At 39.5% G+C, this 288,358-nt stretch overlaps 14 protein-coding genes and 1 long non-coding RNA gene across 34 annotated transcripts; 7 read left to right on the top strand and 8 right to left on the bottom strand.

The window, feature by feature from the left end:
- Positions 1 to 12,033: 12,033 nt before the first annotated feature.
- On the bottom strand, positions 12,034 to 15,530 carry LOC136776656 (zinc finger protein Noc-like). Its single transcript, XM_066732360.1, has 2 exons — positions 15,045 to 15,530; positions 12,034 to 14,713 (listed from the first exon to the last, which is right to left on the bottom strand). Exons 1-2 carry the CDS (start codon positions 15,129 to 15,131, stop codon positions 13,208 to 13,210), a joined length of 1,593 nt encoding a protein of 530 aa, XP_066588457.1. The 5' UTR covers positions 15,132 to 15,530; the 3' UTR covers positions 12,034 to 13,207.
- An 11,341-nt stretch (positions 15,531 to 26,871) lies between these two features.
- Positions 26,872 to 31,276, bottom strand: LOC136776880 (uncharacterized). Its single transcript, XM_066732784.1, has 2 exons — positions 31,158 to 31,276; positions 26,872 to 28,175 (listed from the first exon to the last, which is right to left on the bottom strand). Exon 2 carries the CDS (start codon positions 28,017 to 28,019, stop codon positions 26,985 to 26,987), a length of 1,035 nt encoding a protein of 344 aa, XP_066588881.1. The 5' UTR covers positions 28,020 to 28,175; positions 31,158 to 31,276; the 3' UTR covers positions 26,872 to 26,984.
- A 35,222-nt stretch (positions 31,277 to 66,498) lies between these two features.
- LOC136776709 (zinc finger protein Elbow-like) lies at positions 66,499 to 69,369 on the top strand. Its single transcript, XM_066732465.1, has 2 exons — positions 66,499 to 66,925; positions 67,413 to 69,369. The coding sequence occupies exons 1-2, from the start codon at positions 66,827 to 66,829 to the stop codon at positions 68,721 to 68,723; spliced, it is 1,410 nt and encodes a 469-aa protein (XP_066588562.1). The 5' UTR covers positions 66,499 to 66,826; the 3' UTR covers positions 68,724 to 69,369.
- Positions 69,370 to 73,010: 3,641 nt separating this feature from the next.
- On the bottom strand, positions 73,011 to 103,787 carry Tomosyn (syntaxin-binding protein tomosyn). Of its 7 annotated transcripts, none has more exons than XM_066732904.1 (23): positions 103,642 to 103,787; positions 100,596 to 100,693; positions 99,553 to 99,735; positions 99,319 to 99,453; positions 97,906 to 97,969; positions 96,674 to 96,878; positions 96,530 to 96,605; positions 96,242 to 96,396; positions 93,203 to 93,494; positions 92,874 to 93,117; positions 92,556 to 92,800; positions 92,278 to 92,467; positions 88,810 to 89,097; positions 87,669 to 88,242; positions 79,590 to 79,715; positions 79,366 to 79,485; positions 79,155 to 79,277; positions 78,807 to 79,013; positions 78,592 to 78,700; positions 77,064 to 77,147; positions 76,402 to 76,497; positions 76,183 to 76,307; positions 73,011 to 76,098 (listed from the first exon to the last, which is right to left on the bottom strand). In XM_066732904.1, the coding sequence occupies exons 1-23, from the start codon at positions 103,759 to 103,761 to the stop codon at positions 75,836 to 75,838; spliced, it is 4,122 nt and encodes a 1,373-aa protein (XP_066589001.1). In that variant the 5' UTR covers positions 103,762 to 103,787; the 3' UTR covers positions 73,011 to 75,835. The 7 variants fall into 7 exon arrangements, with proteins under 7 accessions (XP_066589001.1, XP_066589002.1, XP_066589005.1 ...); XM_066732905.1 differs by having other exon boundaries at positions 87,669 to 88,239; XM_066732908.1 differs by lacking the exon at positions 87,669 to 88,242 and adding an exon at positions 83,678 to 83,723 and having other exon boundaries at positions 79,590 to 79,706.
- Positions 103,788 to 104,311: 524 nt separating this feature from the next.
- Dhx15 (DEAH-box helicase 15) lies at positions 104,312 to 111,671 on the top strand. The gene is made up of 10 exons (XM_066732915.1): positions 104,312 to 104,439; positions 104,830 to 104,994; positions 105,404 to 105,753; positions 105,852 to 106,546; positions 106,641 to 106,871; positions 107,026 to 107,245; positions 108,055 to 108,177; positions 108,266 to 108,456; positions 108,531 to 108,693; positions 111,112 to 111,671. The coding sequence occupies exons 2-10, from the start codon at positions 104,945 to 104,947 to the stop codon at positions 111,237 to 111,239; spliced, it is 2,151 nt and encodes a 716-aa protein (XP_066589012.1). The 5' UTR covers positions 104,312 to 104,439; positions 104,830 to 104,944; the 3' UTR covers positions 111,240 to 111,671.
- Positions 111,672 to 112,316: 645 nt separating this feature from the next.
- On the bottom strand, positions 112,317 to 112,953 carry LOC136776960 (uncharacterized). Its single transcript, XR_010823196.1, has 3 exons — positions 112,829 to 112,953; positions 112,524 to 112,717; positions 112,317 to 112,442 (listed from the first exon to the last, which is right to left on the bottom strand). It is a non-coding gene; the product is annotated as an uncharacterized lncRNA (long non-coding RNA).
- Positions 112,365 to 116,352, top strand: Mlh1 (DNA mismatch repair ATPase Mlh1). Of its 3 annotated transcripts, none has more exons than XM_066732911.1 (9): positions 112,365 to 112,626; positions 112,704 to 112,767; positions 112,834 to 113,033; positions 113,113 to 113,341; positions 113,420 to 113,621; positions 113,687 to 114,731; positions 114,806 to 114,869; positions 115,570 to 115,768; positions 115,852 to 116,352. In XM_066732911.1, exons 1-9 carry the CDS (start codon positions 112,514 to 112,516, stop codon positions 116,142 to 116,144), a joined length of 2,409 nt encoding a protein of 802 aa, XP_066589008.1. In that variant the 5' UTR covers positions 112,365 to 112,513; the 3' UTR covers positions 116,145 to 116,352. The 3 variants fall into 3 exon arrangements, with proteins under 3 accessions (XP_066589008.1, XP_066589010.1, XP_066589009.1); XM_066732912.1 differs by having other exon boundaries at positions 112,610 to 112,626; positions 112,853 to 113,033; XM_066732913.1 differs by lacking the exon at positions 115,852 to 116,352 and having other exon boundaries at positions 112,436 to 112,626; positions 115,189 to 115,581.
- Positions 116,353 to 116,488: 136 nt separating this feature from the next.
- On the bottom strand, positions 116,489 to 118,051 carry Roe1 (grpE protein homolog, mitochondrial Roe1). 2 transcript variants are annotated; one of them, XM_066732916.1, is made up of 4 exons: positions 117,850 to 118,051; positions 117,050 to 117,476; positions 116,891 to 116,974; positions 116,489 to 116,786 (listed from the first exon to the last, which is right to left on the bottom strand). In XM_066732916.1, exons 1-4 carry the CDS (start codon positions 117,939 to 117,941, stop codon positions 116,679 to 116,681), a joined length of 711 nt encoding a protein of 236 aa, XP_066589013.1. In that variant the 5' UTR covers positions 117,942 to 118,051; the 3' UTR covers positions 116,489 to 116,678. The 2 variants fall into 2 exon arrangements, with proteins under 2 accessions (XP_066589013.1, XP_066589014.1); XM_066732917.1 differs by having other exon boundaries at positions 116,708 to 116,826.
- A 31,812-nt stretch (positions 118,052 to 149,863) lies between these two features.
- Mcm7 (minichromosome maintenance 7) lies at positions 149,864 to 153,002 on the top strand. Its single transcript, XM_066732460.1, has 9 exons — positions 149,864 to 150,136; positions 150,214 to 150,422; positions 150,507 to 150,670; positions 150,739 to 151,057; positions 151,122 to 151,307; positions 151,395 to 151,608; positions 151,692 to 152,169; positions 152,238 to 152,389; positions 152,468 to 153,002. The coding sequence occupies exons 1-9, from the start codon at positions 150,097 to 150,099 to the stop codon at positions 152,881 to 152,883; spliced, it is 2,178 nt and encodes a 725-aa protein (XP_066588557.1). The 5' UTR covers positions 149,864 to 150,096; the 3' UTR covers positions 152,884 to 153,002.
- Positions 153,003 to 153,459: 457 nt separating this feature from the next.
- On the top strand, positions 153,460 to 222,891 carry dally (division abnormally delayed protein). The gene is made up of 8 exons (XM_066733393.1): positions 153,460 to 154,248; positions 157,037 to 157,177; positions 172,671 to 173,235; positions 173,338 to 173,539; positions 199,482 to 199,756; positions 213,727 to 213,874; positions 215,090 to 215,294; positions 215,400 to 222,891. Exons 1-8 carry the CDS (start codon positions 154,014 to 154,016, stop codon positions 215,510 to 215,512), a joined length of 1,884 nt encoding a protein of 627 aa, XP_066589490.1. The 5' UTR covers positions 153,460 to 154,013; the 3' UTR covers positions 215,513 to 222,891.
- Positions 222,890 to 225,367, bottom strand: Ipk2 (Inositol phosphate kinase 2). Of its 2 annotated transcripts, XM_066733395.1 has the most exons (5): positions 225,230 to 225,367; positions 225,012 to 225,157; positions 224,721 to 224,897; positions 224,105 to 224,365; positions 222,890 to 223,863 (listed from the first exon to the last, which is right to left on the bottom strand). In XM_066733395.1, the coding sequence occupies exons 2-5, from the start codon at positions 225,109 to 225,111 to the stop codon at positions 223,259 to 223,261; spliced, it is 1,143 nt and encodes a 380-aa protein (XP_066589492.1). In that variant the 5' UTR covers positions 225,112 to 225,157; positions 225,230 to 225,367; the 3' UTR covers positions 222,890 to 223,258. The 2 variants fall into 2 exon arrangements, with proteins under 2 accessions (XP_066589492.1, XP_066589493.1); XM_066733396.1 differs by lacking the exon at positions 225,230 to 225,367 and having other exon boundaries at positions 224,721 to 224,920; positions 225,012 to 225,152.
- Positions 225,368 to 227,032: 1,665 nt separating this feature from the next.
- LOC136777228 (tRNA:m(4)X modification enzyme TRM13 homolog) lies at positions 227,033 to 228,894 on the bottom strand. The gene is made up of 6 exons (XM_066733394.1): positions 228,580 to 228,894; positions 228,314 to 228,510; positions 228,022 to 228,207; positions 227,705 to 227,944; positions 227,379 to 227,634; positions 227,033 to 227,295 (listed from the first exon to the last, which is right to left on the bottom strand). Exons 1-6 carry the CDS (start codon positions 228,756 to 228,758, stop codon positions 227,112 to 227,114), a joined length of 1,242 nt encoding a protein of 413 aa, XP_066589491.1. The 5' UTR covers positions 228,759 to 228,894; the 3' UTR covers positions 227,033 to 227,111.
- A 1,619-nt stretch (positions 228,895 to 230,513) lies between these two features.
- Positions 230,514 to 233,327, top strand: eIF2D (eukaryotic translation initiation factor 2D). Of its 5 annotated transcripts, none has more exons than XM_066732540.1 (8): positions 230,514 to 231,023; positions 231,219 to 231,273; positions 231,481 to 231,606; positions 231,674 to 232,300; positions 232,377 to 232,525; positions 232,580 to 232,660; positions 232,725 to 232,929; positions 232,997 to 233,327. In XM_066732540.1, the coding sequence occupies exons 1-8, from the start codon at positions 230,968 to 230,970 to the stop codon at positions 233,234 to 233,236; spliced, it is 1,539 nt and encodes a 512-aa protein (XP_066588637.1). In that variant the 5' UTR covers positions 230,514 to 230,967; the 3' UTR covers positions 233,237 to 233,327. The 5 variants fall into 5 exon arrangements, with proteins under 5 accessions (XP_066588637.1, XP_066588633.1, XP_066588634.1 ...); XM_066732537.1 differs by having other exon boundaries at positions 230,516 to 230,919; positions 230,980 to 231,023; positions 231,219 to 231,606; XM_066732539.1 differs by having other exon boundaries at positions 230,516 to 230,919; positions 230,980 to 231,080; positions 231,219 to 231,606.
- Positions 233,328 to 233,443: 116 nt separating this feature from the next.
- Positions 233,444 to 265,986, bottom strand: fne (found in neurons). Of its 6 annotated transcripts, none has more exons than XM_066732892.1 (8): positions 265,338 to 265,986; positions 262,197 to 262,437; positions 260,806 to 260,909; positions 260,282 to 260,435; positions 258,234 to 258,272; positions 256,713 to 256,971; positions 255,222 to 255,263; positions 233,444 to 249,537 (listed from the first exon to the last, which is right to left on the bottom strand). In XM_066732892.1, the coding sequence occupies exons 2-8, from the start codon at positions 262,390 to 262,392 to the stop codon at positions 249,207 to 249,209; spliced, it is 1,125 nt and encodes a 374-aa protein (XP_066588989.1). In that variant the 5' UTR covers positions 262,393 to 262,437; positions 265,338 to 265,986; the 3' UTR covers positions 233,444 to 249,206. The 6 variants fall into 6 exon arrangements, with proteins under 6 accessions (XP_066588989.1, XP_066588988.1, XP_066588993.1 ...); XM_066732891.1 differs by having other exon boundaries at positions 260,806 to 260,914; positions 262,199 to 262,437; XM_066732896.1 differs by having other exon boundaries at positions 256,740 to 256,971; positions 265,338 to 265,985.
- Positions 265,987 to 273,520: 7,534 nt separating this feature from the next.
- Positions 273,521 to 284,349, top strand: LOC136776947 (cytosolic carboxypeptidase 6). The gene is made up of 7 exons (XM_066732890.1): positions 273,521 to 276,310; positions 279,030 to 279,394; positions 279,530 to 279,969; positions 280,484 to 280,687; positions 281,348 to 281,571; positions 282,726 to 282,921; positions 283,285 to 284,349. The coding sequence occupies exons 1-7, from the start codon at positions 276,289 to 276,291 to the stop codon at positions 283,586 to 283,588; spliced, it is 1,755 nt and encodes a 584-aa protein (XP_066588987.1). The 5' UTR covers positions 273,521 to 276,288; the 3' UTR covers positions 283,589 to 284,349.
- The last annotated feature ends 4,009 nt before the right edge of the window (positions 284,350 to 288,358 follow it).

The following is a 288,358-nucleotide window of genomic DNA, read 5'->3' as shown; positions in this document are numbered from 1 at the left end:
ACGGTGAAAATGCGTTATAGTTTATATACATTATTACCAAAGCAGCTTATCAGTAATTTTCTCAACTTTTGATGGAAGTATTTCGTATACGTATACAGTTGATACATATGTTAATGGAAACAGTCATTCTGAGCTCATAAACAGGAAGGAAACAAAAATACGTATACAGTTACATATTCTCCCTCCAATATCAATATATAGGTACGCACGCGGAGCGAATTTGCTCTGTACATTTGAACACAAATATAATCAAGTAAGAATGTGTAACTGTATACGTATAAGAAAAATATTTGAACAAAAATGACATAAGATGATTACATATAGCAGTGACAGTATGCATCGACACTACTATAAATTCTCACTATATTATGTTGGTATTCAAACGCATGGACAGAATATCATTATAGTTCACTTAGAGTTTCATCATTCTACCGCTAGATGGCTAAGGCGTATTTGATGTTTCTCGCTAGTACTTTTTACATCTCTTTTATATATATAGAGAGAAGTTTGACTTTATACAGCCTTTATAATACAGGGTGTCCCACGAATTATGGACATGCCAATACCATCGGATAGGGGACAAAAATCTAGGTAAAAAAGTTGTAAAGACATTTTTTCTAGCACCCTTGGTTAAGAAGTTATTTGCAATTAAAGATAATCGATTACAGTAGGCCTTCTTTAAGAGGAAGATTGTTTTGGTCGCGTTAAAAGGCAAAAAATGCTAAGATTCTGTGAATTAGAATACTAAGAAAAACACAAAGCCGAACATCCACTTGAGACTATTGTAGTGATTGAAGGCCGATCGGCAGTTTCGAGTGCGAGTGCCATAAAAACAATCAAAACATAAACACAACGCTACAATAGTCTCAAGTGGATGTTTGGCTTTGTATTTTTCTTAGTATTCTAATTCACAGAATCTTTCTGACCAAAAATAATACGCGACCAAAACAATCTTCCTCTTTAAGAAAGGCTACTTTAATCGATAATCTTTAATTGCAAATAACTTTTTAACCAATAGTGCTACCAAAAAAGTTTTCGGAGCTTTTTTACTTAGATTTTGATCCCCTATCCGATGGTATTGGCATGGCCATCGTTGTTCGTGGGACACTCTCTATACAATCTTAGCTGTACAGCTTGCTAATATTTTATTCGCGATAGAATTACAAGTTTTTACAAAATTGCAAATCTATATTTACATTAATTTAAACAGCTTGTTGTGATACGTGTTCATAATTAAAACTGTATAATTAATTACATTATTTCAAACACAATAATTACATTTCAGCCAATTATGGAAATTTTTACTAGATATGACTTTTATTCAGAATTATACTTCCCACCTTGTTTTTATGTATTTATCCATAAATTGATATTCTTTTAAAGGTCAGTATTTTTCATGCTATCCTTCTGCTTCCCATATAATCCATTCTTTGCACACTACATCCACTGATTTGCAAACATTTCCCATTTTCCATTTATCTAGTGAGGATTTCATTATACCCAAACATAGCGGGTGCATGTACTTAAAAGCAACATTGTGCACTAAATCTAGTCCTGGATTTCTCTTAATGAACTTGTTATTCCTTCTTGACGGTGCTGAATTTAACTTTCGAATCAAAAGATTACTTAATTCGAATAGGACGGTTTTTATCAGACTACCTTCTTTTCTTTATCGATGCGTACACCTTTTGTAATACATCCTTCATAGGTAGAGAAACCTACCGTATCCTATTGCGCACTTTATAAATGATCTAGTAGCTGAGTATCGCATATGATAGCTTTGATTTTAAATTCATATTTCTTTCTCTAATAACCTAGTCAGTTTTCGATGTTTTGACCATAGGATAAGCATCTGAAACTTCCCATTGATAGATAACTCATATTAAACATATTTCAATACCATGCACGCATTAATATTTACAAAATTGATAAAATTTGTCGTCGATACTGTAAAGTTGAGTAAAAACTTGTACATTTTTAAAAAAATTTAACCATGATACTCTCTTTGTGCAAGGTGTACAATCCACTCGATTTTTCCATAGAGAAATGATTTGCCTCGGTCAGCATTTTCCCTCGACATTTCATATCACCAACTTGGAGACTTTGGCCCCTGTCCGCATCTCTATTTTCCTCCAATGTCTCTTGGGTTCGATCTGATTCCAGGAACTACCGAATCGCCTTAAATATACGATCTATACGGTTAATATAATATATATAGTTAAACCAAATCATCGGTTGATCTCTGAAGAGCACAGAGGGTAGGTATACTCTTCAACGGATTTTCATCGTTTCCCGTATAGATCCATGATGGGCTTCGGAAAATGATTAACGTTGATCGACAGTAAGCTGGAATTATCGGCAGGTTAATCTGGGTCGTGTAGCATAAGTTTAACACAATGGGGAAAATAGCAACAAGAGCAGACGCACACAGCTTTGTTGGAACGATATTTCTAGCACGGATACGCTACTCTAATCTCTTTAAATCTTAATAATTACCTACAAATCATGTTCAGAGACAATTTCGTGAAAATTACGGAATAACTCGAGTCTCGGGGTATTATCGTGGCTGGGAAATCCTTCTGCGAGACTATTGTACTCTACTTAAGCCGTGCTGCTTTCATATGCGCCGCGCAGCACACTGTTTCCTACAAGCTCCATCTACGTAATCAGAAAATTAATTTTAATAGACTACGTGCTATATTTAAACGATATATATATATATATATATATTCATCTATAGATATGCAACGCGTCTTATCAATTATGCGCAAACGGTTCCACGCGCTAAAGATTCCAGTAGGTCTCCTCGAAAGCTACATTCGACAAGATTACCAGCTAATTGAACGTTACTCCAGCTTTTCCCTAGGGACTGCGGTAAAATTTCGTATAAATTGTGCTATAAAACCACTGTTACATATAATAAATATACTGGGACCTTTAAAAATCTTACAACGTGTACGTTAAAATTTATTAAAACCAAGAGGTGTGTTTATATAAGATTGACTGGATGACAAAGTAGTTCGAAGAAGAAGACGAAGAGTCTCGAAAGACGTAAGTCATTCGTACAGCGAATGATAAGAGAGGTGTGGGAGCTCGCAGAGAGGCGACGATAGCCAATCGGACGTGACTCGCGGAAGATGTACACTATATGTATAGGACGCTCTTGTTGCTCGCGGACAAATCGCTCGAGTAATCGCATTTCAATGCTCTCTCTCTCTCTCTCTCTCTCTCTCTCTCGCGCGCGCGCTGTGTATAATCTGGTAGATGGAGAAACAAGTGGATATTTCACGGCCACTTAGGATCAGTTTGGAAAGTAAATAATTCGAAAAGTTTGGTCGAGGGGGGGAGGATAAATGTATATAATTCGCGGGTTATGCGAAAAGAGACGGATGAGAGGAGGGGGGGGGGGGGAAGGAGGAGGTTCGGTGTGGGCGAGGGCCGATCGGTCGTATTTCGCGATAAAGAGCGAAGGAGCCGTGGGTTGGCCCCGGGGATTTTACGGCGCAATAGCCACTAGAACCCCGTAGGATGTGTAATTCGAGATATAATATCGCGGAGTGTTTAGCTCGCTCGGCTGTCCGTGGAGAAAAGGCGCGCGCCAATTCATTGTAATTTAATAGCTATGGCTCCGGGCCGGCCTCAAATCAAACCCGAGAAAATATGATAATTGGCTTTTAAGATAGCGTCCCTCTCGTCGACTGTTTCGCAGACTTTTTCCCGCTCCAGCTGACAAATCGGCGCGGCTGCACCGTATTTCGCTCCGCGAAGAATTAATGTTACGCTAGGTTTACACTTGAAATGCCGGGACGTTCTCGCGAGCACACGCCACTCTCGCTCGATTTATCTTCCAAGCAATTTAGCCTGGATCCTCTCGAACCTATTTCCTATTTCCGGCGCTTGCAACACCATCAGTGCCAATAATACAGGGAAAAATATCGCCTCTCCTAAGTAATCGCTGAAAGAATTCCACTCTATAGCACCGCCCGTCACCGCTTTCATTATTTATAGTAGTGGAGCACACACACACACACACACACCATACCCACTATTTTCGCGTCCTTCTCGGAAAATCAGCAGCGCGATGAGCCACTCCGAAGCTCGATCTCTCCCATAATTCTGTATCTACCTACCGCTGGCTAAGTCGCTCCGCTGTATTTCATATCGGATTTCGCAGCCTCTCCAACAGAGTCTTCTTTCATCAAAAGTATCTCGTACAATAAGGTGCACGGGGTCAGTCGGATGAATCATTGTTCGAGGGCTTTGCATCTCTAAGGGATCCAAGCCTGCGTTTGCGTGTATATATATATATATATAGGGAGAGGGTTCTTGTCGCACACAGTTTGGCAGTATTAAGTACATATATATATATATAGGGTGGTGGAAAAGGTCCGTAGTATAGGTCACCGCAGTAGCTATAGTGGTAGCACACGTGGGAGAGAGAGAGACTGGTGGACGTAGTCGATGGAAGTGCGCGGCCCAGTGGACTCGGATTTATGAGACCGTCATATTTCGCAAGTTGCGCGAGCCGGTAATTCCTGGCCGTGAGCGGGGATTTATGGTCGCGGTGTGTCCCGGCTGTGCCATTAATCCTTCCCTTTCGCCCCGAATCGAACTCGCTTCCACATATCCTATATCCTGCATCCTATATCGCGCGCGCACTGCTTTCCAACGTGCGTCGTATGTACCACCTACACGCCCTGTGCTCCGCGTCCTGTCGTTCCTCGCTAGCTAACCCCCCACCCTATAACCCACCACACTTTATAACACCACTTGGAGAGATAACTTTCAGCTTGGATTCCTCGCGACTATCCGCGAACCCTCGACACACTCGAAAAACTTGAAAATTCTCATTCCTCCCTCTGTATATATACATATATATATATATATATATATTACCGGAACGCGGCACGGAGAGTCCGGCGCAGCTATACTCGCGCGTTAATCAACGCGTGTCCCGCGGCAAATTATCAAAGCGCTCGTTATCGCTAGGAAGCCACGACGACGTGTCTCCCTTGGAGCGATCCACCGAGTGGACGATAGCGTCAAAGAGCCCCTCCTCGATCCTATGCCAGACGAGTTAATTAGGGATCGTAGCGCGAGCACTTAATAACCACTGGAATGCGGTCGTCCAACGTCAGTCTCTTAGCTCTGAGGCTTCTCCTCCTCCTCCTCCTCCTCCTCCTCCTTCGTCACAACGAACGCTCGAGCCTCTTTCATCCAATTTCAATCACATCCCACGAAATTCAACAGCGTTTACACGTTGATTTATATGTATATATGTACGCAGGGTGTCTCGGAATTTATGGTCAAACTGCATATCCTGGACAGAATTCTTATAAATAATTTAATACCGCCCGAGCTACGTCACGATATATCTTTGGACCACGAAAATGTTTATGCAACTTTTGGTAAATATCAATAGCGCTGTAAGATTTTTTTTATAGATTTGATAGTATCGATAAAACGACTTTAACAACTTGTTTTCGTATTGCCTATATTTTTAAGGTTACGTTGAAATCTGTCTTGGCGTCGTTTTGTTAGGTCGTAACCTATGCGGAAGATATTATTCCACTCGTTAAACGTGAACGATATCAAAGGTAGCGTAGAATGATTTTTTATGGACATGATAATTAGGCAATAAAACACTATGTGTAATGAATTTTCTCTCGTGTTATTGATATTTATCGTACAGCGGAGCAATTTATGTAGACTCTTGGCCCAAACCTATCGTTGCGTAACTCTGAAAGTATCAACAATATTGAAAAATTGTATTTCAAGAATCGAACCTTCCATCCGGAGTATACTGCTTGTGTGGCCATTAATTCTGGAACACCCTGTATACGAGTTTTCCTGTACCTCTACATAAGGAAACACTTTGTTATTGCATGTTCGATAGATTAATAGAGCGATGCAGCAAGAAACAAATGAAAATTGCCTTTTATTCCATGGCAATCATATTGTCAATAATTTATAATTTACTTGGCAAAAAGTGGAATAACGTTTATATCATTGGATCGAGAGAGAAGCCCTGGAACGCACGGTAGTGTTATAATGAATCCTCTCGACAGTGTGAAATTGCTGAAAATAAAATATACATACCGTAACTGTCGATATCCTAATGTATACCTCTCCGCCGTTAATAGACGACGTCGTCATCATCGTCACCGTCGTAAATCGGGAAAGCGTGCATTCTATTTCCAACGGCTTCTAAATCAGCTCGGTAAAATTTAGCGGGAAAAAATTGGCAAAGACACGTGTTGTTGACATCTCACGGATATCAGTGGTTTGACGTGGGAATAATTGCGACTGATTTCCATCTTTTTAGCGACGTGTCTGATGGATATAGAAGAGCGCCACTTGTGCACTACCTACATATATGTGTGTGAAAGGAAAAATAACGTGCAAATTTGTAGATTTAATTGGCGATTGAAATTTCAACAAGAGTGAGAGAGAGAGAGAGAGAAAGAGAGAGCGTTGGAAATGATGGGGCTTGTCCGATGTGTTGGATGGAACGAAATAATTAATCCGAGGCGAGTAGAGATCGGTGGTTTCTGGAAGGAGCGAAGAAGGTAAGAGGAGGAGGAGAAGGAGGAAGAGATTGAGTCAAACGATCGCGCGAGAGCGCGCGCGTCAAGTATGCACGGAATGAAAACTGTCAGCAAGACTGACGCGCCGGTTGGTTGGGGGCGACAGCGCGCTAAATGCACAACCAACCAGCCATGAGCCTTCCTGCCTGCCTGCCTGCCTGCCTGCCTGCCCGTGCTTCTCGGTGCTGCTGCACTCTCTCTCTCTCTCTCTCTCTCTCTCTCTCTCTCTCTACCACCATCGGAGAGAGGACCTCTATATTCCACCGTGTGCGTGCTGTTGCATACCTCGGAATTCCCCAATGCCACCCGAAAACCGCACCGAGCGCCAAATTTTTTCTCCCGCCTGCCACTGACGTTTCGCCACCAGCCATGTAACGCATCCCCCCTCCCTTGTAAACCATCCGAACCACACGAACGGTTTTTACGAATCTGGCAATAATCTATATCTCTATGCATATATATATATATATATATATATATATATATACGCATCAGACAATTTTCAAACTGTGAAAATTCCAGTGGAATAAAGATAGCAGGGGATTCAAAGCTTTCCGACAATCTTTCGCGGTAGCTTGATTGACTGATAGACGGCTGGGTCAGACTTATATAATCGATACTGCGAGCGGATCGATATTTTAATTTATCCAAGGGGAACGCCTCGCTGATGCTGTCAGCAGATTTAACGAGCAAGGACAGCTCTCGTGGATAGTTGCGGGGGAGGGGGTAGAAAATTGAAAACGTGACGTAAACTATTCGAATGTCGTGTATATATACATATATATATATATACGAGGGGGGAGTTGTAAATAAAACTTGCTTCTTCTCCGATTTCGGAAGAAACTCTGCGGATGCTCTTAGGATTCTGATGAAATGATAAATGGACGAGCGATCGGTGTGGGAGAGTCGTATATATAGGCACACGCGTCAGTCGTCCTGCCAATTACAACGAAGACGGAGCGTTTCGACGTGGCGTGACGTGGCGTGGCGTGGCGTGGCGTCCAACGTTCGGATCAACACCACACGTCGGACTCGATCGGTCCGAGTCTCGTTAAACAACTCGGTTGACAATTATTTGGCCGACCAGCCAAGTAGCAGCCTCCTCGGTGCACGCGTACGGGTAACGAGTCGTTTAATTATCGGTCCATGATAATCGCGATTGTCCGACGCGGTGAAATCTTCGGATGGTGTACGCGCAATGCGATTGGACGAGGAGGGAGCACAGCTAATAAGGTTGCGCGCGACGCGAGAACGCGCGGAGCAAAGTAACAAACGAGGGATTTGTGGCAATGTGTAGGAGGGTGAAGGAGGAGGGGTGGGGGGGGGGGAGGAGGAGGTAGAAAAGGGTGGCAAGCTGACGTTACTCCGGCAGGACAGTTCCTGTCAAGCTACATGGAGACAAACGAGCGACCGGCAATCAACCGCTGTTAGCCCGTCCGACCTTTCGCAACCGCATCTGACCGTTCCTTTTTGCCCAGCGCTTCATCATAATTTATTGTCATACTGTCACGTTAATAACTCAATTTATTTCACTGGAGACCCTATTATTTTTATGCTTATAGCGAGCTGTCGTCGGATCGGCTGCGTTTCATCCGGTCACCCACCCCCCCCCCTCCCCCTTACCGTTGCATTTGCCTCAACTGGCTCTGATCGATGACCCGAATACCGTTTGGTTCGATGACCTTGTCGTTAATTAATTAGCGACTCTCGTACGTTTAAGAAAATTCGAATAACTTTGCTTCGAGAAGGTTGAGGAGGAGGAGGAGGAAGAAGAAGAAGAAGAAGAAGAAGAAGGAAGGAGAGTTGTTAGGGGGACTGTATCGACCCGTGCTGATTCGGCACGGCGCGTTTGGATCGTAAAACGAGGAGATAAGGAGCCGCGCGGCAGGTATATCTGGCCCTATTATACCGGATATACGGGGGTCGCACGGCTCCAAGATAGCACACGGGCTAACCCCCCCCCCCCCCGTCTCGGGGACGCCACGGCGAGGCGCGTCGTTCCGCCCGCTCTGCAAGGCCAACTCCTTGCGAGTCCTTATCTAGCGAGTTGGCCAAGTTTCCTCATCAATGTCCCATCCCAAAGGCGTTTGCGACTTCCTCCCCACCCCACCTCGCATTAACATTATAACGCGCTAACGTCGCTCGTACCTCTCTCGTCAGCTATATACATATATACAGCTCTCTGCAACGATATCGAGGCCTCGAAGAGATTACTGTATACCAATCGAACATCTCGGTTTTGATTCGTATACTTGCAGGATATCTCGCAATTGCACGAGGCACACGAAAGGTCGTGGATGGGTCATCTCGCGAATGGTCGAACCGATGCGATGGTGCATAGTGGCTGTGCAGAGGCTGCAGAGTGTGTAGCAAGAAAGAGCCGGGGCGAAGCGCGCACACGGTTGGAGCGTTGGTACACGCTCTCGACGCGCCATTAATCAAGTCGACTGACAAGCGGCTTCACCGTAAACTCAACTTCCCCGAGACTTTTCGTTCTCGTCGATTAATCGCCTAAAATCATTAATTGTCATTAACGGACGGCTCCTGTCTGGGATATTGCCAGCGCGAAGCAGCTTCGGGAGACAGAGATACATTGCCCCGTGTGTTAATGCGTCAGTCTATATATGGTACCGGTTACACCGATCACAATTACTCTTTCCATTATGCTCGCGACTCGATTGAGAGATGAATATGCGCGGCGGGCCTCTTGTGCAGGGAGAGAGAGAGAGAGAGAGAGAGAGAAAGAGGCCGGATGTTCGAGATGGCATATCTATATATATATATATATTGTATAGGCGCATGTAGCTATAATGTAGAGAACGATTATGGGACATCGTTATTGGAGGAGGAATCCAAATGCGTGCGGCGAGTGAAAAATAAGTGAACGTCGCGCGGCGTCGAAGCTGAAGAGTGGCAACTGACTGGCGAGGCAAGCCGTGTGGATCCTAGGTGAGCTCGAATAACAGGGTGCGCTCCGATCAACATTAATCACTATCCGAAGCGAGTAGATAGCCGTCGAATGCTCGCTTTCTAAAGCAAGGTGAAGGGGGTGTCTGATAGATGGAGGTGATGAATGGCTCCGTGACGCGGAGCGATCCATCATCTCGGCCGACATCACGGGAGCTGCCTACCGCGAGAGCTAGCAGGAGAGATTTCGCGCGAGAGGTCACCTCGGCTAATTCATCATCCGGCCTCTCCCCCTCCCCCCTCCCCCACACTCCTTCTCCACCCTAACCGTTTACGTCACGAAAGTCGCATATATAGTTATACGTACAACTCTCTTCTCTCGAGACTCGTCTCATCGTATCCTATATGTATAATACAAACTCACGACTATATATATATATATATAGTATCGATGCACTATATATATAGAGACGCGTAATAATTGTTATATAAAAGAGGAGAGGATATTGAAATAATGGCGAAAGGAAAGTCCAAGCAAGGCACGACCTATCGATTTCGCTGCTAGAGTTTCCGACGGGTGGCGGCAGCGGAGGCGGCGGAGGCAGCGGCGGAGGCGGAGGCGGCAGGGGGCTCGCCTGTAGCTTATACATGAATTATAGCTGCTCTTTGCTGTCGCGCATTCAGCGGTGATGTATGACTCGCGGCGCAGGAGAGATGGTAGGTAGAAAACATGGACGATGTACGGCCTGTTAATAACGGCAAGAATGAACGAGCGGCAAGCGCGCAGATGCCGCTGGCGGCTAGAGAGACCCCCTTTGTGTTTTATTACAAACGATACGTCAAGCACGATCTATGGCCCGCTTTTATTCCAGCCCTGTTATCGATGCGCGCTAAATTGTCCGTCCGCGTCTGCTATGGATATATATATATATAGATATATAGAGCCGAGGTACACTCGCAAGACAGAAATCCAGAGACACGTACGTCGCAACTAAAACCTTCGATTCGAATGAACTTTGGCGAGTAACGAATTCCAATGGACTGATCGATATTGAAGAAAAATTAGAGACCGTCCAAATACTAGAGAGAGAGAGAGAGAGAGGAGATTGGGCAGGGATTGACTGACAAAGAGATCCACTTGGCAGCCGTCGACGACGAAACGTACGAGCGAGCGACAGCAGCTTTTCGGAAAATATCCGAAAGTAGATTTACGCGGTCGAGGCTGCCTTTTGGCATTAACGCCCGGGGCGGTACTTTACCGGAGCGTTAAAGTCGGCGTGATAAATTGTGCGCTAAATAAGATAAGACGAAGATCCGTGCAATCCTGGTTGCTCGAAGTAGACACCCGATCGACCGGCTCTCCCTCTTCCCCCCCCCCCCCCCCACCCCACCACTCCCCTCGGGCGAGAAGCGAAGAAACGACGGAAGGCTAAAGATACTACGCGTTGTTTGCCTGTGTGCGAGCGCGCTTCGCTCACTCTCTCTCTCTCTCTCGCACTGAAGCATACACATGTCGAGACGAGCATATTTACCGACGACTCAAATTCTTTTATAGGTGCCCGCGGAGATGAGATAAAAGTGCTGTCTCCCCACACGGAGAGCGGACGAGCAAGAGCGAGATGGAAAACTTATCTTTATAGCGCCCCGGGATGTACGCCGAGTGGCTTCGAACAGTCTCTGCTAGTAGTCGATCCTTGATCTTCGACAAACGACCCTTCTTCTTTACCCCCGCGCGCGCGACTTATCGAATTCTATTTCCAAAGTAGCGCTAGGATTTTCCTATCGCCGTAATACACCTACGATATAAATATGGATCGTCTGGAAAGCATCGACCATCGATCCCTGCATCTCCAACTGTGAAACTGAAAATTTGGCAAAATTCTCGTTTGAGAAATGGAATTTTCTTCGTGCAGACTATAGTCATCCTTCTCGCGAAGAGACGCGACAGTAGCGCCGCAATGGAACAGCTGCGCGAGCACGAGCTTCCGAGGAAACTCTACTACCCTAATCATCTCTCTCTCTCTGGCCTGGTCCTATACCTTATTCCTTCCTTTATACTGTGTAGCTGCCCCCGCACAGTCCGCAGATTTATGCGCCCCGCCTTGCAGCGCTGATATCCGAGAACTCACGACTCGCTCCGTTCGTAATGAAAGAAATAAATTTACTCTCCCCGAGCACCCCGAGGGAACGTGAAAACGAGTGAGCTCACGCATCGCACACCACCGAAGCAAACCTGGCATAAACGCAGAAGCCACCGTTCTCTCTCTCTCTCTCTCTCTCTCTCTCTCTCTCTCTCTCTCTCTCTCTCTCTCTCTCTCTCTCTCTCTCTCTCTCTCTCGATCCACGAGCATTCCATTACGCGCGAATATCCGCGTTAACCTTTACAACGTAGCCCAAACGATATAAAAGAGTTATAAAAGTTGCGCGGACGAAGAGCTTAAGTTTAAGAGCGGTGCAGCCCTTGGGCTTCTTCGCAAGGAGAGAGATGGGATCTTCTGGTGAAATTGTGCGTAATCAAGAAACAAGAAGAGTATTTGTGATTCTACAAACATGTTTTTATTAAAGCGGTATGGAAACTCAACGATATTTACAACAAGTATTTACAAGTGCAATTAATGTATATATATATATGTATATATATATATGTAATATGGTACACTATATTTTGCGGCTCCTCCAGAGCGAGGGAGCTCTCGATCTCGAGACAGTTGATAGATGAGAAGGCTGTGTGCGACGGGCGTCGCGTCGCGTCGCGTCGCAGCACCTCCAGCGTGTCTTAAGACTATCCTGGACACGCGACGTAATGAATTTGACAGTGAGAGGTCGTTGGAAACTTCCAAGAATACATTAGCGCATCGCTGATAAAGAGAGCATTCCTTCTCTTTCTCTTTCTCTCTTCTCTCTCGCTTTCACTCGCACCTCGCAGAGGCAGCACTCCCGGCCGGAATTCACGCAGATTGGAATCCGTCGGAAGTTCTGCCGCTCGCGGAGCACGGTCTATTAATACTAGCGTAATATCACAGTTATATCGTGGACACAGAGAACACGCATGCACGTATCGCCTCTTTCGTGTGGCATCGGCCTCTTTCCAAGAGCTCGCTTTTTGGTGGAGAACGGAAAAACCTTGTCCGATTGAAACTCGATCGGTTTGCTACCGTCCGGTTTCTCGTTTATTTCTTTTTTTTTTTTTTTTTTTGGTTCTATTTTCTTTTTACGCCGGGCGTTGAAAAACGCATCACTTGCGAGAGAATCGTACGGCGACTGGCATGGTGCATATGCTCTGAAAACGCAATACGAGCCTTTTTTTCACGCTAGGAAAACGCACAATCCTCTTCCTTCCATCCCGATGCTTGGTACTCCCCTCTGAAAACGATCCAGATTTCTTCCATGTAGTAGAATAGACGATAGTCCCACGATGCAACGTTAATTTGTCGAATAATTTCATAAACTTTAATTTACACATTTATATATTTATATATATATATATATATATATATATATATATAGAGATTTTTCTTTATTCATAAATCATTTTTAAATAGATCTGCTATTTACACAGTAACGATTCTCGTGACTCTGAAGGAAAGCACACCGAAGAGGAGCGGTAGTAGCAGCGTTCTCATCACACACGCGCGCACTCGGAAATTGAAGGAGGTTCGGGGAGAGGAGGGGGGGGGGGGATTTAGGGGGAATTAATGGTCGTCGCGAATGACTTAGGGGTGAACCGCGGCACCGATCCTCTGGCCGTAGATGGCGTACGGCGAGTAGTAAGGGCCGAGGGTGTTGAAGGCGCTGTAGGGCGACGCTGCGAGGGAGGCCGGCAGCGGTCCCGTCGGTGGTTTTCCATAGGGATGATATCTAGCGCTGAGCGGACTCAAGGATGGCGCCGGGTAGGAGGCTCCACTGGCGCGGTGCAGCGCGGCCGACGGCGAGAGAAGAGGATGCGGGTGCGGATTGGCCAGGAGCGCGGCGGACGCGTGATCGCCGCTGGTCAGACTCGTGTGACTTCGCAGGTGTTGCAGGAGCTCCTCGGAGGTGGTGAACCGTTTGCCGCAGTAGGACTCGCCGGCGATCCAGTTGCAGACGTAGGGCCGACCACCCGCGGCCGCCGCGCCAGCGGCGGCGGCCGCCAAGGACGACTGGTAGGAGGAGAGAGAGGGCGGAGGCATCGGTCCCAGGGACGAGAGGGCCATGGCCAATCCGTATTTTTGGTGATCGCACTGGGTACATCCGCTGGGGCAGCTGGCGTTGGCGCCCATCATCATCTGAGCGCTGTGCATGCTGTACTGGCAACCGGTGCAGTAGGGATCCTTGCAGACTGGCACCAGCGCCTCGCCGCCAGCGGGAGTCTTGACGCGGGCGTAGCTCAGGTACGGATTGCCGGCGGCGGCGGCCGTCGGTGCACCCGAAGGATAACCGAGGAGGGCGGCCGCGGCGGCCGCGTGATGGTGCGAGAACGGCGAGGCCCCGGCGAACGGTGGCCTGAACGCAGGATTCTCGGCCAGACCCGGTGGACAGCAGAGGGGGTTGCTCGCGAAGCTCGAGAGCCCCGGCTTGTAACCTCCCAGATCCTTGTGGCTGGAGCCACCCGAGAGAATCTCCATCCCGGATCTGATGATCGGACTTGTACCGCTGCTCCCGTTTCGCGGAGAACCGTCCAGCTTCTCCCGTTCGGCCGGTGTCCTCCTCTCGTGGGAGGAAGACGTCGAGCTGCTGCCGCTACCACCACCACCACCACCACCACCACCACCAACACCACCACTAGTAACCGTCGCTTGCTGACTCGACGGAGACGCCGACTTGCGGCTCAGAGGAGTGCGCGATCCGCTCGGCGACTTTTTTTCCATCTGAATGCTACTTTCACAAGCACCGATAACACTATCCTGTCCACTGGCACTGTGCACACTGCTCGCTTTCGAAGCGGGTCTACCGTCCTCGGAGGAGCTCTTCTTGCTCACGACGTTGGTCTCGTAAGGCTTGAACGCCAGCGATTTCCCGTCGGACGGGCTGCCGCGGGTACCGTTATCCTGATGTTGCTGTTGCTGCATTTGTTGCTGCTGTTGCTTCCTCGAAGCTGGTGGCGATTTCGCATTGGAACCGACGTTCCCGTTCTTCCCCGATTTGTCCATCGGAGAGATCAGAGGCTTCGTCGGGGAATCCGCTCCTATCTGACTGCATGTTTGAGCCAACAAAGCCAATGGACTCTTCTTCGCGTCCAACTGTAAAGAAAAGAACCACCAAATTCTCAATTGCGCACCAATCGAGTCAATGTAACTGCCGGATGGACTCGGATGGAACCGGAAGGGTGAAGGAAAATTTCTACCGTGGCGCTACCAGCCGACCGTTTGCCGTCGGTAACTGCAAAAGACTCTACCAATGCTCGAATAACGAATCTTTTCCTCGCCATTCTACGAGTTTCTCATGCGACTCGACCCAAAACGTCGAGTTTTACTGGAAATTACGGGAATCGAGAGGAAATCTGGGGTACGAAGAACGGAAAAAATGGAAAGCCTCTACAGGAATAGGTACTCTTCAAGTATATATACTAACCGTGGTTGGAAGCGGAGAAAGATAATCCGGCTGCAAATACTGATTGTGTCCAGTGGTCAACATACCGCCTTCTTCTAACACAACCATTTGGTTTAATACTTGATGATATCCAGTGCACTTTGAAAAGGGCGTCGGTTTCTTCACAATAATATATATATATATATATACTATGTATATCCCAAAGGAGGAAAAGAACAACTGGTTGGTTTGCTCTCTTAAAGTTTTGTATATCCCGAACTGCGCGTGGAGGGTCCTGAAAGGATGGTCGCACTTTGCAAGAACGGCGAGCCGTTGATGTTGGGTAAAGGAGCGAATCGATATCAGGGCGTTAACGGAGCGACGCGTTTCACGAGAGATCCAGGACAACAATGATGACCGCCAGGCAGAGTTGGTCGGCGAGAGGTTTGGGTGCGCGAGGCAGAATGCGGACGGAGCGCCTCCTATCGGTTTACTTTCACCCCACTCGGGAGCGATATAACCTGTCTCGGTCCTTTCCTCTCTTCGTCGCTCTCTTCGGCCCCACCGCCGCGCCCGGTACTCTCTCTCTCTCTCTCTCACTCTATCCCTCTCTCTCGCTCTCTCTTCCTTCCTCCTCTTCTCTCAACCGCCGCACCGCGTCGTACAAATCCTTTTGGTAGTAGGGATATTGCGGTGGGGTTTGCTCCTCTCTCTCTCTCTCTCTCTCTCTCTCTCTCTCTCCGGCTAGGTCCGCGTTCCCCTCTCTATATACCTGCTACCATACGAGAGTGTATTGGTGCATGTGCGAGTGGAAGCTCGCGCGTGGTGTGGGAAGGCATTCTAATTCAACACGCCACCCATGATGTTGGCCCGACGATGACAGCTCCCATCCCGGCTTTGATATTTCACCGCTTTTACAGTCGCTCTCCCTCCACGCCAACACGGCAACCCGATATTTTATACCGTGAAACCTGTCTGTCTCTCCAGCCGGCCCCGCTTAATAAGCAGCTTTCAAAATAGAAATGTAATGGCCCGGCGGAAGGGATGTCGGGTGATTGATTGCTCGCTCAGCGACTTACCGACTGCCACGGGTAACGAATGACAGCCACTTAAGCGCTGTTTGCCTACAGTTTTGTAAAAGCGTTTTAATTATCGCCGAGCGTTGCCCGTACTCCTCCCCCCCCCCCCCCCCCTCCTCCTTCTGCTCTTCGGTGGTACTCCCCTTTCTCGCTCTCACGAACCGCGTCCTAGCTACCAAGCACCTCTCCGGCCAAGTGGCACCATCGCGACTCGAGCTCCTCGTTGCACCAGCCTCCTCTCTTTGCTACTTAACGCCGGGCTACTAATCTCTCTCGCCACCTATATGCCCCCCCCCCCCTCCTTGCACGAATACACACACACACACACAAGGGTGCAACATACCTCAAGCAGTCGCGTATAGCCCTGCTCCGTCACAAGCGGGAATGCGAGGAACAAACGAAAGAAACCACGCGCGAGCGCGAACGCAAGAGAAAGAAAAGAAACTATAGACGTCGTTTAAAAATCTATAATCGAGAGATAAGCCGTGCTGGTAACGAGTCGTTTCTCGGAACTCGAAACGACGTTAATTGCGGATTTCCTCCATGAGCGCGCCAGCTCGTTTGTCATGATTTTGCTGCTACGAGGGGATTTCTAAAATATCGACCGCTCGGAGATCTTAATGAGCCTAATTGATAAACTTTACATTGCCTTGGGAAAAGTACGAGCGGCGGCGGGGACCTTATAATTACTTATGGCCATACCGCGGAGCGTTAAAACCTTACGGCTCCTCTCCTACGTGTATGTGTGCGTGCTCTCTCGCGTTAATCTACCTATGGATTACCTCACGCTTATTTTTCCTCACGGTCCTCCCTCTTTCTTTCGCACCTACGTTTTATTCCCTGTCACCGCTAATGGTATCAAATTTTTTAGCCGAATAAACGCGAGCGCGCGAACGAGCTTTTCCAAAGTATATTCCTGTCGTTGGCTGTTTCTCCGGAGATATTTTAGCGTCGTCGTCGGGGCATGGCAGTTTTATCTGAACAAAATATCAGAGGCCTGCGTGACGCTTGCCAGCAGCGCGCGCGGCAGCTTCTCGCTGTATCGTTGTAAATGTCAAACTTATTTATATGAAATCCGCCGAGCTATCCACGCGTATAGAACGAGAGAGAGAGAGAGAGAGAGAGAGAGAGAGAGAGAGAAGGTTGGAATAAAAAATAAGGAAATAAAGGGGGGGGGGGGGGAAGTGTGAAACCGCGCGGGAGGCACGCACCGGTCGAACCACCCCTCGATAATACGAATATATTCAGCAAAGAGCGCAGAGATAAAGCGATCGATGAAGTAAGGATGTTACAAGGTAATTAGAAGGAATTACGACGATATCCGATCGGTCCGGCGTATAGAGCTCCGCCCGTACTCGCGGTAAACAATAATTAGGAGCGGAACGCTCGCAGAGGAATGCAACTGCGAGCACGCAACGTATCTGAGAAATGTGCAGGCACGCCAGTATAATTTACGCTGAAATTCATTAACGTTCCCGGCGTCATTAGCCGTTATGACGTGCGCCAGAGAGGAGTGGATATCCTCCTCCTCCTCTCGCGAGGCGAACACTTTTAATTAATTAATCATTATTACCAAGCTCGATCTTCGTCGAGCAGAAATCCCTCCCTTCTTCGTCCTCTTCTTCATCATCTTCTTCTCGGTCCTCCTCTTCGAGTTCTTGCGATATATTTCTGTGCCCGCGCGCGAGAGAGCAGCTCGAATTCCACGCGTTTCCGCGAGAGATCCCTTTGCGTGGCGCCACTGACGTCGCGACGGCGAGTCTTTGACGTTTTGACGCTGACGGATGAGTTTACGGCTAATATACTTCTCTCTTTCATCTTCGCCGCGCGCGACTCGAGCGGCCGAAGCAGCGTCGTCTTGTGTTCACCGACAAAGCCGCTTAATTCCTCTCACCCATCCTACTATATCGTACGTCCTCCCCCCCTCCCCCCTCTTCTTCACCGCAAGCTCCAACGGAGATTCAACGATTCGCGCAGTTGCAAGCGTTTTTACCGCTTTCACCCTGCCAATCAATTTTTAATCTCTCCTCTATATACCATTGGTCCCACTCTTATTCTTTTGTATATAGCTAAACTCGAGGATTTTTTTTCTTCAACCGCTTATCCCGCTTTCGATGGATATAGTCCTTTGGAGAGTAATTCGGACTTGGCTCGCTCACGGACTACTTTATCCGTTAGGTTTCGATGGGTGTAGCAATAAACAGGCTTTTCGACTCGCTCTCTCTCTCTCTCTCTCTCTCTCTCTCTTTTTCTCTTTCCCCCTGTAAACACGCGGTAAAGCAACACGTTCCGCACAATTTGTTGTGACAAGGTAATAATGTTGCGAGCCATTGTCAGCCCGGGATTAGGACACGGAGGCCCTGTACTATACACGTACCCTCGGAAGATCGACCCGCCTCTCAGACCTGCCGCTGATGCCTCGGAGATTCGCTCGATTTTTAGTGCACGCTGCAGTATCTTCTGTTGGTGTAGTCTCTACTTTTATTTTGTGTAAACACCAAGGGTTCGAAAACTTTGCTAACAACTGTATGTATATACATATATATATATATCGAAAACCAAGTGTTTTGGACTGAAATATCAATAGGATTCTTAAAATGTGCATCCAAAGATCCATTGAGTAGCCGTGTGTTGGGGTTTGACATTGGGAGGAGTGCTCAAGGACATGCAAAGGTCATCTTTGACTTTTTAAATAGAAAACTCTGCTCTCTTCATATCGTATTTTTTTTAGTTTAATCTCAGAAGCTCCCCAAGCGACTATTTACACATTTTTGCTTCATCCAATCATTCCCGGGATAATTTGATTTTAAACAACGTTTAATTCTGGGTTTGCTCGGAGCAGTGTTTCGCGACCACTATACGCGTACGCACACGTATATAAAGCAGCTCAGCTACCAATACTTTCAAATCTGAATATCTCGCAAACATCCGGACGAAACGAGGAACAAAGAAGGGTTTCGGAAAGCTCTCGAGACAAACTATACGAGAACTTTCGACGAAAAGTAGGGGGACCCGTTTAAAAAACTCAAGATAACCTTGTCGTGACCTTGAAAACTTGAGCCAAGTGCAAACCACGCTCAGCACATTCTTTTACCCTGAAGAGGCTTAAACTTCTTAATATTTAAGGTATTTTCCCACCTCATTGTTGCACGTTCCGCGCGCATTTAGGCGTACGTGCGTTCATAGGCAGTCACGTATACATATGCAGAGAGTGATGTAGAGATTGGCGCGAGGACAATTGCGGCCGATGTGATCCGATCGGATTGGAGCGTATCCGTCGGTCGGGGTCGTCCTCGAGACTCGGTGAAAACGCGCTTTGTGAGCGCACCGCACGAATTCGGTCGCGGGACAATAGATACTAGAGCGCAGGATAAAAGTGTAAAATGCTGACAAGCGGATAATAAAGGAGGCAGTCAGTCACTTTGAGAGATGACTCGGAACAAAGGGGGTGAGGGGATTGCTCGCTGAGCCGTGAAAGGGAAAAAGATGGATGAACGCAAACGCAGTTGGCGTGTATGGAGGAGAAACAGAATTTGCGGCTAGCAATAAATCATAGCTCACTCTTCTTTTGCCTTATTTCGTACCGAGCTCGACAAACTTGGCCGGGAGGGGGGATCGTGCATGCGTGTTCCCGCGGCTATACAGAATAATCTCCTCCGGCTCTCTAATTTCATCATCGATCGTCGCTACCGGATCGATCCGGAAGGAAAAGATGGAAAATGCGAGGAAGAAAAAAGGATCGAGCTATAGGGGTTGCCGAGAATTTCGAGGTTTGCTTTTTCAGAATTCTAAACGTCTTCGAGTGAGATCCGCTGCTTGGTCGCTCTTGTATTCGTCGAATACGGAGAGTCACGTAGCGAATATATTATCGGTAGGAGTATACGGTTTGTGCATGCGAAGCTTGAAAAGCTGGCTAGCTGCCTCTCTCTCTCTCTCTCTCTCTCTCTCTCTCTCTCTCTCTCTCTCTCTCTTCTCTCTCTCTCTCTCTCTCTCTCTCTCTGCGCTACGAGGGCTGTGAAGGCTGGCGGGGGAGGGAGGAGGGGTGGCGGACGGATGGACAAACGGGCGGACGGGCGGACGGGTGACTATATTGATTGTGTAGCCGGCTGACAGCGACAGTGACATATGTCACCGAGGCTTCTCGTTATCGCTGATTTAAACATGAGCCAACGAGACCCTTGCCGAGTTGTCTCTGCTGCACCACCACCACCACCACCACCTCCACCACCACCATCACCATCACCAACCACTACCACACCAACGTACATACCCATAGCAAAGTCCTTCCATCGTATTTCTGCCAACGTCTCCATCCCCCGTTCTTATTATCATTGGCCCACAAAACTTTTTTACCCAACCTCTTTTGCCACCCTTCCCCTCTCCCCCACACACATTCTCTGATCTATGAAGTCGATTCTCCTTCAAGTTTCCCTTCTATCCGCGTCAAGATGCTGAAATAACAAATAGCTCCATTCAGCGGCATGCTATATAGGTTCAACAAGAAGCTCGAATCAAGCTCCCCTTTCTTCTTCTTCTTCTTCTTCCTCCATTCTGTACCCTTTTTCCCATAGACGTACGTGTGTTCTCCGTGCAGCTCGATACAGTCTATATACGTGTATATATTGTACAAAGATCTCAATGAAGCCACTTGTTAGAGGACGCAAGGATAGACCCGTTCATCACGCAATCCCTCGTCAGTTTCCTCCACTCGCCTATGTTTACAGAATTTTCGGTATTTCTTCGGGTTTTCAGGTTGAAAGGACGTATTTAGCATAGGCGCCCCCCCCCCCCCCCATTGCACTTGTATATACCAGGAGGATCATATTTTTACGTTTTAATCTCTCCATTGTTCCAGGTATAACGGAGTTTAGAAGGAAAAATAATGCCTACTGCGGAACACACAATGCTGTTGGCCATAAAACACCGGTGTCTGGGGCCAAGCGAGCAGCGCCTGCGCGCACGACCTGCATTTTTATGTCCGCGCCAGATTCGTGTAGAGATTTTCTCAAAAATCACGGAGAGGAGAGAGGAACAAAAAAATGGTGAAGGAGAAGGGGAGGGGGGGGGGGGAGTTAAAGTTGCAAGCTCCGCTGCTGACTTAGGGGGCACGCTCCATTGGAATCGTGCCGTGCGCCTCTGTACACCCGCGCGCCGCGGCCGAATCTTGATTTATACCCGACCTCCGTGCAAGTGTACCTCCCTGCTCAACGTCCGTACTTTTTCGCTCTTCGCGAATAAGAGAGTCGCGATGTACGGGCCCGGCACCGCATGCACCACCGCAGGCTCCGCGTGTACATTATCGGATCTCGCGCATACCGTGAATCTTTGTACAAATTGACTATATATATATATATCGCTGTAACCCCTTTACTAGAGAGAGAGAGAGAGAGAGAGAGAGAGAGAGAAGAGGAGGATTTGATTTGGAAGGATGAGAAAGCCCGGAGCGTCTAGTTATCTGGCGCCCAGACTCGTTACCGAAGCGTTTCTTGTCGGGGACGACGATTGCAGGGAGTATATACGTATAACCTGGCATTACCGTTAGAGACCGGACGAGAGCGAGCGGCCGGGACAATTCCGGGACCGCTAATTATTTCGGCCGAAATAAGGAATAATGACAATGCCGAGTCAGCGTCGACCTCTGGGCGTCGTGTTATTAAAATGGGGCCTTGATGATAGGCTGCTTTGTCTCGGCTCCCTCTCGTTCTCGCTCTCCGCACCTTCGGACCCTCGACATCTCGCTTTCTCTTCATCCTCCTCCCAAAGACTACGCCATCTTTTTTTCCAGCCTCGTCTCATCGCCGTCGCGCGGAAGAATATCGATCCTTCCCGCAATCTTCGTAAAAACTCCGTGCCGTCGCCGGGCGCCGCATCCCGGCCGCTAGCTGCCAACTCCCTCTTCCACGAATCACAACCTCCTCGCGCGTTCATCAATTAACCGAATAGTTAAATCTCTTATAGAAATTGCCGAGGACTCCTCCTCTTCGTGGAACGACTCCTCGCTCATCCCTCGGGATCCCTATAATCCCACGCGGCGCAAGTATTATATTTTTATGCTCAACCTGCGAAAAATGGCACGCTCGTTAAACAGCTTCCGGTGCATCGACGCATATATAAGCTCGCTTAAATTATATAGAGAGAGGAGCGTTTATGTACGTGGCCGAAGCACACAGTGGAAACTCGTATAATATCGGGCTATTAGCGCTCATTCGAGTTATGCGCATATTTATTGAGCATTAAGGTGAATTACGATGAGGAACGATTGCGAGGCAATTGTCGATGCTTCCTGCAGATTCTACCTTCTCCACCGACCGAGAGGTCCGCTCCAAGACGCGTTAATGTCCGATGCACGGATGGATCTCTTCCATAACTCGGACATTTCCTTGCTCTCTCTCTCTCTCTCTCTCTCTCTACACGTGTGTACAGGCTCCGCCAGATGAAACCACTCGTATATATACCATCAACATTTTCCGCAACTAAAAAGGATAACCATTTTTCCGGCTGGACATTGGAACGAGCTTCTTCGAGGTATTGTACATGAAAATTATTATCTCTGTTGTATAATTAAAGACATACGCGTCTTATTCCAACTACGCTTTGGGACACGTTTCAACCGATGGACCCTCTACGTGCATAAATATACAGGGTGTGCCGCTAGAAATAACTACGAACATCGCGAGTAGTACATGAAATTCTCTTCATCTTTGTACTGTACAAAAGTTTTGGAAGCATTCTTCGATTTGCACTGGGAAAAAATTTCTTTACCATAAATTGTCGTCTTTTATTTTACATACTTGTGAAGTGGAGGATTTTAGGTGGCACGTCACCCCGTACACAGGTATTATAGATGAGGGAAGAAGAAGAAGGGGATAGTGGAGGAGGGGGGGGGGGGGGGGGGGGGGAGCAGTAAAGTAATCGGAGAAGACGGCTCGCGCTCGCAAAAGTCGTCCCGGCATCTCGTCACTCGACCGTCTGCTGCTTTCAACTCACGGCGGCCGTCTCTCATACTCGCGTCTCGCATACTCTGATCCGACGCGACGTTAGCCAACCTGGGCGACGTTGGCCAATATGTCGCTTCGCAGCTCCACCGAATCCGCAGGAATACCAGAAAGCGATTCTGACAAATTGCAGAGGCAACCCCAGAGGCCATTCCACACCACTTCCCTTCATCCATCTCCTCCGATAAGACAATCAAACCTCCGACTCTCTCTCTCTCTCTCTTACTCCAACAATTTTATTCATCCAATTTATATAATTATATTTGCAAACTCTATGCAGTATATTTTTGCAAGTACTGTACCAGTTACTGTATATCGCTGAAGGTATAATGCTGGCGTAGACACTTTCCATTTTTAATTGTTTATTAATAATATGTGCGTGTGTGTGTATGTGTGTGTGTGTTGGCGAGGAATTAGTTTATAAAGTTGGAAAGAGAAAAGACTGGATTCTTGTTGCATACTTTCTATACTTATTTTCAAAGCGATTCAGCGATCTCAACTGGTTTTATTTTTAAATGGAACAATTATGCCCGAGTCCCGTCATCGATTAAACCTGAATCACACGATCGGTGTATTTTTAACGTTTGTCCACGTCAAAAAGATTAGCCATTCAACGACTGACACGGCTAATTGTATATGGTAATTTATTTGATTCAAGATTTCTCAATTTCAAGCTTGATTAGCACTTGACGGTATAATGATATTTTAATAGATACCGAATAAATTTAGATAAAGATCTAGCGCGTCCTGTCTCTGCCTATAATTAACACAATCTTCTAAAAACACTTTTCCATTTTGGTCGAAAGACATGAATACTAGAGAGAGAGAGAGAGAGAGAGAGCGCGAGCTCTGTGCTCCAACAAGAATATAATTCTTTCTCCAACAAATATGACAAACATCAATTTTAATGTCGTACAAGGATTTATGTCTCGATAAAAACAGATAACAGCTATGTAGCTGTACATTTACGCGTGTCCGTATTTGGGAAATGGTCGTTGTTCGACTACATTATACGCACATTTGAAAGTTTCTCAATGGCAGCACTACACACACACACAGACACACACACATTTCTCTCTTTCCCTATTATATCGCGTGTCGAGCAAGCCTCTTTTCTCAATTGTCTTACGACAAAACTGCAGCTCCAAGTTTTCTATAAGGATCCCAACAAAGCTGCGAGAGACTCGGTCATATACGAGTTAATGAAATATGACATAGACACGTGTGTTGTTTAAAGGCGTCAATTGGCTTGTACGTAACCACTTTGAGATTTCGTTTTGCTTCGTGGAAAGAGAGAAACACGCACACACACGTACATTCGTGCATTCGCAGCTGCTGTACGAACCATTGCGAAAGCCCAGTGCGGAAAATTACCTTGAAAATTGTTGTCGAAAACAAATTAAAAAAAAAAAAAAACAGTAAACAATCATTAGAATAATTAGTCCATATAAGTACAAAATAGGGTAGTTTGACAATCGCGACCATTTTAGCCTCATTTGTGCAGACTATCCAGCATATATATATATATATATATATATATATATATATATATACACACACAATTAAAATAAACATCATGGCCGCGGTTCCGTAATTTGCCATTTTTTGCCAATGCTGTTTTTCTTGCTGTTATTGTTGGTGGTGATGGCTCGCCCGGGCGCGATACGTATTGGAGCAGCCGTGACAAACGGCATTTCCAGCATAAATAAAGCTGTCAGCCGGTAGAATTACGACTGCACCCGTCAATGCGATAACGAGTTAATTGCTACTTGAGCGCATTTTTCTTGGTCCGCGCGAGTATGCATCCCGATAGCCGTGATAAACGCAGGAAGTTTGAGCATTTAACCAATGGCTCGGCTCAAGTGTCGATAATTCATAATATTATAGTTTTACGCTTTGCTGCTTCGCATAAATCACTCTTAATCGTTTGCGAAAGAGATACGCGTATCTCGCTAGTCGTTTCATTCGCGAGAATATCAATTAATTCGGCCGACTTGCCATTATTCGCCGTTCCATATCGATTTATTTTACTCAAATGGATAAGTCGAAAGGTCAAATTTAATAGCGCGCTTTCGTGCCTCTGCCTCGCGCTTCGAAAGAAAACCGTTCAACCTGTAATTAGATCATCGACCAAATTACCTTACGTATATATCTTTCATCATGTGTGTGTGTGTGGCGAGAAATCTTTTCAGTGTCACTCGTCAGAATTTTTACACACTCGCACACTTTTCCATACTTATTAACTATATATATAGTATATGTATTTCAAAGCAACATTGAATTCGAGTTTTTGCCGCAAAACCAGCGATAAATTACCCGAGATATTCTCAAGGAGGGGGTAATAAATAATAAATAACTTTGCAGAGAACCGCGCGCACTTGGCACGTGTTTACCATACGAAAATTACGTAGAATCTATCAATCCGACTATATAGTCTTTGGGAACGAGTGATCGGCGTACGGCAGCGCGCGGTATTATAATGGACCGAGGGAGCGATTTAGAAATATCTTGCTCGAAAGGCAGCATAGCGTGCCTAATAGCGCGCCGTCTGCTATTGAGATGTTTAATTAACTCCATTGTGAGTCGGAATCCTCTTTCCGCTTTTCGGTGGCGACTGATCGTTATCCGCGTGATCGGCCAAGCCGCCAGCACTCGATTCCTCCTAACACGACAAAAGCTAGCGGATATGCCGCCGGCTACCGTCAACCTCATGGAAATAACGCTTAAAAGCAGCGCGCGTATCGTGCACCTATACCTTTCCGGTTAAACGACGCTTCCGGCGAGCAAAGGGTTTGCCGTTCCGAGAACAAAACCGAACCTCGTTTATGCATTATTCATTCTTTTTCAACGCGTTTGACGAAATAACGGGACAAGCGCCGACACGAAATATCGTTTTACCTCACAATCCCCCCTCCTCTCTAATTTACCAATTCAGCTAACGCGCGCACGTCGACCAATCTCTATTTATTTTTTTTTTGTTCCTCTTTACGATCGCACACTGCCCCGTCTAGCGCACAGGGACACTCGTGCTCTACACTATCGCGCGCCTTCTCTTCCACACAATCTATATTATACATGCATATAACAGCGGTGCAATAATTTTCTTGGCTGCTCTCTCAGCGCTCGGAGACTATATACACCACGTTGTGAGAAAATTGGTATTATTGAACAGCTGGAGACAATCGGGCGAGAGAGAGAGAGAGAGAGAGAGAGAGAGAGAGTGTGCACAGTCGAGTGGTTTGAAAAATTCCCATAATAAAACGATAAATCTAATTATATAATTGTGCCCTGATCGAAGAGTATTATGGTCGCAATGTTGTTTAGCCGCGTCATAAACACGGCGTAAACACAGCGCGGACACACCAACGGTGAATGGAGAAGCCGAGGTGGCCGCAATAAAGTATTCACTGCTTTTCCTTTTGCACCGAGAACGAGTGGTAATGGGACCTTTAGGAATTCCCATTCGGCTATAGTAAGAGCGGCGGCAACCGATCCTACCCCGTAATTTTCTCGACCATCGGCTTGGACCATTACCCCGGACCCGTATATATCTGTATATATATATATATATATATATATATATATATATATACGAGTCAATAAACATGCGTTCCCAATGATCCCTAAGATCCTGAGGAAAAACTGATGGTTGCACGCCTTCCACTTGATCATCATGGAAATCAACTGTGCAATGGTATATAGTTGGAGCATGGTAAATATATATACGGGTATATGATATGACCGATTAAGGAAATTTATTTCTTCTTTGACGGTTTTATTTTCATCAAGCACTCGCAGTAATTTTGTACAGCTTCGTGTTAATTAAAGGATCGAGAAGAGAGCCGAGGACAATCTCTTCTTAGTCTCACGAGGAGCAAAGTACTTGCTGCGTTCTCCACGTGTACTCGTTAGTGCGTCACGGAGGTGTGATGGTGCTGGCTTGGAAATTGGTAGTGGGGAACAGTGTTTACCTGGGGTACAACCTGATGATGATGCATTTGCTGATGCAAACCATAGTGCCGCGGTGTAACGTAGTCATTCTGGTAGAAGGTTACCATTTTCCCGGTAGCCCCAACGGTACCAAATTGACCACTGGGAACGTGTCCTCCTTGTCTTCCAACGACGTAGCTGGGCTGACCCACTTGTCCCGGTGGATAATATCCTACCTGACCTTGTCCAACTTGTCCATGAACGCCTTGTCCGTTGACACCTTGGCCAATGGGAACCTGAGGACCGACCTGACCGTTTTGTCCAACCTGGTTCCACGGACCTTGTTGCTGACCAGTACCGACCACGTTACTTCCAGATCCCTGCTGACCAACTGGAACCTGTACTCCGCTGCTTCCGACTTGTCCAAACTGATGATGTTGCTGAGTGCCCGGAACCTGAACCGTTGGTACTTGTCCCACTTGACCATGAGGAACGTGAACACCGCTACCGTGTTGAACGTGTCCAGTTTGTCCAACTTGGCCCACCTGACCTACGACGTTTCCTCCTTGTTCGGTACCGACGTAGGTGGTGGTGTGATGTGTCGGATATTCGGATGAGCCAACCTGATTTCCCACTCCGATACCGACACCAGGATGCACGGTAGTGTCAACGTGATGATTGACGAAACCTTCTTGACCCGGCTGATGAACTTGCACGGATGGAACGTGTCCAACCTGGCCAACAACGCCATGATGTTGTTGTTGCTGCTGCTGCTGCTGATGATGCTGATGTTGAACCTGATGCTGATGTCCGTGCTCGACATCAGCAATGTTGCTGCGTCCAAAGACTCCAACGGTGCCCAAACCGAACTGGTAAGGATGAGTCATGACATCCTGATGTACACCAATTTGCCACTTGACACCGTCCCTGTAGGCCGAGGGCAGCCTCAGGATGTCCTGCGCCGATGAAATGGTCAGCAGAGCCGCCGTTAACGTTAAAGCGAGAAACTTCATGGTGCCTCTTGACGCCGTTCCTGAAGAGATTGGGAGCCGAGGAAACTACCTAGGACACTGGACTGGATATGCCAAATTTTCGGATCCGACGAGCTTAAATAGCGATCTGGCAGGAGGCAGAAGAACCGGCTGCTGCTAGACCCTTGTCTCCGTCGCCTAAGAAAAGAAACAAGACGAGAGGCGAAATAGAGCTGGTTCGCTTTTTGCCACTTTTTATTCAAAATACTCGCATGGTCGGGAACAATACCGAGACACGGCGAAATTTTCTCAACGACTCTAAATTATACAAGGGATTCGAGGACGAAAACAAACCTAACCGGGGCATAAATTAGTCGACTGTGCATCGTCTCTCAACGGCCTAGGCCAAGACGAGGATGAGTAGGTCAGGTTGTATACGGTTAACGGGCTGCGAGAAGCGAAGATGATCAAAGTGCATTGGCACGAGGGAATCTCGTTGCGCATACGATGGAAAAATCAGCCAGATGAAATATCCGTAAGGCGTACGCGTTCCTTTCCCATGCAGCCATGCAATATCGCAGCTAGCTCGTTGCAGGTTGAAAATATTTTTGATTTATTCGAGCGACGCTCGGCCAGATTGTCCCTCTCTCGATCCACTCTCGATACGCGCCAGATATTATCGGTTTAAATATTGCAGTAGAAAAATGCATCCGCAGCAGCAGGTTACTCGCACTTTGAATATTTCAGTCCAACTGATAAAGCCAATATGAATCGATCAAAACGAAGCATGCTTCCATCTTTTTCAAGAGAAGGTGATTAATGCTTCGGATCTATCCGAATAAATTAAAAAACCTCTTACCGCTCCAATGATTATGCGGCTTTCGATCTTGGACCAGTCCCCGATCATAAATTCTCATCGAGACGTTTTAATTGGTACGAGTTTCTTTTTGGATACAACTCGAACGCGCGCGTATATGCTCTCTCCGATAGGTCGGATTATTTTGGCCTAGCAACATTGTGCGCGGCCAGATGCAGATTTTTCTATATACGAACAACGGAATACTGGTTCTGCAAGCTTGGCCCGGCTGCGATGCAATTTTTTCTTCTCCAACGGAAATTCATTCCTCTCTATATACGTTCACGTTTATTTTGGCATCGCGATCCTATCTTTGCCGGAATTTTTCAACTTTATTGCTTTAATCTTTTTTGCTTTTGTTCCTCCCTCGGCCTATGCATATTTGATTGCTCGAGAGGAGGAAGGACAAGAGTCCGATATTGAAATTCTATCGCTATAATAAAACGGTGCTCCTCTTCGTCTTCTCTCTCTCTCTCTCTCTCTCTCTTGTGTTTTGGCAAAACTGCGAGAGAATTAAATTTGAAGAGAGAAACAGTCGTGCAAGTTGGTTGGCAGGTTAGCTGCGAGCCGTTTGCCTTGATTCCATGAAAATTTTCGTCCGGACAAAGTCGAACCTATTATATATATACTATATATATATATATATATACATACACCTTGTGTGTTTACGTGTGTGTGCGTGGTATAGAAACTCTGGTGCCTTTCGCTAATTTGGACTAAGCTATAAATAAAAAGCGTGATTTACGGGATGATTGATCGATCGCGCACACCGGGAGTCGTGAAATTTGATTGAGTGCTGGTGAAACGAAAAGAAACATGTTGGACGTTTGAAAGACTGTCGAAGCGAGTTGCTGCACGTCCAGCTAGTAGATTATATATTGCAGAGACGCGCCAACGCATGTTCACCAAGCGTAGCAAACTTTATAAGCATTCGCATGATTTACACTGGTATCTATTAGCGTTTGAATTTTGTCGTTTCTTCTCCCTCTCTCTCTCTCTCTCTCTCTCTATATATATATATATATATATATAAGTCGGATTGAAGCAAAGCTGTTGGGTGAACAGGTACAAGAAAAGTCGAATGGAGCGAGGTGGGTATATATATATATAGATATACACACATATACATGTATAGAGCGGAGAAGGAGCAGAGCTGTTATTAGTCACTCGCTTCTCTATCCGATTAATAACGCTGTCAGAGCGTAATTACGTATTCAGACACATGACGGTGTTTAAGTCAAAGGTTTTCCAACTCGATCGGTCGCGTATAAATTATAAATAAAGGCCGCCCATTGACTTTGCTCTCGCGGAACGATCAATCTTTTTCTCGTATCGTGATAAGCCCACGACCGCGTGTAAATATAGCTATTTTTTTTCTTGTACCTTTATTAGCTTTGTCAATCATTGTGACGCACACGTGGCAGATAAACGTGCGTGCGCGAGAAGCGTATATATATATATATATATATATATAGTCAAGTTTTTCCACGATGATCGAGAAGCGTGAAGTTAATCGGGCAGCTGTCCGTGCCAATCGTCAAGGTAGAAGAAGCGCTTCTATACATATATATAGTAGTAGTAGGAGGTTGAGGCCAATGCAATATCTATATACACGTACACGTGTGTGCGTGTAGAGAGGCGTGTATGGATGTGCTATATATATACACACACAAAAGAGGTGAGTCGAGGGGAGGGGTGTAATAGAGGAGAAGGCAAATAATATTGTCGACGGTAATGTTGGCGCGCATTGCGATACGCAGCGAGCGTAACCGTGGGTATTTTGCGATCGTTAAGTCGGTAATGTATACGTTATGTATGGCCCCTATTCGAGGCATCGAGCTGTCTCGTAAAAACTCTAACGTATTGCGCGTCCGAGCCGCTTCGACCACGTTGACATTTTGCGTATAAGCACGCAATATAATTAGCGCTCATAACCGTAAATAAGATAATTTGCATCTATTTTGTATAATAAAGCTATTCCACGCTGGAGCACGAATCTTATGCTTTACGACCGGACGAGCTAGGTGAAAAACTTGCGCTCTCTGTCTATATCAACGGTAGTCACGTGCATGCCAAACCACTAGCTCGATTTCTTGATTTCGATTATATCCCCCCCTCCCCCCCTATTTTATATCGTCAACTATATATACTCTCTTCCATTATTTTCATTCCTTCCCCATACAACCTGCTGCTAATACTCCTGTTGCTCTTGCCACCAGGACGAAGCAGTTTGTGTTTATTCTTTTGCTCTTTTCTCCTTTATATATATATATATATATATAGATAGGCGCTCGAATATAATCCCTGACAGCTTAGGCACCTACCTCAGTCGAGGACACGGTCCACGTTCGACCGCATCGCGAGAGAGTCTCCTGCTCTCGCACTTTCACTCTGAAAGAAGGAAAATCTTGGCAAAAACTGTAGAGTCCACGCAGTGTCTTTCTCGTTCGTGCGCAAACGCGTTAATAAGGAAATGGAAGAGTCTCGTTAACCGACATTTAATTTGTTCCCTTCCCAAACGATGCCGTTTGGTTAATCGTAAAAATCAGTCTGTTTAAGCGCGCACAGGCAGCGGTTATATCATATATATAGACATATCGCTATCGCGTAAACTTGCGTTTACCCGCATATTCGAACGGTACGTACCACGCGCGCGGTAACATAATGTAACTAAAAGTATCTTGGAAAAATTTATGTGCCCGTATAATCTGCTCCTATTCGCGCAGCATTTATCGAGATTTGGCTGTATATGTATATGTATGTGTTTACGCGGCGGCTGTCCAATAACGATTGGTTACTTTGAAAAACTTGCTTTTATGCGTCATTTTCATTATATCGATATAACGAGAAAAATATCATTGCAGCAGAGCGAGGAGAGCTTTATTCGTTATTCAAATATCATATATATATATATATATAGTATACATTTTGTTTTACGTCTCGAATAAATCCAATTATCCCGATGCCGCTGTACGCATACATGAATTTTTCCTTTGATGTAGCGTTCGTTAATCTAATCAAACGCGATATTTCGATGGATGGATGGATCCATTTAACCTGTTCCCCTCATAAACGCGCACCGTCCATTAGCACGCAAATTAAATCTAATCAATTTTGCCGGACTGCGTTGGAGCGAAAATATTACAGAGCGAGAGTGGACGCAGCTCTCGCTAAAAACTTATCATTCTTTTCAAAGTGAGAATTTTATCAAATATTCCATATGATAGATCTCTGTTGCTGAAATGGTGCTGGACGTAACGAAATGGTAGACTGTGCGAGCAGCTAAATAGTCTTCCGAGTGGATTCTCGCCTGAGATTCTTTCTATATATATATATAGAGAGAGAGAGAAAGAATGTTGCTACGCCACTGGCGAATAAGGTACGACGAGTGGTCAGGGGGAAGCTTGCTCGTACGTTCGTAGCAGCTACGAATACGAACAGTTCTTCCTCGCCTAGCATACAAATGAAGAGTATAAACATGTCGTCATTATCTGTCGGATTTATAACATGGATATATCCAGTGGAACTATGTGGGGGGGGGGGGGGGGTCGAGAGGAGAGCGTACGTTTGACGCACAGGTGGCTCGCCAGTGGTTCCCAACCTGCCAGTTTCCCTCGTTCCATACAGCGTCCCGTAAAACCAACAGGTTTGACCATTCCCGGCTCTCCGCGTTATCAAATCCACGCTCCTTCAATTACTGCAGTCACTGAAACTGCCTGGGTATAATATAGCGTAAAGCTTGGAATTTTATTACCACTCCTCTCCCCCCCCCCCCCCCCCCCCCCCCCCCCCCCCCCCCCCCCCCCCCCCCCCCCCCCCCCCCCCCCCCCCCCCCCCCCCCCCCCCGCCCCCCCCCCCCCCCTCTTTATGCTTTGTACACAGGTGTCAATTACGCTTCGAGAGATTCCCTATATCGTTTACGGCTGTCAGCTATGAAGATGCGAGCGAGTTTCAGCGATGCCACTCGTTGGAGCTGTTTTTTCTCTCGCGCAACGGCCGATGTATAATTTCAGTAATTTCTCGCTGTATCGTCCGACGCGTAACGAACTTTCCCGCCACAATGCAACGTTCGGACGAGAGATAAACGATCGCTGCGATATTCGTGCGATTCGGTTGCGTATATACGCTCTGCATGGTGAGAGGAAGATTCTACACACCGGTGCAGTGTACATGCGCGTATATATGTATAAGTGTATCTGGATTGATAGCGGATCTTCGTGGTCTTCTTCCGAGTGGGCGAGTATAAACGCTCGAAGAGATAATCTTATCAGAGAGCGCTATAATAGACACTTAGACGGTAATTTACTGCCTGCCATATTCTATATACGCAGATCGTTATATTATCGTCTAGCTGTATTTTACCACTGACAAATAATATTGTATATAATCCAAGGCGAGAGAAGAGAACTCGACTAATCGACCGTCTACGATTCTTCAGGTAAATGGGTCTGTAGAGAGGAGCTTGTGGTGGGGGGGATCAGTTATTATGAGAAAGTAAATGTACAAGGAGCTGTAAAGAGGGCGATAGCGAGTGGAGGAAAACTTTTACAACGTCCGACACAAAACGCTATCTTATTTTAGGGCAGGAAATGAAGTTTGCTGCTTTTATACGATGTGCATATAAACATTCAGAAGGGATGAAGGTTTACGGCCAGTCGGTATTACAATAGCTTCCTAATGAAATGTTTCAACGTTGCTATATATATTAACAACGCGTTATAGATGTGCAAAGTACAGTGCGGTAGAGCATTTGTCGGGGTTTCGTTAGAATTTCGGATGTTCGTGTGGAATGGATGTGGTGGTAATGATGTGGGGGAGAGGGGGAGGAGGGGGGGGGGAGAGACTCCCGTAGGTGTTGCCGTGGAACAATGGCGGCGAGTGAAAAATGCTGCAATGTTTTTGCGGCACGGGCAAGCTGAACGTAAGTACGGAGGTTGGTAAAGCGGCAATTAGTAGGGGCGACGTCTCCATCGTTGGCCCGCTCGATATACGCGGTTGCTTCATTAGGGGATAATGAAGCGTTCGAGTTAATAATTTCCTGTAAAGATCCACAATTACCTGGCGGCGCAGCGGCTAATAACGATCCGAATGTTAATTGAGATTGCGATAAATAAACGAGAGTTGCACAAACACGAATACTAACGTAGAGAGAGAGAGAGAGAGAGAGGACGATGATGCATGGTCCCTTTCGATCGGTGCAGCCAAGCCGGGACCAATCGAGTCCGAGAATCGAAAAACTTGCGTGAGGAGTTACGCAAACACCTTGAAAACGAGAAACTCGATTGCCGTCGGTGAAAATTTACCATTGCCTCGATAATCATGCAGGTTGATCATAAATTTCAGTGGAACGTTGATAATGGCATTAAGATAATCACGCCGAGAGATACCGCTAATTTGTCCAAGTTGTTAGGAGAAGATGAAGATTTCGGGCCCGGAGGAAGATTAAAACCGCGCTGGAATCGCGCTGCGCCTTCGTTTAATCCTCCTTGCAGGGTATACATATATATATATACATTATTGAAGGCATTATCGGCCGATAAAAGGTCTTTTTAATAACGCCAACGTCTTTGATAAAGTTAATGAAATTTCGGCCAATCTTTCGCCAAAGGGGAGAATTATCAGGGATACGTGTGTGTTTAGCATGGAGATGACGCGGGAGGGCTGGAAAAAAACTCGCTACGCTCTCTCGAGCTCCCTTGCCTGCAGATTTTTCGTGACAAGATAAGCCACGTCCTGTTTGCTCTCGACTGGTTTGCGCTGCTATACGAAAGATGCTCGTTAAGCCTTTTAGCGCGCGGGCCAAACTGGCGAGCAAAGAGAGTTCGTATAATATATACCTAACGTGCACGTGTATATAGTTCTGAAAAATCTGCCGTTGTATCGAGGAGGAGAAGGATGTTGGAGGGGGTAGCTAATTACTCGTTTGGAAATAATGGGCAATAATCGTTGTGCGAGGTGAGTGTTTGGCCCGAGGCTCGCGAACACACACATACACACTCGAGGCAAGGATGCTCTCTCCCCATGTGTGTACGAGGGATAAATATGCATGACGCGCCGAAAGTGGTCAGCGGAGTATAGCCATTACGCCGCAGAGATTTGGCGGATGGTGCTTTTATTGGCGAGGCGTTATTAACGGGCGGATAAAGAGAGAGAGAGAGAGAGAGAGAGAAAGAAAGGCTAAAACGGAAATAGAAAGGTGCAGGTTGCACGGTTGCGTTGCGAAGGGACAGAAAAGATTGACCGAGCGATATCTCGCGAGGTGAGGTAGGTACGAAGAAGAAGAAGAAGAAGCAATAACTGGTCTTGTCGGCCAGTAATTCAGTAGCCAATTAGTTGCTCGCTTGTGTTGGTGTTGGTAGCACCGCTGCCTCCCCCTCCTCCTCTCTCAAAGATGGTGGCGACGGCCGAGCGAGTTGCCCGAGAGTTGGCCAAGATGTCTATCGCCCGTACCATGCACCACCACCACCTCGATCCTTATTCCGTTCCAGTGCTGGTGTACCTTACATACACCAGTGTGGATCGAGTCGAATCGCAGCAGCTTCCTCGGGCGAGAAACCTGCGGGGACCGGACGAGAGCAGAGGAAGCGAACCGTTAGAAAGCCGATCGTATCCGAGGCGATCCGAGCATTCTCGCAAACGCTTCGAGGTGGCCTTCCGAGAAATTTCGATTAAAATCAGGCAAAACTCGCTTCTCGTCAAGCTCCAACGATCGATCCTCGCGATTCTCGCGCGATAATTGTGTACGAGCAACGTATATATACGCCTTGGATGACCATAACTCTCCGCGCTCTTTACATATATACAGAGTATAATTTGAGAAGCAGTGCTCCCACACGTGCAACTACCGCATAACAGGAGGAAGAAGAGAGATTTTAATGGAAATAGGTATCGGCGATAAGTCGTGTCGGTTTGCTCGACGAATTTCAGAACGCGGATTTCAATTAGTCGGTGGACGGGTAGTCGGGCTTAGCCGCGCGCGGCATCGGATAAAATAACGAGGAGCCAAGCCCTCGCACGAACACGCTCCCGAGCCAAAGCCACACTTTCTCGTTCGGTGAGTTATGCTCTCCCTGGACCATAACTTACTCACACCGAGTTAATGCGCGCTTGTGCAATCCCCGTGCTTCTCAACGCTCCGGCCTACCTGGCTAATGAGTAGGTGTTTCTTGGACATTCTGACACGTTTTACGACTCACCAGATTACTTCTCTCTCCAACGATAGCCGCCGCCACCAACAAACAACGCTGCCACCCTACACTATATATATATATATATATATATACAAGCTCTATCTTAGCCTCGATCGAACGATGTATAACCCACCGTTTCGTTCGAACTCGTTTCGACTCAAACTGGGCCATTTTCGTGCAACGTCATAACTATATATATATATAAGGGAGTTCAAATGTATGGCGGGATTAAAAATCACGATCGATACACCGATCGCCTATATGCATATGGAGAAAAGAGAGGATTCCTCGTAAATATCCGTAGGTCGCATTGATCTTCCTTTATGCGCCTATCTCTCTCCGATCGACAGTTTCACCTCACACAGCGATGCATCTTATTTATTCGTCACGCGTTCCATTCAAATCGAACTGTCACCGCGTGCAAAAATGGACAGCATCAGTTCGCTTTGCTTCTCGTTCTTCCTCTGCTCTTCTCTCCGCTCGCTTCGTTAAGGATATATAGGCATATCTGATTTTGGGCGTTCTCCTCCTTCTACCGCGTTGCTTATCGCGATTGGCACGACATTGCCGGATGGAAAAGAACAGACTGTATATATATATATATGTATGTATACTGCAGACACACACACACACGTGCTATTTCGGTTCGCGGCGCATCCGCTCGTAAAAGTCAGCCAAGGCGTGGGCATCCATCCTAATTAAGAATCGTGGTAGCAGGTATATGTGTATATATATAGGGGGTTGCGAGGGGGAGGGAGCATCCGATAGTCCAGTCGGATAGTATAATCCCCTCGTTACCACGGATCGGTATTCGCTCTGGAGGAACAGGCTTCGACTCTCTCTCTCTCTCCCTCTAATATCGTCCTGTTACAATCCTGGCGCCCCCCCCCCCTCCCAAACACCAAAAACCACAAAGAGATTTACAAATCAGACGCGATATTTATGAGCCGTCGAACATGATTCCCAATGATTCTCCCTTGTCTCTCTGTTCTCGATGCGTCGAGTCCGCGGACCAGTTCCGCTTTATGATCCCATAAATATCTCAATAGACGATCTTAAATTACCTGTGAGCCATCTCCGGAGTACGGGACTTGCCCGTTCAATGTTGCCGCGCGTGGGTATACATTTACCCGGCCGAGTTTTCGGTGGAGACGTTACCGTTATTTATGAGCTCGTTTATCAAGCTGGCACCCCTTTCCCCTATCGTTTCCGCGATGCAGACTATCCCCGCCGTACCGTGCGCTCCGAGGCCAATCCGGAGATATATCGCTTCGAGCAGTCCGATACGAATCCAGCCTGGGTCGAGCCGAACCACGTATGTACGTTATTATACCTAGTACCTACCTATACCAACCCCCACACTTTCATTCTACTTCCTTCCTTCCTTCCTTCCTTCCTTCCGAGTTCCGAGTTTAAGCAAATCTTCGCCCATTACTCAAGTAGGACGTTAATATCAATTTATCTATATATACATCTGCGATTAATTGTTTCGTCAGGATGCTCCTCTCTCTCTCTCTCTCTCTCTCTCTCTCTCTCTCTCTCTCTCTCTCTGGTTGATTATCTATGGAAAATAGTTTGGGGATCGATATAGGGGGCGTTTGCTCCCTCGAAGAGGATCGTGGGAGGAGCAGGGAGAGAGACGTATCTGCATTAACCTTTCATAGGCTTGACGTAGCACTGGAAAGGATCGTAGTTTTAGGTTTCCTGGTCGGAAGACAAATGGCGCGTCGTCGACGGAGCGCGCAGGCCACTTTGTCCCTATAGCAGCATGGCGAATAAACGCCCGATCGCTTTACGAGCCAGAGGGATCCAGCGCCACAGCTACCCAGCCCGTTCTCCATTCGTACTTATATCCACCTAGACCCCCGGGGCCAACGATCCATTTTAACCCGCCGACACTGTTCAACCCCTCGATTCCATTGGATTCGCCTCTTCTATATACAGCCTCTAACAGTCGTTGTGTGCTACAATTTTCAACCTCCGTGCGCGCAACATCACTATAAACATTTTTTATTAATAAATCTGTCCTCGATGCTGGCTTAATTCTCAAAGTCAATTTTGCATGGCTTTAATTTGCAACGCGTTAACCTCTTCGAGCACCGAAACCGAGTTTCTTTGCGTTTTTATTAAATGAAACATGCGCTTTGATTTTTTTTGTTTAATTTTATAAACTGCATAGGATTTTTACGAGCCAAAGTATATTTGGATTCATTTTGTAAGGAGAGTTTGTATAATTTCTGGGGAAATAATTAAAATATTTCTACTTGTTAAATATTACGAGCCTCTTATATATGCGAAGAAAGCGGAACCAAACTCTTATTTTCTCTACTTATTTAAAATATAAACAATTTTTGCCACAATTGCTTTAGTCGGAGCACAGTGATGTTGCGCATGCACCTTTAAATCTTTGTCGCACAACTCACTGTCACACCCTATACAGCGTATGTTATATATATACCTAAGTATACAGGGTGTTCGCAAATCGATGGTCAAAATTTTAACTATAACTCCATTGAATAATATTAAATAAAAATATCTAATGACATTTTCTTCATCATCCTTTGTTTTCCAAAAATATACCACTTTCTGTGGAACCAATCAGGCGATGAAATAAACGCGAAGTGAGCAAAGACAAAGTTCAGAGGTTAAGGCTACTGCCTGCCTCTTCAAACTCTGTTCCCCGCTTCTCTCGTCGTCCATAAGAATAGTTCACCACAAGAAACAATATATTATTTCTGAAAAACAAAGGAAGGCGCTTAAAAAAAAAAATATTATTAAATAAATTTATAGTGAAACTATTGAGACTATCCGAAGGCGAATATCGTGTACAAATCGCACCAGCAGAGCGGTCGAAACACTGGGAAAAGTAGAGAGATTAAAGGAAAAAGTTGTGTTATTTAAGAACGAAGGGGAGGGAGTCTAATTGGACGATTAGAAGTAAAAGTGTGGAGGTGACATTGGCGTCTCGGAACCACGAAAGCTCGCTTCTTCAAAGAGTTGCGCGTTCGGGCGAACGTAAACTGGCTGCGTTGAAGGAAGGGGAGGGGGAGGGGGAGGAGGGAAGGAGGAAAGAAAAGGCCGAGTCGTCAGCGCTCAGTGACGGGGCTGCTAGCGCTGTCACCGCGAACAAAGATAAATAAATGAAGGAAACGGCGTTTCTCGCACAAAGGGAAGCAATATCCCTGTCTTTAGCCTCGCGCTCCCGAGTCCCGAGGGCTGGACGTCCGGCTAATAACAGCTGTGCTAAACACAAGTCGCCTCCGCTCCCCCCCCCCCCCCCCCCCTCCACGCTCTTTTCTTCTCGCCTCGATCCTCCGCACAGCGATTTTCTCTCCTCTATATATCTAAAAACAAAGACGCCTGCCAAAGAAAAACGCCATCATTTCCGCTTGGTTCCCTTTTGAATCCTCGAGACCCTCCCCCCCCCCCCCTCCCCATCGCTAAACTCGTTTTAGCCCCGCTATATAGCTAGGTCAGCTCTCAGCATGCAACGTAATGGAGCGTCGCGGTTAATTGATGTCAAAGTAAAATCCAGTGGTGCGCACTGAGAAAGATCGCGCAGAGTGCGCGACGTATACACAGAGAGGCCCTGCACAAACTGTATATAAAACATAATCCGTCTTTGTAAGATTAAACGAGCGAGTATTTCCTGGCACGCGCCACTCGGCTAATTGCGATTTTACTCCGTGCTAATTATCAGACGTAATTATGCACTATAATTGCACCGGATGACGTTTACTCTAGACGACATGTGTATTTGTAACTTTAATTGCGACTCATCCGCCTCGAGACTCAAACTTGTATCTAATGCTTCCATCTGCCGTTTAGCTCCCATGACGTATGTACGTATAATGCGTTGGTTGGATATTTTGCTTCCTTAAACGCGACACGTATATCGGAGTCTCAGAGCCCGAACGCTCTCGGGACTCTTCAGCTTCGAGTGCGACGAACGAGAGGAAAAGTGTTGCGCTGCGCTGCGTCGAGAGAATATAGTCGAGTTGCGTTATCGCGATCGAGGGTTGCGCGCCAGTTCGGCTCGAGAAGCTCGAATCTCTCTCTCTCTCTCTCTCTCTCTCTCTCTCCCTCTCTCTCTTGGCACGAGGGCGAAAACCGAGTGATTTAGTGGGGTGGCTACTCGACGACTGACCGAGATAACCTGCCTGTCCACGGAACAACCCCATTTGTCCAATGTTTTCCGCTACAAAACTGCTCGATGCCCTCCGGCTTCGCGTCCTTTTGAATAATGATCTCGCTTTGTCAGCTAACGGTCCGCTGATAATGCCGGATATGCTTTACACGCGTAAGAACAAATTCTTTTATGCTGTGTGTGTACATCTACTCCTATTTATACAGTGTGTCTTTTGCACTGCTAGGAATCTCCAGTTTCCTTCAAGTGTGGGAAAACTCGTACACAGGGAGAATCAAATTTTTTCTTGGAGTCAAAGTTACCCATGCAACTTGAAAATACGACGTTTCGGTATTTTTTCTAAAGTTGAACGTAACCAGAGATGTATTTTGGGTGCGAGTTTCAGCTGGGACACTCTGTATATGTTCCAGTTAAACGTAGTGGAATGGGAAAACTCGTGCACAGGGAGAATCAAATTTTTTCTTGGAGTCAAAGTTATCCATGCAACTTGAAAATACGACGTTTCGGTATTTTTTCTAAAGTTGAACGTAACCAGAGATGTATTTGGGGTGCGAGTTTCATCTGGGACACTCTGTATATTCTAGTTAAACGTGGATCAGTTTTTCCATACTCCTTTACCAGAAGAGAGAGAGAGAGAGAGGGAGAGCATCTTGATTTTAATGACAGGGTGAAATGATCCTCTGGTTTGCGAGTGCTCGTGTTTTTCTTGGTAAAACGTCATGACGGTAATGTATGCGGCATGTTTGAGTGAATTCTTGAAAAGGCTCGAGAGATCGAGACTGTAGGCCGACGACTGCTTCCATTTACTCGATCCTCCTTAAATTTCCATTGGCCTTCCATGGTATCGATGACAGGCTCTCGAATAAAACTTTGGTTACACAGCGGCGCAGCCAGTGAAGGATCCTTTTACGCTCTTGGAAACAAAAGTCCCAAGCCAACCCCCTGACCTCTTTCTTCTTCTTCGCTTGCCCTTTTTTTCTCTCTCCTCTCCCTATATATATATATATATTTATATATATATACATGTACATAAGCTCAACGATTTTCCTTTGAAAATTCTCTCAACGAGCCTCTTGTGTTATTCTTTACCTGACACTCTGACCTTTGTAAAAACATCTCTATATACAAATGAGGCCATCAGCGAGATTCTAGTAAATCGAAATGGTAGATTTCGCGTTGCTTCGGAAGAAGGTACGTGCGTAGGTATATATATATATATATATATATATATATATACGTGACGTTAAACGGGAAGAAGAGGAAGAAGAGGAGGCTGGCTGCGGGCGCTCCGCAAAGGGGATCCGGGGATGCAGGGTAGGATTCTCGAGAGCGGAGTCGAGCCGAGTCGAGCGAGGTGGGCCGTGGATTTATATCCCGGCCAGCCACTTTGAGCCATCAGCGGCTCGTTTGAAGTGCGCCGCGACCGGGCCAGACGTTATAAAGACAAACTATGCCTCGGGCAGCGTCATGCCCCACCACTTTATACCATAATTCTTCGGCGATCCCCGAAATGGCCGTACTCGAGTCGAGTCGAGTCGAGCGAAGAAAAACCACTCGAGAATCTGGTAGCTGTTCGACTTGGTCCCTGTGCTTGTGTAGTGGAGGGAACAACGTGGAGCACGCGCGTGTGTGTGTGTGTGTGTGCGAAAGAGAGAGAAGAACACTCGCTTCCTTTACGGTTAGTACCCGCGGGTAATAAAGATGGTTCTGCTTATGTAGCTACAACGGCAACCGGAGGCGGAGTCAGGCTGCCCTCCGTGGGCAGGACTAACGCAAATGACTGTTCCATGCAAGATGGCGCGGCGAACGGTGCCCGCGAGCCGCTTTTATATTTAGCATGCGATGCAGTCGAGCTCGAGTCGACGCCACACAGAGAAAGAGAGAGAGAGAGAGAGAGAGAGAGGAGCGAAGTTGGTCGAAGTCTACCGAAACAAACCGATCTTCTCCCTTCTTCTTATCCTTCGCGCTCTTCCCACACTTCCTTTCAAGCACTCTTCAACTCCTCTTCTCAAATTTCACATGGCTCCTTGCTGAAGATGCTGGCTAGAACATAATATCAACGCATTTTATTACATGGATCCTGCATAGCCTAGTCTGCACGGTAGCACACGCTATTCTTCCAGCTTTCCCCCCGTGCTGGTATACATATACGTATATGTATGTATATGTATAGCAGCTAGTACGGAACCCATTGTACATCGCACGGGAGTAAAACGGGAGTGAAACACAGGGAGGTGGTGAGGGTGGGGGAGGTAGGAAGCAGATCGGACAGTTTTATAGAGACGAATTCCCGTCGTAAAGACGTCGTCTTTTCGCCGCAGAGTCTTATAGGAGAAGCAACGGGGAGGATTCACGAGAGTCCTTGCAGCATTTCCAGCTCGATCCTTGCTCGCAAGTTCCTTCGTAATTTTGGCTTCGATAAATCTACGTGCCAGCCGTGATTCTCCAGTGGCTTAAGACGGTAAGTAGTCGGACAGCTGTGCGGGGGCAGGAATGGCCAACGGAAGCCTAGGAGTTATCGTCGTAAATAACCGACAGCCGTAACGAAAACTCGTAATAAATTTGCCTGGCGGACGCGCGCAACGTGTTGCGCGCGGTAGGCGTTACGTTTATGAGAATATCTCGGCATTGGGAAACGATCGCTCGTAAAATCCCGCCAAGTCGGATCTTCCTGCGGAATGGAATGTCTCTAGGCCTGCCTGCCTGTCCGTCCGTCCGTCCGTCTCTCGGATTTTTAGTGGAATGCGGATAAAGAAGCGGAGGAAGCCGCTTGGCGAGATCTCTCCGCGCGGTACCACTATATGCTCTGTATACATGTATATATAGATATACGTATCGAGAGAGGAAGAGCGAAAGAAATGGTCCGATGAAAAGTAGATCGACGTCGATCCCGTCGATTGCAGTCTGTCCGCGCGCGAGCGAGTGAAGCAGCGCCGGAGCGAAACGGAGATTCCAAGATATTCCATAAATGTAAGACTGAGCGAGTGGGTTCGAGATGGAGGAGAGGGAAGGACCATCAATCCTCTCGGGACATAGACGAACGGGCTTGGCTCACGGCAAAGCAGCCGACACATCCCTCCCCCCTCCCGTCTCTCCCTTACCTTTTACCTTCCTTCGTATTCGCATTCGTCGTCGTCATCGACGAACCGTATCAAAGGGCCCGCTGGAATTCTCCACTTGTTAACATTTAACAATCATTTCTCCCTGCCTTTTTATCCCTGCCCTATATATATATATATATATATAGTATACACGTATAATACACTAGGTGCAGGATTCTATCCGGTGAAGTTTGTCGAAAGTTGAGAGGCCTCTGCCTCTACATAGCGAGGCATACGCGTCGAGTTCCCGAATCATCCTGGCGAACCTCCGGTCTTTCGTCGAGCGCTATATAACGGTGCGGTGCGGCGCCTCTAATAAGCTTTCGGTCCTTTAATATCGTCGTTGCTTCGCACGGTTTTACTCCCCCCTTTCCCCTCCCTTTGCCCGACCCTACCCCCTACCCCTTTCACTGTCCCTTTCGAGTCAGCCGACAGCAATCTATTAGCTCGAGAGCCGAGTCGTCGGCATCTTTTGATCCAGTCCACCTCCCTGTCGACTACTGGAATTTTCTATTTACTATATTTAAGGACGCTATAGTTATTGCCCGTCGCTTCGTCATTCGTATATATGTTTATATGCAACGGGTGGCCCGCTCTAACTATATTATCAAATGTAAAAGGTATGATTGTACGAAGAGTTTTAAGAGAAACACTATGCCTGTATCACTTATAAATCTAGCTTTTATAGTAGAAGTAATTCACCGTCTAAAATTATACTTTATTCGGGATTTCCTGTATAGATCCGTGGAAGATTTTTGCTGAAATTGATCATTTGACGTAGATCGATAGATTGATTTGCCAATTAAAAGTGTGGAATTAAACAATCTCTATTCCTAAATAATTTATTCGTTGAGCGGTAAAATTTAATATTATCCAAAGAAATTTTGTTCTTTTAATTATTTGTACACAGAGAAAAATTGTACAAGTCTTATTTTAGTGTACAGCAATGTATTCACGAAACTATACAGTCTAAACTATTTAATAATAGAGTATTTATAACATTTCTAGGCATACAAATGTAAAGGATAAAGAATTTATTTGTTCCTTCCTGTCTAGAGAGAGAGAGAGAGAGAGAGCTCAGTCTCTTCCCCTAGTGTCGATTTCGTCGGCTGATTAGTTAAAGTGTAAACAGCATTCATGTGTCACTGATAAAAATTGTAAGAGATCCTATTTGACTGATACAATTAACAGAGTCAACTAAAGAGTAATTGTGTTTTTATAAAGTGATAGGCATATCTTTAAAAACTATTGGAAGGTTTAATAACATCAGTATCATCATTAACTTTATTGTATATCTTTACTACATTATACATCTGATAGGTGTAAATACTCATTATTTTCTAAAGTTTAATTGATAATAAAAAAAAAGGTCGACTTGTGCCACTTGCGAGATTCAATCGTCAAAACGCCATCTAGGTGCATGGGCTCGAAGCATCATAAATGCAGCAACGCGCATGCGTATCGCCCAAATGACAAGCGTCTATAGATTTATGAAGAAAGCAGTAAATTTTTCATTAATAAAATTACAGTACTATCGAGTAAACATTTTTCAATTGCCAGATGACGATTAATACCACATCAGTTTAAAGACAATTTATAAAAAATTCTTAAATTTAATAATTTCACAAAGCAAGATTTACAATTTCATTGATATTATAAGTATTACAATATAAAATTAATAAATCCAATCAATCTCTTTTATAATTGCTAAAAAATTGTCTTTAAATCTAATATCGTATCAAGTACCATCTCTTGATTGAGAGGAATTAGCGCGTATCGCTATTAACGCAATCTTTACTGTTTAATTTTTTCCGTCTACACAAAATTTCCCCATAAATTATAAAAAAAAAAAATGATCGTATGTAGAGAAAACTAGCTAGTTTTTGCATTTCGTGAAAGCATTGCTGTACTTTTTCCTGTAATATTCTCTAGATTCGTGGTAATATTTATTGCGCCATTTCTCTCCGTGTACTATCCATAAATTTGGAAGGTTGTCCAGAGTTAACGGAGCACCCGGTATAGAATAAGCGAGCGGACAAAGTGCGTAAATACGCGACGGCTTTTGTTGCACTGTACGCGGCCGGAGTGTTCGCTGTAGGCTACGTGACGCCCCTGCTTAATGCTTTCATTATACCGTGTCTCTTCTGGACAAACACACGAGAGGCGATAGTATATATAGTCATTTCCCTGGAAAAACTTGAAGAAAATTGTCATTACTCTTTATACATAGATGCGAGGTTTGGTCTCGCTCGCAAATCTCGCACTGATTGGTCGGTCAGTGTCTTATAATTCAGTGCTTTTACTCCCTCCATGTCCTTAAGACTCTTCTTATTCTTAAAGGATTCGAGAGAGAGTCGAGTTGAGGAGAATGAGCCGGCCGTAGATCTCGCGGCGCCGTTCATGTGACACGCTTCCCGTCTGTCACGAGCCGTCATTAAGCCTCGGCCAGATTCCTATCTCAACGAAACGGACAGCTGAGTCTGATCCTCGCGACGGCATTAAAGCAGCCGACCAGACTGAGACCAGGGTCAAGGTCCGTCTTCGCTCAGCTACTTCTTCTTCTTCTTCTTCTTCATGTTCCTCTTCTTCTCCTCCGTTCACTCGCACAATGCCAACGAATCACAAAAACGCAAAACTCTTCTCTCGATAAATCGCAAAACCGCGATTATTTCGCTACATTTCCATTCCCGTAAAAACTTTATTTTCATTTAAACTACCAGAAGATGGAGCATTGAATATTAATCGTTAAGCTGCCATAAAATATCATTTTCGAAACTTTCCATTTCCAGCCAATGCTCGCAATCTTAATTATGTTTATGTAGAATTAATTTTAACGCGGATTTTACGACACGTCTCTCTTATTCGGCCATTTCACTCGGAAATCTATTAATCGCTGAATAATATTATATACTTGCACGTGTGACAAATGTGGCTTTCAGTTGTAAAAAGGATCGATATACGGTTAATACCGTGGGAGTTTATAGGGTGGAAGTTTTATTTAGTGGTGCAGCGAGACGCTGGCAGAAACGTTGTTAAGGTGAATCGACGCATTCGCGATAGAGCAGTTATATCCGCGGATGAAAGTGTAGCTAATTCGTGTATGATAGGCGTAAGTGTATAAGAAGGTCAGAGCGAGCATCGGGGTGGTTTTGTTGCACGTATAAATAAAGATAGTTAATATATATATATATATATATATATATATAGTATATCTCACGTCTCCATTGGTCCGGTTTCCTTGGACTCTCTCTCTCTCTCGCGAGATGGGTTAACTCGAGTTGTGCTCGGGCTCTCATTCGCCATCGCGCGCGCGCGCAGTCTTAATTGAATTTATGTAGCATTTATTTTATGTCTGAGATTTTCGTAGCAATCCCCGATAAATCTGTCGGCATTAATAATCATAAGTGTAAGTTACGAGCGGACCAATGGACCAATAAAAGCTTCGGAGAAGTTAATGCCATAGGGATTAATGCTATTCAAGAATAAATTATAATCGTACTAGCCCCGGCTGCTGGCTTTAGGTCGTCCGGACTTTAATTTATTGGACGGCCGAAAAGACATTGCGCGTAAGCGCATAACTCGTGTTTATCAGGATCCAGTCGTTTACTCGTGAAACATATTACCGGTTTATCTGTGACCGGTGCTATTTTATTTTAGGGACGTTTATCGCGCAAAACGCTGGTGCGTCCGCCGACGCGACCTATTCGATATTTACGCGCTGCGCACGCCTCTGGAACCTTCGAAATATCACAAGGAGGAAGAGTAGCTGAAAAAATCCACTGGAAGCAGCAGAAGAGGAGCAATTTTCCTCATGGTCCTTGGTACCCGAAGAGGCGCAGTAGCCGAGAATGTCGGCTTCCACCTGTGTGTGCGTGATTTGGTCCGTTCTCGGATCTCGCTCTCTGACAGCGGATGGTCGATCCGTATATACACGTTGGAAGAGGTGGGGGGGGGGGGGGGGGGGGGAGGGGGGAGCTGCGAGGAGATACCGCTTATTTACTGAAGCCGCGAGGTGATGTACGGCTAGCTGCTGGACGCCCTGTCGGTGCCTTTCATTCGTCGGGAGGGCCGCGCCTTCCAGCGAGAACGCCGGACAACGGATAACTTGGCGTCTGATGAACGGGCCCCTCCGCGAGCGATCCGAGCAACGAGAAATAAACCTCCAAACCTATATATATATATATATATGTATGTGTATACGTATATCGTACACACACACGCACGGAGAGAGGACTACGAACACGAGCCGAAAGGGACACCGCCGACGCAATCGCGCTCGATTCCCTCCATCTTTGTTGTTTTGCGACGTCGCGCCGCGCCGCGAAATTCCCACCCGGTGGCCCTGCATTTTTTCGGCCATCCTACTTCGCATGCTAATTGAAACGTTCCTCGATCCTAAATCAGAGACTCGTTCGTATTTCTCGATCGTTAATGCCGCAATTTTCCAGTGTACGAATGCGCGTTGTTTGTGAATAACTCGGTGGTAGCGGGGGGGGGGGGGGGGGGGGGAGGTATGCGAGTGGACGTTGGGTCGCGGTTTCGCACCTACCCCCCCCCCCCCCCCTCTTTCCACCCACGCATTTCTCCGTTTCCCAAACAGAACCGTCCGATTCTCGTCATTTCCCGTTGCGTCGAATACTCGTCGAGCCTTCTTCTTGCACATATATATACCTATATATATATACATGTGTAGAGATGGGAGATTGACCAACGATAATCCAGCGGTCGCTCATCGCTACGCGTGTCTTTCGCCGTTTTAGCATATAGGGGGATGGGCCTCCGTCGATGGAATTTCGGCGTGGACGCATTGTTCGTCGCGATGACGGACATTTGGAGGGTTTGGACGGTCGCTAGGAATCGCTAATGCGTCGCTTCGAGGAATTGCCAATTGATATCGACAAAAAGCCTGGCGTAGCTTGTTACGCGGCATTAAGGGATCGCTCGAGTTTCGTCGGATTCCTCGTTAGCGATCACCCTCTCTCGCACACACATGCGCGTGTATGAGCTCCCTGTACCACACACACGGCTCGCATATCGAAACATCCTCGTCAAAAGACCAGCGATAAATCAGTTATCGCGACTATAGCAACAACAGCTGCGTTCACCGCTTCCAAAATTAGAAGGCTAATTGGTGTGCGTGCCGCTGCATGGTAGCCGCGTTCGTTTCGTCTCTCTCTCTCTCTCTCTCTCTCTCTCTCTCTCTCAAAGACTCGCTGCGGCTTCAATGAGCGAGAACATTAGCATGTCGATTGGCAAAAAATTATCTCTTAATGCATGGATTATGCAGCGAGTGACCGGCTTGATGGAACGAGAATTCTCTGCTACAATAATTAATGAAGGGAAAAGCGAGAGAGGTATATAGAGACTGCAAGAAACGTGATCGTAAATGCCTCTCGTAGCGAAGGAAGATTAATCGTTAGCAGGTGTACAGAATTAACTCTTAAAACGAGTCGATTATCGAAAATCTTGACAGACGGTCAATAAAAAGCTGGGAATTTATTCTTTTTCGCTTTTTATTACAATAAGCTTTCTCGGATAATAAATTACTACGAATGGATTAACGTCTCGTAGATCCCCCCCCCCCCCCTCCCACTGTTATTTTCATCATCATCTTTCACGAGGAAAAAGCCTAATATTCGTCGTACGTATATGATTTAGGCCCCGAGCGTGCGTGCGCCGCCCCTGTCCGTTCGCTCTCCTCCGCAACTGGATATTATATTCCGAAGATTTTCACACGTCCGCAGAAAAAGAATCGATATTCTTCGTAAGAGCTTTACGAGTTCGGAGAAACTGCCGGGGTATGCGAGAGGGGGAGAGCAGAAATTGCGCAAGGATTCTTGCGCGGGGCTTTCGAGATTGAAATGAGGGAATAAGTGCAGGTGAGGTGTGCAACGAGGAGTAGTGCACACATCGGTACCCAGTGTGTAATTTGAGGGTAATTCCGCGAGTCGTATAATCCGCGAGTAATGCCAGCAGGCAGCCAGGGAGTGCATCAGTGCGCTGCTCGTTTCGTTTAATTGGTCGTTTCAAAGTTTACGAGGTTTCAACCGAGCCGAGGCGCTGGCCATCGCGTAAAAGAGACCCTCCCCCCCCCCCCCCTCCTTCTTCCTTTAACCACTATACACTATATATAATATATCTATATAGCTCCGTGTAATATAAAGTGTGTCCCAACTACAATTCGCACCTCCGAAAATCTCCACTTTCGATCCGAGTTTGATGAAATGGCTGAGAAACGAGGTGGTTCCGACTGAAAGGTGCGCGCAGCTACCCCAATAACTCTCTCTCTCTCTCTATATATATATATATAGCGATAAAACTTAAAATTGTCCTCCGTCGATCAGCGTTATACTCGTGCACGGAGACAGTTGGTCGAGGGCGAAGATTTCAGGGTGTTGGCGAGTTTTCCTCCAGACACATCCTGTATATATATATATAAACACATTTTGGAGCGATCGATATTTTTCTCCTCTTTGGCATATTTACATGAATTATCCAAGGTATATATAGAGCGGGTTATCGCGATAAGGGACAGGAGGACAGTGAGAGTCTCCAGGCCCGCGAGCGAGCGAGCGAGCGAGCGCTCCTCCAAAGTTTTATTTGCGGCGGGGATAAATAAAAATTTACGAGCAATTTACGGAGGGTCCGCCGCCAGGTCAGGGGATCCATCAATTTACTCCGAAGTGCTCGTTTGGCGCGCGGCTACAAAATCGTCGACCAACTTCTCTTTATGAAGCTAGAATAGATTAATGCTCTCGTTTGTTCGGTAATGGCCTCGATAAATTATCTTAATAGCTCGAGGCAGCTATAAATATATTCCTCGGTCCTGCGCTCTTACGCTTGTTTTGCCGCTATCGCGAAAGAAGCGCGAACCGTCGCGTCTCGTCGCTCGCTTTTTCTCCGTTCGATTGGATTTTCGGCCTCTTCCCGAGTGCGTCTGTATATGTATAGCGGCAGTGGGAAGGGAGGGGGGAGATGCAGTACACAGAGAGAGAAGGAGGGGAAGAAATTAGCTCGGCGATGCGTCAGCAAGCCACTTAACGCCGTAAAGTTGTTTCATGGCAGCGCTATCATCCCCCTAACAGTTATTCCTAACAGGAACTCGCCTGGTTCGCTCCCCCCCCCCCCTCTCCCCTTGTGACGTTGCGGCCATGAGTTATATACTTAATGCGGCCATTACGCGTTCCTCGATGCGACACCGCGTTGCTTGCTCGCGCGCGCGCGCGCGCTCGCCTCGCCTCATCCTGATTTACTCGACGAGCATTTATCGCCTCTATCTCTATCTCGGCCCTCAGACCTCCCGTTAAAGAGGGCGCGCGTATTCCGAAAAGCGAGTGAAAATTTTCTCTCGACCCCGCGACGCAATCGCTCCTTCCCAGGCCTTATTTGCTCAGGTCAATTCCATATATATATATATACCTATGTATGCATGTGTGCAGGTATTACACACGTGGGATAAATTGGGGAGTGGATCGATGAGACGGGATCAGGCCGATGAGCGCTGTGCACGCGAACGAGCCTCGTGAATCCCGGCGAGTCCCAGTGTGGCTTGGCCCTGCCTACTCGTGGTCGAGTTCGCATTGATCAAAGCGGCAATTACTGTCATCGTAATATTACTCGGGACGTTACTCACACGAACCGAAGCTGCTGTGTGACAAGGGGCTTCTGCCGAGCTACGAGGGTATTCCCGAACGAGAGAGCGGGATACCAAACTCTCTCTCTCTCTCTCTCTCCCTCTCTCCTCCCCATAACCGCACTTTCGAGCGTTTAAACCTTACGAGTCGACCGACTAATGATTTCCCAGAATCGCGTTTCATGCCGCGAGCATTATTACTTTTCTATGGAAGCTACACTTATTGCTAGCAATTTTTCACCTCTCTTGTGTTATATATATATATATATATAAAATGATTTGTCGGTTGACCAGACTCGCGCGCGAGAGCTTCGCAATTTGCGCCGTCTCTGCGTCCCGTTCGTGATTTATCTCTTTGTTATGCATATGTATAGGTGTGTATACGTGCTGTGTGTGTGCGAGGATCACGCGTACGCTTATCGAGGCAATTTTGCGGAAGCTTACGACGGGCAGAAGGACGACGAGTTTGGAATGTTGACGCGCGATAAATTTGACGCAAGTCGGAAAAGGGACGATAAACGTCGAAGGAGCAGCTCGGTCACGGTGCGGTTTCGTGAAATTCTTCACGGGATATGCTCGAGCGGCGCGTCTAATAATGGCATGGCCATCCGGGGCGAAACACGTAAAAACAGCCGGAAGATTTATGGCGCAGCACGCTTCTCCCAGCATGACGTAGGACGGAAAGCTTAGGGGGTCGGGGGCTCTCGCTCGAGTCTGCGCGCCTTATTGCGAAGCAGTTCGCGCTAGCTAGCCTGCAACTCGACTCGACTACACTCTGAGTTCTGCCTAGTCCAATCGACTTCGACAGTCCACCGAGATTCTCACGTCCGCAGCTTTAGTCGTGTGTACTTGGCACCAAGGACGAGCAGATGGCAGCCTTTCTTCGAGGGAACAACGACGAACCCTCCCCCCACTCTGGAAAGCTGCTTTCGGCAAATATTCAGATTTCTATCAGTCCACTTTGGGACGTGAAAAAAAAATAAATAAAGAAGGAACGAGCTCGGTACAAAGATCAGTCATTACCGATAAGAACACGAGTCTCTTTATTGAAAATTCTTTTTACAACGATTCGAGTCTGGCCGACTGATTTCTCACGACGAGCCCGAGTCATCGAGCATTTTAATGGGCTGATTTTCGGGGAGGAAGAAAAACGAGGTGATTTCTATTAGTGGCGGAAGAATGGGGAAAGGTCGCTCATTGTCCATAGTTCCGGGCTTCGGGGTGCCTCGTACACGCGAAGAAGAAGAAGATGAAGAAGCAAAAAAGATCTTTGGACGTGGCCCGGGCCAGGGAGTCCCGGGAAGTCAGGTCAGGGGGATCGCGTGGGAGGTCTCGACGCGCGTCGATTCTTCATTCGGTTGATTCGTTCCTCGGAGCGAGTCGCTGCGCTTCGGGAAGACTCGGGGACCATAAAGCGCGCAGCTCCATCTATTTTCGCCTGCCGTCGCCGTTGCTGCTGCTGGATGCTTCGAGCAGAAGCCGCGATGATTTATGTCGTGCAAGTGGCGCGGCGGGAGAATTCTCGCTTTCAGCCATCCACTCGGTACATACGTCCTACATACGTACGCGATGCTTCAGCCTGGTCAGGGTGGCTGCCTCGAGTCTCTTCCTCGGTCCTCGTATACTATACCGCACGGTGTACCTTTATATATACTAGCTCCGCACACACGTATATATGGACCATCCTCGACGCGGCTAATGATAGAACGTTAAAGAGTTTCCGCTGCCTCCTTCCCCTCCCCCCCCCCCCCCTCAACACGCCCGTACCTCTTTCGCCAAGATTTTATCTCCCTCGACAAGCCCATAATAATAATACGACGTAGTCGCTGCTCGAACGTTTCAACGCTACCGTTTTTAGCATTATAAATACGTAAACGCGTCTCTTCTGGCCGCGCGTAACGCGAGCGCGCACAAAGGAGAGGAGAAAGGTCTGTTGGTATTTCACACTGGTTTTTTTTCCTCTCCCGAGAGAGATGGCCGCGAGAGCCATAAGCCGTACGGGCGATTTAACGCGTAATGGATCGATCGTTACCGGTAGACGAAACGCATCGAATTAAGGTGAAACGAAAGCGTCGCTCGCGCGCGCATCCTGGTGCACGGATATTATTCTAGAGAGAGGGGGGAGGGGTGGGGGGGGGGAGGAGGCACTCTAAATTACCTTCGATGAGTAGACCGACAACAAAGCCACGTGGTGTTTTGCTTCTTCACTCTGGCTTCATTTATCTCCACGGGCACAATGCGGCCCGGATTTGACACATCTATCAGCGCACAATGCGAAAGGCCCTGCCTGGCCGCCCCATTCTTCAGGACTTGCCCTTCCTCCCCCCTCCCTAGTCTAACGCGAGTCACCGTCCCGAACAACCTTCCACGCCAAGTTTCGCATACTCACCAACCATATATATATATATATATATATTGTTCAAATATATATAGGCAACTCTGCAACAAGGCAGCAGAACCCTCTCCTATTTATTTAACCTGCACCGTTAATACTCGTTCTCCCGAGCGAGCGCGAGCAATTAGTCTTTTTTCTCCTGCCGCGATCAGTCAGCGTTGAAACTATTAGCAAGGTCGCTCGGTTATTTCCGTGATTGCGGCCAGCGGGATGGCCGCAAATGGCATCCGAGCGAAGGTCATATCTTTGTACGGAGGATGCCTCGAGAGGGGAGCGAAGGGTCGTAAATTAGGGATCGCGCGCGCGCAGGCGCCCTTGTCAGGGGCTTCGGGGGGGTCGAACCACCCGCGCCCCTTCGATCGCGTCATTATCGCTGCGACGAGCGAGCGGCGAATGTGGCCACGCTGACAGATGCTGACTCGCTCTCCAAATCGTGATTGATACCTCCTATAACTGTCGCCATATATATACGCGCGGACCTTCCCCCGATAAGCTTCCCATGATTTAGCAGCGTTTCCTTTTTTTTGCCGCTGCGCTGCGCGTGCTTTCGCGATTGCACGATGCGCAGCGCAGGTCGCGCCAATTTCTATCGCTCTTTTCTCCGGGTTGTCACTCGTACGTGTGTGTGTTGAACGTTGCTTGGTTTCGATGCGGGCGATGGGATAATAAACGAGAGCTTTTTGGTCGAACGCGGCGTTGAAGGATCGAGCTGATCCTTGTATCGCGTGCAGATGGCCCTTCCTTCTTCGTTTCTGCGCTCTCAGCTCAGCCAGCCGCGGGACATCGTTCATCATTCTGATGCATGGGCTTCCATGAGACTCGACGTGGCGTGGCGTGGCGTGGCGTGGCGTGGCGTGGCGTGGCGTGGCGTGGCATGGCGTGGCATGGCGTGGCCTGGCATGACGCGAAACGAGCCAAGGCCCCGCACCCATTTCCTTAGCTAGTAAATTAACGCGCCTCGTCATTAGCAGGCTAACAACTTTAATCCAGACAAGAAACTTGTGGGTAAACTTTAGCAGTTGGCCCAGTCCAGTGCGTATATATATATATATATGTTTAAGGGGAAACCCGTTCAATGAGCCTCGATTTTTGTATACGATCAAAGAGAAATAGTTGCTGATGCAGAGCAAAGAAAGAATCCAATATTCGTTATTCTCCTACAACTGTTCTTCAATTAATTTCCATTAAACTTGATATTCCACTTTTTTTTTGCAAGACTTTTGCCGATTCCGTCTCGTTTCGAGCGGTTTCTACTTTTACCCACCAGGGAGCGCTGGCAGGAAACGCGCGAATAAATAAGTACACTTTTCTTACGTGAATTATAACATTGTGCGTATACACACACACACACACACACACATGTATATATATTACATGGATGCACGCATATAATATCTGGCGTCAGCATTATTTCCATTGACGATCCAACGCGACCAGCCAGCTGTGCACTATGCTCTACGTGTACCGTGCTCTACTATACTGTAAACATAAACATAAATGTCCGCCGAGAGGGAAATTTACGACTCCGTGGGAGTCGAGTTTATTCCCTCTGGCGAAAGATGCATTCGATCGGGCACACTCGTAACCCACCGCGCCACCGCGGAATTAACGCTTCAATGGCCGAGCTTTTACGAGAATACCCGCTCAAATTGGCAATCGTCGACTTGAAATTGGCCCGTAACTGTCGCGTTATCCACTGATTTACACCTCGCACTCTTCCGAAATTCGAGCAAGAGCGAGCTTTCCTCGCGGTGATTCGTTCCATGGCAATTCGTCAAAAGCAACAGATTTTTACGACCCCCCCTCCCCCCCCCCCCTCTCCTCCCTACGTTTATCACGTTTATTTCCAAAAATCCTCTACCCAATATATTCCAACGAAATAAGCTTTTAACTTATCGGACTTTAACAATTTTCTTCCATTTCATAATCTCTCTATGCTTTACACCGTGTTAAAGACACGTGTGCTTTACGCTCCTCCATGTGTGTGTGTGTGTGTGTGTGTGTGTGCAGGAAACTGATGGCTCCTTTTCGTTAGGCGTAATCTTTATTACGATCTAGGAACGTATAGCGTCGTCGGGGAGCGTGTAAATACGAGACGAATGTGATAGGTCGAATCTCTCAGCAAGCGGTAGTGCTCTTTACCGATTTATCGACTGTAATAAGTTATCTCGATGCTATATACGATGCGTAATGGGCCACGATCGATCTGCCCGTATAACGATATACCACATATACATATAGACAGTGTCGCGTCTCGTCCCACCTCTCGAATTAACCGGGAGCGAAGCCTCGACGACCAAACGGACTGGTCCGCGTGTGCTTTTATCTAACCTTATATTCTCAGTCTCTCAGCCACTCCGGCGCTATAGCTTATCTCGAAGCGGAGCGTGCGAGCGCTGAAACGGCAGGAGAGAGAACATTAAAATTCCAGCAACTAGAATAGAATCGAATGTTGAATATATCGTCTATATATATATATATATATATATATATATAACCTATCGATTGGTCCCAGGCTTTCGGTGGAGAGGAAAGAAAATGTCAAAGTGCCGGCTGATAATAATACACGAGAGATAAATCAAGCATGCTGAAAAGATGACGGTGATAAATGTAAACACACGGGCGACCACGGAGATAGTTACCGAGATACACGACGGCTCGTGACTGATGGCGATGTCGCGAGATCTCCTATCATAATAATTCATAAAGGCCGAGGCCGGGGCCTTAATCGCTGATTAATCAAAGAAAGAGAGAGAGAAACTTCTTCCTACTCTCTCTCTCTCTCTCTCTCTCTCTCTCTCTCTCGCTTCTATATAATCCGACATGTGTTCGTTCGACCGATAGACCCAATTAATGTTGCGCCAGCCACCTTCTGCGTCCAGTCCATAATTCAACGAGCGGGAAACAGCTCCTTTCATCCTTACCACACCCCGACCGACCGACCGACCTATCACTTTCAATCAAATCTTTCACCATTTCCATTTCTCTATTTTTCTTTTTCTATTAATTTTATCATCGTCGTTATTACCGGAGCTTCGCTCGAATCAACCTCTTCAATTTTCCACTATTTATATATATGTATATATATATATATATATATATATAGTACGCTATAGAGCATCACGCGCGCGGCACAGCGTGTTCAACGAAAGAACCATATAGGAAAGGCAGAGAAACGCAAAGCAGCAGGCTTTCGTGCCTGCCGGTAATCACGCGCCGGAATAAAGTTATTCCGAGGCATAAATAACCGACATGTCTGGAATAAGGCATTAATTTATGTTATTTATCGACCATTACGCAGCAAAGAAACATTGGCATGGGAAATAATGTAGGATTCCGCACACGCGTCCCTAGCGAAATCAAGAATCACCAATGATTCGGAATACCATCGCGCTCGCATCCTACGGCGACGCGCCATGCACGGAATCCATGCGCAACGGGTACATCCTCGACCCCTTCGCGCTTTTCCTCTAATTGCTAAACTCTTTCGTTGTAGTTTGACCGTGTGACCCGGTGCTCCTATATATGTATATACAGATTCTACGAGGTTGCTTGGATAAATCGATAAAAGTGTCGAGCAGAGTGGCGTGTACGTACATTACACAAAATTGTTGCAAAAGAGGTGGTTTTTAAGGACGAGTTAGGTTTGGTGTTTCCTTGGGGAATACAAGCGCAATGTCCGTTGGCGCTAATTGCAGCTCGCTTTACGTCTGGTCGAGTCGAGGAAACAATCGAGAGGCGTGAACCGTAACCGACTGGAGAAAGTATCACGTGTGGTGGTGGTGGAGAGTACTACATTGACGCACACACACACACATAAATATAAGAATGGGAAAGAAAGGAAAAGAGAGCGTGGTGAAGTTTTGCCGGACGTTCCTAAGGGACCGCGCGTCCCTCTTTTTCCAGGCATACACGGATTCGTTTGTCAAGTAAGTTTCGAGTCCGGGGGTAAGCCAATATTTCAGGAGAAGCTGACCACAGGGAAGATAAATTTGTTCCGCAATTGAGACGGGCGTGCCGCAGTAAATCTTGTCTATTAGGTATCTCTTCTTCTGCTCGCCACAGGTATAAAACTATAAATCGCCGAGAGAAGGAAGACATTGCGTCGTAGAAAAGTTTTCCACGGAAAGATTGCAGCTGCCTCTCGCTCTCGCTGCGTAAAAACATGAAATTTTCTTGCAATTTCAATCGTTTCCCTCTTCTCTCCGTCTTTCGAAATTATTACTCGGATAACGATCTGGCCTCTATATATACATATATATATATATAAAGAAAACAAGATGGGGAAGGAAGGTAGTATACGGTTTACAGGCAGAGTAAGAGAGAGAGAGAGAGAGAAAAGTACTTTCGACTTTACGATGGCAAAAGGCTGAAAGTGGTGGATAGCTAGAGTTTATAAGGTGGTTTCCCGTCCCATTGTGCGTAAAACCGAAAGAGAAGGCCGGTGCTTGGACAAAGCGACCCCGTGCACCGTCGCAACCGGAATACTTAGAGTGTTTGGACAGCCTGTCACCAACTGACAATGGAAGAGCGTCAGGGTTTATGTCGCCAATAAATTTCATCGGTTCCATATACTTTCCCTAGCAGTCCTACTGCTCCTACTGCTATATATATATAATAATATACCTACTTCTCTAACGCTCGCAATCGAAAATCATCCTCTGCCTTGTCAACAAACCTCTCTCTGTACCATGTATGCTATGACTATATATATATATATATATAATTGTTGGTTTTAATTAAGCGATCGTTTTTCGAGCCACGCACACACACACACACACACACAGGCGGGCGCATCATGGCGTGTACGTTAAGAGGGAAAAAAGAGTGAAAATGGAGAGGTAATTAGCAGGAACGGAGGTAAAGCGTCCGTCCGATATAGGAACAATGGAACATCGACGATGCAACGGGAATAGGAAGAGGGCTGATGGCCATGATGGCTGAGCGAGTATGATAAATGAACGGCGCCTGACAAGCGGCCATCGTTGAGCTCGATGATGGATGACCGACACGGTGCTCCGCTATATACTATATAGCTATGAGGAGCGCGCGCGCGCGCGCTCTCGCGCACTTCTCTCCCTAATTATTTCATACTTTGCAATCAGAATGATAATCCATCCACGCGGTCCCTCAAACCTGTCACGGATAAATCATCGATTATCATTTCCGAGTCCAACACGTGTGCCCCCGCCTTCGAAACCGTCTTTCTCCACTCTCCCTCGATTATCTATACCTTCCAAATGACTGTATACAGTGTGTCCAAATTCAAACGGAACACTTTCTAGTTGCGAGTGTGTTTAAACTTTTGTGAATTAAAATAAAATTTAGCCTCTGCTCCTCGAGTTGAAAAATTTATTCGTTTGGAGATTTTCCGCAATTTATTGCGAGGGAAAGCGAAGGTTTCGCGAGGTGAGAGAGTCTTATTCCTGACACACTCGATATATTATTTGACGAAAGAGAGGCTTCTCGGAGAGAAATTTTCAATTTGTCTCGATGCTTCGATAGGTAAACATAAATCGAGGTGACTTTATACCAGTGTCGTGGCATCAGCCATCGTGCGTTTGTGTGTGTGCGCGCGCGCGCGCACACAAATATAGGAAAATGCGTTATCAGTTTTATTGCTAGAACGTTTATAACGAGGCAGGATTGCTCGGTGGTCTGAAAGGGGTATTCCAAGGGACAAGGGGTGAAGGTAATTTACGACCCTGTCACTTTACGAGTCTTAGCCGGCTATGATTTCTATTTGCATTCGTCGCTGACAAGTTACACGGAGAGCTTTATGGTTCCTTCCACTTCCACTCTCTCGCCGCCGCGCCGCGCCGTTCCACTATATATATATATATATATATAAGTAGAGTCGGTGTGCTCGCATTACGGTCATCACACGACGCACCACGTATACAACCATTTTACGATCTGTCGTTCGTTCCAATATATTCCTGTACGCTTCGTTTTACGCAAGCCACGTAGGTGTGCCTATAAAACGCTAAATTTTCAATTTATCCTGCGCCGTATACCGCTAATTTATCGTAAAATCCCATTTAAGACTTTCCTCTCCCTGTGCGTGTGCGTGTGCATGAGTTTTTTTTCCAAAGTCGCTTTATCGCCTTATAAACTTTAACGCTTCCCCTTTAAATTCGTCCCAACTACCTATTACTCGCGATTTTCAAACAATACCATAGAATATTTCCACTCTCTTCCGTTTCACTCCTCTATATATATAGTATATAATTAGCCAGTCCCACGCCCCTGAAATAAACATAAATATCACTCGAATTATCCCGACTAATCACGTGCTTTATTGCAAATAAATCCATCAAATCCGAGGGCGAAGAATCGATTTTATTGACGTCGATGAAACGTACCGAAAGCACACAAAGCAGCAGGTCTTATCGCTTTTCAAATCTATTCGGGGAGCGGGGTAAACGACTTATTGTTCCTGCGCCGGATAGTATACACGCCCCTAATCAGGATTTCGACAGGCTCTCCGAGCAATAATCCGACAATCCTGCTGCCATGATAAATCCTCCGCACTTTTTCTTTAAATAACATTGCGCTTTTAGGATAATACACAAGTTGCCGATTCGAGTGATTAACGATAGGTTTACTGGGCGTATCCGGACTAGCGGGCCCCTTTCCCACTCGCTGCAGCTCCTCTCTTTCGGGATACGCGTATACAAGAATGACGGACAGGTCGGTAATTTCGGGAGAACGATCAAAGGGGCCCGCCGAACAAACAATCGGGCCCACCGTGTCTAATTGCCGCGGATGATTCTCAAAAAGTGCGTCGTCATGCTGCGCGATGAACTTTATAATAAATACAGGAGGGGGGGGGGGGGGCTTTTCTGTGCTTTTCGACCGACGCCTTATCCACACACATACACATATATTCATTCACGCATATCGCACATAGATGGATCTCTCCAGACCAGCGCGACGCCATCGCGCGAACAAAGAATATCGAGGGACGTTTGATTCGTCGGAAAAAGTTGCGAGAGTCTCGCGAGGGGAATTAGAGAGAGAGAGAGAGAGAGAGAGAGAGACGGAAGTATAAAATATATATGCGCGTATAATCAGGCGCGGATCTCTCACTCTTAAATTCGCGTGGAATGTGCAAATGCACTTTATAACCTGTGTGATTGTGGCGGAGAGTATATATATGGAAAGTACGCGCGCGCGTTTATATGACGTCATAAAGTGAGGATAAAGAGGGCAGCACGAGCAGGGCGGAATAGGGCCAAAGGGCGAATAGGGCCCGAACTTTACGAGACGGAGCCTTCCGCAGGGCATAGCTTTACGTCGTCGTGTGTCACGCATCGTTACTGCCGCAACGCCCCGTTATGAGACGTTTACGATAAGATACGTTGCACCTTTCACCCCCCCCCCCCCCCCCCACCTCTTCCTCCTCCTACTCCTCCCAGTACCATCCGGCAGTTCACAGATTTACCGTCGACGCCACAAGAGCGAGCGAAGAACACCAAAATTCCATCCTTCGCCTCGACGGAAAAATTTCACACCTTTTTTCGCGACCATTTGATAAATCGAATATCTACATTTTTCCAAACACGACTATATACTCCGAAACCACCGATATTTTCTCGCTAGGTCCATCGGCAGGTAGGATCCAGAGATTCTTCCTGCTGGATACTCGCCAACTTAACGAATTTTCATTCTTTCCATTCTTATAATTATAGTCATCGTCTCTCCGTTGCATTGCAGGTTTACGATGTTTCCTCAATATGCCTATATAGAGACTCGTCTCTCCCTGCTATAACTTACTTACCTGAATTATACGGTACGTATACCAATATTGATAATGTTGCCAAGTCTCTCTCTCTCTCTCTCTCTCTCTCTCTATCTCTATCTCTATCTCTTGCTGCAAGAAGCAATACATTTATGACTGGTTTTATTGGGCATATTTATTAGCGTCAATTTACTATCCCAACAGCTGAAAAATAATATATATATATAACGGAGAGGAATTTGAAGAGGAAGCTGAGTTGGCCAATTGATTATAGCATCAGTTATATCGCAGCGTTGCCTCGGTGATATTTAAAAAATCACGTAGGAAGGATTACTCTGTCCGAATAAATGCGTTGAAAAAAGAACGAGCGACAGCTGGTTATTAGAGGCGTGCTACGTATAATTTGTTTGATCGATCGTAGAATTTAGGCGGATTCGTCGTGAGTCGGGAGAGTCGACGTACGCGCGTACCAGTGTGAGTACAAGCGTGGAGACGCTCAAAGTGATATTTCGGTGGGTTTGAGAGAAGAGCGGGAGGGAGGGGGGGGGGGGTCTCGTAGCGAGGGAGCAAGTGCTAATGGGTGGTGTAGGCAGAAACCGCACGGCGCGGTTACTCAAGCTATTTACGCGATTCAGAAGCGAGGTTCTGGACAGTAGCTAGCTAAAAGGTTGTGCAAACACGCGGCAACGTCGCTCGCACTACTCGTCTTCAAAAGCTATCCAAGCGCGCTCCTATAACTCTTGCTTCCGGTAAAATCGTAAAATCGTGAAATCGTAAAATCTTATGCTTTACCGACACGAGAGTCTCGTATTACCGACGACCCTCTCTCTCTCTCTCTCTCTCGTCTACCCTTACGAACCATACAGTCGGTGCACTTGACAAGGATCAAGCGAAAAGCATCGGGCCAATTTTCCAAGCTGGAATCTCGTTGGCTCGCGCATCAGACTTTTTGAGATATATCGCGACGTCACCGCAATAAATTCCGTAGACGCCGCATAAAAGGACCTTTATGTATTTATATCCTATACACACATATATAGGTAGATGTAGAGTAAAAGGCACAGTGGCGCACGCGAGACCCTCCTTTGGTGGCTTCCTGCTGCAGTCACGCCCATAGTGCACATTCGACACTCGAATATTTCATTTTGACACTTTCGGACATTAACTGGATGCGCCGTCGTAGAGTCGCTCATGCGACTCTCGTCTCTCTTAGAGAGAGGAGAAGCACCGAACGAGCGCAGGGACCAGCTGCTCTCACGCGCGCACCAGTCATTATGTACCGATTGTCACGCTCCGTCTATCCTGCGGGTCCGTCAGTCGCCCAGAGTGCCGTCCGGGCCACGCTCTGCCTCTGCGTTCCTATTCTGGTGTGTGTGTGTGTGTGTGTGTGTGTGTGTGTGCATGCCTTTTGTCACCAGAAAACGACAAGTTCTGTTTGGACAGCTTTCGTTTCCGGTCCTTCTCGACCAATCCCCCCTCCCCCCCCTACCACCACTCTGGTACACCATTGCCAAGTCAGCCCCTGTCAATTCTTTATTGTCCTGGAATCAATCCGTAACACCCTGTAGCTCTACCCTCTCTCTCTCTCTCTCTCTATAGTCTAATCATTCGCCTTCGACACGCTTCAATCGCTTTACCACGTTCCTCTCTCCGACAATTTCAAGGCCATTCGCCACCTCGAAGAACCACGCGCAACAGTCTTTTATAATCTTGGCTGACAGATAATGTGTATATATATATAGACGTTCGATAAAAATCTTTTCTTTTCATCGGGCTTCCGGTATAAGCTTATATACATGCGCGTGTTGGAGTGCGCTATATCGCTGGGAGGATTCAACGTCCCTGTCCTGACAAACGGAACGACGACGTAGCGTCCCACGGAGATATCCCCGAAGAGACGCTCCACGGCGAATTACTCGCGTCTGCGAAAGCAGCTAACAGTTTTCTAAAAAGCTTCGGCGCTCGTAAGTTTTGCTTTGGAAAAGTGTGCGAAGGGCGTAACCGAGAGTGCGTAAAAAAAATGGACGGGGACCGAGTGAAATTACAGCCTCGTAACTCCTGGTAAAGGGGAAAGAGCGTATGTGACAGCGGGCGGACAGGCGGATGGCTGCGTGGTTTCCGCAGGTTTTATAGCCATCGGGGGGGTATTTCGGCCTGTTTCACCCGTTTCAGGCGTTTCAGCCAGAGGCCCCGCGCTACCTTACGGCTCGCCGTTACACGGTTCCCGCATTCTCATAAACAAGCCCTCTCGCTTATCGGCCATTACCACTTCTACCATTCAACCGACCCCCGCACACACGCACGCACACTCATCCACGCAGCTCCACTTCTCAAATTCATCCAACGCTAATTCCACAGCCTACACACGGGATTCCCTGATCGCGCGAGTTTTCCAAGGTCCGATCGATCGATCGCTCTCTCCGATCAAATTACTTTCTAATCGCGGAACCATCCGCGAAGAATGATCGAATTTCCAGCGGAACAGTCGAGCCACCGATCCTCCCCGTACGATCGTTCGTCTCTCGAGCTCCGAGTGGTAAATCTGCCTGAGTCATTCGTTCCAATCGGAACATGGTTATATGTATATAGCTATGGTATACAGTGATGGTTAACCCCTTCGATGTGTAACCGGACTCTCCACTCGTTCCTACATGTATATATATATACGTATATATAGCAAAAACGGCTCTATCGGATCATCGGTCCGTGGATATAATTGCTTCTGCTCGATATATATATAGAGGGTTCGTATAATTTTCTTCTCTCCCTCCAAGTGTACCAACCCCCCCCCCCCTATCCTCTCCTCCCAGGTGTCAATCGTACCGCACTCGGTGGTGCGCTCGAGGCTCGCGAGTTACGATCCTTCGGGGAAAATTTCGGTACACGTTCTTGGCGGGGCCATCCGTGGCTGCGTACGACTGCGTAGGGCTGCGTGGCTCGCGAGTACCGGGACGATAAATCAAGTCGGGCGCAACTCTCGGTGCGGTGGCAAACAATGCGCGCCGTGACGAAGGCATTGTCGAGTTTACGCCCCACCGACCGCCCGACTCTGCCTAACATTCGGAGAGTTCACTCGGCATTATACTGGGAAGGGGCGAAAGGGGGGAGGGGGCGCCCTCCGCCATCAATTACATGGGAAATTGCGCTCGCATTATTTATGTGCCTCTCCGCGAAACACGAGAGGGGGAGGGGGGGGGGGGGAGCGCGAGAGAGCAATACGCGTTTTACCACGCCATGCAACGCCATGCAACGCCGTGAAACGCCACGCAAGCCTTTCTAGAAGCTCGCTTTATCGATGGCCCGACAAAGAGGACGTAAATAACGACTCGGCGGTGTGTATATACCTATATATACACGTGTGGCACACGTGTTCGCTAGCCGTCCAACTCGCGCGCGAGTTTCGCCGTTGGATAAGCAAGCAAGCAGGCAAAGCGCGTGCATACGACACACCTAAGTGGCCGGGTAAGTGCGCGACGACAAACTTAACTGTTAAGCGCCGCGCTATACTGGCTGGGAGGAAGAGGGGGGGGGGGGGGGGGTAAGGAGACGCAGAGAGCACTATACCCCCGTCTCGATGCGAAGGTGGGGGCAAAGATGGATATACGGAGCTGCCGAACGAGGCGACAGCTGTCGATTTCGTGCAGCCCTTGTACAGAATACGCCAGCCGAGTAGCAAACCGACTACCCATAAATAACGTTCTCGTTTCTGGGACGCCTGCCGAGTTAAGGGAGAGAGAGAGAGAGAGAGAGAGAGAGACACGTACACGTAGCGAGGAAGAGACACCTCGGAGCGAGGGAATGCGTCGAAAGAATCGGCAGAGTAGAAAGGGGAGCAGGGGGGTGCGAGACCAAGAGCAAGATTGACGAGAACCGGCCGTCATGGCGGAAGGAGAAAAAAACCACAGTCCAGCAGGCTTACGTCACGTAAAAGAAATTACGTGCCGAGCCATATGCTCCTCGTGCTTCTACGAAACTCCGATGGATTAGTCGTAATCGCGCTGTGCCGTTTCATCCTCCAATCTCTCTATTTTCTATATATATATATATATATTATTTCAGTGTAGATCCAGAGTTTCCTCTCTCTCTCTCTCTCTCTCTCTCCCAAATTTTCCAATTCCACGCGACGACGCAGTTTTCGAGTCTGAAGGAAAGAGAGAGAGAGCGTAACTGCGTGAGAAAGACCTATAAATCCTTTGGTTCTAACGCGTTATAGCCCAGCAGCCATTATTACCGATAACTGATAACGACGTAACGTTCTCTCACGAACCCTGCGCCAGCGATATACCAGAATCGTTCCACGTTTTAAACGTAATATTTGTCGCTCCGCCATTCCTATGGCGCCACGCAACGCTGTAATAAGGGAAAGGGCACATGTATAAGGGGAGAAGACACACCGATAATTATACAGCGCTCTCGTCTCTCGTCAAAGCGTATCCTCTAACTAGCGCTAATAACGCCGCTAATGCGCTTCCGAGGAAACTCTTCGTATATACTGCTTTATTATAGCAATAGCGGCCGCGCCATTGGCCGGATAAACGGACGGGGCGCGCACAGAAACATTAAGATCCGCTCGTTCCAAAACTAAATACAACTCTCCCTCTTCTACCCACCTCCCCCCCCCCCCCTCCCCACCATCCTAACGCTAATAATTAGCACTTGCCATCAAATCGTCTCGCCCCGTGCGCAACCTTCCTCGCTCCTTCGTTGAATCACCCAGTGACACGATCTACGTTCACGACGATGAAGAGAGTGCGTTATCCACCGAGTCGCTGAAATTCACGAAGAATTTCGTAAAACTCCGCTCCTCAGGTAGTCCCTGGGTCTAGGTGCTGGTCTACGAGACGAACCCAATGCGATTGTTTGTTTTCTCAGAGCCGCGCGCGGCAAGATCAAAGCGACCGTGTCAGGAATGAGGCTGTAAAGCGTCATTATTTTTTGTAGTCGCCATAAAGCTGTAAACACGGCATTCTCTGGCCCGAGAGACGGTCGAGTTGAGTTACAGCGAGCTTATAACTTATATACTACTTAATTAGCAGTGTTTGCGATTCGCAGTCGATTTAACGATCGGTAGCGGAGAGTTGCTGTTTCTCGATGGGAATCCAGTGTGTGTGTGTGCATAGGAATGGGTTGGTATATAAGTGGGCGAGCGTCGTTAGCGTCACTCTCGTCAATCCGTCATCGGCTAGGAAATGGAACGAGGTGCTGGTGCTGCTGCTGGAATACGCGGGGTTATCGGAGGGGTTTGCGCGCATCATTCCCGTATATCCGTGTCCGTCGTGTGACGCACACACACACACTAGCATGTATACACAGGGTGGTGTGGTTCGATGCTGACCTGGGGGGGGGGGGGGGGGATGCTTCCCGGGCTTCGAAGGTTCCCTCGTCGCTTCAGGAACGGGGAGTGGGGGAAGAGAGCCGAGTCGAGCCGAGAGCGAGAAGGGGAAATCTCGGAGAAGCACGAAAGCGCGATTCAGTTTCAGAATTCAGTCGTGACTCGAGCTTTGTCACGTGCGCGTGTGAATTTACCCGATATATACGTCCTTCCTACCGAGAGCCGTGCACACGCTTCCGGTTGGACGTTCCGAACACACCGAGACTCGCGAGCGAGCCTCCCCGTGACATGAGGATTTTACGCGCGTGCATCTCCGTGGATGTCGAGGCTCGTCGTCCAAGTGCAGAGCAACTCCTGGATTTCGCTCGGGTGATTCCGGACAACTCGAGCTAATCGAGATTCGCGAGGATGATCCTTCGATCGCTGTGCTGATACGCGCGGTGATAAACACATGACAAACAGCTTCTGGAGGATCAACGACTTCAAGATGCTAACGTCCAGTGCTAATCAGTACCTCCGTCCGGAATATCTCACGCCTTTGCCAACGACGGTAAGTCCAGAGAAATTCCTCGCTCTCTCGCGCATCTTTATTAATAGTGTATATATAGAGCCGCGGTAATGGAGAACCGACGTTGGACCGCGGCGTATAGACGCCATTCGCTCTCTCGCACTTTGACTCCCGTTAATCTATTTTCAAAACAGCAACGGAAAGTGCTGGCAGGCAAACTCTCCGCGTCTGCGGGCTCTGATTTATGTCCGGCATAAATCATACACACAATTCCGTAATACAAGACTGATATCTGTACGCACCTTGTACGTAGCGCTCGCAGGCCCGTGTTTACATCCTTGAGAATGCACGTCGAGCGAAACTTTGACTTTCTCCGTCGTATTTACGGTGGAGGCACGTAACTGCCATGCGTGCCTGTGCGTAGAGTCTTCCGAACAATTTCGCCAATGTTCGAAGCAACAAGTATAATTTACTATATATATATGTCTATATACGTGGCATAGCTTGATCCTTGGGATTTGATTTTCAGTTGGACGCGAAGAAGAGCCCACTGGCACTGCTGGCTCAAACCTGCAGTCAGATAGGAGCGGATCCTCCGTCGAGCAAGAGTTCCTCGCTCTTGTCGGGCGAGAAGAGCTCCAAGTCCTCGAAAGCCTCGTCGGTGGATCATCCCCGGGAGAAGTCGTCCCCGAGCGGATCAAGTACATCGACGTCGGTGGAGTCTGGCAAGAGCAGCAGCAGCTTCAAGCCCTACGAGTCGTGTTTATCGAGCGCCAGCGGAGAGAAGTCTACCAATGCCGAGGACGAGCGATCCACGCCGAAGACAGCCTCGACTTCCGGTAAACGCTCCTCCAGCTGGAGAACATCCGGTTCGCTCGCCGCGGCAAGGACGAGTCCCTCCTCCTCCTTGATGGAGAACGACCTGGAGGTGGACGGAAGTCCAAGGACGTCACCGGTGAACGGCAACGTCTACATGCCTTATGCCCATCAAATGGGAGGGGACGCGACGTTGAGTGTGACGTCAGCCAGTGTCGCGGCGGGCACGACGACCGAGTCCCTCCTGCATCAGGCCGATCACTCGAAGAGCGGGAGTCTGGCCTATCTGGGCTACGGTGTGGGAGGACGGCTGAAAGGAGCCGGCGCGGCCATGACGGATTGCAGGGAGCCTTATTGCACCAGTTGCCCGATGAACGCAACGAGCCACGCATTGAGCTGTCCCGCCGGTTGTCTTCACTGCGAGCAGAAGCCCGTTACGACGGGTGCGACGGCGGTCAGCAGCACCGGATACGCGGCAGCCGCCGCTTACGCCCAAGCCCACGCGCAATTGGCCGCACTCGCTGCAGCCTCGCAATTGCCTTACGTTTGCAACTGGATCGCCGCGGACACGGCTTATTGCGGCAAGAGATTCGCCAGTTCGGAGGAGCTGCTGCAGCACCTCAGGAGCCACGCCAGTGGATCCGGTGGGACCACGGGCCCGGTGGGGGTGGGAGCCAGCGGCAGCACGGGGGCCGCAGCCGCGGCCGCTGCGGCCGCGGCGCTCTCGCTGTCGCTCCTCTCGGCCGCCCCACTTCCGCTACCACCGAGTCATCCCCTCTTCCCCAGGAGTTACCTGACGCCGCCGCTCAGTCCTCTGCCGACCGCTCGCTACCATCCCTACGGAAAGGGACTGACTCCCCCCCTCTTGCAGCCGGCCCCGTCGCCCAACGTCTCCCTCGGCTCCACTCTGGGCCTGCCCCTCCCCCCTCCTCCACCCCACCCCCATCCTCATCCTCATTACTACTCGCAATATCCCTTTTACGGAGGACCGCGCCTCGGTGCCACTTCCGGTATGCATCCGTAAACTCCGCTCGACAATGACGAGTGAGAGAGAGAGAGAGAGAGAGAGAGAGAGAGAGAGAGAGGCAGATCGTTGATGATTGACTGTGATTCTCATATTATACGAGGCAGTGTAATTCTACTGGTGTATACTATTTATTCTAAGATACAGTGTGTGCTAACTCCTCGTCCGTCTACTTCTCTCCTAAACTACCGTACTGTCCTCTTAACAGTAATTTCCTTTTCAACCAAAGTGTGTTTTTGCGACCGTTCCAGTCGCGCACAGTACAAAGAATTTGCGTCTGCGCATTATTACCGAACAGCACGGGTATATTATCGTCGTTTTAACACTTTACCGATCTTCCTGCGCTATTATTATTATAATTATTCTATAGTTAATAGTCATGACGACGATATTTTATTGTATCGATAGACGGACGTTCGGTAGAGCGTTAAAATATTCTCTGTACATATATTTTTATCACTATCTCCGATTTCATCGATCGACTCTTTTATTCTGTAAAAGAAAAGAGAAAGCATCAAGCGTAAAAGGTATACATTATTCGAACATTTGTTTTCTCATTGATAGTTTGATTGTTTATCGTTGTTATGATAGAGACGACTCTGCGTCGTTGCTTAAAAATTCGATTGAAATACAAGATTTTTCTTACTATGAATATATTGCGTCATATACCATATTTCCCCCTCCCCCTTGCGAATATCCCCCGTGTTACTTTTTCCAATTTCGCACGGTGTATCGCGAACAAGCGTAAATTATCCTCTCGCGTGTACGAAGCTTGTGGAAACTTTAATTCGTCCCAAAGTGTGATCTCGGTAACGATATAAAGCATATCAATTTTTCACCCAACAACATCGAGGATCCGCAAATGGTGAGAATTTTGCGAAATAGGTCGCGAGCAAGAAATTCCAATCTCCCTTCGCGATTAACGAAGATGAGTGAATTTTAGTGTCGACACCGCACTCTTGGGTGAATTATATCCAGTATAAATAGTCGATTATTCGAGCGTGTCACACACCGGTTTAAATGCAGGAGAGGCATCGATAATGAGCGAACGTGGTAACGAAGGGTCACCAGCGGCTAATCAGCATAATACCGAGGGATAATTCGACACGGCCATCATTTTGCACGGGACTGAAACGTTCGGTGCGATGAATAAAGCAATAACGTTTTCGAGGTCGAAGGCGGGGTGAGATTGCGATTGCGGTTTTGCGGTATGCGTGCAACGCCGCTGTCGCTGCAAGAAAAAGCGGAAGCAGATGCTTGAGAAGCTGAAAAGCATCAGCGGCCACGTCGTCAACGTCACCGATGCCGTTGATCTCCCGCTTGCCCTTTCACTGATTTATAACCAAACGACGCGTCGTCGTTTTCATCCACTTGACCTATTCGCCTCGTTAGACAGGATAATGCATACATGACTCTCCAACGTCACTCCCCCCTCCCTTTACCCGGTCTCCATCCCCCTCACGTATCTCATGCCGAATTACTTATTCGTAACGAGTCGTCGGGCTGAAAAAGTATAGCTGAGAGACCAACGGCAAATTAAAATATTCCTTATTGATGGGTCGCTCCGGTACGGGAGACACTGAAAACTGGCGTAAAGTACGCTCGGTTGACACGTTTATTAATCTTATTCTCAACGGGGGGAGAGAAGAGACCCTCTTGTACAGTGCTTGGAGCGACATCTGTTTTCAGTGTAGGTAATTACGGGACCCGAGCATCCACGTCGTCCGGGTTATCGATCCTCGATACGGAGGAGTGGCGAACCTTTTTTCTTCTTCCCTCCCAACGTTACGATTTTACGTAACGGAGATCGAGTATCGTTTTAGAAAACTCTGTAAATTATCGTCGTAGAAATAGTCTTCGATCCGAGCGAATCTCTCCGTTCGGGACGAAAAAATGTTTGGGAAGAGCGTGGAGTTTGCAGATTGCGAGGAGGATGAGGGGGGGGGGGGGTCGGAGTGAGAGATGGAAGGAAGGATCGAGGAAAAAGAAGGTGGTAAGGGGTCATCGTTAAACTCCATCGGTGAGATTGCAAGGCAGCAGCACAGACATTGAAAAGCTGGTGCCTGGTGGCGGAGCGCGGACCGCGGAGAAGACAAACGATGCGTCAGCGGACTCCAAGTAGAAGAGATTAGTCTCGGAATGATGAACGGCCGACGAAAAAGCACGCGGGAGGGAGATGCTCGGGATGCTCTCAAAGTGTACATTAGGAAATGGGCCAGTGCGGCAGCAGCCGCCGAGTCCCCCCTCCCATCTATACATATATATATATATATATACACCGCGCTCAGAGCAACCTAACCGGCAGCTTTCTCGCAATTAGTCAAAAGTTCTTCTCCAGCGCCCACGGCTTTTCCACCTTATTTACGGAATCCCAGCGATTCGTAATTTAAGAAAGAAAGAGATTAAGCGCCGAAGGGACAGTCGGACGGACGGACGCGCGCGCCGAACACAGTCCTCGGGGAAAATTGCTTCGGCGAGAATTATCGGCCATAAATTACTCTTATCGAGCAGTCAATAACCTCGACGCAGCACCGGCCTTATATTCCTGAGAATGCGATCGTGGAGCCGAGGTGATCCTGCAACAAGCATAAAACTTAGGCTTCGATATTGGGCCAAGCGAATAGCCGCTCTTAAATTTACATTTTATTGCACGAGCCAAGATAGATTGCCACGGCAACGCCAGCATCACCGGATATCCTCCGCCTAATCGGATACACGTTGCTTTAACGCCTCTCGAGTAGTCTCTCGCGAATTTAAAGCAGCGAAGAACCACTTTACTTCCAATCAGCAGTTACCAGTGTCGATCTACGTATATACAGGGTACATTATTGATGAAGAGGCATTGCGAGAAGGTCGCGTGGTCGTGCAACGGAGGAAAATTGCACCGAGACGGGTGAGAAACGAGCCGTGGAAAATGTTGAAGGGCCTCTGCATGGTTCGGAGGAAGCGGTAGTCGTGGCCTCCACGAGACAGTACCCCCCGTCCGGAAGGGTCCGTTGTCAGTTTGATCAGCGTCTTTGATAGCTGCCTGGAACTAACCGTTAATGTCTTCCTGTAAATTGATTTTTTCCCCCTTTCTATTCCTTCCACTCGTAGGCGAGCCGCGAGTATCTGTACCCGACGGCAATGTCTGCTCTACCGGCAAATTCTCATTATTTTTCAATTCAGAATGAAAAGTGCTCATCCCTCCCAAAGGTATGAAAGCGAAGGAGCGTGGTGCGATGTATAGTGCCCCCTTCCACACACACACACACACTACTTGCTCCATTTGAAAATTAATTTTAATTAAATACGTCGAGCACGTCAATAGCACTGATAGCACTCTTCGTGCGATACCAATCTGGTGATCGTACGCTCTATATAGAGGTATATATATATAAATACGTTTCGTGTGTCATGGAGAAAAGAATATAACAACTGTTTTTTTTTTTTTTTTTTTTTTTTTTTTTTTTCATTCGGTTCAAACTCATTTATTAATTGAAGCCAAGATACAGCCTGCGTCGTCCGAGAGACACTTTGACAATATTGGCTATTATCTAGACTTTGCGATTCGGAAATGAACAATCAATGCCAGATCTTTACATTTACGTAGTTTTACTTAAAGACAGTAGAAAGAAAATTAAACCATAAATTGACTCGTTGCACCTACAAATGCGCATACAAATGTGTATACATATTTATATACATATATACGTATACATATATATCATATAAAATATGTACATCACCTGCATACAGGGTGTTCCAAGGCGACACCGATAATTTGAAAATAGCTACAGCATGGAGCACGAGGAAACACAATTCAATGGGAATTCCCCATCCAACTACGCTTCTCGGTTGGATCATTTCTATCCGCGCTACGTAATTATTCTCTCGAATTGATGCGCTTTTCTCGAGAATATCCTGCATTTGCATGTATGATATATATCTAGGATCTTTGATTTTAACAAGTGCTTGTATGCCTATGCGTATAAGGAAAAGAAACTGAGCGTAATGTTTGTCAAACGCAAAGAATTTCGTTGACAAAATTGCGAGAAAAAAGTGAGCTTAGAAACAGTAATGAATTTTCCTTTAACGGGAATGTCTTCATTGAGAGCTTGTCTTATACAAGTTATTACGTAGAAACTATAGTATAGCGATAACAATAAAGTATATTACAGGATAGTAGAAAATTATGATATTCATGTAAATTAAAACGCCACTTTTTTTGTAATTCAAATAGGTAGCGAGCAATGACAAGCGTTTTCACATTAGTAAAGAAAATATGTGGTTCTTCTATTTAGTGAGTTTTCCCTTTTTTTTTTTTATATATATTCAACAGTCTAAGTCTGCAGATATTTGGGTGACCAAAGTTCTGTACTTATTTCGTTATTTATCTTTTTTTTTTATTTGTTTGTTAAAATTCATCAGAACAATAGTTCAGTTGCGTATGGTGCGACAATGCCATCCAACTACCAGTATAAACTATAACGGTTATTAGAAGAAGGATCGTTGCTAACTACTATAGTATAGTTGAAAAACTAAGCTTCCGATTGGAGCTCGTAAAACCTGTTACGTCGTACAAGTATCGGATGACATTATTAAGTACTCGAATCCTTTAAAAAGTACATCGTTTCCATTCGCCCTTTTCTTCCTTTTATTATTATTACAGCGAGATATTATAATAAGAATCTTTATTTCACCATCCACACCCTCGCCTGGTTAAAACGTCCGTAGACGCAAGCTACTTCCATCGTTTAAAATGTGCATTTCTGATATATAATTATATATATGTATATACATATATAATGTTATATCCATTTAAATTTCTAATCACCTCCATTTAATCATTTATATATTAAATTTTCATATTTATATCACACTTTAAACAATCTATTTGTTAAAACAATTTAGTAAAGATGTAAGTAACTCTCCATTTCGCATTAGTATAAAATATTGTGAAATATCTCCCTGTATGATAATCATCGCCGCTATTACACGCAAGTATATCAGAGACAATGCTGTTTACTGGAAACGTAATCGACGTGAAAATTAGTGAAAACTCATCGTTTGACTTTAGACAACTCTTTAATAATATTTCTCTCTCCTTCGAAGCAAGAGAGCTTCGTACGGTGACAATTAAAGTTCTCTGCAAGCTGTTGTAACGATAAAATAATATTTCAATGCACGCGCGCGTAACATAATTATATTTATAGTTGAACGATACAAGTTGTAGGTACAGCTTTCAAGAATCGAGAGGCGTAACTGTCCGTGTGTACTTGGAAAAAAGACTTGCATTATTTCTTTCCTCCTAAAACTCTTAATTATTTATCACCATCAGCCGCTCTGACTAATACGAAGTCCTTTGGTAGCTGCATCAGCATCTTCATTCTCACTTAAGATCTATCAGAAGACTAATCTTATGCATAATGTATTGAAGGATTCGATAGTGAAAAGTATTTAACCTATTATAAATAAAACGTTACTCACTAACTAAATAGTACTAAATTCTTGCATATTAACTGTAACCTTTTTTTTTTTTGTTAACATATTAAAATCTCAGTGTCATATGCTTTCTCATAGTCTACAAGTCTCGAACGGAGAAACGAGCTTGCAAGATTTGTACTAATAATTGATAGTGAAAACATCCCGTGGTAGAAGTATTCGCGGGACAAGTTCCATTATTTTTCATTTGCTTATAATAGTATATTCATATGTATATAATATAGGTGTATGTATGGTTTTTGTATATATGTATGCATGTACGCACGTATTGTCAAAGAAAGAGAAAAAAATTATACCACACAAAGTCGAACCTCTACGCGAAGAATGTATACTTTATGTAACTTTCTGCAGGACGCATCATAATATAATCATACGAGTGATTAGTACCATTAACATCGACTATACAGTTATTGCTATGGAAGCTTTACGACAAATCAGAGCTACGACAAATTCAATTAAACTTTCGTTATTGATGCAGCACGCCTGCCCCATAATTCATGCATTTGTGCGAGTAGATGTAGATCGACTGCGTACTTATGGCTCATATTGTCTTTAATAAGGTTAAAACTATAGTGGTTTATTGCACGTCAAAAACTCGCATGCATAAAAGATTCATTCAATTGAATCCATCGTTACCGCTGATACAACGTAACTTACAACATATTATTATTTTTATTATTATATAAACAATTTTTAGAACGCATAATTATTCCTACTGTATATGTGTATATATGTATGTGTATATGTCTATCATTTTTATATATACATAGCTCTCGTCTAGCGGTAATTACAATTTTAACAACTAGACACCCCTGTCCCTATCTTCCTCTCTCCTTCCTCTCCCTCTCTCTCTCTCTCTCCCCGCTCTGCCTCCCCACCAAGACAAATTTTATCTAGCGTGAATAAAATATATATTTCACAGCATTCAATCCCTGTCTCAAATATGCATTTCTTTCAATTGATTACTACATTTATTGTCAATGCATTCGGAATAATATCTCTGCGTAGTTTTATCATTTTCTTCCCCACATTAACATTTGCTTCGAAAGCAATCAACTTAACGAGAACGCAAAGGGACTGACCCAGGTGGATGTTGGAAATGCGAGAAATCATACTTCGCAGGACGTCCGAATGAATCAACGAGTGCCATCGATAAAAATGAGATTATATATAGTATAATTGCACGTATTGACTCGCATATATATCATTTAACTTAAATGTAGTATGTATAGTAATGTGCATTAACTGTTTCTCCATCGTAACCGCTTTATCGATTCCATCTTAAATATATTATTCTTATCGTATATTAGAGATTATAGGTACATATTTGAGAGGTCACGCTTATTAATTTTCAAATATATTATTTTCATTTTTTTTTCTTTTGTTAATCCTAATCGAAAAAATGTGCGCATCGTGAAGATATCATCCTTTCGCAAAGGTCAGATTTTTGCTCGTATGTTTCTAGAAGATTCTCAAATATATTTCCATCCTTGCCGAAGAGATAGACAGTGTTCTTACGTAGGATTTACATATCGCGACAAGATCCTGGCTGATTATTGCACGACTCTTGCTAAATGGTGACACGTATAGCCAGCATAGCATCTCAAAAAGTATGGCGATTAACGTTCTCACAGCTGGTACCATTTTTTGTCCTTGTACTTGAGCATCAAGCCATGTGCAGACGTAGAGAAGTTTTCAGCTTCCGACATCATGCGGCCCGTTCGCTCCTCCAATTGGGATAATTTATCACCACGCTCCATTACCATCTGATGTGCTACAGCCACGTCGCCTGTGGCTGTACTAACGCGTTCACGCAGACTCTCGGTCGCTGCGTTTGGTCCTGGTATATGTTTGGCTATGGTCCTCGAAGCTCTACCACTCGACTCTCCGACTGAAACACAATATATTTCCCCTTTAATCCTTTCTTTCTCTTCAAACCCAACACAGCGACAACATCCTCTCCATTCATACTCACATAATTCCTCCCTATCCAAACTTCTGGATCCACCTCCAAACAAACCCTTGAAAAAGCTCTCTTTGGGAGGCTCCGGCATGTCGTGACCAATGAACAAATCCCCCATCATCTCGGTTAATTCGGCACTGAAAAACAAATTCCGAACAATGAAATTTAACGACTCTCCACTATCCAAACTATCGATTGGTCAAGCGAGTAACGGGAGGAGATGAATCTTACCAAAATTCAGTAGACACGGAGAACTTTTGGATTTCCGTTGGCGAAGAGAGATACAAGCCGTGGCCTCTGTTACTAAAGCAAAGAGTTTTCGCGATTCTGAAAGCAAGTTGGAAGACGTCAGACTAATCGTAAGGTCGATCGATATTTGCCGGGAACTGTCGGAGCGATTAATGAGGATAAGTTACACGGTTTGGGTATTTTGCGTTTAGCGCGCATCAGAGCACGAAGCTTGCTTAAGTTTACATTTGGACAAAAAAAAAAAAAAACTAGAGAAAATCAATGCAAGTTTTATAAGCAAGTCAGATAGAGTCTAGTTTAAAGAAAGGCGAGAAAGATACAGTAAAATGGATGGTAATATATCGACACGAAAAATGCATTTTGTATACTGTTATAGGTATAATGGTAGGTAGTATTTTGTCAGGATATAGAGTGACCAGAGTAATATATATATATGTATGTATATATATATATATATCAATGTACAGATAGAGTTATCAATATATAATATAAGAATGAAGTGAGGAGTAAAATGTGCATTTACAGCAATCAATGAGGCAGAACAATGAATTTTAGTCAATGATCGGAAAGAAAGAATATAGCACATATCTCGTGAGATACTTGGTCACCCTAAATGTGAAAATCTTATTCCATAAATGACTTACTGATCGGTATCGCCATTTACAAAGAGTTGATGACCCCATATGGACAACATGGGATCTACAATGCCATGTTTTGTAGTCTGAAAACTGTTAGAGATTACAGTGACAGGAGAAAAGAAGTTCTTTGCCGAAACATAATAGAGGTAAGATTATATAGGATTAGCTCTTTGGTTTTTTATTCAATTTTTGCCCCTTCGAGACAAAAGCTCGTTGACGTTAACCCCTCGCAATAGCTATCCCCACGCGATCTCGGACAGAAAAATTTCTTCCTTCTGACGATAAAAGAAGTAGGCAGCATGTAATACACGTAAACAGTAGGCGTGGAGGACAAGCGGTCGAAATGATTGTATCGTAATTATAATGATTTAGCGTGACATTGCTCTTGAAATAAACGACACCTTTGTAAAAGAAAAATGGCAGAGATGACTGAACAACTATTCTTCTTCTTAATTGTGCAAGAGTTATGCATTGGTATAGAGCACAACACGGAAACATAATAGTCCGAGTAGATTTTGATGCAAACCGGAAGATTTGAAAATAGTGCAATATATCGGTGCTTTAAAAATTCTACATGAAACATGCCCTATTCGTGTTGAGGGTTAACGCGTGCATATAAGATTTTATTGAAAAAGAGCATGCTGAAAACTGATTGTGTCAGATTAGTAGTACGTTTTAAGATTTCATTAGTTAATGTCTGATTGAATGAGTGTGCATCGGTACGCATCTGGTATATAGCTGAATGGAGGAACCGAAAGATTTTAATCGCTCTTTCGAGGGTAGGCTCGGAAATGCCAGCCGGGTGCACTCTCGGAAGACCTCGCTCCGACTCGCACAGGCATATGCACATATATATACCTAATACAGCACCGAGTCACATAGCTGAGGTCCCTCGAGCGCATCCGGCTGGTGTTTTCGAACGCAAACCAAACGAGACAATAATGCGACTCTCGGCAAGGGATCAAAGGGCTGCTCCGTTAATTTCGCAAAATAAAAGTGACGTTTCGTTTGAGAGTCTATAGCGTGTGTCGTGTTGAAAAAACTTGATCGGAATAATGGTAAGAATGTGTGTAAGGGGAGCAAGTATATAGTATTTCGAAAAGACTAAATGGAAATCTCTTACATTGTGCCGTTTACTGTTCTACGTTGCACGTGTGCGCTTCTCAACGCAATAGAAAAGAGTAACTAGTAAATTAATCAAATATTAATAATTTATCATAATTCGTGTTAATCCTGAGATCTTGCTGTGTGACGTATCGCTAACCGCATTCCAATTGCAATTGCTAAGAATTTGGTCAATTTGGTGCATCGATCCTCAGGATGAAACGAAAGAAAGGACCACATCCGCAAATTTGTCTTGCGTAATCATTTCACAAATCTAATTGTTATTTATAGCATTCTGTTAAGTAGTCAGTGTACAATGTTTACAGTCGAGTTGTATAACATTGTCCTCTCTTCTAAACGAGGATTATTTCGTGCCACGTTATACGCGCAGATGTAGCATATTTTCAAGGTCAATCGATCGTTGTCTTACCTCAAATCTGTAAGAGGTAGAAAGTCGACGTCGATAAGTGGCCTCAGACTAGGCAGACTATAAATCGTTATATGGCCATTCGATACATAGCAGACCAAGCAAACATTATCTGGAAATAGGAGAGCATCGTCATCACTATTATTATTATTACGAAAGCGGAAGGAAATATTCAAAGCGTTCGCCATGTATATGCTGCAACCACGAGAATGATGTACCTTTGAGCGATGTAATTTCTGCTTTAATAACAATGTGAGTGTCGGCCAGCTGTTGCCTGTAGACACAGTTCTGAGAAGGCAGGGCCACGACCCTTGCTTGCTTCTCGGATGTCAGCACTACAAATTGTCGATCCTCAAAGCCATCTCCGCTTGTCGCTTGCGTGTTTAACGACGGTGACATCCGACTGCTCGTGCTCTTTTGAGACTCTGCAGACAAACGATCGAGTTTACCAATGGCGCAAAGCGTCCTCTCTCTCTCTCTCTCTCTCTCTCTCTCTCTCTCTACAACCTCTATATATATATATATATATATATATATATAACACACTATCACAACATTCCACTCACTTCGATCCTTTCCATCGTTGTTCTCATCCTTCCACGGTTCGTAGGAGTATGGAATGAGAGCACCGTTGCAATCCAAGAAAGACATCGATAGAATGCAACCCTTCAATTTGAACGTTGATCCGTCTGCAAAATTTATAAAGATTTGTAGCAGTTGCGACAATGTTGAGGAATTTTGTGGATCATCGTAGTTTTTGTAGATTTATATACTCACTACAAGTAGCAACGACCAGAGGATTAGTTTGCCTGTCTCCTTGAGCAGGTGCGTTGAACACCACGGTTTGTACGGACCCAAGCGAGGTTCCAATCCATAAAGTTGGTAAAGCTGTGGCTTCTGAAAAACCCAATCATTGCATCGATGTTGTTAATAAAGGGAGAAGAATTGGGGGGGGGGGGGGTGATATTTAAAAGAATTTTAAGGAGAAACGATAACTTTACCACTCTTTTTCGTGTAGGAATCGGCAAATGTAAGGCAGCTGATGGTTTCGGTGGTGATGTTCTCCAGAGAAGACATGCTTGAGCTCCGGGACCGTTGGAACGAACCCTCGAATTTATCTACCCGGCCAGCGTTCCCAAAAAAATCCAACGATTACACACAGGAGAAAGGGTCGGGCTTTCATCTTACCAACTACCGTACGTTATGTAATGATAGACATATATACAATGCGAAGCATGCTTGACTCGATGATAACTTTCGGATGTGTATCTCTTCAGGTTTAACGTCTACTTGCATCGTGTAAAGACCATGTATCATGAATAATAATCATTTGTAGCACACACACATACACATCAAAGTGGACATTTAATTAATATAAGGTTGAGTGGGTAGTAATGGCAGCGGTGATGTAGTAATAGCAATAGTAGTAATTAGTAGTAGTATACTAGTAGTAATATTGACAATAACGATAATACAGCGACAAGAACAATAACGATACAACGACAACAATGAAGACATCTATGTTGTGTTTCAATTGTATGCACACAGACTTTAATAAAAATTGCATTCAATCCTGTCGAAGGATCGTTCTTCAACGATTCGTCCCATCGAACGTCTCTTTGGTCCTGAGTCGTGGAGGAGAATGGTCTCCAAAATATAGCTATACGTATGAACCAGAGTGTTTCGCTCTGGTACATATGGTAGTATGCTCCTGTTTTTTCTTTTTTTTTTTTACGTTTTTTTAATTATTCGATAATTAATCATGCATGTGTTTTGGTTTTTTCTCTTTTTTTTTCTTGAGCGACTGTCAACAACACGACAGAGTCACCTGTGGTGCAGGTTATCTTATATTGAGAAATACGTGTGAAAGAAAGGAATAACAATATATATATATGGAAGAAAATAAAATGACAGTTCTGAATAGAGCGATACGTAAAATTTGTGTGCCATTGAAGAGACGAGTGTCGCTGATTACGCTCGTTTGATAAGCGGAAGTGCTGTATCTATCGGACAATCCATGCACCTACGAGTGGAGTACGCAAATAGCATCTGCAAGTTTCAATCACGTTCATCCCCTGCAGTTATTCCCGGATATCCGAAGCAATTTCCAGCTAATTTTCAAAGCCGTTGGAACGATGTAATATGCGCGTCGCTGAGTGTCTCTGGTATCGCTGGTATATACCCGGGTGCAAGTCGAATTCACATCAACATATAGGAAGCAAAACGAAAGAAATATTTGCCGTTCAAAAATAAGAAGAAGGTGATTTCGATAGTTCGATTCCTATTTATAAATAGGGTGCAGTGCGATATAACTATATGAGTAAACCGCAGCAAGTTCGAGAAAGAGAAATACAGTGTATGTCTGTGAATTTGCGTGAGTTCGCCCGTGTGTGTGTGTGTGTGTGTATGACAGAAAGAAAGATAGAGATGGAAAATAAAGGGAGAGAGAGAAGAATAGATAAATAGAAAGAGAGCAATACAGATGGACACATAGATAGAGCTGTGCTATTGTGTGTCGAGATGAAATATCACGATAATAGCGACAAGCGGCAAGTAATTTTTTTCGAGAAAAGCACAAATAATGCATACAGCTGTTCATTGATATTTGCCATTATGCATGAAGAGAGTGAGGGGAGATAGAGAGAAAGTGAAGAATCCTCGCTTTTTGCCGGGAGAATCAAAGAACGAAGAGAGAAACGTTCTCGTTTTGACTTGGGAAAATCTGAAAAGATCCACGAGGGAAGAAGAAAGGTTTATCGCACAGGGGATGAGGAGGAATTGAGAAGAATTGGACAAGAGACAATGGAGTATAAAAAAAAGCACGTGTACACTTTGTGAGAAAGGAGAAGTAGAAGTAGAAGAAGAAGAAGAAGAAGAAAAAGAAGAGGAGACGCTGATGCAGATATTGGATGACGAGAGACACGAGAGAAGCGATGTGTATAATATTGTATATGCAGTCTTGATAGTAGAAGATGAGAGAAGAGCTTGAAGAGAGACGTAGTAGAAGATGAAGAATTATATAGAAGTAGAGAAGAGATGCGGTGCTGCGATGCATTTTATGCGAGATGCAATGCTACTATTATTATTGCATTATCACATTATTATAATATATTATATAGGTTTAAGTAAGAGTAGTATAATAAAAGAAGTATAGAGAAAAGTCTGGTAAGGGGGAATACTACCGAAGCTGCTATATTGTCTGGTGTTGGTGAGGACATTCTGAGAAGTCAGGGATGGCTGAGCGGCAAACTGGGCCTGGTAATTACGCATCTCTGTGCTGCGCTGCGCGTAGAAGAGCGAGCTAGCCGATAGAGCACCGGATGTGGCGGTGTCGGGGTCGAAATGGCTGGTGGTCGTGCTCAGGCATTTCTGCAACTTTCTTATTCCCTGGACCCGCGGAGCGCGCACCTCCAACGATCCGGCGATGCTCAAACGACCACCACCGTTGTTACCACCGCTGCTACTATTGTTATTATCGTTACCAAACTCCCCTCCCCCCCGATCACCATCACCGACCATTGCACCACCACCGCCACCGCCACTTCCGCCACCAACTCCTCCACCACCACCAACGACCCCTCCACCACTGATCCCACCTCTTCCGGTATTTCCTGACACGCACATCCCGTTCATCTACAAATCATCAATCGTAAAGATCAGACATTTTCGAAAAACTCCTGCACGAAGCACCATATTGCATCTCTCTTTTACACAAAGGGCTATACTTTCTGCTCCTCCTCCTCCTCCTCCTCCACCACCATACTCCAACCAACCCTCTTACCAAAATTCAAATGACAAACCACACTCGAGTACGTCATCGTGTTTCGTCCAATGCTGTTAACGACGTGTGTGTAAGATCCTCTCGACGCGCCAACATTCTTATAAACGTTGTGCTCGAATCAACTTGGAATTTTCCTACGACAATGTCATACAATTCTTGCGCTTAAATCGTTTCTCATAACTTGCAGTAAAGTTCTCGGAAGCGACGTCTTCATCGATACGGCGAATCCTACTACTATACTACTGCTAGTACTGAACTCTCGTATAACATATTATATCGTAGAGTGCATGAAACGCCTGATAGGCCAACAATCAAACACAGTCTCCTATAATTTCCTACCTACGAGAATTATCGTCTATATGTACTCTAATAAAATGCAGACTTCTTTCTTTCTGTTCTTTCTCTTATATATATATAATCTCTTTTGTTCAAGCGAGTATAGGTGCAAGCAAGCAAGCAAGGTCGATCTTGCTCGGTGTATAAATCGAGGTGATTCGCTGTGTTTACAAATTCGTCTAACTAAATACATACACGTGGAAAATATTATATATATATATATATATATATATATAGGTTATTATATATGCAGAGTCCTTTATAGCAGTCAGTCAAAATCTCAGAGGTATCATATGAGCGAAAGGGATTTTCGAAGCGATGCGATGGTCCAAAGTCCAAAGCACGAAAAAGGCAAAAATAGTAGTATATTTATAAAAAATGTATAATAATAATAATGGCAATATACACAAATATATATTCTCTTGTCATTGTTGATGATGCCGCGCCAATTTACACTATATAATATGCATAAAAATTTCTTAGTATATCACTATTGCTATAGCGTGCAAACCATCTAAATAAAAATCTTGAGAAGCCTTGAAAAAGCGATGCTTTACCGAGAGAAAGGCGTTTATCGTAGAGTCGCAGAGATGTGCAAATGAAAATGGGGCCAAAAATCAGAGAGAATGGTATTTAGGTTCTTTTAACACGACGACGACACAATCTTCATCTATGTACAATTGAGGCTTATACATATATATATATATATATATATATATATATATATATATAGGAAATATATACGAGAGAGTGTCATACCCTTTCAAAGCATTCAAAAACTTTTACTCGTGTTCGCGCGTGAGAGATTCCTCGCGAGAACAATATTATTTTGGTCCAATTATTATTAAATCGATATCTTGACCGTTCCGAAAGCTTTCGCGCACGAAAAAATCATACAGAGGAACACTCGTAACTTTTCTCTCGGTGGTAAACAATGTCGAACAATACGAGTATGATAAACCTTAATTTTACCTGAATCAACCTTGCTGTCGGGGAAGACCGCGAAACTGATTTGAACCTGAAAAATTGTTAAAGTAGAGTCTCATCAGGAGGAGAGCTTGTATATCGAGGACGGCGAATGGCTACGTTTTTCACCAAGGTCTTATACGTGAAAATCTCATCAATTATTACAATGGTATATTATACAGTTTAAACAAAAATGGTCGTTTGTGCTAAATCAAGGAGGCTCAACGAAAAACTACGCATTGTCGGAACGCTATTTTTGCGGAGAAAGTATATATAAATATATAACATGGTATCATATATATATAGCGATGCACAATTTGAGGATCTGGACTTGGAACGAAATCAAGAGAAACAACGAGCACCAAAAAGGGGGGGGGGGGGTGGCAGTGAAGCATTTCCTTACATTACTCAGTCACTATAAGCATTCCATTTGCAAGTGTGTGTCATTTGGCAGTGTGTGTAAGGGGAGTATACGACTGTGACACAGTCTGCGTGCCGAGCCGCGTATACATTCATCAGAAATCAAAGGGGATTCGCTATACAAGCTACCACTAAAGAGGTTTTCATCAACTCAACGAAAAGACGTATTTTAAACGTTTTTTTTTTTCATAGGCTAGGTATATCTCTGCTGGCACACTGCTCTGCCTATCGATTCATCTATCGCAACAGAATACGATTCGTTTGCTCATTATGCAGCTTAAACTCCTAATACAGTATATCATAGCATATCAGACGCTCGTCGACTGTCCTAATCGCGAAATTCAATTTTCAATTATTAAGCTAATTGACTGACCATTATATCAGACTCTACATTTGCACTTAATCCAAGCAGAACACGTTATGCTAGACTAACGATTCCCTCCAAATTTTCTCCAATCGTTCGATCCTCTCCCTTTATATGTACTCGTACAACTCAATGGTACAACATATATAGTATCTTTGAAAAAATTACAATGACATCGAGATAAGTGATCGGTAACTTGGAACAGCTGCAAAATGTTCCATGACTACATGTCTCCTCTCTTTTTGCAATAAAGATTGAGGCGTCTGAACGTTATAAAATGAATTATTGTTTCGTAAATATGTCAAATAGCTTGAGTTGAAAAACAAACATGGCCATGAAAGTGGTATTTATATTATAGCGTATAAACGAAAGGTTGTATATTATCAATTATATTTACACATGCGATGGGACATGGAACATAACGGGCGGAGTAAATAAAGATAAGAGGAGATGATGTGATATATAGCCAACAATAGGAGCCTATACCAACTAAAATCGACAGGTTCTCGAAGAAGAACAAATGGCTTTCTGGAAACATAGCACCAATAGTAAAATTCTAATTTACCGTCTCTTATACGTTATTAGAGATTTCAGCTATCTGGGGAGGGGGGAAAAGCACAAAGCAGGGATGTACTTAATCTTATCTATAGTCTCGCGGATCGCGCTGTTCATGCTAAAACACAACTGTCTTGGCAAATATTTCACTCCTTGAGGAGAGTTGTTGTGGATATACTATAAGCACACATATCCGGTAATAAACTTACGCATAAGATTTTCAGACAGGTTTTTCAAGCACTCTTGTACTTGTTTCCACACGGCTGTAAACCTAAACGGAGCGTATATACAAAAACGGAATATATGCGACTCGCATATATAGCCATTCTTTTATCCACTATTAGAAATAGATATTTTTCCATAATATATATATATGTTCTTTTCTTTGGACTTTTGTCCTGTCAAATAGACATCTTTTCAATAGATCCTCCATGTTTCTTTGCCTAAAATATGCGATCGCTATAAATTATCTCATTAGCACTATGAGCCAAATTAAATACAAACAATGAAATATACCAATGTGTATATATGGTATATACACATGTATACTGTGTGTAATCAAATTTCACGCGTACCAACGTTAACAAAATTTGACGAAATATTCATGATACTGGCTTTATACCAAGAAAGCGAATTTGTTAAGCTTGTTGCGCTTCGTACAATCCGTCGTTTTTTCTCAACACCATGAAATTCTCATGTACGAGAGCACTCTAAGGCTTTTGTCGTTAACAATCGCCCAACCAATAAGGTAAATGGCCCAATTACTGCGTAGCAATACATATAAGTGTAGAAATGAATTAATTTCAAGCGAGTGTTTGTGCCTTATTTTATGGAATTATTTTGCTATACGAAAATCAATCGCTACGTAAGGTTGGTTTAGTTCTCTTTCGGTGTCAACGCGTCGTATATTAGAGTTAGAGGTAAGACCTCGAGATAAAGACTGGATCGGAGAAAAAAATTATTGCCAAGTGCTACCAATATAAGCTTTCTTCATTCTTCGCTGCTAACAGAGCCTTAGCACGATTCGCAATATGCTAAAATTTATTTATAATAATCTCTTGAAACACAGGCATAACTTCAATTAACTAGATAGATTTTAATTACGGGCCATTTACCTTAAGTTTTAAATTAAATTTTCAGCTAAATTATTGTTATCACAGCCTGCTTTACAGCCTCTATAAAGTATTTGCGCAGAGCTCGTCCATTATTTTTCCATGAAATTTTACGAATGCTTACAAATAAAAATCTGCGTTCAGCTCTAGTTAGTATTTAAGCCTAATATAACAGTGTAATAATTCCCCGAGTAACATCTACTCTACTACAAGTAGCAGTCTATGCATAATACGTACAATGCAACGTCGTGTTCCATTCAAGTGAAAATAGTAGGCTATTTTTTAAGGGACTGTACTATAGACTTTTGTAGAAAGAGAACAATGTTTTCACAAGAGTGCGACTTTCTCATCAGCTTGAATCTCTTAAATAGACACGTTATATGTATACACGCGAGGGCAATATATATCTCTCTCAGTTTATCTCACGAACTTTTAAAGAAACTCTATTGATCTACCATTTAACAAGAGTAAGTAAGCAGATATAAAAATGTAAAATGAAGATTACGTGCAAATTTGAAAAAGTTGTTGGAACAAGTTTAAAGATACAAGCAAAAATATGCAACATGTTGCATATATAGAAAAAGTTTCTTTTCTGCACGTCACTCGAACGGAACACCCGGTTTATACATATCTCTCGAGAAAAAGAATCCATGCACTTGTTACAGTAAAAATCTATGTATTATTCAATAAGCTGTTAGAAATTACACAGTGATTAATAAAAGCTGAAAAAAGTGGGAATCGTTGTTAGTCTGGGTTAGCCCGAGGCAGATTATCGAGCTTCTACAGCAGAAATGCAGCAGCATATTTCTAATAATTTGCCAATCCTGTAGAAGTAAGGATTTTCTATGTAATACGTATATATATATATATGATCGCTAATATCGTTATCACTGGTCAATGAGAGACTCGGCATGCAGAAAGGAGCTAAAATTGCGGGTGAACAATCGGTAATATTTTCTCGATGCTAAAAAATGTGCCCGCGTACTTCGGTATATCTATATATAATAGTATTGATCATGGCTGGGCGAAAGCTATATAGTATATCGAAAGAACAAGCAAAATCGAGTTGCGTCTATTTTTGGCGAGAGCGTTGGATCATCGTCCCAATCGCTCGTTCGGAAGGAACGATCGATCGGACCGTGACTCGCAGATGTATATATGTACGCGTGTAAAAAGGGCTCGAAAGCGAGATTGGCCTGCTAAAAGAGAACCGCCGCTACGATGCCAAAATCAAGCGTGAGATACAATAATAAGAAAATCAATATCGCTGCTCATTGCCGCGGTTCGTCAAATTTCTTCTCGTTTCACCGCCTCTTCTTCTCAATTCTTTCAACGTCAGCACGCTGGCTCAACGAGCACACACGCACTCACCCACCCACTCGCACAAGCATACACGCGCACACGCTCACAATGAAAAATGCAAGATCTAAGATCATCACACGTGTATATGTATATATTATACATATACATATGTATGTATATAGCTAATTTGAAGGGCACAGAAACGACACAGAACTCTCGTCTACTGTTAGTCTTAAACACTTACTGAATCGTCTTATCAGATTGCCGGTGAAGGAGGTTTCGGAAGTTGCGGCCGTGTCTTGACACCTGAGGTCGCAAAAGTTGGCGTCGTTTTTCGGATATTTCAAGTTGGGCACGGAGAGCAAGCGTCCCTCCCTCTTGCCCTGCTTCACTTTTACGATTCGCCTGAACATGGCCGGTTTGAATTCATTTTCCAGGGAGAGATTGCCCGGCCTGACGACGACCTCCGATCTTCCGGTTGCTGTTGCTGCTGCCTCACCGGATGGATTGACTCTTTCAAGGCCACCACCACCACCACCACCACCACCACCACCACTACTACTACCACCGGGGCCCTTGACGCTCTCTCGCTTTTGCGCGTGTTTCTCGTCCCCGAAGGAAGAGGGACTCTCGCCACGCGCGGGCGACTGGGACTCGGGCGGTGAGGTCGGCGACGGAGGCGGCGAGGACGGCGACGAAGACGACGTAGACTCCGTCTCGACGCTCTCTACCGGTGACAGAGAACTCGAATTCTCACTGGTGGCATTGCAGTAAAAGACGGAGGAACTTTTCTGACCGCTACTCTCACCGGTCACCTGCTGGCAATGGGGCACTTGCATGATTCCTTTTCTTTCTTTCATCTTTTATTCTCTCTCTTTCTTTCCTTCTTTCTTTCTTTCTCCTCCCTTGCTTTCTTCCAGTCTCATCGCTCTTTTTTTTTCCCCCTCGCCTCACTCTCTAATCATCGTCAGTCAGCCTTTTCATATACGAAAAACAAGCACAGAAGGGAACTAAACTGAAGCAACAATGAGAAATCTATAATTCTGTAGGGATAAATCAAGATAGAGGAGGGGACGTACGTGAGATATAATGATTTTGGTATATATAGTATACTCTATGATGTGGCTACGCCTCTACCAAAGGATAACAGCCAGGAGCTCTCGCGTACGGGTTAATGTCTATAGTATATAATACGTAAGAGTGATGAGAGTAATAAAGCGTGTCGAGCGCGATAAACTGAAAGAAGATAAAAAATAAGAGGGAAGGGGTTGGGGTTATACGGGGGGAGGCGTAAAGTTGTCGTGTCGTGTGAACGAGTCATCTGACAGAGTAGCCTTGGTGTACGTGAGAGGTTAGTAGAGAAATGAATAAAATAATACAAGTACCCCATTTTGGGAAGACATTGAAGACGGTGTGAAAGTACTTTTAATCTTCAGGTCAACCTTGCTCAGCTGTCTCTTTAGGCTGAAGCCCTTTTTCCAGCTCTGACTCTTCTGAGACTCATCGCCATTGCTGGGACAGGCCGCCGCACTCGATTTAGCCGAGTCTATCGTCGCGCTTCTCGACGATTCATCGTGACTTCTTTTCTCCTCGGTGCTGCCACTCTGAGAATTATTGGCAGGATCGACTGGCGCTCCTGCGGCCTCTGACTCCAACGTTGCTTCTCGCTGACTCTGATGAATTCAACATGTTGGACTTTGCACAAAATCAATCAATTCTTATCTAAGCAATAAAACATTTATGATAGAGGGAACATTTTTTTTTTATACTACTACCAATCGACTCCTTTCGCCTCTCTCGTGGCTGACATTTTTCCAGCCCCCCACTGGACACCGACCACTATTTTCTTTTTTCTTGCCTTCTAATAATGCCTCTCCGAGAAGCTCATTCCAACCGGAGAAAACTTGTAACGTCTCTGACCCCCCCCCCCCCCCCCCCCCCAATTGTTTCACTCGAAGCAGTGCAAATCATATTTAATCACAAATATACCTACAAGTTTGCTCCTTAGAACCACCTTCTCTATGGATACTACATCCACCCTCCGTAGATCCGCTCCTTTCTTTGGTACAACTTGTAATATTTACCACCTCCCTCGATTATATCCTGTCGCGTCGTTAACAACAAATATCGCAAGCACGTGGTCACTTGTCACTTCCCAGTTTCAATTCCTTCTAATTTTATCTAAGTTTCTTCTCACTCGCCCTCTCTCTCTCTCTCTCCCTCTCCCTCTCTCTCTCTCTCTCTCTCTCTCTCTCTCTTGATAAATCGTGGCATGGGATTCAGTGCCTATAAGATGCTCATAGTATCACCTATATAGATTACAACGAGTTGTAATTCATCTATTTCTCACCTCCAGCTGACGAAGAAAACTTACAATTCTAATTATACGTAATTATATCATAAGGTAGAGCTTGCACAATGAGCAATCAATCGTACACCAGACAAGTGTTGTATATTATAATTAAAGTTGCTTTCTAGAAACTATAAAATTCATTTGGATTCTTCCTGCGTCTTGATTGATAAGAATTTGCAAAGGATCTCTTTATATAGACAGCTTAAACAATGGGACTTTTGGATATACAAAAGTGTATACTGTATATAGACATGCAAAACTCTGTGTCAATATTGAATATTTATAGCGGTAACTAGCTATTGACCCAGTAGAAAAATAATACTGTTATAATTCTAAAGTGGCATGCGTATTTATATTATTGAAATATATCTGTGTTTGCATAGTAAAAGTTTCCAAGCTTTTCAATTGCTGACAAAAAAACTAAAAGTTGAAATAAAAGTTACATTTTTGCGGCTTCTCAAAAGCTTAACTCTCTTCAAAATATCAAATAGGGAGTCGTATGAAATTTAATGCACCATCGTAGTTGAAAGTTACAAACCTGATTGTGTGTGCTCTTATGATATATCGTGTAATAGGTAATAGTCGTTCATATTAACGATTAATATTGATTTTTGTTGGATTAAAAATATTCAGAGATTATTCGTAAAAACATGCAAAAGTTTTGTCAAGAGTTCATGTAAACACTATTGCAGAGAGAACATTTTCTTTTCACGTACAGGTCATTTGTACTTGGCATACGCATTGCTACGTGGCAATGCAATTTTCTAATAAACTACTCGCTTCATACGTCTATTACTCGCGTATGTATGTACATAGTGGCATTTCGCGTGCTAAGCTCCGAGCTACGTTATGTTTCTTGAAGAATCGAAGCGCTTTAAACGCTCCTATGTACATGCGTAGCTCGGAATTAACCCTGAAACACCAGATTATCCACATACGCACACGTGTCTCAATGTCTACGCGTGAACTTTTGAGCAGACCGATTAGGACAGACTGTTAAAACCACTCTGCTGGTCACTCGAAATTAGTTCTTATCCACCGACGAGCTTACAGTATCTTGAAGCTTTTTACGATTTAACAAACGCCAATAAACAAGGATAGAAAGACCATACAAATCTCAAACTACTACAAACTCCAATATAACAACAAATCCTCTTATGGAAAATTGCATATTATGGTAATGACTATATTGTAATATCACTTAAAGTTTCTTGACAAAAAAGTTAATGGCCTTACTTGTTTCAATGAAGGTAGACACATAGAAGTTAGCTAAACATTAAACGTATTATATATTATAGTATATATGCATATTGTTTTTTGTTATAATAAACAACATTATATTACACATTACTTGACGTGATTTAAACCAGATTTCTACTACTTCTTTAACGGCATAATGCTGCAACTTGTAGCATACACGTCAGTGTGTAGCCAAAAATATGCGATAAATTGTATGGATTAAATAATAGACTGGTAGAGTACACTCGGTTATGAATAAATCTCGGCTCGTGGAAAATGACAAGTTTGACCAGTAGTTTGCCAATGGATCGTACAACTTAAATCCCAGTGTTTTGTGATCATTAAAACGTGAAATGAAATAATTAATTATTTTTTATACACGATACAGCTTCTGTACAAATTCTGAAGCACGAGTTCGTAGCTGTGTAAAAATCAACTGTTTCTTATACATAGCATATTGCACACATATGCAGGACCAATTAGAAAAATACTTTTGTATCACTTACTAATGGAACGTATTTACAAGATATTTACAAGAGTAGTTTGTTCATCCTATGCGATGACTTTTGCTTTTCGTGCGTTTCCTCGCTCAACTATTCCTTTACAAATAAATCTTCTCCTTTGGATATTAAATCAAAGAGACCTAATATAATCATACACCTGATAAATGAAAATCAGTAGCTATAATATTATTTTAAAGCGTTAAAGTATACTACAGTAAATATACATATATGTGTATACAATAAGGTTGTCAACTTCACTGCTTCACTGCAAGTACAGAACGTTACATCGTAACATCGCGATCGTACAGAAAATATCGTGAAAGATTATGTATCAAGATTGGCGCAACGGAAGCATAATTGTTTAATCAACGCATCGAATGCCGTGTTGATTGGACTACCTCCTCACCCTCTAGCCTACGTTAGAATAAAATGTTACCAAAAAAATCAATCAACTGCAACCAACACGACATTCCGCGCGTTAGATCTTCAGTTTCGCGTATATAAATTGTAGTATTTATATGTAACATCTGTACAATCATGCAACGATAGATAATTTCCAGCAGTATCTCTGAAGAAAGCGGAACGTGGAACGCTTAATAAAATGTAGAACTTTGAAGGTTCTCGTGAAACAAGTAAAGGGCATAGGAAGCAAAAGAAAAGTCGTAAAACGCGTTGAAGAAGAGGTTTATAAGAGAGAGAGAGAGAGAGAGAGCGAGAAATAGATAAATAGATAGAAAGAGAAGAGAGATAAATTTTACCTGATCTGTGCTCGGACTGCGTGCTTTATCTTCACTCTCCTTTTTCAGTTCATCCTGTCTCTTGGGGCTACGTAACACCCGTTGATACGGATCAGTGTTGCCTCCGAGGTCCGCGGTATGCAACACTAGCAGAGTAGCTTTTCGTACGATATCCACTATCGCTAGTCCCGATTCATTCCCATACGCTAATCTGTAATTAATTTTATGTAGCGGAAAACCTTTGGATTTTTTTATAATTTTCTATGCGAAGAGCCGCGTTACGTATGATTGCTACTGACAGTCCGTAGGAAGAGTTCAAACTGAGGGCCGTTATATTCTCAGGTTGTTCCCCGTTGTTCGCTACGGTCAGGCAGATTAACGCTGCTTGAAAACCAGCGGCTCTCTTCTGTGCACCAGTTTTAACCTTCAAACAATGACTCGTATCCGTCGTGCTCTTCTCCACTCCAGGTATCAGCGACGCGTCGTGGTCCGGCGAGGTCTCCGAATCCTTCACTGGATCCGGTGCCAATGATATCTCCAGGGTCTGAGATAACAGATTGTCATTTTACACATATTTTCCCAATATCCGTTAATCGACTCAACACCTATACACTTACCACAACCTCGGACATACTCTCGACTTTCTTGAATTTAAAGAGTACAACGTGTCTTCCCGAACCAGCTATTGCCAGCTTTCGACTCTCGGGGCACAGAAAAATGAATTGTATCGCAAGTGGGTCCTCGTCCGAGTCTATACTGCGCGCTTTGTTCTTTTCAAAAAGTTTTGCCGTCTTAAGCTTGTAGAGTACTTGCAAGGTACCAGCGGAGGCGTCCCAAAACTTGATGCTCCCGTCCGCATGGCTAAGTTCAGAGAAACAATGGAAATGTTCATCTTGTGTTTCGCTTGGCGAACTTTGGTGGTGAGAAACCACCTGACCAGTCTTACCCAGTGAGAATAATTTCGTTATAGCTACTCGAGCTGGAACTCCATTCACCACCGGCAATTGGCCAGTCCTTCTCGCTGAATCCGGTCTTCTTTTGCGACTTCGAGCCGACCGAGTAAAACGCGGGAACCAAGTCCGATGGACAGTCGGCGAAATATGCGCAGCATGTAACAGCTGACTCGTGAATGTCCATGGGATAAGGGTTCTCGAAACAGGGGAATCCTGGCGTTAACAGGTCGATGACTACGAGATCGTTTTGCAGCAGCACCAGAACGCCATAGGGATCTTGAATATCTGGAGAACGAAAGAGGAGCATCGTCATTCGAGCAAGAAATAAAGCTACCCGATAGATATATATAGTCAGGGTGTATCAGCAATGAGGCTTTTAATTTTAACCACATGTACTTGAGAATAAACTAATTGGAAAAGACCTATACTATAACATCTGTAAAAGCATCATTGCTGAGATAAATTAATTTGAAAGCGATAAATCAGGGCTTTGATTCAATGGAAAAATTACTTTACTGTCACTTTCGTTGACAGTTCTCTTTCGGAAAATAACAAAAGTTCGTTCTTCCCCACCGTTCCATATTGCCTTATACGCACACACAGCGCACAACTACCCCTATTATTAATATTACTTCCTAATGTCTTAAATTCTTGATCCTAGTGCTGTATGAAATTTATTTTCTGTTTATTTTTAAGGGAATTTTCAAAAGCACCTATTAAGTTGAAAATTCTGGGCAATGATACGGCGTTAATTGTGGATTAATTTTCAAGTCGTTTCATCTTTTCGGTGATGTGCCTTATGAACAGTTCTATTTAATAAGGAGTAAAAAAAATTAATCAGCAATCGCCATTTTAAATAAAAAATGATTCCAGTCTTAAAATATTCCAAACGAGAAGTGTGCATTACGCAGCTCGCTCAGCAATCGCACCTGATTAGCGTAGTCCAAAGATCCAACCAATCAGATTCGATTACGTCACATTTGGATGAGCACGTTGCATTATCAAAATTGACAGTTCAGTTTTCGGATCTGCACGTGGTGGTTGTCGGTGAATCGCGCGCGCCGGGGTTTTTTTTTTTCGTCGTTATCGCCGACAACCCATTAATTAATCGCGATTAAAAATAGTTAAATACTTTATTTTAATCAACCAAGTGCAGTTTTATTATTGTGACTTTTTAATTTTACCCCAGAGAGAAAATACTGCAATAATTGAACAAGTTTTTGTTAGAACAATGAACAAGTAAGTTAATATAATAAATACATTGATTCATTTAACGAATAGTTTAGTACGTAATGATCTATTCGTTATTATATCGATGAATTTATTTGTTATATTAACGAAATTTAATCGTTGTTATAATGAAAAATGATTCATTAATTGAGGATATGTTTCTCAATGCGGGTTTAATTAAATTGTTATAACATTGAAATGCAAAGTGTGATTAAAATAAAAGTACGCACGCAGAAATTCGCCTAATTCGAAAAAGAGAAAGACAGTACGCGGCGCGAGTGTTGTGATAGTGCATTGTTTTGGTGGTTGCAGCGGCCAAGGGCAACGGCCTCAAGGACTCTCATAGCCTGTAAGTATTATTGTTTACATTTCATACCTAAGATAAACGGAAGCATTACTTGAATACAGTCAAATTCAATAATGTTTATTTTTTCTTTTTGTTACAGTGGGCGATCTCACTTAAGAGATGTAAGTGCGCGTCGCGAAATAAAATTGATTGAAAATATCCGAGTCGCGTATGTAGTTTCGTTTTAAAAAATCCGCGTCGCGTCGTAATAATTTAAAATTTAACTATCGCGAGTGCCATCGCCTTCGTCGTCATCGTCATCGTTATCATCTGCAGGCTGCTGAGCAAATGGATCATCGTTGGATTTTCGCCGAATGAGTGAGTCCCACGGATAAAACTGTGGATTTTTTTTATTTAACCTAAGAATGACCGAGAGAAGCTACCGGTAGATTCCAATCGGTCCTTCTTCGGTTAAAACCATTTATTTATTTTTTTTGTGTTTTCAGGTTTAGATTTCCGATATAGGTAGGCCCCCTAGCTTTGCGTTTTAGGTAGGCATTATAGCTTTCGGTGTTAGGCAGGCTTTCTTTTCAGGTTCTTCATTGCGTTATATTATATTTTGCGTGCGTGTGTTTTTTTCTTTCAGGTTCTTCATTTGCGTTATTATATTTTGCGTGCGTGTTTTTTTTTCAGGTTCTTCAATGCGTTATCATATTTTGCGTGCGTGTGTATTTTTTTCAGGTTTAGCTTTTCGATTTAGGTAGGCTTTTTAGCTTTGCGTACTAGGTAGGCTTTATAGCTTTCGGTGATAGGTAGGCTTTCTTTTTCAGGTTCCTTTTTTCCAAATTTTCTTACCCTTCCCATTCCTTCCCGGGGGTAAGAGCAAACATATGCTCAGGGACGGAGTCACGCGCAATGAGTTTTGTTCCTTTTTGGCTTTTTCTTTTCAAATATACTAATTATTTGTATATTTAAAAATAAAAAATCAAAATCGAAGAAACATAGCCTCTGCTCCGTTCAAGACCATTGCAGTACCCTTCACGAGGTGCCCCTGATTTCGCAAAAAGCAATGGATCTAGAGGAAAGAAGGTACCTCGAAAAATTTACCTTCCTAGAAAAATAATATCTTTGTCACTTTTTCATAGGAATTTTCAATTTAAGAATAGTTTCATGCTAAAGAACTTTATATGTTAATAATTAAAAATCGACGTAGTTGCTTGTATGTGTGTGTGTGAGTGTGTGTGTGCGTGTAAAGCAATACGGAACAGTGGAGAAGTACGAGCTTCTTTTGTTTTTCGAAAGGGAACTGTCAACGAAAGTGACAATATAGTAATTTTTCCATTGAATTAAAGCCCTGATTTATCGGTTTCAAATTGATTTATCTCAGCAATGATGCTTTTACTGATGTTATAGTATAGGACTTTTCGACTTAGTTTATCCTCAAGAATATGTGGTTAAAATTAAAAACATCGTTGCTGATACACCCCCTGTATATATAGGACTCTGATATATTTACCACTGGTCCAAGGACTTTCACAGAGCGTTATAAAATCTATAACATTGTGCTCCATTTCCAATACTGTTGTAGTTTTTCCATGTATGACCGTAATACTTGGCGTTCTTCCAGTTGTTTCGTACGCCAAGCCCCCGGAGAATATCACATAAGCTTCCCTGCATCAAACGAAAGTACGACAAATGCATTCCAAGGACCACTGCGCCTCTTTTTCTCCTCCCCTCTCTCTCTCTCTCAGTTGGCACATTTAATGTTTTATACCATCTATATATATATATATGCGACTCTTACCCTGATCTTGAAACTTTCCATTCTACTTTCTGGATTGATTTGCAAGGCTCTATCTCACCCTCCTTCACCGATTTCGCTGAAAACAGAAACATTCGGTTCAAACATTATCGTATCGCGCAAGTTTTCGAGTGGCAGGTGTCTCACCGTGTGGAAAGGTTAAATTCGTATATTTTGCTTGGCGCAAAGTCCAAGTTGAAAGGGAACCATCGCTGTGGCTGCACATGAACTGTTTTCCTTCGTGGTGCCATGATATGGATTTCAGTGCCTCGTCAGTCTGACATCTCCAATCAGCGGCCTTTGTTTTTAAATCCCACAGTACTATTTGACCAGTTTCGTATCCTATCAGCATCTGTAATCATAATTAGTGACTCTCTTTATGAAAATCTTCTATAATATGATGCATCACCGTACGATAAACATTATAAAATAGCACAAAATATATTATATATTATATTTGTGTAAAAGATAAAAAGAAAATAGAGTAAAACAGAGGGAGAGGAGTAGAGGGTAAAGGAGACAAACATCGTGACGTAGACTATCGATTAATAACGTTATTTCTGTTTTCTTTAATCTATCTGTGTAAAAATCGCATTCGCATACAGACAATTTCGACAAGAAGGTGGTGCTAAAACTGTGATAAGATTCACGTGCAGAAAAATTACTCTCCAACTCTAATGTAATAATAAATCACACACCGAATCTCTATCGTAATATAGTAAATGATGATCGATTAGCTGCAAATAATCTTTGAAATGCGTGTACTTTGAATAAAATAACTAAGGACATTGGAGGATCCTGATGATGACTCGATTAATCGATAGGTTGAATAACGTACGAAAGCTGTAGGATAAATGATAGTTAATTGGAGATTTTTTTAGTGATATTTATCAATCAAGAAATGAACTATATAGTATCTTGTGAATGAAAATGTACTCTGTCGACAGATTTTCAACTATTTTCATAGTCGGAAACAGACATTTACCACGGATAATATGAAATGCACGCATGCATGCAAAAGGAAATGTAAGGAGATTGCAGACAAAGAATACAGAAAGGATAGAGGGGATAGTTTTTTGTGTATGTGTATGTGTGTGTGTGTGTGTGTGTGAGAGAGAGCGAGGGTGAGTGAGTGAATGAGAAAGAGGCAGATAAAATAATGAAAGAAACACACGAGTGGCTCCTTTATTTTATTTCTGAATCTAAACACAAAAGATAAGAAACTATATGAAAACATAAATAGCACTGTTTTCAAAAACACTGCCACTTGATGCTATAATGCAGTAGCCTCACAATGGTAAACGTTGGACAATATTAGACGTAATATTAAATGGCAAGGATGGAAAATGACGAAGAAACATACTCAAAAACACCCGTACCTTGCTCAAATCTAAAGGATTATCACTCAAGTGTACTACTGCACCAGGATGGGTCTTTCTAGATCTGAAAAATATATATATACATTTGTGTATATATACACGTTTAACAAATTAATCATTACCTAGTTCTGGAAATATCACGAGAACATTTTTAATTAAGCTTCGTATGGCTAATATTTCATTATCGATTTGGCATATATACGTATACTATATACACAATACATTATTTAGTCTGCATCTCGCCAGAACCAAGTCTTAAATATCCGTACGTGAAATTTTCCAATTTTAATTCAATAATACAGAGTGATATCAGTGACTCGGCTCTGGAAAGGCTATAAAAGTAATAGACCGACAAATCAAAATAATTAGGCAACTAATGGCTCTCGTCTAGTTAAAAACAACACATCTAATCCTGGAAATCTCTAATAAGTCCAAAACCAGTTTAACTCAATTATTCTAAGCCATGATGATTTACGCTACAGACTCTTCCATAGGTTTTCCGCTACAAATCATAGCAATATAAACTGCAATCACAACTTCCTCGTAGTATCGTACATTTAATGAAGAGATAAGCTGACGGTAACGAATCCACGATTATTACTTGGTTAACATAACCAGTAAAAGGAGAAACACTGATTGCTAGCTGTTTTTTTTTTTATGAGTAATCACCGCGCGTATATGCTTTTCAAAGATAATTTCTCTCTTATAACAATTATGTACAACACAATCTATTTCATTCTAGCGCATTACGGTAGTTTTACGTAAGTACCTTGGAATGTGGGTAATTATCACAAAAGAAAAAAAAAAGAAAACAAATTAGCTTGGAAAGTTGAGTATCAGCAAACACTTTATATAGCAATATAAGACAGGGCTACACTTTTTTTCTTGCCAAAAATATGCTGCAAAGAAATTCATTAAAATTCTTTACAAAGCAATACTAGTCATTCGTTCCTCCACGCAAACTATTATGCTGAAAAAAACTGGGATATGAGAGTAGTCTATCGTTATACGATGCAATCAGTGGTTTTGAGCGAATAAAAAAAAGAAGAATTAAACACCGGACATCGTTGAAAGCTTAAACCCTTTCCGCTTTTCCGACTGCAAAATATGCCTTTGCTTATGGAAGTGGAGCAATGCGGGGGTGTGCGCCCGGCGGATGAAACTAAAACGGCTTTAAAGTAGAGGATTACCCTTGAAATGCTTTTCTCTCCTTTTTTTTTTTTAATTTTTCACTCCACTATAATTCATCTCAAAGCCATGGCGGTTTAAACTTAAACTTGGCTATCTCTCAACCACGTACAAAAAAGATATCACGCTCTAAGCTTTAACGATTATTGTCTTGCTATTTCGCGACTTCGATAAAAGATTCATGAAATCGAGTCAAAGTAATGAATTGGTTCCTGCGATACTTACACTTCAATGGTCTTGTTCCAGTTTATTACATATCCTGATAAGACAAAAGTCTCGATGTGCAACACATGAATATTTCCACGCTCCGTGCCGACGTACAGCCATTTACTTTGCAGCGGTAAATGAATGCACGTGATCCTGCAAGAAGAATTTGCAAATATTAGACGAGTAATATTCATGCGAGTCAAAGTGTGGCTGTTGATATATCGAATAAAAAGTAAAGAGGAAAAAACTGACCTTTCCCTTTGAAACTTGAGGCTCTGCACCACTTGGGGTACTTTTTGCCGAAAGTTCCATAAATGGAGAGTATCGTCCGCCGTAGCGGAAACCAGTGCACCCTCATTGATTAAGAACTGCAGCTGCAATACAGCAGCGCAGCTTTCATGTTTCACGTGTGCATCTACCCCCGGTCTGCCTAGACTGTTTTTCCATTAAATTTGCTTAAGGAAAATGAAAGATCGATTGAAAATAATAACAACGATGGAGAATAGTGCAGGAAGACTCGGTATATATCTACGGTTGGTTCTGCATTCTGTCGTTTGATCTGTTTATCCAAGTGCGCAAGAAGCAGCCACTACACACGACGGGTCAATGGAAGCGTCCACGCGAGAAAACACATCCGACTGACATGCATCGAAAGTACATTGCTGTATACCAACTCCATATAGAGTGTTTACTTGGATCGACCCCAGAGTTTGGCCATAAAAATTCATTTATCTCCCCGGCTATAAGGGATTTCCACTTTTCCCCCTTATATCATTTTCCATCTAAATGAAAGAGACTTTTAGAAAGATGCTTTGCAAAAAATTGCTATCTCTATCTCTTATAATTACGGAGATAAAACTGAAGCTTTCCGTCTACTCTCTTGGCCGAAATAAACACCCTTTACGGTATAGTTTATATAGACTGTTCATCCAATGGCTCCTCTATATGTAAATAGGAACAAAAAGTATTAAAACATCAAGGGACTCGAATGAATTAACTCGAGCCTAATTTGAAACGACAGAGTTGCTTCCCGTTTGTTGCAATAAAAGCGAAAAAGAGAGAAAGAGAGAGAAAAGTAGTGAAAAGTAGTGAAAAAAGGCAGTCCCGGTGATAAGAGAGCGTCATTGTTAAAAGGGAAATTAAACTCGCGTCGGTTCAGCAATAGCAATTGTTAAAGCGATGGCTAAATGGAAGAGAGGTAGGAGGGAGAGGGTAAAAGAGGAAGCAGCAATATATACATATACGTATATATATATATATATATATATATATATATATATAATATCGAAGGATACATCCTGAGCGATCCTGACTTGGTGCCAATGGCGAGGAGCCTTTGAACTGGGTCGAACGCTAAGGCAGTTGGCTGATGTGGAAAGCCGTGTCTGAAAGTCTGCAACAAAAAACCTGTTTGTTTCACACCAATATCGTCAACGTAAATATAGACTCTGCCAACTTTAACATAAACCCATTACTTTCATTGTTCGCCGTGTAACCTTTGTTTGTGTATACATATGCAACTAGTCGTTACCCATCAATAATTCTATGAGCCTATTTGTTTCTTTCTTCCCTATAGCGTATTATATACGTATGCAATTGTTGATAGGTGAGAGGGGGGGGGGGGTAAATCAGTCATATTTAATTTATTTTTATTCCAATAAGAGTCGGTCCCCAGGAATAATATATTATTTCTTACTCTTTCGTTCCTCTCTGATTGAGAGAAAAAAAAATAACAATATCAGCTCTGAACCAAATATATCTGCTAATTATAAACCATCGAAGCTTATCGAAGCTATGCTTCGATTAAATGCATTGTGTCATCGTGTTAAAATTAGGTCTCGTGCACCAGACGATAAATAAGTACTCTACCTATAAATTATAATAGAGCCACACAAGCCATTGTTCAAATATAATTCATACTGGGTATTTTTCAGTTTTGTTTTCAGTGTACATCTGTCACCATCTATATGTATGCAATCTTTCAAGCAGAAATGATCGTATAATTATTACCGGCTGCCCCGCCACTCCTCTATAATGTCCCAGCTTTTCTTAGAAAGCTCCTTTTGTTTTAAATATGCGGGCTAGCTTTATATTCATATATTTTCATCCTTTGTTCCTCAGTTTCAATTAATAATGTATAAATATTTTAAGCAATTAGTTTCGAAAGAATCAGCTAGCTCTGGGAGACATTAGAAAAATGATCACACGGAAAATCTCTGCTATGCAGTTGCTTCATTGAATTTAATTTTACGAAGAAGCACGTGTGTGTAAACTAGATATATATATATATATATATGACGTTGGCTTTTACTATTCGACACTACTGGATGATATGCGGCAATTGTTTAAGAATGTTTAGTCTCAATGGCAAATGTTGAATGTCGTGAATTTCGCGCAAATAGCAATTACAGTATTCTCGATACAATTAACAGGTTTATATATATATATATATATCTCTCCGAACTCGATACGTATTAAGGCAGAGTCGATCGAGAGGCGCTCACAAGAGTCTATCGGGACAATGGGAGAAATTCGACTGCAAGAGCAGGCTTTAAACTTCATTCGGTGTTTCGACAGATACGTCACAATCGATTTTGGTGCAGCACTCCTTGGTCATGAAAACTGCCCTCGTTCCATTTGAGCCGTTTGAGAAGTAGGTTAAAATACGACACACGATACCAAAGTTACAAGCGTATCCTATCTTGCCGTTCTATGACCACTACTGGATTATAAGAAATTTCGGCACACTTCAATCAAAGCCAAACCATGTTTTAAGCATGGTGCAAATCGTATCGTCGAGTCTATGAAATCTGTACGTAGGAAAACAAATGTTTTACATTAGCCGGTTGTACATCGATACATAATGTATAATAGCTTGTAATATTTATCATTTCCTGTCACTCAAAGTAAAATACTTATATACGAAGTTCGAAAAATATGTGCTTCAAGTATGCATTACCGAAGATGCCACTCAATTCGAAAAATGTGAAGCTTAAATATTATGAAAATAGTATACTTCGATGTGTTTTTGTAATTACTTTGTTAATCATATGTATAATTGTAGTATAGTAGATAAAGAAAATATTAATTATCCGCGTATTTATTCATAGAAGCAGGCGTTTATAAAAATGGATAATACTAATTTTTCATCTATATATTAATCAACATCTAATACTTTTCTTAGTATTTTAAAAGGATAATAAAATTATAAAAGATCACATACAAAATATTCTTGATTATATTGGATGTAATTCATTCTAGGATGTATATGCACGTATATCCTACGTTACACTGGCCAGTTGTTGTTTAATTCCAAACTTTAATCAAAAGCTTTTTACGACTCAAATTTATAACAAGACTCAAAACATTTTATAACAGTAGATTAATAAGATATTGAATTTTTTATTAGTAGTAAGTCTATTGGTGTCCATTGCAATGATGTCCGAACTGTGATACTTTTGCAGTCAAGAAATTTAATAAGAGGGGGAGGGGCTATATATTCCCCTACACATACACGAATCACAAACGCGTATTTAAATGGTACGTGAATGTGTTTTACACTGCATATAGGTCGATTTTGGGAGCACCGATCCGATGCAATAGTTTATTATTTGCCTATATACTTTTCATTGATTCAGTGAATAAAATGATAACTCGTAATTTAAATTGAAAAATAATTTGAATTTTTACAAATATAAATAACAAGGTCTCAAAAATATTGATAATAAAATTGAATTAAATGTCAATGGTAATAGTGAAAGAACATTTATTATATTATAGTACAGCTCGTTTAGAAAATTTCGTAATTAATAATTCAAATATATAACAAAAATTGTTTTTCTTTTTTTCAAATTTAAAACATATCTCACTGCTACTACATTATGTATACCAAGAAATTAAGAATTTTAACGTGATACGAGGATTCGTTTCACAGCTTGAAAATAGCAGTGATCAATTATGACAGTACCATTTTTTTCTCTCGCATAACCAACATTATAATATTAAATAGGTTGTTAATAGTTTTTTTTTTTATTGAAATGCAGAAAGATTGTACAACTTGATATAATCAAACGTTACAGCTTATCCGTTTTCGCAACAACAGACAGCACGTAAAATATTGATACCACAGGATTAAAAAACCAATGAAATATATTTTTTTGAAGATGTTACCATATGTACGAGGAAACGTGTGATCGAATTATAGAAGAAAATGTAAAGGCTTCGTGTATAAATGGGATAAATCATTTTTACGATAAAACTAACTTATTCCAGAGTATCCTGATTGTTCCGATCATGACAAATTTTAATAAGTAAAAAAAGTAATAGTATAGACGCGCTTACCTTTTTCACTTGAAAGTGTTCTGGTCTTAAATTTTCGATAATTTCTTGGTCAGGCTTAACTGGTTGAGTGACCGACGAACGAAATCCGTCAAGTACACCCTTAAACGTGAACTTCTTCATAGTGGTATCGGAGAAATATACACGAATGATCTCATGTGATGTTGTAGTACGAGACGAACGTACGACTTTCTATCTGTCTCCCCCCCCCCCCCTCTCTCTCTCTCACACTTTCTTTCTCTCTCTCCCTCTTTCTCTTTCTCTCTTCCCCTCTGTCTCCTCCCGATAAAATCGACAAAACCCAACAGAATCCCTCTTCTTTTCACTTTCATTCATGAATAACTGTAGATGACATTCTGGCAAATAAACGGCCAAGTGTCACCCAACTATAATAACATGATAACGAGGAACACTACATTTTGACAGAATATTGATGACGTCAACCTAAAACACTCCAAATGTTAATAGAGCAAGCGCAGTTTTATCCGAAACTGTCTATAAAACACTTAACAATTGTTTCTCCAATGCTGCGCTGTGAAAATTGTTTTCGTAGGTGACAGCAATGCAGTGTTGTTTAATCGTGCCAGATCAATAACTGGCAACAGGCTCATGTGGACTTTCGCACGACCGTGAACATGCTCTGTAGCCTCTGTAGTACGCGCAATCGCCAAAAATCTTCCTCAACAACTCAACCCAACGACGGCACATAATAAGTTTGTTCGGATTAGATGTATATGCATACTTTCTGCACTTTTTTTACAGTGTGGACCTATATGGAAAATGAAAAGCAATATACCAAAAGTAGGTCGAGTGACAAGTGTTCTAAATGTATTTAATAAAACAACTAAATCTTTAATATTACTGGGAAACCACATATAATAGTGGAATCCCACGAACTCAGCAAAGAAGAAGAAGAGTAACTCTGTCAACTTTTTGCGTATGGTTGAAATGACGTTAAATTTCTGGAGTTTCACAGTTTCACTGCTCTTTCAATGGTTGGCAATAGTGATTGAGTGAGAGGTCTTTAAGGAAAGTAACTAGTCCAAGGCAGTAGCGCAGCAGCACCATCTTGCGACACTTATGATGATTCAAACCACACACGTTCACCACCATAAAAAATTATATTACACTTTTTTGTGTTTTGCTTACCAGCACTTACTAGTTAAGGTTTACCAATTTGCCTGTCTATAGATTTTGCCGCCGTCATTTGTGACGATTTGTGACGCCTCTCTCTCTCTCGCGCGATTCGGTAGATAAATTTTAGTTTTACCTGCGGACTATTCCGGAGGGAGAAGCAAAAGACAAAATGTCGAAGCGTAGGATTGAAGTGGCTGATCCGTACGTCAAACGAAAAGCGTAAGCGAATCTTTCAAATAATTGGATTTTTAACAGAAAGCTAAGATATCAATTGCTTATATACATACTGCCATGTGCACTCTAACGATATTTTCTGTCTATTACCTCGTGATGATGCACGATGAGAATTATGTTTCTAAAGTAACTGAATTTAAGGGAATTGTAGTCATCAAAACAGACTATTTTAGATTACTTTATTTCTATAGAATGTCAAAAATCGGCTTATGCCAACGAGTATTTTCAATTATTAATACTTTAGTACCACAAAGTGGTTTTAGATCGATTTGTGTTGAAGCAAATCTGGTTATTGTTATATTTGTCACTACAGTGTTTTAACATGCGGATAGAAGAAAAATTATTGTATGATATTTTAAACAATAATAATACCTTTTTTTTTATTTTATTCCAGGGATGGTTCGGCAGCAAGCAATGCCCCAGTAACTGTTGCTGCTCCTACAAAGTCACAAGTAAATCCATATACTGGATTTCCTTATACACCTAGATATCATGAATTCTACAAAAAGAGAATAACACTGCCAGTTTTTGAATATCGTACTGACTTTATGAGATTATTGGCTGAGCATCAATGTATAGTACTTGTGGGAGAAACTGGTTCTGGTAAAACAACACAAATTCCACAATGGTGTGTCGAGTATTCTAGAAGTATGGGAGAAAAAGCTGTAGCATGCACCCAACCTAGAAGAGTAGCAGCTATGTCTGTAGCACAAAGAGTGTCTGAAGAGATGGATGTCCAATTAGGTAAGTTAAGTTGATTTTATTATGTTTAAACTAATTTATTTTTAATGTTGCTGTAGAGATACAATTTCACTGATTATTTGTTTTATTATTCTTAACAGGTCAGGAAGTAGGATATAGCATTCGTTTTGAAGACTGTAGTTCACCAAAAACATTGTTAAAATATATGACGGATGGTATGTTACTTCGGGAAGGTATGTCAGACCCAATGCTTGAAGCATACCAAGTTATATTACTGGATGAAGCTCACGAAAGGACATTGGCTACTGATCTTCTTATGGGTGTTTTGAAAGAAGTGATCAAGCAAAGGCAAGATTTAAAACTTGTGATCATGAGTGCTACGTTAGATGCAGGAAAGTTTCAACAATATTTCGACAATGCCCCCCTTATGAATGTACCTGGCAGAACTCATCCTGTTGAAATTTTTTATACGCAAGAACCAGAGAGGGATTATTTAGAAGCTGCTATTAGAACAGTGATTCAGATACATATGTGCGAAGAAGTGCCGGGGGATTTATTGCTTTTCCTGACTGGTCAAGAGGAAATTGAAGAGGCATGTAAGAGGATTAAGAGAGAAATGGATAACTTAGGACCAGAAGTAGGAGAACTTAAATGCATCCCTTTATATTCTACACTGCCCCCAAATCTTCAACAAAGAATTTTTGATCCTGCACCGCCAACTAAAGCAACTGGAGCAATAGGAAGAAAGGTTGTAGTTTCTACAAACATTGCAGAAACATCTTTGACTATAGATGGAGTAGTATTTGTAATTGACCCTGGTTTCGCTAAACAGAAGGTGAGGCTAAGCCACAAAACTTGTCTATAGAAATGCTTCAATAAAAATTTGTTTATTTTAATGATATATTTTTTTCTCTTTCTATGTTCTGTAGGTCTATAATCCACGTATAAGAGTAGAATCACTTCTTGTGTCTCCAATTAGTAAAGCATCTGCACAACAACGTGCAGGGAGAGCTGGTCGCACACGTCCTGGTAAATGCTTTAGGCTCTACACAGAAAAAGCATATAAAAATGAAATGCAAGAAAATACGTATCCAGAGATTTTACGCTCTAATCTTGGTAGCGTAGTACTTCAACTAAAAAAACTCGGAATCGATGATTTGGTATGAAACATTGTACTTAAAAGTATAGGGTGTGAAAGAATATCACTTTTTTGCTGTTTACAGTACACATTATGTCCTTTGCTTAAAACGTAAATAATATTTTTGGTCAGAGCTTAATTTAAGATTAAATATTTGTGTGTGTCTTCCTTCATAGGTTCATTTCGATTTTATGGATCCTCCTGCACCAGAAACTCTCATGAGAGCTCTTGAGCTTTTAAATTATTTAGCTGCACTCGATGATGATGGAAATTTAACAGATCTTGGAGCTGTGATGGCAGAATTTCCATTGGATCCTCAGTTGGCCAAAATGCTTATTGCATCCTGTAATCATAATTGCAGTAATGAAATTTTGAGCATAACTGCAATGCTTTCAGGTAAAATTTTTACACAAGAATGTCCAATTTAATAAGGTTAATTCTCTAATACAAAGTAAAAAGCACTTATAAATTGAAAACATGGTTTTTAGAAAAATTATACATTATTCCATAACGAATTATTTAACTTTCTTCTTGGGTATATCTTTTATCATTATAGATTTTAAGAGTAGTTCACTAAATTTTTTGCGTGACAAAACTAGATTTTAATGTTAACTACTATATGTATTATAACATCTTTCTAATAATATCTACATCTATACATCTCAAGAATCTTAAAGATTCGGGTATCGTCTTCTCAGCCTACTTTTGTTTCTCGTTTAGTGTTTATGAAATATATGTATAGATGTCATTAGTAATAGTGCAGCCTATATTCTTTCTTTAATGATATTGTATGGGCTAGTAAACACAAGGCCTGAAGCTCTTAAATGCTCATTATAATATAGTTGGTAGAAAATATACTAATATATTTAATATTATATTCAAACAAATTACACGCAAATATTTTTAAATTATTAAACTTTGCTGTTTGTTACTATGTAGCACGTGTTACTGAAAACTGATATCAGTACATCACCACTATGTAAAATTATCTAATATCTGTCTCAAGTCTATATTAAGTTGATATCAGAGAGCTGTGTTTACTTGTGTATTCTTAAATGATTCAAACCTAATACCAATTTTATAATTAATTAGCAATATTTGAACAGAAGAAAATTTGTACATTTTTGCCTTTTAAATTTATCATGATAGCTTCCTCATTCTTATAAGATAATTTGGTTTAATATTGATGATTGATGTTGTATTAGTCCCACAGTGTTTTGTGAGACCCAATGAATCAAAAAAAGCTGCTGATGATGCCAAAATGAGATTCGCACACGTCGATGGTGACCATTTAACTTTGTTAAATGTTTATCACGCTTTTAAACAAAGTATGTATAATATCACTGAATACTATATTGTTAGTAATTATTAATATTTTGCATTATTATAATTACATATAAATATATTCTTTGACAGGCTCGGAGGATCCTCAATGGTGTTACGATAATTACGTTAATTACCGTTCTTTGAAAAGCGGAGACAATGTTAGGCAACAATTAAGTAGGATAATGGAAAGGTTCAAGTTAAGACGTACATCTACAGATTTTACTTCAAAGGATTATTACATTAATATAAGAAAAGCTCTTGTAAATGGTTTCTTCATGCAGGTAAATAAAAGTGGGATAATTTTAAAACAAGCGTCATCTTATGTAACTCTAATTGGAATTATTTTTTGTTAAAGGTAGCACATTTGGAAAGAACTGGTCAGTATTTGACAATTAAGGATAATCAAATTGTCCAATTACATCCCAGTAGCTGCTTAGATCACAAGCCTGAGTGGGTAATTTACAATGAATTTGTGCTGACCACCAAGAATTATATCAGAACAGTAACGGATATAAAACGTAAGTTTCTCTTTTGATTTTATTGTCTCGTTTCAAATCAAAAGTGAGGTACTTAATCTTTTCACAATTAAAATACACACAAATAGCAGTTGAAATTATACTATATTCTATTATCGCAAAAGGGTTAAAATACTTCAGAATTGTAAATATATGTTGGAAAGGCCTGTGGGTGGGATCTAGGTCGGGATTGACACTCGAAATTTAAGCTAACCCTTACTTGATAAACTTCTGCAAAATGACGTATTTGAAACATTGGGGGGTGCTGGGGATCCCACTGAATTTTAAACGGCTGTCACAGAAACACGAATGGCTCTGGCTGGATGGTACCCGTTTTAGGTGTCTGCGGTATAGAGTCGAACCACTAGCAAATGGCACCACAGACCCGCTTTTTTTAGATTTAGATATTTAAAATTAAGGAAAGTTGGCTTGGGGTGCTTTGCACCCCAGTGTACCAAACAAGAGTTACAGTTCGCATTGAAGTCTGTAAAATATGTTGCATATATTATAGATTTTACTAGTCTTATGCTTTAACTGAAACTTGAGTTTCGACTATGGATCCCGGCCCTGAATCATACACAGCGAGGAGATGATTCATTGACTTTTCTATTATAATGTAGGCCTAAATCTCTAACAAAATTTAAACTTACCACGGTTTAAGATCAACTATCTCACTTTAACTTTTGATATAAGCTTAGCTCAATTTTCATCTTGAGTAATTGCTAAGCTGAAGTACGAGTTTAGTTCCGTTTATGGATTCGAGCCATGGTAAATTTACGAAGGATAACGAATGAAGTTAATTAAAAAATCGATGAATTCAAGAGTTTTCAGCTGATGCAGCCAGCACTCAGTAGTCTCAACCGCTAAGTAAAATACGCTTATAATTGTTCAATTTCAACTGATCAACTAATTATACCCATATATTACCTACCAGCTGAAGCCACTCAGTGTCGGCTGGATACACTCAATTCCTGACAGTGTATATTGTGAGAAATCGAATCATTATCTTTATGCTACAATATAGTGTATCGATTTTGCCTAGAAGGTACAGAGTGTGAATTTAGTTGAAATATTAACGAATCAATATCCCGAAGTGAACGATTAAGGACGCGTTTCACTAAGGGTCGTTATAACGAGTAAAGCTGACAAGCCTCATGTACAACTTAATAATTAATAATCTAGAAGCGCAAATTTCGATTGATAGTTTTTCAGATTTTTGTCCATTATTATAATTCATATAAGGCTCATTTGCTTTACAATTACAGCGCCTCTAAAGGCCTATAACGCTCAAAATATGTTATACACGTCACATAAACTGCTGTATTATGAGTCTTTTGGGTCTTAAATGGAACGCGCCCTAAGATAAGGCGTTTTTCACCCTATGACTATGTAGGGTGTTCCATTTGGAACTGAACAGTGCAATAATGATTAATAAAAAGATTTTTACACAATTTGTATATTTTCACTTAAAAAAAATTTAAGGGTTGGGGCGGCTAAACTTGCTGAATGAGAGAAAAAGAGAAGGCAGTGACTCAACGGTATATGTATATGCATTTGCCGTGGAGACACTACAGTGTCCTCTTGATAATATCCGTATGTAAACAGGTGCACAACCTAAACCCAAAATTGGGGAAGGAATAAGAAAGTGTATGTTTTGCATTTTATTGTAGATCATCCCGAGAGCTTAGGAAAATACTGTATAAATATATTATTTATTTAATTTTAGCACTTACGAGTTATATGATTTATTTAAAATTGTATAAAACCGTATTGTATTGATAAACTTTTATACGCGATAGTTATTCATACACGTACTTATTCATTTAGAAGTCTCGTATTTTTAATTGAAGTATTGTATAACTGCTTCGGTTGAATAATATATTTATACTGAGTTTTATACAACTCTTGAAATGCACTAAAATAATATTCCAAAATTTATTAAAAATTTTATTCAATAAAAATTAAAAGGCCACTTGTGTAATCCTTGAATTATATTTTTTAAGGTCAAATTAGTAGCATCCTGCGATGACCCTTTTGAGTATTACATTTTTAATTCATATGAAACTTTTGAAAGAGAGCATGGCTTAGAAGATATGACTGTTCACATTTAAATGGGATACCCTCTATATTCTATATACTTGATACAAATATAACTTTGACTTAACGGGGAGACATATAACGACATTACAGAGTGATTTCACTTGATGTCTTCGTTTTCATAGATAACGTTGTTTGAATATTTTGTACTTTTATACAGACGATATTTTTCTAAGGATTCGAAAGTCGTTGCCTAAAGTAAAATCGGTCTTCAAATAATATTGTTTTTTTTTTTTATAACTAAATTTTCCGGTGAGCCACTCTATGATGTCGGTATACGCTTTCCTATTAAATAACTTAACTAACATGAGTTTTAATTTTTAGCTGACTGGTTATTAAAGATTGCGCCACAATATTACGATCTACAGAACTTTCCACAGTGTGAGGCTAAGAGACAATTAGAAATTATACAAGCAAACTTGGATTCTAAAAAATATCAGGAAGGATTTTAAAATTTTAGAAGGATAAATCCAATATTTCTAGAAATTCTTGAGACGATTAAGGTGCTCGAAAAAGTTGCTTTTGTTATAAAAAGTGGAAGATAATGCTTTTTAATATTGAATCACGATAATCGCATATTTCATCAACATTGTAAATTAATTGAATCTATATAGTCATGACTTTAAGAAAAAACAACCATTTTCTTCAAGGTTTCCCTCTAACAGTAGGGAAAGACAAATTGAAAATATTGTTTATATGATAGCTTTGACAAAAATAGATTTAAATAATATTGAATTCAAAAAGCTGTGGAAATATTCATATAATAATAACCCATTTCTTTAAATTGTACAAGAATAATCAATTAAGAAACAACTGATGGATTAGCAATTGATTAATAAATGAATTATTTATGTAAAGTTAAATAAATTTAGAATCTAAGTAATTTTACCAGTAGAATTTGTTGCAGTATATGTTTACACACACACACACCTGAAATATAATATTAAATATTATGACTTAATGATTGAGTGGATATAGCAAAAAAAGATACAGCAATAAGTCAGCTGCATAATAGGAGAAATATTTTCACAAACATGCCCATCTCATACTAATGTAATCACAATTTATATTGTACTTTGGTTAAGAAAAGTTTTCGTATAATAGTAACTTTAAATGTTTTTTTTTTTCAGCTAATTGATCAGTCAGTATCTATAATGAGTAGTAGGAAAATTTCAAAAATAGTTTAATTTCCGTGAAATCCCGTATTGATATTACCATAGAAAAATTAATATTATAAAAAATATTATATTTCATTCTCTTTTAATAAAGCTGATAATTTTAACTTAAGGTATAAGGTTTTGATACTTATAACTGCTATTATGTTACAAAATTTTTAATCATAAGAAGGCAATAGCATATTTGTCACAAAACGCCTATTACTATACCTATCATAAATGGTATTAGAGATTATATTGTATTACTTCATTCCAATAAAATGCTGAAAATTTTTTAGTTTCAATTTTATTGTCGTATGAAATTGAACATTCCGAATAATACTCGATATAGTTGAATTGGAAAAGCATTGATTATTTAAAGCCAGTAAAGTATGTATCACCATCCTCATTTCTTCATTCAGTTTTGTTTCGACACTGAACGCACAAAGTCACAAACGCACTCAATACTACCTTATACTTCATGGACATGATGTTCCTCTCCTGAGAAAATAAACATTCCAAATTTTTAACAAAAGTTTTGTAGAACTCTTGAATGAGCAACGTTAATTAACATGAACGTACCTCCAAAAATAAAAAAATTAGATGAAGTAGTGGTGAATAGGATAGCGGCTGGCGAAGTGATTCAAAGACCAGCAAATGCATTAAAAGAGCTAATTGAAAATAGGTTAGATTAACTGGTTTATTCCATTTAAATATAATCCGTTTACCTCCTGTTTGACTTTTTATCAATTTAATTTTTAGTCTTGACGCCAAATCTACAAATATACAAATTACTATTCAAGATGGTGGGCTTAAATTATTACAGGTTAGTGTTGGTTAAATAATTTTATTAAATTTTCATCTTTAAGCATGATTTGTGCACAAACCTCAGATTCAAGATAATGGTACAGGCATACGAAAAGAAGACATGGAAATTGTTTGTGAAAGATTTACAACAAGTAAATTACAAAACTTTGAGGATCTAAAGTCAATTAATACATTTGGATTCCGTGGAGAAGCTCTTGCTAGTATAAGTCATGTTGCCCTTTTAACTATTACAACTAAAACTGCTGATGAAAAATGTGCTTATAAGTAAGTTCAAAATTTTCAATTGAGTCTCTCTTTTAAGTCCTAGGTTTAATCTGAAATAATCACTATTTTTATCTAATAGAGCAGCCTATATTGATAGTAAATTAAAGTCTTTACCCAAGCCTTGTGCTGGAAATCAAGGTACTACCATAACAATAGAAAATTTATTTTATAATGTAGCAACACGAAGAAAAGCATTATCAAGTTTCACAGAGGAATTCTCAAAGATAATGGAAGTAGTAACTAGATATGCAGTACATTACCCAGCAGTTGGTTTCACATTAAAAAAACATGGTGTAACAGCACCACAGGTAAGAAGTAATTTTTATTGATCTAGTCTTTAGATATTATAATAAAATACAAAAATAAAATATTCATTTCAAAAATAGGTCAGAACATTACATAATTCAACTAAATTAAATAATATAAGAATAATTTATGGTAATCCCATTGCTAGGGAGCTATTGGAAGTTGAGCTGGAAGATAAAAATTATAAATTTAAAATGCATGCACTGATTACAAATGCTAATTATACTGCCAAAAGAATGGTCTCAGTTTTATTCATTAATAATCGCTTGGTTGAATCTAATGGTAAGTTCAGTAATTTTTTTTTAATCCGATTTAAGAGTATTGTTTATGAAATTAAATTCTTTTAGCCATTAAAAAAATGTTGGAGGAATTGTATTCAATATATTTACCTAAAAGAATGTATCCTTGGTGCTATTTATCTCTTGATATTGACCCAGGCAATATTGATGTTAATGTCCATCCCACAAAACATGAGGTGAGATTTTTACATGAAGATTCTATCATTGAAAGAATCAAATATGCCTTGGATGAAAAGCTGTCAGGAAATAGTGCATCAAAGACATTTTACTTGCAAGCAAGACTTCCTAAAGTTGACATTACTAAAGACATTTTAAAAGAAGTTTTACCTGAATATGATAGGAAAAGTGTAGATAAAACTAAGAAAATTTATCAGACTGAAATTGTTAGAGCAAATTCATCCGACCAAAAGCTTGATAAATTTAATTTTACTGTCAGTAATACTTCTAAACAGAATGAGGAAGACAATGATTCTAATTGTATCAGTAAAGATATGTTTAATTCTACTCTTCACAATAAAATAGAAAACAAGGATGAATCTGAGATAGAAAAGTTGATAAACATAAATGTCATGCAAGTAGCCACTCCTGAAAAATCTAAAAATGTAGATGAACCATATGAAACCAGCTGCAGTAATCGTTGTGACAAAACTTCATCATCATCCATTATTTTAAATCCTAATTGTTCAGGTATAGAGAAAAATACAATGGATAATGACACTGCTTATACAAAAGACGACAGAATGGACAAAATATTTTATGCTAAAAATAATAGTGATATTGAATTGGAAGAAAATAATTGTAGTTTTAAAACTGATGGGTCACAGGTATCACCAACTAAAACAATTGATGTAGATCCTAACAAAATCAATGAAGATAAAATCACCACAGAATTCAAGTCATATTCAATAAATAATTTTAGAAGAGAGATAAAATTAACAAGTGTCTTAAAATTGCGTAAAGAAATAGAGGATAGTTATCATGAAGGCGTAAAAGAAATTTTATCAAATTTAATATTTATTGGATGCATTGATAAACGATCTGCATTAATCCAGAGTGGAGTTAATTTATATATTTGTAATACACAAACTCTAGCGTAAGATTCTTCTGAATATTTTTTGTATGTAAAGATTAACTTTCACATAGAAATATATATCTGATTCTTTACAGAGAGGAGCTTTTCTATGAAATCATGTTATATGATTTTGCAAATTTTGGTGTTATAAAATTTTCGGTAACTTAAACACTAAGTTTTAATATAAAATTATACAGTATTTCAGGTCGCCCGAATTAGTCAAATATCTCGAAAAATAAGGATTTTAAAAAAGAATTCATTATGAACGACTTTATAAAATTTTTAAGCGCCTACCTTGACTTATGATCGAATGATGTATTAAAGAGCATATAAAGGCGTCCTTGAGCTTTTTAAATGGAATAACATTTATTTTAATAAAAATTTTTATAATAGATTCTAAGGGCTTTTTAAAATATTGTATGAATTTTTCACTAAATCCAAGCATTAATAAGATGTACATTATTAAATGTGTCTATAGGTGTCTGCTTCCTGGAGTAATATGCGCGACTTCCCTCACAACAAAGTTTTCAAATTCAAGATCTCGAATAACGTTTGGGCTAAATGAAAACACATTCATACAGTGTTTTGAAGACTTCTTGAAATCAACTATTAAAATATGCAATGAAAATCATAGCGCGTTTAATTTAAAATATTCAAAATAACGTTAATTACCCATTAACACCCCATTAATGATTTATCAAAAATACCATTTGGTAAATAATTAAAAGTATTATATATATTTTCATATGATTCTTTCTTTTTTTTTTCAAAATACTTAATGTTTGAGATATTTGACATCATAGTTCATGGGCAATCTGAAACGTTATACTTTGTGAAAAGTCAAATGTTCTTTGTATAGGAGTCACTGCCTTTGTACGATATGGCTATGCTAGCATTGAATACTGAAGAAGCAGGTTGGACACCAGATGATGGAGACAAGAGTGATTTAGCCACAAGAGCAAAGGAATTACTTCTTGAGAAAGCTGATATGATGAAGGAATACTTTGCTATTGTTTTAGATAAGAGAGGAAATTTAAAATCTCTACCAATGTTGTTAGGTATATGAAAATCTGTGACTAAATTTTATCAATGTATCTTAAAATTGTTATCATAAATAACATAATCATTTTATTAATTTTAGATCAATACTTTCCTTATGAAGGTGGATTACCATTGTACTTGTTACGATTAGCCACTGAAGTTGATTGGACAACCGAACAACTATGTTTTCAAAATATTTGCCGAGAAACTGCTAAATATTACAGTGAAATGAATTTAATTCATAACAATCGCGACTGGAAATACGTAACAGAATATGTGTTGTACCCTGCAATTAAAGAAAGTCTTTTGCCACCAAGTCATTTTGCTCAAGATTCAACAGTATTACAAATAGCTAGCTTACCAGACCTCTATAAAGTATTTGAGCGCTGTTAGGGAAATTGATTTTAAATTATCTTTATCAACCTTTTCTAGTTTTGTATAATTTTTTATAATATATTAACAATAATAACATTAAAATATTGATCATTTGAAATTTAAAAAGTTTTCACTACAATCAATGACAAACCAATATGTTCAAAGACAAAATAAGCGCTTAAAACATTCTCACGTTAAAGAGAATTTATTTTGAATTTATCAAAACTCTAGCATTTATTTTTAAAGAACATAATTATTATAAAATAGCTTTGGTTAACAGATTAACCATGCCATGCTAACTCACTGGTTGGGAAATATCATTTCATTGAATTAGTTATAAATTTGTACAACACAATAACACATTTTACTGAAAATATACTTGAAATGTATCCTTTATTAAAAGCAGGATGTTCATGTATAGGTTTTAGAAATTCCTTTTGATAAGCAGTAAGTTGTGAATATTACGTCTTGTGATGAATAGTTGCTATCTCATTTAAATAAATTATGCAGGAATATGCATACATACAAGTATTGATTAGAAATTTTTTTAAATCAACCTTTAGCTACACCAACTAAGGCTGGCCTGACTATTCTTTCATGAAGTTTGTATCCAACTTTTGAAACAACAACTACTGTCCCTGGTTTTTTACCTTCAACCTCCTATAAATGTAAACAAAATTTGTACTAGAATTTTTTATACCTGCAGGAAATGGCCTTTTATTTTAAAATTTTAAAACAAAATTATGTGAAAAAGGGCTTTTTACCTGTTGAAATAGAGCTTCATGTTGATTTGGATCAAATTTCTCATCTAATGGGTTCAAAGAAATTAAGCCATGTTTTGTAAATACCTATTAAAAGATTAGTTTTTAATCTGATTAATATGTAGTTGAATAGATGTTAGAAAATATTTTTTTATTTGTCACCTTATGTAATTGAGCTTCTGTCATTATTAATCCTTCATAGAGGCTCTTTAAATGAGGATTTTTTTCTGTTATTTCATCTTTTGGCACACTTTCTGTTGCCTTCCCCAAAATATCTGCTACATCCAACAAATCTTTACAAAAAGATTGTATACCAAAAATCTTTGCATCTTCAATTTGTTTCATTAGTCTAACTCTAAGGTTCTCTCCATCTGCCAGTGCTCTCTTATATTTATTTTCTAGCTCATTATTATATTCTCTTAATTCTATTATATCTTTATTAAGGAGCTCTATTTCTGCTTTTAGTTTTGTTTCATTTGCTGTTTCTTTGCTTTTGGTACTTGACTCTCCTTGTGTCTTTTCTTCCTCTGAAGTAGCTGTACTATATTCGTTTATACATCTTGATAAAGGATAAGATAAAAGAGATGGCCTATAACATATTAAACAAAAAGAAATATGTTGGAGTACATTAAAATTTTATGCACTGTGAAGATCAATGATTGTTGTTCAGCTGTAACAATTAGTGAATTGCTAAAAAAAATTTATTAAAAAGAATAATGACAGAAATTTAAACCTTCATCTTTATCAGAATCAAATTTAAATGGTATATATATGCTACTATTATTAATAATATATAATCTTAGGTGTGACAGATTGAATAAATGTTAATATTTTATTGTATCAATAAATTCATTTATGCAGCATTAACTAAGAACTAACCTACATTAAGTAAGAAAACGTGTCTCTTACGAAAATGATGGATAATTATTTTCATTGTAAATAAAACATTTAAAACTATTTACCTATAAACCGTATTCTTGGTTAAATGATATATTAGATTATCCGTCGAAATACGCCTGAACCTTAGTAAACCTGGTATTGCTCGCGATGCCATATTTTCGAAATTATATATTTAAGAAAATTGAAGAAAAGTGAATGATGAAATCAAACCAATGTGCATAATTAATATATCAACCAATGAGATAATCATTTAAGTACGTTGCGTTCCGTTAAGGCTGTCATGCATTCTAAAAAGCGTTGCCAACTCTGCTATTTTAGGCTGCGTTCGTTTATGTACTGCCAGTACTGAAAACCTATATTTTACGTGACATACATTGTAGAATTTTAGTACTCGCAGTTAATAAACGAACGCAGCCTTAGTTACCTACACTGTCCTACATACAACTACGGTGTATACTGTGTAATGTGTATAGTAAGTGACTATGGGTTTAAATTAATTATGCTATAGTGCATGTGACATAAAATATATCATTCATAATCTTTTACATACATTTTACGTCACATATAATATAGCATAATTAACATAATCCGACAGGAAATTTTGGCCACTAAAGGGGTGGTTGTTCCGGTTCCAGCTATTGGCAAATGTCTGGATAAATTTATCCGTTTGGTAAAGCTTGAAATTGAATAGAATTTACTACAGTTTGTAAATTATAACAAGCAAATAAATTTTACCAATAGGTGGAAAAACCGGCCCTAAGGGCTATGGCACACAAAAAAACTTAAGCAAGACTTAACGGGATCCCTCACATGTACTTTACCGACAGTAAAAGTCAATAAACAATTAGTTTAATAAAATTCAAATGCGAAACAAATTGAACAATCGAGCGTTTGTTGGACAATGTGCCAGTCCTAACGAGTCAAACGAACTTAAAAACACTCAAATTAGTTGAAAAATAACGCTGTACCATTGTGCCGCGTTCTTGAAGAGAGGTTACTTTTGGTTATTTTCACTTCAAGAACGCAGGACAGTGGTAGTACAGCGTTATTCTTCATTCGATTTGAGTTTTTTTAAGCTCGATTGACTCGTTAGAATTGGCACCTTGTCATAAAGAAGCCCGTTTTTGCAATTTGCTTCGCATTTGACTTTTATTAAACGAATTGTTTATTGACTTGTACTGTCGGTAAATCACGCGTGAGGGATCCCGTTAACGGGATCCCTCAAGCCCTCTGTAGCCAACATTACGGAACGAAAAACCAGGGAGAATTGTCCAGCGTTATTTTTCGACCGATTTTAATGATTTTGGGCTTGTTGGAATCGTTAGGTCTGGCACCTCGTCATAAAGAAGCCCGATTTTTCGATTTGTTTTGCGATTAAATATTATTAATGTAAATTTTTAAACAATTTGATTTTTTTTCATTTTTTGGAAAATAAGGCTCTTTTATGACAAGGTGCGAATCCTAATGGTTCCAACAAGCCCAAAATCATTAAAATCGGTCGAAAAATAATGCTGGACAATTCTCCCTCGTTTTTCGTTCCGTAATGTTGGCTACAGAGGGCTTGAGGTATCCCGTTAACGGGATCCCTCACGCGTGCTTTACCGACAGTACAAGTCAATAAGCAATTCGTTTAATAAAAGTCAAAAGCGAAGCAAATTGCAAAAACGGGTTTCTTTATGACAAGGTGCCAATTCTAACGAGTCAATCGAGCTTAAAAAAAATCAAATCGGATGAAGAATAACGCTGTACCACGGTCCCGCGTTCTTGAAGTGGAAATAACCAAAAGTTACCTCTCTTCAAGAACGCGGCACAATGGTACAGCGTTATTTTTCAACTAATTTGAGTGATTTTAAGTTCGTTTGACTCGTTAGAACTGGCACATTGTCCTACAAAGGCACGATTGTTCAATTTGCTTCGCATTTGAATTTTATTAAACTAATTATTTATTGACTTGTACTGTTGGTAAAGCACGAGTGAGGGATCCCGTTAAGTTGCGTTTATAAATTCAGGCCAAAGTTTCTTTCTGTTTTATCGCCATATAGAGAATTTGGCTTCAATCTTGTCGGTTTGAATCTTCTTTTCTAAATAGCAAATTACGCTAAAAATATCAATTATTTCGCTTCTAGTGTATAAGAACGTTTTATATTTATTTTTCCAATCTACTTGTATGTGACTCTTTGTTTTATTAAATTGAGGTTTCATTTATTTTTTACTATTAATTAAAAGTACATATTTTCCGATTTTGGTTTTTATTCTTAGAAAGAAAGAGTGGTAAATAGGCAGGTTTATGCTATCAATCTACCGTTAAATTTTTTTTTGGATTAAATTATTATTAAAAGGTGTAATTTGCTTTTTCCAACAGTGTCGATAATTGACTTCCGATTATGCCTCGGTTTAAACCTTACGAGTCGTTTTATATTACTTAAACATACGATTTTTTTATTCGAAAACTCTTATCCTCTTTTCAATTTTAAAATTTTTGATTTATGGACGTTAAAACTTGTATCCAGGGTTTTCTGTTGCTAACTATATGCTTTTATCATTTACATTATTAAATTCCAATCGTATACCCAATAAATTGCTCTATATTCTAGTTCATCAAGAAACGCTCTTAGCGATATATCAATTATACGAAAGTACAAAAAATATATTACTGCTGTAAGAGTAAGGAAATTTGAAAAATAAGCTAACGTATTAATGTATGACTGCGCAATAGGATTATAGTGCGGTAATATAAGAGTCAGTCGTAACTATAATCTGGAAGAGAGTGGACCTGCTAGCTCCAATAAAGTTAATGTAAAAGTACGGAGTCGTTCTCATTCGATACACTCATTTCTTTGAGAGCATTTCAAAGAAATTTGGATTATACTGCGGCCACGGATTGAAATTCATTGGTGGTGCAAACGTTGATGGTGCAGACGTTGATGGTGCAGACGTTGATGGTGCAGACGTTGATGGTGCAGACGTTGATGGTGCAGACGTTGATGGTTCTATTTTCTGTACATCGTTGTGTGTGTCGTGTATGCTACATTTCTGCTCCTGCAATACAAACAAACAAAAATAAATATATAAGCGCCTCATGTTACCAAGGAAAGAATTTAATTATATCATTTGTTCCCATTTGATTAAATATTGCAAAAATGGTGATATTTACTACTTATGCCTAGAATGCAAATATATATTGAATGAAGTGATTTTTAACTAATTTATACGCAAACAATTAATATAGTACCACATGCAATTTGTTACGTTATTCGACACCACATAGGTGTCAATGGCAATACACCGATTTGCAATTGTAACACCCGTAAATTCTATAGCGCATGGATATAATCGTAGTTAAAGATAATTCGGTAAACAGAGAATGTTGTATAAAGGTTAACATACAAGGAAAAATGTAATTTCCTTGATGGCACTAAACTGTTACAGTTACACCGTCTTGTAATATTCAAGAAAGGTACTAAACCATTTTAAATTTCATTAACCGACGGAGCCACACATTTGAATGTTACAATTGAGACATGTTACAATTGACCCTATCTCCCTTATCATAAGATTAAGAAAAATATAATTTACCTGAGGACACTCGCGTGGTAGATGAAAATTGTTTGACCTGAAAAATAAATTTCATATTAGTATTATTGTATTATATTGTGACAGACTAATGTAATTTTAATAATTTTTTTTTGTATACAAATACTTCAATTTGCTCTAAGCTTTTGACTATGTAACTATGGACATGGACTGCTAGTTCCCTATATCTGAAGTTGGATTCTGTAACTTTTAACGTAATCCCTCAAGCTCTCTTTAGCCAACATTACGGAACGAAAAACGAGGGAGAATTTTCCAACGTTATTTTTCAGCCGATTTCAATGTTTTTGGGGTTGTTGGAATCTTTAAGACTCGCATCTTGTTTTAAAAAAGCCGTATTTTCCAAAAAACGAAAAAAAAATTAAAATTGTTTAATAATTCGCATTAATAATATTTAAACGCAAAACAAATCGAAAAATCGGGCATCTTTATGACAAGGTTCCAGACCTAACGATTTCAACAAGCCCAAAAACATTTAAACCAGTTGAGAAATAGAGTCGTAGCATTGTCCCGCGTTTTTGAGGTGGCCGAAAACCAAAACTTTCAAGTACCACAGGCTCTTAGTCTGGAGAATGATAAGTCACCAAAACTGTTGAAAATGGAGATGGTACAAGGTCAAATGCAGGTAAGCAAATGAGATGCTTCATGTACCTACAAATATTTTTTTTCTTTAAAGAATTGAGATTGTTAAATGATAAATTTGCTTTCAGGCTTACACATATAGTGTCATCATTTAGTATTTTACAATCACTGTGCAAATCTATTACCTAGCAAACAGTAATACGTATTTGTCCTTTGATTTAAATACTTTTAATACAGTTGAATTAAAGTGGTATTCTAGTTGTTTGGGACGAAATTTTTTTTTTCATATTTCGACAGTATACCAACATGAGAATATGGTGTATAAATTTTAAACCGGTATTCAAAATATTAACAAAGATATAACATATATTCGAGAGCGCCGCATAATTGAACGCATTAAGTTGCGCGAAAATTGCTAACGGTTATTCCTCACTATTATGACTCATTACCTATATATTTCCTTAAAGTGGCTTATACCATTTGATATATACGAAAGAATATAACCAGATATACCCGTGTTTGACACGTATGAAGAGACCAAAGTCTTGTTGTACACCCCGCGGATGGGCGATTAATGTGAGGATGAAAGTTCTGTTAGCCAAACTTTAAACGCGTTTTTCTCGAAACCACGTTTTCTCGGTCGGCCCGAGGCATAACAGTTTTTCTATTGAACCGATCGGGCTAAAAATTTTACAGGTTGTTCTACACATCTGTAATTCTGGCCAGAAGTAGAATCATTTCTTTTCATCCATTATTTTTCAAGTTACAGCTCAATTTACACTCAAATAAATATAGCTTTCTTTCGAGGTCCACCATTTTGTTATTTTTCAACCAAATTAATTTTTTCTAATTCCGGCTAGAATGACAATCCTGCTGAACCAAAATCCGTTGCATTTTTTTGTTTCCGATTACCCAAACAGGAGACACCTCACGGACCAGCAGCACATATTTGTTTTTTTTCACCTACTTTGAACCCATTTAATTTAAATAAAATATCATAAGAATTAAAGAAAATATATTTTTGTATAATTCAATATAGTATTAATAACATAAAATTTTCAGATTTTTTTGCATTTCATTTAAGTAGTCAAAAAAAATTCCGAAACATATCCTGCAAAACCGGTCGATTTACTAGACTACTACCTTAAAAATCCAATCAGGATCGTTCGCACAGATACTGACTGTTGGAGTTGGATCAAAGATTATGCTTTTCACTCCTGCATTTTGAGACTTGGAACATGCAAATGTGAAAGCATTGAATGATTGGCCAAGTATCAATATGCCAATTTTCAGAAAATCGCCGTCCTTTGCTCAGCCATAATTTAAGGATGAGATTCATTCGATAAAATGATGTAAAATTGAGTTAATAACTGCTGATTGTTTTCCTCTGTTAACCATGCAAGTATTCTAGGCCAGAGACAGTATACTGGTTACTGTTATAGATGAAAAAATGCACGTTTACTCTCAATGGAAAAAAACTCAGTTTAAAAAATAATTGTTTGAACTCCATTTTGCAGCACTAGAAATCCGACGAGTTCCAAACATGTAGAAATTTACTAGACGAGGATCTAAGGGCTCTGGCACAGGAAATGTTATAAGGACGACTCATCGCCAATGTATCTTCCATGCCACCCTTGTCAAGGGTTAGCAGCATATATGTCAAGAGCAAAAATTAAATGCTTTGTAACAGTTAATTAGATTGAATAAAAATATTACTTCATTTGAACAATCTTAAGATATGTAAAATCAAGCCTTAGAATCTCTTTCATCACTTCCCAAAATGATAAATTTGTCATGTAGGATTGTCACTTTTTAAATTATAGGCATACGGTGGATGAAAATAAAATATTTACAGCAGAATATCTAAAAAGCAGAGGCTTCAATGATATTCTCTGCAGTATTTCCTAATACAGAATTTCCAGAGGAAGATAAAAATGACTTTGGTTTGGCACAAGATATGCCAGAACCCAATAGTTATTTTGGGACCTGCTATTCATAGAAATATCAAAAAAGTTGTAAGTTTAAAGTCAAATTCTCAAAAATGTAAGGACTGCTAGTGAGTTTGGGTTGAAATTGATTGAATTATAAGGCTAATAATTAATAAAAATTATGATAAAAGTCTATAGGAGGATATAATCATCAAAAGACCATTTATTTAATATTTCGTATGTTACAGGCATACGTTGAATAAATTTTGGAAACCGAAAGCAGTATATTTAAGAAACAGAGGCATTGGTTATATCAATGTAAAAATTGAAAGAATAATTCTATTTTTTAACTAATATACTTTCAAAACGTTATGAAATCTCACAAAAAATAGACTTCGTCTGTAAAAAAAAGACGGAAAGTACATAAATCGTACAGCGTAAATAATATAGTGAAATAATATTTACAATTAAAAAACTCAATGAAATGCAAATGCTAGGCACGTATATATTTTTATCGTGGCCAAAGTTCCAATTTTGAAGAAAATAGGAACACAAAATAGTTACTTGCAGGGCCCGTTGTATGCAATGGCATAAAATAGCCACATATTGAAATTATGAGAAGCGACGCTTGTACTGTAAGATAGCGACTTATGTATGAACATTACGGGCTCGGGAAGTAACTATTTGCGTTACTATTTTTTTCAAAATTTCAACTATTGCCACGATAAAAATATATACTTACCTAGCATTTGGATTTCACTAATTTTTTTAATTGTAAATTTTATTTCACTATATTATTTATGCTGGATGATTCACGTACTTAAGGTCTTATTTTTACAGGCGAAGTCTGTTTTTTGTGGGATATGACATTTCACCTTTATTATAATTTCTAAATAATTGCACAGAAATAAAATCACTTGGCCTTTTTTACGTTTTTACAGTTATAAAAATTTGTTATGCCATAAAAATTATTGTACCATTATTTGTAATAGAGAGCCTTAGAGATTCATGGTATAGCCTTTACTTTATGAAAATAGCTTTGTACATTATAATACATTTGAATATTTCGATTATATTTAAAATACCATTATAAACTAGTAATTATATATAGTCCCACAAAAGAAACTTGTCTTGCAAAAAAAGGACAGCAAGTACATCAATCGTCTCTAGCATGACTAATACAGTAAACTAACATTTTTAATTATAAAAAATAGTGAAATCCAAATATGAGATGCAAATGAGCCGGCATGTGTTTCTATTCTAGTGTTCTAGATGACATATTTTGCACATTTATGATTACGTATTGAGCTCAATATACAATCATAAATGTGCAAAATACGTCATATAGAATGGACACACATGCCGGTTCATATGCATCTCATATTTGGATTTCACTGTTTTTTATAACAAAAAATTTTAGTTAACTACATTTGTCATGCTAGAGACGATTTATGTACTTGCTGTCCTTTTTTTGCAAGACAAGTTTCTTTTGTGGGACTATATATAATTACTAGTTAATAATGGTTTTTTAAATATAATCGAAATATTCAAATGTATTATAATGTACAAAACTATTTTCATAAAGTAAAGGCTATACCATGAATCTCTAAGGCTCTCTATTACAAATAATGGTACAATAATTTTTATGGCATAACAAATTTTTACAACTGTAAAAATGTAAAAAAGGCCAAGTGATTTTATTTCTGTGCAATTATTTAGAAATTATAATAAAGGTGAAATGTCATATATTTCTTATCTTTAAATTTATTTATTTAGCATAAAAATATAATATCATTAAATCTGATAAGCCTGCACTATTTTTCTGTTGACTTTCCGTCCATGCTTTTGCAATTGTTTTTCTAATCTCATTGTCTCCATCCTGATGCATCTTTTTCATTAAATTCATGGAAGTAAAAATATTTTTTGTCTTACCTTCGCAACTCTCGAATGTTGTCATCTTGTAAAATTCGTTTCTCCACAGATTCCATGTCAATCGAAGGTACATGTACCTCTTTTAAAATTCTATTATAATCGGATCTCAGCAGTGATAAAAATGTTTTTTGAATTCTTATTTCCTCTGCCAATTTTATTTTTTCTTTGGGTATCTGGTCTAAGAAATGATTTTGTAGTTGTTTCAGTTTTTCTAATCTTGTGTTCATGAGCTTATTCGTTGCATCTTTTCGTCCACATTCAGTTACAGGATTCATTTTAGCTAAAAAAAATATTATATTACTTATTGTGAAATAGGGCTAAACCGTCCGGAGTACAACAATCTTTAATTTTTTAAAATAGTATAATTTAACAAACAGTAATAAAACATACCAGTTTTACGATTTTTTGTTGATGATTCGGTTGGAAGGTACAACGTAATAGTGATGGCGATATTTTCCAAAGGTATCAATATTTCGTATCGATACGTATCAAAAATAGAAGTATCGATAGATGTGAAATATGGAAATGCTGTATCACTGAAGTATCACCTACACCCAATAAATTTAATCAAGAGAAATAAAAGAAACCCGCTAGAAAATTCGAATGTGTTAGGATTCGCACGCTGCTACACTGTCGTACTGACTGAAGCGTCTACAGTCTGAGCCACGAATGGATAAACCATTACCTAGAGATGGTAACTCGAGGGGAAATCCCTAACCCCCCACCATGCCTATCAGACTCTCAATACACAGGGTAGACATGGTGGGGGGTTAGGGATTTCCCTCGAGCCAGTAGTACCCACCAATACCTACCAAAGATTCGGGAACAACAGCGCTTACTGAAATGGACCAATTATATCAATTCATTGTGTGGTGGGGACGTTGGGGACCTTCCCACTACTTCCCAGCAAAGATAGTCCAATAGGGAGTAGAAAATATTCCCGCCAAAGCACAATTCATGTGTACGTACGCTGCGGGAAATTTACTCCAATAGAGAATGGGAAATATTCCCGCTAAAATACAATTCGAGTCTACGTACGCTGCGGGAAATGCGAGAAATTGATTCGTTTACTTTTTGGCTAAACACTCTGTAAATTCCATGCTAAACTTCTATACCACACTATAGCACGAAGACGACGATTCAATTTCCTACCGTTCATTTTCATGTTAATGTATTGATAGTTAATATAAATAAAAATTAGGACGGTCAAACTTGCTGTATAAGTTACACGGTAATGAACGACGTTATATATATACTTGCCTTTGATACACAACTGTGTTTATTGATTAAGCTTGAATAAATTAAGTGTGCTATAATGTTCCTTTTCTCATATGCATCAGAAAATATATCTTTATTATATTCATCCATATTGTCAGTAGGCTCAATATCCATATCGTTCTTATTTTTAAGACAAATATTGTATATGAAGCAGCAGGTTATTATAACTTGTGTGATACCATATCTGTATTAAACATGTGTAGATATTATAATATCCTGAATTATCCTTTCAGCATCCCAAACGCTCATTCAATACACATACGTACTTTAGATATATAGTTTAGTATTAAAGTATCTTTGTACATTATTTAAACGCCCGTTATCTCGATATGGTACTAATAAATATTGTAACATCGGATAAATCAAATCACGAACTAAAAGCACATTTTCGGTAAAATATCTGCTAATGCTATTATCATGCAGTAAGACTTTTAAGGTCACTTAAATATCTAACTCTGGCATCATGCATACTTCTACAATAATCAATAAAATCAGAGGAATTTCAAGTTATAATCACAAATGCCTTGTAATATTATGGAATGATAAACCTTTTTATTAATATAACTTTATGGATACTCATTGGGACTACTAGTTTAAATGTGACGTCCGTCAATAGCTCCCACAACTCCAAGCAAACTACTTTGGGCTAAAGATTCTTGCTATATATACATAATTTTATTATAATCTAGCCACTTATATAAAATAATCATTAACATGACCTATTAAAGCATAAGCGAAATGTTAAATGTACATTTTTAAATGATTTGTTTGCAAAGACTAAATATATTAGCCACAGATCTGAAATATAAGTTGATTACTTATTACAGTCTGTTAAATAATTATGTTAGAAATTTATGGAATATCCTTTTTTTTTTTGCAAAACATAATTTGCCATATTGTATAAATTATGCATTACAGATGTAGCTACGCAAATTTTTATCTACTAAGGCAAGCTACGTCCTTTGCTTTCAGCCAGCTTGGGAAGCCTGGATTTTTACTCTCCCCTCTTCACGCTTGCTCCTCTCGATCCAAACGCGCACTCTACCACCCGCAGGAATTCTTCGACCTTCATGCAGCTGGGAGCGTAGTGCAGCGAAAGTAATATTGTTTCCCTCTCGCCAAACTCTCCTCTTATAGGGCTCTATCCAGGAACACTCTTATTTTTTATGTTACATTGTTTGGTTCACGTGTACATACTATACATTCCTATAGGAACGTAATTACATTTTCGATCACGATCGTAAGGGTGAGGTTCATCAAGTCCGGCTTGAGGGCTAGCCGGGCTAATATGGTATACTTTCGGGCTAAAGTAGTATAGTTTCCGTTACATGAGCTGTATGAGTTTAGCCCGTCTAGCCCCAAGCCGGGCTTGGTGAACCTCACTCTAAGGGCTGAAATTTCTCCTATCGACACATAACAAATCGATTATCACTCGTTTACCTATTACAACTGGCTTTTTACTTTCAGAAAACCATTCTTGCGAGGAGGACTTTGCATTTTGTTCGATTGAACAAAAATAAGAAATATTTTTATTTACCCTTCGCAAGCACCAAACGATTGAGCTTATCGTTATTTTACACTATATTGTGGAACGAAAGAATTAAACCTGATTGCTACGCTAACAGTTGATAAAGCTTGTAAGAGGTAGAAAAATACTTCTTGGATCGATTATATACAATGAATTGATGTTAAAAAATATTATTGGAATTTTGTATCAATCAAGAATGCGGGCAATAATTTTATTGTTTAGGAAAGAACAGTTAAGTAACGGTGAACTGCGCATAGTCTGCTTGTAATTTATGCTACCTGATTGCTGTAAACGGATGGACAATACAAAGTACAGGGGGTAAGATAGGCAGGATGAGTTTGGTTATTAAGGGACCGTAATAGTAAAGGTCTGTTGGCTGGCTGGTATTAACCAGGAAGGACAATAGTCATCACGTTACCGCCGCCTGCTCCGCTAGAACATGACCGATTTCCAACTTAATAGGCTTGATATTTTCGGTAAAGTTAGTATAGCCCTAGCGTTTTTCTTGGAAGGCAAATTCTCTTTACCACCGCCTTCCCTGTCAGCAACCGTGAAGCTCGCACCTCCACCTCGGCCTGTAAACTATGTACCTTGTGGAAAGCGCTTGGTCAATATATAGTTACCGGTGCTTGTCCCTCCGCCTGCCTACAAAATTCCCATCAAAAATGCTTACATGTGAGAAAAAGGCGGCAAGTAATTGAAATAATCGTTAACAACAAAAAGGATTGAAATGGAAACAGAAAAATGTTGGCACATAATTGACTTGATCAGTATATCTATTACTTAAAAAATAGAAAAATAAATAGAGTGCAATTACATTTTCGTCAATATAGGTATATTTCAAATTTCATTTAAAAGAAAAAGAGATCAGTGCGAAAATAGCTAATTGCCCGGAGTTTGACTTACTTATAGTTTATGTTCTGTGACGGTTTGGCCCCATTTCACAATAATTAAGTAATATAATATTTTTTTTAGCTAAAATGAATCCTGTAATTGAATGTGGACCAGAATATACAACGAATTTTGCCATGAACACAAGATTAAAATATTTAAAAGAAACACATAATCATTTTTTAGACGAGATACACAAACAAAAAATACAATTGGCAGTGGACATACGACTTTATAAAGAATCTGGATTGCTGCGGGAAACCGATTATAATAGAATTTTTAAAGAGATTCAATTAACTTCGATTGATATGCAGTTGGTGGAAATACGAATATTACAAGATGACAACATTAGAGAGTTGCGAAGGTAAGACAAAAAATATTCTTACTTCCATGAATTTAATGAAAAAGATGCATCAGGATGGAGACAATGAGATTAAAAAAACAATTGCAAAAGCATGGACAGAAAGTCAACAGAAAAATAGTGCTGGCTTATCAGATTTAATGATATTATTTTTACGCTAAATAAATAAATTTAAAGATAAGAAATATATGAAATTTCACCTTTATTATAATTTCTAAATAATTGCACAGAAATAAAATCACTTGGCCTATTTTACGTTTTTACAATTATAAAAATTTGTTATGCCATAAAAATTATTGTACCATTATTTGTAATAGAGAGCCTTAGAGATTCATGGTATAGCCTTACTTTATAAGAATAGTTTTGTATATTAATGGAACGCAATGAACAGCAAAGAACAAAATATGAAAGCAAGAAAAAAGAATACTTAACATTTGATCAGAAACTGACAATAATAGAATTAATAAACGAATTTTCAGCGGTTATAGAAAACAAGAAAACAGATGCTGTAAGCACATCTATGAAAATTAAATCGTGGGATGAAATCAGTACCAAATTTTATAGAATGCATGGACAACACATAAACAGTGAGTCATTGAGAGCTTTTTGGGTAAATACTAAAACGAATACCAGAAAACATTATGCGAAACTGAAGCAAGAGTTATATAAAACAGGTAATTAAAACGTTTAAACAATTATAACATTTTTTTTAGTTTCTTTATAGCAATTCTTTCAGGTGGTGGTAGAAATCAAGTGAAGTCAAACATACTATATGAGAAAGCATATGAAATAATAAAAAAATCAGTAGATGGTTTATATAACCCATTTGACTCGGATACTAGTTTTTCTTCTTCATTTAATACTCCGGATGAAAATTATTTTGAAGAAGAGGCTGATGATCTAGATGATGCGGATAATGCAGTTTTTCAAGTAAGATAAAACTTATTATTTCATAGTATAAATTAGTACAATGTAAGTTTAAAGAGGAGAGTTTGGCGAGAGGGAAACAATATTACTTTCGCTGCACTACGCTCCCAGCTGCATGAAGGTCGAAGAATTCCTGCGGGTGGTAGAGTGCGCGTTGGGATTGAGAGGAGCAAGCGTGAAGAGTGGAGAGTATAAATCCAGGCTTCCCAAGCTGGCTGAGAGCAAAGGGCGTAGCTTGCCTTAGTAGATAAAAATTTGCGTAGCTACATCTGTAATGCATAATTTATATAATATGGCAAATTATGTTTTGCAACAAAAAAAAAGGATATTCCATAAATTTCTAACATAATTATTTAACAGACTGTAATAAGTAATCAACTTATATTTCAGATCTGTGGCTAATATATTTAGTCTTTGCAAACAAATCATTTAGAAATCTACATTTAATATTTCGCTTATGCTTTAATAGGTCATGTTAATGATTATTTTATATAAATGGCTAGATTATAATAAAATTATGTATATATAGCAAGAATCTTTAGCCCAAAGTAGTTTGCTTGGAGTTGTGGGAGCTATTGACGGACGTCACATTTAAACTAGTAGTCCCAATAAGTATCCATAAAGTTATATTAATAAAAAGGTTTATCATTCCATAATATTACAAGGCTTTTGTGATTATAACTTGAAATTCCTCTGATTTTATTGATTATTGTAGAAGTATGCATGATGCCAGAGTTAGATATTTAAGTGACCTTAAAGGTCTTACTGCATGATAATAGCATTGGCAAATATTTTACCGAAAATGTGTATTTAGTTCGTGATTTGATTTATCCGATGTTACAATATTTATTAGTACCATATCGAGATAACGGGCGTTTAAATAATGTACAAAGACACTTTAATACTAAACTATATATCTAAAGTACGTATGTGTATTGAATGGGCGTTTGAGATGCTGAAAGGATAATTCAGGATATTATAATATCTACACATGTTTAATACAGATATGGTATCACACAAGTTATAATAACCTGCTGCTTCATATACAATATTTGTCTTAAAAATAAGAACGATATGGATATTGAGCCTACTGACAATATGGATGAATATAATAAAGATATATTTTCTGATGCATATGAGAAAAGGAACATTATAGAACACTTAATTTATTCAAGCTTAATCAATAAACACAGTTGTGTATCAAAGGCAAGTATATATATAACGTCGTGCATTACCGTGTAACTTATACAGCAAGTTTGACCGTCCTAATTTTTATTTATATTAACTATCAATACATTAACATGAAAATGAACGGTAGGAAATTGAATCGTCGTCTTCGTGCTATAGTGTGGTATAGAAGTTTAGCATGGAATTTACAGAGTGTTTAGCCAAAAAGTAAACGAATCAATTTCTCGCATTTCCCGCAGCGTACGTAGACTCGAATTGTATTTTAGCGGGAATATTTCCCATTCTCTATTGGAGTAAATTTCCCGCAGCGTACGTACACATGAATTGTGCTTTGGCGGGAATATTTTCTACTCCCTATTGGACTATCTTTGCTGGGAAGTAGTGGGAAGGCCCCCAACGTCCCCACCACACAATGAATTGATATAATTGGTCCATTTCAGTAAGCGCTGTTGTTCCCGAATCTTTGGTAGGTACTGGTGGGTACTACTGGTTCGAGGGAAATCCCTAACCCCCCACCATGTCTACCCTGGGTATTGAGAATCTGATAGGCATGGTGGGGGGTTAGGGATTTCCCCTCGAGTTTCCATCTCTGGGTAATGGTTTATCCATTCGTGGCTCAGACTGCAGACGCTTCAGTCAGTACGACAGTGTAGCAGCGTGCGAATCCTAACACATTCGAATTTTCTAGCAGGTTTCTTTTATTTCTCTTGATTAAATTTATTGGGTGTAGGTGATACTTCAGTCATACAGCATTTCGATATTTCACATCTATCGATACTTCTATTTTTGATACGTATCGATACGAAATATTGATACCTTTGGAAAATATCGCCATCACTATTACGTTGTACCTTCCAACCGAATCATCAACAAAAAATCGTAAAACTGGTATGTTTTATTACTGTTTGTTAAATTATACTATTTTAAAAAATTAAAGATTGTTGTACTCCGTGACGGTTTGGCCCTATTTCACAATAAGTAATATAATATTTTTTTTAGCTAAAATGAATCCTGTAACTGAAACTGGACGAAAAGATGCAACAAATAAGCTCATGAACACAAGATTAGAAAAACTAAAACAACGACAAAATCTTTTCTTAGACGAGATACACAAAGATAAAATAAAATTTGCAGTGGATATAAGACTTTATAAAGAATCTGGAGCACTGCGGGAATCCGATTACAATAGAATTTTAAAACAGATACAATTAACTTCGATTGACATGGAATATGTGGAGAAACGAATTTTTCAAGATGACAACATTAGAGAGTTGCAAAGGAGGTAAGACAAAAAATATTTTTACTTCCATGAATTTAATGCAAAAGATGCATCAGGATGGAGACAATGAGATTAGCGAAAAACAATTGCAAAAGCATGGACGGAAAGTCAACAGAAAAATAGTGCAGGCTTATCAGATTTAATGATATTATATTTTTATGCTAAATAAATAAATTTAAAGATAAGAAATATATGACATTTCACCTTTATTATAATTTCTAAATAATTGCACAGAAATAAAATCACTTGGCCTTTTTTACGTTTTTACAGTTATAAAAATTTGTTATGCCATAAAAATTATTGTAACATTATTTGTAATAGAGAGCCTTAGAGATTCATGGTATAGCCTTTACTTTATGAAAATAGTTTTGTACATTATAATACATTTGAATATTTCGATTATATTTAAAATACCATTATTAACTAGTAATTATATATAGTCCCACAAAAGAAACTTGTCTTGCAAAAAAAGGACAGCAAGTAAATAAATCGTCACTAGCATGACAAATGTAGTAAACTAAAATTTTTTAATATAAAAAACAGTGAAATCCAAATATGAGATGCATATGAGACGGCATGTGTGTCTATTCTATATGGCGTATTTTGCACATCTATGATTGTATATTGAGCTCAATACGTAATCATAAATGTGCAAAATATGTCATCTAGAACACTAGAATAGAGACACATGCCGGCTCATATGCATCTCATATTTGGATTTCACTGTTTTTTATAATTAAAAATGTAAGTTTACTGTATTAGTCATGCTAGAGACGATTGATGTACTTGCCGTCCTTTATTAAAAGAAAAGCTTCTTTTTGTGGGACTATATATAATTACTATAGTTAATAATGGTATTTTAAATATAACCGACAGATTTAAATATATTATAGTAGGAAAACTGTTTTAATAAAGTAAAGACTATACCATGAATCTCTAAGGCTCTCTATTACTAATAATGATACAATAATTTTTATGGCATGATAAATTTATAAAACTGCAAAAACGTGATAAAGACCAAATGATTTTATTTCTGTGCGATTATTTAGAAATTATAATAAAGGTGGAATGTCATATCCCATAAAAAACAGACTTCGCCTGTAAAAATAAGACCTTAAGTACATGAATCATCCAGCGTAAATAATATAGTGAAATAAAATTTACAATTAAAGAAATTAGTGAAATCCAAATGCTAAGTGAGTATATATTTTTATAGTGGCAAAAGTTGAAATTTTGAAAAAGATAGTAACACAAATAGTTACTTCCCGAGCCCGTAATGTTCATACATAAGTCGCTATCTTACAGTACAAGCGTTGCTTCTCATAATTTCAAAATGTGGCTATTTTATGCCATTGCATGCAACGGGCCCTGCAAGTAACTATTTTGTGTTCCTATTTTGTTCAATATTGGAACTTTGGCCACGATAAAAATATATACGTGCCTAGCATTTGCATTTCATTGATTTTTTTAATTGTAAATATTTTTCACTATATTATTTACGCTGTACAATTTATGTACTTTTCGTCTTTTCTTTTACAGACGCAGTCTATTATTTTTGAGATTTCATAACGTTTTGAAAGTATATTAGTTAAAAAATAGAATTATTCTTTCAATTTTTACATTGATATAACCAGTGCCTCTGTTTCTTAAATATACTGCTTTCGATTTCCAAAATTTATTCAACGTATGCCTGTAACATACGAAATATTAAATAAATGGTCTTTTGATGATTATATCCTCCTATAGACTTTTATCATAATATTTATTAATTATTAGCCTTATAATTCAATCAATTTCAACCCAAACTCACTAGCAGTCCTTATATTTTTGAGAATTTGACTTTAAACTTACAACTTTTTTGATATTTCTATGAATAGCAGGTCCCAAAATAACTATTGTGTTCTGTGATATCTTGTGCCAAACCAAAGTCATTTTTATCTTCCTCTGGCAATTCTGTATTAGGAAATACTACAGAGAATATCATTGAAGCCTCTGTTTTTTAGATATTCTGCTGTCAATTTTTTATTTTAATCCACTGTATGCCTATAATTTAAAAATTGACAATCCTACATGACAAATTCATCATTTTGGGAAGTGATGAAAGAGACTCAAAGGCTTGATTTTACATATCTTAAGATTGTTCAAATGAAGTAATATTTTTATTCAATCTAATTAACTGTTACAAAGCATTTAATTTTTGCTCTTGACATATATGCTGCTAACCCATGACAAGGGTGGCATGGAAGATACATTGGCGATGAGTCGTCCTTATAACATTTCCTGTGCCAGAGCCCTTAGATCCTCGTCTAGTAAATTTCTACATATTTGGAACTCGTCGGATTTCTAGTGCTGCAAAATGGAGTCCAAACAATTAATTTTTGAACTGAGTTTCTTTCCATTGAGAATAAACGTGCATTTTTTCATCTATAACAGTAACTAGTATACTGTCTCTGGCCTAGAATACTTGCATGGTTAACAGAGGAAAACAATCAGCAGTTATTAACTCAATTTTACATAATTTCATCGAATGAATCTCATCCTTAAATTATGGTTGAGCAAAGGACGACGATTTACTGAAAATTGGCATATTGTTACTTTGCCAATCATTCAATGCTTTCATATTTGCCTGCTCCAAGTCTCAAAATGCAGGAGTGAAAAGCATAATCTTTGATCCAACTCCAACAGTCAGTATGTGTGCGAACCATCCTGATTGGATTTTTAAGGTAGTAGTCTAGTAAATCGACCGGTTTTGCAGGATATTTTTCGGAATTTTTTTTTACTTCCTGAATGAAATGCAAAAAAATCTGAAAATTTTATATATTATTAATACTATATTGAAATATACAAAAATATATTTTTTTTAATTCTTATGATATTTTATTTAAATTATATGGGTTCAAAGTAGGTGAAAAAAAACAAATATGTACTGCTGGCCCGTGAGGTGTCTCCAGTTTGGGTAATCGGAAACAAAAAAATGCAACGGATTATGGTTCAGCAGGATTGTCATTCTGGCTGGAATTAGAAAAAATTAATTTGGTTGAAAAATAACAAAATGGTGGACTTCGAGAGAAAGGTATATTTATTTGAGTGTAAATTGAGCTGTAACTTGAAAAATAATGGATGAAAAAAAATGATTCTACTTCTGGCCAGAATTACAGATGTGTATAACAAACTGTAAAAATTTTAGCCCGATCGGTTCAATAGAAAAACTGTTATGCCTCGGGCCGACCGAGAAAACGTGGTTTCGAGAAAAATGTGTTTAAAGTTTGGCTAACAGAACTTTCATCCTCACATTAATCGTCCATCCGCGGTGTGTACAACAAGACTTTGGTCTCTTCATACGTGTCAAACACGGGTATATCTGGTTATATTCTTTCGTATATATCAAATGGTATAAGACACTCCAAGGAAATATAAAGGTAATGAGTCATAATAGTGAGGAATAACCGTTAGCAATAACCGTTAGCAATGTTCGCGCAACTTAATGCGTTCAATTATGTGGCGCTCTCGAATATATGTTATATCTTTGTTAATATTTTGAATATCGGTTTAAAATTTATACACCATATTCTCATGTTGGTATACTATCGAAATATGAAAAAAAAATTTTCGACCCAAACAACTAGAATACCACTTTAATTCAACTGTATTAAAAGTATTTAAATCAAAGGACAAGTACGTATTACTGTTTGCTATATAATAGACTTGCACAGTGACTGTAAAATACTAAATGATGACACTATATGTGTAAGCCTGAAAGCAAATTTATCATTTAACAATCTCAATTCTTTAAAGAAAAAAAATATTTGTAGGTACATGAATCATCTCATTTGCTTACCTGCATTTGACCTTGTACCATCTCCATTTTCAACAGTTTTGGTGACTTATCATTCTCCAGACTAAGAGCCTGTGGTACTTGAAAGTTTTGGTTTTCGGCCACCTCAAAAACGCGGGACAATGCTACGACTCTATTTCTCAACTGGTTTAAATGTTTTTGGGCTTGTTGAAATCGTTAGGTCTGGAACCTTGTCATAAAGATGCCCGATTTTTCGATTTGTTTTGCGTTTAAATATTATTAATGCGAATTATTAAACAATTTTAATTTTTTTTTCGTTTTTTGGAAAATACGGCTTTTTTAAAACAAGATGCGAGTCCTAAAGATTCCAACAACCCCAAAAACATTGAAATCGGCTGAAAAATAACGCTGGAAAATTCTCCCTCGTTTTTCGTTCCGTAATGTTGGCTAAAGAGAACTTGAGGGATCCCGTTAAAAATTACAGAATCCCACTACAGATATAGGGAACGAGCAGTCCATGTCCATAGTTACATAGTCAAAAGCTTAGAGCAAATTGAAGTATTTGTATACAAAAAAAAAATTATTAAAATTACATTAGTCTGTCACAATATAATACAATAATACTAATATGAAATTTATTTTTCAGGTTAAACAATTTTCATCTACCACGCGAGTGTCCTCAGGTAAATTATATTTTTCTTAATCTTATGATAAGGGAGATAGGGTCAATTGTAACATGTCTCAATTGTAACATTCAAATGTGTGGCTCCGTCGGTTAATGAAATTTAAAATGGTTTAGTACCTTTCTTGAATATTACAAGACGGTGTAATTGTAACAGTTTAGTGCCATCAAGGAAATTACATTTTTCCTTGTATGTTAACCTTTGTACAACATTCTCTGTTTACCGAATTATCTTTAACTACGATTATATCCATGCGCTATGGGATTTACGGGTGTTACAATTGCAAATCGCTGTATTGCCATTGACACCTATGTGGTGTCGAATAACGTAACAAATTGCATGTGGTACTATATTAATTGTTTGCGTATAAATTAGTTAAAAATCACTTCATTCAAAATATATTTGCATTCTAGGCATAAGTAGTAAATATCACCATTTTTGCAATATTTAATCAAATGGGAACAAATGATATAATTAAATTCTTTCCTTGGTAACATGAGGCGCTTATATATTTATTTTTGTTTGTTTGTATTGCAGGAGCAGAAATGTAGCACACACGACACACACAACGATGTACAGAAAATAGAACCATCAACGTCTGCACCATCAACGTCTGCACCATCAACGTTTGCACCATCAACGTTTGCACCATCAACGTTTGCACCACCAATGAATTTCAATCCGTGGCCGCAGTATAATCCAAATTTCTTTGAAATGCTCTCAAAGAAATGAGTGTATCGAATGAGAACGACTCCGTACTTTTACATTAACTTTATTGGAGCTAGCAGGTCCACTCTCTTCCAGGTTATAGTTACGACTGACTCTTATATTATCGCACTATAATCCTATTGCGCAGTCATACATTAATACGTTAGCTTATTTTTCAAATTTCCTTACTCTTACAGCAGTAATATATTTTTTGTACTTTCGTATAATTGATATATCGCTAAGAGCGTTTCTTGATGAACTAGAATATAGAGCAATTTATTGGGTATACGATTGGAATTTAATAATGTAAATGATAAAAGCATATAGTTAGCAACAGAAAACCCTGGATACAAGTTTTAACGTCCATAAATCAAAAATTTTAAAATTGAAAAGAGGATAAGAGTTTTCGAATAAAAAAATCGTATGTTTAAGTAATATAAAACGACTCGTAAGGTTTAAACCGAGGCATAATCGGAAGTCAATTATCGACACTGTTGGAAAAAGCAAATTACACCTTTTAATAATAATTTAATCCAAAAAAAAATTTAACGGTAGATTGATAGCATAAACCTGCCTATTTACCACTCTTTCTTTCTAAGAATAAAAACCAAAATCGGAAAATATGTACTTTTAATTAATAGTAAAAAATAAATGAAACCTCAATTTAATAAAACAAAGAGTCACATACAAGTAGATTGGAAAAATAAATATAAAACGTTCTTATACACTAGAAGCGAAATAATTGATATTTTTAGCGTAATTTGCTATTTAGAAAAGAAGATTCAAACCGACAAGATTGAAGCCAAATTCTCTATATGGCGATAAAACAGAAAGAAACTTTGGCCTGAATTTATAAACGCAACTTAACGGGATCCCTCACGCGTGCTTTACCGACAGTACAAGTCAAAATACATTTCGTTTAATAAAAGTTAAATGCGAAGCAAATTGCAAAAACGGGCTTCTTTATGACAAGGTGCCAATTCTAACGAGTCAATCGAGCTTAAAAGAACTCAAACCGGATGAAGAATAACGCTGTACCATTGTCCCGCGTTCTTGAAGTGGAAATAACCAAAAGTAACCTCTCTTCAAGAACGCGGCACAATGGTACAGCGTTATTTTTCAACTAATTTGAGTATTTTTAAGTTCGTTTGACTCGATAGGACTGGCACACTCTCTTACAAACGCCCGATTGTTCAATTCAATCCGCATTTGAATTTTATTAAACTAATTGTTTATTGACTTGTACTGTCGGTAAAGCACGCGTGAGGGATCCCGTTAAAGGGCGCACATACACCGCGTAACAAATACTGCTTTGTTTTTGTTTTGAATCTGCTGTCAGAGCCTGTACTGCAGACCCTGTCGCAAATCTGTTATAAATCTGCGCCTAGGTTATGTTTACAGATTCCGTTTTGTTTTTGGCGCCATTCTGCTAGAAAGCTAGTATGTGCCGGTTCTGACGGCAAATACCAAGTCAAATGTTTCTATATGGTACGGCTCTATTTCTCAACCGATTTCAATGTTTTTGGGCTTGTTGGAATCGTTTGATCTAGCACCTCGTCATTAAGAAGCCCAATTTTTCTATTTGTTTTGCGTTTAAATATTATTAATGCGAATTTTTAAACAATTTTATTTTTTTTACGTATTTTGGAAAATACGGCTTTATTTATGATAAAGGGCGAGTCCTAACGATTCCAACAAGCCGAAAAACATTGAAATCGGTTGAAAAATAGCGCTGGACAATTCTCCCTCGTTTTTCGTTCCGTAATGTTGGCTACAGAAGGCTTGAGGGCAGCGTTGCCAAGTGTAGTATAATTATACTACCGTAGTATAATTTTCCTATAGCGTAGTATATTTCGTGTTGGCGACTTCCCGAACACGAAATTCTTCCATTATTTATTTTGCATGCAGCATCGTCATTTCTTGACAGATTTGCATTTTTGTGGACTTTTTGGAAACGTATGAACATTATCTAGTAAAGTACGTTGGGGGATTTTGCGATTTAAATGTTGTTTCTCAATAATGTTAATATATTTATTTAAACAAAAAATTTTTTTCATTTTTTTTTAATTTTCCTAACGTAACTTAGTAGATAAGCTTCTGGCATTTCCAAAAACCTGTAATAACTTTACAATCCGTCAACAAATGACGACGCTGCATGCGAAATAGTTTTCGCCCTGTAATGTTGGTATATGGATTCCCGTTAAGGTGTGGTGTGCTCTTGGCACTTCTACAAGATTCCCAAAGATCAGAAAATTAATTCGAATCATTTACTAATCGGAAGGGATCTTGTAGAAGTGAGCCCCCCCACCACGACAAGGTGGCACACCGTCGGGGAGGGAGGCGGCGCCGCCTCACCTGAAACAAAAAGAAAACAAAAATATACTTGAAAAAACGAGTATTTAACCCGAAATGTGGAAGGATTTTCAAAGAAAATATTTCCACATTTCAGATTCTAATTAGGAATTTCAAAGACAGACAAAGATATAAATTAATAAAGCATGCTAAAAAAAGTGAATGAATAGAGAAACTAACTAAATTGTTACTTCTTTCCAGCGGTTAGTTGAGAAGCTTCCTCCTCTCGAGCGTGAATGTTAATTCACACAAAGGTCAACCAGATCTTGACTGATACTCTCCTCAGTGACTAATTACCCTTACATTCTTTGTCCCTTGGTGTGGATCCGAGTTGTCACACGAAGAACTACTACGTCGAGGAAACGATTTACACATCAATAAAGATGGACCCCTATTAGGTGAACTTAATGAGCCAACGTCGAGAGTCCACAAGGACAAAGTAAGTAAGGGTTGATAGTCGCTGAAGGAGGATCAGCCCGAGCCAGTTGACACTCGAGAGTCCACTTCTCAATAAACACCTGTACTTGAATTAACAATGAATGAAAATAATAAGATTAAATTTATCTATCCTTGAAATTATTTAAATAAATGTGGACTTAAGTAAACGGACTGGTAATTAAGCCCTACTCGTTGACAGCCTTGTCCTACAAGAGTCCTTCCTAAAACATAAAATAAATTAAACAAGTATGAGAAATAAAAAAATAAATTATTTGCCAGTACGTCCTCTCCCGATGATGTCCCGATTCCAAGTGAGGGTTAGACTTGGTCCAACCCAGGATGGCAATGGCGCATGATTAGTGTTGGATTTATGTCGATATTGGGAAAATGCGGTCACTATCCATGGCTCTCTCCCGCTCCAACTGAAACAGAAAGAAAACAAAAATAAAATTGAAAAAACGAGTATTCAACCCGAAATGTGGAAGGATTTTCAAGGAAAATATTTCCACATTTCAGATTCTAATTGGGAATTTCAAGGACAGACAAAGATATAAATTAATGAAGCATGCTACAAAAAGTGAATGAACAGAGAAGCTAACGAAATTGTTACATCTTTCCAGCGGTTAGTTGAGAAGCTTCCTCCTCTCGAGCGTGAATGTTAATTCACACAAAGGTCGACCAGATCACGGCTGATACTCTCCTCAGTGACTAATAACCCTTACTTTCTTTGTCCCTTGGTGTGGATCCGAGTTGTCACACGAAGAACTACTACGTCGAGGAAACGATTTACACATCAATAAAGATGGACCCCTATTAGGTGAACTTAATGAGCCAACATCGAGAGTCCACAAGGACAAAGTAAGTAAGAGTTGATAGTCACTGAAGGAGGATCAGCCCGAGCCAGTTGACACTCGAGAGTCCACTTCTCAATAAACACCTGTACTTGAATTAACAATGAATGAAAGTAATAAAAGTAAATTTGCCTATCCTTGAAATTATATAAATAAATGTGGACTTAAGTAAACGGAGAGTGTTTACTTCCTACTCCTTGGTAGCCTTGTCCTATAAGCGTCCTTCCTAAAACATAAAATAAATTAAACAAGTATGAGAAATAAGAAAAGAATGTATTTGCCTGTACGTCTTCCTCCAACGACGGCTCGATTCCGAATGATGGTTTGACTCACTCCAACCCAGGATGGCAATGGCGCATGATTGGTGTCGATTCGTTATAGGGTTTATATCGTTATTGGATACGGGGTCACTATCCATGGTCCTCTAGCGCTCGACCTGAAACAAACAAAAAAATTAGAATAAATTTGGAAAAAAACGAGAATTCAACCCGAAATGTGGAAGTATTTTCAAGGAAAATATTCCCACATTTCAGATTCTAATTAGGAATTTCAAAGACAGACAAAGATATAAATTAATAAAGCATGCTACAAAAAGTGAATGAAAACAGAAGCTAACGAAATTGTTACTTCTTTCCAGCGGTTAATTGAAAAGCTTCCTCCTCTCGAGCGTGAATGTTAATTCACACAAAGGTCAACCAGATCATGACTGATACTCTCCTCAGTGACTAATTACCCTTACTTTCTTTGTCCCTTGGTGTGGATCCGAGTTGTCACACGAAGAACTACTACGTCGAGGAAACGATTTACACATCAATAAAGATGGACCCCTATTAGGTGAACTTAATGAGCCAACGTCGAGAGTCCACAAGGACAAAGTAAGTAAGGGTTGATAGTCGCTGAAGGAGGATCAGCCCGAGCCAGTTGACACTCGAGAGTCCACTTCTCAATAAACACCTGTACTTGAATTAACAATGAATGAAAATAATACGATTAAATTTATCTATCCTTGAAATTATTTAAATAAATGTGGACTTAAGTAAACGGACTGGTAATTAAGCCCTACTCGTTGACAGCCTTGTCCTACAAGAGTCCTTCCTAAAACATAAAATAAATTAAACAAGTATGAGAAATAAAAAAATAAATTATTTGCCAGTACGTCCTCTCCCGATGATGTCCCGATTCCAAGTGAGGGTTTGACTTGGTCCAACCCAGGATGGCAATGGCGCATGATTAGTGTTGGATTTATGTCGATATTGGGAAAATGCGGTCACTATCCATGGCTCTCTCCCGCTCCAACTGAAACAGAAAGAAAACAAAAATAAAATTGAAAAAACGAGTATTCAACCCGAAATGTGGAAGGATTTTCAAGGAAAATATTTCCACATTTCAGATTCTAATTGGGAATTTCAAGGACAGACAAAGATATAAATTAATGAAGCATGCTACAAAAAGTGAATGAACAGAGAAGCTAACGAAATTGTTACATCTTTCCAGCGGTTAGTTGAGAAGCTTCCTCCTCTCGAGCGTGAATGTTAATTCACACAAAGGTCGACCAGATCACGGCTGATACTCTCCTCAGTGACTAATAACCCTTACTTTCTTTGTCCCTTGGTGTGGATCCGAGTTGTCACACGAAGAACTACTACGTCGAGGAAACGATTTACACATCAATAAAGATGGACCCCTATTAGGTGAACTTAATGAGCCAACATCGAGAGTCCACAAGGACAAAGTAAGTAAGAGTTGATAGTCACTGAAGGAGGATCAGCCCGAGCCAGTTGACACTCGAGAGTCCACTTCTCAATAAACACCTGTACTTGAATTAACAATGAATGAAAATAATAAGATTAAATTTATCTATCCTTGAAATTATTTAAATAAATGTGGACTTAAGTAAACGGAGAGTGTTTACTTCCTACTCCTTGGTAGCCTTGTCCTATAAGCGTCCTTCCTAAAACATAAAATAAATTAAACAAGTATGAGAAATAAGAAAAGAATGTATTTGCCTGTACGTCTTCCTCCAACGACGGCTCGATTCCGAATGATGGTTTGACTCACTCCAACCCAGGATGGTAATGGCGCATGATTGGTGTCGATTCGTTATAGGGTTTATGTCGTTATTGGATACGGGGTCACTATCCATGGTCCTCTAGCGCTCGACCTGAAACAAACAAAAAAATTAGAATAAATTTGGAAATAAACGAGAATTCAACCCGAAATGTGGAAGGATTTTCAAGGAAAATATTCCCACATTTCAGATTCTAATTAGGAATTTCAAAGACAGACAAAGATATAAATTAATAAAGCATGCTACAAAAAGTGAATGAAAACAGAAGCTAACGAAATTGTTACTTCTTTCCAGCGGTTAATTGAAAAGCTTCCTCCTCTCGAGCGTGAATGTTAATTCACACAAAGGTCAACCAGATCATGACTGATACTCTCCTCAGTGACTAATTACCCTTACTTTCTTTGTCCCTTGGTGTGGATCCGAGTTGTCACACGAAGAACTACTACGTCGAGGAAACGATTTACACATCAATAAAGATGGACCCCTATTAGGTGAACTTATTGAGCCAACGTCGAGAGTCCACAAGGACAAAGTAAGTAAGGGTTGATAGTCGCTGAAGGAGGATCAGCCCGAGCCAGTTGACACTCGAGAGTCTACTTCTCAATAAACACCTGTACTTGAATTAACAATGAATGAAAATAATAAGATTAAATTTATCTATCCTTGAAATTATTTGAATAAATGTGGACTTAAGTAAACGGACAGGTAATTAAGCCTTACTCGTTGACAGCCTTGCCCTATACTTGTCCCTCTTAAAACTTAAAAAAATTAAGCAAGTATGAAAAGTAGAAAAATAATTAGGATATTTGTCAGTACGTCCTCCTCTGATGACGGTTTGACTCCAAATAATGGTTTGTCTTTCTCCAACTGATGGAGAAAAGGGTACAGGGTTGGTATGAATTCCATATCGAATATATATCGATACTGGACTGTTTTGCCACTAGGAATAGTCCGCTTCCACTCCACCTGAAAATAAGAAATGTTAATAAAATTTGAAAAAACGAGTATTTAACCTGAAATATGGAAGGTTTTTCAAACAAAATATTTCCATATTTCATTTTATAATTTGGAATTTCAAGAACTGGCAAAAATGGTATTTAATACGAAAATTCTACCAAAAACATACGATTTAAAAAAAAAAGGGAAAATGGTATTTGATTCTAGTTATTAATTGAGATGCATCTTTCTCTCGAGAGAGTGAACGTTAATTCAATTAAGATGTGCCTTTATTAGTTGAACTGGACGTGTGGGAAGATAGAATCTCCGTGGAAAATGAAGTTGAGGTGATTCCCTTTATTTTAAAAGGAATTAAGAAACCTGAAAATGATACCCTACCTAATACCGAAAACTATAATGACTATCTAATTCACAAAGCTAAAGAGCCTACATATAACGCCAATCTAAACCTAATGAAAAACAGAAAATAAGCGCAAAATAGAAATAGACGATACGGAGGATCTGAAAAACATTAAAAACAAAACAAGAAATGATTTTAACCGAAGAATGGCCAACTGTAACCTACTGATAGGTTTTTGGTCATTCTTTAGTTAATAAAAAAAATTTCCACGGTTTTACCCGTGGGACTCACTCATTCAGCGAATTCCCAGCCATAATTCATACATATTCTGCGATAATACCGAAGATGGGAATGGTGATGTTGATGGCGATGATAATGGCGTTTATGATGACGATGGAGATGAGGACGCTGACGTTATGCACTCGCGAAAAAATGATTTTTAAACGGCACTGCGCGAATTCTTTTTAAGGTACACTTCTCGCGACAACCGCACTACGCGACGAGCAGCTCACGACTGACACTACGAGACTCGGATTATTCAAAAGGCACTACGCGACGCGATTTCTTTTTAACGTACACTACCGGGATAGCCGCACTACGCGACGAGCAGTTCACGACTGTCACTACAAATTCTAATTTATAAAACAGCAGTGCGCTACGTGATTTCTTTTTAACGTACACTACGCAGAAGAACCGCACTACGCGACGAGCACTTCACAACTGACACTACAGACTCGGATTTTTAAATCAGCAGTGCGCTACGCGATTTCTTTTTAACGAACACTACCGGGACAACCGCACTACGCGATGAGCAGTTCACGACTGACACTACAGACTCGGATTTTTGAAGTAGCAGTGCGCTACGCGATTTCTTTTTAACGAACACTACGCGGAAGAACCGCACTACGCGACGAGCAGTTCACGACTATCACTACAGATTCTGATTTTTAAATCAGCAGTGCGCGACGCGATTTTTTTTAACGTGTCCTATGCGGGACAACCGCACTCCGCGACAAACAGTTATCGACTGACACTACGAAACTCGGATTATTCAAAAGGCACTACGCGACGCGATTTCTTTTTAACGTACACTACCGGGACAACCGCACTACGCGACGAGCAGTTCACAACTGACACTACAGACTCGGATTTTTAAAGTAACAGTGCGCTACGCGATTTCTTTTTAACGTACACTACCGGGACAACCGCACTACGCGACGAGCAGTTCACGACTGACACTACAGACTCGGATTTTTAAAGTAGCAGTGCGCTACGCGATTTCTTTTAAACGTACACTACGCGGGAGAACCGCACTACGCGACGAGCAGTTCACGACTGACACTACAGACTCGGATTTTTAAAGTAGCATTGCGCTACGCGATTTCTTTTTAACGAACACTACGCGAGAGAACCGCACTACGCGACGAGCACTACACAACTGACACATCGAGACTTGGATTTTTAAAGTAGCAGTGCGCTACGCGATTACTTTTTAACGTACACTGCCGGGACAACCGCACTACGCGACGAGCAGTTCACAACTGACACTACAGACTCGGATTTTTAAAGTAACAGTGCGCTACGCGATTTCTTTTTAACGTACACTACCGGGACAACCGCACTACGCGACGAGCAGTTCACGACTGACACTACAGACTCGGATTTTTAAAGTAGCAGTGCGCTACGCGATTTCTTTTAAACGTACACTACGCGGGAGAACCGCACTACGCGACGAGCAGTTCACGACTGACACTACAGACTCGGATTTTTAAAGTAGCATTGCGCTACGCGATTTCTTTTTAACGAACACTACGCGAGAGAACCGCACTACGCGACGAGCACTACACAACTGACACATCGAGACTTGGATTTTTAAAGTAGCAGTACGCTACGCGATTTCTTTTTAACGTACACTACCGGGACAACCGCACTACGCGACGAGCAGTTCACGACTGACACTACAGACTCGGATTTTTGAAGCAGCTGTGCGCTACGCGATTTCTTTTTAACGAACACTACGCAGGAGAACCGCACTACGCGACGAGCAGTTCACGACTGACACTACAGACTCGGATTTTTAAAGTAGCATTGCGCTCCGCGATTTCTTTTTAACGAACACTACGCGAGAGAACCGCATTACGCGACGAGCACTACACAACTGACACTTCGAGACTTGGATTTTTAAAGTAGCAGTGCGCTACGCGATTTCTTTTTAACGTACACTACCGGGACAACCGCACTACGCGACGAGCAGTTCACGACTGACACTACAGACTCGGATTTTTGAAGCAGCTGTGCGCTACGCGATTTCTTTTTAACGAACACTACGCGAGAGAACCGCACTACGCGACGAGCACTTCACAACTGACACTTCGAGACTTGGATTTTTAAAGTAGCAGTGCGCTACGCGATTACTTTTTAACGTACACTACCGGGACAACCGCACTACGCGACGAGCAGTTCACGACTGACACTACAGACTCGGATTTTTAAATCAGCAGTGCGCTACGCGATTTCTTTTTAACGTACACTACGCAGGAAAACCGCACTACGCGACGAGCAGTTCACGACTGACACTACAGACTCGGATTTTTAAAGTAGCAGTGCGCTACGCGATTTCTTTTAAACGTACACTACCGGGACAACCGCACTACGCGACGAGCAGTTCACGACTGACACTACAGACTCGGATTTTTGAAGCAGCTGTGCGCTACGCGATTTCTTTTTAACGAACACTACGCAGGAGAACCGCACTACGCGACGAGCACTTCACGACTGACACTAAAAGACTCGGATTTTTCAAACTGCACTACACTAGCGACAGAATATGCAGTTTATCTCTCCTATGTTTTCACTTGTCGCTTGTCGCTCGTCGCTAGCAGCGACATATTCTGAGGCGGGTTCTGAATGTAGGAACGAAGGAAACGGGTAATCGCTAGCAGCAATCGCATAATGGTTTCTTAGGGGTAGTGACTGTGGTGTCGTGTTATGGTGTATGACATTTGAATTTAATTTGCATGTATAAAAAAATTGTGAATATTCAAATAATAATCAAAAGTTATGAGGTATGCACATATATTGAATGAGGAATTAATAAAGGTTTCATATATATTTGAAATGAATGTGTTTTCTTAAATCCTTGTTATGAAAATATTTCCTTCATTTTCCTATATAGCATGAGAGGATGAAAATTATATAGTTCATATATCAGAAAATAATAATTTACATTAGTAAAGTTATAATTATCCTTAGTTTGATAATTTTATTAGTAAAATTCATTGTTGCTACATGTTACTCATAATAAAACTTAATTGAATTTATTTTGTAATAAAAATGTTACAATTTAAGATTCTGTTTTTAGTAAGAAATCTGTACAGGGTGAGGAACTTAAACCGCCCCAAAACATTAGTAGAAAAAGATGCATATCTTTTTAACTATAAGAGATATTCAATTTTTTTATATGACCTTTGCGAAAGCAAATAACAAGAGGATTCGAGAATGTCCTATGCACAAATTGAATATCTTTTATAATTAAAGAGATACTCGTCTTTCCGCATCTATATTCTAGGGCGGTATAACAGCTTCACTCTGTATATATGCCGTATTATTTTACAAGCAAAGCCTGTTTTTTGGGTTAATTATATTCAACGTTTTTTATATATTAATTACAATAATTATTCATTATATTATTTTAGCTTCATATGTATCGGCTTGCTATAATTGTGACAAATGTATTTTCAATTTGAATTTCCATCCATTTTTCAAATTTAAAATTCACACGATCCGCCTGTTCCGTTCCGTTGAATACATAGTATACAGAGCAGCGATACAGGCGATACGGGCGATACTAGCGATGTCGCTGAAAAGTTGGATAAATTCAACTTTATTTCAGTGTCGCAGAAAGTGTATACTTTATCCCACGTGACCATTTGTCGCTAGCGACGAGCGACAAGTGAAATCGTATGTACCTATGGCCAAAACACGTCCGAAAGCACTGAGAGCTTATTATACCTAAAACACTATACTTCGTTTCTTCTCTGTGAATCACACTTACTATACATTTTGCGTGGTACACAGTGGGAAATTGAATCGTGTGTGCTTTCAACTATAGTGTAGTATATCATTTTGCACGTTAAATTACATAGTGAAGCTAGCCGAAGCACACACGATTCAATTTCCCACTGTGTATATTCAATTCTCGCCAACAAACTATACAGCGTAGTATCTTCCAACATGGCGGACTTGGCAACGCTGCTTGAGGGATCCCGAAGTCTTGCTTAAGTTTTTTTGTGTGCCATACTGCCATAGCCCCCTAACTGGCAGGTAAAGCATCCCTTGATGGATTTAGGAACTGCGATACATGGCGTACCCTCTGGCGGTTCAATTTAGTCAGACTTCAGGTAGTATAATTTTCAGACTAACTGGAAAGCAACTCTTGTTATGCGTTGTTTTCTGCTGAAGTTTAGGCGGGAATAGTTTCCACTGGTTTCCACCAAACATCTCTGTACCTGCCGCATTAATTGGCTATCAGGGGTATAAAAGTAGTATATTTACAAAATACTGGAACTACTATTACCTCTCTTAATTTATTTGTGAAATTTATCTGTAGTTGTTTAATATAAGGTTAAGAAATGGCTCCTAAATTAGCACGAGACTATGCTAAAGATAAGGGTAAAAAACTTTTTTGTTTGGTTATAAGTTATACTTTATAGATAGTTGATAATATTTTTTGTTTCCTCACACGATAGAGCAATTGAAGGTGTTCTTAACGGAATTTATGAAGATTGACTTAGATACTGGCGATAAAAATTTCAAGTATCGGTCGTTATTAACAAAAGTTGCTCATCGTGAACAAATTTCTTTTATGATTGAACTCGATGATCTTCATGAATTTGATGATGAGCTGGCTGTGGCAGTTGCTAATAATACTCGAAGATACATCAATTTAGCTCAGGAAGTTTGTTTCTTTTTAGATACAGGAATGATTAGCTTTATTGAGTTTAGTTTTTAAGAGATAAAAATTTAACTCTTATTTTCATAGTTGATTCAAGAGATACTGCCAGATTTTAAGGAAAGACCTGTACCACCTAAAGATGCATTAGATATTTATATTGAACATCGCTTATGTATGGAAGCCCGTAACAGACATCCTGGAGATCAAAGAGATCCTAAAAATAGATATGCTCCAGAATTAATGCGACGATTGTGAGTTGAAAGAAAAATGGTTACAAATAATTTATAAATTAATATGTAATAAAATTCTAAATTTTCAGTGAAGTATATTTCAAAGATTTTGATGAAGCAAAAGCACATAGTGTTAGAGAGATGAAGGCTGATAAAATAGGAAAGTTAATTACTGTAAGAGGTATCGTAACAAGATGCACAGAAGTAAAGCCTATGGTTGTTGTTGCAACATACACATGTGATCAATGTGGTGCTGAAACATATCAACCCATCCAATCCCTGAGCTTTATGCCACTGCAAGCCTGCCCTAGTGAAGACTGTCGTATAAATAAATCTGGTGGCAGGTTATATATGCAAACAAAGGGCTCCAAATTTATTAAATTTCAAGAAATTAAAGTACAGGAACATGTAAGTGTAGCAATAACAAGAAAGAAAATATTTGCAAATATTTTACATACTTATATATGTTTAGAGTGATCAAGTACCAGTAGGTCATATTCCAAGAACATTGACAATATTTAGTAGAGGTGAAACAACAAGACACTGTTTACCCGGAGATCATATTATAGTAACTGGAATATTTTTACCATTTTTGAAGTCTGGTTATAATGCAAGGGCTGGTGCTGCACTTCTAAGTGAAACCTATTTGGATGCTCATGTATGATATTGCTGTTGATCTAATTATATATATATGTGTGTGTATATAAATCATGTGATATATTTTTTACAATTAATTTAATTGCAGAGAGTAGTATGTCTTAACAATTCACAAACAGTAGATGACCAAGATTCTGAAATGACCGAAAATGAATTATCACAATTTATGGAAGATGATTTTTACAAAAAGCTAGCGCAGAGTATAGCACCTGAAATCTATGGGCTTGAAGATGTAAAAAAAGCATTGCTACTACTACTTGTTGGTGGAACAGATAAAAAGAAAGGAGATATCAAAATTCGAGGTAATCAAAGAAAATAAATTTTAGATGAATTAATTATCCATGTGAGAATACATTGAATTATGTCAACATTTAAATGTTTATAGGAAATATTAATATTTGTTTAATGGGAGATCCTGGTGTGGCAAAGTCTCAATTACTTGGATTTATAACGAGATTGGCACCAAGATCGCAATATACAACTGGCAGAGGCTCCTCTGGTGTAGGTTTAACAGCTGCTGTCATGAAAGATCCAATAACAGGTCAAATGATGCTGGAAGGAGGTGCTTTGGTTTTGGCTGATCAAGGTGTGTGTTGCATCGACGAGTTCGATAAAATGGCGGATGCTGATAGAACGGCGATTCACGAAGTAATGGAGCAGCAAACCATCTCGATTGCTAAAGCAGGAATCATGGCTCGTTTAAATGCAAGAGTTTCTATCTTAGCTGCTGCTAATCCTGCCTATGGTAGATATAACCCAAAACGAACCATTGAACAAAATATTCAGCTTCCAGCAGCTTTACTTTCTCGATTTGACCTACTCTGGCTAATTCAGGACCGAGCAGATCGTGACAATGATTTAAGGTATGCATAATTCTAGTATGGACAAAGTTAAAAAATAGTTTATTTTTATTTAATTATTTGTATTGCAGGATGGCTCAGCATATAACATACGTTCACCAACATTGCGAGCAACCACCCATGGAGACTCAGCCTATGGATATGGATTTAATCAGGAAGTACATAAAGTTGTGTAAGACCAAAGAACCTACTGTTCCTGAAGATCTAACGGACTATGTAGTTGGTAAGTATTTATTTTCATTTTATAATAATCATTCATTTTTTTTTTCTTTTCAATTAAATCTTATTTTGTTTCATTTAGAATCTTATGTAAAAATGAGAGGAGAAGCGCGAAACAGCAAGGATCAAACTTTCACGTCTGCACGTAATTTGTTGGCTGTTTTGCGATTAGCAACTGCCCTGGCACGTCTCAGATTGGCGGATGTGGTCGAGAAAGAGGATGTAAACGAGGCAAACAGATTAGTAGAAATGTCTAAATATTCTATAAATCATTCAGAATTAAAACAAAATCAATCGAGAAATAATCCTATGGATAAGATTTTCCAATTAATCAGAGATCTGGCTGGGAGTCAAAAAACAGTGAAAGTTTCCGATATTTTTGCTCGATGCGTAAATAAAGGCTACAATTCTGTCCAAGTCGATTCTTGCATCGACAATTATGAAGAGTTGAACGTCTGGCAGGTGAATCAAACTAGAACAAAAATTACATTCCTTTAATCACCTTTTATATTGCCCATGACTTATATAATACTTAATGGTACAGTCTTTACCAATATGATAACTATGGTATGTATTATACTCAGTATTTTAAATAAATTTCTATGAAATTGATCGGAGAGCAGCAGTATTGATGTACATAATCAGTTGAGTCCATATATATTTAAGAATGATAATGCACTTAATTATTAAAGTTAAAATAGGATATATAAGGTGTATTAATTTTAACTGAGTTTTTACATTTTTCGCAAAGTCAACTTATGCAAAACATATTGACTGGTAAAAGTTGAAAGCTGTAAAAAGTGTAGAAAAACTGCAGTTATTAAAATAATAAGATTGCTACAAAGAGTAAATTTGGCAAACAAAAATTTAAAAAGGCGCCAGGATGCGCCTGTAGGTGTGGAGATTGGTGGTGATTTGCGCAGGTACGGGGCGGGGCGGTGTGATCAGTAAGTGGCGTGGGAGGGGGGAAGGATAGCGCGCCATAGGGCAGTCGGGTCAGTTTAGCAGGCAGGCAGCAGCACAGCGCTAGCATGAACTAGCGAATCTCCAGTAAAGTTAAGCAAGCTCACTGACTAGCTGAAGCTGATCAGTAAGAGAGCAGTCGCCTCCGGTCGGCCGTTGGAAGTGGACGCGCGTGTGCTTCTTACTGTTTTGTGTTTGTGCTGTGTCGGTTATTGCATGAATGCGTGCGTGCAACCGAGGTGCGTGTGCTCTCCTGGTGCGCCCAGTGTGCCAAAGAGAAGTGGCACTGCAAAAATATCCGCCAGACGACCCACGAGAAATCACCAGCCATTTTACACTACGTACAATCCGTGATAATTCTCTCCTCTCTCTCTTGTCTCTTATTCTCCCAAACCACCACCACCGTTTGACAGCCGGTCGCACGCGCGCGCACCGATACGCAATTAATTAGCAATTCGTCTATATAAATACAAGTTTCCCAAATTCTCCCTTATCACTGCTGATTTGCAATGTACCAATTTAACTCCGATCAAACGAATGATACGAAAGTGGTGAAGTAAAGCTCTATTTTATTTTTGATTCTTTCTCACTTTTCCACTCTTTTCAGCCTCTTCCTCCCTCCTCTCCATTTCTCACCTAATATTCCTAGTTTCGCTTTTACCAAAATGAAGATAATTACCGCGAACACAAGCAACGGCAGACGGTACAGCGTGCTTTTCGCTTCTGTGCTGGTGATTCTCATCTGTGATTACGTAGATCCAACTGTAGCACGATCAGCTCGATCTATAGATCGGGGTAACAATGAGACGACTAATTGCGATCGTGTGGAACGTTTTTTCGAGAACAATAACATCACCATCCCGAGACGAGAGGTTCAGGATCAACAGGATTACTTCAAAAGTAAGTCTCCTCTCTCGAATATTTTTTTCTTCCCCTCCACACTCTACCTTCAGTCCCCCTAATTTACTATTACCCGCCAATTTCTACCACCATCTTTTTCCATATTCTTCCCCCGATCATGTGAAAATTATCGCGATAAATAGGATCGGTTATTTCAAATCCTTGATAAATTTATCATAATTGAGTTTACTCTCTATTCGTGTTCCGTGTTTCCGCGCATTGCAAAAATGCTATTTTCATTTTAGTTTAAAACTTAGAGTCTATTGAAAGAGAAAACGTATATTATTAAAATTGTACGAATCTCGATGAAAAAAAAAACAATTTAACCTTGCTTTCGGGTTTCCCCGGAATAAGTTTACAAGCTTTTTTCTTCCAACAGCAACGCATAACCTTGTTGAAAAACGTTTAACAGGAACAAGTTTCTTTTCCAAGTGATTAGTGGAATTGTCGAACGTATTATTTTTCCCCTCTTGCTAATTCCCAGAAATCAAGCATTGTGTGGAGAATAATCGGAACGATTAGAAAAATAAAATGCAATATCTTGTTAAGAGCGTTGATTTTTTTTAGAAATATAATTCCTGAAAAAAGAAATTAACCTCTAAATACTTAACATGACATTTTGAAGATCCAATAGAGAGCTTAGCACATGTTTGGATAGAAAAAGAAAATACCTTAGAATGAAAGAAACAAGATTTCTGTAGTTTTGGGGCAAATCGATGTGTGACGCGTGCTATGTGTTTAAACGAGAATTTCGAGGAATTTCATAACTTCCATTATTCGTTTCTTAAAGTTCGGAAAGAATTGAAGATTGGTGACCGTTGAGAGGAAGAACTATTTTATCACACAAGAGGATAATAATCATTGGAGGGGGGAAGGGGGGGGGAGCTTTGATTCAAAAGTCTAAGGGTAAGCTGCAAGGCTTTATTTAAAAGCCTTCGAGTTCTATTACATTGAACAGTGCTTCAATAATATTTTCTCAAACTTTTTACTGCAACTTGAGTGGAAATTGCCGTGAGAACATTTAATTATTAATTTTCCTACTTTGATTTCTACTTGGGGTATTCAAATATTGAAAAACCGTAAAAACGTTGATATATTTGTTGCAGTAGAATAGATCGATCGACAGGCGTGTGTGATGAGTGAAGCTAATTAATAACGTGGAATATAGAAGCATATATACACACACACACACATATGTATTACTGAATGGGGTATTATAACGGGATTAGCCCAGTTTATCGATGAGTTTAAACAAACTAGGATGGTTCTGCGTAACTTCCTATAGGTTTATCAATTTTATCCATACGCTATCCTTCCTCGTAGAGTTCGTATTTCAAAAAAATATTCATGAAAATGCTTTATTCAATTATTCTCATTGGTACAATATTATAATACCACTGAAGAGATTCGTGAACTCAGGGTTAATATTTATAATACCAAAACAACAAAGTGTCCACTAAAAAATGTAATTTAAAATTTCCATTAAAAAACTTTCTTGAGGTTAGTAAAAACCATCAATTTTCCATAGCTTGGTATTTTTGTAAAAACACTGTTTTCAAAAAACACTTGAATACTCGAACTCGACTCGAACTAATAAATAGAGGATTCGAAGAAATGTGACAACGTTTAATAATAAAAATCCTACGCATTATTTATAGAAAATACAATGGTAAGAAGGAGCACGTATTGCATTTCATCCATTGCTGGATTTTCACTTATGAAATCCTTGCATGAGAAAAGAGTGAGGAATCGCTGAATGGTACGAAGAAAATAATAAAATATTGAATGGATGAAAGCAATCGTGTCAGACAGGTGGCAGATATAGATGTGTACTGTACTATATATACGTAGAGTGAAAAATTAGAGCACAGAGAGCAGCTAGATTTAAGAGTGATGAAAATTGTAGTGGATCTCGATTTATCGATCGACCTGGTTGTTTGCGTATATGTAGAGAGAGGAAGGAAGGAAGGAATTTGCTGTTTATATATATATATATATATATAGAGAGAGAGAGAGAGAGAGAAAGAGAGCAGCTGATGAATATTGTGGGATCTACCATAGTTGTGCAAAAGACGATTGGTTTCATTGAAGAAGTTAGTGGTAGTATTAGCGGTTATTATAGCGTTAAGGTGGTTTTTAGAGTAGAAGGGTAAAAAGTAGTCGGTGACCGGGACGGACGAGTCGTGCTGGCATTTATTTAAGAATCCTCACCTGTGACTCGTATCCTTGGCTATCTATGTATTTGTTATACTACTGTATATACGTATATATAGACGCAGACCACCGTTCGGTTCCTCGCTGCTTCACCCTCGAGATCCAGGCTCCTTCGGACGTGCCATAAAGGTGGGCGCATCGTAAAAAAACAAAAGGAAAAAAGAAAGCAAGACAGAAAGAGAGAGAGAAAGAAAGAAAAAAAGGACTTGCACGATGCTCCATCGTGCGCGGTCTTCCCTCCGTGAGAACCGGCCCGTTTCCAATTCGCTCCTCCTCGTCCTCTTTCAACAAATTTCCCACCATCCTTCTTCTTCCTCTTCTTCCTCTTCTTCTTCTTCTTCTTCTTCTATTCCGTTACTTTAACGCTTTGTGTGATAATTGAGAAAAAAGCCATTATTCAGCCACGTTCCTCTCCTTAAGATTGTACAATCGCACTTTTGCAGCCACTTGAATCGCTTGAAACGAAAGATGCTTTAACACACTCTGTGTAATAAAAGTGAATTTTAATTGCTACATTTGTTTTATATAGGAGCGTTCTGAATTTTACGACTAATTAGCGAATTATTGTTTTTAGCAACGTGCGGTGGCGCTTGTTGCAGCAAAGAGACCGAGGAGAGGCTGAGGCACCAGGCAAGAGCGGATTTTTACAATTTAATTCACCACCATAGCAGAAGCCTTCAAGGACTCTTGGCCACCACGGCTGATGCCCTCAGAGGTCAATATAATTCCTTTGCATTTTACTTTCTTTATCAATTAAGCGTCATTCACGAGCTTCGAGTACTCTCTCAACGTGTTCTTGCTTGCGTCAAATATTTTTTTCCAAATAACTAATGATGAGATCCAAGTTTCATCGATTGATAACTGTCTCGTGAATGTGCTTATTTATTTTTTATGTTTATTGCGTTGTTGAAACGAAGGTAAGTGGAGAATATATATTTATAGTACAGAGCGGAATATCTCGTTGTGGGAATCGATCCTTGAGCTTAATTAATAATACGTGAGTTGGATCTCGGCGTGTTCTTGTTTTAATAAAATATTTGTAGATGAGTAACAAATTATGAGGTTAACGTCTGATCAGATTAGTAGCAGCTGTCTTATGAACATGATTATTTATTTATTATGTTTATATTGTGCGTTGTGTTTGGAATGTTAATAAGTCGAGAACATATATCTAGAGCGAACTTTTAGTGTGCATCTACCTTTAAGCTTAATTAATACCATACAAGTTCGCTCTCAATATGTTCGAAATAAATGCCACATTATGAGATTAATAGCTGGTCGATTGACAATTTTATTGTACGTAAATTTGTTTATTTTATATTGTTTGCTGTATTAATTGCTAAAATGGATTGCACCTAGAGTAAATTCAAAATACAAATTGACCCCCTTACGATTAATTAATACTATATATATATCATAGATCTACTCTCGCCATGTTTTTGCTTTAATAAAATATTTATAAATAATTAACATATTTAAAGCGCTAATGATCGATGGGAAATAAAATACGAGTAAAAGCAAAACTTCTTTGAAATTAATTTTACGACAAAGTCCAGCGAACAAGGTCCACGAAGGAATGAATGAAAATTCGCATTCAATCAATGATAAAGGTCGGTCAAGGCCGCACTTGAAAACGTAAACAATCTCACACTCGGTTCGCAGCACGCAACACGCCGACCGATCGATGTTTTGAAAAATTATTCGAGCCGTAATAATAATAAGGTCATAAATCTTTCCGTTGACTGTTTTGTGACATTCATAGACACAATAATTGCACTCGATACGCTTGAAAACAGTCGAACACGTACCGAGGATTTTCTATAAACACGTGTTTACATTTGACCGTCAAATGGTAGAGTTCGTGTCAAACGTCTTTGTTACGCTCAGAGGAGCATTTGAACGCGTCGAAATGCAGTTTTTCTGGACCGATAGCCGTGTACGTTCCGAAAAATTTACAAAGACAAATTCGTGTAAGCTCATTGAACTCTAAATCCTGGTCGTGCCTGAAATTGAGTGTATGGAGCCTCGGGAGTGTTCCTTAATATTCGGTGAGTTTTTCCTCCATAGTTTTCTATGACGAACCGGTCTAAAATTGCTATAGAGAATAGCAAAGGTGTACTACCTTTTTTCTATACTATATATAGTAGCTGTATTATTGTTAATTTAATGAACAATTTTTAAAGAAATTGCATGAAATAGATGTAATTTTTAAGGACAAAATAAATAACGACTCGAACGTATTTTGGTAATTTAAGGATTTTATTATAATGAGAGTAATATACATATATATGTATATCTATGCATGAGAAATAGAAGAGTACTCTGAATATGCTCATTTATTCCGAATCTTGGTTCACGATTAAGTATGTTCTCGACATGTTCGTTTCGATAGAATAATTTCATGTAAATGGCAAATTATTAGGCGCGAATACCTGAATATTATAGAAGAGTATTTGTATATAAATATGCATATTTTATTTTATCAAAGGAGCTGTGCGAGTGAAGAGCATATCTAGAGCTAATTCATAGTGTGTATCGACTCTTAAAGTATTATTGCCAGTCTTTCAATTAAAATTTTACTTTTAGATTTTATTACTGTCATTTTTCACTTGCTCATCTTTCATCATCATCGCCACTTTGCTTAGTTTCCTCTCTCCTCGTTGATTGCCTTTCTTAAATTCACTCTTTTAATTCTTTTTATCCTTTTTTCGCCATTCCACTTTTCCTCCTGCCTATTTTGGGGCTTACCTGCTTTTTTTATCCCAGTCTATATACTCACTTTTATTAGCTTTATAGCTTTCTCTCTCTCTCTCTCTCTCTCTCTCTCTCTGTCTCCCCCCTCCCCCTCCCTCTTCATAGCACATTCACCGGTTTCACATATTTTTAACGAAGCACTCGCGTCACCGTTGCCTCTGCAGCTACTATGTATATCTATCTTTTCTCGCGCGCGCATTCGATAGAATTTTCTCGCTTCCCAGTTGCGCTAATGATCGCACCAGTGACAAACGCGAGCGCGAATCTTCTTTATTGGTGCAAAAGGCAAAAGTCGAGCCTGCCAAATGACCCGGTTTGCGAAGGCGCCGGCAATTTAGAAATATTAAATTGCCGACCCTATTATACGTGAAAAAAAAAAACTCGAGAAATCCTCAGAAAATTCAAGCTGCAAATCCACTCATTTCAATATAACGAATATTCGCGATGATAAAACTTGGCGTTTGTGGGAGCTACTTTCCAGAGAAATATAATTGGAATTGGCCAAAACCGTTTAGCTCACGAAAAAGTAAGAAATATCAGATTTTTTGAATTAACCATAACAATATTTTGTTACATTAATTTTTAATCGAAGTAATTTTGCAACTCGATGCCTCGTCTATTGTCCACCAGATAAAACGAACCAGACCATGGATAGAAAATTCTGTTTATCTCTGTAACTAGAAGAGATATGAATTTTTTGTGTAAGACTTTTTCGAATGAAAAATAAAAGAAGCTTTGAAAAGATCTTGTGGGAAAAGTTGATACACATCTTATGATTGTAAAGATAAACAGAATTTTATATACATGGTCTAAGTCGATTTTTATCCGTCGAATCCTCAAAGGATACATCTCGGAGTATATGCTTCACGCGATCATTTATTTATATTTGTTAAAACAAAATATTAAATTATTTATTTCTTATTATTTATATATTTGTTTTTTTAGTTCTATGCTCTATCATGTGATCACTATAAATTTTTGTTTATATTTTGATATTATAAATTTTTGAAAATTGGATAGTTTATTGAATCCCTGATATGTGTTATGGTAATAATAGAAAATCTGTTTAAAAACGAGACCTTTCTTTGAAACCAGGACGTATGACTACAATAAGAGTTTCAATAAAAATATAGATACAAGAAAACGTGCTTAAATTTGTTCCTAAGATGCTTTCAAACTTTATTACTATATTTGCTTTTAGAAATTTCTTATCAATAATTTTGCTAACCCCAATAATTACGGAGATACATGCACGTCTTTTCCTGTATCGTCTATATTTAAGGCGTTCTATCCGACAGACTCTTTATATATGTATATACATACACAACAATAACGCGTGAGAATTAAATCTAGCTGCGGATGAAAAAAAAGTATTGATCGAAAGGACGCTTTTAGTAGAAAGTTTAATCTTAATTATTAATCGCTATTGATCAGCGATATATGCATGTATGGTAACAATAAAGTAGTAAAAAAATATTGACGTTGCTTTGACGCAGTGACCCTATTTCGTTTATATCGTAAGAATTGCTACAGCACTCTGTCGTGGTTCCGATGACTGTGTTTCAAGTAAATCATGTAATAAACTTACTAGGTATACTGTAAAATTAACTGGACTGGTTTGTCACGATTTGCGAACAAAGTGATATCGACGGAACATTTTGCATACCATATATATATTACTGGCGTGCGTACGTTACAATAAATGTCAATCGATATCACTTAAAAGTGACGGATTCGTTCAATTATTCTTTCTTGCTGAACAAACCCGTGATATAACTGGTTGATTCAACCGAGTTTGAAATTCTTTCGATTCTTCAATTTCTACACTTGAAATATCTATAAATATATTTCATGTGTGAAAATTCACTCGATACTTTTCTACATGACTTTTAATTCACCAAACCTTTAATAATCGAGATAAACATTGAAGTTTAAACGACGTACAAATATTTTGATCCACACTCGTTTATAATTGATCTATGAGAGTAATTATTTTCACAAAATTATCTAAATGAAGAGGTTTTGTAAATTAAGTAAATAATGGAAAGGAATGTGTAAGTAGAAAAAAATAGGTTGCTATTTAATTTAATCATTAATTATTAGCAAAGCTTGGCTTTCTAGTGGCATTCTCTACTCTATGTTTCCTGTGTTAGTGACTAGAGAAGTCAGTGCAGTACTAATCGCATTAGCTATCCTACTAGCTGCTATATATACAATCTTCTCTCTAAAATACACACACACACATAGTCAGTCAGTCAGTCTCTTTCCACTTTATCCTTCCTCCTTCCCCATCCCTCCACACGCAGAGTAAATCCTACGTTATCCCTTTCTACTCATCTACCCAACTAACGTTTCAAGTCACCAAGTTAACCACCTATACAATACAGTTCCCCCTCGAACCACCACCAAGTGCCATTAAGCTTACCTCAGTTTTCCATTTATTAAAATTAAACCTGTTGCTCGCAAAATTTTCATTAAACTCTCACTCTTGTGGTTTCTCGCAGTGTAATAATATGTATAATAAACGAGACAAAAGGAATAAAAGCTGTAATTGCGAGTTAAATTTTCGCAATTAACCGTAAGAAAGTAATTTAAAAGATGCTGTTAAAGAGAGAGAGAGAGAGGGACTATTTCTCATTTTTCTTATGAATATTGATTTCTCGTTGAACGAAGAAATGCAAATGTTGGGATGAATGCAAATGGCAAAAGTGCGAAGATAATTCTTGAGCCGCGTCCCTGATCTCTCCAGGCCAATTCATCACGTCTATTTTCCTTCTCATTGTCGGCAAGCGCGTACCAGTCGTGGATCAACGACCCTCGCTCAAGCTTTTCCATATTTTCTATCTTGACAAAAAATGCAGAGAGAAAAAAATAACACAGCAAACTTTCTCCCTCTCTTCTCTTACTGTTCGCGTTGATCCTCCTATTCTATTCCATATTTATCCATCCAAGATTTTTAGTTAGAGTCGATAAATCTGATGGAGCAAAGCTGGAATATTATTGCTCGTATGCTGCTCCTATATATACTCAATCCTACTTATTAATTCAAGAGTTTTTTTTTAATCGAGTAAAGCTGGAATATTGTTGTTCCTATACCGCAGTCTACTCGATTCTATATAGTTATTAATCTAATATATTGGTTCAAAATTAATAAATCTATTCGAGTAGAACTGGAATATTATTGTTTTTATTCTTCTTCCTACTTAAAACCCAATTATTAATCCAGCATTTCTATTTAAAATTGATTAATCGATTGGATCAAACCTGGAATATTATTGTTCAGCTCCATTTATTAATTCATAGATATATTTATTTGTTCGCCTCGTAGCTGGTACATTGAACCGTCTAAGACTCCGATCGCTAAAATGTTTGCTACGAGGATAAAATAAAATTGTTTCGCTTCTAAAAATTTCTATGTGATCTTTGTGAACGTTACTTTAACAAAAAATAGTCGATGGAATTTGGAGAAAATTGAATTTCAAGTTTAGAGAAAAATGTAGGAATATAGAAAATTGGAATGAACATCTTTGTTCGCTGAATGGACTGATGGGATCGTTTATGGTACAAAAAGGTCAGCCAAGGGTGAAAATTGACAAATCTATTTGAGTAAAATTAAAATACTTCATTATTATATTTTTCTTCTTAATGCATAAGAGTTAACGAAGAATTCTTATTGGTCCACTGATTTAAGATGGAATGTATAATTGGTATGGAGAGTTGTGGCGATGAAAGATAAATGCATACGTATATAGATGTAGAAGAGGTTGCTGAGGTGTTTGCGTGTAAATGCACGTGTGTGTTGTTGTTGTGTAGTAGTGGTTTGGTAGTTATAGGTTGAGCAGGCTGTTTCTGGTCCTGTTTGATGTGTCTAAGAGCGAGTTCCAGGTTGCAGGCAGGCTCCCTCTTGTTCCTCCCTGCAACTCGACGAATACTGTTGCTCTCCTCTCAAGTCTGAAGGAGTATGGGGAGAGAGGGCGGTTGCTTTCTCGCGGCCGTATAAGGCAGCGCGTGCCGAGCTCGAAACTTCTCAGCGAGAAATCTGCCAATTCGATCCACGGGTTGCCTCTTTACCCTTTTTTTCCCATTTTTCCACCATTTGCCTCCTGAAATTATTTTTATTCCCACGAAGGACTACTCTCTCTTTTGCGTATGGGTTAACACAATAATCTTCTCAATCAGACTACTCTTCTTTATATAATCCTTTTTATAGGTTATTCATTTTAAAAATTGTTAAATTGCTCTCTCACAGATTAGAATTTTTCACAGTGCTCCATCCTGTTCTTCATTGATTTTCGTTGGGTCTTTTGGTAAAGCGTTGTTTGTTCCTGATTTATGCCATTCTCTTCATTGAAATGCGAAATGCATCGCGATGAAGAGAAGCGAGCAAAGTGAGGAACAGCCAGAAATGGATGCGTGGAATGACGTGTTTGTTTGTGTGTATGTGTATGTATACATCTCCACTGGGTTGCGATGAGATGGGACGGGATGACGCAGCCTACAGAATTTTCTTGCTTTCATAAAGTTAGTATAGTCCTACTTTCCACTGAAATCCTACATGTAAGTAAAGCTATTATTTCATTCCAATGTTATCATCCTTCAAATTCGATCGTTCCATTCAGTCACATTCTCTCTTTTCATTATATCAACTGGCTCTTATTTCATTGTAGCGTATTATAATAAGAAGTTTATTTCCAGTCACGTGTACGTATATTTATCGATATTGCACAATAGATTCTGAGTAACGAGGGGTTGAATCATTGTCGATGTACGTGACTGATTAGGCAAAAGGATGGAATAAATCGTAATTACTGTACAAAGATAAATAAAGTTTGCTATTTGTAGGGGAAATTTGGCTTTTGCATTTTTACACGGTTTACACGCCATTTACATTTACCTCTTGTGACAGTTTTGCCAAAACAAATATATTTTACTATCCTACAATATTCTAGTTTTTTTAACCTTCCCTCTTTATCTACATATACACATGAGAGTCGTGAAAATAAAGCCAATTCGTCAATGTTGTGGAACGATTGTTGCAGATGAAGAAAGAAAAATATTGTTTCGTTCAAGTAGGCTTTTATCGAAGAGAAAAATATTTGAAAAAATACAAAAATAATATATCTATGTTACAGTACAGAGGCGAAGGTGTGTATGTGTGTAATATATGTGTAGGTTGTGGGGTTGGAAAATGGTTCAATTTAAATTCGTGGTTTATCAGGTGACGATTCAGCAGAGAGAAGCATTGCAGCAGTTAAGTTAAGGAAAGAGTTAGTGAGTATGAGGGGAGGGGAGGGGGTAGAGAGAAAGAGAGGGGGATAGTGGTTGTTGGAATTCAGAACGGTACTCACGCGTTCTGGAGATCTCGTGCATGGAGAATCTCAAAACTATATCCAGATACATTCGATTTTAATTGCTGTACCATTGGCACAAACCTTTCCTCACACTTGCTGAGATTATTCTTTATCGTACCCCTCGCACCTAATCATTCCATTTGCAAAGAAATGATCTAACATTACAGTTTTTTCTCCTACTTAAACTACTAAGAAAACTAATTAATCTTCCAATAAAAGCTTTCCATCATTTTTTACTTCATTTATCAAGTTTAGCGAGTAATCCCTAACAGTAAAACTCTTATCGTTGTAACAGGATTCTCTCGTATTTGTGACAATTATATAGGTACCAGTCGATGTAGTCGAAGTTTGTTATAATATTTTGCAACTTTTATGTACCGAGCATAATTAAAAGTTGTGCTGCTATTTAAGGTTATATACGTATAGATAGAGAGTGTATACTTTTACTCGCGGCGTCTCAGGTCGTGGACGTAAGGATTCATTCGTCTTCCTAAAAATAAGAGATAACAATTTTATTCCTCGAGCCCTTATAAAAGTACTTCTTATTCAGATGAAAAAAGATTTTATATAAAAAATTAATATCTTTTATTTTATTTACGAGCATAAATAATATTTTATATTCACGCTCTTGCGAGTTGAGTAAAAAACACCCTGTTTAGGGCGTATACTTCAATTCGTCTCAGGTCATGGACGTAAAAATTCATTTATCTTCGTAACACTATAAGAAATATCAGTATTTTGCATTGGACTATTTGTAAAATTCTTTTGCACCTAGATCCTTAAGGATATTAAGCAAGCAATTAATATCTGTTGTAGCTGCTGTATTAAATAAACTTTTACGTTCACACCTCGCAACAATTTAAGTGAAACACTGTATATAGTATAATATATTTTAACGAATAGCAGGTCGTTGAGATAAAACTTCATTTATCGTTCCGCGGACTACATTTGAACAATTTTATTCATACTGGACCTCTCTAAAAATACTTTCAACTAAGATCTCACAAAAAATTGATATCTTTTATTAGTTAGGAAGAGAGAGAGAGAGAGAGGCTAACGGATTTTTACATACACGCCTTGGGGCAAATTTAGTGAAAAAAAAAACAGCCTGTAGGGGGCGTTTACTTGAATTCGTCCCAGTTCGCGTGGACGTAAAACTTCATTTATCTTCGTAATTCTACACGAAATATCAATATTTTACTTGGGACTTTTTTTGAAACTCCTTTCTATTTGGATCCTTAAGGGTATTAAGCGAAAAAATTGATATCTCTTATGCTGCAACAGTTATCGAGTTACAAATGAATTTCTACACGCCCATTCTGCAGCGCGCGCATTAAAGTATACATTGTGTACGCAGAGAATTTGGTTGGAGCGATTCTCAGTGGCGATTGTAGTTGGCTGCTAACAGTGAAATAATTGCGACTCGTATAGCAATAATTAGGCCACGTTTGTTTCGAGCTGACCGGATGAAATTACGTTCGAGTCTGGTTATACGAATCTTATAATGGAAATTGAGGGGTATTGACTGTGTTAACGAGTATACCAACAGTATATATATATATATATATATATATATATATATATAAGTATACCTGTGCAAATAGCTGAATGAAAATGGCAAATGCGCGAAGATACAGCATGCAATCAGATATGCTTAATTTTAATCCTGGCGAACCTATTATTTTCACAACAGAGAAACTTACGCCATACACCTGTTCCCCCACCTTAACCCCCTACCCCCAGCTTATCTTGCTCAGCTGTTATCGTGGAGAGATAAAAAAATTGTTTTAGCATAAATTACGTGTTTGCAGCAATTTCCCTTTATCAAAAGAAATATTTACTTTGCATTATCATTATTACAATAATAATTTCTGTGTAAATTCCACACTTCTGTTCTCATCATCGTTTGCTCGACCTTTTTCCTTTCGTCACGAGGGAGACACGGTTTAAAGTTTAAATAATGTATTTGCTGTGATTATACGTTTATTCCACGTTTTTATCGTATTCTTGTAAAATAAATAAAGTTTTATCCGAATGGTTTAGTTTTGCCTTTGCCGTTGGTTTTTGTTTTATTTGGCTATCGAGGAATATATTGGTCGATCCGAAATCTACAATCGCAAGACGAGGAAGTAATAAATTGTGCAATTGTGTGATAAATGTGAAAATGAGTGCAGGCATTAATATCAATGACACTGATACACGTTATGTCATTATGCTGAAACTCGTTTGGTTGGTTACATTGATTAAGCTAACCGTGCCATATCGGATAATTTCATTTCGCTTCATTAATTTCGCTCATCTATTAAATATCTCTCATTATAATTATTACGTCGTTTATTAATAAATCTTGGTAATTTAACTCCTCGGTATAATATTATAATACTAATTGAATATTTAGTTACATGCGAAGTATCGAATAATTCATTAGGACGATCGTTTAAAATGTTTAATTTCTCTCGACTCTCTTTCGCTGCTCGCGGAGCACGTTCAATTTAATTTTATAAAATCCCCTTAATTAATCTATCCAAAATGTATAACCGTGATAATTTACTTGCTAAGTATTATTTTCGCACCTTTAATTAATATAGCTAATTAAAAGCGCCGAGCGGTATTATGCCTGGTTAATGTTGAGTTTTAGCTGTGTGTAATACGAAATAAGTGGATCTCGTAAATCTTGATGCTTGGGCAACTGCAAAAAGGATAACGAGTGTCAAAGGAAATAGTGTGAGTTATGGCAGAAGCATCGGATAATTGTGCCAGCGTTCTTGTACAAACTTAACAGATCGAATTGTGTCAGCCCAGTCGGATATAATTGATGTTCTTAATTTTCTCTATGAAACCGAATGGAAAAAAGTGCACAGTCACACTGGCAAGAAAATAAGCTAGATTAGTCTTCAATTGGAAATGATCTCGTACTCTTATTAGCTGCTATTTCTTGAATTTCCCGTAGCCTCTTTTTTCTCGACTTGCTCAAAAAGTCTTCTCGTTTACGCGAAAAGAGAATTATTCTCATTTGCGAAATAAATGTTTGTCGCTGGAATCGATGGAAAAAATTGCCAAGTCACTAGCAAAGATCTGATCAGTATTCGATTAAAAAGCATCCAGTATTCTTATTGGTATCAATTTGTTGAATTTACGTAAGTTTTTTTGTTCTCAAAGAGTATATCCTCGTAAACAAGGAAGAAAACAGTTTCACTTTGTGCAGTAACAATTTTTTGTGACTCGAAGCAATAAATAAAGTTGCAAAGTCACTCGCAAGAAGCTAGGTTAGATCAGTGTTAAATTAGAAACAATCTAGGAAATGTGTGCCTGCAGTATTTCCTGAATTTGCGCACACAAGTCCCTTTTCTCTCCTTAGAGTGAATTCTCGTATTCGTGGAACGAATAGCTGTAATTTATGCAATAAATTTTGGTGACTGAGAGCAATAGAAAAAATTGCATAGTCACTAGAAAAAAAATAAGCTAGATTAGTATATAAAATTAGAAACGATCCAGTATTGCATACACACTATTTGTTGAATTTGCACAAGTCCCTTTCCTCCTTGGAGCAAATTCTTGTATTCGTGAAACGAATAGTCGTAATTTATACGATAAATGTTGGTGACTGGAAGCAATAAAAAAAATTGCATAGTCGCTAGCAAAAAATTCAGCCAGATTAGTGTAAAATTAGAAACGATATAGTATTGTGTATGCAGTATTTGTTGAATTTGTGCACGAGTCTCTTTTTTTTCTTAAAGAGGATGCTCGTATTCTCGAAAAAAATAGCTGTAATTTGCGCAATAAATTTTGGTGACTGGGAGCAATGAACAGCTGTTGGAGAGCGGCAAGTTGCTCCCTCCGATAAGGAGTTTTTCTTTTTTTAAGGGAGATCGAGTAGAATTGGAGAAATAGCGAGTCGAGAACTACTAACTAAGTGAGCAGGTAAGGAAGTGCAGAGAGTGAGAGGCCACTTTAATGAAAGCCACTTTGCCAGGGTAATTGCGGCCTGTTAAAGCTGGACATTAAAGAGCTTATTAAGTTCTAGCCAACTTAATATATATATATATATATACAGTATACGATGAGATGTGTAGACGAACAGTATAAACTTGTAAATGGAGGGAAATCCAGCTAAAGCGATAACTGCGCTAGATCAATGATAATTTTCACTCACTTGTATATAAATATTAAATAGCCTAGTTTTGCCTCTCTCCTCTCCTCTCCACCTCCCCCCTCTCACTCTTATCAGAATCACGAATATCTCAATGACATTTACGTCAGTACAAATTAAGTGTTATATAGCATAATATTGAGTATTCCTGCAGGAATACAATTTCAAAAGCGAATTAGAATATTGTTAGAATTCCCGTTAAGAGTAGACTGTCGGTGCTCCCCCCCCCCCCCCCCTCTCCACAGCTGAAAGTTATGATTCCTCTGCCTCTCGACGATCTATCCTACGAAAATCCTGCTAATTCAACTCAGGCGCGATAAATCCTCGTGTGAGTAACAATAACTCCTTCCTTCGATATTTCAAATTAAAGAAAATTAAATTTTTTTGAAGGTTACAATTGTGCGAGTGTTAAATCGTTGGAATATTTCTTAATTCTTTGTTGTTTTGCTAAATTCAAAGAAATCTGTTAAATACATTATTTTCCTGGTAATTGAAAGGGGGAACTGGACGGAGGAACGCGCGTGTATTTATTGGCGGTGGGGAGTGGGGAGGAGAGCAAGTAAAATCGAGTCGAGTCGAGTCGAGTCGAGTCTTAACCGGCACCTGCAACCTGCGAGCAGCCGCACCTGCTGTTCCGTTTGGCCCAGAGGGAAAACCATGCTGTTCTTGGGGGAATGAACCGTTTCACCTTTTTCTTCATTCCCCCTATGTATATGCCACGTACAATAAAAACCATACAAATCGCGATAGTTGCTCCCTTCCTGTTACTTTGCTAGATCAAGCTTCGAATTATCCATTCACGTGACTTGATTTTTTATTCGCTTATTCTCAAGGACACTCGTGATGTTCGATTTTGCAAATTAACCGATACAAGTATTATTCTTCGTGTAACCTGTGAATATCGTACGATAAAAAACATAATAATCGTAATATAATTGCTCCCTCTTCGTGTCATTTTAATAGAACAAGCTCTGAATTATATTGTATCCTCTTGTTTACTTTTATTTATCTCAGTAAGAAAATGTTAATTAATTTTATAAACAATTGATAACGTTTTCTTCTCCCCTTTGTGTTTACTTTGGTAAATGAATCTACGGATTACCCATTAGAAAATTCTCCCTTTACGCAATTATTATGAAGGACACGTTAATTAATATTGCAAATTAATTATCACGAGTATTGTTGAGGAAACCTGGCGAGTTTAGGAGGAGCAGAAGGAAGGAAATGAAAGTGTGTAGAGTGAGAAATTGTTGGCGTGTGTTTGTATTTAATCGACTGTATAGGTACGTACGTACGAGCATGATACAATTCCTCGAGGGGGGTTGACTCGACGCAGTGACTCGTGAATCCTGTTAAATGCAATTATCCAATCAGTTTAGACGAGAAGGCGAGAATCCTCGGTGGCCTCTAGGGACTAAAAAAGATTCCCCCATCGCTATAGCGTTTCTTCGCTAATTGACTTTAGAAATTTGCATCTCTCCGACGAATCGCGCACAGTGTTTTCTCGCTATCTACCGCCAAACTTATCTGCATTCTTATCAACTTCCTTCGAGTTTTATCATAATCGTATACAACACGGATAAACCTTCAACGTTGATAGTTTTATATTTAACCAGTTTCGCCAAAAACAGTCTTATGACAAAACATTCGTCATCCGAATGAAAAACAATATCGAAAAAGATTAGATTAAAGAATTCTCACCTCGGAGGGTAGGATAAAATTAAAAATTCAACTTTGTATATAGGATAAATTAAAACGAGGAACGAGCGAAGCTGTATTTTGCTACTTTAATGTTATAAGAAAAAACTCGTCGTCAAAATAAAAATATGAAAGAATTTTCATGGCAAGAGGTATGATGGGATTAAAAAATAAAAGGTATAGAGGATAAATTAATAAATGAGGAGCGCGCTACGAAGGAGTATTTTAGCAGTTTAGTTTTAAGATTGGAAATTGGCGAGGATTTTAGCTACGGCCCTGAGGCAGAGTTAGGCTGCGTGGTACAGTTCCCACGTATCTTTTGCCATCCTCCGTCTCCATCCATCGAGTAGCAGCAGAAGCAGCAGCAGCAGCAACAGTGAGCGAACAGCAGAAGGATGCTGTAGAGGTAGGAGGCAGAGAGGAGGAGGCAAGGAACCAAGTGAAAGAAGAAGGAGCGAGAGGAAGAGGAAGGAACATAGAGGGGGGGGGGGCGTCCACATTGGTTTCGCACGAACGATCCTGGCCAAGGAGAGTCTCGTTGGGTCGACGAGTAGAGAATGAAGATGAAAGAGAGCTAATGCTCGCTCCGAGGATGGAAAGGGACGACACGCACTGTTAGTCGGTTGGAGAGAGATGGAAATTCATAGGAAAAGAAACAAGCGTCGGACTGGAAGGAGATAGAGATAGAGCGGAGAAGAAGGTATATGTAGAATGGGAGCAGACGGTCCCCTTGGTTTAAAGAGTGAACCTGAGGACCGGGGGGGGGGGGACTACATTCTCTCTCTCTCTCTCTCTCTGTCTCACTTGTAGCCACTCGTTTTCTTTCTCTCCCACCAAACACGGTGGCGCTAAAATAAAATGACCGACCGAAGGAATGTCGAAGTTGCCCTCTCACTCTCCTACCCTTGAACTTTTAATGGGAAGGAGAGAAGAGTGGGAGAGAGAAAGAGAGAAGGATACCCCGCTCCAGTCAACAGTAAAAATAGGGGTGTGCGTGGAGATAGCAGACCGAGAGGAACCGGAATGCCAAATATCGCTACAATTTTTTCCTTTCAATTCCTCTCTTCATCGTCCATCTTTCTTTTTTACCTTTCGAAAATTTTCTTCTCCCTCCATACTTCATCCTCCTCTCTAATATTTTTCAAATTCCTTCCTTCCTTTATTTCTTCCTCCACGTGGTTTCCTCCTCTTCTATGACCAGAAACATCTTCATCCTTCTCTCTCCCACCTACCCCTTCTCCCCTTAATTACTCTGATCGATCCTTGTCAGTTTTCTCTCCCCATTTTACGACCCTCTCATCAATTTCTTGTGCCTCTGATGCTTGCTTTGCTATAAGCACTGTGTGCAAAACTTTGCAAAAATAACGATAGTACTTGGGTTAGAGCGGAGTGTGCAATGGTAGAGTGGCAAAAAGCTGTAAGATAGTAAAAACTGAGAGATGAAAGAGGATGATGAGAGTACGTCGTGCTTAATGGGAGGGAGACCGAAGTAGAAGAAAGTTGACCAAAGCTTGCTGAAATCCAAACAAGCCCTGTCGAATCAGGCCGTCTTTCCTAAAAACAAATAACGAAACGAGCAAATACTCGTTAAAGAACAACGCACCAACATTAAATTCATTATTTTTGTGAATGATCGAAGGAAATGGTCGATAAATGAGAAATGCGCATGCAGAGTATCTCACTCGTGTAGACTCTGTGATGAAGCTTAAAAATTCAGATAAGAAAGAACGTTGAATAAAAACATGCTGAAAAATGTATCGATCCTATGAATACTTTAGGATCAACCAGCAACTAAAATTTCTTAATTGTCAAGGTTTTTACGACTGGTTTATATCTATAGGAGGAATCTATAAATTAAATCGACCAAACATTTGTCTCCCTGTTTAGGACTGATTTTTGTCGTCTAAGGCGATTCTCGATAAATAATTACTCAGGCTGGATCTTGGCAATTAATTGAAATGGAACATATTGCAATGGGAGGTGGGATTGATTAGGTCAATTTGACCCGGCTAGACGGGTTGGAAATAGAGGAGAAGAGGCTGTGACAGCTGCTAGTAACAAAATAGCGCTTGCGTCAACGTAATAATGCGACTGCGAGCAAAGGTTAATGTAATCTTGGGGGTACTGGCCCAATAAAACCACTTTTTGCTCGATTCCCCAGCACCAACCTACGTTCTCTCTGCGTGTTTCGTGGTGCTCCACTGAAAATATTACGAGTAACAATAATAATAATAATGCGTAATTCTTGTTTACAGAAACCGTGACGGTATTGGCCAGGCAATCGGAGAACAAGACCCTGACGTTATTCGAGCAGGTGTACAGGTCTATGGCCATGCTGAGTACACCATCCATACGTAGCCTGTATCAAGCAATGATAGACTACGTCTCGATCAGCAATACACCGGATACCTTGCAGCAACCTCTGGGCAGGGACGCTCTTCAGGAACGGTTCCTCGAATTTTTCACGAAACTCTTCCCCATTGCCTATCATCATGCGGTGAACCCGCATCAGCAGGACTTTACGGAGAAATTCAAAAAGTGCCTGTACGAGACGATGGAGGAGATTCAACCGTTTGGAGATATACCGAGGCAAGTCTCAAGGTCAGTGGGGAAGAGCCTCGAGGCAACGAGGGTGCTGGTGCAAGCTCTGACGCTGGGCAAGACGGTTCTCGACAGAACGGACAGCGTCCTCTTTTCCGGAAGTAGTCCTCAGCAGGAGGCATGCTACGCAGCCTTGCTGAGGATGACCTATTGCCCTAGGTGCAAGGCCATCTCGCCCGATGTTAAACTCTGCGGTGGCTTCTGCACCAATGTTATGAGGTTGGTTAAACACACTCTACAGTCTTTTGTTCTTCAGGCTTCTCGCCTCCATTTTCTTTTTAACGATGTCGAGCAAAAACCTCATGGAGATTAATCTTTCAGGGGCTGTTTGACGGAACCTGCGTCCGAACTGGATCTAGCTTGGTCCGGATACGTGGAAACGGTGGAGAGATTGGTGGTAGCTGTGGATGGGAGAAACGACCCTTTGGGCTTGAACGTGGAGAGAGCCGTTAGGCAATTAGACACAAGAATCTCAGATGCCATAATGCATGCCATGGAAAATGGCCCTGCACTCGATGAAAAGGTGAGTGACGTAAATACCATCATGCATGGGATCAAAAATCAATTCGATGAATGTATGGCGTGAAAGAGATTTTTAGTAAGTTGTAAGGTGTATGGGGTTTAAAAGTGGGAACAGAGGGCAAACTGGACTTAAGTATTAATCGTCCTAGTCAATAGATAAGAGACCTTTTTGCCACTAATTTTCTCCACTGCTTTAATCTTTGAGGGCAGATGCGTATAAAAGCTTTTAGAGATTACGTGCACTTTCTCGTGTACAGAGTGCGAAAATGAAATTGATGTAGGATTGTTTGCGGGATATGGCTGGCGAATAAAAATAAGATTTTTTATTTCACAGTAAAGAATATGAATTATGCTTTTCGGGAAGTCTTCGTGTATTATATTTAACCATCAGATTCTATTAATATTCAGTTTATTGTTAAATAAATATTAAACATTTTTTACTATTAAATTTAGCTAAATATCAGAGAATAGATGACTGTGTCCAGTGATATTTTTTTGTTCATGCTGTAATTATTTTTAGTTTATATAAAGTGATCCTATCGTGTCGTTCTGCCACTTTCATTTACATGTTAATAAAAAATTGTCTGAAAGCTTATAAAAACTTTTCTGTGAAATAATCAAATGTTCATTTAACAATGCTCTGTGTTCATCAAAATCTGATGGTTAAATCTAATACAGATCTTTGAGGGTAGATGCGTGGAAAAGCTTTTAGAGAATACATGCACTTTGCAGTATAGAGCAAGGTGCGTAAAAACGGAAAAAAAGGTTGTGGATTGTTAAAAGGATACGAGTGGTGAGTAAAAATAAGTTTTTTTTGCTCCACAGTAAAGAATAAGAGTCACGTCTTTCAGATGTCTCTTCGCGTATTAAGTTTAACAATCGGATTCGGACTGAACTCGGTGTATTGTTAAGTAAAAATTTACAAATGTGATATATACTTCAATAATGTTGAACATTTAAAGAGTAGATATGACCATATAAAACAAATTTTAATATTGTTCTAATTTGTACAGGAAACCATACGCCACACTGGTTTTACGACTTTAATTTACACATTAGGAATGAATTTTCTGCAAACTTGCAAAAACTTTGCCGTGCAACAGTGAAATGTTTATTTAACGATACAACGTGTTCGTCAAACTCTGACGATTAAATCTGACACGTACACAAAGTCTGTTTAGTTAAACTCAAACTTACCACACCTTTTACACTCTGTGCAATTTTTACGTTATTGACTTCTATAACGAATAAAGGCAGAAATGCTAAAAGCATTGAAAGTGCGATAGAAAAGCATAGAAAATCCTCAAGGGTAGGAAGAAAAATGTACAATAATTATAGATAGAGTAATGGTGAAAATCAAAGGGACAAGAAAATTTTGCAAAAGACACGTTAAACTAGTAATAAAAAGGGGGGGGGGAGGAAGGGTAGGAGACATAAGTAGGTTGTCCCTTTACATAAAATGTTCTCGCTCTTAGCGATGAAAATTGGTAGCTGGTAGTTTGTGCGCTGGATGAAAATGCTAATCCATCCTGTAGTCGGTGTTAGTCGAGCTTGGCGAGGCGTGCGAAGAGCGTGCAGCAAAGTTGCGCGATGGTGATGGGGCGATGGTGTGGATAGTCCGACCCAGATGACGTTATTCAGGCTGGTTCGCTCTCCCGACGGTTTATACCCTTTCTTTATTTGAACGTGACACATGCCAAGAGTGTGCACCGCCTTTACCTAATCTACAGAAATAAAGCACGCCTTGCTACAATACCGGAACACTCGTTAAACGAAACTCCTCGACTCCTTCGTCCCGATTCACTCGAGCACCATCATCATCATCATCATCTTCCTCCCCCCACCCCTCCTCCCATCATTCTCCACTCCACTCGACCACATTGCAATCGTCCAATCCAATCAATTATAATGCTCCATGAATCCGATTCCATTAACGTTTCGGTTTAAATAATCAGCAAGCAATTTTTCCAAATGAAATTAGCTCGACTTGCTTCACCCATGATTGATTTACTATTGAAATTAATAGTTGGAGATTTTCCCATAAGAAATGACGTAACGAGCTTGTTAAAGTAAGATTAAATTCAAAGACTTGATTGAATTGAATAATTGATTTTCTAGCTAGATGATCGGAGTAATTTCGCTGGTCGAGTGGAGCGTGCTTCCTTGGCTTTCCCACTGGATATAATTCATGTTATTAGTAGAAGAAAATTATAGTAGTTTGCCGTCTAATTCGAAGGAGTGATAGAAGAGATAAAAGAGATGCATCGGTGGTGCGATAAGAAAAAGACGAGGCTAGGTGGGATAGGAGGGGGGGGGGGGGGGGGGGTGTGGAGCAAAGCGAGGAAAATGCCACCTACGTCTCCAGGCGTTAAGCTATATACTCTAATTTGTCCTTTACCGATCTATCCCTCCCCCACCCTTTCCTCGCATCTCGCAAGCACACGCGTCTTCCGGTCAATTTACCAAGGCAGATTCGCGAAACTCGCTTTTCTATCTCGAGCTGCATCAGCGTAAATCACTCGCGTGATTATTAGCGCCGCGAGAACAGTTCCTGTATTCAAGCGGATTTCTCTCTCTCTCTCTCTCTCTCTCTCTCTCTCTTGCTCAAGCTCATTCAAAATCATTTCTCTTCTTCGCTTCTTCTCTCTCTCTCTCTCTCTTACTCTCCCACCAGAATAGACGCACCACTAAATACATCACCTTTGAACATCAGTTATTTTTATGCTTTACACAGTAAACTCGTACATTTGCCAACTACGATGATGCGTCTTCGTTCGTTGAGAAATTATTTAAGGCGACAATTTCCAATTTCATTCAGAATTAATTCGTGATCCAAGCTCGATTGATCCTTCTCGTGTATATCCTATAGTACATAATTTCAGTTATGAATTTCTATGAAGACAAGTTGTGTGCTCGTAGTAAGGTTTTTCTTCTCTCGTTTTTTTTTTATCGGAAAAGTGAGCATAGCACACTGAGTAAAATTTTACATTATTTTCAACCTATTAACAGTTATGCGTGACGTAAATAAACTAAATTTATTGATATGATGAATAACTCGATAAATAATTAATTATTCATAAAATTAGTTGATTGATATCACGAGTAACCGTTAATAGGCTGAGAGATAATGTAAAATTGATCTCAGTGAAGGTAAAACGTTTCCTCGTCAGAATTAAAAAAGAATTCGAGCAGAATACCGATTAGTTAGGTGTCTGTACGTATTTTCAGACTTAATTCATAATTCAAGCTGAATTGCTCATCCTCTTGCAGATTATAAGCACAGTTGAACATTCACAATGTACGTTCTCTCCAAGATTTTTCTCCTCCATCGTTTTTATATTGGAACGATGAGTAGGAGCTAGGAATTTTTTGCGTTAGAGTTGAAAAAGAATTCGAGTGGTATTCAGATTAGTTAAACGTTTGTACGCATATCTTCAGACTTAATTCGTATCATCCACTCTGAATCGATCGTTCTCTCATACAGATTATATACATATATAGTTGTGTATTCTTAAGAATAATTTGGGTTCTCGCAAGATTTTTCTCCTCCATAATTTTGTTCCATTGGAACGAGAAGTAGCAGCTAGAAAGGTTTTTCGTTATAATTAAAAGAAAATTCGAGTAGTTTCGTGATCAGAGTTGAATGTTTGTACGCGTTTCTACAGGGTTTGTGTGTGTGTGGGCGTGTGCGTGCGTGTGGCTCGTAAGAATTAAGGGGCACGCTTAAATGTATTAGGAATTGTAGGAAGCCGGCTTTCCGCACGAGTCAAATTGGATCCCGATCTGGCAAGTGGAAGGCTACGTGGGAATTCCTGCGAAAGGATTGAGCTCGCCTCTTTTTCTCCCTTTGCCTCGGCCACCAATACTGTTGCGCCCTATTATTCATGCCCCATTGCTCCATTCTATCAATTTCAACGCCAAGCCATTCAAGCGTAGTCAAGATCTTTAAATAAAAATGACCTTTACAGTCGTGGGAGGAGCAGCGCTGCGTGATTCATTCAAAACAAATTTTAACTTGTGCTAGTTGTGATAAAAACAATCTATGACCAATCGATTGTTGCACTTGGACAAATTTTCTATACAATGTGCTTGGGGTTAAAAGGATTGAAGCAGCTTTTTCCACTGGATCAAGGATCGAGAAAAATTAGTACATTGTACAATAATAAGTTTTTCACGTTCGTGCAGTTTGGAGGAAATTTTTAAAATTTACACTTGTGGCAAAAAATTACTTTGACGAACGTATAGTCGTAAATCGACAAATTTATTTAATATATTTAGGGACGAAAGAGTTCCAGCTGATTTTTCATTGAATGAAAGATCGAGAAAAACTAATGCACTGTATAATTATGGTTTTTTCATATTCGTGCAGTTTGTTGAAGGCAGTATATAAAATTAGTGCTAGTGATAAAAGAATATTTTGACGATTGAACAGTCGTAAATGGACAAACTTCTTTATATAAATTTAAGAATTTATGTGGCTTGATTCAGTTTGTTCACAGAATGACTGTTGAAAGATCGACGAGTATCGGTTTATCGGAGGTTTTATAGAGAATATTTAGGAGAGACGCGCGATAAGTTGGTGATAACGATCAATCGCGATCGATCTTCGAACATGGAACGAATCGAGGACACAGAGGAGGAGCCAAATGATTATATGCATATACACAGACATACTTTGTACAGCAACTACACACACACACACACACACCTTTAGCCTTTATTCTTCTCCCTAACAAACGTTGAAGTGTCTGTGCGTATGTATGGGAGGTTAAAAGGCCATGAAGAAGTTCCGCAGGCTGAAGTATGCAGGATCGACGACGCTCCTTCCTTTTCTTCCGTACTTTCATTGTCTTCCTCTTCTTCGCTGCTTCCTTTGTCCTCTTCTTCATAAATACTTGTATAGCATAATAGAGACTCACAGGGATTAATAGAATGTCGAGGAATCTCTCGAGTCTGATTGAATTTTCGTGCAAATTAATTAAAGAGGTCGATCATAAGGGGTGGGATAGATTCCAAGGTCATTGGATATACAACGAGTGGTTGTTTTGGAATAAACTGACGAATTATCAAAAAAAAAATAGATCTATCTCTTATCTCTTTGACTCGTCACTTTCTCTTTTTCTCACGGCTAAGAAGAGTGTGAATGGGAAGATGCGAAGAAGAAGAAGAAGGAGCAAGAGCAAAGAAGTCCGTATAGCATAAGGGTCTCGGAAGATTTGCCCCCACCACGCGTGTAGCTGGAAGGTGCAGGATGAATAATAATGAGAGACACCGGTCTCTCTCGCGAACACCTCTTGGCTCTTTGGACGCGTTTTGCTGCTTTTGTCGGGTGGATATAAGCGAGGTGGAGGGGGGAGAGGGTGGATGAAAGGGGGCGCTACCTTAACGATCCTCGACTGCGGTGGGGCCAAAGGCCAGCAGGAATGCAGACACGTAACGCACGCAGAATGCGCCCGGCAACTATTAGTGGAATCGGGAGACCCCCTGGCTCTCTGAGCACTGACCAGCTTCGTCCGTTTCTCGTCTGGTTGGGGCTAGTGCCTCATGCCACATGCCTGCTGCTATGGAACCAACTCAGCCCGTGCCTCTACCTGAGAGGAACAGGTACAAGCCCGCTGATTTCTCCCTTTCGACCCACGCCAATTTCTGACCACCTATATACTTCTGCTCCAGCCCCCCCCCCCCCCCACTCTCTCTCTCTCTTTCTCTCTCCTCATCCAGATAAAATCATTCTACTCTAATTCAAACAAAAATCCCCCATACCGCAGTCTCTACCACCTACTTTGCAACTCAATCATTCAGAACCCCTCCCACCCCCCCCTCCCCTCTTTTTTGTTAATTACCTTTTCCTTCTCGTCATTTCCCACTCGTGCCAATATTCGACGTTATTTTTATATACGTGCAATTTTTATAGACACCTCGGTTGATGTTACAAAGGTGCTCCACTCGAAAGAATTATGTAAACCGCTTTTTTGTAAGTAAATGGAGATATCTGCATGTGTACGTAAAAAAGTTGGAGAGACGGTTTAACTTTGCAGTCACGTTGCTCTTTTATTTTTAGACAATATCAATTTCATTAGACGAGAAGAAGGAGGAAAGTGTACAGGTAAGGAAACTTCCACTTTTCCTCCAATTGATTTTCCCCGTTTGAATTTCTACTTGATACAGGCTGTTTGCTTATATATCGGACGGGGTATCGTCAGTTCTTTGATGAGGTAGACTCGCTTGAGTAAATTGCTATCTCTTTTACTCTTCCTACTTTTTCCATTTCAATGCTACAATTTTAACATTATTTATAAACTCGAAGCTTTAATTTTCTTAGTAATTACAAACGACGAAGTTTAATTTTATAAAATTGTTGATCCCTTCTTAGCTTTGCATTTATCGAGTTCTTAACGAAACATCATATTTTCAAAAGAATTAAGCTCTTTTAAGAAAACGGTTCAATTTTTATTTACTAATAAAAACTCAATAATACATATAAGCTTATAAGTATTTGCCACGGTGATATTACCGTGTTTCTTCATTATCACTTTCTTAATTTTCAATGCTACAGTTTCAACATACAGTATATTGAAACTTTAATATAGTCATGCTTAAAAATAGCAAAATTTAATTTTACAAGGTTATCGCCCCCCCAATTTTGTATCTATTAAGTTCTCAACGTGAGATTAAATTTTAAAAAGGTTTAATCTCGTTTGATTCAATCGATTCATTTTTTATTTCCCATTGAAGACACGTATAATTACGTAGTTGCTCCATTGATACCTTATTACCATTCCTCTTATTCCCTAATATATCTATTTTAAATGCTACAGATTTAGCATTTATACAAAAATTCGAAACTCTGATTTCGCCATTGATTAAAAATATCAAAGTACAATTTTATAAAATGATTAATCGATTCCTTCCAAAGAACCGTCCTATCCACCAAATTATTAAGCAAACGTCAAATTCCAAAAAGACTCAACGTCGTTGAATCTAATCGATTCAAGTTTTATTTTCTACCAAAGACGCAATCGTGTCGTCAGCATACTCCAGTTTCTCCAATTTATCCGCTATTGCAGCAAAGTCCAACCGAGGACTCGATAACCAGTTGTTTTCTACCTAATCTCTCGAATCATGCAAATAAAATAAATTAGTTTGATTCCAGGAAGAAAATTGCGTTGCAACGGAGTTTCTGGGAAGAAAGACTTACTGGTAGAAAATTTGATGAAAATCAGGGAGGAAAAGTGGGATAAATATAGATTTGGATCCATGGTAAGCGAGAGACTCATAATTCCTCGTTATTATTCCGCGTGTTTGTTTAGTGTCCTCTACCCCCCCTCCCCCTCCTCTTACATTGACAGTTTCCCATCTCCATACAATACGTGGGAGAAGTGAGCTAAGGGCTCCTTGTTCCTCCCCCTTTGATCGTGAGACTCACCAGGGAAAGCAACTTGGCCGCGAAACACGTTCGCAGAAATACTTTGGGATACACTCACGCACGCACACAACAAACAAACACACAAACATAGCCCACAGCCATCATTATGCTCCGTTAGAGATGCTGGAATTCAACGTGCGCAAAGTCAACTCGATTTGCTTACTCTCGCTAGAAATGCAAATAATCGAGTAGCCGTTAACACGTTTAATGCCATGATATTTTTCCCTTGCGTATATTATTATACATTTTCTGTTAAGAACAGCGTTGAACCGGTGAACCCGCAATGCCATTCGACGTGTTAATAATACTCCATTCGTTTACCGGAGGAACTCTGTTCGTTCGATTCTTCCTATACTTTCGAGCAATACTATAAATACCACAGGGGAACGATTGTTAAATCTTTTTTGTCAAACTCGTTGCTTTTGTGGATGAATCGTGATAAAATTGATGATATTTGTTTGTTTGTTTGTTTGGAAAATGTTAAAATTAAATATGAACGATTGGTAATAGCTATAGGCTTGTAATAATCTTACTGGGTAAAGATAAATCGCTCGGCTCTTCCTACTTTCGAGCAAATACTATAAATACCACAGGGAGATGATTGTTAAATCTTTTTTTTGTCAAACTTGTTGCTTTTGTGGATGAATCGTGATTAAATTACTGATAATTTTTTGTGTTTGGAAAATATTAAAATAATATATAAACGATTGGTAATAGGCTCGTAATAATCTTGCTGGATAAAAATAAATCGATTGTTGCATGACGAATGACGATAAAATTCCCGTTGGATAGTACGCGATAGCTCGAATGGCTAGGAATCAAATTACTGCAGAGGATTGTGAAGGTGTTAAGAGAGAAGGGGAAGGGGGGAGGGTGCAGAAACTTTTGAAAAGGATCAAAGGAAATCTTAGTTATCCGCCTGCAATAAAATGACGCATAGCGATATTGGAACTTGAGCCGAAACATCGAAAAAAATCCCTCTCTCCCCTCCTTCCTTCCCTCATTCTCACTGTCTCTCTCCCTGAAGTTGCGAGAACTCAGACACGAGTAGGCGGCGAATAAATATTTGATTAGTCAGAATTCCGAGAAGGCTAGTTATATTTAAAATAATTATACTTTCTAATTTAAAGAATCATCCTTGTCCAGACAGAAAATTGCCCTTTTCCTCCCATTGTTGTTTCCACAAATATCTACTTAAAGCTTTTATTCGTTCCTCAAGGCTCATATTATTTTAGCTTTATTTTTATAATGTAATTTTCCGAATTTTCTCTCGCTCCTTCCAATCGTCCACGTTGGACATTCCTAGAAAAATAGGTCGTTTCTAAGCTTTTCGCTTATTGCCCCATGACACTTGGCCTATTTACACACAGCTTACCCGATTTCAACCTTCTTTCCCCTTTCCAGTTTTTTTTTCTTTCTTTTTTTTTCATACTTATACGCTTCGCACTTTCTTCAGGATCATCCACGTTACACGCCATGCGCTCTCTGCATCGGAATGTCTCGCGTAAGCAAATCCGAATTCGAAATACGATAGGAAAACGTTTACGGAAAATACTCACTTTGCCAAGATCTCTTCTCGATATATTCCAGTTTTCTCCGGAAATCATTTTTCTCATTGAAAGTTTTTCCATTTACACTGATCCATTCAAACACCTTCCCCGTCATATTTTAATAAACATGTGTGTTAAAGTAGAAGCGTCATTCTTCCTTTAAAACGTACATTAACGGATGATGATGTTATGTCATAAACACGGTAATTAAACATAGTAATAGCTTGACGTTGTCATCGAATGGTATTAATTGGAAATTACATTGTTTCGATAGAAAATTTGTGTGATTTTTGAAACGCCGATAAATTTATAAAATGAAGCATGCTTTGAGTATGTTTTTTCTTACATGCAGTTGAAATCTCTAAAAATATAGCAAGGAATTTGTATATAATTTTTTAAATAATATTTATAAGTTATTTTATAGTCTTTCGTGAAATTTCGTTTTACGTACAGGCGTACACGTTTGCTGCTCACTGGAAAGTCTGAAATAATAAAAAACAAAACATCCTCAGAAGGAGTAAAAATATGGCTATACAGTATAAACCGGAATAAAAAAAAAAACAGTTAGTTTTTCCTTCTTTTTAATCCTATGTTTCTTTCAGAAAAGAAAGCTAGTCTCACAAGACCATCGACTTAAGAAAAGGACCACTTTGTAAAGGTTTACTAAAATAAAATAGTAGTAATCCATACTGGGGCCATAATTACACTTTTTCTAGGGATTTTTTTGTTTTTTATTCCAGGTCTTCTAGTGAACCGCAATCGTGCACGTCACTGGGTAAAGTTGAATTCCTCGAAGCCACATAAAAAATTGTTAAAAGATTAATATAAAATTTCCCTGTTGCATTTGAAGGTTTAAACTATATCAGAAAAAATACACTAACAAAATAATTTTTCATATATTTAACCCCCCTTTCAAAACAACTAAAATTTTCTAACCGAAAAGTGCAATGTATCCCTTAATAAAGATGCACCAAGTAAATCGAGGAACTACGTCTCATTTATTTATAATAAAAAAAATCTAGATAAAATAAGATCTACCCTAAATAGAATATATCAAAAATGTCTAAGAGCGTCATATAACGTCTTCATTAATTGGTATCGTTAATTGTATACGAGAACATCAGTGACAGCTTATAAAAAATATTGAAAAAAAAAAGTTTATTGACTTTTATATAATCAAGAATGTTTTATATTTATCAGAGAATGGTTATGGGTGGAAGGGGTTAATTGTTCCTATCCGCTGGATATCCTTTTATTCTGCAAACGTTTAACTGGCCACGACAGCAATTGACACGTCGCACCGGGAACAGGCCCGAGGCGTATTACGTGCACGAACGCGAGGGAAAACTGGTCGAAAGACATTTCGCACGATAGATAAGCGACAAGAACGGTTAAAGAGCAGCAAAAAACCAACCGACTTGATGCGTCATCAATTTTTCACCAACGAACCCTTGTAGTGGATTACCAGTAGGTATGTACGTGTGATGGTCAGACACGAATTTTTATAATTCTGAAAAATCCAAGAAATATCAAATAAACCAGTGGAAAATTAAACGAAAATATTCTATGAATAAATGATATATAAATGGGGTTAGATTCTTAGAGGAATAAAGAAGGAGATGGAGATTTTGTTTATGAAATGATTAAAAAGGAGAAAATAATATACAGAGGAGAATGAAGGAGAAGGAGAAAAGGGTGAGGATATATGTGGCATTTGAGCGAGGGATAGAGATAAAATTATCCATCGAGAGGAATTTAGACTGGCGAGTTGTCCTCGTTATCTTTTTGTACTTCCTGTCTAACCTTCCTACTTCCCCCCCCCCCCCCTCCTCCCAACCCCTTTTCGCAAACTCGCGCTCTCAATCGTTCAATCGGGCCACCAAAATCAGCAAAGCTTCCCAATTGTTATTTGCAACTCTTTAAAAGTAATTCTCGTGTAACATACTATATAATTGATGTGTTACATCTCGTTCAATTTTTAATCCCTACCCTATTATTATTTGCAAAAAGTTTTACGAAGGATATCGAGCCGTTTATTAAGGTCGAAATTGCAAATGTGTTAAATATACTGGGAGTGAATGAACGAAAGGGCATGAAAAAAAGTATAAGAGGAAGAAGGAGCCCAAAGTGAAATAATCTAAAGCATTCGAGGTTGGCTGACTAAATTACATCTGCAGATCCCTCCACGGCTAACGTTATTGCACTTCGGCTTTAATTAGCCGATTGATGCCGTTCGATGAAAATACACCTATGCAAATTAAGCCATAATATCCCTGCAATTAATTAACCAATCAAGATCGGTCGCTCCACAACCCGTTTCATTCTTTTATGTATATATATATATATATATATATATCTACTATACTCATAGAACCTGCAAATAAATCTTAATCCTTATCGCACTTTTAGTCCCACTTTAATTACAAGAGATTTTCAATTAGAGCGATTGTCCTTTCTGCGAGTTTTAAATAAATTACGGGACTCGTAAGAAATATTCAGGTCGAATACATTTTTCAGGCAAAAGATTATATCTGGGACTATCGAGAAAACGGTGCTTTCGGCGTTTTTGGCCGGGCCTTCCCGGTAGCAAAGTTACGTCATTCGACTATTCCGGGGTAGGAATGATTTCTATTATCCTGTGGGGGTTATCCTCATCCTGGTGTAGCTCGCTCGGTCCCCAAAGAATTCGTAGAAGTACTTTTCAGAACGGAACAGACGACGGCCTCGCATTTGCCCTTGTAACGACAGCCTCTTAAACTTATTATTCCTTCTACATTGTGGTTCCTTATTTCGTATTCTTCGCCCTAGCTCTCCCGGAAATATCCCCAAAATCCAAATCTATCCCCATTTCCACTGCTTTCTCATCGAAATCAGCCCTCTCTCTCTCTCTCCCAATCCCCCTCCCTATTCAATTTTTCGCAAAATTCCACTTTTATACATATATAAAACTCGACACGTCTCTTAACTGATTTTCAACGTTGAATCGTATCATTGAAAATTGTTTCCGTACACAAAGAAACGAAAATATTAATGTCTCCGAGTTATTCGAGAATTGGTTGGCGAAGCAACGTCCACCCCCTCCCAGTTTAAAGTTTTTCTCGCGCGAAACGGCAAATCTGGCCGAGTTCCAGACTCGACTATACAGGGTGAGGTACTTAAAACACCCCAGAGCCGAAACGTAAAAATTCATTTATATGCGTAACTCTGAGAGATATGAATTTTTTTCGTAAAACTCGTTCAAGGACAAATAGTAGTAGAAGAGATCGAGGTTGTGAAAGGTTCTGTGAAAAAACTTGAAATCTTTGTGAGAATAAACGAGTTGCCATTTTCTTACGTCTATATATATATATATATATTACACTATGTTCCGGGGTGTGTCAAGAGTATCTCGTCTCACCCTGTACATGCTGGACGTAATGATCTTTGCGAGGCAGCAGGAGGACACGTGCAGCCATCGCGTACGACAAACCCAAACGTTCGAACGACACACACGAGGCTCTCTGGCGAGTAGAGTCGAAGTCTCGAACCGTGTTGCTGCTGCTGCTGCTGCTGGTGGCTGCAAAGCCTAACGGGGGTGGGGTTGAGGGGGAAATGCCTGGCACGCTGCCCCCCCTCCCTCCTACCTCCCACCCCAGAAATCAATGACCCTCATCCTCCACATCCATCGGTATTTTCTTTCGCTACCTACAACGGGTAATCGTCTCTTCCTGCTACCACCACTAATCCACCACTACACTCTCTAAATAGTACACCTATACGTGCAAGACTCCACGCACATCACTACCATTTATCCGCGACCAACTTCACCGTGTGGATGGCCCTTCTGGGACGTTTTATTGCGGTCCTTGGATGCTGCAAAGATCGTTGCTCCTATATATACTCCCTTCGTGAATTTCCCAGACCCTTTCAACGACTACCAAACATCGGTTAATGATTCGAGTATTGTATAGCCAGGCCTCGTAGTTTTTTGTACTGTAAAAACGATGGTGATAATATTTTGTTGAAAATTTGTAATAATATTCGTCGTTGTTCTTATTATTTTCTTCGTGATTTTCACAGATTCTTTCGACAGTCATTAAACTCGAATCAATTGGTATATTTTACATTGATTTAATCGTATTTGATAGGGGAACAGCGATAATAATATTTTATTGAAAATATTGGAAATTTTTTATCATTGCTCCTATTATTCCCTTCGTGAATTTCCCAGATCCTTTCAACAATTATTCAAGGCGAATCCGTCGATCTATTATAGATAGGATTCATCGGTTTTGATGGTATAACAGCGACAATAATCATATTGTACTGAATATATTGGAAAGTTCTTGTCGTTGCTTCTTTTATCTCCTCCGTAAATTTTCTAAATCCTTTTATCGATTGCTGAACACTAATCAATTGATCTATTATAGATAGATTTAATATCGTTTTTCACGGTATAATAAAGACAGAAATACTAGGCGTATACCGAGACACATGCAGCAGCAGAGTGCAGGTCTGTGCTTGGTTTGCATTGCTTAAATTTGTATAGACCTACATATATATAGCTAGAAACGCAGGTGCAGAGACAAGTTTGAGCAACAGTAAAGAGACACAGATTTATATTGCATTGTCTATGTTTTAGCACACTCCACAAGTCTAATTACATATATTATTAAAAATATTAAAAAATGTATCCCAGAATTATAAACGCAAGCAAATGTTTCTTCGTATAAAAAAAAAGCATTTTAAATAATATAATTTGTGACTTTGGCGCTTAAAGGGAATTAGCACTATGATGGAGCAAAGTGGCTTTGTAATAATAATGATGAAATGGTCCAGATAAAAAGCGTGAAGCAACAAAGTGTTAGCCGATGTTTTCTATTTGGAATTCAATGGGAGTGCGTTGAAAGATTGATTGGACTTGTGTTGCTTTCTGGATCTGGTTTTAAAAAACGATGACGCGTCAAATCTGCCAGGTAGAATTATTGACAAAGAAGCAGTGAAAGGAATTCTTTTGATTCGTCTCCTTTAAATAGCTTTTCGTTGCTTGACCTTTCTGCGAGGAGTGTATACCGTGTATCTGGTAGCATTCGTGGTTTCCACTGGTTAAATCGTATCAATTGAATTTTCTGTCTGGCACACACTATATATTATAATAATAGTGACTGGCGGAGTGATTCGATTTGTGAATGAAGGGAGAAATTTTAAAAGCTGGTAAATGGATTTGTCCCGAAGAGGAGGTGGGTCGGTAAAATGCCATAAAAATTGGACCACACATCGTATTGAATTATTCCTTGTGAGAGTGGCAGGGAACGGGGGGGGGGGGGGGGACGAGTGGAAGGGAGGCTCGAGAGGGTCTGGGTGGCCTTGGGGGTCCTGCAACTTCTTTTTTTCTTTCCCTCGAACGTTTTGCCAGAGCCTCTTGCAAGATATGGGAAAAATTTTCCGACAAGAAGTCGAGGAATGCCTGTAAGTTAACAGGCACCTTTGGGACGAGTTCAGCTTGTCTTTTGGGACGTCGTCTACTGCAAGCTCTGCTGAAAGACGAAAAGTTACTCTTATTGTTTAAGAAAGGCCAGAAAGTTTTCGCTTTAATGGCGAAAAACGGGAGGAGGGGGGGAGGGGGGAATGAAAGAGCTTCGGAAAACTCGAGCGACGAGGAAACTCGAGAAACAATATCATTCGAGAGAAAAGATTCGATTGATGCGTTTGAAAAGATCAGTGGACCATGCAAAAAGTTGCTCGTTTATCATATTACTATCCATTTCGAGGGACACAAAGTTGGAAGAGGGACGAGGGATGGGAGAAGCTCGTTGTACGCGTGTTTCACGATTGTTTGTGGCAACAATGGGTACACTTGTACAATAGAAAGTAGGAGGGTGGGAGGGGGGGCTGGGAGACGAAAAATAAAAGGTTCGCTGCTGGAAGAAGAAGCAGGGACAGATGCTTATAGGTAGGATCTCGCGCGTGGAATTCCCAAAAGACACATATTAAGTCTCCGTGGATGAGTTTGAGTTGGGAGAGCCTGACGTTGCTGGTCGTTGGCACGCGAAACGGGCCCCCAACAAGTCGAGCTGAAGGTTCGAGAGGGGGGGGGGGTTAAGAGAGGGAGTGAGAGAGAGAGAAGCATAGAGTGTTGCACGGCTGTATTTGAACGCATGGGTGAGAGAGAGAGTTGTAGGGGAGGGGGGGGGGGATCTCCCTTAAAAGGGAGCCAGAACAAACCTGTTATAACCTGCAGGAACTTGCAGCTACACTTTATCCCACTATCGGACTATCACCTTCCTTCCTTCCTTCCTCTCTCTCTCTCTCACACACACACAACTCCTCCCCCCACCTTATTTTCACCTCTACTCTTATTATTCACCACTCCCCTCCCCCCTCCTCTTTTCATCTTTTAAGATTTCAAAAAATGCGCTATCTTCCCAATTTATCTCTCCTTCTTTCCAATTGCCTTGATCCAATTCAGCTAGTCGAGTTGAGACCAACCTGTTATTTCCTAGTTGAGTTCTTCCCTTTATTCTCACGCTCACTTAGCATCCTTGCTCGTTCCTCGATTCTCCGGACCTTCTCTCTCGCGTCCCTCTCTCGGTATCTTTCGCTGCTGCTTCAACTTGTTTCAGTATTTACCGTCCTCTTTCTCTATACACGAGTTCCTTCCAGTTGCCTCCAAGAGAGACTCTTCGCGATTTATCTGTCTCGTATGGTCTTTATCTCTCCACCTATGTCTCACTTTAGACACGTTCACCCGTTCCAGCTTTACTCCCCCCCCCCCCCTCATCCCCCTCCGTTAGTCGCGATACTCGGCGAGCAAGAGAGTGGCCCGGGCAGTTGACCAAGAGGGGGGATACGCTGCTGCTACTCGCTGCAACGAGAAGGAAGAGGAAGAGGAGGAGGGGGGGGGGATGCGAAGCAGATTGCTGCTGTTGCCATGTGCGACTATTCATCGACACCGCTCATTTTTTTCCCATTCCAAATCATTCGTTCACTCTCTCCCTCTTTCTCCTCTCTTTTGTTCGCGGCTATTGCGCCAAGCTCGCAAAGCTATTTTTAAAGATCCATAATCTCTCTCTCTCTCTCTCTCTCTCTCTCTGCTTTACTAGCGAGAGAGAGAAGCTCGCTGATTGATGAAATCGCGTCGGATTAGCGCTAAAGATATTTCAATAAATTAAACGAACCCTAGAGGAATATATTCCGCTTTTCGAACAACAATCTCAAAGCTTGTACGAGATGATTATTGTTTTAACATATGGAATTGACTATTAGCATAATTCCGTGTTATTGCTGGATACTGGTCGAGCTTGTTTATCATCCGTGTAAATATAGTTGAACGTATGCGCGATACTTTGTCTCTTTATTGGTGTAAGAGAGGTCACTCGCGAAAGATGCTTTTGCGAGGTTTCGTAGGAGAAGAATATTGAAATACCAAGTGGTTTTGTGTGTGCGCGTGCTAAATCTCAGATGGAAATACATCACGCTTGGATTCTTTTTCTAGAGTTTAACGAAAGCTGCTGTAATTTCGGGTATTAATATATTGGGCTTACAACTCGTGTCGGAAGAGCTTTCGAGTGGGCAGGCGAGAAAAAACACGCACCAAGCTCCTCCCGTAGCGTGAAATGGGAATTCTGGTGAAAGAGAGCACGATACCACGTGATGTATATCGACCATAGCTTCTCGTTCTCTCCCTTTGATTGCATCAAAGTTTCCTATCAGGCGTTACAGCACGAATTCTATTAGCGAATCAAGCTGAAAGCCGATTATCGCCACCCTCCGATAACAATAGGATGATGACCTCCTTATTTAAGAGCTCTTACATCGAGCCATTAATTCGATTCATCGGCGAGATGTACCCTGACCGTATATGCCACTGCACCGGATTAATTCAACGTGTACATTTTTAAATCTTACAGGGAGATCATTGGTGCGCAAGGAGTCCCTTTTATTCCTTTCTGTGTTTATCCTTTCGCAGCTGAGTATTTCCTGTGAGAAAAGATTTGCAAATTGGGAGGAAAAATTGTACAATTATTTCTCTATTACGTGCTTCGTTTGAAATTGAAGCAATTTTGGGCATCCAAAGGGACTTTGGTGGTTTCTTCGAGTTGTATATAGTCGGTGAAGCAAGTAACTTTGCAGAGTGTGTATATATATGTATTAATAACGAGTTGGAGAGTTTCGAGTAAAAAGCGTTAGATTTGTTGAACGAAGAAAGAGCGAGAGAGGAGAGAAGGTATGAAAAGGTAGAAGAAAGAGAGACGAGGTAGGGTCGCAAAATACCTACAATCGATAGTATTCGAGTTCGATCTTGACTCGGTCGGCGAGTCAAAGCATCGGCGAAAGATGCGTGGAATGCAATGGGCGCGCCATGGGGTGGTTCCCCCTCTTCTCCTTTACCTACCTCTGTCTACCTCTTGCTTCGCATTTCTGGCTCATTCTCTTTCTCCCTCCCCCTCCCCCCCCTCCTCCTCCTCCTCCTCCTCCCTTCTACCAGGGACCGCACGGCGCAAAATTCCCAAAGACGATCGCACCCCGTAACTCGCTCTGACCCCCTACCTCTCCCGCTTGTTACCCTCTTTTACTCCCTCCCCCCTCCACCTCCCCCTACCTTCAACCAACTCCAAAAAGATTCGCCTTTCACAGAACCGAATCTCGCCTATCGATAATTACCAAACGCCGTAATTACGGGCTTTCGAGCGACCAATGAGAAATCTGCATTAATTGCAATAATCGAGAGAACATTGATTCGTAATTCTTTCGCGTATATATATGTTATCCTTCGCAATGTGTAACACTATCTTTGATAAATATAATTTCACCGACGTTTTCGGCCCTCGTTAAAACTACGAGAACTCTGCGCGAGTTTTCTGCAATTTCGCTAAGAGTTTGAAAAGGTTTAAACAAACTGCAATAAATCTAAGCAAAACACGTTAATTAAGAAAACGGTAATTCGCAATTATTTCACGCGTATCTACAATATTTCGCGGAATATCATCGCGTCTTTGATAAATAATTTAATCGACCTTGATAGTCTCGTTAAAAGTACGAGAACTTATGGGGAGTCCCCTGCGATCTTTCGAGGAGATTGACGGACTGAAAGTAACGATCGTTATCTCGTTCGCTGAGACTAGGTGGAGGGGGAGGGGGTGGAAATAAAAATTGAGCTTTTTTCCCATCGTCGCTGCAGCTTTATAGATATAGATATATTACATTCCCACCAACTGACCCATATTTCATATCGCTTATGGGTCACCTTTAACGGTATCGTTTTCCCGTCCTTACGGAGATAAAATTAAATATCGGCAGGATAATGGCTGGCAAGAGAATTCCTTTTTCTTTTTTTCTCTCCTCTTTTATCGGAGATGAGAGAGAGAGGGGGGGGGGAAGAAATGGTAGATTGGGAGGAGGAAGGATGTATAGAGGGAATATGCCGAAGGCATTGTTGTCTGAGGAATGCAGTTCAACTGGAAAGAAGAGTGTGGAGTGTAGTTGTAGCACGGGTTAGAGAGGGGGGAGGGGGGAGGAGGAGGGAGGGAGGGGGCGATGAGAAAATTCCGTGGACCCTGCCGGAGGTGGAGAGACGGTGCAGAGGGGATTCGCTTGCACGATGACGCGCTCCCCGAGAGGGAACGTCCTTGCTCATTCTAATTTGGGCATGTATATGTGTAACTCGTCACTGCCCGATGAATCGTCTCGGCGTGCGAGTCACAGAGCTGTGACGTCATTGCCAGGCTAACTCGCCTGAACTTTGACCCCTTCGTAGACCGATCGCGCTCTCACCTTTCGTTCCCCTCTCGCGTTTCAATGCTTTTTCTCCCTTGCAATGTATAATACCCCCCCCCCCCCCCCTCCCCCTCTATATCTTGTTTATTTTATTCAAAGCTTCGTTATATATGTATTGATATTTTTCTCGCCCCTTTCTAAAACAAAAAATGGAGCGTGATTTTCACGTGATACATTTAGGATGTGCAACGAGTGGTAAAGGGAGATATATGTGGTTAGTTTAACGTCATAGGTGTGGGTAAAAGGTATATGGAAGAGGAGGAAAGAGAAGACTGTGTGTGGAAGTGGTGCTCGTGCTGGATGAAAGACCCCTAAAGCACGGAATATAGAATAAGGGAACCGTGTGTGCACGTGGCATTTTTCTTTCTGGACTGCACCTGAGCGTGTAAAGCGAAAGATGCGAAATGTTTAAGCCACGCGAACGTGTTGCATAAAATAGAAACTAGAAAAAGCAAGCTTGAATGAACGAAAAAGGATGAAGTTTAAAGAGAGTTTAAAGTTACAGAGGCATTCGATGTATGTATACATATATATGTGTGTACACGTGTCTAAGGATCAGAGAAATGGAAACGTTAAATTTTTACAAAGTTTGCCAGACAGAAGAGAAGAAAAAATGTCTACTGGAGGCACAGACGTGTGCGCAGGATTTGTGAGAGTTGCACGAGAGAAAAGTGGCTGCGAAAGGAAAACGAGAATAGTCGTAAAAACTTAACACAGACCTCTGTATATATATAATGTGTATGTGGTATCAAAGAACGAGATTTTTGAAATAATACGTTTGCACGGAGAAAGAAAAATAAGAGGGGCTTTTGTAGTTTCGATATATTTTCCTCCAAGATTTGCAGTATCAAATCTGTACAGTTTGTACACGCATATAAATGGAACGATGGGGAAAGAGGGGGAGGGGGGGGGGGGGGGTTGTACAGTGTCGTGAAAGAACTGTTCGCAAAACACGCAGGAAACAAGGAGGTCGAATGAAACGTTGATGGAGGGAATAAAGTAAAAAGCATGTGTATATATATTGTGCTAAAGTTTTCAAGGAAGTTTATTGTTAGTTTGACACAGTTATTGGAGTGAAGAGCAATTAAAAATATTGAATTTGGAGCTGCCTGGGGAATCCAAGGATCTTTCAATGTCGAATAAAATTATGGATACTGCTTTGCGATATTGCACTTGTAAAATACTATTGTAGTCGAAAGATATAAGTGGGAGTAGATTTAAGAGGGGCGGAGGGATCCATGAACGATTCACTTTGGACAAATCAAACTGACTTAAGGTGGAATCTCGCAGGATTGGAATAGGCAAATATATGTATGTGTATATATATATATATATATATAGATATAGTGTTTTTAATGGCGAATAAAGTTGTAAATATACCTCGTGGGCAACATTGCACTTGCAGAATCTTGTTATAGATGTAAGATATAAGTATATATAGGAATAGAATTAAAAGTGGGGTGCTGAGGAGCCAGTCCCTGAACGGTTCACTTTGCAAAATTAAACTGGCTTACACGAGCATATCGCAGCATCGGAATAGACAAATATAATAGCGAATAAAGTTGCAAATATACCTCGTGGCAATATTGCACTTGCAGAATCTTGTTATAGATGTAAGATATAAGTACAGGAATAGAATGAAAAGTGGTGCAGAGGAGCTATAGTCCCTGGACGATTCATTTTGGAGAAATTAAACTGGTTCATACGAGTATCTCGCAGGATCGAAGCAGACAAATATAATATCGAATAAGGTTGTACATGTATATACCCCGTGGCAGTATTGCACTTGTAAAATACCGGATGCATTGCGAAATCAGCTGAATTCAAACTGACCGAGTATTTCAATTTCTGTACGTTACGTGACACATGTGACAGAAATTCCAGCTGATTTCGGAATGTAGCTGTACTATTATAGTTGAAAGATAAAAATTGTACTAGGGTTAAAAGGGGTGGAGTCGGGGTCACTGAACGATTAACCTTGGACAAATGAAAAAGACTCGGATGCGTATCTCGCAGGATCGGCCTAATAATCGAGAAACGAGAGGATCCTTTGAAATTCACTGTGGTATAGATAGAGAGGGGGGAGGGCAGGGGAATAATAATCTTTTCAACGCCTCTTATCCGGTCTTATTTCACTGGAAGAATGCGAGACGCGAAAGAATATTGCGAGCGTCTCTGTTAAGTCAATTTATTTCCATCTTATAGTGTTCGTATATATAGACATACATACACACATATATACATATATTTGACCGGTTTTATCAAGCTCGATAAACCAGCTGAGGAATAATAAATCGTAGCGATTAATTTTCTGCAAGTTTGTCCCAAGCTCGAGCGACCCCACGACTATTCAGATTTACCGTTCCAATCGACAAAGATCGCTGAGAAGAACTATATATTACATACAACATATATATATATATATATATATATATATATATACATACATACACACTTACCAGGCAGCGAATATTCGGGCAAAAGCCCCGAATTCTAATCCGGCAGAAATTCGTCGCGTCGTAAGACTACAGCGTCGAGTCTCCTGCAGGAGAAGGACCTTTTTATCGAGGTACGAGCGAGCGAATAAGGAACTTTGGAGCTTGCATACAGCTGCGTATAAAAAGCCCATAAAAAAGCTGTCACTGGCTGGACGGTATGGTTAAAAGTTGCGAGAATTATGGGGGCATCTAGACGAAAAACACGAGAAGAACTTGTTGTGCCGTTAAACTACCGGAGCGAGCTACGTCTATTTCCGGTCCTCGTTTCTCTCCCCCCCCCCCCCCCCCATTTTACCCCTATCTATATAGCGCATACGTGTGCCACTATAGTGGATACGTGTCAACCGTAGCCACAAATCGTTCAGCCTCGCCATTCACTATTTAACACCTTGCTTAGGTGAGCTTTGCAGTGCCAAATCCAACCGGAAGTCAATGTCGCATTGAGTTATCGGTTTGTCGCAGAGGAAACATTTCTGTGCTCCGAGCCACCACGAGAAAATTCTTTCATCCCCCCACGAGTAACATCTCGTCGCTACAATAAGAAACACTCGACTACTCTGTTCCTCTCTACAGCTTTTCTCCATTTATTTTTATTACCTATATATATATATATATATATATATATATATATATGTACACAGAGAGATTTATCTTTTTTGATTTACATCTCGGAATGTCCATGCAAAAGAAAGAATTGTGGCGATAATTCTGAATTTTTTATTAGTCGAGTGGCCATAACTCTCGTATACGTGTTAACAGTTTGAGGCACAGAAATAGGCTTACTTTGATAAAGATATAGCGCATAAGAGCGAGGATGAATAGTGGGGAAAGCTGATTACGCTAGAGATGCGTCAGATTTATAGCAGCAGCAGCAGTATGAGCAAGCAAGGACGGAAGATGCGTTATCGCGAGGAAAAAACGCTTTATGCATCGTAAACGTTTCTCGTGGAAGCACGAAATTCTGCCAGTGATTAAAACTCACGATTGCCAGCGATATTTACAGCGCTTAATTCTATCGAACCTCGCTCTCGTGCAAATAAAAAGACAACTTTGTCGATTTTCCTCCTTCCCTCGATCTTTCAACCACGCATTCTCCTTGTGTACGAGTGCAGCTTTTTAGGAAAGACTGGAAATACAGAATAATTCGATCAACTCGAATTTCCGCTTCCAATCTATCAAAATTGTCGATTCTCAACGATATTTGCAACAGTTGTACGAAACAAGAGTATTTGCCGCAGAAAAAAGAGAAAATTTGATAAATTTTCCTCCTTGCCCCAAAATCCCGCCACGATATATATATTCTCGCCAAGAGTGGTCTTATAAACGCCCGGCACGCGATCCACGGAATCCCTCGAATTCTCGCTTTAATCTATTCGACGCGAGGAATCTACGCTCGACAAACCTCGTCTGCTCGCCACTATGCAAACTACACGATTCATTGGCCACGCGATAATCCCTCGACAAATCTTATTTCCTTCCTTCCTCTCATCTTTTCCTTTACTCTGAAGTTTCAACGACGAGAGATACGCACGTTCTCTCACTTATGACTCTATGCATATATATATATAATACTCATGATTTTATCAGTGAGAAAGATGGTATTTGCCTCGCGTGCCACACTAAATATCTCGGAGGCCTTTTAACGTACAATCTATTTTCGAGGCTAGTAAACGGATCTGCCGTTGTATCAGTGGCCAAATCGCTGGGCTATACGTACTATATGTTCGTTCGTTTGCCTTGGAAGATCGAGGGAGAGAGAGAGAGAGAGTTTATAATCATTGGGAATTATTCGTTGTCGGCGGGTTGAAAAAGTGCCGATCGGTTTCCTCCCACAGGCTGACGGCCGCCCACTCGAACGCACGTGTATAGGTTGAAAGGATACGGAGAGGACGCGGCGAGGTGTGGTGGAGGAGTATCGTTGCTTAGTAGTGTGCAGTTCCGGTTTCGTGTTACTTTGAAATCCATCGTGGTTTGCTATCTCTCGCGCAGTCAGAAACTTGGTTCGACGGATGGGAGGAGGGGGGGGGGGGACGGACGGACAAAAGAATTGGTGAAGAGGGGGTGGAGGGGGGGGGGTGAAGGAGAGAGCGAGAGCAAAGTCTTTAGGGACTAAAATTGAAAGGGAGAAAGAATCAAGTTCTCGAGAGACGCGAGCGAGGCACCTTCGATTTCCGCCATGACTCACGCACCACGACGACGACGACGTCGAGTCTCACCTGCGGAAACACAGGGGTGCATTTGCTCCCATCACTTCCGCCTACGTGAAAAAGCCTCCGCTCGAGACTTGTAGTGTTTCCAACCTCGTCTCGTAGCCACGCGACGTAAGATTTCCTCCAACTCCACCGCCTCAACGATGAACCCCTACTCCTCCGACTCTTCGACCACCAACGCAACCCCCTTTTCACCCCTCGACCCTATAATTTATCTTGCAAATCATCCCATCATCGATATTTCCTAAACTAGCACAGTCATCCTCGTTATTGAATATCCTCACTCCTATTCTTTATTTATGACAAACTTCACATATATATACAGGGTGAGGCACTTAAGCCGCCCCAGAATACGAATGCCGAAAGAGGTGTATCTCTTTAACTATAACAGATATTCAATTTTTCCATAGGACATTTTCGAAGCCTCTTGTTATTTGCTTTCAGAAAGGTTCTATGCAAAAATTGAATATCTTTTATAGGTGAAGAGATACGCGCCTTTCTGCATCCATATTCTGGGGCGGCTTAAGTGCCTCACCCTGTATATATATATATATATATATATATATATATATATATATATATATATATATGTATACGCTTTATTATTTATTTACAAGAGAAAATTATTGATAGCTCGTTTGATAAGACGACCTGGGAATACGCAAGACTACGACCCTAATCCACGAACGTTAAATTTATCGCTTGTTAGAAATCTTATGACTGAACTAAATCTTAGTTGGCTTTCTTATTAGCTGCAACCATTTATTATAGACGTCCTTACAGCTGTTACAGCTCTTCATTAATGACTGCTTCATTAATGCCCGTGGCTTTAAATGTTAAATCACGGATAGTACACGAGCACCGCGAAACTCATTTGCAAATACGAAAGTTTACCCAGCAGTCATTTTTAATTGATCATTTTAATTCATCTACCCAATGAAAAGTTTGTCTCTCTCGCTCGGTCGAACGTAAATTGTTTACCGCATTGCGTTATATACCTGAGAAAACGTATACTGTATTTATGCGAGAATGATAAATTGTTGGCGAATATCGAAAACTGGTTCTAATTAATGCAACGTTGTTGGCTGGACGATCGAAAAAGTTTATTTATATATTAGATAAATATATCGATCGATCATCCCAATTAATGACCAAGAGAGTCGATGGAAAATGAACATTTTTGTCATTCATCTGGCATAATTAAATATTCTGTCGTGGAGAGATGAAGAGATGATTTTAATATATCCGAGTTGGAATGAAAAAAGGACAATGGGACGAGAGAGAGAGAGAGAGAGAAAGGGGGAAAATAATATAAAAGGTAATTTGTATCTTTCCGACCTTTATCTCTCTCCGTCTTTCTCGAAGCTGCGGCGGTTCAAAAAAGAGGCAAAAATAAAGTGAAACAGCACACGAGAGGGAAGGAGAGAGAGAAAAAGAATTTTGCACGCCCACGCGTGCCGTCTTAATTACAACGGCCGCGGGCGTCCGGTTTTACGATTACCGAAGCCCCTCCAACACCACAACCAACCCTTCTTTTCTTTCTTTTTTCTTTCCTTTCCTTTTCTCTATACTCTTTGCTTTTTCCACGGCTAGCTAGTTTGCTCCTGCCGACACCGCCACCAACTCCTTTCACGCTCGTTACAAAATCCAAGAGAATCTCTCCCCTCGTAACCTTCCCCCTACATGCATTTTTTTCCTTCCCAACGTAAAATCGCAAATTTAACCGAACCACCGCGCTCTATACGAGATTTTTCTCTCCTCCGAGAGAAATCATTGTTAAAACGTTTGCACGACTGATCTATATATATTCTTTTAAAATTAAAGCTCAGTCTTTTATTATATTTATACACTCGTGCAAATGTTCTTTCTTCCACGACCGCAATCGTAATCTTTGCACCGCCAATTCTTTACATTACACGCTTGGCACAAGATACACGAAGAGAAATAATTAACTCGATATTAACAAATATTATTCGAATAGAATTATACATTTTCTTGAACAAAATTAAATATCGGGCGATTAAACTAAGTAAAACATCCAAAATTAAATCATTTTTTTCTCAAGAGAATCTCTTCCCCCATAGCTTTCCCTCTACACGCTTTTATTTCCTTCTCCCAAAATAAAGAATCACCATTTAAATCGATCCTCTCCGTCACGAATTTTCTCTACTCCTAAAAAAACTAAAAGAGCTCCGATCTATATACTAAAGAAATTAGGCCTCAACCTTTATCCAGATATTCTCGTGACAATGGTTAACTGGTTTTTATATCATTGCGCGACACGTGTTACACGGCTACACGCGTCATTATATTCTCGGAACTCGTTGATCCTTATCCCCTGGATCAAGTATTTCATTAATAGACGTTTCATCGAAGCAATCGTCATCATCGCGGAAAATTCAATGTTGTTTTTCCTCTTGGGAATAAAGTTTATCCGAACGAAAGAAATTTTCTCGAGTGGAGGATGAAAAAATTGAATGGTTGTTCATCGATTTGGTTTAAGGTGAGAAAGGTGTGCGGAAGAGTGGAGCTGCAATCACCGGAAGAATCTAGTCCTTCGGGAGGCGCTGGGGTCTCGTCAAGGTCACCGGCACTTTTGGACGGGCGTTTGTCGCCATCGACGAGTCACAGAACGCCCCCGTCTACGCAGTTGCACGTGCAACTTGGCAACTTTTTGGCCAGCGTGGTTCGTTCGCGAAGTTTCTACGGCACCCTGGCAGACGCCATCTGTGAGGAGTATCCAGACGAGCACTGCTGGAACGGTGAACGTGTTGGAGAGTGAGTACACGATATTTCAACTATATACTATATATATAATTTATTTTATATCTTATTCGCATAGCTTCTTCCTCTCCATCAAATTACGTTAGAAAATATGAGCTTTGCTATTTTGTTATACTCTCGAAATATCGGACTCTTCCGTACCTTGACTCGTGCAGAACGGGTTCATCAATCACGCTGGTGATTTATGATAACATTTTTGGAATGAACATATTATAAAAAACGAAAAAAAAAACGAAATGTTTAATATCCGTCGCTTGGCATTATAGTTGCATACACATTGATATTGATAAATCTGTTTAAATGCAGCGAGGCTGCCAGCCTCACTATCCCCCCCCCCCCCTCTTCCCCCCTCGTTTTCTGTACATGATTCACGGCATTTAATGCAAGCGCATAAAAATACACAAGTAGGTTTTAAATATTTATATATGCAGATTCGTTTAACGAGCGACAAGGGAATAAATGCAACAGCAGAGTGGATTAATGAACGAAAAACTTATAAATCTATTTCTTACTAGTATTAGTACAATAACCTGTCGTCCTTGTAACGTAACTGAGCTGATAGTTTGAACTATTTGCACGATATTGTGCGAGGAAAGAATTTTTCGGTTAAAGTTTTCTTGAATTATTGTAACCATTAGACGTATCGCCAATTGTTTTACTATTTGTTGATTTTGAACAGGCGATAACTAATAGATCGACGATTCACTGAACAAATTATTATCAACGTATAAATTAGCTGAAATGAAAACTGTCCGTGCATATTTATTTTTATGCTAACGCTATACCACCGTCTGGCGGTCTCAAATGGCCCTTTTTAAATGTAAACAGACGTGTTCTGAAAATTCTGGGTACATTTAGTGTTTGGCTAGATTTCGAGCTATTTGTATACGCGTATCGATTACCTTTTAAGTTTAATTTGAATTTGAATATTTACTGTCAGTCGAATCGTTTATTTATTGGTGCGTGTGGTTATTTGACAGTTTTCTTTGTGTTAAACATATAATTTATTTCAAATTATTTCTAATAGGTTGGGTTATTTTTTTAGTCGATTAATAATTTTTTTTATTAAATTTCGGTATGTGTTTTTAAAAAAAGATATTATATTTTAAATATATACAGACCTGATATATAATAAAGTGGCCGACCGTCTATCTATTGGGTATGTTACACTAAACATAAAAGTAAATTCTTCGATTTATAAATAAATCTTACTTTTAATATTCATACAATGAAATATACTGGTTTTTAATAAATATTTCATTTTGTCAAAGTAAAATTAATATTTAAACTTGACTTGATTAGAATAAATTTTATTAGAACTATAAATAATATATTTCATTGTAAATATTCAAAAAATGCATGTGTTTTCTTCGTGAATGAAACACGAGGTGGAGCGCAAAACAATAATGGCTTTTGTATAGAAACATTATGCGGTCGTTATCAAAGTCAAGTAAGGTAAGAGTGTTTCTATATGTATTTCCGGAGAATCCATCGTATTTTATTATTATAATTATCGTGAAAAGTAAATAGTGCAATATCCGGTATTTCCGTTCGTGGATAATCGTGTCGGGACTTCTCTCAATTGATCATCTTAAACTTTTGTTCGTTACTGTGTGTATGCTATATATATATATATATATATATATATACATATATGTATAATGGCTCGCGCGTGTAATAAGAGAAACACGATTTCTTTTCAGTTCGTATACATCAACTTCCCGTCCAACGAAAGAGGATTGGTCGAGTAATGGTAGAAGTATAAACCTTTGAAAAAACATGGCTACAAAAAGTTTAATCGAAAATAGGGGATTTAATTATCAATGGGAAAAAATTCTTTTCATTCGAATAATTATTTTGTTGAGTAGCTGCTAATAACACATGTGTTTATTTATTTTTAAATCCCTTTTTGAATAGAAAGAAATATATAGGAATCGAATAAAACTCAAATTATTTATAATTCATAACTTTAGGATGTGTGTTGATGCAAAATATAACTTTGTTTTATATCATTGATTGCCTCGAAGTAAATTATTCAATTTTAGTAAACATAATTTTTTAATTTATAGCTGTATCACTTCATAAAAATTAATGAATATTTTACAGCAAACACAACTCAATTTTAAGAATTAAATTTTAAAACGTTTTATATTTGCATATACAATGATCCTAAGTTTAATAATTAAATTTCATTAAAATCAAGTAAAAATTTAATTGGCATTATTCCCAACAAGAATTTGTTCGAATCAAGTGATTATTTTTTTCAATGTACGCTTCGTACACGTAGAGCACAATTTTCTTTTAAACATATATGCACAGTTTTCTCAATGTCGTTTGCCAGTGTGTCCACAAAAAACACACGTTTTTTGCCCTCATTTGCGTCTTATTTTATCATAAACATTTTTTAGCCTGGTTCCGTTAAAGTTCGCTGCGGCTTTATCATCCCGTCGTGTTTTTCTCTTTAGTCCTTTCGCAGTTTGGAATATTTCAGCTGCGGCTAATGGAAAAAAAGTCGATATATCTGAAACCGTTTCAATAATTTTGGCCAAGTCATTCCCGGTGAATAATATTCCGTATACAGCCGCGTAATCAGGATATTATGCGGTATAAAAAAATGAATGAGGGGAACGAAGGGTAGTGTGCTTTATTGCTTTTTATCAAACGGTTTTACGTTAAAGGGAAACTAAAAGCACGAGCATTGGAAAACTATAGAAAAGTAACAACGGATTAACGCGTTAATAATTAATTTTCTCTCTCTCCCTCTTCCTCCTTATATGTATATATATATATAGAGCAGAAACTATCGGATATTGCTATATCGGTTGAGAATCTTGAGATTAGTTTTCTGTGCCCGGTTATATTTGGCTTCGTTCAGAGGGGGATGAAATACGTGATAGAAAACGAGGACACGCCAAAGTGAGGGAGAGGAATAGGGGGGAGGGGGGGGGGGGAGACGATAGGACGACCTTGGCGAAAAATCAAAGAAGTATCGAGCCGAGTATAGAAGACGACGAAAGTAGGGATGAAGTAGGCGGGGATAAAAATCATAGAGATTAAATAACGGTAGCAGGAAGCAGCAACGGGAGGGAAGAAGAATCCAGAAAGAATGCTAATGCAGCAAGGAGGATGAATCGTTTATGATCTAGAAGAGGCTCCTACGTTTATTATCTGTTTACTCTTTCATGCTTTAATCTTCCGCAAAGTTAATTTCAAGCAGAATTATAGCGGTCGAATTAAAAATCGGTAAGAAACGCTTTAATGAGGGTGCGATGAAGAAAAAGAGAGAGAGAGAGAGAGAGAGAGAGAGAAGTGGTTGAGGTAGAGATTGAAGAAAAATAGGGAAAGGGGAAAGTATAGAAAAAGAGACGAGATTCTCACAGTTATAAGAGGATGGAGAGAGATGGATAAAAAATGTATAAAAAATGTATACTATATATAGGGTGAGGGAAAGAGATAAAATTGGTCGAGAGTTGTGGGGAAGGGGTGTGGGAGGGGGGAGGTAGGTGGGGGGGGGGAAGGAGTGTAGACGGCGTAGCCTGTGGGACGCCGAGCCGCCAAAGAGTCTGGCAACGAAAGCAAATGGGCGCCAGAACGTCGCCTACGTGCTACTCACTAACACCACCACGGCAATACTCCCCCCACCCCCCCTCTCTCTCTCTCCACTCGCGAAACGCGTACTACAAACACGCAAAAGCTTACACGCGCTTGCTTGCTTTGCTTCTGCGCGTCTATATTTACTTTAGACACACACACATACACGTAGCAAACGACATGTATAATATAACACATATATATGCATATTCGCGAACGAAGCCAGACGAGACGATTCCACCACGATGTCGCAAGAATCACCTTCCCCCCTTTAAGCTTCCCCCTCCCTCCCCCTCACCACTCATCTCTCGTACACGTATAAACAGACGCACGCACACACGCATATCTTACACCCACACTCGAGTCTCGACGTAGCCACAGCACAGTGCACGATCGACAAAACAATCCTTCGTCATAAACTGTTTATACCACTCTGCGCAATAACAATTTTATTCCTGCCGTTCTTTCGACTCTCCTTCATCTAAAATACGACCTTTTTCTTCCTATCTTATTCGACTCATCGCACACTGCCGCCTTTTTTCCTCCCGCTCGTCCTTCATCCTAAACGATTTTTTTTTTAGCTTTTCAATACGAGCGTTGGAATTTATTCTCACGAGGGTATTCTCCTTTTGTTTATAACAGTGGATATATATACATATGTGTATAGACTTTTGTTTATAATTAAAATAACGAGAGCGGAAGTTAACCAAGGATCGTAGGAATGGTGAGATGAGAAATGGCAGCGTAAAATAACAAGGATCATGGAATGAGAAGGAGAGGAAAGCTTCTTGCCGAGGAAAAGGGGTATTTATAGGGGTGAAGAAGGTTTCTGCTTTAAATACAAGAAAACTTAAGCAACAATTTTTATCTCAAGTGATTTCTTTTTTTTTTTTTTTTTTTTTTATTAATAGTAGATATGTTTTTTAATCGAAGTAATTTGGGAAGAGAAGCAAATAAGAATTGGGTCTGGAGAGGGGGAGGGGCGCAGGGGAATAGGATAGTTTGGTAAAGTACCAAAAACAATGGAATGGGAAGGAAGATTCTCGCGCTGAGGGAAAGGGGTAGAGTGTAAAAAATTTCCTAAAATTAGAACGATGAAGCAAACGTTTGAAACTTCACAATCCAAGCCTGTCATAGGAAATTTACACTAGACTGCATAAATAACTTAATAATTATCACTATGAAGTTATTACAAAATTAAACACACAATTTACAATGTAAGGGGAGAGAAAAGTCTATATTGTATGGAAGAAAATTTTACAAGGAATTTTTCTCTTATTCACCCTTTATCTCGAACGACTTTTCATATTTTGTATATATAATATTGTTAAATTTTATTTTCTCGAGAAATGTTTTCTTTCGTTCGAAGAAAGTGGATACGCTGTTCAATTAAAGCAACACGATCAAGAGTTAAATAAGGATAGGGAAAGAGGAGGGAGGGGGGGGGGGGGGGTGGGGGTATATAGTAACAAGAAACATGGAATGGGAAAGAAGGTTCTTGCCGAGGATCAGGGAAAAAGGGGTAGAATGATGAAGAAGGGCTCTGCTGTATAGAAGCAAATTCTAGGAGCAATTTTTCCTTCTCGTGAATCTGCTGGTTGGATTGTGTTGTGCAGTATACTATGTTCGAAGATCGTGTAGTTGTGTAGGATAGAAGGGGTCAAGTGAAGGGTGAGTCTTGGGGTCATCGATCCAGGCAGATTGCTTAGATCAACGAGCTCTGGATTCGTTCGATCGTCAAACATTCTGGCGCCAGTTACAATTATCATTGATAATCGAAGTGTGCCACGCTTCTTGTTTAGCCGAGCTGCGGGAAAATTCCTCTCGACACTCATTGACGAATTTATCAACAAATTACTATAGAGCGATGTTGTTTCTTCAAATTTATTTCAAAAATTAATTTCTTTATTCGATATATATTCTCAATTTTAAATGTATACTTTTCCATCTAAATGGAATATCCAAACTTGGAGCACGAATGTATTTGGGACTGATCGAGCGGGATAAAATAATCAAGAAATTGAATTACTGTTATATAAACGGGGATTAATTGGAAAAATTAAATTACTTCGATTCATTAATATTTGTGAGGGGAGAAATGTGTAGTAGTGCACGCGTGTGAAAAGTTACAGAAGTTTGGTACAATCTTCGAGCAAGGATTTTAAAATCCCCTCTCTCTCTAAAGAAAAAAAAAAAAGAAAAAATAAAACTTGCAAAGCTCTGTAGGGTTCGAGAGGCGTAGAAGGCGAAATTTTCAGAGTGGTAGTTTATTTCCTCTAATGGGAGGCAAAAGGGGCGCTTATATACGTAATATATAATCGGTGTATGGAATACGAGGGTAAGAGAAAACGCAGAAGGGTGCCGAGAAAAATTGCAAAACGCAACGTGCTAATACACGAGTACGTGCCAAAAATCTACCCAAGGAATTTATCGTTCGTGCCATTTCCAATTTTTTTTTTCAACCTCGTTCGACTAATTTTGCCACTTTGCCGAAACACCGATTCTTCAAAATACTTTCCTCTTAACATTAAAGAGTCTCGTTTCGAATAGTGAAATAAAATATCGTTTCGCAGTTGAACGTTGCAAAATATGGGAAATATTTGCTATTCCCAAAGAGAGAGAGAGAGAGAGAGAAGGATAAAAAATAGCAAAATATGTGCATGTAAATCCCATGAATAAATAAGGGTGTATTCGTTGGGTCTAGAAAAATCAAGGGGGATGAAAGATACAATATAAGGTGATTTGCGTGTGGGCAGAAGCGAGCGTGAGTGGGCTCTTGGTGAAAATATGTGTGGTATGGGAAGAGGTGGAGTGGAGTATAGTAGAGGAAGGGTAAATTTTTTATTCACCGCTGTACACGAAGGAGGAAGTATGAAGTGGCGCACGTGACACGTGACAGCAGCTGGATATTCGAGATTCGAGAGACCACGGAGGACTCAGACTCCATAGAGTTGTATAGCATCGTATTTATTCAGTTCACAGTAGCGAATCGCTGCTATTGCCCGCTTACCAACGGAAGTGGCCTCGATTCCACCCCGTAAATCTCTCGGGTGGTCCAGAAAGCATGCCAAGGGCTTTTCTGCGACTCGTAGGAACTCGGTGATTGGTCGCTCGAGGGGAGTCACCACCGAGGGTTCAAATGACCCAGCGACGACTTGGACAACTTTTCCAACACCCTCCGCGCGGAGATTTGCAAATTTCTCGGCTCTGCTCTCGCTCGCTCACTCTCTTAAGGAATTTCAATAAGTTTTTGTACCGAATTACTCCCTGTAAATATGTATGTGTATATATACGGGTTTTTGTGGCCCTCCGCAAGCGACAGACGAGGGGAAATCGTAAGGAACTGCAGGGGGTTGGGAAAAGTTTCTCCAGATCGAATCGTATTACCAGATCGACCAAGGAGAAAGGAGGTTTCACTTTCAGTTTGGATTGGATTCAATTGACTCGTTCCAACTCGATCGATCTAATCGAGTGATCTCGCGTGGATTTCTATCTTTTAAGGTTCTCCTGCAGTGGAGAACCACTGCCACTCGAGGATAAAGAAAACACCGTTGCGTTTGCCTCCCTAACCGACATTTTAACCCTGTTTTAACCCTCTTGCGTTGGCTTTGCGCGCTCAACCCCTATTCGGTTACCGATACATCCAGAGCTCTCCATTGTTGTACCTGTAGAAAATCTTTGGCCCATTGAGAGACTGCTTTATCCAGGAAATCTTTTCTAATTCACCCCTTTTAACGATCTGCCTTTGACTCCGAGTCCAATTTCTCTTCTCTGTTACTTGTGTAACGTGGAAACTTTGTAGTATGTATATATATATATATATATGTTCTTTGAATAAAAATGTGTGCTCCTTCTGTATGGTTCTGTCAATTGTTTTATTATTTAATTGTGGAGTATGTAGGTTCGTGATTGTTGTTTGCTTTCTTTATTAGCAAAATCTTTAGATAGATTGAAAGATTCCTCTCTAAGTTCGAGCAAAATTTATAATCGCTCTCATCCCTTTAACATGAAATAGTAGCAAAATATTTTTTCAGTAAAGGTATTAGACTTATCTCTCTTAGTCTTTCAACAATTTAATTATTTAAATGTAGGATGCATATACTTTACTTGCTTTACTTTTTATATTCAGGTATATATATATATATATATATAAATACAGGTCGATGGTCTTGTTCGAGTTTTTTCATCGAGTTTTCGATGAATTTTAATTGCCAGAGCTTTTATTATTGATGCACTAATTATCCTAGTCACTTTGCTCGGATGGTAAAAGCTGACCTAGAAAATCAGCTGGCGCATTTACTTTTGATGATGGGAAACGAGGCTTCGTTGAAAAACTTTAGAGCTTGTCGAGTTTCCTACTATTTTTCCCCATATTTTTCCCTACGAACCTTTCAATACTCCGCTTTTCCTTTCTCCTCCTATTTCCTTCTTCCATCCAAAGACTAATCGAAATGTTCATCACTCTTGCAATGATGAATATTTTCAAGGGTCTCTCTCTCTCTCTCTCTCTCTCTCTCTCTCGTCCATCTGGCTAATCATGGTTGGTTAATTGTCAATTACCTTAAGAAAACACCAAGAATATATTGTAAAGTCTTGTACACACTTCTTTACAATACGGTAAATTTTAAATGAAAAATTTCAAGTGGCTCTTAAAAGTATTTATTAAATTTTGCCACTTTTTTTAGCCTTCAAACCGCACGTTGCTATTAATGGTCGTTCCAGTCAAGTGTTGTTGCGATATTTATTGTATTAAGCTTGATCGCTCTTCCATTTAGCATATTAATTGAATTTTCACCATTAAGCAGGTTGTGCAGCACCCTGACGTTCATTATGATACCGTTTTGCTACAGAAATTTCTCTTCGGCTTTTTGCATCACCGTAATTTCTTATGCAAATCCCACAGTGATTTGTGCCTAGAACCTTTAGAAGAATTTTCATTTTAATAACAGTTTTCATCAATTCGATTTATTATCAACACCGACGAGATATAAAATTTACGTTAATTAAATTTAGAAGAGAAAAAAAATGCTTAAGAATTTTATGAAATTGACAAAAAGACGATCAATAATGGATGGAGTATACCCTTGTATAACTGGCTCCACATTGGAAGCTCCGATGAGTTCTGGTCGCAGTGCTGGCTGTTTTTTTAGTAATTATCTATAGCTTCGGAAATTTAATTTTTCATTTTCTTTTTTAATTAAAAAAAAACCTTGTTACAAAAGTTCAAAGAAAATGAAAAATTAATATTCAGGAACTATAGATAATTATAAAAAAAAGCCAAACCCTGCGGTCAGAAGTCATCGGAGCCTCTAATGCGGAGCCAGTTTCACAGAGGTGATTAGTTGGTATTCAATATAGTTGAGTCACGTGAATTTTTAAACTTACAAATAGCTGTGATAAGAGAAGTAGGTACGCTTTTGTGCTTTAATTAAACCGGTAGGATTGAAGTGGGCATTCACTATGCAGTCATAAAAGGGTGACCCTTTGGTTATTTTGCTGAAGAACAGTGGACTTATGCTTTAGGATGAGATGCTTTAAAGAAATGGAAGAGGTGCTTGAGAAAAAAATATTTTTTGGCTACTACCCATATGGCATTATCGAGAGACTAGAAAAGTATTAGTATACTGCTTCGAAACACCTGGCTATGTTTCTCCTGACCCAATATAATTAAGTTAGGCCCCCCTAAAAAAAGGATCGCATCTCCTTAAAGAAGATAGAGCCATTACGATGCTTTCCTGCTATTTCTCTACACTAAATTACTATATAGGGACAAAAACTTTATTTTATACACGAATTCTTTTCTAACTATTCGACGATCACCAACGATATTACACCTTCAAAATTTACTTATTTAAACATACAGCAATAAATAATACGACCCCTTTTTGAATTACCAGTAACGAATCTCTCTCACAATTAGCTTCATTTAATTGTCGAATATACAAGATTTTATCTCTATACGTAAAATGTCAGCAAAATTATCCACAGCCTCGATCGTTTCTTCTTCCTTATATTTATTCACCCTGCTTTTACCAGGAAATAGCGTATGTAACATTGCAATTACGGAAAGCTTGTTAATCAGAGCCAATTAATTAATTATTAGCTTGATAAATCGTCATACCTGCTGATGCATAGTTTCGTTATTTAGCAACGTGCGCTCTCGGTAATATACACAATTATGCTTTAATAAGACGCGAATTTTTTATCACAGCTTCGCTCGAGAAAAATGTTGCAGCTATAAAATTCTGGAGGATCCAAGTGATTTTGTAGAAATGTTTGCCTTCCGGATGCCTCGTTTATCTTGATCAGGGAAAAGTCCCGAAGGAGAATCGATGGGTCCAGCAACGGGGCTTTAATCCTAACTTTTTCCCAGGGTACCAGCGGGCCCTTGAAATTGTAAAGGGCCCCCCGGAGGGTGACCTCTCCGAGGAATTTTTCCTTCGGCCAAAATTTACCTTCAAAGCAGATTTTCCGCCATACATTATTCATCCGTTCATTCACTAATAATCCACATTTGTCATCCATTAAAATGCGTGTGTTCCTTTCCATCATTTGCCATGACACGATATAGTTTTCTGCTTGAAAAATCATTTTCCAAATGTATGCTCGAACAAATTTACACTTTATCAATAATATGATTCTTGTATCTATATATATTTTTAACAATTTTCCAATTGGTTCACACAAGTGGTTATTCGTTTGGACGTTTTGACTAAAATTAGATACAATATATTCATAATGATGTTTGTTAAGTTTTCTTTAGTAGGGTTAGAAAATTAATATATATATATATATAGAAACCATCCAATCTCCTTAATAACTTTTCTTCGGGGATTCTTTTTAATCTTTACCATTGTCATTATCGTTGCTAAGAATATCCTGATGAAAAACTTTCATAGAGAGATTGACCGTTGCGTGATATATATACATATAATGGTATGATAGAATTGTTGGAAATTGCTAAGGAATAAACAGCAGGATGCGTCGTATCAACGGGCTTATCGTAAAAATCTCTGCTCCCAGGTGAATTACGAGGGCAGCTGTAGAAATTTCCTGTTTTCGCGGAAGCTGCCAGACTCCCAGAGAAATAGCCACTGATTTATATTCAAATTTCCTCGCTAAAAGCATCGGCTGGGTTTTATATACGCGTAACACGCATGCACATTTCTGCCATTACGACCCCCCATTGGGGCTTGAAAAAAACTAACAGAGAGGCCTAATTTTCAATCATCCGGATAATAGAGTGAATATACTAGTTCATTATATTTTTTTTTCTTTTTCAAAAAATCTCATTTCAATTAGATATAGTCAGCTGCTGCATTTAATTTTGGTTAAATATAGCCTTTTCATTTATATAGAATACGTTGGATTGACCAGTTTCTATAGTAGAGTGCATCAATGGATCAATAGGAAATACGTATTTTTTTTAGATAAAGATATTAGCTTTTTTTTCATTATTTCAATTAATTACTCTCAGCTGTTGCATTTAAACCTTGTTATACAGTTGTAATTATTCTTTGGCAAATAGTTTTTTTATCTATATAAAATTACACTGGGTTGATTAGTTTCTACAGTGAAGTGTATTAATGGAACAATGAGAAAATACAGGGGACTTGTGTTAACTTTTCAGATAAATTTACTGGTCCTCTATGTTCATTTTTCCAAAAACCTCATATCAATTAATTGCACCGAGTTGTTGCATTTAATTGAAATTATCCTGTGATAAATAACCTTTTTATTTATATAAAATACATTGGACTGATTAATTGTTATTTGCTGTTTAGTGTATTGATGGAATAATGAGAAACACTGATGATTCGCATTTATTTTGAAAATAAAAATATTAGTCCCGTGTGTTCTTTTTTCCAAAAACCTCATTGCAATTAACTGAAATTATCCTTTGATGAATAACCCTTTCGTTTATACAGAATACACTGGAGTGATTAATTGTTACAGCAAAGTGTATTGACGAAGCAATGAGAAAATACTAGGGACTTGTGTTAATTTTTAAGATAGAAACAGGCGAACCGATAAAAGTATCTGTAAGTAATGTAGCCATATAGGTGTATTTGCGAATTGATAAATAGAAGAAAAATCGTGTTGTTTGATGAATCATGGGTGAGCCTTATTGAGAGATTAATGACTCGTAATAAATTTGAGAAATTCCATTATTAACGCGATAAGCGAATGAAATAAATAATTATAGCGCGTGGCAATATAGAAATAATCGTGCAATTGAAAAGCAAAAAGGTGAGGAAAGTAGGCTGACGAGTGGCAATACGCAAGACAGGTTTTCCTTCCTCGATTGATTGGCAGCTCAATATTTGTTGCTTTTAAAAATCTCTGCTGATTAATTATTTACGACTGATAGTATTTTTTATCAAAGGGGAAAGGTTCTGTTGCTCAATATTCTCTGAAAACTGGTACAATTTTTCCAGCCTTTCCGATTAGGGGGAGAAAAAGATTGAAATTGAAATAAACAGTATAAAGATAATTAGAAACCACGCTGGGTGGAAGAAAGAAGAAAATTCTGTGAAAATCACGTGTTCTTCCAAATAGGGGCTTATAATTTTTTCATCAGCTTCGTTGAATAATTAAAAAGGAGTTGTTTACGAGAAGCGAGAAAGCCAGGAGCATAAATTCGTATTAGTGTGTATAAGTACATAAAGGAGAAAATAATAATAAAAATAAAAGTAAAAGAGCATATAGCTGTAGGCGATTGGTCGAGTGAATGGCTGGTGAAGGAATACCTTGTATGATACTGGCCCCACAAGGCTTCTACGAATATTGAAATATTAATCCGTCCTCGTAGTACTCGTACAGCACTGCGTGCTCTATCTCGCTTGACAAATCGATCGGTTTCCCGACCCAAGATCAATTTCTATTTCTAACGAAGACCTGCAGACGTTGATGAAACGCGACGATAAAAAGAGGCGAGAAAGACAGAGATGCTAAGAGTCACGATAATTTATAAATAATTTAAAAACTTTGATTTTTGTGTGGTTTCATATCAAAACTTTATTATGCTATATATATATATAATGCTGTATAACATTGCGTTTGATAAAAACAAATTAGTTGGAAAATTTAGAAGCTGGTTAATGTATATAATACAAATTAAATGATAAGAGAGAATCAATCGAGCAAATAGCAGTAGCTGGTTAATAATCGTGGAAAGCGTGTAAAGTGAAATTAATTAGACTATATAGGTTGATTACTGGAATCGCAAAAAGCCCAGCGGCAAATCTCGCGTCGTTATAATTATAAATCAATTGGTGCGAGGCTCGATGTTTGCCCCGTTCGACCAATTACACAAATCCACTCGGCTATTCCTCCATCATTTCTGGATTAATTTGAACGGAAAAGTTGATTTTCCAACTCGCACCTAATTATCCTCCCTCCTATCGCAGAACACTCTGTTATCAGTTCTAAAATTGCAGCTGAAATTGCCATCGAGTCGACGAATTTTAGAAAACGCGTTCGTTCCACGAGTTTAACCAGTGAATTATTAATGAACCAAGCTACTGCTTTGATTAACCTGTCTAATCGGATCTTTCATGATAATTGGAAAAAATTTCTTTAATTATAAATAATTTGGTATAAGTATTCGTTCGATCGCGGTAATTATTTAATATTTCCTCCAATGATACGACGATTATTAGAGTCGTAATATTTAACAACAAACGTTTATTCTAACTAAGTTTCATCGTCACACTCGTAGTGTAGTATTCTTCTTCATCCAGACTTCGCTCACAATGAGCGTGTCGAGTCCTATCATGAAAAAATTCATAAACTGTGAAATGTGGAGCGTATCGATTATAAATAGAGACGATTGCGTATTCCCAGTAGTGAGTCTGGTACAGACAGAGTACATTAGAGTGGAGAAGATTCGTGGAATAAACTGCAATGAACAATACATTTGTATGGAAAAATTGCGCGTTAAAATAAACGTTTTTGTTCATTATTTGAAATTCCCTGCACGACAAATATATATATGTATATATATTATACGAGTGTATAAATATCGATGCTAATTTTCTAAAAAATCGAATCGCACATTTGGAAAGATGTTCCGGAGTCAATAATAACTCCTCGTTACTACGATTAAAGAGACAGATCGATATCTACATTTAATGCTTTCTATTATATTAAAATCGAACGCAAAAAAAATATCAATCCACTTTTCTCCAATGGTATTGTATAATGAGGAGTTACCAAGGTCACTTGAAAAAATGTTCAAACGTGGGATTACGACCTTTCAGAAAATTGGTATCGATATAACAATATAGAATTCCATGCTACAGCACGTTAATTTGCCGAATGTTACGGAGGTTCGATGCAGAATTAAACGAGATAGGATATTGCTTGTGCAGGTACACGAAAACAGTGGTGGACTCGAGCTTGACGGCGCAGAGGTATAATCCGGAGTTTGCAATAATAACTGCAACAGCATCGACGACAATTTCCTATGGGAATACGAACACGAGCGTGCTCATTGACCAATTGAGGCACATCAATCAGGTGAGTCTCCTCAACGAGCTATGTATATATATATATATATGTATATAGGATTTTGGAAATTCGCGTGACTGGAAAAGAGGAGTCATTTTATTGGCAGCTTATTGCTGGGGCCAAGTGGAGTGCTCGATGATGGAGAAATCAAGTGGACGAGATGGATGGAAAAAAATTGGCACGCCTAAAGACACGGAAGACGCATAAAATATATAATGCTAGATCTAATCTGAAATTATTCATGCGATAGGCATTGGGGCGTGAAAAAGGGAGCTGCGACAAACGCGTGAAAAGTATAAGCGTAGGTGTATCGTGTTTGCTCGATCCTTACGGTGGACAGGTGTCTCGGGCTTGCCTGACTGCCTGCATTTAACTATAACCTGCCTACTCTCTCACTCTCGCACTCTCACTCTACTCGTATTCCCCAGGTGTTCGACCGTTAAATTTGTCCGACGCTAATTACTTTATCACGACTGCATCAAACCCCATCATATACACGTATGCGCTTAGATTTATTTGTCTGATAGAACGCGATGATATATATATATATATATATATATATATATATATATATATTATTTTGCAGAGAGCGCCGAAGAGTTTATTAAAAATAGAATTTATCGTCGTAGAGTAAAATCATATTCATTAAAATGATTTGAATTATGAGAGCGATTGAATCATTTGCAATTTTTCGTATTCTCGGATTGACAGTCGGCAAAGTCCATAAATATTTAATTCCCGTTAATTATCGGACAGAGATAAGACCCTGTAAGATTACCATAATTGACGCGATAATCGTACGAGTTTCTTTCGTCGAATCCAAAGCAAATCATAGACCGCGCTGCAAGGAACGTGTGCCTAAGATAAACGTATCTTTACTCGTTTACCACTCGTCGAGGCAATTAAGACGTTAGCGCTGCTTGATCAATGAATAAATTTTTGCTACTTTATCTAATTCGTTCCTTGAATCCGGACAGGTGATAAGTAACTGGAAATGAGAACCGGTAAATCAATCATGAGCCTCTTACTGAAAAATATTGGTAGGTGAAAAATGTTGTTAATGTAGACCTCGCATTAACCGTACGAAGGAGTTTGAGATGAGGATTATTAATTACTATTTCCTTTTGTTTAGTCAATCGGTATTGAAAAAAAAATACCTTAGAGATTTGATAGACTGGAGAAAATTAATAAAAGTTTTTGCTAAATTAACTGTAACCGTTTTAGGTGGTGCAGTCTCAATTGGCCTCGGCCCCTGATAGTGGAGTGTTATTGGCTGACGAGGCACTGGATGGGTCAGGAAGTGGCTCAAGGCCAGTTTGGAGGAAAAAGGGTCATCAGGAACCTATAGACACCGACGACGAGGATGTAAATGGGGATGATCACGATGACGAAGAAGCTTCGGGTTCTGGAATGGGTCCGATTACTCCTGGTAATTAAATGCTATTATAATCTTGCCAATTTCTCAAATATTTAGTTTGATCCACGACCCTTCGGGCTCTAAATCGAACTAACAACTCGCTTCTGAATGTTTCAGATCCTTCGGAGGAGCACGAACGTAAAGATAACAACATTAGCATAGGTGGATCAGCGATTCCAGCTGTATCCTTTATAACGCTGGGGGCCATTTTCGTAGCGTTACTGGTCTAATCCTAATAAAAGAAGAATAAGAAAATGAAAACGCATCGTGTATAAAGAACGAACTTGTCGATACGTAAGACAGTGGTGACGAGTGAATTGAATGAATGCCGAGGACATCAGCTGAGTCAAGATATAATATACTATATAAGAAGGGAGAAGAGAGAAAGGGATTATAGGGCTGTGCCCATAATCTTTTAATCGATGTAGATTCTTAGCTTAATCTATTTAGGCAGCAGACAAAAATTCTACACTTGACGCACTGCCAAGCAAAATGCTCAAAATTCTTGTTTGTGCGTCGTTCGATGAATTATTTATTATGTATTATTATTATTATTATTATTATTATAACGAGGCTGGCTCAACAGAGAATTTCGCAGACCCTTGCTTCTTAGCGAAATTTTTTGCAGTTGAATAACGAAATGAGTTCGGCCAATTTTATAAATTATTTCAAGCGTTCGTTTTACTGCGATGAAGATACGTGGATTGTAACCGAGGTTTTAATTTTTTCATAGGGCTATAGATAAATAACCGTGGTCCATGCCACTTTCTTTATGCCAGAATCATCTCTCATTATTGCCAATTCACTGTGTACTTTCCTCATACCAGTGGAAAACCCATTAACGACACGATTGCTCGCCAGTGGTACATGGCTTATATGCCATAATTTTAACATTTTAATAATCGAATCAACGATGATCCTTTAACGTACCTAGCTACGTTTTATCAATTTATTGTTTCAAGCGATTCTGCACCGGCTTTAAAACCTCCTAAGGATTAGCTATTTTATATTGAGTGATCAGTCACTTTTATTTGTATATATTTTCTTCTGCTTTTACTTCTTATTTTGTCTACCCATTTTATTATTTAACATTGGCTTGTTAATTAAGAATTCGAAGAATCAGTGCTAGCTTAGATTATAAATGTTTTAGAATTTCTGATTTTTTGATCAATGTAGTTTTATATTCAATCAACTATTCCAAATCGCTGCGAGAGATAATATCAAGCGATCTTTAGGGAGTAATAAAGAGCAAAGTTAGCACTGTCGTGTACCCTGTAGAGAGAAATAACTAAATGTAAGAAACGAGGAATAATTGTATTGTAAATTTTTTGGGGAGCGGAGGGTTAGTGCCTTTCTGAATATCCCAAGCCGTGAAAATTTGTCGATTTTCGCGACAGCAAATGCGGACGGCAGAAGTAAAACAGAACCACCTATAAATACGACTGTACAGGGCATTCTTGTTACGAGTGTGTATGCGTGCCACTTTGCTTTATATTATCTTATCCAACAGTTTCATTTACCAACATAACCGCCTAATTGTCACTGAAAAATTCAATACTTGCAAGTAAAAATGAAAAAGTTTAGTCTACGATGAAAAACAGCAGACGAACTACATAAAATCGTATGGATACAAATGAATTACGAATCTTGATTAAGCATATGTTTATACGTGTTGCTTACCCTCTATCTGTTTCTTTTTAAACCAATTCAGCGTAAGCAGCTTTAACGAAAATCATTTGAATCGCGAAAAGGCCTATTCTTTATTAATTTTCCAACGAAGCAAAAGGAAATGTTCAGACTAATTAGAGAAATGATAGTTTTAATGATATGTTTAACGGTTGTTAGGCACTTACTGCCAGTTGTTTTTAGTCGAAACCGCCTGACAAAATGTTCCTTGTCACACGCAACTTTATTTGATGTTGAAAATTTATATTTTAGAAAATAACATTAAACTAAAGCCTTATTAAAACAATGAAAGTCAGTGTGCATTCCGAGTTGTCTGTGCATAAACTTTACACTCTATGAGCCTCTTGCATAACACGGAATACACCATCAGTAATTTCTTATATTGATAAGAATGTTATTTAATTTTTCTCAACTACAATGGATGAGAATATGTATTTACCCCCTTAATTACATTACGAATCTCACAAATAGTGTGACACGTGTGCCAAGTAAGCAGGACTCTTATTCCGTGTCATTCTATTCCTCTTCATGTTTCATATCTTCTTTGTTCTCTCTCTCTCTCTCTCTTATTTAAAAGAGCCAAGGGAGGAGAAGGAAAGACGTTGTTGCATTGAAAGAAGCCTCGCTTAGCGGTCGTCAGTGACAATTGTTTAAACTTGACGTTGTAATTTTTCAATTTCGCCTCCGGGCTCTTTATTAAATGAATTTAGACAGTCTCCTCGTGTCTCTCCAAATCAATTTAATAAACGGCGTAGGCTGTGTTTTCTCCATCATGCTTTGTATAGCTAAATTTTCTGTTATGATTCATTCATAATAATAATTCGTATCTTCACATTTCCCATCTCTTCAAAACATTTTAAATATTTGTCAAAGCAACAATGCCTCCAAGAAAACTTTTGCTATTTGTTTGAATTAGAATTTTGTCAAGCGTCTGTACAATTAATAATCAAATTACGAGCCAAACCCTGAAATCATGTAAACTACTATAATCGTTTTTATTATTTTATCGAGCAAAAATTTCTAATGACTATTTCCCAATTTGCTATGCACTATACGTAATAACATAAGACTGACTAATGCCAAATTTTTTAACAGCTATAAATCTTTTCATTGCATGTTTGCTCATTAGAGTTTTCTTGTCCGAAATTCTAATAAAAATAATTTAGGAATGAAGCAGTCTGAACATTTTCGTATTTTGCAATGTATACTATATTTACAGATAGAGAGAAGCGATACAGTTAATGGATACTTGAACGTCAAATAAGAATTGTTAAGAGAAACATTTTTGTAAATAAGGAATGTGTGTGATTGCGTATTTATATATATTATATCAAATATTATAAATATATATATAGAGAACCTAATGAAACTTAGATAGCGTAAGGGAAATAATTATTGACGAGTTAACAAATTAATTCTATTGAAGTAACGCGACTAATTTCACAGAAATAAATAATGCAACGTGTACAGGAAGTGCGTACGTGTATACGCTTATCTTTAGTAAGATTAATGATAATTAATGACAAATTAATAAATTGAAAAATGAGAGATTAAGGCGATTCTTCGTTCGCTCGTCCAGGAACTCAAAACTCGCTTTGCACAAACAATGCCAACATATTATTATGCAAAATATCCTAATTAATAATGGCATAAACTGTATGAAATAATAGATTTACTTCATACACAATGCTATTTTATTGTATGTAATATACAATACGTGGGCATACGTGTATATAATAAGTAATAATATGTATGAGTTTATATTGAATTTAAATTTACATGACTCTGCTCTCTGTGAAATTTTATAGCACTTTTGCTTTCTATTCTTAATTTCTAAATTTTAGGAGTACTTTTACTGGTGTGTATTTGGAAAAGCTACTTTAACAAAAACAGTATTTGACTGTGAGTAATGAATGATAGTATCCATTTAACGACAGCGAACGAAGAAAGAAATTAGCGAAAAGGATTATGTAATAAAGAGATGGAAAGGGGGAAGGGTGCAGTTTAATTTCTATAGACTCAGTAAGCGGTGCAGTGCACTTTAAAAATTGACTTTTGAGAGGTCTTATAGCTAATAATTGTCATTGCATTTATTATCTCTCAATTGTCTTTTACGCTGTTTAAAAATACTAGCTTAAATCTCATTCATCCGGACAATCTATGCAACAAAATTCCTACTATACGCTTATAAACTTTCTACTCAATTTAATTGACTAACGAGTATGCAAGATGTTACATGAATTAAAATGGGGCAGAAACCAAAAGATTATCGATAAAAAGATTTTTCAACTTATTTATTAGTCATAATTCTGTTTTTCATGAAATGAGCTTCGTTATGATCAACATAATCTTTTTAAGGAGATTTTTATCAATTCTAACTTTATTACTTGTACAGTCAAAGTAGAGCAAAGACATCATGCGCGATCATTCGTGAGCACAATTTTATTATTGACCCATCAAAGGATAGTAATTCTATTTAAATTAAACTCTGTTTTAAAACTATAAAAATTGTAAAAGAATTCCTCTGTTCATCAGTTTATAATGTTAGTGCAAAATTTAGCTTCAAGCTGGTATTTTTAGATATTAACCTAGGTAAGAAATGAGGAAGAAAGGAATAATTAAAAGAAAACCGATTCGTGTTAGTGTTCAAAAAATAAGTAGTAATGCCATCGTTATTTTAAGGTGATTCTATCAACACGCCGAAGTCAGCTAAACTTACAGAGTAAAATATTTTAAAATCGTAATAACAAGATTCACAAGCATTTATAAATTTAAAATATGCTTCTTAGTAACAATTTAAAAGAAATTCTATTAACAACAATACTATTTTAATTATTATATCATGTAAATGCTGCGTATTTGATTTAAGCAGCTCTGACAATTCTTATATACATATAATATCTATTTTGCACTTTGTATAATAAATATCTTTTTCATAACGCGCGTGAAGTAAGAGCACAGCTTTTTATGCCTGTTTTGAGGGATGAAAATGATGTTTCGCTGACTATTGGTGGGCGAGTAAATCATTTTCAACCCGCCAATACATGCCTGAAAGTTATACTTCCTCTCACTTGTTATGAAATATAGTATGTTAAACGTGAGAAGAGAATGCGCGGCTACCATAGAAGACCGAAGTTTGGGAAGTTTGGTTGCACTGGGCTACGTTGATGAGCCTAGCGGGGCCTAGCCTTTGGTTCAGATACCAACCCCGCTTTGTGCATCCGAATTTCGCATTTCGTCGGTAATTGAACACTTTATTCCCTTGATTAACAATGTACTATTAATTTAATTCGGCTATGACAATATTTTCAATAACTTCTAGAAACGGAATAAGGTACAATCGATATTTTGTTCTTTGATCTGATCTACGGATTTTAAGTAATTGAACTTTAAAAAATTATCGTGCAACGGTATAGTTTCCATATATCGTCCATATTAAAACATGAAACTTTAAACATGATTAATTCATGAAATTATTATTAAGTAATCTACGATTAAAAATATTACTAATTTGTTAATAGAAAAATAAAAAATAACGGTTTTCAATATTATTTAAATCTACAGACTTTACCATTTTAATAGAACCACCTTAATAACTGCTGTAAAATTGTAAAACGAGACAGCATGATGCATACATATTAGCTCGAGAGTAACGATAAATCGTCAAGCGAGAAAGAAGATCGATCGTTTCCTTTCGTAACTGGTCCGTTTACTTGTCACGCGAAGCTGTGTAAAAAAGAGAAATCGTTCCTGTATGGTCAATGACATTTTGAAATTCATAGTGAATCTGAGAATTAATCTTAAATCGCCTTACGACTTTGTACGTGAAAACCAATTTTCTTTCCTACACGACATGCATTTAACTTTTGAATCGACAGAAATATGAATTAGATATTTTATTTATTAGTATTTTTTAAAAAAGAAGATAGTGAATTTAATTGTATCAGATCATTTTTTTCAATAAGGCATTGATAAGTAGCTTACTGCGAAATTTTTATCTAAATTAAGTGCTTCTAAATTAATAGATATTTCTCTTTTTGCTTTAATATAATAGTTGACTTTCAACTATACATTAAACATGCATATGCATGCAACTGTCAAAAACTGTTAATATATATGTGGTTGAAAAAAGACAAGACAAGTTAACAGACGAGTATATTCAAGGTAAAAACAGGAAAAGTGATGCACGAAGCACCTCAATGTTTTAATTTAAGTTGTATAGGTAGACTACAAGAGGTGGGAATTTAATCTCGAAGCCGGATATGTTGGCAGTTGTCTGTGATTTTTAAAAGAAAAATATATAAAATATTATACACAAGGCGTATATTGTCAATGCGTTTAAACTGTTCAGAAAAATGTAAGATTCACCGCAAACTTAATAGCCTCTAATCAAATCATTTATTAATATTTAATATAATGCTGTTGATTAAGTAGGAGGATAAACTAGTGAAATGACTGTTGCGGCTTTATTCATTTATAATAAGTTAAGCGTGGTAATAGTTTTCCGTTTCCTCGTACTTTTATTAGCGTTGCTAAATTTTAACTTATTCTTGATATTTCGCAATACGAAATAATAAACGTAAGCATAGCAGAAGGGAACCTTCGTTCGTGAATTTGCGGTGAATAAACAACAGTAATTATTGTTTACTGCAGACGTTACGTGTCTTCATAATTATAAAATTTATAATTGCGATTACTGCCGGCGCTGTTAGACGCAAATATTTATTACTTATAGATAGATTATCATAATTATTTGTATTAGTAGTATTGATATTTACTCTTTTTTTATCACTTTACTTTTATTCGTCTAATATGACTACATTCATACTGTCTGTGAGGTCTAAAAACTTTTTGAATGCGAGGGGCCTTTGGCTAAGAGTGACACGATTCTTCATGGCCATTGTATAATCGGTTTTTTGCTAAATATATTACTGCTGCTTTGTGAGACAAAGACCAGCCTTTGATAAGTGGTTGCTTTCTGTGACCAGCAGCACAGTTTACCAGGATTTATTCAGCCATCTCGTACCCGCCGGAGAGGGGGTATTATTATTTATATTATTATAATTACTATTATTATTGTATGTAGTATAACTAATCTTTAGTGTTTTTACAATATTTATTGTTGTGCCTGCGTTTATTATGTGATATAGCACTACTTATAATAATTAGTACTATTTCTATTATTATCATTAATCGATTAACAGTTCTCTCACTACTGTTAGATAGTATGCTTTCATAATTATGTTTTCCAAGTAAACGATTGAACGTGTATTCCTCCGTCGTACATCACGCTGATTCTGGTCGCTTCAGTCTTGCGTTATTATTAATAAGCCTTATCAAAGTATTGTTAATATATGTTTTAATTGATTGTTGATATGACATTTTGTAACTACGGTAGGCCCGTCAGTATACTCCGCGCGCGGTAACAACACTCACGCGTATATAAATGTTTCAGTAAGAAAGTTGTTAAATTACCGTATTACAGGCCTCGTAATTACGATCACACTATTACTCATGTTTGTTTGTATCGGTCTCGTTTTCGTTTAATGATCTACCATTGTAATTACAACAGCACATGCGCATCCAAATGAATTTAAATTTTGAAAACAGCCCAAGGATACGGCTTATTTTTAAAAGTAGAATAATTTTACTGTAAAATACAGAATGATTGGTAGACAAGTGGAGTGAGATCCCCGAACGTATAAAGCGCACAGAAGACGTATAAATAGCTGATTCTGAAAGCAATGAATATAAATATATACACATATTTATATTATATATACATATATATATATAAATGTTACGAAAGCATAAGAAAATTAATTATCATCAGTTGAGCCAAGCCAGATTGATAAAGCACCAGTCTCGGCTATGTAAAAACTGTTTATGAGTGAACGGTGAATAAACTATATTACGCGATAAACAGAGCTTATTCTTTATTTATTCATCAACTTCTTATATACAATTGACATTGGTATAAAAATATTACAATTGTTAACGTAAAATTTACTTCTGCATCAGTAGGCTAATTCTGTAGCTTTTACCGACAAATATCGGTAAAACGTGTAATTATAAATGTATATCAGTATATATATATATATCGTTTTCGGTCCTTATCGCTACTGAAAATTCTCATTAAAATTACAGAATACGGGATAAGATGAATATTTCTATCAGTCTTGAGTGTAAAACAAAAACTATACAGGTAAAAACAACTAACAAATGTAACATTAATTGACAATTCGTTTTACATTTATTCTATTCCTCTTAGCTGTAAAACTACCGTCCATTTAGATGTTGTTATCTGTTGATTTAATACTACATTTGTTAGGTAAAAATTGTTCAAGAATTCTAATCAGATTCTCGATTCCTTCCAAATAATTAATATCGAGTGCGTTTAACTCGTCAGCGGGAAAAACGTGAGCGAAATCTATCATATTAACCCTGACCCAATTCTGAGCTTCATTTTCCTCATTGATCGAGCTGCTGTTTAATTCCCTCAGTAGCATACCGTATTCTTCCTTCATCCTCGCGAGATCCTCGTCAAAGTTATTTGCCAACGAATGTGTGCAGCACAATTTCTCCACAGTATCGGAACAGTACGAGTCACTTCTTAACAAGCCTCTCGTACTTTGCCTGGTATTATTCTCCTGGCTATTCAAACTCATGCTTCTCTTTAACAATAATTTCGACTTTAACGTTGCAGTCTGTTGATTCCTCATACAATGACGCAATCCAGCAGCATCATATACAATCAGCAATGAACTAGCATAGAATCTCAGCTTTCTTTGCGAGCGAAAAAATAACTGGATTTTCCATAGAGCTGATAACAGCTTCATGATTAACTGTCGACACGGAGGATTGTTCGTGTTAATGTTTAAAAACATTTTCAATGCTGCAACAAAGATAACAATGGTTTCATCATTCTTGTAACAATTTACGTGTGTGAGAGTCGATATACACGCAAACATAGTGACCCATACTCAAGGCTTTTTGTGCTAATCTCTCATCATTAGATGTATACATCGCGATCTCTTGTCGTATCATACGCATGACATATATATAAATATAAATTGATAAGCAAACTATAACGCCTTATTACAAGCTTACAAATACGAATATTATTTCTTAATTACCTTCTACAACCGTTTCACGATCAAGTTTCTTGCCATAATCTTTATCGAATTTTTTTAATTCCCCCGTGAATACCGAATACACCTGAAATCCTGTTATACAAAATCCATAAACTTCCTTTGATTTTACATATTTCAAGTTTTCCTCTTCCTTTTTCTTTTCTGTTGCAGTTGGATCCCATGTTCTTTTACCAATTTTTATATCCATCACGCAAGGTTCCGTTATTCCTTCCGTCAAATCTTTCAAGGAAATGTACTTCACATCTGTTTACAAGAGTAAATCTATATAATTATGAAGTTATTCATACAAGCCGTTACATCATAAGCGTTATAAGTCGATATTTATCAATTTACTAATAGAAAATTTAATTTAATCTAATGCTAGATGTTTTTTTCGTAACAATCGCGCTTTTTTTAACAAATATTTAAGTAAACTTTGAATTAATTTTTTTTAAGCAAACTGTACAACAATGCATGAATGAAACAATATATTAATGTATTTATAATTATGTCTGTAATATGTTTTGCCAAAAATCTTTCTATTTGAATAGTTACAATCTTTAGATTATTGTACTGATATGAGTAGAAGAACATATAGAGAAAAATTAAAATACTATACTTGTACGGTTTATCTGAAGATCAATGATGCCGAAATAATCCGGTACAAATTTCTTTAACTCCTGCGTCGTAGAGTCGTCGGAATTCTTTAGGCTTTCGTAAAACATGATTTCTCGTTCTCCATTGACCTGTTTTATTATTGGCTTCAGTACACGCCCTTCTTCGGTATGCAACATGCCTAAAAATCATGTATCTTGTTCCCTTGAATATTCATGATTAACATATATGCATAATTATTACTAAAGCAATCAAACAAATAGACTCAACCAGACCAAAGGGAACTCAGACTTACCTGTTGTGCGTTCCCCGTCCATAATTTTGTGACCCGATATTTGTGATTTGAAATAACGTATACCTTCCGGCATATCAAGCTCGATTGATGACTTTCTCATGTTGCATTGGAAGGCTTATCAAGATAGCTTATCGAGATTACATCGTCTAAGAGATTCAAATAACACGTTGAAATTATAATAAAACAAGAGGTAAAAAGAGGTTATACTAGATAGCTACCTATTATGTTTTTGTAAAAAGGTAATTTTATTGTCTATTACATTATGTAAATATAGATTTACATCTTAAATATACATTACTTGAAACAGTGTACGTAACAAAAATAGCTGTACATAATATTTTAAATCCATTTTCGAAACCAAATTGTTGGAGTCAATTATAACCAGAGATGAAACCAGATGAAACGGGAGATTGCTCATCATGCGGCATGCCGTGTCCCGAGACCCGAAGCAATCCTTGCCGGTAGGCGGCGCTTCGATCCCATCGTTTAGCTTCCTGCAGCAAGGTTGCCAAGTGTAGTACTTTCGGCTCCCGTTTCATCTCAGCTATAACTGAAGTCAACTGCTGGGCGCGTTCGTCATTCAGTCTGTGGGAAGAAATCGTTGCTTCGTGCTATAGTGTGGTGCAAGTGCAGGAGAGCTAATAGGTTTGTTCTTTTTCACTGCACTATCGAACTGGTGCAATTAGTTGAGATAAGACAAACATAATAATACATACATATTTTCTCGCTCTAACTTATTGCACTAGTGCAGTAATACAGCGAAAAAGAACAGACCTAATAATAGCTGTGTTTTATTTAGCAATAAGTTGCTACACTTTTTACACTTTGTGCACTTTTTAAGGTGTCAATTTATACAATGGACAAAGACAGAAATACGGAAAGTGTAGAAAGTGTAGCTAAATAAAACACAGCTAATTTTGTTAACAAATGTCGCAGGAGCGGTTCTAAAATTATAAAAAAAACATGTATCTTGCCACTGTCGGCACTGTCCTATAAAATCTTACTATTTTTATAAAATTAGTTAAAATTATTTAGAACATGAAAAACGTAGTCACAGCCAGTCACAGCTAGACATTTTAAGTAATGAACGCTGTCAACCGCTAACAAAGTGATGTGTCGCGTGTAATTTTCATGTTAGAAAGTCCTGAAGCTACCAAAAATCTACAAAAGTATTTATTTTTTAGAGAAACGTTTTAAATAAAAAGAATAGTGTTTAAACGAACAACTGTTATGAGATATTATCATTTTAACCTTGGTATATTACTTTGGAAGGCCTGATTAAAATTAACTTCGTAATTTTAAATGAAACTCCCTATTTTTAATTGCATATTCTTGTCGTTCATCTGAAGAGCTTTCGAAGAAATCCTTATCATTTTTTCATCTTATCTAGTAGTTTACGCGATATTTCTATTTAAAAGTGTGTATATGTAATAGTGAGTTTATTTAGTGTGCCCATATACCCGTTACGCATAGAATCCAATATACGTTCAAATCAAAATATTTCGTAAATGATTGAATAAAATGAAACAATCATGAGGATTTCTTCAAAAATTCTTGAGATAAATTATAAGAAAAAATGCAAGCAAAAATAGTTTCATTTAAGGCTACGAAGTTAACCTTAACCAGATCTTCCAAGGTCATGCCAAGGTTAAAATTATAACATTTTCTATTAGTATTTTTTAAACACTATTCTATTTACTTAAAGCATTTTTTCAAAAAATAAATATATGCTTTTCACGATTGTTAACAACAGTTCCGAGACTTTCTAGCATCAAATCAAGTACGTCGTGTCCTTTCGTTGTCGGTTGACGGCGTTTCTTACATAAAAATTCTGACTGACAACGTTTTCCATGTTTTAAGTAATATTAATTAACTATATAAAAATTTTCACAGATTTTATAAAACAGTTGCGACATACAAGTTCCTTTCACAAGTTTGAAATTACCCCAGCGCGAGTAAACATTTGTTAACAAAATTGTCGTAGACTAACGAAAAGAGAAATGGGACAGTAATATGTCTAATTTTCTTTATGAACTTTTATTATTAAAATATGTATAACAGTACCAAATATGTAAGAACTTGAAACCACTTTGAAATTGATTATGCACCTTTAGCCACAATGCACATATTTTCTAAAGAAACTGCAGTAGAAACATAATGGTAAAGTTTGCTTTGAAAACCATAATCTTTTAAATATTCTATTCTTCCCCAATTCAATAACAATTTAACTTTACGACCAATTATTTCTCGCTCTGTTTCATCCATATTAATAGTATTATCATTTCTGAAAGAAATTACTTTATGAGCATGAAAAGAAAACCAACAATTTGTCAGTGAAATTTAAAGTTATAATAAATAATTAAATACTCGTTATTGTCAAACTTCTTATATTCCTCAGCATTGTGAAGGGGTTTGCTTAAACCTGTCCCACAAGTTGCCCAGCTAGCTATACTACATAAAATAGGAAATTCATTTGCTGTAAAATTGCATTGTTCAAAGAATTTCTTTCCTACATATGATGTATAGTCACACCGATGATGACAGCAAAATGCTATTACTAGTCCATCTGAATTACTTTTAGAATTTTTTGCAATTTTTTGTGTTAAGCATTTTAGCGTTAAATCTAAAAACATGATTTATTAAAGCTTGTATTTAAAAAGCAAAATTCTTTAATTCCATCTTCAATGAGTCACCTGTTGCTGCTCCACAAAGATGCTTAGCAATACCTACTTTGTGCCTTGCCATTTGAATTTCTGTTAGACCAAATAAATTTAAATCTGCAATATCAGCTTTAACACGTTTAACTGTTATGGGACAATATTCATTTTTCAGTTTATTATCATATTTATGCCTATGGCTTGAACGATCAACCAATAAAATGCTGGAATCAGTTTTATCCTTTATGGCTTGTGCCAACCAATATGTTAATTTTCCTATAAACTGATTAATTCAGTCATTTGATTTAAACAAATAAATATTAAAAAATAATTATTAAAACATTTTTTAATACCTCTTCCTGCCCCAAATTCAATAAAACATGTTTTATCTCTTATTAGACCTGCTTGTTCCAAATGTGCTAATAAAGAAGAATTTTGTAACAGATGTTTCACGGCATTTTTCCCATAAATTTCCTTATTTATTTCATTGTTTAAGACTTTGTGTTGCAAAATGGCATTGGTAACTTCAGGCAACTTTTCTACATACGAAAAATCAGGTCATAGATGATAAATACGCTTTGAAAATATAAATATTAAGTGAAAATATGTACATATATATATATATAGGTTTTATAGAGTAATTACCATATGCTATATTAATTTTATTAATAATAGTATTAACTAATGATTTATCAAGCTGAGATAGGGGAATATGTTGTGGCTTATCAGTCAAGTTCTTTTCTATATTAATACTTTTAATAATAAAATCTGATTTTGCATTCAATAAATGCTTAGTGTTACATACTTTCAGATGTTTTGACAGTTTTAATTCATAACAAGTACTGTAAATAATTTATAAATTTAACGTTTATTACAAAAAAAAAGCATTGTAATTAAAGAACGCTACATACTGTGAGGGGTCTAGCGGGCATCTAATTCTTTTATCTTTCTGATTTGAGTTGATATTATTGTCAGTATTAGAATTGAATAATTCATGTTCACCACAAAATTTTTTTCCATCCTTTACAGACATTCGACAAAACCGCTTTTTACGTTCTACAAAAAATGCACATTGCGGTACTTGTGTCATTATTAATTTCTTTTTTTAGGCAGACTTTTGTACGATACGCGAGGCGCGAGCTTTCTTTCTTTAAATTTGTAGGTTAAGTAAGCAATACTCGTGTAAGTAAATTGTGATTACTGATCAATATCGGTAATCGCGCACAGTGGACAGTGCTGTGCACGCTAATTCAAGTGTTTCAAGAAATTTTATAAATAACTTTAATATAACAGTATTGATAAGAGGTTTAGGTAATTTATTATATTCATAATTATAAAACAAATATATACACTGAAATATCTGTTTTTGAAAATAGTTTACATACATATAACTAAGATGATTATAATAATGAAAGTTGTTAAAATAAAATCTTAAAATTATATATACCATAGTACATGAATATTCAAAGTTGATGTAACAATCAAATATTACTACTTCTAATATCTAGATTTAGCTGTTATCTCTATTACTACATATGTTTAAATCTTTTATCATGTCTAATGTTTTTATTAATTTTTCATTTGTATGTCGACATCTATTCAACCTTTTATAACGTCGATGCTGCATTCTTAATTTTCTAAGCTTTGTATAAAATACCCTAGCTCTTGACGTTAAACCCTCTCTTTCAGTATCTTCATTGTGTTTTAATTCTTCATCATACAGTATTAAAGTATTTAATGGATCTTGCATATCTATGTCTGCAGTAGTTTGTTGAGTAATATTACAGTGGTTAGATGTACTCAAAGTTGATGAAGCAGAAACCATCAATTTATTTTGACTGGTATTATATGTATGTGACAATGATGGATTTATTGAAATATTTGACCTATTTGGCCAGTTATTATAGTCATGCCCAGGAAAATGCTTATGACATATCCGCAGCTTAATTATTTCCTCCTTGTCTTCTAATGGTCTTATTCCTAAGCTTCGAAACCATCTTTCTTGACATTCAACATTTTTTGGAAATACAGAACATGTTTGTTTTGAGCTGCAGTTTGGGACACAACATGCCGTCATTATTGTTTATACCCTTCTATATATATATTCTTTTCTCTTAGTCTTCTGAAAATAATATTGAATACTTGTATATTGGTACACTTTCTCATTAACCAATAGTTCGCTATGATTTAAATAGGTAGAAATGAAGAATAAGTACTAACGAGACTGAGTAAAGCTACACATATAACCAACCTATTGTAGTTGTAAAAACCTACGTTCTTGTTGACTTGGTGTGACTGACTGTGGGTGGAGTGTTGCGGAGAGTGATCACCGGGGAAGCGGGGATTGGGGAATAGTGCATGCTGGTGCATGCCTATTAAGGCCTGTGTACACGTTCCGAGAAATGTGTCCGAGTTCTAGTTCCGATAACTGTTTAGCGAATCAGTGCAAGGCTCTAACGGAAAAGTAACAATGCAATTGGTTGTATATTTCTCGGAACTAGAACTTGGACACATTTCTCGGAACGTGTACACAGGCCTTTAGGGATGGGCGATTTCCATAAAAGTATCGATACTTGTACATACAAACTCCCTAGAAATTCCCTCGCCCCTCTGATAGGCTCTGATTCTAACTACACAACGCCGCGACGCAAGTTTAATGGCCAAAACACGTCCGAAAGCACTGAGAGCTTATTATACCTAAAACACTATACTTCGTTTCTTCTCTGTGAATCACACTTACTATACATTTTGCGTGGTATATTCAATTCTCGCCAACAAACTATACAGCGTAGTATCTTCCAACATGGCGGACTTGGCAACGCTGGGCACAACTCTCCTTAGGGTCGGTGTCTCCGCTGAAAAGTCGAGCTTAAGTAGGTGTACCAATCACAATTTTTTGTTCATAAAATTCCGAATATATTTTGTTTTGATAGTTTATTGCATGAAATTTTATATGTATGGACTTAATGAATTTAATTATAAATAAAAAAATGATATGTAGAGGAGAAAAACATTGTGAAAGCTATTATTACTATTAAAAATTTAAGTTGGTACACCTACTTAAGTCCGACTTTCTGCCCTTTCTGGGCGAAGACACCGACCCTTATAGGAACTCTAGAGTTCCCTGGCTTGCAGCTGTTTCTCTCTTATATTTAAAATCAGAATGGCAAAGCTGGCAACACTGCATCTCACAATGTCTCACATCTGTCGAACGACAGAAGTAGGTTAAAATTTGTTCGAACTGTCAGACGGTATGTTAATAAATTTATAATAAAAAAATTAAACAATATCTAGTCAAAATGTTTATCAAGCCATTCAAGGTGAAATCCAATAACCAACTTAAAGGATCCGAGAGGCAAGATTATTTAATTCATTTTTGAAGAAAGAATTAAAATGCACCGTGTCTTTATAGGTTATGTAAAATTCTGACATCTGAGAGGAATATTTTATAAAAATTAACTTTGAAATTTATTTCTACCAAAAATTATAAGATTACCCCAATCTTTCCCTTATTGTATGTTAATTGATGTTTGTAACTTTTTATTCGTAGGAAGAAATTGTGCGAAGACGTGATTACTGCATATCCCAGTTTGACAGAAGAGCAGGTACAGTTGCTTTTACCGAAACGAGAAGCTATCAATGTCATGAAAGTTATTACTCATAATGGAACTATCGTTAGGCTTTACTGCGTAGCTAAAATACCAATATTTTTTTCTCCAAATTCTCCAAATCCATATTTATTTCCTACTATTTATACATTATGGAGTCATCCAGATTTACTGTACTGTTTCACCATTTCCTCTACTCTTGAGTCCAAGCTTGCCAGTGGAGCAGATCTTATGCTGCCTGGAATAATTTTGCCAAAGCCAACAACTTTTCATTCCTATGGCAAAATGAGTAAAGGTACACCAGTTGCTGTCAACACCGATGAGAATAAAGTATTAAAAATAATTTATAAGTAGAATTAATTGTGATTGAGACTTAATGCGAAAATTATTATTCCAGGCACCTATAGCTGTGGGGTTGACAGCTCTGTCCAGCGAGGATATGTACATGTCAGCTGGTCGTGGAAAATGCGTAGAAATTTACCACATTATTGGAGATTCATTATGTCAACTAGGAAAGCCGTCTCCAAAACCTGAGTTAGGCGTACCGACACTTTCTATTTCTGATGATATGGATGAAACGAATATACAGTCAACGGCCGAAAATAGCGAAATATTACCAGCTTTAATAGACGAGTTAGAAATCAGTAAAAATGACAATGATGAAGGAAATAACTCTGATGAGGTAGGAGATGATCCAGACAAGTTAGATGACGAAGAGTCGGTGACCAATGACATTGAGTGCCCAGTTGAAACCGACCTAGAAATAGATCCTGTGCAGGAGATGGATGAACTTTTGGAATACTGTTTTTTGAAAGCTTGCAAATCAATGAAAACCACAAATTTACCAATATTATCATCCAACTTTTATAAAAATCATTTAATAGCTGCTTGTCCTCCAAATAAAACTATAGATATTAAAAAGTCTAAATACAAAAAACTTTCTGTGTTTTTGACGCAAATGAAACAGAAAGAATTAATTAATACATCTGTAGTTAAAGGAGTTGAAAGTATATTATCTATTAAGGTAAAAATTGTTTGCTATTATTTCATTGCTTCACATTATGATACATTGTTATTGACTAAACTTTTTATGGTTGCAGTTTGAACATCCCTTGTTGAAGAGCTTTGTTGCTAATGAAGAAAAGGTTCTAGAATCGCAACAACCGGCATCAGCTAATTCTGTAATTGTTACGGAATGCTATAGAATAACGGCAGATGTTCTCCCAATTTTTACCAAATATGGACTTGAGTAAGTAGCTTCTGTCGTCTGAAAGAAACCTCTGCTTAAAGTAAAATTTTACAGGAAAGGCGATGTACTTAAAAGGGCTGAAGTCAGGAAGTGTTTTACAGATTATGTAAAAGCTGAAAATCTTCAAAATGGAAAGTAAGTCTTATTGTTTAAATCCTAGCAGTCTATTTTTTAATAAACATACAACTTTTTCTTCTAGAATTCTAAATTTAAATCCAATACTAGCTCAAATTTTGAAAACTAAAGTACATGAGGAAATTATAAGTATGGAGGATGGAATCAATAAATTTATCGGACGAATGACCAGAATGCACGAAATAACTTCTGGAGGTTCGAAGCTTTTGCACACTGGAAAACTAGAGCCAATCGACATGAGAGTAACGACTAGATGTAATAATAAAAAGGTATTCTTCAGTAAATTCTATGGTTAAAAAATTGTATTAGGAATGTAATGATTGAGTACGTTTACAGGTAACGTTGGTAAATAATTTAGAGAGCTTCGGTATCAATCCTAAAGAGTTTAGTAAGGAATGCCAAGTTATAGGAGCCAGTGCCACGATTACTGAAGATCCTGGCAAAAAAACTCCCAGTGTTCTCATTCAAGGTAATCAAATATTGTACGTATATAAACTGCTCACGGAAAAATACCAAATCAAGAAAATATATATAAAAGGATTGGAATTCGCTCCAAAAAAGAAGAAGGGCGGATAAATTAAACTGATTAATAAAAATAACAATTTTTTAACTTCTTATGACACTGCTTCTGTACAATTTTTATGGAAATAAATGTTTTAATTGGCTGTATATGTGGTTATATAGAAACCTGATCTATTTGATTGAAGTAAAGTATATAGGACTGGATGAATGGAAGTGATATGTGATGAGGAAGAATTGATAAAATATATTGGGCTTTCAAAGTTTGTTAATATAATTTATTGTATATCGAGGTTTCAACATGGAAAAGTACAAATATTGCAATGTAGGGCCAGCGAGCTCTTCTCGGGTGGGAGGGAGGGAGGGATGGATGGATGGAAGAATGGATGTTAGTTGCACAGGAATTGAGAAGAGAGGGGACCTGACAAAAGAATTGAAAATATTCCTTAGCAGCGAACACAGCGCTCTGTTTCTCTGGTTCGCAAGAGCTGCTTAGCACTGATATTATAAAGGAAGGTTCCCTCCTCTCCACGGCCCCCGCATATATTTAATACTCGTTTCTTCTTGAATGTCTTTTTTTATTCTTTTTTTTTCTCTCAAAAATGTTCTCTTATCCGTACGCACGAGTGCATCTTTCAGCAAAGAAGCGCGCGTGCGTGTCACGACAATTATTATTACTTTGTTCTCATCTTCATCATGATTTTCTTCTGCAAGCCTCCCCCGTCCCCTCTCACAGTTAACGACGGTTCTGACATTCGTAGCATGCGTGATCGATCGCGGAGAGAAATTCCACGCACGCACAATTGCAGCTTCAATTTCCCAATTTGAACTTTCAATTAATTCCTAATTAGACGGCTTTAATAATCGTAGTTTTTAATTACTCTCTAGCCGATAAAATGCTAATTTTCGCGGATAAACCCTGTTCCTCGTGGCCACTTTCGGTTCAAGAGCCACAATGGTGGCTGACCATATAAACACTGTAACTCCTTAGGGATCTTTTTCGGTCCGGTATTCGCCTAGACAATTGCCTCTCTCTTTCCCTCTCTCTCTCACTCTCTCTCTCTTTCTCTACTTCTCCCTCTCCCTCTCTGTATCTCTGGCAGCTACATTCGACATCTAGGTATTCTGCATGACAAATATTACTTAGATATTTAACATTCATTCCAGTATTTAGATAAGAGTCTTTAAAGTATCTAGTATTGTGTCTTATTCAGGTATTCAGAGTTTAGACGGACAAGTGCCTTCAGGTATTCTCGGTTATTTTTTAATTACTAGACAATTGTTATTTTTTTATTTCAGGTAACTGTATTAGCCCCCCTCATTGAAAAATTCTCCTCCCCCCAATTATCGCAAAAAATTACCAGACCGAAAAAGATGAACTCTTCGAGTCATTATTGCTCTCAAAGCAATAATGACTATGTATTATAATATATAGTATATGGCTGACCATTCCATTCCATATCCACTTCCATTTGCCTTTGGACATTTCTTTCGTGCACCTATACACACTGTTGTCGCATTATCGTTTGTCCTTGAATAATGAAAAGGAGAATTTTGCGAGGTGAGAAATCTCTGCTGGACAAAATGGAAGATAAACCCTCGAAGTTAAGAGAGAGGAGATGGCATGGATTTTGAATATAGTTGGCATTCTCGAATAACGATCGCGTTAGTGACAATCGATCAGCAAACTACGCCTGTTAGACTTGGAGGAAAACCTTCGTTTCGCTTGTTTTCAGATCAATCTCGTTGCTTATTCTTTCGCAATCCCACAAAACTTTGGAACGCGCAATTGCTAGCACGTTTCACCACGCTCGAGATCTTTGATTCTTATTCGTTCACCATCAACATTATTTTTCATATAATCATAATCATAATCATAATCGTCGCCGACTCGCTAATTCCAGCTCGCACACTCGCACTCACTCTCGCTCGCTCACACACTCACTTTATACTCTTTCTCCCTCAGTTTTGCCTTCGGAATTCTTGTGTTTCTTTTTTTTTGTGGTTTTTTTGTTGTTTTTTTGTTGTTTTTTTTTCCATAGTTTTTATGCAACACATAATGCGACTAGGTAGTACAGGTTAATTAATAATTAATATCGTTAGTTATACAATAATAACGTATGACTAGACAATGCAAGATAATAATTATAGATCGTAAATAGTAATAATCATGGATCGCAATTTATATGAAGAATGTGATGGCGCGCACGTGTCGAAATGTAAATACGTGTGTGTCGCATGTCTGTCTCATCAGTGTAGGTGTGTGTGCGTGTGCCTATTAAATGGATGTTATACGTATATATGTATACATAGGAAACGCAAAGTTATAGATATCGAAAGCTTAACATTTCCCCGTTTCTGTTCCGTTTAATCTAGAGAGATCCTCGAAAGCAAGCAAGAGAGATATGTTGCTTTCTGTGAGAGTGTGTCCAATCGTGTGTGTCGCGTGTTTGTGCGTGTATGTACGTGTCTGGTTGGATGCGTGCCCGTAAAACTAGTAGAGCCCTTTCTGCGCGCGCGTGTGTGTACGTTTTGTTCTTTGTTGCTCTTGTCGCGACAACGACAGCGAGAAAAATGTTGATCCTATGCGTCATTTCCGATTGTTCGTTGCTTGATATCCTCTAGAGTGCTTGTGTTGTGTGTACGTGTAGGAAACTTGTATATATCTCTGCGTTCGGATTGTTTACGTCGGTTACGGCGAATCGAGTGTTTGGCGATCGTTCTCTTCTTGTCTACTTTTCTCTCTCTATATATGTATATATATAGTATAATGTAAACTAGAGTTGCAATGATTTTATATCTCTGAAGCGTTTCGAGTACGCCACGACAACCTTTCGTAATGTTCCACCGCTGACTCGAGGTGCTTGTGCGATTTTACGCGTCCCGTGACCGAAATTGCCACAGCAAAGCCATCGTGAAAATTCGCTCGAACCTTACATACGTATGGAGAACACCAGTGTGCTACCTTCAGAGTGCTTAACAGTCGAGTGAACGATCAATGACTCTAGTATCCGATTGGCTTCAATAGGATCAGTGATCGTTCCCTCAACAGTTGTCTCCGATGAATGCCACCGATGCAACCAATATTACGCGTCCCCGAGACCGATACTATTACGATATAACCACGTGCAATAAATTCACTCGGATCTTATATACGTATAGAAGACGACAATACGGTGGATTGATGTAACGGGCGGCGGGATTACGAAATATTTGAAGTGTACATAATCGCGTTTGCCGTTTTTCAATGTCTTTTCGGTGCATTTATAGTATAATTACTTGATATGTAAGCTCCGTCCATGTCGAATCGAGTGGAATCACGCGAAGTGTCGGTATTCTCGTGCTCATATAATTACTTAATATGTTTTGTTGGTTCTTTCACCTCCTATCCCACCACCTCAGCAGCGTTTTATTCGGACGCGGCTTTGACCTAAATTTCTCGCGATATTTGATTGTTTTCAGTTTTAAGATAATGTCATTTCTGTTCCCTGCGACAAGCTATCCCTGCTATATACAAAATATAGAGAGTACGGAGCTTGTATAATATCGAGTCGAGTCGAGTCGAGTCTCTATCTCGCCTTTTAGTTTATATTTTCTAGAGGGAGGGAAGAGAGGAAGAGAGAGAGAGAGAGAGAGAGAGAGAGAGAGAGAGAGAGCATACTCTTGTCGTATCGTTTATCTTTTTTTCTTGCGTATTGTGGTATTTAGAATTGACTAGAAACGCGTGATGGTATAGGTGTGGTATACTACATAATATATACATATAAGTTTTGGCCGCTACGGTTGTTTACTAACATTTATCGAACGAATGATTCCTCACACAAAGTATATTTTTCTTTTCATTTTTAGCCCGTTTGACACTCTCTGAGATTAAAAGCTTCAATATAAACAGTCTCTCTCTCTCTCCCCCCCCCCCCCTCCCTCCTCTACTTCTCTTTCTCTCTAAGAATGGTTAAAACCATTCTCCGATAAAAGTTGGAGATTCGAGGCGATCCGGATCGCGTTGCTGTTGAACCGTTTTACAAAAATACACTTATGAAGCGTTAATTCGTTATAATTAGTGCCACTCGTGGATATAGAGAAAAGAAAGGAGAAGAAAAGGATATGGAAAGAAAAGAAGAAGAGAATAAAACAGAAAGAACGAATGATTGGTCAGTGATCGCGCGCGGTATATCCTCAAATTCTATAGTTTATCGGGACGTTTAATATTCACTGACTTTCTCTCCCTCTCACACACACACACACGCTTTCTCTCTCTCTCTCTCTCTCTCTCTCTAGCACAGCCAATAGGCTAGCATAGGCTATCCGCAGAGCAGAGTTAAAATCTGGAAACCCTGAGATTAACCCGTTCCTAAAAGAGAAAATTCTATAATTGGCCGATTACATCGGCCTAGATATTTTAATCGTTATTATTATCACCTAGTTTGTGCAGTCTTCGTGCGCATCTTCCGCAATTTCACCGCGTTTCTGCAGTAGATTAAGGCGGAGAGCTTATCCCTTATCGTGCCTATACAATATTATTATATCATCGTCTCCTGTGGAATACGTAATCAGAGAAAATTGGAAGCATTATGGAATCTCTAGTCGAAAAGATCCTGCAGCTCTATAGAGAAAATCATCATCATTGTCATGAATGACGAGGAACCCTTTCGTATGCCAATCGTATATTAAAAATAGTACCTACACTGTTTTAAGCGTTATATAAAGTCTTTCACTAATATAATATAGTATAATAATAGCAACTGTCGAGTGCTGGAATTCTTGGAACCTCAAGACAAACCTTAGAGTCTCCTTTGCTTTTTGGATTTCGTTTGTTTTTGTTTTTTTCTTCTTGGGATCTTACTTATACAATATAGTACATTGTTGTGGATTTTTCCATTTGCGTCCAAGGGTCGTCGACTAGCTGTTTACGTGAATAACAGAAATCTCCTCCCTCTCTCTCTCTCTCTCTCTTGATCTTTTCTCATTTCTCTATTTGATAATCTCGTTTGCATCTTGACCAACAATCTCTAAACGTCGTAAAACGCTTGCTTTCTTGATCCTTATTATTGTAGAGTATAATTATGACTTTTCTCTGCACAGCGTTGGCTCTTATCTGTTACAGTTAATATCGCTATCAATAACGTATATAAACCCGTCATAAAATACATTACTCTATTATAATCCACGTATTCCTTTAGGGACAAATAGTCCCATCCATCCTGCTTACAGTGTTGTACACACTTACCAATTGTAAGTACTTATTTATCTTGGCTTATTTATCATTCTGATTTTTAAACGCGTTGTGTTGCGACTTGCATCGATTATTAACTTTACTCTTTCTTAGCATATTATTATTTCCTAGCAATTTTCACCAAGGTCTTTGTTATTATTTTCTCCAGCTGCTGATCTCTCTTTCTCTCTGTTTGAACGCGCAGCACGATTAATTAAAACTTTACAGCATCTTAAATCGAATTTACTGGCAGATTAGTCCCTTCCTTTCCCAAGAACACTATATACGAGATCAATGAGCTTTTCATTTTTGTTTCTATCTGGATACATGGACAATAGAGTCCCTTTACAGAGTATATATATGTGTATGTATATATATATATATATATATATATTTATATATGTATATGAATAAACAAAGGAAATTAAGCAAGAAAGAAAAGAAAGAAAGATCGTGGCAATGAAGAGAAATTCACGTGAGGTTCATACTTTCAGCATTTATTTTTCCAAAAGACAAAAGAGTCACGTATAGTATATAATTGTTTAGCGTGGTGGTAAGGGTAGGCAGTTTCTGCATTGCGACGATTCATTTCTCTCGATGCACGAGAGCACCGAAAAACTCGTAATTTTCTTCTGGAATCATCAATCGACCAATAATATCGCGTATCACATTGTTATTACGTCACAGAGTATCATTCCGCCAGAAGAAGGACGCGACAAGGCGTGCAGGGAGTGGTCGAGTGGATAATAAGTATATATGTACTCTCCCCGTGGCAGAACGACAAAGAAAACTTGTAGCTCTTCGTACTACTTTAAATATATGTTGTACTTGTACAGTACGTTGGATCCACAAATAAATACTATATCGAGACAATAAATGATTATAACCAAGCAGACCTCGGTCATCCACATTGCATGGATCGGAATAGCGCGCACATATATTCTACAAATAGATAAATAGTATAATAATAATGATAATAATAATAAAAGACGCAGCAATAAATAGTATAAATAAGTCGAAGGATATCAAAGAGCGCAGATCTCGTTGATTTTGCAATTCACTCCCGGGGTATGTCATCATATGATACCGCTTTTTTGCATAGGTCGTAGCGCATAAATCAATCTTCATTTGTACCAAGTAGGTAGTACATACTTACTATATATTCGTGCTCTGCTCTGTTTGAACTTTAATCGTCACTGACGATTGACATACAGGAATGTTAAAGGCTAAAATATTGCACTGCGCTAGCCTGTCACGGCGACACGATCGGTTACGAGAAGGTTACTTTTAATCCCCTGTAGAGTGCAGTAGCAGCAAGCATCGTCGCGATCGTAGAGGTTACTGGCTCGGCTATAGGCTCACCCAAACCCCCCACCCCCCTAATATTTACTCTCCGCGGTATGGAGGTAGTAAATCGTGAAGAGAGCCATCGCGGATTTTCGAATACACGTTGATACTATGTTATAATATAAGTGTAACGTGTAAGGGTAAGATTATGGCTTTCGCCACGTACTACAGGAATGACTTGTACGGTTATTCTTCGCTTTGGAGTGTGGACTTATGATTACCGAGACCCCCCAAATTCCCCTAGATCTTTGAATACGCGTTGATACTTTGTTAGAACGTGAGTGTGACGTGTGAAGGGCGAGAGTATGGCCAAGTATGGCTTTCGTCACGTACTACAAGAATGATTTGTAAGGTTACTCTTCACGTTGGAATGGACACACTCTGATACTATCTCATAACATAAATGTAACGTGTAAACTGATTTACATCGATTTTGCATCCAGGATTAGAAATAGAGGAATCCCAATGGCTAAAAACCTTGATCGTTAATATTTCAAAAGCACAACCGACGTAGACCAGTGTAAAAGGGGTAAAAGGGTTACTGAATGGCTTTCGCCACGTACAAAAGGAATGATCTGTACACTACACCTTTTCTTCACGGTGGAATAGACCTTTGATTCTCGAAACCCACATACACGATTCCCCTAGATCTTTGAATACACGCTGATACTGTATTATAACCTAAGTGTAACGTGTGAAGAGTAAGGGCAAGTGTATGGCTTTCGCCACATACTACAGGAATGATCTGTACGGTTATTCTTCACGGTAGAATGGACCTCGTCTTCCCAAAATCCCCGCAATTCCCCTCAATCTATAATAAGGGTTACGGTATATGTGTATAAATGCTTCTTTCTTTAGCTTTTTAATTTTGTAGCAGCTCTTTGTTTATCTTTACAAGCACGATGCAGAGATTGACGATCGTGTTACGTATATAAAAAGGATTTACCCATACGCACGCGACTTATTTAGAAGGTTCCATATATAATAAGCCTTTGCTCTATCGCAGGAATGTATCTGCGTGTCCCCGCCCGTTAAAGTCCTAAAAACCTTTTTCCAAAAATATCAACTTTTAGCCGACGACGCACGCGTCAGAGCAGATTAATTCTTCGGATTTCTTTCGAAACTAGCAAAAACCAATTTCAATCCGATCTGCGGCTTATGTTAGATCAAGCGCACGCGAAGGCTTATCTCTTATCCTTGAGATTTTTCAAAATCGACCAAGAGGATTTTTAGAGCAACTTTCATATATACTGCTGTGTATATATATATATTTAATATGGTGTGATGTAGTAACCTTCTAGACACCGGATGGAATGTAATACGTAATGACTAAATTAAGGAATATGAAACTCATCGTTATATATATATATATAATATCTGACTTGTTATTGTTTTTATCTTGCAGAGAGTCGAGTCCCTAATCCCTGGTCGTTTGGTAGTCACGGATGGGAGAAGCAAGTAAATATTTACAGTCAGAGAAGAGAACGGGAGCGATCTTTCGCGAATTTCGAGCACCTGTGTGTAACGTATCGAGTTGTTAAAACTTTTCGCGGAAAGAAAAAAGGCGGAAAGAAATAAAGAAAAGTAGAAAGAGAATTTAAGGAAGAAAGAAGAGAAGGAGGAAAAAGGAAAAAGTCCACGAAGCACCGAACAGTTACGTCCTTTGCTTGCTCTATGAAAACGAACAACGGGATACCCGTTAAAAAACCGCTCGATTCGATCACCGAAACATCTTTGGTTTTCTTAATACATATATGTATATGTATATGTATATATTTGTATATATATATACACACCCGCGCGCCGCTTGCTTCTAACTTGTAATTACATTTCTATTCTTATATAAAGTGTTCTTGTGTGTTTTTTTTTCAGTCTCTCGATCATTCACACAAACACTCTCCTAGTATCTCACACAGACACGTACGCACACTCTTCTAAATTCTTCCTGGCATTCTCTCGCGGCTCTTGTTCTGATTTCGTATCTCGCTACAGAGTTTATTGTAATTAAATATATTTATACACCCATTGACAGACTAGCTACCACGTTTTTTTGTCATTTAAATATAGTTTCATAGATATCAATTAATTTAATTAATTCATAGTTATTATAAGTTATGATAAGTAATAAGTAGAATAATCAAAACATGTACAGAAGATTATAGATTATCTCTCACTCTCTCTCTCTCTCTCTCTCTCTCTCTTTTGTTTCTCAATAAATTGCAAACCTTCACGCAGTTCCCTATTCTTAATTCATTGATGCTCGGCAGCATTTTCGGTAAGTTTTACTGCCCGCACGCTTCCCTTTCATTTTAGTAGCTTTTTACAGGGTACCCTTTTTTTGCTTTTGTTTTGTTTTTTTTTTAGTTTCATCGTTGTGGCTCTTCTCGGTGTGTGAACGTCGCTCGAGTACTTAAGTATCCCTATTCTAACCTTTCTGTTTCTCTTTCACACTCTCACTCTCATTGCACCCGCTAACCCTCACTCACTCACTCACACAATCAAATTTTTGCTTTTTCGCCCATTCAATTAGTTACTTTAGACGGTACATAAATACTTATCTCTTTCGCACGCTCTCTCTCTCTCTTTTTTCCTTAATTAGGCCTACTGTGAGCTAAAGCTGCCTGCCGGTGTCAGACTGTACAGATTACTATATTTTTGGAACGCGTGCTCGAGACTGCCAATGAGAAATATATCCAGCAGGGATTATTCGTTTTTGAATTTTAATCATCGGATAGTAATAAGAGGGAAGGGAAGAAGGGGTGAGGGGTGGAATGGGGAGGGGGGAGGCGACAGTCTCGAGTACGAGAATCGCGAGTGGGATGAATTATACGCGAAATGTAAATCCAATCACCCGATTAATCTTTCCCTCATTGCCCTAATTGTTTCAGTCTCCGCGGCGTTGATGCGGGAAAGAGAGCACAGCTGCTCGATTTCTTCCTGGAATCTCGAGAATCCCGCGGGCGAAACTTATCTTTGACTACAGCACCAGTTTTGAATCCGCCCGCGCGAGAAAAGTTTCCCATTAAAGGAAACTTTCCCTTACGCCCTGCCTTAACGATTTAAGAATCTCCAAAGAAATGTTTATAAACGGATCCTCTGACGCGTCACACGCGATACAGCCTCTCGATATATGTATATATATAGAAATATTAGCGAATGGGAATCCCCGAAAAACCTACCAGACGCTTTCGAAAAATCAACACCAGTTACGCCATCTTTGTCGTATTAAATCAAACACGCTTGGTAAAACTGGACCGTTGGAAATCTCGCTAATTTGTCACATTGGAGACCACCCTATTTTCTCCAGTGTTGTATTACAATTTTCCTAGGCGGATCATTCGATAAAGAAGAAGAAGTAGTATCAGGAAAAGACAGAGTTGTTGAAAATTATGGATCCCCTAAGCGTTTTAGCCGAGTTTCCCACGGTTCTTCGTTCGGACACATCCGGAGCTTTTAAGGACTCTCACTCTCACTCTCTCTCTGACTCTTTTTGTCCATCTGACTAACCTCCAAAGTTTTCCGGTTGTGCCCGTTTCCGGTATAAGTGATTCGGGGGAGATGGAAATTCCACGGCGACGGATCAAACTCCGCTTCGAATTTTCGACCGGAAGTGTGAATCCTATGGCCATACGAGCAACAAAAAAGTAGCCGGCCTTGAGAGCCTTCCCCAATATTTCCTTGACTAGAACGACACGCGTCTCGAGTATAAGAGGTACGAGCACTAAGTAAGTGTAGTAGTACAATGATATCAATAATGGCGACTAATGATTAAATATAATCGTCAATAATTAATGCAATATCTTTTATCCTCCTAGCAAATCATCTAAAATTGTCAAATATCCCCACCCTCTCTACTTTCTCGCTTCTTTTTTCCTTTCTTCGTTTTCCTCTATTGGAAAATACACGTGTGACAAAGTATCGTGTGTGTTTATATGTGAACGTGTTTCTGTGTCAGTGTGTTCAAAAATGTCTTCTTTCTCATGAAATCCACTGGTAATAATACTCATTTTCATCATCGTAGCGATATAACTAACAACGATTATTGAGACATAAATACAGTACACATAATGTATATCTAACGTAATAATCGTATGTAATATTATAGTTAAGTAGATTAGCGTGGTTCTCTTTTTTCGTTCTTCCTCTCTCTCTCTCTCTCTCTCTCTCTCTCTCTCGCCCCCTTTCTATCCCCCACTCAATTTATACACTCTGGCAGAGTCTCGTGAAAAAAAGAAAAGAAAAAGAAAATACACCAAGAGCGGATTATCATCGTGGCTCGCACAGAAATCATACGCATTACTTGGTTGACCAGCGATCGAGACTTTGTGCGTTTTCCTATTGTATATACGTATACATATACTATATCGATGCGCGCGCGTCGCTGACAACGGTTTTCTGTGCGTTTTCAGCGTTTTGGCATGAAAACCCAATGACCACCATGAGATTCGATGCTTTTATTCGGCACGAAATATCAAATTGACCCGCAAAGATATAGTCGAACCAGACTCGCGCATGATATCCGATGGATAATTTGTAGAAAATCAAGGTAGGTTTCCAAGTGACGTACAAAAGTCACGTGGAAATTACAGTGAAAGGTTTTATTGGTATCTCGTGCCAAGGCAGCCTGCACATGGAAAAGCGGAAAAGCGTTTTAAAGTACATGATTTCGTATAACAACAATACACATTGCAGGATTTTTCGAGTCTGAGGAAAAAAAGACTCGAGTGATTTGTTATAGGAGAGGGGGGGATGGATTGGAGGGGAGAGTATCTTAGCTTTGAGCAAACTCTTTTTGTCTTTCCTCAAGAGAGAGAGAGAGAGAGAGAGAGAGAGAGAAAGGGGGGGGGGAAGTAGGGTGGAGGGAGAGAGACTTTATTGTGCGGTCACTGGGTGTTCTCCACAGTTTAATATTTCATAGAACGATTCGATTCCGGAGGTAAAAAATCGTTTCTCACTTTTTGCACTCCCTTACAACAGGAAAAGAGTGCGCGAGCAAATCGTCCACGGATTATTTACAGAACGTTCGTTTAAATTACAAGAATTTCGTTGATTTGGCTTTTGCACCATGAATGCTCGCAACGATAGCACCTTCTTGCTGTAAGAAGAAGGTTAGATAGCTTATCTTTTCATCGAGCACATCGCTTAAAACGAGGGAGTACGTTATCGAAAAGAGTGTCATTAATTTTGAGGTTATGATTGGCTCGAGTCGGCAATAAACTGACGTACCTTCGCTAGGCTCCTGATCGAAAGGGACTTTTGTGACTTTACACGTTCTGGTAGATTATCGGTTTTAGTGCAATTCTTCACACAAGTTCTTTTTCACGTCAGTCTGGGAATATCAAGGAGGAACTCGTGGGACGTTCATGAAAGGTTTCGTGTATGTATTTATGGTGCGCCGGTGGTAATGGTTGGGAATTGGTATATGGCAACTGAAAAATAGAAATAAAACAAACGACATCTGAACCAAACACAAATCAGTTTAATCCTTAAATAAAACATAATTTCTGTTATGTTATATAATAATTAAATAAATAAATAAATAATTGGTAGTGGTAGTAGTAGTAGTAGTGGTAGAATAGGTAGTCGAAAGTAGTCTTGGTAGAGCGGTAGTAGATGTTAAATTAAGTAAAGCGAGTAAGTTACTTGTCTTTGTTGTAGCGATACGAGAGTAAATAATGATGATCGGATGTTAAAGGTTACGGTAAAGCTACCAAATGACGGACAGGTAATAATTGTGTTAATCGTAGCAAGAATAATAATGGTGATGAAGATGCAGTTGTAATAGTAATAATAATAATAATAATAATAGCAATAATAAGTGCTGATAAGAATAATAATAATAGCAATAATAAGAATAAGAATAATAGCAATAAGAGAGAGAGAATAAGTATAATAATATCTATATGATAATAATAAGAAGAAAATTGAGAAGAGAGTAATTATTATAAATTTAATTTATAGTACAAGAAAGATCATAGGCTGTGCACACGGCAGATTGACCATGGGCACAACTTTGGAATTAGCTATGCAACGTTCTCCCATTCACATTGAGATAAAAATGGCTTCCTCTAGAGCTAAAAGCAGCGGTCCTTACTCGTTTGGAAGATTGGATCGAGAGGGGCACGGTCGATGCAATTTGTCAAAGTCCGTATAGGTAGAAATTTGTCAAATATTTATTCTCGCGAGCATTGGGAGCCTTCTCGATCCAACAGGGCAAACCAGACCAATCCTTGCCACGCGAAATCCGTGAAAAATCGTCTAAAATGCATGGTAGCAATGGGAGAACGCACAGTTTCAGTCAAATCTCTTCTCAGATGATTAACTTAGGCGTATTGAGAAACGCATGATTTTGTGATTTGCACTAATCTATCGAGATCGACATCGCCAATCGTGATACGCGTTCATCATTTTGCACATGATCGGTTGATCGCGACAAGATCGATAGGCGAAGTGTAATAAATAAAATAAAATACTAGAAAAAGTTTGGTTGATACTCGCGAGAGGTTTTGGTGGGGTAGGGAGCTCTAGGAGACAGGTTTTTTTTTTACAGCATCCGTAGAAGCTGGACGAGACTCTTCATCCCTCTCCTTGTGCTCCCGGACTAGACACAAACAAGAAGGTACACATAAATAGGACAACATACACACTACGTTTATCATTTTAATAAACCTAATCTTAAGAGAAACGAGCTTTGCCACTCAAGTGGAGCGTCGGGGCCGTTGCACTAGGCTAGAAAACTAAACCCGGCCCGATCAGTGAAATTCTGGCCGAGAATCATCTCTGAGAGATGATTGCGCAATCGGTCGCGGGAACCTCTCACTCTAGAGTTCTGACTAGCATTCTCCGAGTACTCGTATATATCTATTATATACTTTATCAGCATCCGGAGCTTTCCAGGTGAAGCTATAAATGCTTCATCCCCCGAAAATCCCTTAAATTACTACATTTTCTCGATACAATTTTTACTGGCACCGAGAGCCAAATCTTTGCACGTGGACTAGAGACGTGATTTCACCACCGTGTTGGAATTGCTTGATCATATTTAGTAGTTTACCTGTATCACATGTCCGACGGGGACACACACACACACATACGCTTGGTCTCCCAGGTCTACCAAAAAAAGGTTTCTCCCGAAGATGACTCGAGCTAAGAGATCGGTTGCTAACGCATATTTAATACTGTATTTAAGAAGAAAAACGATTTCACCATCCCTTTATGTATTTCACAGATTGCACTATGGGATGCATGCACACGCGCATGCGCACTGGCATGCGCGCGCACACTCTTCTCTTCCTAACCTCGTCCATATATTTTCTTTTCTTTTCTTTGCGCACTCCTCGAACGTGAACGAAGAAATCATTGTGATAATCTTCTAGAAAAGCTCCTAGGTCCTAGACCAAATGAATAGTGGGTACAGTTTTTCATTGCTGGTGATTCAAGCCATGACTAGAAGTTTGACTGTAAACGACGTAATCCCTCGGATTCTGCGGTGCACTCGGCCCGAGAACGGTAAATCGTCGCTAAATACGCGACTCGCGATTCAACTACCGATATAAGCTATGACTTATCTACGTGTTCGCAGGTGTCTCTCAGAGCTTTCGCGATCGCTGCTCACCTTAAAATCGCTATGTGCGAGCCCTGGCCCGGATTAATCGCAACCTAACCTCCAATTGGCGCAACTTTTTTCTCACTTTCTCTTATCATCTATGGCTCTACCTCATATTCCTTTCTTCTACCCAAATTACGTAAGATACAGGCACGACGAAATATTCGAAGCCTGAAATTTTTCTCATTCGCTATCCTCTCTCGCTCCATATCTCTCTCTCTCTCTCTCCCTCTATCTTTGAAAGATTAGCTAAGCTTCCCTAAAACTCATACACAAAACGAGTATGTATAACCATCTATTTCTAAGTACTGTGTGCGAGCCCCTATGTTTCCGCTCCCCCCCCCCCCTCTCTCTCTCTCTCTCCTTCCCCCTTTTTCTTTGCGCTTCCTCGAGTGCCAGAGACGCGAGACACCGTCGTTTCGATCGTTTAAAGCTTACCGACACAGCCACTTACAATTAAGATAGAGAGACTAGAGATTATAAGAATCATTTTCAGGCTTAGATTGTCACATCCATAGCGAATCGATCGATACATATCTGGACGGTGTCTGCACGTTGCGACATTCGCGAAACGAAAAAATCGACTCACACGGTAGAAAATTCGTTAATTCTGCGACAACTCTACATAAGTGTTATGTGTTGATATATATATATATATATATATAACTTCACACTCTCTTTCTCTCTCTTTACCTTGCCACTCTCGTTTCAGTGGTGGTTTCAATCGCAAATCAGCAATTTCATAAAAGAAGAAATAAAAAGAAATCCACATTTCTCGATGCAAGTTGTTATACAGAGTGAAGATCCACATAAGTCTTATGTAAGTTTTACTTAAATAGAGACAGAGTGGAGGAGATAAAAGGGTAAACGTAGCCGCAGGCGCAATGAAAATGGAGAATAGCGCGAGAGAAATAGACAGAAAGAGATGCATGATTTTCTATTCGCAGGCTGGCAGCTTCCGGTCGCTACTGCATTTTCAGCAAAACTCACGCAGCGGAGTAAGAGTCGTGAAATCCCTGGAAAATTCTCTTCTTCCTCCTCTTCTTTCTTCCCACGTAGAGTTCAACCTCGACGATGCTTCCTCTCATTCGTATGAAAAATTCAATTCCGCAGCTTATTCGCAATATCCCATTGTCGGATTGTTTCTCGACTCTCCCTTATATCCCCTTCTATTCCAGTCCTTCCCTGATACAACATCCTAGACTGATTATCCTTATCATTTCATTCCTATTCATTTGATCCCGAACTTTCTCTCTCTCTCTCTCTTTTTCTGTTTCTCATAATTCTGATACAAATTCATTTCTGCAGAGAGCCAAGGGAGAATTTTACATTTAATTGGCGAGCCCCTCTCCAGCGCCTAGAGGTTATTGAACCTCGTGTCTAAAAGTCAGTCTCGATGTTCCATCAACGAGTGTCATCGGCAGCCACATTATCCATCAAAGGACCAAGCCTGCAGAAGAAGGACTATCAGCGGGGAGACTCGAGTGGTGGGTGGATTTTGCAAGAATCGCAAGAAGCTGAGGACGTTGGTTCGCCATTGGCCAGATGTGAAGCTCGAAGGTGTGATGGGGATGAGGCGTTGTGTTGCGAAGAGTCGCACCGAACTACGCCTTCTCTGCCGGTTTCTTGCTCTGTTCGCCAGTGGGCTTGAACTTGTTGACCCTGGGACGTATGAGCAAGTTGGTGAGGAGTTGGCTGGTCGGCGTGCGGCGTCTGTCGAAGAGCACCGGTAAGGTGGGCCAGGGCGGCGGTGGCACGTGCGTCGCGGCGGACGCTGCCAGGATGCGGTGACGACGATGAAAGTCTGGCAGGACGTCAGCTACGGGCTCCGTCCCCCCCGCTAGCACTGCCTTGGGCTCGTCCTACGCGGTCTTGCTCTTGTTCGTCTTGAAGCTCACCTGGAGCACTCGGTTGCCCAGGGTGTATCCGTTCAAGCTCTGAATGGCCACCACAGCCTCGTCGTAGTTTGTCATGGTGACGAAGCCGAAGCCCTTGCACTTGTTGGTCTGCAGATCACGGATGACCTTGACGGATTGAACCGCGCCGAAGGGCCCGAACAGCTGCCACAGGACGTTCTCCTCGGTCTCCGGGGCGAGGTTGTAGACGAAGATGCACCAACCGGATCCGTTCATCGCACCGGCGGAGGCTGGTAGCATCGAGTTTGCCAAAAGGTCTCCCGCCAGCGGACTGTACCTGAAACAACACCGTTGCCGGATCTCGTTAAGCTCGCCAAGTCTCACCCAAACGCGCCTAAGAGCCTCTAGTTTCTCTCTCAGTGGGACCAACCTTTTTTTCACACACACAACTTTCCCTCTTCTCTTACTCTCTTGGTTCTCTTTATTTTTTTTTAATATACCTCCCCCCTCCCTCCTCCACCCCACATGCTATGTATATATGTATTAGTCGATACTCGGGTTTTTTTGGTAAATCTTCAAGAAATCCGTTTGACCCACTCGATTTCTACCGGTACACCGTATATATTGTACAATAATTGGATGTTTGCGTAAATTTGATTGTAAATTGTAACGAGCTTGTTGTGGTAATTATCAGTTGCAACGCGAGATACGGTCAAACTATTTTTCTTTGAAAATAATCGAAGCTTCTTGTTTCTCTCCTTTATTTTCCAAGGAATTATTGGCATGCAAATTAGCGTGAGATATTATTACAGGATTAGTTTCTCGATCGGTGAACTCGAGATGTGGCTCGGTCGATAAGGTTTTTGGAAGAGAAAGTGGAGAAAGGGGAGAAAATTTGTCCCGCGGTGTATTGATTGAAATTGTTAATCGGTGTGCAGACGTGACTGGAGATAAATTTTCGTAGGCAGACAGAAACCTTATCGATCGAGCAGAAATGAAAAACTGTAGCGACAAGCGTATATAGAGGGTTTGGGGAAAGGGTTAAGGGGAGATAGAGGGGGGAGAGAAGGAAAAGAGAGACGAAATGAATTAATCATCGTGCGAGCATAACGCATGCACGGAAATGGGTAATAAAGGGTGTTTTACAGAGAGGGTATATATAGACCTATAGTATATACAGGGTGTAACTAAAATTTTAGGAAACACTTTGTCTATGGGTTCGTTCAACTTCGCTGAGTAAAAAAGTCCAATAAAATTTTTTTCAATCTCCTACCGTTTTTGAATTATTCGATATTCTAATTCAGCCTATCGCATTGCTTCAGCGTTAGAGTGAGAGAGAGAGAGAGAGAGAGAGAGAGAACATGCGCGAAGGTGAAACGGGCGAGTGCTCCACTCTCTCTCTCTCTCTCTCTCTTTCTTTCTTACCACTGAGACACAGTGTTATTCACTCCGTGCTAATCAACACAAACACAACAAAGCGAGAATGTTTACCTGTATACGTACACGAAAAAGTTCACGCAAAATGACGAAAGACGGCTATAGATAGCGCTGATATTATGCACATGCACTACTATACATTCTCGTTTTGTTATATTCGTATCGAAAGGCACGGAGCGAATACTCTAATTTAATTTACGAAACAATTAAATAAAATTGTATTGGAATTCTGGGCTCGGAGTGGTCTAAAGAACTCAAGACAAAAATATTTCCCGTAAACCGTGTTACACCCTGTATATACATGTATATAAAATGATGAGATATTTACAGATGTAAAAGTATCTACGTACCTACTTGACGTCACAAGCCGCGTTAAAACAGGGCACAACATCTCGGTGAGTACTCAGTAAAATGCCGAGGCCACAAATAATTGCGTATGTATATGCATTCGTCACAAAAAGTACGCGTAATTAACGTGTCGCTGCTGTGACAATTTTGAAAGCAGCGAAAGCCAAAATTTCTCTCCCACTGTACATGCTTCGCAACAAGAAAATCCTTAAAAACGAGGCAACTCGAAATTGCAACAACAGCAGCCAGTAAAACGATTTTTTTTAGCTTTCACTGCTATGCAGTAAGTATAGTAATCCATTCGTGTGTATGTGTGTGTGTGGGCAGATTTAAAATGCACTTGTGTACTGTATAGTAGGTTTAAAGCTATAGTATGTGGTGTGTGAATGACTTATTGGTAAAACGCACACATGAACGTGGGCCTGGCGAAGGCACACGTGTATCAGTAGGACAAATATGTGTGTACTTGTGTGATTTATTTCAAGTGTGGTTTAATTAAAGTGTGCTTAGCGGGAAAGGCGGAATCGTAAGATATAAATAATAATGGAAATTACACAAGATTTAAATCAATTGAAAACTCAATAAGAGAGAAAGAACAAAATTGTGAAAAGAAAATTTTAGAACGTTTTACACTAGCACGTTTTACACATTTCTCTCTCTCCCTGTGCTGATGCTATATTATTTTTGCATTTGCATTTACACGTGCAATTATTCTTTGTATTTGAGAGCGTGTGCTTCTTATAAAGCTCGTGTGTTTGTGTGCTGATAAATTTGCCTGGGACTCTCTGGGGCTGGACAAAATTGTGCCATGTTCTTTATTCCTTCTTTGTCCAACAAAAAAATTGTCAAGGACTCAGCAAGAAGCGAAAGTTTGTCGCGTTAAAATTTTTCGCGAAAATAAACTGAAAACTGCATTTTCTTCTAATCATCATATATTACATAATAACACAATGACAAGTCATAGTAATGAATAGTACATTCAGTTTATATATAGAGATTACAATTGATTAATTACGCAATCTATCTAATAATGTAATATGTATAAACAATATTATTCTCCGTGGCACATTTCTGTCTGCAGTTCAACTTTTCATCCAGATCGATAAATAAAGTTTTAAGCAGCGTTGACTTTGATCGGGTTTCGAGAATCATTTGCCAGAGCAAATGCTTCGGTGTATTTATCTTAAATCTCAAAACTATTCGCACAAACTGGCGTGATAAAATGTGAAGGGGGCAAGGGGGGGGGGGGAGAAGAAGGAAGGTGGGAATTGGGATAAAAGAATTTTCCTAGAAGGAATTGAAATCCCGAAGAAAAACACGTGCACCTATATAAATATAATCTCTCGGCGAGCTCTCTACACCACACGCAAGAGCAGAAGGACGTTTGCAGGACAACAACGGACTCTGTCTCTTATTAACCTTGCATTCTTTTAACTCATTCTCATTGCCCGATTCTGTTGAAGAGAAAAAATATATTTAGCCAAGGACAATTTCACAGTTCCGAGCCTAATTTTTATTTTCTTCTACGAGTTTCTCTCTTTAGTAATTTCTGTTTATCTTCAACCAAATAAATCGATCATTTTGCTAGATTTAGCGATAATCAACCAAGTAATTCGGTCAATTTAATAAATTTAGCAATAATGGAAAAAATTACTCGACTTTGTAACTTTTTTCATCGCAATTAAAAATACAGCTCTAATACGATTGGCTTTAATTTCGTTTTGTACTAATTTAGCTGGACAGGACGAGTTACAATGTGGTAATAAACAGCAAATTTGGAACTTTCACGCGATATAAATGTTTGACGAATTGACGAAGAATCGACCGGTTTGTCCAATGTAAATTTCTGACACGATAACAGTCTTAACGCTTGTAAATAATACAGAGATGTGTTTACCAGATCTCGTTCCTTTATTAGAGAGTCTCGTGATTGAAACTTTATTGGCCATTGTACCAAAAATAACAAATATAACATATATATACATAGAGTCTGTTAGATTTTAAACGACCTTAATCATGACCTTAAAATTCTACTCAACTTGGTAGCCATAAGAAATATGTTTTTCTTTTATCCATAAAATCTTTTGCTAAGTGTTTTTCAAATTGCACTCGGAAAGCTCGTACACAAAAAATTGATATATTTCTTCTAATTACAAAGATAGCAGAAATTGTTTATCTATCGACTTGGTCGTTTCATCTCATGGACCCAATATGTATATGTATACATTAATGAGAGAAATGAATCCCGAGAAATCATCCGGAAGATCACCGGGAGAACAGAAAATTTTACATATTTATAAATATCCGTGATTAATTAATTTATTGTTAAAAAATAATGTCTTAACGATTCGTAGAATTTGAAAATGTTTGATCGTTCTTATACGAGGTAATTTTATTCTTTTTCGAATTTAGTAATGAATGGGAGAGGAGAAACAGTAGGATTAGGAAGGGGGGGGGGGATGTTCATTTATCATTTTCGTTGTGATGACTCTTCTCCATTAAATATCCGTCTGTACAATAATTACGCGTTGCAAATTAAGATGGTATATCCATAGGTTAGGCTGTGTAAATAATACGTGCACGAGATAGAGAGCAGATCCACCATGCAGGAAGGAAAAACAAGAATAATTCCCTTTAGGAAAATATTCATCGACAATATAGACGCTTTGGCCAATTTATCTCTGAGAAGTTATTGGTCGCGCGAGGACTGCTGAAAACTAACAGAAAATTGTGCAATAACAAGCAATCCGTTCCACTTTGCCACAAAAAAAAACAAACAAACAAACAAACAGAGAAACATAACGAAAGCTCTGCTAGTGCATTTTGTTAGTTTTATCAAATTTACTCTCATTGTTAGTTGGCAGATTGGAGGGTTAAGGACTACGTGGAAACTCTGACAGAATTTAATTACATAATTGACGAAACTATAACAGAGTAGGGACATTATTAGATTGCGCGTGCACTTTCGAGTTCAAAGAATTTTTGAAAAATTATCTAGAGGACAGAGTCAATGAATAGGCTGACCCTGCTTTCAGGATTGAGAGGGTGGAAAAAGTTATCTTGAGGTGGTTCGATGCTGGAATCAAATTATTTATGAACGCAGACGCAGGTTTTGGATTTAACGGGAAAATTCTGATGTCAGAATTGAGTAATTATTGATAAAAACTTATTTAAATAGAATCGTTCGATAAGAGAAGATAATAAGTATACTATAAATGTGTTGGCATTGAATACAATTTTAACTTCTGTATATTTCATTGGTCCTTGTTAACCTTTCATTTCTTCGTTAGAAATGTCTATTTTCGACTTGGTTTCAACTTTTCAATAGCCCTTTAAATGCTAATTCACACTCTAAAAAGTTCACTGAATCAAAAGTTTTAATTTAATTACAGAAGATGAATGAAGAGTTAATTTCTTGCTTTTAATTAACTTCCTTTTTGTATATAATAGATCATTAAGTAGGACTCGATTAGCTATTAAAAAAAATGATTAAGTGAAATATCAGAGAATAAATTAACGAATAAACATATTTCTCGAGTACAAGAATGCAAGTAATGATAAAAATGTCTGAAAATAAAAACAAATGTAAAAGATCAATAATTAAAAATATATTAAAATTGCATTCAGCACTAATATTTTTATAATACATCTTACCATTTTCTATTACTATTTAACCCTTTCTAAATATTTCACAATAAATTATTCAATTGCATAACATGAGAATCATTTTCTTTGAAACACAAAGCGTATGTCTGATTAAGAGTGGTAAGTCCAGTTTGGATCCTTTTTTTAATAGGAATCAAAGAAGCATCATGTAACTGTAAAAGTGTCTTAAAAATGAACTAAAACAGAAGGAGGGGGAGGTGAGTGACGTATAGAATTGACGAACAATACAGAAAAAGAGAGGACGGGAAACAAGATCACAACTGTGAAGAAACATGATAATTTAATCATCAGGATTGAGAAAGTGTAGAAATTGATGGAAAACATTATAGTATAGAATACTATAGGGAAGAAAAAGAAATACGAAGGAAAATCTAATTTTTTGTGGAAGATGCGAAGCTGCAGGACGATTTTCAAGAGAAAATTTTTACACGAGGACAAAATACGTCGTGGACGGAGGAGAGGAAAGAACGAATCAAGCCACACAATAAAAGAGGGAATAAAAAATAAAACCGAAAGAAATGAAAAAAAAAATGAGAAACGTAGTTTGGTAGTAACGAAAAAAATACTGACCTCTGTAAGCCTTTGTTAATGGCAAGCATGGCCTTGCCAGTGCTAAAACAAAACACAAAAAGAACAACGTAAGAAAGAGAGATACTTTGGGAACTAGCGTGATTTCGAAACTTGGTCCTTCTGCCTCTGTTTACAAAAATTGTTTCTCTGTGTACGTGTGTTTGTGCGTGTATGTGTGTTTTCTTTTCTGTATTCTCTACGCTCTGTTTCTCGTGCTCTTCGTTTGAAGAAAATACAGCACGAAAGGGTATAAGAAGAAGAAGAAGAAAGGACGAAGAGGACGTAGAAGATGAAGAGGATGAAGAGGAGGAGAATTGCTAATCCCAACGAGACTGTGTTGCAACAAAAATACACTCGTTAATTTTCGCGACTATCTGCAAGCTTATAAAAAATATAATTAATTGTTTTTCATAAGAAAATATATTAAAACAGAAGAAAATCCAATGGGTCAATATTTATGCAATAAAGTCTCGTGATTGGAAAGATAGAAAAAAAGAGGCAAGCGAAAGCAGAAGCGAGCTACTTGTTACACTCTAAGAGATGTGCTCCATTCTTTTGATTCGAATGGAAGAACTAGTTATGTATTTCTTTTACCATGTCGTACAGACGGATTTTCACGTATGAATCGCACACGTGCGTTTACAATAACACAAGTTTCAGAGAATTTTGCTTTGCACGATTTCTCGTTTGCTGCGAATTAAATTACACAAGAAGGCAGGCATTAGGATATAAAATATATTTCTACACGATAAAAACTTGATAAATTATTGTAGGCGCACAAAATTGGTGGATTTCAGTAAAATCTCTGTAATCCTGTCGTGGTTCTTCTGTGACGATTCTCAAGGCTCTTAGAAATATTGTTCAGCGCTTATGATTTAGCTCGGATGCAGAAAGAACATAGTGAGAAACGCGCGGATAACAATAGAAATAAAAAACTTTGCCACTCGCAGATATCCATGAGGATTCGGGTGATGTGAGAAGGTAAAAATGAAAGAGATGAGAGTGTGTGAGGTGTGTATCGGATTGATCATATGGTGTCTTTAGTAGTGTATATATATCGCTCAGCTGAGGAACCATGCTGGCTCAAAGTGTAGAGCATTTCCCATGGGTAAAACGTGCATGAAACGTCATTCATGTAAATAACTGGTATATTTGTAAATGTTTGTACCGTAGTATAAAATAGTACTAGTTCTTGAAATGAATTCAGAGGTGATGCTAAGGAGGAATGGATGAACAGAACGTAATACGAGAGTATATATATATATATAGAAAAATATGGGAATTGAACAAATTGAAAAACGAAGAGTATATGTGGGGGGTTACGAGATGCAGTTTTTTTGTAAACAAAAAAAATAGAGAATTGATAAGAGGGGGAGGTGGGGGGAGTAATAAAAAAGAAAAAAGAGGAGAGGGGAAAAAGAGTGTAGAAAAGAAAGTAAGTAAGAATGTTAGTGAGATATTTGGGTAGAGCGAGTAGAGGCGAGTAGGTACCTGGAGAGTGGCGACAGTGGAATGTACCTGAAGCGGCCAGTTGGATGATGGATCGGGCCGCCAAAGCGACGAGCCGTTTGAGGTGCCAAGTAAGCGGCCAATGGCGATATCGCTTTGTTGTTGTTGCTCGGATTGTTGGCAAACTTGACGGTGATCGGCTCGGACGAGCCCTTTGGAATGGTTCCGTTCAATTCTTGGATTGCCCTCTCTGCTTCAACTCGCTGATCGAATCGAATGAAACCGACGCCTTTCGACAAGCCTGTCCAGATGATCATCATCGCACCGATGAAAACAGACAAAATCTCATGTTAGGGCTATACAGGATTCTTCGTTTATTTTATTCCTGTAGATGCTCGTTCTTTTATTCTCTCTCTCTCTAAAATGCAATTTATTTCTCGAACATTCGTTGAAAAAAATTATCCACTCGACGGAGAAAAGAGTCAAACTATTTTTGCGATAATCGACGAATCGAGATGGGTGATTTGAGTATTTTTCACTCGAGTGCAGAGATTATAAATGAACGAGCATCTACAGTAACCACGTATATATGTGCCTAGTGCTTAAATCGTTTGACAGAATTCAAAGCGTGTTTTAAAGTTGATATTTTTCTAATAAATTAGATTTACGAATGTTAACTGATTGCATCTGTGCTGTTATAATTTTTACACGACTAATTATCGTTTATTGCAAGAGAAAAAGCGAATAAAGCTCGGCACAGAGAAAACGATCGCTCGAAGGATGATCAAAGTATTTGCTGAATGAACTTGGAATTTTTTTCTTCTTTTCTTTTGCACAATATTATCTTTCTCTCTCTCTCTCTCTCTCTCTCTCTCTCTATGTCCCTAAAGAGCAAAAACGAGTAGTGGCTCGGTGCGCGCAAATTCGTTTCTTTACTTCAACATTTCAATCGAACTGGACTATTTCGAGCACTCCAGTGACCGTAGAGCCGCGCAGGAACGAAGGCGACATTCAATTGCACATAATCAATATGTATATATATACACAAATATATACATATACATAAGTAAGATAAACGCAAATCATAAGAAACGACATAAAGCGTAAAGAAACAAAAATGGCGCAGGAGGTACTCTGGATGTGTATTTAGAAGATAATCGTATATATAGGTTTGTATAAGTAATATAGATAGGTGAAAAAAGTAACGATGAAAAAAGAAACTCAAAGGTCGATATATACTTTATCATTGGTACAATTATCAATGTACAGTGATTTTTCTTACTTTTTATAACTTATTCGATTTAATTTCTTCATTTTGCAACAAATTTAGTATATAACACGCAAAGTTGAAATATATCAGTATAGAAAAAAGTTAGTACCAGTGCCCTTTAATCAATGCTTTATGAAAAAAAAAGTAGCTCGAACCTTTAAACTTTCCTCTTTAATCTATAGCAGACAGATGATCGTTCGTTCATAATAAAAGCGCGCGATAATCGGCCACGATCCTTTAATGAACTATTAGGATATGAAGGAAAATAAAAGAGAATTGTGAGAGTTACGTACCGGGCAAATTGTCTCCGCAGCCGGGAACAAACTGTCGTACTAAACAGAAACGAAAAAATCATATCTCGTTAAAGTCAATTAAGACACAGCACACGTACCGTTTGCCCCTGATTCGTCGATGGGAAGGAATTGTCTCATTCGGGGGTTTAGGTTTCTCTTGTTTGTTTGTTTGTTCGTTTGATCGATCGATCGACACTGTTTCCTATTTTTTCATAAAACGTTAGAAGGAAAAGTGACAAAGAAAAATCTTGACGGTCCAAGAAACGTTTTAAAGCACTTTCTCCAATGGTGACAGAGAGATAAGTCGTGTGAGGTTTGCCAGTAAGTATAAAAAACGTACAAGAGAGAAAATATGCAAACCATCTTGCATCTTGCATTAGAAAAAATCGAAACGATATATACTACTCCCCAAGTTGCAGGCAGTTGTGGAAAACGTGTATCGAGAGACGAATAAGGGGCGAACGAGTCGTGCGTAAATTATGCTAATTTTTTGAGTCCTTAAGCATATAAATAAGAAAGTGTAACGGAAATCATGATTTGGGCGTGTGACACGTACACGTGCTCAGGCTGATCAGCGCAATTTTTTATTATATCTTGGTATTTTTTATTCCTAGGTTCAGCTTGGGACAGGGGATAAACAGGCAGGTGAGTTGGGAAACGGGAAGGGGGGGGAGATGATAGATCGAGCTTCGGAAGGAAAAAACATGATCGCTGAGACACAGAAAAGCGCGGGAGGATGTGAGAAGAGAGTCGGTACAAGGCACAAGGTGGATAGGCCATGAAGTTGTGTGCATTCGGGAGACCAGGTCCTTGCAAAAGCCAAATGAAACCAGGAAGTGTGTATATGTGTATAGGGTCCGGCAGTCAAAACGTCCTAGAGCATAGATGCAGGAAGAGATGTATCCCGGTAACTGTAAGAGATATTAAACATTTGCATACGACTTTTTCGAAACATCTTATTAAATGCATTTAGAAATATTTTTTCAAAATTTGGATAGCTACAATAGTTTCAGATGTATGTGTACTCTTGTGTTTATGGTTTGGGGCGTTTCAACTGGTGGACCCTGTATGTATAGGGTCCGACAGTCAAAAAGTCACAAAGCATAAATACAGATAGACATGTATCTGGGTAACTGTAAGTGATATTAAAATTTTGCTTACGACCTTTCCGGAACGTTTTACCACTTGCATTCAGAAAGGTCTTACGAAAATTTGGAAAATTTTAATAGTTACAGATATGCACAGCTCTTCTTTATTTATGCTCTGGGGCTTTTCAACTAACACACCCTATATATACACGCATGATAACTATGCATATATATAATATACCTACGATAAAATGTATACTATAATATCTAATTCAAATTAAAAGAGAAGTGTATCGTTACAGATATCAGCAATTTATCAAAACTCTACGTGTAATCTTATTTTGAAAGGGGAACAGTTTATACACATATAAATATTTGTAATCTAGCGTTCCCTTTCGCGAAAATGTTTGAGATCCGTAAGGGGGAAAAAAGACTGAGGCGTAGGGAGTGAGGGATTAGAAACTAAAAAAGACTTAAAAATCATAGGATGACGATTTCGTTCACTGACGCTGATTCTCGTTGATCTCTGGTGCCTCAAAGTGTGAATAAAAGCGCACCGATCCACGTCTGAAGTTGTTTAACCCCATGGCCTACTACTCACCTAGCCTAGCCTAATCTGATTCACATACCCGTTCATTAGAATTAATTTTCAGTGAAAAAATTTCTCACTTGCAATTGTATAGTTATTATACGTATTCTATATCGTAATATCGATGCAAGCAAGCCTGAAAATGTTACTATAGCTCTCTCTCTCTCTCTTTCTCTATTTTTCTCTCAATTGAGAATTAAACGGCTGTTTATATACATGAAATGCGACCAATGGTATTTTGGATACTGTGATCAAAGTGATAAAAATCATATTAAACGGGTATATACGTCTCTGGACTAGGCAAATGAGACTGGTTGTTGGTATCTTCTCAAAAAGCTGATTAAGCTCTTGTGAGCTTCAATCCAACTTACCGGTGATGTTGTCGCAGAGTATCCGTGACGTGATAATTCGGCCATAAGGACTGAATAAATTTTCCAAGTCCTGTTGCGTCATGTTCTTGGGCAACCCACTTACGTACAAGTTTGCACCTTTGATAGCCTCACTGCTTGGTCTGGCATACGACACCTTTGGAGAAGCACATGATTAACACAGGAACGTTACTTAATATTTGATTCTGTTCAAAAACTTTAATTGTAAAATTAGGGTGAACGTTGTTGCAGGAGCGTTGTACCTTATACAGGGTCCAACAGTTAAAATGCCCCAAGCAGCATAGTTGCAAGAAATGTATCTCCATAATTATGGGAATTATCAAATTTCTTCATACAACCTTTTGGAAAGGTCTTAATCTTGAAGTGCAGAAAAGTCTTAGTAAAAATTTGGATAACTCTAATAGTTACGGAAGTACGCATCTTGCATCTATGTTCCAGACCATTTTAACTGTTGAATTCAATATACGTGTGTATATTTATGCACATGGGTGTGTGTTAAAACTTACCTTGATAGTTTTGTTCTGTAAGCGAAGACCGTTGAGCGTATTGATGGCTTTTTCAGCATCTTCGGGCCGATGATAATTAACGAAACCGTATCCCAAACTCTGACCTACAATAGGATGAATATCAAATGATAAAATCGGTCGTTACGAATCTTGTAGATGGTACTTAATTATCCGCACTTTCTTCATAATTATTCGCTCGCGCATTTCTATTACTGACACAGCATGCACGTGTTGTCTATTTGCTTGTTCGCTATAAAACTATTTTCATCCTCCTCACACATTCGAGAGAGCTGAAATGCTCTCATTTGCGAAAATACACTACACTGTACGGTTGGAAAGGGAGAGATTTCAGTAAAACTCGACTTTTCTTATACTAGTATAACTAAATGTATAATAAAAAAATAAATTTAATTATTTTTCAATCTTGAGTTAAAATTTAGTTTCTCGTATACTAGGATTTTTTAATCGATTACATTTGTAAAACAAAACGACTCGATTGAATTAATATGCGGTAGCAACTTTCAATAAATTAAAACACCTGCACAGTAGTCAAATCCAAATTTTGATTTTCATAGTAACGCAAAAAAGATAGCTATACAGACTTAGCAAGTGTCCAAAAGCGCAGTTCTCGACGTTACAATTGATAAATACCGGTTACATCACGTTACCTCCTTAAAAGCGTCAATAAGTTTGCTTGGGTGCGCACCGAGTAACAAAATTTTTATCCTGAATTTTCATAGTAACGAAAAAACATTACTATAGATATAGCGCGTTTAAAATAACAACATCTTTATCCCGAATCTTCATAGCAAGATAAAAACATAGCTATAGATTTAGCGCGCACCGATGCAAGCGTCCGAATTCGCTGTTTTCAACGACACAGCCTGTAGTTGCAGGTTATAACGCGACGTTGAGTTGCCAGCGTTCGGTGGGTATGTGTACGTGACGAGTGGAGTGGGGCACGAGGAGGGAAGGAGGTGGGAGGGGGGGGGGGGGGGGGTACGCTGGAGGAAAAGCTGCGGCAGAAGCTCGCTGGCGCTTGGCGTTGATTCGTCGAGGTAAACACGTGCGTCGACGTCGCGACGCTATTTCGAGATTGGGGGCGGTGGTAGCGGATGCTTTCTGCACGCCAGGCAGGGAAGAATCTTGGCTCGATATTACGTGTCCGGAATGAGAACTCTGCTATATACCAACCACGTGCTAGCGAGCGTCACTACTCTTTCCCGAGGACACTGGTTTTAATCGCTCTGTGTGCAGGTGTTCGTCAAAACCAACGAAAATCCCTCCGCGCTTGATCGACGAGATAATATGTCAAACTAATCAGCCTTCGGGGCTCGCATCGTCAAGCAAGAAGAATCTTCCGACTGACCAGACTGTCTATTAAAACTTACCAGTGAGCTTATCACGTATAAGTTTACAGCTTTCGACGTCTCCTATACTGGAAAAAAGAGAACGTATCTCTTCCTGTGTCATCGTTTGTGGCAAATAGTTGACGATGAGGTTCGTTTTCGATTCCTCCTGCGAAGTCTGTCCAAGCGTCGATCCGCCATTTTGTTGTACAACTGTGTCCATTCCGTTCGCCATCATTGCACTCCTCTTCTAATGGAACGTCTATCTAACTACGTACGAAATCTGAAACGTGACAAGAAACCAATGTGTGAATCGCTGATGAAAGTCGAATGGAAATTCTAAATTCTAGAAGGGAAATTTAAATGACTGGCCGACTGGTCCTTCCTTGCTGTTTTTACTCTACCGACCCAAGGCACCAGTGCAAATATTCATGAGAGTTTTATATACAAGAAAAAAAAACTTACAAATTTTCATAGAAAAATAATGGGTATAATTTGTTATTGAACTAAGGTGGTCGTGATCGAGAAAGAAAGAAAGAAAGATAGAGAGAGAGAGAGAGAGAGAGAGGTAAAAGGGAATTATAGGATGGTTGTAGGGTGCTCGTGGTTAAAGCGAGTAGGTAAGGTATACACAGCTGCTACGAGCTACGACACATTTATCAGCCGGCCGGCCGGCGGCACGAGTCACCGGCTAGGCGTTATATATAGTATATTTTAATTCCCTTCCCTCCCTCTTGCATTCTGGCCTGTCGTGGCCTGCCACCCTCTTACAAGCCCTTCTATCTTTTTCACGCACGTAGTCATCAGCTGCTTGCCCCCCCCCCCCCTCAACAATCCCCCTTCACCCAAACCAAACTCAAGTAACAGCAAAGAGAGAATATCATCGACTAGCTTCCTATGCTCTGCCATACCCTGCTCTCTTCTCTCTATTCTGCCCAAACCCCTCGATGCATTTGCCTTTTCACTCTATGCTCGAGTCCTTTCTAATATTACACAAAATTCTACTAGACACACACATACACGCGCGCACACAGAGACACTGTATATATATATATATATCTCGGTCCTATTACCGAGTGTCTCCTGGACTCTCTTTGAATTGGATAATTTTGCAGGCAGAACGAGCCAAGTCACCGCACTCGCGCGTCCAATAAAATTCTTTTGGACTGAGCGTCGTCCTTCTCTGACATAAAGTCCACTTCCATTTGTGGAGTCCTAAAATATCATGATGGCGAACGCACGCTGAGCGCGGGGATCGATAACCAACGAGATGCGGAGCTACGATAACTGGCTCCGATCCGACATTTTCTAACTGCCCCCACCCCCTTTCACCGACCACCATTTTTTTTGTCACCACCACTCACCACTTATTAATCCAAGATTTTTCCTCATTAATATTTAATAGTCGTACAGCGACACGTAATTGAGATATTTCTTCCCTCTCCGTTATATTTTATACGATAATTCCTCTCACTGTTCCAACAGAGATATTGCTTCGCGTTAATTTTCTTCCTTCCAAGCGAGTAAACATTTTTCAACGGAACCGTTTGTAAACATATGGGCCCCACATACACCTCTACGAACCGATGCCTTGCCACTTGCCAACTTCCATGAGGGTCGTTCGGTATACTAGCTTATATCCATACTCTCTGTTTACAGCACTAAACTTTTTTCAACTCTATACGAACGCGTTTTTATCCATTCAATTGCCTGCACATTTTTCAACATAAATATCACAGACCTCGTTCTTCACATTCGTGGAAACTTGCACTTCTGTTTTAAAACGATTATTTCATTATTAAAGTTTTCATTTTAAATGTTTTGTGTAGTAGACCAGAGAATGTTACATTCATAGAATAGGCGATGAAGCTCGAGAAAAGAATACGATCGCACGTGATTTTTTTTCTTCTTGTTTGTCTCTTTTTCTTCCCTTTTCTTTAGTCAAATATTATTTGCCTGTAGGAGATAAGGTACTTTAAAATTAAGTTATAGCAACGAGCGAAGGCATCGTTGGAGAATCGGACCTTTATTTCATGGAAGAAAATCAGTGAGATAAGAAAAGTGCATCGTCCGCCAATTCTAAAGTCGACTTGTGTATAAGCGTCAGGAGACCAACTATAATACCGTTGAGCTTGTTTAAATATAAAAATGCGATGGAACTTGGCAGATAATACAAGACTTACGTAAATTCTACGGAAATGCAAGCTTTACAAGTTCTTTCCTACTTATACGCGGAAACAGAGCTTTGACTCGAATCTACTATACACACAGATAGTATGTTAATATTTAAGTCTCAGGTCACGTGATACTGAACTTTAGATTAAATATAGGATAACAACAATGAAAAAGCACGAGCAAACGAGTTACAATTGATTTCATAGTGTACGCTGTTGCAGAAATTGCTGTGTATATTCATAAGAGATTCGATAATAGCACGGGGATTTCTATTTGTAAAAACTGAATGAAAAAAGTTTGACAATAAAATTGATTACGGTAGAAACTCTTACACCGACTACGACTGAGAGGAGCGGGGCTTTTAAAAAAAAAGAATGTTTCGGATCGCGGGTTCGCGAAATTAAAAATTCCTTTGAAATTTAATCTCAAAGTTAGAGGCGAATTGTTTCGCTTTACAATCGGATGATAAATGTGTTGGTCGATTATGCGTGTAGTAAAATCAAGTTAGATGTAGAATTTTGATTTGCACACATTGTCAGATAGGATCTTCGGATGGCGGCCAGGTGGCCATGGCGACGGATCGTGAAAATCGCGTGGCCGGGTTCGATCAATACGAGCCTATTCCTCTCTTTCTCTCCTCCACCTCCACCTCCTCCTATATCCCCGTCCCTGTCTCCAGCTCGCGTTCCCGCCATATCCCCCTGTCCCCTTCACAATTTTTACGGGACCCCTTCTTCCCCTGTTTCCACCAATCCCCTAGCAAAACACGCAGTCGCGCGCCTCACGCATGCGCTCAATTGTGCACGACGAAAAACCCAATTAAATTGCAGAGAGACGGACAACACCGCGTACACCATACCGCAAGAGTTGGAACGAAGAAGGAAGGAAGGAAAGGGGGGTATAGTCTCGACAAGCTCGCGAAGCTCGACCGGCACGTGCTTTTACAATGTCGAACACCAAAGTCGCCATCAAACTTGGCACTCTCGTCAATCGACGGTTCCTACTTACACTCAATGATGCTTCCTCTTTTCACCTCTAAAACCCACGTCCACCCAGTCAGTCTCAGTCAGTTAGTTAGTCAGTCAGTCAGCCTTCCTTTCCTCGAGAATTTCCAAATTTAACAAGTTGCGCAGCAGCAGCGCCAACAGCAATTATCCTCGCCGGTCTTGATCGATCGATTGTCAGTCAGACGTCAGGCCTCGTAAATTGACGTCCTAGTTTGGGCCAGTATCGACTAATCACTGCTATTTTATTATATTGCACTTGAAGAGAAGGGAGCTTTAAGCTGCCGCACCGCCGCCGCCCGAAACGAAAAACGAAGGAAAGTAAAGAAAAACGCAAGACCGCCACTGGATAATCTGCATTTGCGCTGCTGAAACTCGCGACGGAGATGGATAAACGTTGCGGGGGTGTAACTGGGGGAGGGTGGGGGAGGGTGTACTTGACGAGACGAGAAAGAAAGCTGAACTAGACTAAGAAACGTAAATAACGACTACGGGCGGAGGCTAGCTAGAGACTGGAAGCGTTACGGCGGCGGCGGACTGAACTGAGCGGCGCGCTCGGCTCTCTCGGCTGATCCTCGGCTCGGCTCGGATCGGATCGGCCCTTCGAGAGCAAGCCCCCCCGCGGGTGGCAGCACCGAGTAGCACAGACACGCGACGCGACGAGAGCCGAATAGTACCGAATGCGAAGCTTCTCGTTTTAACCGAGAACTCCGAATCGGCGCTGTTCGATTTACCTCGACCACCTCCGTAAACACCCGGGAACCCTCGGGCGTTCCTCCAGCGGCGCGTATCGTAGCGTTGGCGTTCCTCGCGCTCTCGGCCCTTGATCAGACAGACAGGCGGACGGACGGACGGACGAACGGGTCGGGGACTCCCTGATTCCACCTCTCCAAGGGGTTGTACCGATCGAACTAATAACAGACGAGGGTTCTCCCGCTAACAAACTCGTAGTTAGCCGCTGGTATATTTCAAGAGATGCCCAAATACATTCTCTCTAGCCCCACCGATCGGCGCAAACGTTTTTAAACATTTTTCTCTTTTTCCGTGTCGTTTTGCAAAGTACACTACTGTCCATCTCGGTAAAAATTACTCGTAAATTAAATCCACTACCTTCCTCTTTATTCTCCTAGTCCAGTCTTTTAAATTTGCGTCTGTCTGACGAGTTGAATTACATGCACACATAGCTCGTCATCCCTTTTGATACTCGAAGAAGATTATAAACGACGAGAAGGTTTTATATCGCTAATTGTTTTGATGCGTCGAGTCCAGGCAGAAAGCCTGCTCCTCTCTTCGTTAGCGAGGATAACTGTGCTTTCATACAGTATTTTTATTTTTATTTTAATTTTTTCTCTTTCTCTCTCTTTCTCTCTCTTTCTCTTTCTCTTTATCAAGAGTTCAATTTGTATCGTGTATGAATTTTTTTAGTAAAATCCTGTGCTACCTCGTAATCCCATCCAAACAAATGCTTAGGCAAGTTAATCATGTTCCGGTCCAAGAGAATGAATGATAATTATTTCGCGGCTTAATAGCTACATCGCTATAGGCAACTGCTCTTTTGCCACAAGTTTGTCTAGATGTTGCTTTGAATGTTGTACACAGTATGGGCACTATTGGCAGTGGCTTTTTCGCTCGTATCCCCGTGGATCATATCCACCCCTTAACGGTTTTTGACCCCCGTCTCACTACCCTATCGCTCTGAGATAAGGGTCCTTCTCTCGCCTCTTATGCCCCCCTCTAAGCTCGCTTAAATCTTCTACCTATACTAAATTTTACACGCGCTATGCTTTCGTTTCCATGAGAGAGAGACCCCCCCCCCCCCCTCCAGTAACTGCAAAAATCAAGCCACATAATTTTTCATAGTTAAACTCGTTTATTGCTAAAATACTATGTTACAAAATAATAAATTAATGAACTTGAAAATTAAAGAGAATTTTGCATTTATAGTTTAACAAATTGTACAAACAGTAAAATTAATTATCAATTATTAAAGTCATATCATTATTTATTATTTACTGATTTATTCACTATTAAAATTAATATTACATTCTACTTCCCCCATTAAAGGGTGCTATTTTATTCTCCTATTCATTATATTACAATTACAACGTTTATAATATTAACACGCATACATTAAGAATATAGCGAAAGATAATACTAAAAACTGTTTGAAATTACTAGTGATATAGATGAAATTATGATACTTTTAAAAAAAAATGAATAGTACAAGTATGAATATTGACAAATTTCCAATTTTGTCGATAGAAAAAAATGATAATTTCCTCGTTCGCTTTTAAAGATCGAAAGATTCACTGACGCTTCTGCTAGTCTTTCGAGGGCAATGATTGCAGCACAAACGAAATAAAAAATAAAAAATGATATCAAATAGAATAGACTTAACATTCTTTCCCCTAAAAATTCCTCACCCTTTCACTCGACCGTCGCCTTAATTGATCAAGGAAAGAAAATTCTGAATCAGATTCCTTATAAAAGTTAAACAATCTCAAAAGCATGTGGATCTCGGCCGAAGCGAAGCATTACTCACACAGGTTAAGTTAGGTCTAGTCTGGATAGACTGAAATTAAAAATACCTCCCCGTGTATAAATAAATAGTACACTAGACACGTGAGAGACTGTCGGACTAAAGAAAGCAGCATTAAATAAGAGAAAAAATCACATGTGCCATTGACGGAATTTTGAAGGTTCTCAACCGAGTATAAAGTTAACGGGGGTCGAGAGGATGAAGAATGGGATTGATTTAGGTGCGGTGACTGAAGAGGAGAGACAAATGAAATTATATATATATATATATATAGGAAAGAGAAAATTCAGGGTGAGGGGATATGAAAATTTGCAACGGCCAATGCGCCAGTGTGTATCATGTCCATGACCATACCTACTGCGCGACTGTCAACTAGCAGCTATATACGCTACAGTCATAGAGTGGGGCTGCTGCCATTGTTATCGGAGCCAGTATGAGAAAAAGAGGTCTGGACGGAGCGTGTGCGCCCGCCGCCGGACTCTCTCCATAGTCTGCAGGGCATTGCAGGGCCCTACGCCCTACGCCCTACGCGTAACGCAGTTCGCAATAACAGATGTCAGCCAGTTTCGACTAGAAAAATTAGGGACGTTCGCCGTGAAGGGGGGGGGGGGGTGGATCTCCCCAAAACGCGCGTTCTCTTCAATTTTATCCCGAGCTGATGCATGTCGCGCGTTGCGGTACAACGAGAGGAAGAATTTTTTAGTCACGGGTCAATTTTTGACGACCTTGAGATAGATGAAGATAGAAAGAGATTGGGAGAGGGGGAAGCTTTTTTAATAGAGGGAGGTAAATCAAAGTCAACTAATTAAATGAACAAAACCTTGTAGCCTTTGCAAAAGGGGGGGGGGTATATTCTTAAAACGTGCGATTTCTTCAATTTTATCCTTGTCCGATGGATCTCGTGTTGCGATGCGACAAAAGGAACAGTTTTGGAATGACGAGGAAATTTCTGATGACCTTGAGAGAGACTGAGATAGAAAAAGAGCGAGCGAGAGAAGGGGAGGGGTGCGAACTTGCCTTAGCGGGCAGAAGACGTATATACACCTCCTAAATAATCAATAATATCGCTTCCTTCATAAAATTATGTATATGTGCGTACGTGTACTTTCAGTGTTACATATATACATATATATATAGAGAGATTGAAAACGGCATTGTGACTATCGATACGCGTGAGTTAATCAATTGGATTGGACACAGATAATGGCTGGGCTTTGGATAGATTACTCATGCACCGTACAGCTGTTGAATTTCTCGACACCGAAATGCTTTTAATTATTCTATACCTAATACAGTACTATCTTATTTCGACAAAAAATATGTCGTTATATATATATAGTAGAAATAATAAAATCTCGTACTGAAGAAATAGTAGTATTGCGTATAAATTTAATATTACCAAGTGGCGTAAGAAATTTAATAAAAATGGCTCGAAATTGGACAAAGCATATTGCGCAACGTGGATTCCTTCTTATTTCAAGAAAATATTTTTTTATACGTTTAGTAGGAAAACCTTTTATTGAAAATAGTAGTAGTATATATAGTCCCAATATTATCAAGTTGCGTGATAAATGTAATAAGAATGACTTCAGATTGGTCCGAGTACATTGCACGACAAGGACTCGTTCGGTTTGTTCTTATTTCGATAACATTTTTTTTTTTATATGTTTTATAGCATTGATAAAATTTCTCATTGAAAATAGTAGTATTATATATATATACATATAGATTTAATATTAGCAAGTTGCGTGATAAATGTAATAAGCAGAATAGCTATATAGAGATTGAACGGGGCTCGTTGCAAAACGAGGGTTAGTTCCAATCGTTTGCTCGTCCCTCTAGCTGCTTTTTCATCCGATCGAGACTCTAATTATTTTCGACATTCGTACATAGCACCTATGCATAGACTGTTTCTTTATAAATGTCTATATATAAGTCTTTGATAATTCATCAAAGATACGAGAAATATTCACGAAACAATTTATATGATTTTTCGTATGAAGAACAAATATAATTTCTAAAAAAGTAGAATTTTCATACAATTTCTGAGTTATGATGATCACCTTCATTGTTTTAAATGAAAATTTGTATTTATTGTTAAAGATTTTGCAGTTTAAATCGAGAGTTTCTCGAAAAACCCTCCCTCTCCATTTTTTTTCATGCAGTAGCTAACGAAATATTTCAATTTCAATTTAAAGATACGTGTTGAATTTGATTGGAGCAGTGTGTGGGTCGTCGCACATATATAGTCGTTCACCTACGCCACATACTTTCAAATCGAAATAAATATCTGGCTAACGACTGGATAAAATGAAAAAATGACAAAAATCCAAAGAGGCTTCCGAAAAGCTCTCGAGTGAAATTACAAGAATATGTAATGAAAAACGCAAGTTCCCATTAAAAAAATCAAAATAACCCACGTTATACTCAGAAATATGATTAAAATTCTATTTTTCAGAAATTGCAATTGCTTCTTCATAAAAATTCATATAAATATGTTTAATACAAATTTTCCCTATCTTTTAGCAATTATGAAATATTTATCTCGATATTTATGATCAAAGCCCCTGTGTACTAAAAATATATACTACTATCTTCAAACCACTAATTCCAAGAATCACCAAGAAGATTCGAATAACGCGAGACGCGTTTTTAAATTGAAGAAAATTCACCTAAAACCGCAGGTTGAAGTAGTTCTGTGAAAAATGAAGAGCACGATTGTTTTTAATTGACTTAGTCGTGTCTGGTAGATACAATTTAAAATCGAGTTATCCACTGCGATAGAAAATTCAATGGTCGCGTTGCGAAGCGCGAGTTTGGGTGTATTGTCCAATGAGAGACGCCATCTTGATTTGAAGAAGGATGAAAGAAGCGAGAGAGGAATTTTGGTTGGAAAGTTGGCAGGGTAGGCGTCTCTCTCTCTCTCTCTCTCTCTCTCTCTCTCTCTCAAAAGGCATTTCATCGAGGATATCGATCCGTTGGACGTTATAATGTATACCCGGTGGGTCGTAATCGGGAGCAGTCCGTGGAATCGATCGACCAGAGTACCGACGCGACGGCGACGACGACGACGACGACGAGGAGGACGGCACACAATAAAGTCCAGCAGACTTTTCACATTCCATCCACCTGTACCCACCTGAATGCTATTTCCATTTGCCGATGCAAAAGGTTATTTTCAATAGCTGTGGCCGTGCGACAGTCAATCATTTGCCACGTGGCTTTCTTTGCTGCATCGCAATCGAACATAGTATATATACATTTGTGTGTGTGTGTGAGCAAACAATTTCTTAATTTACGATGAACTCGTCGTATCGGTGTAGACATAGTAGACTCTTCTAATGAAATTCGCTAATTAAAAATTGAAAGAAAATTAGAAAAATGCTAGCAGAGATACGAATAAGAGGTATTAATGAGGGGTTAGCGTATACATAGTAATTTTACTAGTATATGTATATATAAAGTAACACGGAAGAGTTAAAGTGCGAAGAGAAGCTCCATTGATTGGCCGTTGCTGCGTGGTAGTGTACGTATAAGGGTATACTCTGTACAATAGTTCTTTCCCCCCTTCTCCTGTATGTATACATGTATATATAGGTAGATACGTATAACGTGTACTCGGCACGCACGCACACACAACTACTCGAACCTTACCCAGCCCTAAGAGGAGGAAAACGCAGGCGCGTCACATGGACCCAGGAACGATCAATACCAGAGGTACCTACCCCAGGCAGGGCAATCCCCCGACTCTTCTTACTCCCCCCCCCCCCTTCCGTAGTGTATCTAGCACCATCTCTCTCCCAACGCGCGAAACGCATCGCGACCCCTTCCGACATTTTCAATCTCGCATAACCTACAAATTTTTCTGCCGATGCAAAACGTCGAACGCGTACAAATTTTAAAAATTGATCCAACGATAACGGTGACATTGTTCGATTTACGAATCCCAGCTGGCGCGTCTCGGCTCTCCACGTATGTATATACATATGTGTGTGTATCCGGTACGATGAACGCGCGCGCGCGAACGTAGAATGTCTAGCACGTTGCATGCGTGTATCACCGATGGAGGAGCAGTGTACGCGTACGGGGAGTTTTCGTGTCCCAGGCGTATCGCACTCCGTAGGGTAGAACCGGGAAATTTCACCGGGAGGTATCTCTCTCTCTCTCGCTCTCTCGGCGACGAAGGAGAGGAGAACCACGCCCTGTATGGGCCACGCATGCCCGTGGAAAGCGTCAGCTGCCGGTATAGGTTATAACAATTTTGGACGATCCTCGTTATTTCCATACTAACGAGCAGTTTCCACAAGTCTTGTACTTTCCTTCCCGCCATTTCCACGACACACTTCCGGTAAGAACGTCGTACTAGCTCGAGAGTCTCCCGTTTTGCTGAAAAGAGCATCGAGACATCCTTTCCTGCATGCTGACAATACGCGAAATCCCAGAAAAACTCCCGGCGATCGCAGCTCCATTGACCCGTTGGTATAATAATAATAGTGGTAACGAGATAAAGGTAGCGATAATAATAATAAAATAAGGAAAGGAAAACTGCCGTTGATGAGACTACAAAAACATCGGGGAGACTGTGTAGAAGAGGAGATGGTTTAACGCGCAGGAAAGATAAACAGTGGAACGATGAGCGTAATAATGGTATATCTTAATAATAATAACAGTAAAGATTTGACGAGGATACGATATAATAATAATAATAATAATAATAACAACAATAATAATATAATAATACATAAAGAGTATAGTTGAACGGCAGGCAGATAAACAACGAAAGTAAAGTAAAGAAATGAACATACCGGTTAACGATGAAAATCAGTGGTTGGAGTTTGCCGATATTCTGGCCGTAGAAAGAAACGGTCTCGTCTGGTCTCCCGAGTTGGGTTCGTGTGCGTATTTGTCGCGTTAATTCTATTACGCCGTTAGCAGTATATCGTGGGACTGTTTTCTTGCCCCCTCCCCACTTTCGAGCCTCGGTCAGTACGAAGAGTGGACGAGTAAAAAACAACAACAACAACAATAACAACAACGAGAAAAGAAACAGAGAGAAAAAGAAAGAACGGTTGGTCGAGGCAAGCAAGCGTCGAGTTTGTTGCTCGCGGATCGCAAATCTCTACGTGATTCAATTTGTAGGTTAGAATTTCGCCATCCCTGGTTTTTAGGAGTACTTTCGGTCTTATCGTACGTCTCGGGACTCTTCACTGGTGTTGCTCTTGATCTTCCAATTGACGGTTGCGGGTATACAAGCGAGAGGGGAAGGGACTTTAAAAGCAACAGTGAGTTTGGGGTTACTGGGGAAGCAACGGAACCATACTGGACTCGCACTTCCGGTAAGACGTGTATTAAAACGGAAAAACAGTGAACGTATATGTCGAGGGAAGATGCTGCGATGATCGAAGAAATGAAGAAAGAAATATAAGCAAGTAGTAAGAATTTATACGGGTTAAAACGGTGTCTACAACGCAATGCCTTTATGTGGTGCGGTAACTAAACTGACGGGGCTCGTTTCAACGTAGACGGCTGCACCCTGCGCCGGGGCTGTCCTGCCTCCTGCCTGCCTGCCGCCTGCCACCACCACCACCTCCTCGCGTCACGGTCCCCCCCCCCCCCCCCCCCCCCCAACTCGGCTAGCTTCGGTTCGCTTCGGCTCCGCCACCGCTGGCATACGACACACAGCACTCACGCCACTCGCAACGTCGCAACTCGCAACACAGCTAGTAGTTACCCCACCATTGCTATAGTAGCCCACACGAGGACTCGCGATGGAAACGAGCCACCACCCAACCCAGCAGCACCAATTTCCTAGTTCCGCTAAACCACCCCTATTTTCTCCTACTCTCCGCTACATTTGCAAATCTCTTCGCGCTCAGAAATGTCTCGTTCAGAGTATTTTCTATAACGACAGATTTCCCGTGATATGTGCGTATAGTATCATTGTACATAGAATCGATAAAACGGAGGTTGAATCAAAGCTTACTAACTTCATTGGATATGCTAGTAAATCGTGCGATGCGAAATTAGTTATAGCATTGAATTACAGAGTGCAGCGCGCGTGCACAGGAGGCTCTCTATACCAACTCCTTCCTTTTTTTCTAATTCCTTCTGAAATTGCTGAAGCTTTTAATTTGACCCAAGCGCACGACGAGCTCTCATCGTAGGATCCTGAGAACTCCGTTTTCGGTCGTCCGACCAAATTCCAAACCCTTCTTAACTCGCAACGCGCGTCAACCTGACAAAAAACTTTGCGAAAAACTTACTTTCCTCGTTTATTTTCACGTCTAGCACGTTTCGAGGTTATGTACAACTTGTTTCGTATTACTCTGAACTCCCAAACATACTTATGGACTTTCTTACCTTAATGCATAAAAGAAAAGTTATATCCTCTTCGCTACTCTTTATTAAGCAGTTTAAATATTACTCAAGGCTTAGTTTATGTTACCAGCTGTATCCATTAAACAAATTCTACTAATTAAGAACCTTTCACCTGATGAATGTTTGAGAGTTTTTATCAATAATAAGAGATTGCGTGAACCTACCTATAGGAAAGACATGTGCAGTACATGACGTAAGAATTATTTCTGATATCTAATCCGCACGGCATCGGATCTACCGTAGGTAAAAATGCTTAAGCGGAAAGGAATATTGATTTTAGGCAGGGTGGGTGCGGTGCACGTGTCTCTGGTGAATGCATACTCATTTCCGTACTGCTGCTGCTGCTACTGCTTTTTTTGCCCCCTAAGATATGTACACACACAGTATACCTATAAAATATAAGATACATATGCAATTAACGGAGAGAACGGATTGTCCGTTTTCTCTGTAATGACTCTACGAATTTCTCGGGCAATTAATTACGACGAGGTTAGGTTGCCCTAAGTGAGGTTAGGTATAAACAAAATACTCATCCAATCAATAAAATTTAGAAATTCAATCTCTTCATTGTTTATATCGGTTTATTTGGTATTACGATAGATATGTAAAGTGGATGGAGGAGGGTGGATTGAGAAGAGAGAGAGAGAGAGAGAGAGCAGCGAACGTAATAGCAATTTTCGTGCAACAATGGCAGCCATCTTGGAATTCGCAAGGTTAACATATTGAAATGGTTCTATATCAAGTTTATCGATTGCACGGCGAGGCTATTTGGCGAATAATTTCTCAACTGCGGCACACACAGGCAGAGGTAGAAATTTGTAGTAAATTGTGTGCGAGTGGGCGTAGTATACTGGGGAGAATATCGGTATAGCTACGCCGCTGAAGAGTTGCATGGAGGGTGTTGGACAGGAGGGGTTTCGAATATCGATCGTTCTATACTTCGAGTCATTCACTCTCTCTTGTGCAATTCTCCCTCTCCTATACTCGCGCGCACCCTTTAGATTTTCTGGAACAAGAAAGGTGGGGCAAGGCAAGGCAAGGCAAGCAAACCCGGCCAACCCCTGCAACAGGAGAAAAGGACATTCAACGTTATCCTATCCTTATTGCACATACACACACACCTATATATATATATATATATATATATATATATATGCGTGTGTGTGCCAGAATAACACCCTTAGAAACCTTTTGAATAAACTTAAAATTCAATCCAAAACCTTATAAACAACAATGTAACTATTATTCTTACAATATACTGTTTTTAACAAAAACAAACTATTCTTCTTCCTTCTATATACATATATACACCATGCGCGAACGTCACAATGGCCTGTGTTTCTTTACAATGAAATTGCTAGTGATATTAGTCGCTCAATGGACTCGGTCAACGAAGCTCGCGCGCGGCGCAGGCCTTCAACGTTCTCCAACAAGAGAAATCCTCGAACTTGGTCGAGTCTCGCGCGTTGTATTTTTACGACAAAGAGGTAGTCGTTACATCACTCGCTAGCGAATCCAGTTCAGAACTGACGTCAAAAACTTATATTTACCACGTAAGAGCTACTAGGAGAATCCAAGTGATATTCCTCGTGAATGAGACGAGCTGATTATACACGTATGCTATATAGCTGTACTATACCCTTCGCGGTTCTCTACATACTTCTGACATGAGGCCACACTGGCAAAGTTCGAAGACCCAGATATCAGTACACGCAGAGTGTGCACCTACTGATCAATATATTATATACAGCACAAAAAATCAATCAACGATTCATTGACCTGCATCAACGTTCTTTGGGCTTTTTAAGACTCCAATAAAAACCTATTGTTTTTCTGTTTACTGGAGAACGGAAGTAGACAGAGACAGAGAAAGAGAAAGAGAGAGAGAGAGAGAGGTGCATGGCATCAGTTATATCGACCAAGCTAGCCAAGGTAACCGATTCAGTTGGAAGGAAGGTCTTGCTCCGAAGGTCTGACCAGTCTTGGACAGGCGAAGAAGAAGAAGAAGTAGTTGGAGAAGGTGGCAGCAAGAGGCTAAATGTCGGACGTTGATGAGACGGGTATGTAGAAATAAGCATCGAAGATAAACCGATGCATCTAATCCCTTTTCGTGACTACTCCTGTCTACAACCTATCGAGCGTCTAACTGGCCCAACTTGCTTTTGGATACACATCTGTGTTTGTGTATATATATAGTACACTGTATCCATCCATCAAATCGATTGTTAGCCAGGTCACGCGAGAATCAACCCCTTCGGACCGATCGACCTGTAGGTTTCTCCTCTCGCACCTTGACATTTACCTTTCATATAGTATCTGTATACTATATATATATGTATAGGTATTAACTTAATAGGAAAGGAAGTCTATGAAAGAGTACTACGTTTCTTCCTTTCATTTTCAATCCGAACAATACTCCACTACCTTAGAAATAGTTTCTCTTCGATAATTTCCATTCAGAAAACTTTCACCCATTTCTTCTTTTTCTTCATTTCCTCTGCTAAAAGAAATTTCTATGTGTATAGTGTAGTTTGTTAGCATGCCAGCAAAGAGACGTCAATGATTACAGTTTTGTTTCATTTTAACTAAAAAAACAAATTCATTCCTTCTTCATCACAGTCGATCTTTCTTGGCTTAGCGTCTCATACTTCAAACATCTCAGATTTCCGTTCCTTAACTGTACGTCCGAAAGAACTTGGCTGCCAATTATCCTATACTCTGAATTTTCCCTCCTTATCCACTCAATTGGCTTTTTACTCTTTACGGATTCCAGCCGTAATTTTCCACTTTCCTAGAATGCCTAGCTATTTTAGCAATTCTATTTGTTTGCAGCTTGGTTCATTGGCTCTTTCCACTTTAATCTCCGTTTGCCTCAGTTTTATTACGAATATTCTGCATTTTATTTCATTGCCTCTCAATGGCACGCAGCAGTACTCTCTGAAACTAGTCAATTTAATAACGATGATAGTAACATATGCTGATATAGATGCAATAAACTCGTCATTACTCAGTTGGATCATTGTGAATCAATTTTAATAGCTTCATTCGCTACACGAAATTTGGCTTCTTCTCAAGGTTATACTGCTAATACTACATCATCAAAAATCTCATATCTATATAGGTATACTCGCAGGAAATTCCAAGAATGATCTGATTTTGTCCTAAAAGCAGTCCATCTTGCAAGTCACACATTTCAGACTTCACTAAAGTCTTTTCTCATCTAACACAACTGAAAATCTATTGTTTCTAGGTTTCCTCTTAATTGTCTGTAAATAAAGTTTAAATATTTACTTATATCAGAGAATCGGAAATTAAAGTCAAACCGAAGAGGAGCGATAAAGCACGCGAGGAGGCCAAATTTAGCCACTGTTTCATTTTTCTAATCGAATAGATCAAAATGGGCTATGAAATTCTCCTGTAGATCTCTACATTTTCTTTCTATAAAATTCTATAACGATTGGTTTGAAGAAAATACCAGTTTGATGTATGATAGAGCGCGCGATATAAAAGATAGTATCAGCTTGAGTTTCTCAGATAATTAACAATCGTAGTTTCATTTTATTTACTTTTTTCTTCTTGTTATAATACTACTTACGTTATATAAGTAACTCTCTTATGCCCGTTTACTCATTATAATAAGTCGTTATTAAATATCAAAATTTTGTGCTTACTATATCATAAATATAGCAACTATACTATCATCATATAATACTTGGTCTTTCTATGAAATCTTTGTCTCTCGAGTTCTTTTCAATATGACTAATCATAAGCTGAGAAAACGTTCCTCAGTGTACCGTTTATAAGATACTGCACGCTGGGAGATTATCACCCTAACTGAGTTGGGCCTCGAGTTTTAGGTCGTGCGTGCCTCGAGGCTTTTTAGAATCCACCGAGGAATTTGATTAGGTTAAACAAGGTGCAAGCAAGCCTGTCGTCCAGTCGGTCGGGCCGATTTCAGAACAAGGTGCATAAGCTGCTCCTGACTGAATTTAGTCAGCACGCAAAATCGCGAGTGTTGCGAGAGATCGAAGCGTGCACGAACTGCATGCAAGGGAAAGTGCCGATTGGCAGAGCGGGCCTCCTCCGCGCACACCATCAGCACGAAGCCTTTTCTTTGGAAGGAGAGGATTATACCTTTAGTATCAGTTGGTTCGTTGAGTCTTGCGTCTGCCTGGTTGGCGTAGTGCTGCTGCTACATCTATTCCTACGCCCTTTCAATGGGCTTCCACGAAGGCGGCAGAGATCCTCTGGAGCACACTAGCCTCTACCAAAGGGCTGGTTAGAACCTTCCATCGTCATCTAGATCGATCTCCTTCCCTTATTTTCCCTCGATCACTTTTATGTCGAAATCATACTATTGCTACCAAAGGGCTGTTTAGAACTTTTTATAATCATTAATTGATAGTTCCTTCTTCCTCCTTTAGTCTTTTGCTTATTAGATGATATTACACTGGTCTCTGTATACCAAAAAGCTGATTAGAACTTTCCATCATCGTCAATCATGTTTATGTAGAAATCATACTGTTGCTAGCAAAGGACTGATTAGAACTTTCCATAATCATCAATCGATCATTCCCTTATTTTCCTTCAATCATTTTCATGCTAAAATCACACTATTTCTAACAAACAGCGGTTAAAACTTTCCAAGATCCTTAATCAACCCTTCCCTTCAATCATCCTGTACATAAAATGAAATTCCTCCTTTTCGTCCTCGACTAAATTGCGGAATAATCGTCCCATTCACAGTAGAGCAGTATAAAATCATCATTGGTGTTGCAGAAAGCGAGGACAGCGATGCGGAAGGTGGGATGGGTAACGTGAATAAGCTGGTAATGCGTCCCCCGGGTCACAGTGGTAAGGCGAAGAAGGGCCACATCTGTTTCGACGCCTCCTTCGAGACTGGGAACCTTGGCAGGGTCGACCTAATCTCCGAATTCGAGTATGACCTCTTCATTAGGCCCGACACCTGCAGTCCCAGACTTCGTTTCTGGTTCAACTTCACTGTTGATAATGTCAAATCCAATCAGAGGGTCGTCTTCAACATCGTCAATATCTCCAAAAGTGCCAATCTCTTTAGAAACGGTATGACGCCCCTCGTTAAGAGCTCCAGCAAGCCTAAATGGCAAAGAATTCCAAACGATCAGGTTCGTTCTTTTTGTATTTCCCATAGGACATGCATGCATGCAATTTGCACCTTTCTATTATACTTTAAACTCTGCGTCCTTCATTGTTTCTGCTACGTCAGAACTGCGCAGATTTACTTTTATCTTCATACATAGGTATTTTACTACGCCTCTCCGCAGCACCAGAAGAACCACTACGTCCTTAGCTTCTCGTTCGCCTTTGATCGCGAGGAGGACGTCTATCAGTTCTGCCTGACTTATCCATACTCCTACACTCGTTACCAAGGTCATCTAGACAATTTCTCCAGCACAAAGTTCAAGTACACGCGTCGTGAATTACTTGCCCAATCGATTCAGAAGAGAAACGTCGAGATGCTGACAATTTCTTCGAAACCACTGGTCGACGAGAAATCACGAAGGGTCGTCGTGGTCCTGGCAAGGGTTCATCCTGGCGAGTCCCCATCGTCCTTCGTCTGCCAAGGACTTATGGACTTTCTTGTCAGTCCGCATCCCATAGCTCAGGTTCTCAGAGATTACGTCATTTTCAAAATTGTACCCATGCTCAATCCTGATGGCGTTTTCCTCGGCAATTACAGGTTCTTACATTATTATTATTCTTCTTCGTTATAATTCTTTGCTACAGATATATATTTTATACCTCTATTCCTTCTTTAGAAATTTAATTCATCCAATAACTTTCCCTTTCGTTTTTTATTTCAAGTTTTTCATACAACCTACAACATAATTAATTAGCATCAATAAACTTCGTTTAGTCACTGACCATTCATTAATTCACTTTTAAAGTTACAAGGTTTATATGCTTTGCTATTTTTTTCTCTAGAAAATCCATCCATCCATCAGCTTTTTTTTTTAATTTTCAATTTCTTTGTTATAGCATCTACAAAATATAATCAATTAAGATTAGCAAACTTCATTTCGCAATTGACCATTCGTTAATTTAGCGTCAGAGGTACAGGGTTTATGCTCCATTTCATTAATTCCTTGCCAAGTATACAGTTTACTGATTTCCTTATACGAATGGGCGCTCTTGATGAAAAGCCTCAATAGTACTCGATCGTTTCATCTCATCAATTTTATGTTTATGTTCAGATCCACTCTGATGGGAATCGATTTGAATCGATCCTGGAATCGCATCTCCGAATGGATTCACCCTTCGTTACTGGCAACCAGGAAAAAGCTGGAATCCTTGGATAAAGATACAAATACACCACTGGATTGTGTGCTAGATTTGCATTCACATACAAATGCTACTGGTACATTCGTCTATGGAAATACTTACGATGACGTGTACAGGTATAATTCTAACACTTTTCAAATGTACACCACAATATTCATAATTGACAACCAACATTGCTACGATATCACTAGAATTTTATAGCCTTTCAATCGCAAAAAATACTTTAATACGTTGTAGCAATTTGGATATTGTGTCGAATCTCTTACAACGTAATTCATATGGACTTGATGGTTCACCAGTGAATACCATTGGAACACTAACTCGTTATTGAATCCAGAATAGTTGCACTAAATTGTAATTAATACACTCTCAGTTTTCCAACCATCTGTACAATTAAATTAGCTCGAATAATTTTTAGAATCCTATAATAGATGTAAAATTATATTTTAATTATTTTAAATCCTTGATAAATTTGTTCTGGGTCATTCGATCGACGTCGATCGAAGGAAAAACGGTGGGTTTTGGATAAAATTCAAAGAGAAGAGGAAAACAGTTTAAATTTTAATCGAAAAAGGAAAGATAAAAACAGTTTAAATTTTAATTAAAAAAGAGAAGTGAAAAACAGTTCAAATTTTAATCTAAAGACACATGGTTATATCCATGGCAAAGGATTGTTGGAGAACACAGAGGGACTTTCAGGGTGTAGTATATGGTGAATTGAGACATTTGAAAAATAGCGTCTATGAAAATCTAATTAATGGCTGTCAGCCCACCAGGTACGAGAGACACATCGTCCTGCCAAAGCTGTTGGCTCAGCTAGCGGAGGATTATGATCCCTGTAGTACAATGTATAACCAGGACCCCCATAAAGCTGGCACTGCTAGACGTTATCTCTGCTCGATCTTGAAGGAGCACGTAAATTGCTACACCATCCAGGTGTCCATGTATGGATACTGCAGAAGGGGAACACATGGTATTCTACCCTACACTGAAGAAGGCTGTATCCTTTTTTTCCAATGAAAAAACTGAGAGCAAATACAAATTGATCATGGATGTCGTGGTTAGTGAATAACTCGGATATAGGGACCATGCACACCAACACAGTGACAGTGAAGTAGCAAGGTGTAACTGTATGTATATATGTATATATAGGTATACGAGGAGAGCCAAAAAAAATGACAAAAGCTACCGATGGAAGACGTGTAGTATGCATCATTTGCATTACTACACACTCTCACTGTAATGCCACTGTGTTGGTATGCACATAAGGAATGGAGACTGTGTACACCAACAGAACGACCATGAAGAGAGAATATGAGGTAATGCATATACGTAATATCTGAGCTATTTATCGCTAAATTTGGTAATTTTTCTCGACTTTTTGTCGTATATCTACTGTGAAAAATTTTTTTCAGCTAATGTAGTTTTTTATTATAATAATGAACAAAAATTTTGATACAACGAAGAATTTATTTATTTAATGAAATATTCATTATATCAATGTGTTTTGTTAATTATTATAAGGAAAAATTGCACATTAGCTGAAGAATTTTTCTCAGTGTATAGTTATCCACTCTTATTTCCGTTATATTTCTAGTAGTATTTACAAAGATGAGAGATACCAAATCCTTGAGGTAAAATCATCCCATACGTGTATTAATAAAACAACAAGACTATTCATTCGATTTACTAGAACCATTATTAAGAGATGACCAAAAACTCGTTTGGAATACCGATGGAAGAAATGTATGATTGCTGTTTATTTTCATAAAGTTGATTGAAAAAGTGAATCAATAGAGAGATAGGAAGAATCCCAGCTCTTTAGCTAAATCGATGAATAGTATTAAGCAAACTTACGAAGAAGAATCAGCTGCCTGAAGAGCTGATTTAGCTGAAAAGTTGGTCATTTCAGGCAAGACACGCGATGCAACAGGATAGAATCAATGACGACCACCACTCGAGCTTTTTAAACGCTCTGCACATTATCGTTTAAATTATAATATTTAGCTGTACCAGCAATTTGAATCTTTACGAAGAAAATTAATCTTCGAGATAAATCATTATTACCCTTCTCCCCCTCCTTTTCTCTTTCTAACAAAAATTAGTCCAACTTTCAATCAAGGATAAACCTTAACAACTCGTTGATAAAATCAGATTATCGTCTTGGCCGGAATATAGCACGTGCTTTTCTCGAATACTACAAGCTAACAGGTTTGATCCCTTCGGGATTACCAGATCAGCCTTCCAGCAAACGAGGACGTCAGTCCAGGCAAAGACACCGGGCTCCCAGAGAGCCTCGAGCCCGAACCGCCAGGACTCCTGCACCGTTGCACCTGGCCAGCATCCATGAGTAATTATTTCATCCCTCGATTACACCTACAACATCATTACTGCATTAAAATTCAAACAAAAGTAAAAAAATAGCGCTGTACGCTGAAATAATCTAAAAAAAACAACACTCACGCGCAAAAAAACAATAGATATATAGAAGAGAAAAGAAACAGTCAAGAAGCTACTCTAATGACTGCCCCCCCCCCACCCACCTTCTTCCTCGCATTATCTCTCTCTCTCTCTCTCTCTCTCTCTCTTTCTCTCACAAAAAATCTCAGATCAAAGTTCGAGGGCGTTTGATCTAGTTATGAAAATATTGGAGAAGATACAACAGCGATTAGGACTGATAAATAATTCAAGTGAACGTCGTTATCTCGTGCAGGTACTTCCAGGAGGATGCAGAACCAGCGAAGATTCAATATCGATCAATGAGCGGAACGCGGATGAGCCAACCAGGGGCCGGAAGTGGAACGGCGGGCGTTGGCACTGGAGGGGACAGGAAACTGGGGAGCTACAGGTTTCGCAGCCCCGGGGCGCCGCTTGACAAGGTGCAAGCCCTGATGAGACGACCCGCAGAGCCGAGGCTCACCATTATCGACTTCAATCAGCTGACTCGAGGCGGCTTAGACCTAGCCACAAACAAGAATAGGCCAAAGGTCGCCCGTAGACACCTCAAGCGAAGATAGCTATCAGCCATATTCCTTCTTCTCCCTCCTTCGAGATTTCTTTCATTTGATTGGTCGCTTTCCTACACTAGGTCCTCACTTCACAACCCTAACCTATCAATCAACAAACACAACTGCAATTATTGTCTCGTTCTTACAATTTCTCAAACTTTATACCATGACCTTTTCACTCTTTACGTGTTTAATACAGTATAATATTTACAACTAGTTTAACAGAGCTTCCAATTTTACTTATAGTTTATTTCATTGCATATATCTGTATATGCTAAGCTGCACTGTTTACAAACAATGTATTGATAGACGGTAAAAGCGCGGGTAACGATCGGCCATCCTCCTTTGGGATCGTCAACCCTAACCTATCAATCTGTTTAGCAAACTAGGTACTTATACTTTTTACTTCAACTTAGCAGTTATCCTTATACTATATTGTATACCGATACGGAATCGACCAAGAAGCCTTAACTTTCTATTCTTAAGCCCAATTAAAGTCCGACGATACTTTCATTCATAAACTTTATTCAATTAATCTTTTGTCAGCCATTGTATTGAACTTACTTCACTCTTCTGCTTCTCTGTCACTGATTAATTAACTCTTTTTAGAGTGATTTTGAATTACCCTTAGTTATACCATTAGTCTACCTTTTTATGTATTTTTAAGACTGAGAGTAACTCTATGGCTCTCAATAATCATAAAGAGGTATTAACACTATTCAATTATTAACTTTATGAATTATATGATACATGCTAATTATATCTGCCACTTCTCACTGATAATAAAGCACTCCGTAATTGACATTTAAAATGATTGTTTTCACTAAACCAATCTAATTTGATCAAATTGAATCAATTATTTCCAGCAACGATATCTGTCCTGGTATTAATCAGAAATCAAAATCAAGATAAATGGCCCAATTGACAAGAATTTAATGCCTTAATCAGAGTTTTAAAAGAAAAATCTTTATAACATTTAACTTTCAAATTGAAGGATATTAAATATTGAGTTAATTGTAATCCTAGCATTTTTTGAATACACTCTACACACACATTTATATCCTACTTAATTTTCATTAATACTTAACAAAGGAACCTTATTTATCTTAAGTTTTTACTTGTTACTGTAATATAATGTGCTGACACTGACTCAACTATAACTAGAGTTTTCATAGTAATTGATTAATCACAGGTATAGCATGACTGGAGTGAATTCTTTTTTACTTTATTATTTAAGTACTGTTTATAAGCTCCTATATTGATTTTTGTAGCAAAATAACACTCTGTAGAATAAGCAAATATTACTTTCCAATGAGTTTAGTTTTATTTCTTGCTGCTTTATCTCACATGAAAATAAATATTAATGTGCTAATTAAGCCATTTACCTTAAATCAATAATATATCAATAATTGATACAGGACTCAAAATAATATAAAAATTAGCATTTTAAGTGTGTGAGGAAAAGGGGAAAGTTTACAAAGTGGTATTTGCTCTATATTTGATTAAAATAAATAGAAGCAAAAGTGACTTACCTGAATGAGAAGAGAAAAACTTGGAAAAATTGAAGTAGTTGCGTGCAGAGTGCGCGCACTGGGTATAGGGATGTACGCAGGTACCGGAAGTCCCTCGCTGTTGATCAAGGGATACCAAAGGATGCTTGATACATATATTCCGAAGATATTTCACAAGCTGATCCTAATAGATGGTTGATGGTGTATTTGATGATGTGTACGATGATATTACTAATCAATCGGAACAGAAGAGGAACTAAAACGGAAAGAAATGAAACTATAGCGAAAGAAGGGAGCAGACAAGCAGCCAGTAGCTCTTCTACCCCTGGGCACGAGACGGAACTGACTCGCTCGCGAGTTGTTCCAATCGAGATGGAGTCAGCTATTCCTCCTACCCCACCCTGTACACCCCTTCTACTTGACTATACTCTTTCTCTCTTTCTCCCTCTCTTACTCACTCACTCACTCACTCTTTCAGATACACCCCAACAAACTGCACTCGCCCTATTCCATTTCACTGATATATCTCATATCCCTGTCCACCCTTCTCTCTCTCCATACATATATATATATATATATATATTTGTGTTAACTTATCTTTCTTTTAAATTATCAGATTTGTTTCTATAATTTAAACTCTTTCAATTTACGTTCCAATACTATCCCCTTACACTCTTTTCCAAAATATATTGAAAGTATTCCTGTGTTTATGGCTATTTGGATTTGCACCCTAATGGAGAATATAAGATGGTCCTCGTGCTCATCTTTCTATTTTCTTGCTTCTTTTCCACACTGTCATTGCGCTTTTTCGCTCTATCTTATGGATTTTCCAACTTACCAACGTCTATGGTCGTCCTCGTTTTCATCCTTTTCTCTTGCTCTCTGCTGCTTTACACCCCCAGTAACCATCTGCTCTCCTTCTTCAACCACTTGTGTTTAACTCACGACCCTCCTACTCGCTCTTTGCATTCGCAATCCAAAAGCTTCTAGACGTTCTTTTTTCTATGATCATATAGAATCGTCACTTCTTTCGATAATTTCACATCAAAATGTTTTTTAACACCAACGATTTTTTCTTTCCTTTTTCCTTTCCAACAAATATAATCTCAGTCACCAACTGCAAAAAAGAAAATTCTTTAATATACTACATGTATATTGTAAATCTGAATATACATCAATAATAACACTTTAAGATATCGTTTCGTATAAATATATACAAACTTGAAACTCAATGCTCTGAGTAAAATTGCCTAGACTGGGATAAGTATAATACTAATAAGAAGCTGAACTGTCCATGCAAAACAGTTTTAACTCGTTTCATCTCGCTTGCGCCCTACAGCTTTTTTCATCATTCTTTTTATGCTAAAGAATCTCAACTGGTTTAGCTAATGTTTTCCTCTGTTTTTTGCTTTTTTCTTGCCTTTTAGGGCTTTATTCTTTACAGTTTGAGCATCCACAACTTGGCCAGTTTGTCTCTTTTTGTCATTTCTGGCTTTGCTTGTCTGCCTGTATCATCCACTCCCTATCTCACACATATAAAGGCGCACCTACCATGCTTAATGTGTTATACTCCAACACCCCCCAGCCCAATCCTGTTTCTATCCCTCCTACTACCCTTAACCTTTCTCCCTCCTCTCTCTTTTACATAGGTTGTTCCATTTCTCATTTGCCCATTTACAGCTTTCATTAATTTTGAAACATTTTTTTCTCATCCTTTTTTTATGAATCTACTTTTATATCATACGTATGCTATACAAACACAGATACATACAAAGAAATATATATAGAGAGAGAGAGATCCCTTACCTCCTTGTCCCATCCCCAATGCATTCAACCCAATCCCTGTCTCTCGTCGAAAATCTCATCAACCATCCCCCACTCCACCCGTCATTCTAAAGCCCAGCCTAGCTCGTACACCCCCCCCCTCTCTCTCTCTCTCTCTCTCTCTCTCATGTACACATTGTTATTTACCTATCTCGCTCCCTCCTAAAGATTACAGCAGCCCGGGTTGGCCGATAACAGGGCGGTGGTCGTTGAACTAAGTATATAGACGAGCTGTCTGCGCCAACTTGATGCGCGCCGAAACTCGAAATCTTTTTCTCTCTCCCTCTCCCTTTCATAAGCCCAGGAGAGGCCAAGCCAAAGACACTCACACATACTCGTAGCAAAGCTACACACAACTCACACAGCTCATATGAGTGTATACAAATTCAAACTAACCTTCGTATAGCTTGCACAAACACGTCTCAACGAGTACCGACAGTACATAACCCCAAAAACTCGCCATTCATATACAAGTCCAATACCAACAACACCCTCTCAATACTACATTGAGTAGCAGGTAGAACTAGAGTCGCTTATATACATTAATTCGTATTCACTAATACTATCATGAGAAAATCCATGTACAGGAACTAATACCAATAAACTACACTCACACGAACATAACGTATAGTGGTGTAGTATCCTTACGGGGGAAGTTGCGCCAAAGAAGGTCGATTGGAGACTGGTTATGCGCAGGATGCTGCTGCTTCTTCTTCCTGGAGTTCTCCTATGTATTTCCTCCCCCTTTTAACCTAAGGCTTGTTCGCTTACAACCAGCTAACTTCTGCGAATTACAACGAAAAATCGTGAGCCACCACCCATTGCACTTTAGCCGCGTTTCTTTTAATTGTACTTTTAGTATAATATTATGGTATAGTAATTCATGTCTCCATACATGTAGATTGTTTGTTTATGCTCACAGAATTCACTATTTCTTAAACTGTTCACTCAAATTTTGGTCCTTTATCCTTTATAAACCCTCAACTTTCTTTCTTCGTCAAAGTCCATCTTAACCAAGCGTCTAATTCAAAAGATTTTTCATCCCATTTCATTAAATCAAGTAGCGATTTAGGCTATTTCTAATCAACACGCTTATTTATACAAAAGATTCCTCGATTTTTAATATCTCACTCTGGTTTTTATCATTTGAAACGCGTAATACCATTTATCGCATCTTCACTTTTCCCTTTCATCGAATTAAATCTGAATTTGACTAGTATGGTTTTTTTAAAAACTTGTTTTACTTTTTAACGCCTTTTGGAAATCTTTTATATTGTTTAATTTTGCTCTTTTGTATCAAATAGGATGAAATATATCATCTTAATTGTTTTTTTATAATTATAAGAGCTTCACTATTTTCTAGACTTTATATTTGCATTTATTTTTAATAATGCATATAATGTAACTTCCGGATGCAACATTTTTTAATGTTCTGATTTGTTAA

Source organism: Prorops nasuta, unplaced genomic scaffold (assembly GCF_024137725.1).
Source record: "Prorops nasuta isolate Cenicafe-Biocafe unplaced genomic scaffold, Cenicafe_Pnas_1.2 PNAS00010, whole genome shotgun sequence".
In the NCBI taxonomy this organism is placed as follows: domain Eukaryota; kingdom Metazoa; phylum Arthropoda; class Insecta; order Hymenoptera; family Bethylidae; genus Prorops; species Prorops nasuta.
The sequence above is the reverse complement of the archived record's forward strand: the minus strand, read 5'-3'. Positions and strand labels throughout refer to the sequence as shown.

Coding starts and splice junctions, on each gene's coding strand:
- Roe1 (XM_066732916.1), bottom strand. CDS start 117,941: ATGGCATCGCGAGCAATACCAGGTTTACTAAGGTTCAGGCGTATTTCG. Junction 117,477..117,849: donor ACCAAGAATACGGTTTATAG/GTAAATAGTTTT, acceptor AATATGTTATAG/GCCATCTCTTTTATCTTATC. Junction 116,975..117,049: donor CAGAAGCTCAATTACATAAG/GTGACAAATAAA, acceptor ATCTTTTAATAG/GTATTTACAAAACATGGCTT.
- Mlh1 (XM_066732911.1), top strand. CDS start 112,514: ATGAACGTACCTCCAAAAATAAAAAAATTAGATGAAGTAGTGGTGAAT. Junction 112,768..112,833: donor GTGGGCTTAAATTATTACAG/GTTAGTGTTGGT, acceptor CACAAACCTCAG/ATTCAAGATAATGGTACAGG. Junction 113,342..113,419: donor ATGGTGTAACAGCACCACAG/GTAAGAAGTAAT, acceptor TTTCAAAAATAG/GTCAGAACATTACATAATTC.
- Tomosyn (XM_066732904.1), bottom strand. CDS start 103,761: ATGAAGAAGTTCACGTTTAAGGGTGTACTTGACGGATTTCGTTCGTCG. Junction 89,098..92,277: donor GCAGTCCGAGCACAGATCAG/GTAAAATTTATC, acceptor TGAATTCATCAG/AGTCAGCGAGAAGCAACGTT. Junction 79,716..87,668: donor CAATCTGATAAGACGATTCA/GTAAGTGTTTAA, acceptor TTGGGAACGCTG/GCCGGGTAGATAAATTCGAG.
- LOC136776709 (XM_066732465.1), top strand. CDS start 66,827: ATGACAAACAGCTTCTGGAGGATCAACGACTTCAAGATGCTAACGTCC. Junction 66,926..67,412: donor TCACGCCTTTGCCAACGACG/GTAAGTCCAGAG, acceptor TTTGATTTTCAG/TTGGACGCGAAGAAGAGCCC.
- Mcm7 (XM_066732460.1), top strand. CDS start 150,097: ATGGCTCCTAAATTAGCACGAGACTATGCTAAAGATAAGG. Junction 150,137..150,213: donor AGACTATGCTAAAGATAAGG/GTAAAAAACTTT, acceptor CTCACACGATAG/AGCAATTGAAGGTGTTCTTA. Junction 152,390..152,467: donor TCTAACGGACTATGTAGTTG/GTAAGTATTTAT, acceptor TGTTTCATTTAG/AATCTTATGTAAAAATGAGA.
- LOC136776880 (XM_066732784.1), bottom strand. CDS start 28,019: ATGAAGTTTCTCGCTTTAACGTTAACGGCGGCTCTGCTGACCATTTCA.
- dally (XM_066733393.1), top strand. CDS start 154,014: ATGAAGATAATTACCGCGAACACAAGCAACGGCAGACGGTACAGCGTG. Junction 173,236..173,337: donor TTCTGCACCAATGTTATGAG/GTTGGTTAAACA, acceptor TTAATCTTTCAG/GGGCTGTTTGACGGAACCTG. Junction 199,757..213,726: donor AACGGTGAACGTGTTGGAGA/GTGAGTACACGA, acceptor TTGCTTGTGCAG/GTACACGAAAACAGTGGTGG.
- LOC136776656 (XM_066732360.1), bottom strand. CDS start 15,131: ATGGTTGTGTTAGAAGAAGGCGGTATGTTGACCACTGGACACAATCAG. Junction 14,714..15,044: donor TTTCTCCGCTTCCAACCACG/GTTAGTATATAT, acceptor TTTTCTTTACAG/TTGGACGCGAAGAAGAGTCC.
- LOC136777228 (XM_066733394.1), bottom strand. CDS start 228,758: ATGACACAAGTACCGCAATGTGCATTTTTTGTAGAACGTAAAAAGCGG. Junction 227,945..228,021: donor TGAATTTGGGGCAGGAAGAG/GTATTAAAAAAT, acceptor ATCAGTTTATAG/GAAAATTAACATATTGGTTG. Junction 227,635..227,704: donor TCTTTGTGGAGCAGCAACAG/GTGACTCATTGA, acceptor TCATGTTTTTAG/ATTTAACGCTAAAATGCTTA.
- LOC136776947 (XM_066732890.1), top strand. CDS start 276,289: ATGTCGGACGTTGATGAGACGG. Junction 276,311..279,029: donor GTCGGACGTTGATGAGACGG/GTATGTAGAAAT, acceptor TTGGTGTTGCAG/AAAGCGAGGACAGCGATGCG. Junction 281,572..282,725: donor ACCCTACACTGAAGAAGGCT/GTATCCTTTTTT, acceptor TGATAAAATCAG/ATTATCGTCTTGGCCGGAAT.
- eIF2D (XM_066732536.1), top strand. CDS start 230,968: ATGTTTATCAAGCCATTCAAGGTGAAATCCAATAACCAACTTAAAGGA. Junction 232,301..232,376: donor AAAGTATATTATCTATTAAG/GTAAAAATTGTT, acceptor TTATGGTTGCAG/TTTGAACATCCCTTGTTGAA. Junction 232,526..232,579: donor TTTACCAAATATGGACTTGA/GTAAGTAGCTTC, acceptor AAAATTTTACAG/GAAAGGCGATGTACTTAAAA.
- Dhx15 (XM_066732915.1), top strand. CDS start 104,945: ATGTCGAAGCGTAGGATTGAAGTGGCTGATCCGTACGTCAAACGAAAA. Junction 107,246..108,054: donor CATAACTGCAATGCTTTCAG/GTAAAATTTTTA, acceptor ATGTTGTATTAG/TCCCACAGTGTTTTGTGAGA. Junction 108,457..108,530: donor TAAATGGTTTCTTCATGCAG/GTAAATAAAAGT, acceptor TTTTTGTTAAAG/GTAGCACATTTGGAAAGAAC.
- fne (XM_066732891.1), bottom strand. CDS start 262,392: ATGATGGCGAACGGAATGGACACAGTTGTACAACAAAATGGCGGATCG. Junction 260,915..262,198: donor CTTATACGTGATAAGCTCAC/TGGTAAGTTTTA, acceptor TATTCATCCTAT/TGTAGGTCAGAGTTTGGGAT. Junction 249,538..255,221: donor ATTAACAAAGGCTTACAGAG/GTCAGTATTTTT, acceptor GTGTTGTTTCAG/GTACAGTCCGCTGGCGGGAG.
- Ipk2 (XM_066733395.1), bottom strand. CDS start 225,111: ATGAGAAAGTCATCAATCGAGCTTGATATGCCGGAAGGTATACGTTAT. Junction 224,898..225,011: donor GGACGGGGAACGCACAACAG/GTAAGTCTGAGT, acceptor CATGATTTTTAG/GCATGTTGCATACCGAAGAA. Junction 224,366..224,720: donor TCTTCAGATAAACCGTACAA/GTATAGTATTTT, acceptor TCTTGTAAACAG/ATGTGAAGTACATTTCCTTG.